Source organism: Pholis gunnellus (genome assembly GCF_910591455.1).
Source record: "Pholis gunnellus genome assembly, chromosome: 18".
In the NCBI taxonomy this organism is placed as follows: domain Eukaryota; kingdom Metazoa; phylum Chordata; class Actinopteri; order Perciformes; family Pholidae; genus Pholis; species Pholis gunnellus.
The window spans coordinates 3,962,310-4,250,667 of NC_136545.1; the positions used below are offsets into that span (position 1 = coordinate 3,962,310).

General features: G+C 42.2%; 8 protein-coding genes and 1 long non-coding RNA gene across 10 annotated transcripts in view; 4 read left to right on the top strand and 5 right to left on the bottom strand.

Moving 5' to 3' along the window:
* The window catches only part of LOC306710619 (uncharacterized protein), a gene marked incomplete at its 5' end in the record, with an annotated part of 71,886 nt that extends 2,132 nt beyond the window's left edge, over positions 1–69,754 (top strand). The window contains 24 exons of the mRNA XM_079179261.1: positions 15,932–15,989; positions 16,097–16,151; positions 34,752–34,865; positions 38,235–38,365; positions 47,887–48,004; positions 48,355–48,545; positions 48,645–48,708; positions 57,244–57,567; positions 58,452–58,742; positions 59,978–60,076; positions 60,510–60,668; positions 60,778–60,888; positions 60,997–61,055; positions 61,897–62,044; positions 62,134–62,238; positions 62,779–62,931; positions 63,128–63,295; positions 63,430–63,603; positions 64,685–64,774; positions 64,902–64,985; positions 65,581–65,699; positions 66,049–66,157; positions 66,759–66,919; positions 67,233–69,754. Of these exons, the coding sequence (XP_079035387.1) occupies positions 15,932–15,989; positions 16,097–16,151; positions 34,752–34,865; positions 38,235–38,365; positions 47,887–48,004; positions 48,355–48,545; positions 48,645–48,708; positions 57,244–57,567; positions 58,452–58,742; positions 59,978–60,076; positions 60,510–60,668; positions 60,778–60,888; positions 60,997–61,055; positions 61,897–62,044; positions 62,134–62,238; positions 62,779–62,931; positions 63,128–63,295; positions 63,430–63,603; positions 64,685–64,774; positions 64,902–64,985; positions 65,581–65,699; positions 66,049–66,157; positions 66,759–66,919; positions 67,233–67,353 (3,206 nt within the window). The 3' untranslated portion in view covers positions 67,354–69,754. The remainder of the gene's footprint in view (positions 1–15,931; positions 15,990–16,096; positions 16,152–34,751; positions 34,866–38,234; positions 38,366–47,886; positions 48,005–48,354; positions 48,546–48,644; positions 48,709–57,243; positions 57,568–58,451; positions 58,743–59,977; positions 60,077–60,509; positions 60,669–60,777; positions 60,889–60,996; positions 61,056–61,896; positions 62,045–62,133; positions 62,239–62,778; positions 62,932–63,127; positions 63,296–63,429; positions 63,604–64,684; positions 64,775–64,901; positions 64,986–65,580; positions 65,700–66,048; positions 66,158–66,758; positions 66,920–67,232) is intronic.
* A 3,138-nt stretch (positions 69,755–72,892) lies between these two features.
* Positions 72,893–123,465, bottom strand: il11ra (interleukin 11 receptor subunit alpha). The gene is made up of 12 exons (XM_079179658.1): positions 123,344–123,465; positions 87,123–87,219; positions 82,076–82,142; positions 81,267–81,433; positions 80,392–80,506; positions 79,889–80,052; positions 78,826–78,989; positions 78,555–78,699; positions 78,056–78,163; positions 76,850–76,955; positions 76,592–76,671; positions 72,893–75,842 (listed from the first exon to the last, which is right to left on the bottom strand). Exons 2-11 carry the CDS (start codon positions 87,217–87,219, stop codon positions 76,593–76,595), a joined length of 1,212 nt encoding a protein of 403 aa, XP_079035784.1. The 5' UTR covers positions 123,344–123,465; the 3' UTR covers positions 72,893–75,842; position 76,592.
* Positions 123,466–127,496: 4,031 nt separating this feature from the next.
* LOC306710191 (cystatin-like) lies at positions 127,497–132,976 on the top strand. The gene is made up of 5 exons (XM_079178597.1): positions 127,497–127,596; positions 127,740–127,953; positions 132,188–132,339; positions 132,429–132,530; positions 132,700–132,976. Exons 2-5 carry the CDS (start codon positions 127,866–127,868, stop codon positions 132,793–132,795), a joined length of 438 nt encoding a protein of 145 aa, XP_079034723.1. The 5' UTR covers positions 127,497–127,596; positions 127,740–127,865; the 3' UTR covers positions 132,796–132,976.
* A 1,988-nt stretch (positions 132,977–134,964) lies between these two features.
* Positions 134,965–136,806, bottom strand: LOC306710620 (ras association domain-containing protein 6-like; the record flags this gene model as incomplete). Its single annotated transcript, XM_079179262.1, has 5 exons — positions 134,965–135,273; positions 135,667–135,764; positions 136,195–136,313; positions 136,399–136,450; positions 136,738–136,806. The coding sequence occupies 5 exons, from the start codon at positions 136,804–136,806 to the stop codon at positions 135,198–135,200; spliced, it is 414 nt and encodes a 137-aa protein (XP_079035388.1). The 3' UTR covers positions 134,965–135,197.
* A 2,337-nt stretch (positions 136,807–139,143) lies between these two features.
* Positions 139,144–150,359, top strand: LOC306710621 (uncharacterized protein). Its single transcript, XM_079179263.1, has 7 exons — positions 139,144–139,226; positions 139,370–139,582; positions 141,075–141,220; positions 141,316–141,417; positions 141,625–141,702; positions 149,912–150,013; positions 150,183–150,359. Exons 2-7 carry the CDS (start codon positions 139,495–139,497, stop codon positions 150,276–150,278), a joined length of 612 nt encoding a protein of 203 aa, XP_079035389.1. The 5' UTR covers positions 139,144–139,226; positions 139,370–139,494; the 3' UTR covers positions 150,279–150,359.
* Positions 150,360–151,528: 1,169 nt separating this feature from the next.
* Positions 151,529–153,158, bottom strand: LOC306710197. Its single transcript, XR_013767495.1, has 4 exons — positions 153,105–153,158; positions 152,901–153,019; positions 152,378–152,475; positions 151,529–151,968 (listed from the first exon to the last, which is right to left on the bottom strand). It is a non-coding gene; the product is annotated as an uncharacterized lncRNA (long non-coding RNA).
* Positions 153,159–159,168: 6,010 nt separating this feature from the next.
* rassf6 (Ras association domain family member 6) lies at positions 159,169–169,163 on the bottom strand. 2 transcript variants are annotated; one of them, XM_079179655.1, is made up of 11 exons: positions 169,034–169,163; positions 165,997–166,064; positions 164,862–164,940; positions 164,441–164,601; positions 163,877–163,971; positions 163,330–163,529; positions 162,822–162,923; positions 160,768–160,819; positions 160,564–160,682; positions 160,036–160,133; positions 159,169–159,608 (listed from the first exon to the last, which is right to left on the bottom strand). In XM_079179655.1, the coding sequence occupies exons 2-11, from the start codon at positions 166,053–166,055 to the stop codon at positions 159,533–159,535; spliced, it is 1,041 nt and encodes a 346-aa protein (XP_079035781.1). In that variant the 5' UTR covers positions 166,056–166,064; positions 169,034–169,163; the 3' UTR covers positions 159,169–159,532. The 2 variants fall into 2 exon arrangements, with proteins under 2 accessions (XP_079035781.1, XP_079035780.1); XM_079179654.1 differs by having other exon boundaries at positions 162,822–162,992.
* Positions 169,164–173,288: 4,125 nt separating this feature from the next.
* musk (muscle, skeletal, receptor tyrosine kinase) lies at positions 173,289–202,306 on the top strand. The gene is made up of 16 exons (XM_079179399.1): positions 173,289–173,485; positions 178,995–179,121; positions 179,853–180,004; positions 180,120–180,247; positions 180,530–180,671; positions 180,788–180,912; positions 185,703–185,865; positions 188,116–188,383; positions 188,486–188,676; positions 189,213–189,236; positions 189,338–189,426; positions 194,318–194,489; positions 194,738–194,918; positions 195,002–195,193; positions 197,379–197,527; positions 200,435–202,306. The coding sequence occupies exons 1-16, from the start codon at positions 173,416–173,418 to the stop codon at positions 201,133–201,135; spliced, it is 2,874 nt and encodes a 957-aa protein (XP_079035525.1). The 5' UTR covers positions 173,289–173,415; the 3' UTR covers positions 201,136–202,306.
* A 9,398-nt stretch (positions 202,307–211,704) lies between these two features.
* Positions 211,705–241,797, bottom strand: lpar1 (lysophosphatidic acid receptor 1; the record flags this gene model as incomplete). The annotated part of the gene is made up of 3 exons (XM_079178523.1): positions 241,714–241,797; positions 224,216–224,971; positions 211,705–212,033 (listed from the first exon to the last, which is right to left on the bottom strand). Exons 2-3 carry the CDS (start codon positions 224,952–224,954, stop codon positions 211,705–211,707), a joined length of 1,068 nt encoding a protein of 355 aa, XP_079034649.1. The 5' UTR covers positions 224,955–224,971; positions 241,714–241,797.
* Between the last annotated feature and the right edge of the window lie 46,561 nt (positions 241,798–288,358).

The following is a 288,358-nucleotide window of genomic DNA, read 5'->3' on the forward strand; positions in this document are numbered from 1 at the left end:
CCTCTGTTGTTGCCAATGACAACACACTCTGACCCTGCGCAGGACAAACCGGCTCCACTCACTGCTCTCTATCCAAGGCAACAACACACAGACGTTTGTAAATTGTATGCAACAAAATGGCAAACTTTACCATTATTTTGAAATTGTGTATGTAAAAGTTATATTTTTACATGTAGACTGTTGTTACTTTGTGTTTTAGAAATATGTTGTATCGGTTTTTTTGTTAAAATATGAAAACGTAAAATTCAGTGTGTGTTGAAACAATGTGTCACATTGGAAATGTAGTGAGGTCAAAGGTTCAGAATATTCTTTTTTTTGTTATTTTTCAACATTATGTTTATATCTGTGGGAAACATTTTGAGGGTTCGAGGAATCAGAAATCATAAAAGTTATATTATATTGGTTTAATTCTCCATGCCTCATGACATTACCATTTTTAAATGTATTTTTTGCAGAGAAACGTGTAAATAGTCATAAAGCATCTTCTGTGGGGGGGAGGACTTGCCAGTCATGGGCGATGATGATGATGATGATGATGAACTTGTTTTTATTTTTAGTGAGGTTACAGTAGCACGGTGCCAACTCTTAGCTTCAGTCCTGTTTGTCACATGAATCAATGAACCACTCGCGTCAGAGCCGGAGGAACAAAAGACACAAAACAAATACATGTTCCATTAAATGCTGATTCATCAAAACAAAGGACATCACAACTCAAAGGTATGCTACCTTGTTTTGCTCAATTTAATTTCATCAAAAATGTAGAACAAATAGAAATTGGTTATAAAATAATACTAATCTCTTCGTCGGAAACTGTTTTAGGGTAGTATCACAAAATCTATGATTTTAATGTTTAGTTACATAAAAGATGAGAAACACGTAACCGAGGTCCCCAAAGAGTGAACCGACTCACTGACCTGGTGGCTCTGAGCCGACTCTCTCCTGTGCATTTGTTCTCTTCAGGACGGGCTGCAACTGTTGATTAAATGAAACACCCTCAGCACCTGATTCAAGATTAATATATGAACATTTTGTGAAAGATTGGAATGTCTCTAATATAAAGAAACAGGTTGTCAGCAAACAATCTTATCAGCTATTTTCCCAAAAAGATATCGGATCATGTGCGGGGAGGGTTCAGTCACTTGTTTTCAGTGTTTTGCCATTAAAATCGAGCTTTTTTGTCAAAAAAGAAGCGCTGCTTTGAATTGGACCTAAAGGTTAAACACTCGGATTGAATCTGTCAGTGTAAGTGCTACATGTGTTTTTTGCGTAATGTTATTTTTGCGATGCTTCATTTGCTATTTTCTCTTTGTTGTATAATCAAGTCATCTCCTGAATTACAGTATCTTCATTTTTATGTTACCCCTGATGTTTCTATTAGCTTTCCCCTCCTTGTTGTACATACACACCTCATTTCTCTTTTTCAGTGACTGTGCCATGAGCTTTGTAAGCTGTTACTCTGTACCAGGTTTACTACAATAATGAGTTGAATTCAAAATGGCCGCTCCTGTCCTTTGTTTTCCCTGCAATGTCAGAACCAGGAAGCATTTCTCTCTTCTCTCATCAGAGCTTACCTCGTCTAGAAATACACTTCAGTATACTTCAGGCACGAACACCAACCGACATCAGTAGCACAGCCAATCTGCTGCATTTATATCATTCTAAATTCAATGTTTTAGACACAAAATAATTACAAATCACTTCAAACATGTGATACGAATGACCAGTGTGGATGGTAACATATCATTCCTGTGAAAGAAAGAAAATGATAACATGAACAATGAAGGGAGGTGTTTTCATGTCTTCAACCTCCACATAACAGACCATGTGAGTTGTCCACTGCCAAAAGAAGAGAACTATTTCAAACTCCTGCCAATATTGCAAATCTCGGTTTGCCTAACATTTCGCTTAAGGCATTGCATATTCTTCCAGTTTCATATTAAGTAAAAAATGTGTTTTTCTGAACCATCTTACGTTAATTTGGGACGCAAGCTTATTAAAGCTCACCCGTATTTTAGTTTTTATGAAAGAAGTTCGTTGAAGGAACTGAAGTTCACAGGATTCTCTAAACGGACGACCATGAAAATAAATATGACTAGAAAGGCACTCAGAGCCCCTTCAACACCAAATGCCCTATCTTGCAATGTTATTGAAAATGAAAAAATAATAAGTATCCGCCCCATGATTGTGATCCGCCCTTCAGCCAAGTGTGAGAATCGAGCCACAAGGTTCCCGGGATCCTGCAGACAGACAAACACAACATAACATAACCTTAGCAGAGGAAATAAACCTACCGCCAAACTATTTCATACATTTTAAGATTATATTTATTTTAGGGTCCTAATGAGCTCTGTTTTATAAAGTTGTATATCAAATGTACTAAATCATGTGCTATTAGTGCTCAGTGAGCCACAGTCAATACCAGCAGTTTCAAATTAATACATTTTTGACATTTAAAATTTCAGTAAATTCCGGATCATTTTTTTACAGTAAGCGGCATGTTTTTTTTCTGTTATTCCCTACCATACATTCTCTCTAGTCGGATCAGTTTCACTTCTGTGCGTCCGTTATAGAGGTAGCTTAGCACAACGAATGCAAGGAGGGAAAAATGCTTGCCTAACTCCGAGAAAAAAAAGATACCTTCCAACAATTTCCCTCTGATTTACATGTTTAGCCAACAAGCTAGTCACCGGTCCATCCGAGAGTCCACTGGGTTTCGTGGTCGGTAGAGTGCCGGTAGAACTCAAACCTGGCAACTCAACAAAGAGCTTCAATGCAACCGCTGCTAAAGCCACGGTGTCTCATTTTAACATTTCTATTTCTACAGCTATCCAATAAACACAAGAACAAGACAGACGTGGAGGTGATGCGGATTTTCAACACAACTTAGAAATGTGTCGGATTGTTGTGAATGTATTTGAGATGATGGATGGCTAACGTACAGTTTCTTGGAAAACTTGTGGTGACAGTTTGTTTAAGTCAATGAGCAACAAGTTGCACAGCTGCATCTATCTCATCCCAGCTTGGTACCACTTTTATGAACCAGGATACGGCCCCAAATTAAAAAAAGTAAAAGAGCGATTTAAATACAATTTAGCAATGCCAGGGAAGAATTTATTGAGACATTAAAAAAATATCCACATGGAGAACAGGACACTGGACTTTCCAACAACCCAGTGAAGAACAAGCACAAATACACACATCGACACAAGGTGATGTGGACTCATCCTCTCACTCAGTTCATCGTGTTCTCTCTTTGTCATTTTCAAAGACATGCTTCATTTTCAGTATTAACATCATTAGGTGAAGGTGAAAATATATGAACTGTGGCCTTTTTTCTTTCTTCTTGTTCCTTGTGATGCAATTCAGTGAAGAGATGGAAAAGAAAAAAATACACAGAATTACCCTGTAATCAGTGCCTGGGCTTCTTGTTAAAGCGTGCTCTTTTGCTATGGATTAGACTTAGTGCACCCTATTATATGAGCAAATCTAAAGTTAATCTGTCATAAATTAAAATATATTTGGCTTATTCTTTTGCAGGGGCAATCCTTTTATATGGTGAATACTGAAAAGAATAAATAAAGAAAAAAACATTCAGATTACTGTATGAGAACAGAATAACTACAATAAAATATTCCACTTTTTTGGGAAATGTTCTAAAAATGAATGATGAATTTGTTGCTTTATTGTATTATATTTAAAGATGTTTTATTTGAACCAAGTGTTCAAATGAAAACACCTGTGAGGTTTCCTGTGTGACGGGTCACGATGCGAGGCCACAGTCGGGGACGTCCCATCCCAGCCGGCAAACAGATGACAACACAAAATATCAGAAAAAAAAAAAAAGTTACACTTTTTCCCCCAGTGTTTGGCTGAGTGCCTCGAATCTGTGTTCCATTGTATTTTTCTACACTTCCATTTTCTTAATTATTTCTGGTTACTGTTGTATTCTTTTACTTTTTACTTTGAATTATTCTTGTCCTTATGGTTGCTGGTATTGTTGATGTTGTTATTATTATTACACTCAGTGGAGGTGTTGGGGGAACAGGTTCTCTTTGCTTTTCTGTGCCGAGGGTTTTATTCTTTCTCGTACCAGCCCAACACTCGGCTGTTTGTTGCCTGTTGGTTCCCATCTTGTCGTGATTCAATGAGGTTCATGTTCATGACCGTTCTGTAGCAATAAATGTGCCATTTTTATAATGCAGCGCTTTGAGCGCCTCTTTCTTTTCATTCCGTACAGCGTGGAGGGGAAAAGGAAGCTAGAGTAGGAAGATATCATTCGAATTTTTTGAACGTTTTTTCCTCTTAAAAGAAACAAAAACAGTAACGTATATAAAAAATAAACTGAGCAGCAAGAGAGCCAAGACCCGGCTGGTTGCAACTGGACTTCCTTGCCTTTGTTGGGCTATTAAGATGAGTCTTCTTTACTGCAGCTGTTAAGGCTCGCGTCACCTCTGACCACTAAAATCTGATCAGTCCGCACTTGAGTCCAAGTAAACGTTTGTGCCAAATTTGAAGAAAGTCCCTCCAGGCGTTCTTGAGGTGTTGCGTTATAAATTGTACTTTGTTGTGGGCCAAAACTGTAAAACGTTTTAAAGTGACAGAGTAGAACAGGATTATTTCCTGTTTAGCCCCAGCTCTTATTAAACCAACTCTAAAACATGACCATGGGTTTTGAATATACAGTAACACATAGTAAGTAAGACTAAAGCTGGTCAAATAAATGTAAAAAGTAGAACAAGTTCCTCTCAATTGTAGCCTACTGTAGAAGAAGTATAAAAGGGACACAGTCAAGTTAAGAGTCCTCAGTTGATGTAGCGTTGCACTCTGGTAACATCGTTCCACTCACAATGGACGAATATATCAAAATCGAGTGACATCACTTGTAGAAATGTATCAGACTTCACACAGCTCCCTCTGGAGCCACAAAGGTATTTATTCATCTTTGTTTCACATATGCAGTAGTACTCTCCAACGCCTGTAAACAGACATTGATGTAAAAGCATAAATAGGTCTCCCTCTTCCCCAAAAGTACCTCAAAATAGTACTGGGTGAATAATAGTAGTTTTCCATGACTGGCGTTAGTACAGACATAAACACAGAGTACAGACCCTTTTGGTTCTTAAAGGAGAACTATGTTGACAGCTGGAAGGTCTGTTGACACATTTTTTTGAAACTGATGACATTCTTTGTGTTGTTTGGTGTGTTCACTTCATATTTGTGTTAGTTTAGCTGGCGATAAAGATGTAGCTCATCCATAACCCTTCATAAAGCACACGACATGGAGCGACAGCAAGAGAAGGGACTATTTTTTTAGTCTATCCTGAAGATTAATGCGAGACTCGTCTGCGAGGGTCATGAGAAAATTCCACACGGCCAAAGTGACGTCACACCTCAGGCACGAGGTTTACGCCTGGGTTATTACATGATTGTCTGTTGCCTCGCTCTGAGGCTGCTTTAGCTGGTTATACAGGGAATTCCTTTGCCCAGCTGTGGGTATATGTCATACACCTTCCCTAAAACAACTAAGTGTCTATAGATCAAACAACCACAAATAATTAGTGCATGATTAGTTAGAGGTGCTGATAGGTCATTTATTTCAGTCTCAACGTTAAGCTAGGCTATATGCTATGTGACTTTTGCTATGGCAACTTCCATCAACATCTGGAAAGGAAGCGTGTGGATTGGATTAAGTGCGGCGGACTTTGAGACGATCGCCGCCCGCGGCCGACAAAACCGGCCAGACCTGCCGGACCAAACGCCCCCAAACTGCCCCAGGGAAAAGAGGGAGGAGAGCCGAGATGGAGGCTAAGCTAACCCAGCTATAGGAGCTGAGGCTACTCCACTACCCAGCATGCTGCTGGCTGTCTGAAGCCCGGTAGCTGAAGAATAAGATGGATGAAAGCAGCGGGAGGTCGGTGACTGTTGAGCCCACATCCTTACAGAGACCTGGATCCATCCATCATCCCGGATCAAGCTGCACTTGACTGGCGGACAGCGGCGCAGAGAGCAAACTCAAACACAGTCAAAGTTGATGGACAATGTTTTCCTCATGTTGAATTTTCAATGTGTAGATGTCGACCATATTATCTGCCCAAAGAAATGTTTCTGTGGCTGCTGTTTGCATTCCTTACGATGCTCTATGAAGAATATGAAGTTTGTTGAGCTACAACTGAATTCCGTTGTGCTTCCCTGTGTTGCATAATGACAATAAATGATCCTTGAATCCATACATATCTGTATTGTGTGCATAGAACATAACAATTTGTTGAAAAAATCTAAATATATTTCAGAACATCTGGACTACATGATGCACGTTCCTGTGTCTGTGTGTGTGTTTGCTTTGACTGCTCAGTTTCCTCCCACAGTCCAAAGACCGTGAATTGAAGATTCAAAGTGTCCCGTTGGTGTGAATGTGTGTTTACAGGCTTTTTGCTGGAACAAGCAGGAACAGGTTACACATTGCGTCATGATGAAAGCAACGGGTTCTTCAGGTGAAGATGGGATGACTCTTCATTTTGACTCATCGAGGTGGTTCCATCCGTCTCTGCCTGCAGGCTGCAGTGAGTGACGTCAGTTCACCAATATTTCTTTGATAGATTTATTTTTTTAGCTGATTATGTCACTTCCACAAACCACATATTCAGCTCGAAGTCGTCTGCACCTCCAGCTTAATCCGCTGATGATCCAATGAAGATTTCTTTACTGCTTTAAGACCTTATTGCATCTTTTGATATATTTCTATGCAGACGACTCACATCTATTTCTTATTTCATTCCAACAGCGTGAGCAGAAGGATAAACTATGAGCAACATTTTCCTTTTTCATGTCTGAAGTGCTTTGCTGATTTATTTTGGATAAGTCTGTCTTACCTCTTCTGAAGAGACGTGAACACACATCTGCATTTCTAGAAGAACCGATAGGAACACCCTCTATCTGAAGTGACCTGTGATTGGCCCGACCTCTCCTGTCATGGGCTAAATTCTCTAAAGCCTGAAATCAGAGCCCAAAGGAGGTGCAGAAGTCTATTACGATATGATGAAAAGGTTTATGGAATCTTTGCCCATTGACACCAACACTAAACTGCATACTCCAGCTTGATATCCCATTGTAGAAATCTAGATGTCATCAGTTTCATTTGACCACCATGTGAAGTCAGTGTTACATCCTGCACCGTTGCAACATTTCAAAAAACTATGTTCTTATTATCTACAACCAAGACTTTTAGTTTTGGAACCAGTGACGCCTGAAATAAAGCCTTCCGCTTCGCTACTAACAGAGTGATCTGATTTTGGTGTAGATAGTGCCCCATCGTCGTCTTTCATAAAGCACTTTTCACTTTCATATTTCAAGTTATTTTTGGCTTGCGTAAAGGCCTTGCCCTTTTCTGTGCGAAGACTTCTATCTCAATAAATATCTCAATAAACCGAAGCATTCAGGTTTGTAGTCCTAGTAGTGTCGACCACATTTGGGTGGGCTTTGGTTGCATTCAGGTAAACAGTCCATCTGGAGAGCAAATGAGGCTGCACGCTTTTGCCGAAATGCAATCTCGGACACCCATCGGCTATCGTCCGACGAAAAGGTTTTTGCCTTTTATTAATCTCAATAAACATAAATCTGCATATGAATGCAGATATACAATCCTGTTGTGTGTCTCAACTGCGACCACGTTCTCGCGTCTCAAGCTGCTCAATGGACTGAAAACGGACGACTGAAGAGGAAGTGGCCTGGAAATTCATCATCCGAATGTATCTGGCTACACAGGGAATATTGTTCGTTGCATTTGGTGTGGCTGTGGACTTTTTAACTTTAACTGCCTAACGCAACGATAGAATGTATCACTGTACAGTATTTTATCTTTTTTCTTAATCTGAGAAGGAAAAATCTACCTTTAATTAAAGACTTTCTATATTTCCACTTGGTTTTGAGAGATTTCGAGTCAGTATTAGTTCAGAGCTACCAGTGTGTATTTTTACTTGGGCACGACACACTTCTTCTGTTTTTAAAGAGGAAAAAAGATCCCAATAAATCACTGAAGGGTGGAGGTCTGACCTCGACCTCCCTCGTAAACACCGATCAGCGCTCTGCTGCTTTTCATCCGACACGGTTGTTTTTTCCAGCACTGTTGGAACATTTTCCAAACCCGTTCAGTAATATTAGATCTTTTTTTCACCCTGTTCGTCCACGTGGTTGTCCGCCACAAACCATCAGGTGGTTGTTGTCCAGCTGTGGTGAACTGAGTTGTCTCGATATTTTTTGGGCTCAACGGATGTTATCAACCATCTCAAACATCTCTCAGGAATCACATAGTTTGGACAATAACACAAGTGTGCTCTTTTGGAAAATTCATCATTTCTTTTAATGCCATGTTGTGGAACATGTTCATATTGGGCAATTCAGAAATATCCCAAACTACGTTGAGTGGCAATATTTATTGAGACAGATCATTTGCTCCGAATCCCAACCAACAATATTTCAACTGACTTACAAATTGTCGGCACTTCCACTTTTTTGTGGGCAAATTGTGGAGAAAAAAAACAAGTGGATAGAAACATGCTCTCTTACAAATTTGAGAATCTCACGTGACTTCCTGCTTTCATACTGATGAGATTGTTTTAAGCCATTTGAACAAAAGACCAACACTGTTTTTACTCTACATAACAAAGTAAGCAATAACAGCAAATGTGCAGTAGCGCCATGAGCAGAATAAGGGAGAATGGCGTCGCAGTGCTGGTACTTGTAGCAGTACACTATAAGCATTAGTTGCATTGGTGGTATCAGGAAAAGAAACTGGAGCACAATGTTCCCCTCTGTCTAATAATGTAACACGGCTACTGTATCTGCTGAATCTCTGTGACCTTTACAAGCACAACATCAGTGCTGTGATACTGAGAGTTTTCTGTCAACTCTCCTGCAGATGAGAATAACCCCAGAACCAATCATCTCTCTGGGTAACAGTCACACTTCCCTCGTATTTGTTGATGACTAATTCATTCTTTTATCCTCGTACATTGCTGAGTGGGGTATTTTTTGCAGCTTTGCTCTTAGTCTGCAAGTTAGTTTTAGGATTATGCTTTTTATATGCCGTTCATCATTCCTGAAAAATGTGTTTTCATCCGAACCACCTGGTCCCAGGCTGAAGGCTGAAGGCTGAAGGCCTTTATTTAAGTTTCAGCTGGAGTGACTCAAAGGACGGAAATGTCAGTCCGTAAGTTTAGACTGAAATATCTCGACAACTTTATTTTAATTAAATAGATCGCTATGGAACTTTGTACGTGCATTCATGGTCCGCTGAGGATGAACCCTCCTGGCTCTGGTGATCACCTGACGTTTCCTCTGGTGCCACCGCGAGGTTGACATTTGTGGTTTGGAGTGAAATATCTCAACAACTGCTTCAAGACATATTTTGTTTTAAGATATTGGAAATGTTTGTTGTATAATTTGACAAACATACTGGAACGTACACTCATACAGCAGGTAGAATGATGTCTTACAGAAAGTTACCCTCCTATTTCGAGCGTTTTACGACGAAAGTCCAGCAACGCTTGTCTATTTCCGCTTCTTTCACGCACACAATCTTTTCAAAAGAAACTAATTAGTTCAAGCAACATATGTACGTACATAACTGAGGTTTAGGAAAAGATTGTGAAATACTTAGTTAGCTTAAGGAAAAGATCGCTGTCTGGGTTAAACTAACAAGTTACGTGTGAAATAAATCGACTTTGACATCTCGTTTGACATGAGGAAGCACCAGCTCTCTCCTGGCTGAGAGAAGTCAAAAGAGGAAACCAAAATTGTCTGAGTGTGTAAGGTGTGGCAATGTGTGAGGACATCTAGTCAAAATTCTACTTCTTCTCTGACTCATAACTCAGTCACATCTTATGAATGAGTTAGAACAATAACCACTGTAGAATACAAGGACGTCAGTCTGGATAGGATTTAAATCACAGCAGGACCAGCGAGTTCAATAGAAAACAGTTGACTGTAGAACGGGGCTCCAGTCTGCTTTTCTCACCTCTTGGTAGGGGTGGAATGTAACTAAGTACAGGGGAGGCGCCACAGTTGTAAAGTATTTCACTCTTTTACTCCGAGGTTCTTTTACATTACTTCTATCTGTAACCTCACAGCTAGATATTGCCAAATCCTACACTGGACCTTTGTAATAGTTCAAAATGAGCCACCACCTCAACCCACCACCACAGTCAAATCCTGCTCTTACATAAATGCACGAGTTATAATATTATAATGACTGTAACAGTAACATGGAGACAATTTCCAGCATTGAGGACTTTTACTTTTAATACTATAATAATAATAATTGAATATGTACATTTTCCTTTTTTCCTCCTTTTTATTTAAGTGACATTTTAAATGGAGGGCTTTTACTTAAAACAAGTACTTTTAAACTGGGTATTAGTACTTTTACTTAAATAAAGGTAATGAATACTTCCTCTGCATAATACCTTCTGCAGAAACTCAACATCTTCAGGCACCATCTTCTATGTGAAGAAAATAAAGACACCTGGATGTAAAGTCCCACTGTTTAAACTGATGAAGAAACGTTTCTTTCAGGTCCAATTCTGTGGCTGGTTCACATGAGTTTTATTCACTGAGCATTGGAGACAGAAGTTCACAACAGAGCTGTAGAACTCTGGTCTGGATATATACGCAGAGAGTTCTGGTCTAGATATATATACAGAGAGAGTTCTGGTCAGTATACATACACAGAGAGAGTTCTGGTCTGGATATATATACAGAGAGAGTTCTGGTCTGGATATATACACAGAGAGAGTTCTGGTCTGGATATATATACAGAGAGAGTTCTGGTCTAGATATATATACAGAAAGAGTTCTGGTCTAGATATATATACAGAGAGAGTTCTGGTCTGGATATATATACAGAGAGAGTTCTGGTCTAGATATATATACAGAGAGAGTTCTGGTCTAGATATATATACAGAGAGAGTTCTGGTCTAGATATATATACAGAAAGAGTTCTGGTCTGGATATATATACAGAGAGAGTTCTGGTCTGGATATATATACAGAGAGAGTTCTGGTCTAGATATATATACAGAAAGAGTTCTGGTCTGGATATATATACAGAGAGAGTTCTGGTCTAGATATATATACAGAAAGAGTTCTGGTCTGGATATATATACAGAGAGAGTTCTGGTCTGGATATATATACAGAGAGAGTTCTGGTCTAGATATATATACAGAAAGAGTTCTGGTCTGGATATATATACAGAGAGAGTTCTGGTCGGGATATATACACAGAGAGAGTTCTGGTCGGGATATATATACAGAGAGAGTTCTGGTCGGGATATATATACAGAGAGAGTTCTGGTCTGGATATATACACAGAGAGAGTTCTGGTCGGGATATATATACAGAGAGAGTTCTGGTCTGGATATATACATAGAGAGAGTTCTGGTCGGGATATATATACAGAGAGAGTTCTGGTCGGGATATATACACAGAGAGAGTTCTGGTCGGGATATATATACAGAGAGAGTTCTGGTCTGGATATATACACAGAGAGAGTTCTGGTCTGGATATACAGGACTGTCTCAGAAAATTAGAATATTGTGATAAAGTTCTTTATTTTGTGTAATGCAATTAAAAAAACAAAAATGTCATGCATTCTGGATTCATTACAAATCAACTGAAATATTGCAAGCCTTTTATTCTTTTAATATTGCTGATTATGGCTTACAGCTTAAGAAAACTCAAATATCCTATCTCTAAATATTAGAATATCATGAAAAAGTATACTAGTAGGGTATTCAACTAATCACTTGAATCGTCTAATTAACTCGAAACACCTGCAAGGGTTTCCTGAGCCTTGAAAAACACTCAGCTTGGTTCAGTAAACTAAATCACACGTATGGGGATTATCACAATATTCAAATTTTCTGAGACAGTCCTGTATATACAGAGAGAGTTCTGGTCTGGATATATATACAGAGAGAGTTCTGGTCTGGATATATACACAGAGAGAGTTCTGGTCTAGATATATACACAGAGAGAGTTCTGGTCGGGATATATATACAGAGAGAGTTCTGGTCGGGATATATATACAGAGAGAGTTCTGGTCTGGATATATATACAGAGAGAGTTCTGGTCTGGAAATATACACAGAGAGAGTTCTGGTCTGGATATATATACAGAGAGAGTTCTGGTCTGGATATATATACAGAGAGAGTTCTGGTCTGGATATATACACAGAGAGAGTTCTGGTCTGGATATATACACAGAGAGAGTTCTGGTCGGGATATATACACAGAGAGAGTTCTGGTCTGGATATATACACAGAGAGAGTTCTGGTCTGGATATATACACAGAGAGAGTTCTGGTCTGGATACAGTATATATACAGAGAGAGTTCTGGTCTGGATATATACACAGAGAGAGTTCTGGTCAGGATATATACACAGAGAGAGTTCTGGTCGGGATACAGTATATATACAGAGAGAGTTCTGGTCTGAATATATACACAGAGAGAGTTCTGGTCGGGATACAGTATATATACAGAGAGAGTTCTGGTCTAGATATATACACAGAGAGAGTTCTGGTCGGGATATATACACAGAGAGAGTTCTGGTCTGGATATATACACAGAGAGAGTTCTGGTCTGGATATATATACAGAGAGAGTTCTGGTCTGGATATATACACAGAGAGAGTTCTGGTCTGGATATATACACAGAGAGAGTTCTGGTCGGGATATATACACAGAGAGAGTTCTGGTCTGGATATATACACAGAGAGAGTTCTGGTCTGGATATATACACAGAGAGAGTTCTGGTCTGGATACAGTATATATACAGAGAGAGTTCTGGTCTGGATATATACACAGAGAGAGTTCTGGTCGGGATATATACACAGAGAGAGTTCTGGTCGGGATACAGTATATATACAGAGAGAGTTCTGGTCGGGATATATACACACAGGGTTACAGGAAACAACAGTTAAATAAAGGTGTGGGTTGGGCTAAGCCTCTCAGGTCTGTGCTCTCTTCACACACCAAAAGGTTTGTCACTGAATGAAAAATAGTTGTCATGAATACATAGGCAATATAAAATATAACAGTTCATACAATTTAAAGATATAAAATTGTCTTCTACAAAACTGATCGTCACTCGTAAACAAAGGCACAGATAACAACGTGAGAACGTGTAAACAAGAGGTTTTTACACAGAGAAAAGCAACTGAGCTTACAAAACGAGAAAAATACAAATTGTACAAAAGTAAGTCTAATAAATATATGAAGCAAAGAAATATTTGTGAGATTAATGCTGACGGAGAAACATCCCCAGAGACGTCTTGTTGCGTAAGTTGTTGCAGCAGCGTGAGTTATCAGTGTGTGTGTAAAGGTTGTGTTGGCGGGACGCTCCCATGCTGCAGCATGTTCCCTTTGAGCTGCAGTCACACCCTGACCCACTGGGATGACACAACACATGTTCATCCCCCCGCCGGGTGACTCACCTTCACATGAGGATGAAAAGAACTCTTCAGCACGCAGCTTTCCCTTTTTGACAACACAGTGAAGTATTTATACCTCCGTTTGACTCCCATGTTTGTTTGTTTTGCCATTTTAAAGACAATTACCAAAATTCAGCCTGACGCACTTCAATCTCAATTCTCAATCTACAGTTTAAAATAAAGTGCAGTGGATTCAAACATGACTTTGTAATGACGACACGAGGGCAGGTCAGACTACAAGGCACAGTGATTCCAACGACAACGTATTTTGTAATGCGGAACAGATTCTGGAAAATATTCAAAAAATTCAAAAAGATTCAAAAAAATTCCCTCATGAGACGACTCACGACAAGTAAACGAAACCACGAACATTGTTATCGTAATCATCTGCGCTGAGAAATAGAATGCTGACAGTAGCAGAGGGAATGCTTTGCTCCACTTGACTTTGTCACACAAAGCTCCAGGACATTCTGGCAGGACATCACATTCCTGGGTGAGGAGGTGTTAGAATAAACAGCATCACATTTGTATTGCCTTATTTGTAGTGGTGGAGATGAACTTTGAGGTCATTTTTGTGCTACTTCCTACTTCTACTGCACTATTACGTCTTTACTCCGCTTCTTTAAACTCAGTTCATTAATACAAACTATACGAAAATACGAACTCAACAAATGATGAAGAAACTTAGTAAAATATTGTACGGAGTGAATTTAGCTTTAAAATGCAATGAAGTTTGATTAAAAAAATTATATAGATATATATTTAATTAATATATATATACTGTATATATATGTATTTATATTTTTACTTAGTTATTATTTACTGTTTATTACTTATTTATAACACTTGCTGCTTTTGTTTCTTTTTTACCATGTACCTTGTTTGCAGTGTCCACGTTGCTGCTGTGATCCTGTACATTTCTACTAATAAAGGATTATCTTATCTTATCTTATCTTATATATTAGATATACACATGTATATTGCAATGTCCGTAGAACCTTCTCAACACTGACAGTGTCACTGCTTCTGTTACAATCCACAGCGATCAAGCAACATGATAAAGTGCCACGTGCTGCACCTTTACCAGCTCAGATGAAGACAACTTCCTGAAGTCTGACCTTCTTGCAACCTGACACAGAGACTCTCTGGCAGAAAGAAGAACTTAATCACACTCAAACGTATTCAATAGTCTTTTCATAAACAGGCTTGTCCTCAACAAAAGATGTGAATGAGATATTAATGGCATATAATTGCATGTGTACATATGTGTGTGTGTGTGTGTGTCCTCAGTGCAACCAGCTGAATGGGTGTGTTCTCAGCTCCAGCACAGAGGAATGTCAGGCGTGGTTGTCAGTGTTGCCCAACACAAAGCAGCACTGCGCTCAGTCTGACACCTATGGCAACCAGTGGCTGTTTTAGCAACAGCAGTCCTCTAAACGGGAGACTCCAAACCTCCACTGTTAGCTGTCAGGGCTGTCTGTCTGCTAGGGGGGGGGGGGGGGGACACACACACAGTCTGGTCTCTGGGACAGACTTCCCTCACTGTGATTAAGGGCGTGATCAAAGTTTAGGTTTTTATGTTTTCAGGTATCACAACTAGCCTGTCTTTAAATGACCCCAATACTCAAAAATGTGTTGTTACTGTGTTTTCACCTTTAAGGGACAGTTTGGGTGTTTTGGGGTTGTATGAGGTACTTGTACATAGTCAGTGTACTGCTTACAGTAGACGGCGGTCGGCACGTCTCCAGTTTGGAGAAACAGACACCTATAAATAAAACTAAAGCTTAGCGATAGAGGCAGCGGTAGAACAGCAACTTTTGTGTTCTGAGAAGGTAATATTACTGTTTTTGTCTGTGGCTTTGAAGAGAGCATGGATAACTACTGTCTGACAGCAAGACATATTCTAAACATAGCGTAAACCTAAACTGATACAGATTATTGTAAGGGGTTCTGCTGCTGCCTCGGGCCACAGCAGGACATTGCTTTGCACCGGTACTCCTGTCTGCTTTCTCTAAACTGGGTAACACATTCTCACACCAATGCATCAAATACATCTGCTCCAACTGTGACGCTCCACGCACCCGTCTAGCTCCACATTTGCATGCAAATTCAATACAGCCTACATGCAAAAGAAACAACTTTTGTTTCTTATTTTGGAATTTATTGATAGATGGAAAGACTGACTGACAGACAGACAGACAGACAGACAGAGAGAGAGAGAGAGAGACAGATAATGATAGATGTTCAGTTCCAGTTCAGACCTTCAATAAAGAATCATCAGTGACGTCAGAGAGGAGAACCGGAAACCAAAACGCCTCAAGGGACGAGGGCATTCCTGAATGAGTTATAATAGTTGCATTTTGGTGGGAGACTGGTGCACTCCATCTCCGAAAAATGTTGTGAGGGAGGTTCACATAACTCATTAAGTTTCTCCTTGGCTCCCCGCCAGACATCCCGTTTCCCTCCGCTCTTCCCTCCCCGCTCATCTGCTCTGAGCGCGCGGCCAGGTAAATCGACAGCTACTCTGCGTGCGTGCGTCAGCGGCGTCGCGCCCTTACTACACGCCCAGGTGTAGCCCCGGACCCACCCACAAGGTAAACTCCTTTCGGGGCAGGAAAGTGCAGGCTGTCAGTCGGCAGCAGAGCAGCGCGGAGGGATCACCGAACAAGGTAAGAGTCTGATGCTTTAGACATGGACGCTGCTGCGTCGCTTTCGGTGCAGAGCTGCCGCCATCGTTTACTTACTTTCTGTGAGTTCACGGAACGTTTCCTTCCTGGTGCTGGAGTTAAGCTGGCTGTGGTGGAGGAGCAGCTTTAGTCTGGCTGGGAAGTTCTTAGAGACAGTTCAATCACAGAAAAGTACTTTACAGTTCCACTGTCTAACTTTGATGACTGTAAAGCCATTAGGTAACAGAGGCATACTGTTTATACCTAAAATATGTCCTACAAGTTTGTTTTGACCACAGTAACAAACATGTCATGTCACTAGAAGAGCACAATTGTGTATGGAAGAGGATTAGGACCACGATTTGAGTTCTGAGATTAAAGTCAGAATTCTGGCTTTAAAGTCACTTTAAAAATATATATATATATATTAAAAAAATAAAATGTAATTGAGTTCTAAGTTTAAAATGACAATTCTGAGACAAAAGTCTGAATTTTTACCTAAATGTCAGAATTCTGAATTTTCTGAAATGTGCCCCCCCAATTCTCTGCTGTATAACTGGGCTCCACCATAGATCCTGTAGGACATAACGGAGTCAGTGTGAACATACTATACGGCCCAAAGTGTGGATACCCCCGTCCACATTGATGTACTTCTGTTCATGCTTTGGGCACTTTAGTTCCAGTGAAGGAAAGTCGTATCGCTACAGCAAACAGTGTTATTTAAGACAATGCCGTGTTTCCAACTTTTCAACATGACAGTGTCCCTGTGCTCAGAGGACAGCAGGCTCTACAGCGGGTGATTAAAACCGCTCACAACACCTTTTGGTACCCATCTACTGAGGCTCTGTGATATTGGTGACAAGAGGTGCCTGCGAAGAGCCCAAAGGATATTAAAAGCCAATATCCATCCCCAGTCACAGCCTATTCACTTGAGTCCATATACTTCTTGACATGTGTAGTTCCAAAAATGTGCTTTAAGTCACTATAGGAATGTTATGGTCATTCTATAAGAGAGAGAAATACCCAACAAATAATACTTGTTACCTAGTTGTTTCAGGTGATGTAGTTGTTACTTCAGCTTTAAACTCCATCTCACTAAAACAGACGGCGCCAAACGTGGCAATTAAAATTTCCATTTTTCACAATGATGAAATATCTTGAGTGCCACTCTCAGTCAAAGGGCGAGTCTCTCTGTACTCTGCACTGTGCTCCGATAAGAGGGCTGCAGAAAGGAGACTTTATCTTTATCTCATCTGGGCGGGTGGCGGTAATGTCACTTATATCAGCACCACATGGAGCCACGCTGTCAGAGCGTGTTAATTAATGACAATAATAACAATAACACCTTTAACCACGGCAGGGTACAGCTGCAATGTGTTTGGACGAAACAGCAAGTCGGGTAATTGTTAAGTGTTTGTTAGCATTCTGGCGCATTGTTTGATACAGGTCAAAAAAAAAACACAGCCCAGTTATTGCTCCATTAATCTTTTTATTCATGAGGAAGTGGTCACTCCACTACCTCGCTAGAAAGCTTTTTGCCTCATTTAGCTTATAGTTTTAGTTGCACAGTGCTACTAAAGGACTAAATATTTTCGCCAGGAGTTGGTGGAGAACCAACATCGAAACCCATCGACTATCGGTCTGATGGCGTTTTTTCGCATGTGGGGGCAACGGACCGTATTTCTGGATATCCGTGCCAAAACTTCCACTTAAACGTTGTTTACAGTCCATTTAGCAACTTCAGACCTGAGAATGGAGTCGGAGTCGAGAGACGACGTCCACAACCGTATTGTTTAGAGACGAATAAAAAGCTAAAAAATGGTCAAACGATAGCCGTTTGGTTCTGAGGTAACGTTTAAGCCAATGAGTTCCGGCCTCTTTCGCTCTCCTCACGGACTGTTTACCCGCGTGCAACCGGAGCCCGCTCGAACGCGATTGGTCGATTCCACTCGGACAGCCAATGGAAACTGGAACGCTTCCGATACCAAAATCTTGTCCCGTTGTCTACAGATTCTGATTCATAGAATCTGTAAATAGAGATGAGTGAAGACCGAACCAGAGCTAAAGGGAGAGAGTACATTAGACTGTCAAATGAAAGCAGCTGAGTAGACTTTGTGGACGTGTGGGAAGTTAACAGACTGTTGTTAACAGACTGTTGTCCTGCATTCTTCTGCATGTAAAACATTGCTGTGATGCTAATGTCTCACCGACCTCTGCAGGCAACCAGAGGAGTCAGTCATGCATGTTTAAGTGTTTTCCAAGGCCGAGGAATGCTGAAAACCCAGACTTCATATCAGCTGCTAGCATCTCTCACTTTCTCCCTTCTCATCTTCCTCTTTATCTTCATGTCCATCTTTTTATGTTCTAATTGTCTTTATCTCCCTCCTTTCTCACTTTTCCCCTTGTGTAGCATATCTCGATTCACTTGTCTGTTTTGAATTGTGACTCTTTTCCCCTTATTTCTTTCCTCTTTTTCACTTTTAGTTTCCTATTCTTTAATTGTTGGTAATTGGTAATTGTCTTTTTGACACGTGGTGATGCTTGAAGTCTATGTACTGCCACACCTCTCTTGACATCTGCTCTTTGAACTTGATAGAGTGAGTGATAGATTAGTTCTAACTGTGCACTAGTTATGTATCTGTTTTAAATAGGTTGGAATGGGACATGTGTCATTGAGCTTACACACTGAGGGAAAAGCATTATGTGCCTTTAAAGATAGTGCATCCAATGTGAAGTTCAGAAGACCATAGTCTCTTTCTCTCTCCTCTTATCTTTTTATTTTGTTCTGTTTCCTGTATTTCCTCATTCCACTCTTTTACTTTCCCACTGATCGCACCACTTCAATTCCTCTGGCTATACAAATCTTCTGTCACTCTTTCAAATTCAAAAAATCTTCATCTGCAGGAGGAGACTTTCTCAACATAATTAGAATATTATGATGATGGACTATATATATAAACAGTATGTATCCGTTTAACCTCATCCAGCTCTCTCACACTGATACACACCTTCTGTCTCTGTCTCTCTCCGTCTCTCTCTGTCTCTGTCTCTCTCTGTCTCTCTCTGTCTCTTTAATATGTTTTGATGGGACTACATTCTTTCCCTTGACTCTGATCCAGACAGTTAACCAACCAGACCAACGAGAAAACCCAACTGTGTTCTCTGAGTTTTGCCCAGCACACACCCACCTCTTTCTTTCTTACTCAATTCTAATTCAATTCAGTTCAATGTAAATGTACATACAAAAAGCAAAGATGTACTAGAATACAGACATGTGTGAACAGAGCTGTGTAACATTACAATTTTGTAGTAAAATATAAAAAATACAAATAGTATTATAAGTAAAGTTGGTATAACAAACTTATAATAACAACATCTTACTAAGATATGTTTCATAGTCTATTTCCACATAAGTAAAGATAACTTGAGGTCAAAACAGAATTTGTAGACAATGCGTTAAATATATAACTAAGTGAGTACAGTAGAACTGGTCAGTCTTCATGGTGGTTGTATTCCTTTGGAATTCCTTTTCCTGTTACAAAAGCTCACACATCTTGCTGCTGTGTTTGCACATTGCTCTATTTCACCCAGTATTTGTGGAAGCTTTTCCTAATTGGTCGTGTTTTCAAAGTCCTTTTGTGTGTTCATAATATGTTCCTGACTCCTTTGCGTGGCAGCCTCTCTTGATGGCTAGGCAGAGTCTGTACATAGTCAGACTAGTGTTGAGTCAGTTACAGTGGGAAGGTGTTCCACCACTGTGTATTCTCTGTTGAAGGCCAAATGGCATTCCAATTTACTCTTGTTTTGGTGGATTCTTTCCAATGTGTCAAGTAGTTTTCTTGTTGTTTTCTTATAATTTGGTTTGGTCTAACGGGGTCTGATTGTGAACAGAGTCCTAGAACCAGAGGGCTGATGGGGAATCTCTCTGGAGTTTCCCTGTAGGCGAGGGATTTGTTGTAGAGTTGTTTTTAAGTAGTTATAAAATTCCAATGATCTCTTTTGAATTTTGATAAATAGTGTGTAGCATCCTAATTCTGCTCTGCATGGATTATTGGTGTTTTCCAATCGATGCAGAGAATGGATTTGTAAAAACTGCATTGTTGCAAGATCTGCAAACAGTAGGCATTAGATTTCAGTGTCTGCTCGGGTGATGCCAGAAACTGCAGACGGTTCTAATGCACTTACCAATTAATTGACGTATATGTTGAAGATGGTTGGCCTGGAAGCTGTGTCCAACCCTCCAGCTTTGGGGAAAGAAGTCGGTGTGCTTTTAGCCTTTACAGCACACTTTTTGCTTGTGTACAATGATTTTATGATTTTATAGGTTTTCCCCCCAGCACCACTTTCCAACACTATGTACATTACATTTAAATCTAAGTGACAATGCATGACAGTTGATTCATGTATTTTCCTCTCATACTGAGTGTCGCTATTTTTTCATACAACTACTAATACAATTACTTAAGCAAGACATTTTTGATAGCATACTTTATGAAAATATGCATTTATAAAGACTTGGTGACTACCCCAAGGTAAGCAGTGTTGGCTCTGTCAGCACTGTTGCTGTTGTTTGCACTTTTAGCACCTTTAGCACAGCTAGCTGCGAGCCACCAGCTCAGCCGTCGCCATGTTGAGAGCATGTGGAGGCAATAAGTGTGTTCTGAATTTACCACCTTTTAATAAGCAGAAGTGGTGTAACAGATCGCTGTTGTACTGATCCCCCATCACGGTTCTGCTAGAATGTGAACCGTGGATTAATTACACAGTTTAACCACTATAGTGTGAAATAAAGTTTTACTGACCAACGTTAGCTAGCAACAATGGCAGCACTGCTAACGGCTAACCTACAGTGGTTGCATTCAATTGCTTTATGATGCGTTCAGTTTCTGTACAGTGAAAATGAGTAATGGGCGTTTTAGCCTTATCATCACATTATATAACCTTTTTGTCTTTTGTACTGATCCAATCAGAGATCCATCACTCCAATCCATGATACGATCCAAAATCGTGAGTGTTATGATCTGTTGCACTCCTAATAAGCAATGAGATCATAGATGATGTTTTTTCAAAACCTGTGTCCCTTTCTGCAGATACCCGTGCGTATGTGTGTTGGGTTGTAGTGCCTCAGTATGTGCAAACATTCACCGAAACCTCCATTACCTCACTATTTGGCAATGTCATGAAAGTAGAATGATACTTCAAGGGGCAACTGTAGCTCAGGAGGTAGAGCGGGTCTTCCGCTTATCTGAAGTTTGTTGGTTTGATCTCTGGCTCCTGCATTCTGCTTGGCAAGATGCTGAACCCCAAATTGCTGCCGAAGGCTGTGCCATCAAGGCGTGTGAATGTGTTGCTGTTAATTTTCAAACTGTTGGCATGTAAAGTACAAAGAGTGTATTCGAAAGGAGCTATCTACATTTTTACCATTTTCTCTTGAAAGTAAACATTTGTCAGATATGTTCAGGATGAATACTTTGTCTCATCTGTTAATATAAACCATTAACCAGAGAGAAGAGCAACTGTAAGTTCAAGGGATCACAATTGTGCGCTGGTCAACTAAACTTTGTCACAGTGACAGTAAGACAAGCATGTACAATGTTGCAGTGTTCTTCCATTGCTGCGTAGTGAGTTTTTGTTCAGGGTGTTGTCAGCTGTCAGCTGTCAGCATGGTTTAAAGGAAGTAAAGTATGTCTGTGTGTTTGCATTCATTCTGTTCATTCTGTTCATTCTGTTCATTCTGTTCATTCTGTTCCGGACAGACATACCTTTACTGTGAAAATGAGATATGCTGAATGTGGAAGTCAGTAATGAAACCTTTCCAAACATTTCTTTACAAAAAAATAATTCATGTTCTAAAATCATAATGAAACTGATATCCAATAGTTTTTTTCGAGAAGCACTTATTCAAAAGGGGTTTTGCATGTAGAATCATTTCTTATAAAAAAAAAATATATTTATTTATATATATATCCACGCTCGGCGGAAGAGGAAATTGAGCGACCACACACTATTGGCGGAAGTGCCATGGATTGATCTATAAGTCTATACATTTTGAGAAATAAAGTCTTTAAGAGGGTCAGAAAAGTCACAAAATTTGGCAAAGCAGTCTCCAAGTTGGCAACACTGGCTGTGTTGTTGGAGTTTTTAGGCTCTAATGAAAATGGAAAGCGATCAGGTTGTCTTTGCAAAATGGGTACTAACTAGAAGAACACTTAGAAACGCTAGTTTTCTAACTTGTCTATCGCTACTTTAATGGACTTATACACAAAAGAGGAACGAAAAACCGAGGCAAGCTCTCACCTTTGACATTTTTTTTTTTTGAGACAATTATGTAGTTGAGATGCGAGTATAGGATAAATCCCGTTAATAACATGTAAAGTTCCCGGTAGAGTAGAGCAGGAAAAAACATGGCACAATGTCGATTGTTGCGAATGTGGTGCTTTTCATGCATGAGTGTGATCTAAATCTGCAGTGGGCAAAAAAATGTATTAATATGTAAATTTAAACTATGACCCTCACCTTAATGTAAATAAGGTCAGTAGTGTTTCAATTGACATAAAATGTATCAAAAAATAAAATAATCTTCTCTGCCACTGGTCAAATCCAGTAGGGTTCAGTGGTCATTGGGGGCATGGCTGTTAAGGTGAACATGGCGTGTCTTTTACACTTCCTCTGCCCATATTTCTCGGTCTATTTTTGAAGACATGAGGAACACGAGCTTGGCTTTATAAAGCAGTCCAAGTATTTAGCTTTTGTCACTCCAAAGTTTTACTGAACAAGCTGTCTATTATGTGCTGCATTCACTTCTATTATAATACAAATGTCAAGTCGTCTGGTATGAGGAACACCCCGAGGTGACATCTGGTGCCCATCAATCATTAACGCATTGAAATTTATGTGGAGCAGGAGAAAGTTCCCATAATGTTCTAAAAAAGCCTCTCTGTGCGGTCCATTAGTCACTGCGCTCTGTGTTACAACACATCCATACACTGTTTTATTCTGTAAAGGAACAATTGTCAAAGTCAGTGTGACATTTTGTTTTCTTGCATTTCTGATTATCAGCTTGCTGGCAGTAATGAAATACCCAGAAATAATTTTGCTCCCAGGGGCTTGATTATGGTCGGACCCATAGCCAATGGGTTCCAAGATTGATGGTACAGTAAATCTAAAGCAACACTGTGTATGTTAAAGAGTTAGTGTGGAGCTTGCTATAAGTCAGTATTGTGAATGCTGAAAGACCTCCAATCACAATCACCTTCCATGCTAAACTCTTGAGTGCTAAATTGTTAGCAGTACAATGGGGGGAGCGTTACTGTGCAGTAAATTGTTTGTCAAGTATCACTCAACATCCTGAATGGTAAGATGTGTAAGAGTTCAATCACTCATCACAGAAAACTAAAGTGTCCCCATACAGCCTACTGTGACCTGGTGCTAGCATTGCACATGTTGGATTGTAGTACTGGCCCAGTAGGAGAAGCTCATAATGTTCTTACTGAGTGCGTCATAATGTCACAAACTGCAACTCAACAATGACTCATGGGAAAGGAGGGATGGTGGATGGAGATGGCAGGTATGTCAGGAATGAGGGTGTGAGGCTGGAATGGCAAGCTGTCGCAGATACGCAAAATAGTTTGCAATGATAACATCACATACTTCCGATCATTTCCATTTGTGTGTGTGTGTGTTACCCTGTAAATGACAGCTCCTTGTTAAACTCTGTGATGTGTTTTGTGTCTGTATCATGTGTCACTTAATTCAATTATAATGAAGTGAGTCAACAACGTTGTAAATCTGCAGACGGTGGACATGTTTCACATTGTTATCTAGAACCACGGGTTTCGCAATGGTCTGTCACGATCGTCAGCTTTTGTGGATTGGCAGCCCAAGTTTGCATTGTGTGTGTGAGTGTATCAAGTGTTATTAGCCTGGGACCACTCACCTGTTCTGAATATGTGACGGTAATTGTTTTTCTACAGAACTGCAGGTACCATAGGTACCGGGGATAATGGTTTGAGACCAACAGCGCCCTGTCGTCCCAGGGACAATACAACATTTCCCTGATAATGCTACATTGTGAACAACATATCAGTTTTGAAATGATAGCAAGTTGATGTTAGCTGTTAGCAGCCGGTGGGCAGCACAGTCTTGCTTGGCTAACTAACAGAGGTAACAGCTAATGTTAACAGAGTTTGCATTAAGTTACATTGTGATGAGTTCAAGCTCTATTTAGTAAAACTGAGTTTTGGGCAAAGGGGAATTATAACTTTATCATCATGTGTTCAAATGTAATCTTGTAAAATTTTGTTTTGGGCAAACAACTTGAGGTGGATCACCAGGGATCAAGACTAAATTCACAAAAAAACAGTAAGCAATCAGTAATGGAGTATGTGTTGAAGAACACAGGATTTATTGTTTGTCTACCATTGTATTGAATTGGGTTTCCAGAATCGTGGAATATCACTGGTATTGGTACCGGCTACTGCATTTCTGTTATAGTGACATCTCTAGTAGTTACAATGATAAGAGAAATCCTCCATAGCTGAACAGACAAATAATAGAGTGCCAACGGCTGAAGCCCAAACTGCAACAACAGAATACCCTCAGAGAGAAGAGCCCAGCCCCGCCCACTAGTTTTGATTGACATATGATCTCTGGGCAGCTTGGCAACAAAAGTGGAGACTAAATAATAACAGAAGCAGATCTCAAAGATTAGCACTTTATCACACATCAGAGGTCCTCTCGGTTCCAAGTGCCCAACAGTAGGGTTGTTTGGCATTGCCATGGGTGATTGCCAAGTGACAATATGTGCACAGTAAGTTCGGATCACATGGTGTGTCATAATCATCACTGGGAAACTTTTTTGAGCAAGACAGACAAGAAAAAAAAAATGAAAGCATGACATCCAATCCATCTGCAGTGCAGAGATGGATCCCAGGGATTTGTGGTTGTAGCTGTGAATGAACAAAGTCTCAGGAGGGCCCATCTGTTACTGAGACGCAGCATCTTCCTCACAAATCACAGCGCAGTCAAAGTTTAATAAACCCTTTTAACCATCTCTAAATTAGTTTCTGCGGTTGAATTAACTGGAGAATGAAAGCCCAGATCATGACCTGAAAGAGTGTTTTGAAACACTACACTGGCACGAAAGTCAGTGAGAATACGAACTCTCACATAGAATCTGTTTTTGATGTACTTTTTAAAATCAGAAGCAGAAGCATGTCTACATGAAATAACTATTGGAATGCATTGAACTTTACAGATTTATGGTGCTTTATATCACCTTGCAGGTGATTTGAGTTGTAGAATTCAGGCCATAATGCTAAAGCCACTGAGACATTCCCACTTCCCAGAATACCCATGATTCACCGGGACTCTACTGTTTCAAGGAAGTATCCTGGTTAATGGTTTGTGGACAGATTTGGTGGAGGTATCAGAAAGAAAATGAAACTAAAAATGAAGAGGGAGGTTTCTGGTTATGGAATTGCAGTACCAGTGGTAGAAATAAAAAATAAAAGACACTCCACTGTCTTATCCAAAGCAAAAAGTCCACTAGGGCCTCCGTGAACTCTTTACCAATTAGCCACAACAACCTGCTGACACGTAGCTTTGTTTAGGTAATTGATAATGCATAAAACATTTTAAACAGACATCTCTTGCTTGTTTAACCTTACTTCCTGTCTTTATGCTATGCTAAACTAATTTCCTGCTGACTCTAACTCCATACTTAGCGTACAGACATGGGAATGGAAGACTGTCAATGTCTCATAACTTTCTACATAAATTAGGATTGTGGGACCAATTGACCCTTTGCTAAGTCCCGCCCCTCTAATGTTGACTGGCCAATCACAGAGTAGCATCGTCCAGCTCCGACCAGGGTCCGACACCTATCCAGCCGTGCTCCATAGACTCTCATGTAGTCATTTCAAATATTCTATAATTTCAGGCTGTTTTTTTTTCTGTAGGAGAAAATAAAAATGAGGTAATATATTAGTCACAATTAGTCCAAGTTCACTCACCTCGAGCTTGCTCCGCATAGTTACCAGTTTTTTATTTGCCTTTTTTTGTGCAAATTACAGTAGAAATTATTAATGGAAAGAGTGTTTGATGGATGGCCTTCCTCTTTTGCTACAGGAACACATGATACTTCATGGGATTCAGATGGACTGCTTACAGGGCACTACATCGTCTACTTGCTCACAGTCTTATCTTTGGTTTTGTGTGGGGTATTTCAAGGTTTCCATTATCTTTACATCTGTTCCCAGATTTACAGATTTGCACATGTTGGAATGCGTTTGTGTGACAGGAATTTTAACAAGATATTCTAACACGGAGGGCTATGGGGATTTTGATATAAAATATAAAAGTGGGTCTAAATACCGAAAAAACCAACACATACTTGCAGTATAATATGAGGTACACGGTCTATACACAGTTCTGTAATTGTCTTCTCCAAACAACATACACTTATTTCTGCTAACTGGCGTATTATCTCACTGATCTCATCTGAATGCTTCTCATTATGTTTCTGCACTGAAAGCCTTTCATCCCATTTCGTCAGCCTTTCCAAAGCTCCCCACCTTAACATAATGTTCAGGCCAAACGGTTTAGATTTTAGGGTCATCAATGTGTTTTGGAGCCCATTTTCCACATCTTGTAATTTCTCCTGCTAATGGACGCCCGAGAGTCCTAATTATTCATCTCAGTCACTTCAGAACTGCCACCAAGCATCTCCTGAAATGCGTCTTAGTGCATTTTTGCATTTTATAGCTCCTTGTTTTTTTTTTCCCCCCTCCAAGTTTTAATGAGTGTTGTTTTGCATTATGCAGTACCTCCAGGCTTCAATTTGGCATCTGGGAAAGTTGGCTTGACTCCAAGACTGTGGTCACCCAGTGCTTATTACTCATTAAGCCTCGTCGGAGGGCCGAGAGGGTGCAGGCTGGGTGGGTGCTGGGTAGGAGCTGCAGTGCTTGGAGAGTGGATGTTGTTGTTTTTGTCGATGCTCTAGTTACGGAAGTGAAGAGTTTAGAAAGTGAAAGAGTTTGAAAGTCTTCATGTATGCACCATCCTTCTACCATTTGTCTGGCTTCAGGCTTTCTTCTCCTGTATACAATAGGGCTGGAGAATTATGGAAATTATCATAAGGATCATTTGCTTCGACGGTTAATTAAACTTAACATTGCCTTAGATTTTTCGGCCTAATATCAAAGCAAATAGATTCAATAAAATGTCATATTAAGCTTTTGGACAAAAGGCAGATACTGTCTTCTGGTGGGTACAATCGTGCGTTCATTACTCTCTCGGCCACACTAATGCAACGCTACAGTACGTGACCTTCTGTTTGAATATCTCTTTTCCTCTGCGTGTTTGGTTGACATCACGTCTACCTGCTCTGTCTTTGGGTTAGTCTGCCTGTCTCCCCACCGGTTCTGTCTGTCTGAGAAATGACAGATCTAAGGCGAGTCTTTGGGAGGCGGTCAATGTGAGTAGGTTGCTAACCCAGCCCTGCACACCTGTGTGTGTGTGTGTGTGTGTGTGTGTAAGACCTGTGTTGTGCCAAACCTCAAATAGCCTGTGGTATTACCTGTATGCAGTGAAAACATGCCATAAATCAGTCTCGTGTGCAATGTGCGTGGGACGAAGTGATGTTGTGATGCTACTGGAACACGTCTCATTTTATTTAAAAACTGCACTTTATCGGTTATGTAATAAATCCGCCACATCTGTTGTGTGTGTGTGGAGGCACAGTTTACCTTCCATATTTCGAAGACGCCATTGAAAATGAAAATCCTGCGAGGGAAATTCAGCGTTACTTTGCCTGCAATTTGGTGGCAAATTGATCTTCTTTTCGACTAAGGGGAGGCAGATTAGAGAGTGGCAGAACACGACATGGGTAATTCTACACAGTTTCTTTACGGGTGCTTTTCAAGAAACACACAGGCTGCTGAAACTGGGTCTCTTCTGAACAGATAATGTTAATGTGGAGAGAGGTGTGATCTTAAACTGGTGTTCTTGTTAAATACCGAGGAACTGGTTCGGCTCTGCTTCAATTAACAGGGGAGGAGCGAAGACAAGGAGCAAATACAGCACAGGTGCTATGTTGCTTATTCACCGCATCATTACGTACGGACAAACTGGTTCTACTGCTCTATACAGAGAGAAAGAGGGGGGGGGGGGGTGGGGGGAGCTGCGAGCTGCGTGCCACACTGCACGATCCACTCTGGGTTAGGTAGCAGCACATGAAAGCCCATATTAAGGGTTTCCCACAGTAAAAAAGTGGTTAGCGGAGGTGCTACAGCAAATTGAACACAATTTGAATTGCAGAAATGTGTTATGTTTAATATTTTGGGTGTAACAAAGAAGGTAGTATGGTAGTATTAGGCAAAATCCCTGTCATCCAGTCTGGCGAAGATATGTTTAGAAATGTGCTAAACAAAGGAAGGAGCAGGCTTTACTTGTTACATTTACATGAAATCTCTTAAGTCCTTCAGGGTGCTACCAGTCGGAGGCAACGCTCCATCAAATTCACAAATGAGTAGGACCAAAACCTTTTTCCCTTTTAGGCATTAGGTTTTCAGGTTGTCCGTCCGTCCGTACCTCAGGACCGGAAACAAACTTGGACTCAAGGATGAACGGATTAGAATTTGGTGGTCAAAGGTCACTTTGACCTCACAAAACCTCATGTCTTTGGCCACGACTCAAGACTTCATATGGAAACTGATACTTGACTGGTTGGCGGAGGCAAACGACCACGAGGCGGTAATCCTTAGGGCTGGTGGGATACATTTATTCGTCCTGAACTGTTTGGTACAGGTTGGGTATGCAATATCCTCTCGGTAGAACCCAAACTGCTGGTTGTTGTCTTACCAGCTGTAGCAGCGCTGTAGAATGCTAGTCGGCTTAGCCCGATCAGCCCAATGAGTTAAACTCAATGGACAACGATTTGTGTCAAACTGAATGCTTACATAGCTCAACTTAAGTCGGTTGTATCTGCAGATACACAAACATTTAATTTAGGATGACATCACCCGAACACGTTGATCAGTGCAACGAAACAAAAAGTGAGAGCTCTTCTCCCCACAGCGTCCTCTCAGCAGCGTCTCACTGCAGATTCAGCTAAAGCTAAAGTAATAGCTTTTTACATTACATACATTTATTTTTAGCTATGTATTTTTCCTTATCGACAATAGGCCAGTATTTAAGTGTCTTCACCAAACCAAGGTTCATACCGAACTGTAAATTGTGTGTAACGGTCAACACCTATTATTTATTTTTAGCAAAGAGTGTTTTTACAGACATTCATTTGTAAAACAAAAACTATTTGCTCATGACAAAAGAGAAGACAATCTTTAAAATAGTTTGTAATATAATGAATGACTATGGAACCTGTCTACATATCATCAATGGCTTTTAGTTTTAGCAAAGATTACACATTTAATATCATAGAACACTAATCATTGAAAAAACATTTTTTTGTGCAACTTGAGCAAGCCGACATATTTTTTACATGACATGCATGTTATGTGGCATTTGTGTAAATTCCCATTATCTTTGTCAGTGTTTCGTGAAGACAGGGCTGTCAGGTTGAAACATTCCTGGTCAGTTAATGAGCCTGCAGGGCGTCTCCTGCTGTTCACTCCCAACCTAAAGCTGCTGCTGGATCAAAGTGCACCAGCACACAGGGTGACATGCCACAGCTGTGAGTCATGAGCAAGGCATGCTGGGGAGGAGAGTTCCCTGATGTACTTCCACACATAATACACACACACACACACAATCTGTTTGCTGAGTATTGACTTTTGTGGTTATCATGACTATCATGCTAACGACAGATAAGATGGACAGATGATAAGAATGATCCAAAGAATTCAGATCGTCCACAATAGTTTGGATTTCACCTTTGCGAATTTATCAGCTTTAAAATATTTATTAAAATAATTCTTTAGATATAATTTTGCCCATTGATATAATTTGATATAATTTTGCCCATAGATCAATGATACAAATGATTTAAAAACATCTTCACATTCCGGATAAACAGTGTGAAGACTAATGACAACAGGTGTTTCAGTAATTCATAACTTCCTGCTTCCTGAAGCAACCTCATCTGACTGCACATCGTTATTTGTTCAAACAGGGAGAGTCTGCAGTGTTTCATCTGAAAAGAATGGGACGCTCCTCTGAGTTTCTCTGGGAGGAAAAGTAACTCATCAGTATAATTGTGCTTTTGCTGAAGTAGATGTTCGATTACATACTGAAGGAGTAAATAAACACTAGTACAACTGTAGTACTAAAACTGCTGTACTTGTATCAGGCTCCGCGTACATTTTCATTAACTCCATTAAAAAGTGTGACAGCACTTGTCTCTAGTTAGATCTGGTTGATCTCCTTTGTGAAAGGACCATTCTGTTATTGCTTCTATTGTTTCTGTTTTTTAACATGTATAGTACCTTTTTTAAAGCACGATACAAATATATGTAATATTATTATTATAATTATTAATACGAAAGGGGTCACTCATAATAACAAACCCACAAAGAATTCTCACAAACTCTGCAGCTCTACAGCATTTTAGCCTCTTTTAGCTTCATTGTTGTGGTTCGTCAGCACATTTACAAGCAGGTAGCTTTTTTCAACAGGCTTTGACTGAAAACGACCTGCCTATTATCAAATAGATGGAAAAGTTAGCAACTAGCTGGTGTAGAAAACGGAACAATTAAGCAGCTAAAGAGACATATTTTTATTTTTGATGGATACCTAAACAAAGCTAAAAGCAGAGTGAATGTCATCAAATGAGCTGTAAATATTCATGCTCCCCAGAGGAATAATCCTAATACGTTTGGTGACCTGACCTTAATTGTAGCTCCAACATGTTGACTAAGTCCATATTTTTATTAGTGCTGGGCAACGATTACAATTTTTAATCGCGATTAATCGCATTGTTATGCTAAATGAACAAAAGTGCAATAACATTTGGTTTGCAAACACTTATAAGTTAATAAGTAAATATAAATAAATATAAATAAGGTGCTTTTTAACAGCAGTATTCTCTTTACACAGTAGCAGTTAAAATACAGTTATGATTCTGATAATAGATATTCAGCCGGTGTTCACAACGTTATCTTCATGTGTGTAATAGATGCAATTTGAAATATACACCTTGAAAACTGCAAACCTATCTACGTCATGTTTTGTTAAATTCTCAGTAGCGATAATTAAATTATATGCTTATTATACGTATTCCAAACAAAACACTTTAAAAACTAAAAAGAAATAATTTAAATTAATCATTTATTTTTTGCTATTTTTGCTATTTTGGTCAGACACATATGTAACGCTGATTACCGTAATATGTGTGGTATTTGTTATAAATGTACGTTGGTACATAGAGGGTGATAAGAAGCTGTACATGGAGGGACTTAGGACCCAGGGGAATGTAGGTGAAGGAAACAGGAAGAGACGGAAGAGACGCCACACAAACACAGCTGTTCACCGCTCGCTGCCCAGTTCTTGTGTTAAAAATGTCCACCTAATAATTAAAAAAAACTGCATTAACGTGCAATAAAATAATTGTCGACGTTAATTAATTAATGCGTTAACACGATAATAATGCGTTAACTTGTCCAGCCCTAATTTTGTTACATAAAATGATTTGTGTGTGTGTGTGTGTGTGTTTGTGAGATATAAAGAGACAGCAGAAACAAGGCTTGAAAAGATCAAAGTGAACAAATGGGGAGAGAGAGCTACAGACATGCAGGGAGGCTCCGCCCTCCTCATACCTGCCTGCTTATCAAGGTGTGTCTGACTTGTCACCAGGCCCCACCCAGACTCTCCCTTGGGTGGGAATTAGGACTACTGTGAATTGGGTGGGGGTGGGTGGGGGGGTGAGGACAAAATTCTGTTATCCAACAATGCAATCTCAGGTTTATTATTCCTGAGCGCCAACTTGACTGGACTCGATGTCTGCGTTCCTGATCTGTTTGTTTATATTGAGTTCCGTACCCAGCATTGAGACCTTAGCCAAAGATCTGCTTTGTTTTTTTTTCGGCCTAAATGTGGAAAATGGTGACTGGAATTGAGACGCATTCTTTGTCCACATATTAAGTTCATCTTGTTTTCTTTAGTTTGGTGTTCACTTGGATGAGTTCGGTCCAGTTTAGCGGAACGTTTTTCCACTAATTTATTTCAACCTTTTACTTATTGTAGAAGTCTGGGACTTGTTCCTTCATTCATAGCTTGTTTTTTTTTGACACACACACACACACACACACACACACACACACACACACACACACACACACACACACACACACACACACACACACACACACACACACACACACACACACACACACACACAAATAAGAGGTTGAGTAAACTGATCAATCAGGCACAGAAACCCTGAAAAACTCTGGCCGGATATTAACCAGCAAACTCACATTCTCTCTCTCTCTCTGTCTCTCTCTCTCTCTGTCTCTCTCTCTCTCTGCTTGTCCATTCTGGTCAGTGGAGAGGTTGTAGTCAGGGTCATCTCCATGTACACAGTCGTGCAGCCCCCCCACTAACACACACACACACACACACACACACACACAGGAACCCTCCTGTGGTCTGAGCTCAGTCAGGACATGGTCTGTCATCATGAACACCTCTCTCTCTCCAGGTCCTGCAGTGAGTATTTTAGAAACATTTTACAGCTCAGAAGCTATTAAATAGCATCAAAACAGTGCGATATTATTTTGAAAGTTAAAACAACTAGCCTAGTCTATTTACAGCGTTACATATGTACTCCGAGTTAACCTGTGTTGAAACCTGTGGCACACAGATGTATTTAGAAATCTACAGCTCCCATCAAAACATACAAACACTTGGTTTCATCCATAAAACGATGCAATGCTCTCTTATTATGGTTTGTTTCCTCACTTTTGTTACTTGTAATCTCCGCTGTCTAACCTCCGCTCCGTCCTGCTGTTACAGACTTGTCTCAAGTAAACGCGGCCCGAGGGTGGCCCAGAAAGGCCTTGTTTGTTAAAGGAAGTTTTTAATTTTTTACAGTGGTAAACAACATTTTACTTTTCACTCAGTGATACAGATAGCAGCATTGTATGAGTACAGGAATGTTTTATTTTCTAAACCTTGAGCGATGTCGGGTTATGTTACTCTGACAGTTCAACCCAGTCTCATTGAAGTTCCGTCTGTATACTTCTGATTTGTATCCTGAATTACGTTTTGCTGAGAAACAAATAGGCAGCATAGAAACTTCATTTAAAGGAGGCATTCATCAGGCACTGTTTTACTTCATAATGAGTTGGGTTTTTTTAAAGAAAGGACTTTGTTGGGTTGGGTTTTTTTTCTTTGTCTTACCTCCATCGTCCTTTTAACAGCTAGAATTTCCACTCTCTGCTCCCTCAAACTCCTGTCAGTGCATGTAATCTTTCTCAGAGGGATTAAAACACAATGGACTTGTTTTGATTGCATTTAATCAGACAACACAGGCTCACTGTGTCATGAAAACCCAGCCCACTCATGTTGTGAATAGAGCCACTCATACGGCGAGTGAAGGAATTAATTGCCTGCTGTCCATCTGTAGTTTTTATAAATATGTATGAAGATTGATTTACTCCTTTTTGAGATAAAACCGTAGATAGGAGCCACTCAGGTGAGCCGCTTCAGCGCAGTCTCACAATGGCTCTCTGTGGTGGGTCTGGAACAGTGGTGGGTGGGAAGCTCCTACCAGCTTGTTCAGTAGGCAGACTTGTAAAGTGGTTACCAACGCCTCAGAACAATATTGAACATTTCTGATGTTATACTATAGAGCACTTTGACATTTTACTGCTGAAACCAACTTCAAAATATTGAAAGTGTTCTCCACTTTGCTTAAACACGAGGAAACATGCCGGCTATGTAGTTTTACTTTTCTGACTTTCTTTTTTTGGGACAAAGTCAGCGCGGTCATATCATATCAGGAGGTATCAGCGTCTGTGGTTCTACCTGGCTTGCTGCCGCTCATTCTGCATTAGTTTTTAAGCACGACTTCCACAGAACAAAGTCATCCATCACAGTCAAAGCCGGCAGAGGGTTGTATTTCTGCTGGCAATGTAATCCTCTTCCAATACACAATCGCTCTAAAGAACATGTCACCTGACAAACGGCACCCCCGCTAGTTGGGACAGAGGAAAGTGAAGCCAATGCAGAAGTGCTTTAGATTTGCATTCTTTCTAACGACTCCTCCGGTTGCAAAAATAAGTCAGATTGTATAGAAGTCTATGAGAAAACGACTCTACTTCTCTCTTGATTTATTACCTCAGTAAACATTGTAAACATGAGTTTATGGTCTCAATCTCCAGTTTCAAGCCTTCTTCAATACAACATGATGTTCATTTAGTAAATGATGGTCCATTTAGAGTCCTTTGGATGAAAGACATTCTACAACCAAAATGCACGTTTAGAATGGAGCTACATCAGCAGCCACTGGGATCAGACTCCCAGTGATGTTTGGTTGTTGCCAGAGCTGCCGGTTGTGAAATATGAGGCAGATTTACTGTATAAGGGTTACTGTGATGAGAGTTGATGGAATACTCATGCTTCTCTCTCTCTCTCTCTTTAAAGTCCCCAGAGTTCCAAAGAAACAGAGAGGACTATCCTGCTTCTCTCGACAAACTACGGCAGCTGATAGAAGACAAAGTTCACGTCCTCCAATCTCACTTCACCGAGGAGCAACAGGTAAACGATGACAACTCATCACAAGCTGAAGCGTTTATAAAGCCTTAATACTTTGTGCTTTAATGTTACAAACCAGTAACGGGTAATAGATGGTAAATCATTTCCGTAGAATGAAATTCATTATCATGATCATCATTAATATTATTGTTGTTGTTATTATTGTTGGGCTTAAGTCATTTCAAATATGTATCTCTGCAAAGGAATTGATGAATTAGAACTTGTGCAAAGGCAGTTATAACACATTTAATACAGTTAACATACAGTTAATACATAATGAGTTGTTTGAGACATGATTAACAGCTAAAAGATGCCACATCTATAGACCACTAAGACCATTTAAAAGTGTCCTTTAAAAACATCTGACCGCTGCTGGAATAACAGACCGTACAGAATAATGTACAGAGAGGTCCATCTGTGTTAGAAATGATATAAACTACATGCATCACACTGCAGGGACCAGATATAATAAAATACTATGCAAGTGGATAATGGCGGCAACGTTTTCCAGGTGGACACATTTTATGGAAACACTTTACTTTACACTTTAATGAGTTAAATCCCCACACATGTCACTGAAGTTGGACAGAATCCGTTTCAGAGCAGCTTCACTGGAATCTGACACACGACGCCTCCAGTACAAACAGTGAGATGATGATCACCAGCGTAGCGGAGCCATCAAGTGTCATTCTGTCTTTGCTGACGATGAAACGCATTGGAATGTTTTTAAAACACAAATCTTGGCTAGAGGGCACAGGGATAATTGCTCAACACTGCCTTAACTGCTTTCCCTCCTTACGGTTTTTAAAAGGGATTTGTTTTTATCGGCACTCTCTTTGTGCGTTTCGCTTGATCCTTCTCTCCATTTCTCTGCGGCAGTCCGTGTCCCTCTCTTTCCCTTTCCCCCGTTGTTGATCTCTCTCGAGGCTATGTTCAGAAAGACGGCTCCACAGTGTCCCCCCTACTTTATTGAATGCTTGTCATTTTTTCAGAAGTCTTAGGAATAAAGGCAAAATTCGAATTCACACAAAGACCTATGATGTCGCCGACAGTTTTTTCTGCTCTAAATGGTCAAACTGGAAGAAAGCTCTGTAATCTTTCCGATTCAGCACTTTTTTTGCAAAAATATCATGCAATTAAGGGACATTTTCCTGAGTTAGAGTCAAATAATGATCCAGACGACACAAATTAGTAATATTAATAATTAACATTATTGCAGATAAATGACACAAGTACAGAAATCTCTCAAATCTCTCAAAACGTTTTCATTTAGGGCCGCTGTGAACCTACCACAGGGTGCACTAGCTCGCTAATTATTGTCTCATTTGTCTCTATAATTGAGGCCGATCTCAAATTACAGTTTTATGAATGCGCTCTGTTGTTGTGGTTCTATCCACGGTGCTGAGGGTACATAGAGCTATTTCTTATATTTATTCCTTCTATATCAACCTGCACCAATCAACCACTGATTTTTTTTTTTTTGCCGCAGTTTAACCACCAAACGGAGACGTAGCAGCAAGTTTATTTTTTTACACTACAAAATGTCCTGCCCCGTACATTCTCATGTTGCGATTACCACAATGCACAATGCCATGTAAGTGGACATAAATACTGTATCTCTGCATTCGGCGTTCGCTGTAAAAACACTGACATGGAAACAGCGTGCATGGATCTCTGGAACAAAAATACTGAAACGTATAAAATGTTCTCCTTAAACCTCCGGGTTGTTTTTGTCTCACTCTGTGTCCACTGTGATTCTCAAAGCGAATCATTTTAAAGCCTGAAAACAACTTAATATAAAAAATATATTTTCCACTTGTAAGCTGCAATGTGGACAGAGAGGACTACATCAGATTTGGCTGCTGTGTGAACATGAAGTCAGCTCGTCTCTCAGACTGAGTCACATGGACACAGACAGACAGACAGACAGACAGACAGACAGACAGACAGACAGACAGACAGACAGACAGACAGACAGACAGACAGACAGACAGACAGACAGACAGACAGACAGACAGACAGACAGACAGATGGGGGGAGGAGGGTGACCACTGTGTTCTGCCAGAATGACTCAGTCGGTCTGTTGTCTTTCTGCAACTCACACTCGCAGCCTGATAAGACGTAACCTCCACTCGTCATGTCCTCCGGTGTCTCTCTTGCTTTTTTCTCCTCTTATCCGCCTTGTCTCCTTTTCACCTCCTCTTGTCTATCTGTTGATCTCCTGTCAGTCTGTCCGTCTACCCTCCCTCTCTCCTCCTCCAGCCGGTGATTCATCACTCTCTTCTGCTTTACTCAACACGTTGCTATGTCTGACAAATGGAGACGGCAGACTGCTGAGAGCTGAGGCGTCCTGTGGGTACATTCCCGTAATGAACACAGGACAGACAAACGCTCCGTGAGTGATGATGTATGATTCAGACTGGAGAGCCGAAATAAAACCAATCATGCTTTTATCGTCAAAACACCCTTTTTTCTCTCTAAAAGGACATGCTGATATGTTATATGTATCTTAGCACGATAGCAGCAGATACAGTCACTATAGACGTCATGTAAACACACAATCATGGTTTAGTGATAGTAATAATAATATATATTTAATATGTCATCTGTATGAAATATATAATCATTAAAAAATCATTTTAAATGTGATTTTAAAGAATTTCCACAGATGAACAGGAGCCAGAAAACATTTTACAACATTTTTAAGTGTTCAAATAAAAGGTCAAAGAAACATGTGGGACTCTGTGTGACATACATAAAGTGCTGTTAAAAAAAGAAAGAGATAAGCCTTTAAGTGCTGCTTGAAAATGTCAACAGAGACGTCTCGTGCTTCACAGTTTTGAAGCATAACTGAAAAAAGCTGCATCTCCAGTTTTCTTTGTTTTTGAGCGGTTTTGAGGAACCAGAAAGCCAGCAGTGGAGGATCTGAGGGTTCGTGGAGGAACATAGAGGGAACAGGGAGTCTGTGATGTAGGCCGGTCCTAAGCCGTTTGGAGCTTAGTAGACAAACAAAATGACTTTCAAAATCAATTCTGGAGGCTGAAGGTGCAGCGTAGCTAAGACCGGAGTGATGTGGTCCCTCTCTTTTTCTTCTTGTTAGCAGTCTAGCAGCAGAGTTTTGGATACGTTACAGCCTCTCAATGGACTATTTAAGGAAGACCAGTAAAAGTGAATTGCAGTAGTCGATTGTACTTGAGACGAAGGCGTGCATTCATTTCTCTGCATCTTGCTGCGTAAAGAAAGGCCGTACTTTCGCAATCTGTCTTAAGACTAAGTTTGTTTGTTTGCTTTTCCTAATTACTGCAACTTCCAATATGGCTGCCAGAGGGCGCGTTGCCAAGCTTTCTATAAGTTCTTCTTCTTCTGCTTCAGGGTTGGGTGTGTGAGGAGAACACAGGTACAGGAGGACTGTGGAGGTTTGCCGTTGTGAGCGAGCAGCTGACCTTTCACCTCCAGCAGCTGCAGAGACAGACAGAGCAGGAGCTCAGCAGCATAAACGCACAGTGAGTCAGTGACGTGTTTGGTACTGAGAGGCTGCTGTATGCTGTACATATGAGGGGGAACACGGAGCCTTTATTTCTTTGCATTGGTCTGTTGCCACCGCAAAGGAGGACGTTGTATTTGTGGGTTGTCACAAACACACACACACACACATCCATAAGGCCCATTCTCGTGAACGCGATATCTCGTCTGTAGGGGGAAATCTTTGAATTTGGCACAAGCCTGAACTGATTAGACTTCAGAGGTCAAAGGTCAAAGTTGGAAGTCACTGTGACCTCCCGTCCGTTTCATTCTCGTGAGATCTCAGGAACGCCGCGAGCGACTTTCTTCATATTGGGGCACAAACGTCCACCTGGACTCAAAGAGGGACCGAGTAGAATTTGGAGGTCAAAGGTCACGTCCGTCCCATTCTCATACCTCAGGAAGACCTTGAGGGAATTTCTTTTCAAATTTTGCACAAACTCAAGGATGAACTGATTCACTGTGACCTCCCAATTGTGACAATTTCACTCACATTGCGAAGAGGATAAAATGAGGAAGTGATGAGATTTTGGGCAGACATGGATGTGAACTTCACTGGTTGGCAGAGGCATAGAACCGTGTGGCGGTGATTCTAGTTCAGTGCTCAAGGACACTTCAGCAGGGTGGATGCTTGCTGAGGGTTGAACCTGAGTTGTGTGTGAAGGACAGTTTCTTCCTTGTATCTCGACCCTGGTGCCCTTTACAAATAAACACAATTGTCCTTTTTGATACTTTTTCCTTTCCAAAGGTTGGAAGCACTCCCTCATAAAAATGTTTGGGTCCTTAAAATATTGATTCTATAAGCAGGCCATACAGTGCTCATACAGGGTACTGACTGTAATATAAATAGATACAAATACACACCACGGATAGAAATTCAGAAAATAACAAAAGAACAAATGTCCTTCGCTTTCATTCTTCCTCAATCCTGCTTCTTTACGTTGAACAATATTCGAAATATTCCAAAATATGACATAAATGTTGTGTTTTGTCAAAATCCTTTACTTCTTCTTTCTGAAAGTGGACTCTGGTCTTCATGTGAATCGGGACCATGTCGTGTAGTGTTTGAGCATGTAGGAGGCAGCCTGGTTTGTGGGGTTTTGTCACAGAGCTGAAACACGGATGTGGGAGTTTCACTGTATCTCATAACAGCAGCAGGTTCTGCTCTGCCGGAGAGGACAACAGGATCCTGCGTGCCTGCCTTTGTGTGTGTGTGTGTGAGTGTGTGTGTGTGTACAGTATGTGTGTGTGTGCGTGTGCACGCTCTAAGAAAATCTCTCTTTGTGAGCCTTTGAGCTTAGATTGATTTGTTACTCTATGTGTGAATATGTACTCTTCCCAAAAGTCGAGAATGAATGACTTTTTATTTTATTCTTCTATTTCCTTGTTTAGTTGCATGAAGATCTGATGCCAGCGATCATGTTACCCTCTCTGAGTGGAACTATTATACTGTTTATGTGAAGTGATGCCAGACTGTAACTACATATCACTTCTGTCTGTCGACATCCCTTTAGGGCATTTGGAAACTTCATTTAGATCTGTTCAGAATGTTCATTACAATCCATAAATCTCATAATGACGGACAAACTATCATGTGTAACACCTACTGTAGTATTGATGTAGATGTAAAAAAAGATATATATATGTATATTATACTATAATATACAGCTGCACGGAAAGTACTTTGGGGGTCCGGTGCCTTGTGTTAAGAGCACCTCAGCAGTGCCCAAACTGGCACCTCTGCAGACACCAGTCCACGTCGTGCTTGGTCCTTCTCATCAAATAATCGACGCTTGGTCAGTGGCCCTGCGCTTCAAACTATGGCGCTCTAGTTCCAACTCCAGCGTCAAGATTCCGCTCGTTGCGTGTTTTTTCTCATGCAGGTCTTCTTAGTTTTTAGGTTAACTAGCGCAACCAAAGTACTTGGTTAGGAGAAGGAAAAGATTGTTTTACATTGGAGTTCGTTGAAAGCCCGGTGCGTCTCATACAGACCATAAAGGGTGCCTCCGTGCATCGGTATTCTAAAAATTGGGACGCATTGGGACATCAGGCCTGCTGGTAAAACAGTAAAACTGTCTAAAAGGTTTGGACAGATCTGAAGCCCTGGTTGAAACTTGTTTCATAAAACGTGAGAAAGTGAAAGTTCCTGGTAAATTTCCCGATTTCCGTTCTGCGTGACTCGTTGACGGTAAGCGTTCAGATGGTTGTAGGTGGCTGCTGCCTCACCCTGTTCGCTCCTCATCTCTGTACTCCTGCCATGACAGGCAGTCTGGCATAGAAACAATTCTACTGGTTCTCGGGTTCTGTGAGACCAGACAAGCTAAAACACATCTCAAGATTCAAGGTGTGCCAGCAGACACACACCCAACTGCACACACACACACACACACACACACACAAATGCGCAAATTATTCTGACAAATTTCCAGGGAATCATCTTCTATTTCTCACAGCAGCGTTGGTTCTCATCGCCAAGTGGTCTGCCCCTCTCACGGCTCGTATCAAAGGCTTAATGAGAGTCACATGCCTCCATCACGTTGCCATGCCCAACATGATATCCACTTGGCTTACTGGAAGAAGACGTCACCTTGCTTTCATTTTGCTGGGGGTTTTCCTTGGCTTTAAGCTGAGGTAATGTCAGCGCCAAGACAGGGTTGGGCTCTGTGAGGGAAAAGAAGAGAGAGACGAAATCAAGCAGCTTTCACGCCAACAGCTTCTGGAACAGTTCCTCAAAACTCTGCTTTAGTTCAGTTTCTTTGTCAAGGTGATAGCGATGCCTTTTGAAAGTCTTCTAACACAGAATTGTGAAAAGTAAGAACATAATCCCAACAAAGTTGTAACCCTCGTGGCTCTGCGGCGGAGCTAAAGCAGACGGTAACGGCCTTTCGGACCAAACTTTTCTCACAGCAGGCGAGGTAGAGTGCAGGACGAAGAGCATTACGTAAAGCACTGCCAATCCTTACAAAGCAGCAAATGTGCAGTACAATGTACACGCTCATTTTCTTTCTTTTTTTTATATACTCTTTATTTGATAGTTATAATCCATTACGATGATTGCTTCCCAAGAAATCAAACAAAATGGCAATAATTATGTGCGCGCCAACCCTGAACCACTTTAGTGAGAAAAAAAAGAATTTCAACTTCCTCATGAATCTGTTTAATGAGTACACTTTGTGTTTAGTTGTTGGAAGCATTCAGAGCAGGTTGGCCCAGCATGCAGTGTTGTTGAACTTTGACCTCCCAGCCTGTGAAGTGGGGAAACACCCATGTATAAACCTCCAAGTCATTTAGCGTACATGTATGAGGAATTGTCTGTTTTGTTTGTTTTTAAACGCGCAAATGTACGTAGAAGAGGAATCGTAAAGGATCAGCTGTTGTGAAATCTGTCAGAATGTGAGGAATCACGTCTTGTTTTTTTATTCTGCTACTTCCTTACACCTGCATGTTACTTATTAAAGACACTCAAAACAGCCTATTTCCTTCTACTACAGTTTTCAGGGGGACTATTTTTTTTCAGTGCCTCTGGAAAGAAACACGACTCAGGCTAAAGACTACTTGCTCTCTTGTTTTGTTGGTAGAGATAAGCAAATTGTGGAAAATGTGCGTCACAATTTATTTATTTATTGTAACACATTTATTTAAATAAAAGTTATTTGATTGACATGAACAGAAGACAAAAACCTCCCCAGCAGAAAACCAGGTGGCGCTCTGGCTGTGGCGCTCCATTGTATTGTAGAGGCAGACGTCTCAAAGACCTGCAACCTTATTAAGATGGATACAGTGAGCTCTATTTGAACAAACTGACCCTCAGATGCAAGAACGCATGCAGAATAATACGTAACTAAACTAACCTAACCCGGATTCTTTACACTTCGATTTTCATCGTCATTGGCAAACTGTGCTGCTATTCCCTGGGTTTAATGGAGTAAAACAAACCTGAATCCCTGACCTGCTCAGTTTAAAAGCAAAGGCAGTAAGAACCCTGGAAGAGATACGGTCTGACTGTGTTGTTTTCAGTGGTATTTTCCCATAGATAGACAGAAACAGTCTTTGCTGTGGTTACGCAAGGAGAGCTCATGTTGCCAAGACTAACAGGCAGACTGGCAGTTTGGAAAACACCCAGCTGAACTCTGCCAACTCTCTCCTCGTCTTCATCTTCGTCTTCATTTCTGAGGCATAATGTGGTCATCGCAGTACTTGTTTTTATTGTTTCTTTTTCACTTTGTCCCTTTTTTCTTTTTTCTTTTTTTTCTTTCACTTTCTTTTTCTCTATGATTTGCTCTCGTCGTTCTTTCTGATAGTTGTGTAGTAGAACACAACTAAACATGTTTTATCTTGTCTTCATCCCCTTCTATCTGTCTGTCCTCCGGTTCACCCTGTCAAAACATTTCTGCTTCAGCTTTGCATTCTTCGTCCTCCCCTCAGCTGTTTATTATCTTCCCCTCAAGTCTTTCTGCTCTTTCTGACCCTTCTACTCCTGTTTGTACTCAATATCTTTCCGTCACTCCTCTTCTTCATCTCCACTCTTTTTATTATTTTGATTCATAAGGCTGCAACTGATCTTCCTTAATCCAATATGTTGATTGGACTGTTGGTCATACTGGCATTTTACAGACTCGAGGATTAATCAAACGATATTTAGTTCAAAGTAATGATGATAAATAAAACGAAGAAAAGATTGTAACGCCTGTTTCCAACAGGCAGCAGCCTCCGGTTCTGAAAAAAGAGAAGCCAATGCTGAAGTGCCTTAAACTTGCACTCCTTCTACTCACCAGCAGGGGGCGACTCCTCTGGTTGCAAATAGAAGTCTGATTGTATAGAAGTCTATGAGAAAATGACTCTACTTCTCTCTTGATTTATTACCTCAGTAAACATTGGGAACATGAGTTTATGGTCTCAATCTCTAGTTTCAAGTCTTCTTCAGTACAGCATGATGTTCATTTAGAGTCAAATCCGAGCAGGGTATGCTTTAGGGCGGGGCTACCTTGTGATTGACAGGTTGCTACCACTGCGTTGTCCAGTCTGGAAGTTGTCGTGTTTTTTACTTTAACCCTTTTGTGTTTTTAGTTCATGAATGTTAATTGTAACATTTTGGTCCAATTAGTAAAAACATAAAAAGGTCTTACTCAGCTTTCGGTTGTACTTAGCTCCACCCTTCATGTGCTGCTGGTTGCAAAAAACACGAGACGGCGACGGACAAAATCCAAGATGGCGTCGGCCAAAATACGGAACTCTAGGCTTAAAAGCCGCAGTCCACAAACCAATATGTGACATCATGATGACTATGGCCACTTCTTATATACAGTCTATCATTTGAACTTGCAAACCGAAACGTTTATTTATGATTGCAGATATGCATGTAGAAAATGTAAACACAAACACTATGAAGCTTCTTCATTTACATACATGTCTACAGCGTCACCTTTGTATACGAGAGAAACGATGTGCGGAGTGGATTTTATCCATCGAAATGGATTCTTTTTGTGCTATACAGGTATACGCACATCAGTTTATACATCACGTGTGACCTCGACACAGGGGGAATTTGATATGTGACGAGCTGCGAGTGGTGAGATACATTAATGTAAAAGAAAAAAAATAAACGCATAAATAACGCCCACACATTTCTCCACCTGCAATTATAGAGTGAAATGTGTTTGGCACATACATGCAAGCAATTATGGAGCCCTATTCACGCGTTTCTGTACGTAAGCACCTAATCAGAACACACTGACAGCTGGCAGTGTGTGTGTGTGTGTGTTTTGTTAACACACTGATATTCATTGGTAATTACTGTCTTTTCACACCGATGGATGATTTTACCCATCACCCGCAGCGTTTTAATGAAGTCATTTGATTGGTTCAGATCAATTTTGATTGACAGGTGACAAACTAGCTCACCTGCACAGAGCTTCAAAGTCTTGAGATCTGCTCGAGAGTCCTCTCCAGGTTCTGACTCCTGCTGAACACTGAACTGAAACCAAGCCGAGAGATTTCTGAGCTGAAGTGAAGTTAGTGTGAGATGTTCCATTCCTGTTGTGGGCTACACACAGGTTGCCATGGTAATGTCGTTATTGTTTAGGTGAATCCCATATTTCTACCCAAACCTGTTGTTGTTGTTGTTGTTTTCAAACAATAACAAATAAAAAATACAAATAGTTCAAATATAATATTTCTATTATTTTTTTAAATTCTAAAAATATCTCCTTTTTTTTTAGACATATTATCATTACTATTGTTTTAAAAAAAAATCCTGTGTGAACTGAAAAAAAACATAAAAGTGCAAACTACAGAACTTGATATCTGAGTGAGTGCTGGCCGGAGTTGGTCCGCTGTAATGGAAGATGTGTTCATCTGGAGTGAAACACATAAATCCACTTGAGCAGGACTGAGTGTTGAACTCTAACACTTCTTACGCCAGCATGGGATGTGCGATCACATATTTACGCTTGTTTGCTTTTGTCTTCAGTGAGATATTTCCCAAAATCTTAAAAAAAAAGGTTGCGAAAGATAACCAGCCCCAAAAAGTTCCGACTTGAGAAACGTCACCAGTCGGTGATAAACATGATGGAAACACAGAGAGGCGCTGTCTGCTTATTAAGACTCTAATCAATTCAGAAAAGTCTGTAACTTCACCTTTTTACATTTAAATCAACATGCATATACTGTAAACAAATGATATTACAGTGGAATATATTTGGGTTTGAATATAATTAGTAATTCATTTAATTCTGATTATCCATAAACCTCCAACAGAAAGCCTATAACTCACCTAAAACCAGCAGACAGACGGCGTGAATGCAAATCAGAGTTCATCTCCGCCTTTAAGGTCTTTCTTCAGATTTCTGTCCTTCTCATAACGCAAACAGTGGAGTCCTTGAAAACCTCATTAACAGAGTGTTAATATATTTCCCAGAGGGCCTTTGTGTTGCTGCACCGTTGTTTGTGTCGTTTGTCTTTCTCTACACGTCGACGTCGCTTCTTCAGTCAGTTCATCAAAGGCTTCCCCCTCAGAGGAGCCTCTTCCTCTTTTTCTTCTTCTTCTTCTTCCTCCCCAACAAAACACTTGTCTCATGGCCTGCTGTTCTGCCTCTCTGTTACAGAGGGTTAGTGCCTCCCAGTGGACACACGGTCAACTACACTCTGTCTCACTGCAGTGCTGTGTACAGAGGGCCTTCATTTCTGGCTGTATACCTAATATGTAGCCAGATATAAATGAATAAATACTTGTTAGTACTACCACAATTATTGTGCTTCTGCTACTAGGTTGCTAAACTAATAATACAACTAGTACTATACTGCTGGTTTAGCTGCTACTGCTCTTACTACTACTCTGTTCTGCCTTACTAGTATTAATAGTACTTTTCGTGTTGCTGCTAGTGCTCTTATGTCTTTTACCAGTAGTATTACCACTTCTACTGCAACTAGTAGTCTCAATAGTACAAGTAGTACTACTGCAACTAATGCGATAGTTAATAACTCTACTTCTTCTTCTACTGCTAGTACTACTTCTACTTTGCACCGCTACACTGACCACACAAGTAATACTGTTGCTATTGGTACTACTATACTATACTGCACAGATGTTACAAACAGTAATAGTAGTACCTGCAGGCTTCTATCATTACTACCAAGTAGTACTACTTATACACACACTAGTACTGCTACTATTGCACTGCTGCTACCACTAGCACTTGTATAATTATTACCAACAATGCACTCTGGTTACTTTATACATTTACTGCTGATCCTACAGTTATAAGTGCACCTATTTTTGTCTAGTGGTACTAATATTTGTACTGCTTTTACTCCAGGTACTACTAATATCTTCTACCTAGAGGACTGACATCATCATATTAGTAATACCCCTCGTGTAGTACAAGTACTGGCACTTCTGCAATTTTTAAATTGCAGGAGGGGCAATATTTGTTAAATAATTGTGTCAGAATAAAATGTACAATTACATTTTGCCGTGCTGCTTAGATGTCCCGGCCTGAACACTATATTCTACAGACTTAAGAAACAATAGTTGATTGTTGTTTTTTTAATACAAATCTGAATAATTATATTAAAATTGTCATTCCCCCGGATATCGGTAATCAAATTGTAATTGCAATATCAGTCATAGTAATCACAACTTGATATTTTCTTTTAATTCCCTACTCCTACTATAACTACTAGTACTACTACTACTATACTGCCACTCGGACTAGTACTATTTCTTGTATTAGTACTATTTCTACTCTGACTGTCAGTCCTGCTGCGCTCTATGCCGCTACTCTCTGACGACCCAGAAGCACACAGACTGTTTACATGCATTCAAAGCATTCAAAGCGTTGCAATTAGTCAACACTACTCTGAGTACAACCTGAAACCTGAACTGCTGCTACAGATGCTGCATATGAATGCAGTCTACAGAGATCAGCCTGCTGCTTCTCTGCACCGTGTATTTAAAGTCACATCCCTTTACAGTAGCTAGACAGGAGTGAACAGTGGGCCGTAATCCTGAAACAGTGCGTGGTGGTGTGTACTACTGTAGCGTGTGGTGAGTGTGGTTTTTTAATATTTGTCTGCTGTTAACGTTGAGCATTAATCATTAACTCTGCATCAGCTGTTCAGCTCTGTGTGTATCTATGAAAACATGGCCGGTGTTTGTTCAAGGAAGGGACTGTTTCAGTTCGCTGTGAGGGCTCTGAAAGAGAGACTGGAGGGTCGACGGATCAAATCCCAAGACCTTTGATTTTATTCTTTTATTTTTTTACATCCCAAAACAACTTCTGAACTATAGTATCAAAGAAAATGTGAAGCTGTATCCATCGTCTGTGTTTTCTCAGGCGAATCGCTCAGCTGCTGCTAGAACAACAGAGAACAGACAGGTCCGCCCTGTCCTGTTGTCACTGAACTCATGTTGTGTGTTCAGGGAAATAGATCTCCATATATATATATATATATATATATATATATATATATATATATATATATATATATATATGTGTGTACTGCAGAACAGCAGCACCTGAGGGGTAAAAGCTCCCACTGTGTGCATTGGTACAAACAAAATCAGAATTTTGAAACCTTTCAAGCACGTGCTTCATTTTACACGCGTCTTCATATTAATGTGTGTTTTTATGAGCCAAAGAAAAGTTTGAGAGACTTCTTGTCATCTTAATATGTGCATAAACTCTCCATTTTGCTTTTATTTATTGTCTCCCAAATTAACAATATTCTGTAGTGACGCATGTTTCGGGCCGTATTGAGAAGTAAAATATAAGGAGGGACTATTTTCTTGTTTAGATTACCACTAACATTACCATTATGTTTCTATTATGACCTGTAAGAGAGTTCTCTCTAATATTATCTCAACCAGTCAGTCCACAATCCCAGAAATCATGTCTTATTGTAACTATTTGTACAAGGATATATATATATTTTTATTTTATTTGATCCCAATTGGAAAAGAAATAGCATTTTGTAAACTAAATGTTTTTGTGTTTGTTGTCAGACTCTTGCAGATTGAAGGCCGCCGGCAGCTGCTGACCACTGAGCTCTTTAATCTTCAGGAGAAGAAGAAACAAATCGAACGGGAGCTAAAGAGGAACTCCAGCCTTCAGACGTCCACTGTAAGTGACCACAGCAGGGAACTGCTATACACACAGACCACACTGGTCAAAAATATATATATATATATATATATATATATATATATATATATATATATATATATATATATATATATATATATATATCTATGTATATAAATGTCATAATATCAAAAAGTAAGCAAATAAGAAAATGTGTTTAAACCTTAGGCTTTACCAACATGATATATTTACTTATGCATATTGCAAATGCTAATGCTAAACTGCAATATGATTATATACATTCAATATAATCAGTAGTAAATATGTATTAGGTGGCTAATAAGGGAACCTTCATTTTATATAGCACCTTTCTTAACATCTTCCCCCAGTTCCAGCTGTGTGCTTGTCGGGAGCTTCAGGCCTCCGTCACCGAGCGTCTGCTCCAGTCAGAGAGGTTGGTGTTCCAGGAGGAGGCACTGAGCGCGCTCCGCAACCTGCTGACCCAAGACCTGCAGAGGTACCGGGAAGAGACGCGGAGGCTGACCTGTTTCACGCCAAAAATACTCGCACAATCCGACAGGTAGCCAACGCCACATCCTGTTTTAATAGAAATTATAATTGGATTTCAATTTGTAATTCAGACTGAAAAAAACATTTAAACTTTATATTTCTGCTTCAGAGAGGAGACACCGAGTGACCGCAGCATGCAGGAACAGAACGAGACGGAGCAGGAAACCAACATGGTACGGTTCAACTCAGCATCTCATCTCTGTTGGCTTTTATTCTGCTTGCTCGTTCTTGACACAGTCAAGGGCTCAAACAAACAATGCCTGACGGTACTCATTGTTTGTATGCCGGAGGGCTTTTTGGGCCTAACAATTGAAACTAACAACACAGCTAACCCTGTAGCTACCGTTCTGTAGGGTTAGGGGTTCAGCTAACACTCCAAACACAGTAGATAGATTTTCAATTCAAACTTCCTGTACCAATCAGGATGCACCTTGGACAATCATACAAGGAATAATCAAATCAAATCAGATCAGATTGGGAGCCTTGCCAAAGCCCAATGACTCTCCCGAGGGGTTGTGCCCAAAGGCTGTCAACACCTCACTGAGATCCTGAGATCCTAACTCCTCTTGAGCCGGGCCACCTCAGCTCATCATGATAATGTTAGTTGTTCTCTTAGTGTGAGTGACACACGAGGTAGATGGATATGGTTAGAGATGACAGCGATGTGCTCCATCGCTCAACGCGCTCTGATAGACTGGTCCTCCAGCAGTAAGTCTACGACTGCGGATTTCAAAGTAATCAAATATTCAAATATTTGTGAAAGCAGCCATTAGTATGTAAAATAACTTTAAGGGGCGAAATGTTACAGCTCTCAGATGCAAGAAAATATCACGGTGGTTCGGACTTCCATCAAATCTAAAATGTTTTTGTTCACAAGCAAAGAAAGCAAAGCAAAAATAAAAAGCGTAAAGAAGCGTTTGAATGCAGTTTTGTTGAGGTAGAACAGTAACACTGTGTCTTTGTCTACCTGTGTGTGTGTGTGTGTGTGTGTGTGTGTGTGTGTGTGTGTGTGTGTGTGTGTGTGTGTGTGTGTGTGTGTGAGTGTGTGTGTGTGTCTGGCATTGGTCCAGCTGTTGTCAGTCTTTCTCAGACAGTCAGTTTGGAGATAGAGGAAACATCTGCCTGCTCATCTGGCTCTGTCTGTCACACACACACAGATGCAGACCTGCACACACATACACACACACACACACACACACACAGATGCAGACCTGCACACACACACACACACACACACAGACACACACACACACACACACACACACACACACACACACACACACACATACATACACACAGGATCATTTCCCTAAAAAAAACAACAACAACTAAAAAACCGATAATAGACTGACACAGTTGTGACGGGGAACGATGAGGGAAGAAACCTGGTTTGGAGTCTTATTATAACAGGAAACCTGTCAAAGTGTCACCACAGTTTAACTTGTGAAGCTTAAACACAAACAGCAGACAGGCCGGCTGCCAACATGCTGCTGCGTCTCCCGCACAGAAATACAACAGGAATCAGGCTCATCCTTTGCAGTACGCAACGATTCTCATCAGGTTTTTAAAGCAGCAATTAAAAGTGAAACTGCACCAAAAAGCTCAATCATTTGAGTGTTTTTTTTAGTATATTTTGGAAGGTTGAAGTTTATAGTTTGCTTCTTCACATTCGACAGCACAGCTCCTTCAGTATCAGGTCTGAATGATTTCACTGGATCACAACGGACAGTTAAGCATCAACACATCAACGCTTTACCGCCATTTTCCAATTCCAGCCCGTTCTCACTCCCAAGTCGTCAAAAACGATGTCAAACTGTGACACTTCACACGGCCGTAGTTATGACGAGGACATAAAGGAGGAAGTCAGGTGACGTAGTATAAAGAGGGATGAAGTCAGGAGGAGACGGCTGTATGTGTCCCCATGTGAAACCAAAAGTCAACGTTGTCTTATTTTAAGTTCCGTAACAAAGTACTCAACGTAGTTTACCCAACACACGTACGTAACGTAGCCTACTTAGCTCGGTAACAAACGTAGGTGTTTGGAAGTTTATTTTGAAAAGACAATGCACGTAACAAGTGGGAACTGACACATGTAGGCCTACAGCTGACGCTGGATAAGTACAGAGATCTACTGACCAAGCTGCCGTATTTAACCAGTTGGGTGTGAGGAAGTATTTCTGAAATAAACAAATAAATTCATGGTTTGACAAAACCTGTCACCTTAGTCATTGATTTAATGTCCTGACAGCTGAAGTCACTCGGAAAGTGGATTTAAATGGAAATAGGTCAACTCGGTTTAGAACTGGATTTAACAGCTGACAGAATTGAGAGACTTTGGTTTGTGGAATTGTATAACCCTGATTGCCCCGAAAAACTATAGTCCATAAAGCAAGAGGCAAATGACATCATGTTGTTTCTGTTTTGTGCAGCACGTCTCGGGGGGGATTCAGACCCTCGACACCTTCAGTCTCACGCTTCGTCCCGTTAATCCAGACAAGCCGCTCTGCACCAGAAGAGAGGCTCGGTAACCTCTTTATCAGATTATGATTTTAATCTGTCCGACAATGAGCCAGGATTTGTATAATCACACATCATTTTGATTAGACATTAAATCTAAATGAATCCAATCAAAAACCTCAAATCCAAATCAGTGATCCATCCTGGTTTGGGGACTTTTGTAGCCCCCACACACACACACACACACGGCCACCGTCTGCTGAGCGTGAGCTCCTGCATGTCCTGGGCTCTCTCTCGTGTTATGGGTTAAAGGCCTGTGTGCACGACATACCCCCCCCCCCCCCCCCCCCCCTTTCACTCCGCCGGTTCAAGGCGGGACAGCCTCTACACGGCCTCGCTGTTCTGTTTTAAAATGTACGGAGGCAGACGTCTGTGTAAAAGAGACGCCGTGTTGAACGCCACGCCGTTTCTAATCTTCTTTATTATTCCATCATTTGGTTCAGTGTGAGAAGTCAAAGCCGGCGTAACGGCGGATCTTCTTTACGGCATGTTATGTGCGATCTGTATAAAGGGGCTGTTGTAGAACTGCATTATAAATAAGAATATTACTGATTATTATTATTATTAAGAGCTGAAGTAAGAACTATAAATGTGTAAATTACAGTGTGAGACCGTTGTCCGATTATGGATGTATATCAGAGGAGCAGCTGGATGAGCTGCTCTGCACTCTTAGTAATTAAAGAAAAAAACATGAATCTCTGCAGAAACTCAACAATGAAGACAACATGTTCTATAAAGGTAGGACACAGGTGCAATTAGTCATCAGATGAGGACATCTGGGGTGCAAAGACATCTCTGCAGCTTTATGCTCATGGGGAAGATATGTGTTGTTAATGTTTTCTGTGATGAGGCTTTTTGTTTTGGTTCCATTGTATAGAGTTTAAACAGACGAAGCAGTGTAGTTTAGGACGGATGCTGGATTATGTTCTTACGTGCATGAAAAGGTCAACACACGGTTTTTGTGTATTTGTTCTGGTTGATATTTATGATGGACAAGAATTTGTGTCACAAAGTCTTTTATACTTTTGGATTTAAGAGACGTGTTCTTGATTTGGATCGTCGACACATTTCATTAGTTCCAAAACAACCTTATTTATGAAATGTGACATGTGTATGCTGATCATAAACACAATATATACAAATAGAGAAATAACTCCCATCGCCAGCCCCAGACGATTTTGAAACCAAAACTCCAAGATATACCGTCTACGATCAGATGAGACAGGAAGTGAATCCACACATTAGACGCTGGGATTAGATCATCTTTTGGCATTTTTTTTAGATAATTGATTAAAATAGGTAATCAATCATCAAAATATTTGCCTATCAATTTTCTGTCAACCTGTTGAATTGATGAATCGTCTGAATGTATAGCTTTTCAAACGCATTTTCTAATTTTCTGTTATTTCAGATTAAGTCGGTCTTCCCTTACTAAGCCGCTTTTAATTTTCCATATTTAACATATCCCTAATAGACATATTTGACAGGCTTAGCCAGCGATCATACATCTGAGCTCATTTTTGTTATTCCCACGGGAAATAAAGAGACATCCAGGATTGGCTCGACCAGATTCCAGTCTGAGCTGTAACAAATATTGCCGTTGAAGGGATAATCGTCGGCTGAGCAAGGTGTAAAAAAACGGGCCGGCCTGAAGGCGAGGACGGAGCGCCGGTTTGTTAATAATCTCTGTTATTTACAGTCATGGGGGGGGGGGGGTGAGGGTGGGGGTGGGGGGGTCAACAACAACAACACAGGAACATATTGCCAAGCAGATTGCTGAGGGGCAAACGGAGCTGGACATTCCATACGTGTCCGACACAAGACTCCCACCGCTAATTGGTCATTTATTTATTTTTTATTATGCTGTTATTTATTCCCTCTGTCTCTCTCCTGCTTGTGTGTGTGTGTGTGTGTGTGTGTGTGTGTGTGTGTGTGTGTGTGTGTGTGTGTGTGTGTGTGTGTGTGTGTGTGTGTGTGTGTGTGTGTGTGTGTGTGTGTGTGTGTGTGTGTGTGTGTGTGCAGCATATAAGTGCAACTGTGTGTCACACAGACAAAGGTGTTACTTTAGTGTTTGATGGTAAGGTGATTTGTGTGTCTCACAGGCCTAATAACTGGCTGTGAGTTTAGACCGTGAGAGGAGAATGTGAAGACGTGAGAAGAAAATGTGAGACTCTTGAATTACAGTTTGAATCGAGGACGGGGAGAAGTAGAGTCACACAAAACACATGTAACAAAGGCAGCAATGTTAACATGCAAGGTAATATCTGCTGCAAAGCTAGAAAACAAAAGAAGAAGCTATGGAAGCCCATTAAAAAGCTATTAACACCCGAGAAAAGAGAGAAACTAATCTGGAGAAGATGAACAAACAACCCAACAAGCCAGAAAACAACCAACAACCATGAAAAGGCAGAACAGTGCCTGAAGAAACGACCAAGCTAGAAGAACACATAAAGAAGCCAAAGAACCGCAATAGAAGCTAGAACAAGACCAGAAACGAGAAAAGAAAGAAGCTAAGTGACAACTATGAAAAACTACACAACTAATAAGGTTAACTTTAACTTTAGTGGATCACAACATATCGGTTCAGGAATTCATCTACAGAGGCTCCAGTTCAAAATAAGACTTTTCTGTGGAAGTCAATCATTGAGCCACGACAAAAGCCAAAAGGCTGATTGACAGAAATGCCTTTTGGCTTTTGAAGCAGTTGTCGATCACTGTGAGGAGTGAAGAGTCAGTCGTCAGGGACGGTATAAAACAGGGTTCATCAAAACTTGTGAATCACGAGGTCCTTGAGGATAAAGTCATAAATGAGCCCTAAAACAATATTAGGCTGATGGGCCCAGCAGTATGCGAGATTGTCCATGGACAGACAGACGGATGCACACACACACACACACACACACACACACACACACACGAACACACGCTCTTCCCGCAGGCTTACGCCTGGCAGAGATAATGAAATGTTTGAAAGTGTGTTAGCTAAAAATGGAGGTGGCAGGTTGGGTCCCGACAGATGATCAAATTTATTGTTCCCCAACTTAAAGACTCTTCCATTGTCGGGTGTGCAGATGGGCTGGAGCTGAATCTCTGTGTGATCTCTGAGTAAACCAGCCCGTCTTATCAAGGAAATCCATGTAAACTCCCACAAACATGTCCAACACCCTCCCTACCGAGTTACTCTTCTCTTAGTGTAATATGAAGGAGATGGAGCCACTAAAGGGGCCATCACTATGATGTGATGTCATCATCGGGATGTTATCAGGGTTATCAGGTGGGGGCTTGGGGTTTGCACCATTTTTAGTGACGGCGGCATTTCCGACTGGAGGTGTGGAAAGTTACCCAGGCAGGCAACAATGTTGAGTTGGATTATGGGAAATAAAAGGAATAAAGGTTTTTGGAGCTTGAGATAACCGGAGTAAAATCAATTAGTCGTGCGTGTACCAAAACATGCATTTTAGAAAGTGGAATCGACGGCCTTCTGTACCAGCCTAGTGCAGAAACGATAAAGTGTTGTTGGTTTTTTTCCTCCAAGTAGATCAGAACTGTTTCTAAAACCACAAAAAGGATATTTCATACTCGTAATCAACATTGTGTGTTCACTTTTCTACACTGAATCAGAGCAACACAACACAACCCCCCCCTGAGTCAAGAGGAATGTTAGTGGGTCACGCCATCGCTGGACTAACCTGAACTTTTGATTCTGGGAGAAAACGCACCATAACATCAGTGAGGCATTCACTGTGGTTCCCAGGATGCACTGCTGTCATATATCTGGGTCAGATGGTGTACAGCTCTACGCCATATGTCTGTACTGTAGTGAGGCCACAGGGAATTGAGGACTTGTGTGTGTGTGTGTGTGTGTGTGTGTGTGTGTGTGTGTGTGTGTGTGTGTGTGTGTGTGGACATTACTTTGGGGAATATCGACCTGGTTTTCCTGAATCAAGCTCCGTCTGCATGTCTTCCTGGGTGATTGTTCAGTTTGTTTGTTTTTTGAACAATTGGTTTCTCCATCACCTAAAACAACACCCCTTACTCCCATTATTCCATTTGTTTGCAGGTTTTAAATGTTAGAACAAAGGAAAATATTTATATATATTTATATATTTTAGAAACATGACATGCAGTGATTGTTAAAAAAAAAACAGCTTAACAACACAAATGATTCAAACAACGTGTGGAAGTGTCTTAAACTCAGCCGAGGTTTCTTTGAACCATGAACATAATCTTTCCAAAACCTTAAAACAATACCTTTTAGTTTAGCTTACATAAAAATACTACAATAGTACTACTAACTAAACGTCCAGGTGTACAGGATGTCTGAGAATATGTGGTTCATAATCATGTGTTGTGTTATAATTAGTTGTATTCCAGAAAAACAAAAACATGTGAACAACGCTGCATAAACCAATTGTCATTGCCATCGTGTTGCTGTATTATTTTGAAAAGCCTCTCTGGTATTTTTTTTCATTTCTTATACATTCATACATGAATCATGTAGCATCAAAAATACCACACACATTCAGGCAATCAGAATATAACATGTGAATTATTTCTATTATATTTAATCATTCATTTAGAGTATATATGAATCTTTTACAGAATTGTATTAGTATTTTTATCAGAAACAAGAGTTCTGTATTTTACCATCATATCCATAGCACACAGACAGAAATGAAAAATAAAATAAGCATCTAATAAGGATAGTGAAAGTAGTACCTGAAAAATAAAACAAGAATAGTGAAAATATGAACTGAAATATGACCTATAATGAATGAATCCAGGGATTCTACAGTATGTGGGATCTTGTCCTGAAGGTTAAGAAACATATCTCAATGATTTTACTGCACAGACAGAAATAGAAGAACACACACATTTCATCACCATCGAGTGTGTGTGTGTGTGTGTGTGTCCGTCTCCTCATTCCATAAGGCTCACAGAGCAAAAATAATAACATTAAAAGTCATCAGCTCAGAGCTAATCCCAGCGCGGCCTGTAAACATATTAATACTGTGGTGATTAGCAGCGATCCCTAAACCTCAGTCCTCCCAGGCCCCGGCTCCTCTCCCAGCCCAGCCTTGGCTGGCCGTCCCTGGGGGAGGCGGCCGGGCGAGACCCTGGATTAAGGCCACTCAATGCTTTGGACCCTTTGAGCCCCGAAAGTTAAACCCCTGGATGCTCGCCACTTCATTTCTCTAAGTGGCATCGGCCTCCTTGTTATAATGTTAATTCAAGTTGGATTTAATCAAGTGGCTTTTTGGCAAAAAACTAAACAAAAAGATTGAATTTCTGTATTTTGTGCGCGTGAGTTGACTTTTACATTTCTACTTTGGAGTCTTATCTGTTTGTATATTTATGTGTCCTTTTATTTCTGTGTGAGAAAGTGGGATGTTGCGCTTTGGGGGGAGGGTGGGGATTTTTCAGATGAACGAGCAGATGTTGCACTTCCTCAAGGGGGATTTATGTCAGGATAGGAACACACACACACACACACACACACACACACACACACACACACACACACACACACACACACACACACACACACACACACACACACACACTGGGCTTCATGTCATTATGCATGCTCAAAAACATCTCCGCACTGTAGAGACAGGAGACGAGACTAACGGCGTTAACGTGCTGCTTTCGAGGAATCATTCAAAAGTTCAAATCTAAGCGATGGAATTATGTCTTTCAATATAATTGCGTTGTTTGTTTGAACTCACTGCTTTCTAGGTTTAAAGGAAGACTGTGTAGCGTCTGAAAGAGGAAGTAGCACAATCTTAAATGGTTTTATTTTATTTGCCCACAATGATCTAAAGCTCCCTATATTATGAGAGAGATAGCTTCCATATTCTAAGCTGTATATGGTCAATTTGTCAAAAGTAAATCACCCACTACTAACCTGCTACAAGTGCTGCTCAGACTCCTTGCTAACAGTGTTGTTGGGGATTTGTTATTGTGTTCACTTCTTTCAGCATGCGCCTGAGTCTTCTTCCCCACACTCACCACTTAGTCCTCACCGGACCACCAATGAAGAAGAGGCAGAGCAGGCCTGGGGGGCCAGTCATAAGAAACCAGCCACAGGCCTGTCCCGCAATAGAAACTTGTGCCGAGCCGGCAGCGTCAAAGACCTGATCAGTAAATTCTCCGGTCCAGATCACGTCTCTTCCTCCGGTTCCCCACAGAGCCCCTCGTCTGGATCGGGACAAGTCCCGAACTCCGCTCCTGCAGAAGCTCTCGAGTCTCCGAAGTCCGCGTCGAGTCCTTCCACAATGGGCGGCGTCGGACGAGACGACGGTGCGGTTCCCAGCATCACTGTGACCGCTCCGTTCAGGGAAACCCAGAACGTGGTTCGGTCGGCTCAGAAAGGCACCGCTACTAGTAAGATCACCGCGAGAATAGATTGTCCAGTAGGAGGCAGCGCTGAGGAGACTGACTCAGAACCAAGGAGCAAAACCCAAACCACAGAGTCTGGTAGAGACTCGGTGGCCGACTCCGGCATGGGATCGGTAAGCAAAGTCCTGATCGACCATTTTCGATGACCTTGCATGAAACGATAAGCTCTGCATCTTCTCTGCGTGAGGACCGCACGACAGCATGGCCCTGCAGGGCTTTATAAACCCGTCTCCTTGCATGATTTAAAGCGCCGTGTTCAATCCCGAGACTCGAAAAGCATGAAACCACGGCGAGATTATGAAGCCTTCTTCAATCGTACTAATCAAACGGCCTAAAACTCTCCGGCCTCACTTACACGACTCTCACTTCTCTTCGATTCTTTTTCCTGTAAATCAGCACGTTGTCATTTTTTTGTCTTTGGTCTAAAATAATAACGGCAACCTTCACGCTACGACTGGTGATTTTTGCTGCATGATTGCAGTAATTGGGACAAATTACAGTGATCAGGACACTTTTGTGCATTTTTGCATTCTGTTTGTTTCTGCCTGATCATTTGCTTGGTGAGAACTATGACTCTGTTTGTTTGGTTTATTGTGGCATATTATCTACAGTATGTGCAAGGATGGAACAAAGTTATTGCTTTGTAAGTCACAAAACATTCCCAAGTCAAAGACCTGCAAGTTCCGAGCTCAAGCCCAAGTCCCAAACATAACTTTCCCTCCTGCTCACACATTTTGATCGGCTGCTGTGTAGTTGATTCGAACTATATTTGTCTGGACACTTTCAATATTTGGGATTTGGGAAGTCTGTAATAAGGACAACTACCATCACAGGTTGTCATCCCATTGATAAACCAATGCTGTCCAGCACCAAACAGCAGACAGACAAAGTTAGCGAATAGCTCGTGAAGAAACACTTAGATGATATTATATATTATATATTAATAGATTTCATCTATTTCATCCCTTCTTCCCCGCCCTCTGCCCTTCTCCTCCAGGAGCCTGAAATGGATTCGAACAAGCGGTCGGACAGCCAGTCAGAGGAGGAGCCCACCACACCCCGAGTCGTGCAGACCAGCCAGAACCCCAAATATCAGCTGTTCCTCAACAACGAGCACAGGACCAACGGGTTGAGTGGCAGGGATGCAGATGGTCCGGGAGGCGGCGGGACGGCGGGGGAGAACGGCCCCAGGCTGGCCCGATGGGAGACCAACCGGCTGGGGCCGAACCACTACCGAGGGTCCCTGGAGTCCCTGGCCTCGCGGGACTGGGACACTATGCCTGACAAGGTAGGTGAGGCGGACCGTGGACCGTGGACTCGCATGTCTGTCATGGCTGTGATTCCTGAAACACAGAACCGGTTATTAAACAGTGCCATCTCCTGGACAAAACACAGCCACCCGGTCTCTTGTTGCCCGTGCACTGCAAACATCTCCATCTTACTATTAATATTGAAACCTGGAAGTCTAGTTTTCTATAAAACAATCTGCAAGATCAAATGTAAAAGTGTGATTTTCCAGAAAAAAACGTCTTGAAACAAGTTGACTGCACTGACATAATAATAAGCCAAAGTCACATGGTAAAGTTGTTAATACCTGAGTTTTTCACTATTGTTTGGTCTTTTTAGATAGAAGACCCTCAACGATTAGTTCAAGGTTTCATGTTCATTTCAGAACTCTTATTCTGAATCTAATTAAAGCCACTTTAAAAAAATAAATATGGCACTTTTCACAAAGCATTTAAAAATGACGTGATTGACAAAGTTAATGCCAAAATACATATGTGAATCATTATGATACCATAATGTATGCAGCATTAGCATAATGCAATGTTTCCTCTCCAGTTGTTGAGCAGCACCACCTCCTGGACAAAACACAGATTTAAGGTTTCTTATTGGCCGACCTGACTTATCACAACAGACTTTCTCACCTTCTTCTTGGTTATTATCACATTTTTTAGATCCTATAATTCTAGGATTGCAACAATACAATTCTAATAAAGTCAAGGTTGAGAAACTCTTAATTGTACAACGCTACAATTATCCTGCATCAAACGTAATCAATATAGGCCCCTTAAATACAATATGACATGTTTAAATGGCAATAAATGATAGCAAGACAAGTATCTTCTGTACATGTGCATCTACTTTTAAAAAATGAACTCGCGCAACAGTAATTTACTTCATATAACCACTTGTAATTAATAGCCAATTATATCATCATCGTGTTTAAATAATAAACATCTATTAGTGTGATTATTAGTAATGATATATTTCCTGTTTTTTTAGTAATGTGTGAAAGAGCTCCACTGTTCAACCCAACATGCCTCTGCATCCTGGGTTCAGATGTTTACATTTTAAGTTACTGTCTTTGCTTCTTCTTATTTTGTATTGAAGTCAGAGCAAAACTTAGCAAAGCGACCTTTGGTCTGCACTCTGAGTGTTGCTTTGACTCTTGTCTCTCTCTACTTGTATAGTGCTGTTGTTTGGTATGACATCACAGTTGTGTTGTTTGTCTGTTTGCAGTGGGGTGCTGTTGACAACCCCCCCAGGGTGTTCCACAGCCCGTACTCCACGACGGCCTCCGTAGATTACAACCCCATGTACCGAATGTCTGAGTTCAAGGTTTGTAGTGGAAATAAAGATTTCTTATTTCTTATCTGGATTTGTTTTGTTTGTCATCAGTTGTATGTTTTATTAATACTTTTAATGTCAGATGAACATAATAAATAAATACCAAAACAGCCAGCAACATTTGCATTAAGACAAACCCCTTCAAATACTCCAAACTCCAAACTAAAAGTTTTGTCTTAAATACGATAATGTCATGCATTTGCAACTGCCGGACTAATATTTTAAATGCAGGTTCAGCACCAGCAAGTCTTATAGAATCTCTTCAAAAAAGGATTTGAAAAGCATCATTGCATTTGATTCGCATTTGTTTTTCCGGTGATCTAAATGCTTTTCTCGTCTCTTCTATTTATGACTCAAAAGCAGGTGAAAAATATCTTCTGTCAGGATAATCGTTCCATGTTTCCTATTTTCATTTTTAACTCAGGTTCCCAGTGGACTGTCTCCTGCCACCTCAGAGATGAACATGTACAGCTTCAACAGTCGCAGCACCAGCCCAGTGGGCTCGTCCTCCCTCAGCAATCCCCGACCCCGTTTCTCCGCCTACGACTCTCTGGTGAAGAGGAGAAGCGAGGTCAACTCCACTGTACGTTTACACACACACACACACACACACAGAAAACACGCTCTCTATTACCCATATCGTCCACATAATGTTTTTGTTTTTTTTCATATCTCAATATCTGTCTTTGTAGCTACAGGGGTCCCCCAACACCCACTACAGTATGCGCTCTACCACTCTGGGGACGCCGAATAAAAAAGACTACATCGAGGAGTTGACTAAACAGATGGACGGCTTCCGGAAGGTAGGCCTCACCTCATTCATTTTGGGATGCACGTGTCCTGAGAATGTGGTTTGTTCCCACAAATAAGAATATGTTTTGATGGTGTGTGTGTGTGTGTGTTCTCTCCAGCGTAACCAGTTCCTAGAGGCAGAGAGCGTGGAGATGGAGAAGGAGAGGAACCAGATTAGGTCAGACGTGATGTCATGTTTCTCTGTTCTTATGTCCCTCTTTGACTGCTTGATCTTGCTGCTCTTTTGCCTGCTTTTCTTCCCCTTTAGTTTCCTTTTTCTTCACTTTTTTTATGAAACTGTCTGTAAAGAGCAACTTAACACAAGCTGGGACTCTTGTTTTTGATAACCTCCACTGGTTTAATGTGTCACCTCACTTCAGTGAAGTAGAGTGGGTGTGTCAGTACACTGTGACATCACTGGTGGGTGCGGTTGTGTGTGAAGGCTCGGTTGGTGAAATGATGCTTTTCAGCTGAGCTACTGCTTGAACAACTTGGATGAAGCTGGTGTCCCTCTTCAAAAGGCACCCTTCAGAGAGCAACTTGAAGTCGAGATGCAGTGAAAAATGCCTCTTTTTTTTTTTTTACTCGATACTCAAACAATAGCATCTATTGTCACATAAAATGACAATATCTACACTTTTTAGCGGTCCAATTGAATGCAAAGGATTTGATTTAAATGCCTCTTGTCGCTGTACAGAAGCTCAAATATTCAGTTTGACTCTGGAACACGTCACAGTACAGAAGCTAAAGACGCTCTGACTTCCGCTCCTCTGGGACTTTAACACTGAGCTGTAAAGCTTTCTTTAACTGGCTGTTTCACTCATTGGAATTGGAAGGTTGTTCTTTGCTCCCTCTAACCTCACCCCCAAGTGATGTCTAGGTGTACTGATCCCCCCCCCCCCCCTTCGGTACACTTCTACTTCACCGCAGCGAGATGAGAAGGGGTTCTCAGCACGTGGCTCCCCTCCCCTCCCCTCCCCTCTCTTTAATCTCTATCTGATAACTGTCTCCCCGTGCAGGTTTGAGATGCGCGGCCTGTTGGTGAACAACGAGGACCTGCTGAGGACCAACGCTCAGCTGACCAACGAGATGAAGAGGATGAGGGAGCAGATGATAGAGATGGAGAGGGAGAACCAATCCGTGGGAGAGAGATACAGGGAGATGGAGGTGTGAGCGGGAGGATGGAGGGCTGTCATTACACTGTAGGTATCCATGTTTTTTTTTTTCATCACTGACTCTTCTCTTGCGCTGTGCAGATCGAGGTGAAGCAGGCCCGGGACATGATGGTGGAGGCCAACACTCAGGAGTACGCCTTCAATTTCCTCCAGCAGTCCCTCAAAAACAAGATCAAAGACGCTGAGGTACGCAGCAGCTTCTGACATATTACAAAACAGAAATAATCTAATCTCATAGAGCGTCAGGCCAGGTTAAAAACACAATAAGGTTTCCTTCAAAAAATCTTTCATTTTGTTGTTTTTCACAGTGCAATAGTTTCTGACTCCAGATAAGTTGAGGACTTGATATGGTTGGTTGTATTTATATATGCGCATTCCAACATTGTACCTGGTTCATTGACAAGAAAGGAAAAAGTCCTCTGGAAAAAGATGGAGGTGTAACAATTTCTGGAAATCTCCAAAGCATATCGTCAGTTTTTAAATTGATTTCCTTACTTCCAGGCAGCCATGTGTGTTCTAAATCAACTAGCACACATGAGAGACTCACTGCTGATCAGTAGATCATCAATAGATCATCCATTGCAGTCAACATGATGCCTGGTTTCATTTATCAACAAGGGGAATGCAGTTGAGAGAGTTGTCTGTCTGACATTAAGACACACATTGTGTGAGGAGGCAGAGGTCTGAACTGTGTGTGTGTGTGTGTGTGTGTGTGTGTGTGTGCAGGAGAACCTGGAGAAGGAGACACATCAAAACCAGGGTCTGACTGAGAAGTTGTGGCTGGCAGAGAGACAGCTGGAGGAGCTGGAGGTCCACAAAGACACCAGAGACAAGAGGTCATCAGAACTCAGCAGCACCATCCTCAGAATGGAGATGGAGGTACACAGACTCCTGAATATTCAGACTGAGAGCAGAGACTCGCTGTGCTCCGACTAAAACACTATCTAGGTTACACTTGCAATTCATTGGAAATAGCTGTTTTCCTTTCCACCTACCTCGCTACGTGATTATATGATGTGTGTACGTACCTACTAAGCGTATGTCCCCGCGTGTGTGTCTGTGTGTGTGTTTCCAGCTGGACGAGGCCGTGCAGGTGTCCACGCAGGCCACAGCGGAACTGAGCCTGCAGCTGAAGCTGCGCGAGGACAGCCAGCTGAGGGTGGAGGAGCTGGAGGAGTCTCTGCTGGAGAAGGAGCAGGAGCTGCAGAGACAGCAGATCCTCGTCGGCAGACTGCAGGGAGAGGTACGCTCCCCCCCCCCATGTCCAATACTAATAAATGTGACCAACTCACACCAGCATGTTAAATGTTTATCCTGTGTGGTTTTGTTGTACGTGTGTGTGTGTGTGTGTGTGTGTGTGTGTGTGTGTGTGTGCAGGTCTCTGGTAAGCTGATTGATAAGGAGCAGACGCTGGAGGAGGAGATCCAGCTGAGGGAGAGGATACAGCTGCAGTGTAAGCAAGCGGAGAGGACGGTGGACGACCTCCACATGGAGCTGCAGAACACCAACCAGGCCAGAGAGGACCTGGCCAAACAAGTGAAGCTGGCTCAGGTACTGGTGGAACTCATTTGATAGGCTTTGAAGTTTCAATGGCAAGGCATATGCACTATGATTATGACTCGGGACTCGGAGAATGTCGATACCCATTGATTTCAAGGATAGGACTGGTGGGATTTTTTAAAAATATTTATATTTTTCATTTTTCTCATCCCATGAAAAGACCAAAACCAACAATGTGGTGGTCCGTGCTTTTTGACATTCCCCTGTTTGTGACTGACAGCACATTGGTTCCTACTGAAGACTGAAGTCTTTTCAATTTCGGGCACCGTGCTTTGGTTTTTACAAAGAATATTCAAACAGGGGAAATCGTCGACTATTTTCATATGCAGATTAATACACATGTGGTGCTCTAGCGGGCATTTACAGCAGCAGGACTGTGAATGTGGGACTGAGTCAAAATAAACTACGGTGTGCATGTGTGTGTGTGTGTGTGTGTGTGTGTGTGTTCATAGCAATGAAGGAACATGTCACCCAGTGCAACAGTGTGGCTTTTTGATTTGTTTTAACAGATGTATCAGACATAATACACCTGAAGTACTAGTTAGTGGGTACATTCATTGTTGGTTTGTGTCTCTTCATGGGATTTGCTGACTGTAAAAAAATATATATATAGAATATCACAAGACTTGTCAACGCAAAAACATAAATGAGTATTAACTCAGACTGCTATCCAATCTTAAAAACAGCACCTCTTCTCCTCAGAATGTTTCTTCTTTGAAGTGAACTCTTCCAATTTCCAGCCGTAGTTCAAACAGAGTCCACGGTGTGTTTGCATACATGACCTTATGATTCAAACAGAGATGTCCACTTGAATTAATCAGTCACGCAAACCATCAGAGTTTGGGGTTAATGAGGTATTAATTATGCAAATCCTATTCAAGCAATCGGTGTGCTAATTCCATAATCCTAAATATTCATCCTGTCGCTATTTCTGAAGATACTTAATCTGTGCTGTTTCTAAATAACCTGAACGTGTTCTGCTGATGAGACGGCAGACAGCTTGACCTCGGATCAGAAGCTGCCTAAAAAAAGTCCTCTGAATGAACGAGTTATTGTTTTTGGACGCTCGCAGGAGAAGATGATCGACCTGGAGAGCGATCTGGAGGAGCTGCACGACAGCGAGCAGAGATGGGCCAGCAAGCACAAGAGAGCCATTGAGCAGGTAAACACGCTGGAAACAGGAAGTGAGCTAACTTTACCAGCCATTTGCTCCACGTCCATTTCATCCATGTTTGGCTGACTTTGTGCGGCTGGTTATTAAGACTCGTATCCGTGTGTTTTGCTGTCAGATTGAGCAGCTGCAGCTGAAGTTGATCCAGGAGAAGGATCTGAACGACCAGCTGGAAATGGAGAAGATCAGCATGGAGAGACAGGTATGGTGTGTGTGTGTGTGTGTGTGTGTGTGTGTGTGTGTGTGTGTTTGTTTATACTTCACTTTCAAGTCTACATTTTAACAAAGTTAGATCCTTTTTCTCAATACCTTTCTCCATCATCTCTCTGATACTGATGGAGTTTTTAGAAAATCTAAAAAATATATATTTATTAAGAAACATTAGTGCCCTCTGGTGGACAACGTGTGTAATGGAGACAATGTCTCTGTCTTCTGACATTTCTGTGCTGCAATTTCTTGTTTGTTATTGGCCGACATCTATGCAGATATCTCAGCTGAACTTTGAGTCAAGACAAGGGTTTAAGAATGTTAAGTATGTAAATAACCACAAAGAGGAACAACGGTAAATCAAGCTTGTAAGATGATTCAAATTCAAATGTGTTCGTAACGCTCCATGCTATATACCAAAGCAGTTCCACAGTGCTTCACATAAAAACAAACAAGCATGTGTGTGTTCACTGTGTGTTCATTTAAGAAAAGGCTTGAGTGAGAAGGCCGGCCTTTAGTTTCCATTGAATAGAACTCTTCCCATCCACTAGCTTAATATCCATTAAACGTGTGTTTCTCTCTCTGTGTAGCTGCGTGAGCTGCGTATGGAGGTGGAGGAGCTTCAAAGCTCCAGAGTTCAGGAGGACGTCATCTCCAGAGCGGAGAGCAGAGTCAAAGAGATGGAGAACACTCTGAGGACAGAGGAGAGGTCAGTCACAGGAAATACACATTAAAGCAGCGCATTGCAGTGCATCTTGTAAATTAACTCAGGAATGCTTCGAGGGAATTTCGTCAAGTTATGTTCAAAAAACATGTTCCTGAGGCCTTCTGTCTGTGTTCTAAGCTTCCTTTCTTACCTGCGGTTCAGAAGGTTTGACCTGGAACAAGGGGGAAAAATAAAACATTCAGTTCTGGGTTTATTAACTTGTGTGACCGATTAGTCTCCTGAAGCAAGTTTCCAAAGTCTGCTAATATGCAAAACGGTCTGCTGTGATGCAGACAACATGTAACCGTAGCAGCTAACCCGGCTGATGTGCGGATGTGTCTGTTTTGTGCAGGAACAAGTCTATTCTGACGAACACCATCGGTAAACTGGAGAGGAGGATTAACGAGCTCAGCGATCAGATGGAAGAGGAACACAGGATAGCAACTGAGCAGAAAGACCTGGTAACACTCACACACACACTCTCCCCTACACCAAGGCAGCGTGATCAACAGTCTGATCCGTTTGCTCCTGTTATGTACTTCAACCACTTGAACTTTCCAGATCGATCGGCACCAAGCGTTTCTAACATTGTAGCTGCTCCATCAACATTATTTAGATAAATAACGTCATGTGGACGTAAATAGGGCGGCCTCGTTAATGTTTGTACCATAGACATTTACAGTTTATTTTGGATGTTCTTCTTCAAACATTTCCTTTTTAGGAAATCTCTATAATACAAAAGAAATGCCTTTAGTGCCTTTTTTCTCATTTCATTTGGTTGCATTCAGTCAAGTCAGCTTTTTCCAACAGTTCTCTTGGACTTTTTACAACATTGTCCTTTTGCAATCTTTCATCTGCAGTATCACCCCATAATAAATGTGGTTGTCAGGCATTAACACACACATTATCACAATCATCAGTGATGACAATGGACAGCATTCGCGGACGTTTTTTTGGAGAAACGCCGGTGGTAACGCCCTCGAGGTGTTTCCATGTCTCGGTTGTCACTGTGAACACGTCCTGTCTGTCCGTCTAAGCGTGGCTCTGTGATTGGTCCTCCAGATGACTCAGAGGATGCGCTCTCTGAAGCGTCAGCTGAACGAGTCGGAGGAGGAGGCGAGCAGGAAGGAGACGCAGTACCGCCACACCCAGAGAGAGCTGGCCGAGGAGAGGGAGACGAGCGGCCGGCTGCAGAGGCAGCTGCTCGACCAGCACGTGACGAAGTACGTACTCTAATACACACACACACACACACACACACACACACATATAGACAAGTCAGTAGTCCAAGTCCAAGTTGTAGAAGTAGCCATGAGCAATCGCTTTGTTGTGGATCTTCATCGATTTTCATTTCGTGACTCCTCATTTAGTAGCACGGTGAGAAGCATCACTGTGGTTGAAAACGTAGCCGTGGCAGAGAGCAAACACGCAGATCAGTTTCCTACACATTCCAAGGCACAAATACACACACACACACACACACGGTCGCATTATGATCATCATGGCACAAAATAAGTCCCTGTGTCTCTCTGTCAGGCGTAAGGACACCCTGACGATCCGTCAGACCCTGGACAACCTGAGGTTGGACCTGAGTGTGGACGACGAAGACGAGGACCAGCTGCCGCCGCAGGAAACAAGCAGTGTCACCAAAGTCTAAACCCTCACACTCCAGACATTCTCTCAATTCAAATCAAATCATGACATAACGGGCTACGTCTCTTATACACACACTTATATTACAGTAATAGATTACAGTAATAGATTGGAAAGTTCATTCTTCAAAAAATAAAAAAAAGGATATATGCTACATGTGATCAAACCCAAAAGTCCACCAGGATATTTTCCCTTCTCACTGCTGTGGCATGTTGAAGTTTTTAACTGTAATTAGTAAATTCCCAATCATCTCCTCGAGCGTGTCCTAGAAAGGACTATGCAGCCTGGTATTACAATAAAGACAGTTATTCATTTTCCTTGAGAGATGACTTCTTATATTTATATGCACTGACCAAAAAACTCTGAATTGAAATTATTTGCAACTGTACCAATTGAACTCTGTGTCTACAGTATTTCCTCTATAACTAGTATCAAATGACACAGTTCTTTGCAGGAAACTTCTCAAGAAGCTGTGAGGAAATGACAGCCCCCTACATATGTATCGCCCTCTCCTGGCCACCGGCAGGAATTGCAACATTAAACCAACCAAATAAAACCAAACCCATAGAGCAGTGAAGCGAGACACTCCTGGTGGACTCACAGCCTCTCTGTCAGTGCAACAGACACATCGATACACTAGTCAACAATGTTCAACATCACCGTTTCTTCTCTTCTATTACATAGAATATTAAACAGATTCTGCTTGTTTGCCAAAGGAAACACACGGACAGGAGCTTGGTGCAGAGAGATGCTGACATACATAAAGGGAAAATTAACGAGAGAAAATATTAACGTGACAAGGATTTGATAAAGGTGCCTTGTAGTTTTGAAGCTTTACACTTTTTGTTTTGTAGTTGCTGTTAAAATAAGCTTTAAATAGCCTGAAGTACATTTTTGGTGTGTGTTTTTTTTGACGTCATCCAGTTACACAAAGCGTCGTAGCCTTTAGGTCCAAACGGCGGCGATTAACCCCCGAAGACTTAAGTTTGAAGGCGTTTGAAGGCGCAGGACTCATTTGAATCTGTCTTTCAGGTTTTAGAAAAGAAGATGAGCACTCAAAGACTCACTGGTTCCTTGTATATTTGACAAAGTGCTCTGATTTTGCAGCGTTGGTTTTAATTTGGAGGAGCTTTGCTGACAGTTCTTTCATACGGAGGGATTTTCCATGTTAGTATTTGAACGTATCCCACGCTGGCTCTTGACATATTACCTGGTTATGACACACAACATGCTGTAACTACAGAGGAGGGGTCTTTGGATGTGATCGTAGCTTTGTTTTGGATTCACATAAACCATTATGAGATTATTTATATATTAACAGTTTTTTTCTTGTTTGTGTTGTTTTTATGATTCAAAGATAATTGAATTATCCGTATTTGCAATTGCTTGCAGGGCAAAAAAATAATTTTAGAGAATTAAATGTATGATTTTAGAGCTCAGTTTTTTCTGTATTTAGGGGTTTGCTGCTGTAATGATGTTACTTCCTGTGCCACCCACAAACAGTATCCGAGATAAGATTTAAGAAATACGATCGTCAGCTAATAAGCAAAAGAAAGACCATCTCACTTCACACTTGGCGTTAATCTCAATCTTTGTAAATTGTATCGTATCAAAATGAACTCAAATCAGACAAAATAAATAGTAAAGTTTAATAAAATTAGTTTTTAAATGTTAAAAAAGGTGTAACAGCTGGATTAAGCTTTCATAAATCAGATTAATGTCTGAATACAGTTGATCCAAGATGTGTGTTAATACAAAGTGTGAAAGAGGCGATAATAATGTTAAACAGTTTGTATGCTGTTGTTTTTCTATACCATCCGTTAGGAGTTCTGTATGCTCTTATTTTGGAGGAAAGAACTTTGTTTTCAAAAGAAAACTAAGCGCACAGACAGAAACAAACATGGCTGGGTTTCAAATCATCCAGAGAAAATTCACTGGTTTCATTCTCAAATATTGACGATGTACAAAAAGTTCATCAGCACCGAAATATAAAAGCTGCAACAAACTCACTTTGTGAGGAAGTTCATTCCAGCCGTGTTCCAACAGTCCTCTGCATGTTCCCTGCTGAAGGACGTCCGTCAAACGCATGAAGCTAACATTCAGATAGAGTTTGGATTTTCTGCTGTGTTTACATTTGTTGGTTTACTTTTTTGAAAATGGGAACATAAATGAAAGTGTTTCATATTTCAGCTGTTGGGAATGTGCGCTACAGGGTGTTTTTTTTGGTTTGTCATTTTCGTAACAAAAAGCGACAGATGTGTAAAAAGAAATAGATTTCATTGTATTATTTTTGTAAGTACACTCATTCTACTGGTTCTACTGTTCTCGGGTATTTATTTTTCACATTCTCTGTTTTGGTGAGAAGTTTCTTTGTACAAGATGCAAATAAATTGTTCTCCACTGAATTCTGGATATTGTGTATTTTTGAGGAAAACTCTGTTTTTACAAACATCTATATTTAAAACAGATGTTAGTGATCTACTATTTTGCCTTACTTTTGGATGTTCTCTTCCAAATGTTGATCAAATCCTTCACATAAAAGGACTGGTTTGCATTATCTGGTACCATGAGTAGGAGGCACATTTATTTTTCTGCGCATCTTTTAGGAGTATTGTCTATAATCGTATACTAGTTGCACAAAATCACAATATGAAAACACAGTTCTCTCCCGCAGTCCCTCAAAACCAAGATTTAGGATGTTGAGATACACGGCAGCATATATAATCCCCACAAATTGCTCTCGTTTTGCACATTTCCTGTTGTTCTTCATTGTCAAACAACAAAAAACTGCAACTGCAGTCGATTAACTATGACCTTTTATTACTTTTCTAACGATACAATGATGTTTCGATTACTTTTTTTTGACGTACCATACTGTGACGTTTTCGACATGATCTACTAACCTTTTTTTAAGACTTTTTGTGATTTCTTTCGACATACTATACTATTACTTTTTTTGTGTTGACTGTGTAAAGATGACCTATCCTGACTGATCAGGACTTCAGAGGGGTGGTGGTGAGTATTTATGTGAGCGCTGTTATCGCTAATTGGGAATATCCTGACTACAGCAGAGTCAGGGCTGCCAGTCCACTGAAAAAGTTCCATAAAGTGACAACTCCCCCATGTTCCCAGGGCTCAAACCAAACCCTCCACTGTGCCTCCATGATTGTGAATGTGTACACCACAACCCCACCAGTAGAGGGCGTGGTAGCTCTTACCTCTATGTTTGCGAGATGGGACGCGGGGTCAAAATACCGAGGCAACTTCCTTTCAGTTGTACATCTGAACATTTCAAAAAGAGACAAAGGCTGCCCTGAGCATTCGGGATTCCCCAGACACAATAAGACAATATGAAAGCTTTCTAGAAAAAAGTAAGAATAAAAAGAGATTGTGTCCACCACTGGCTCATCTGTTCAGAGGAATTGTCACTCATTTGTAAACGTTTTAACCGACCAATAAACAGAGGAGAAGCAGATCAACACATTTGTTTCTGATGACAACACAAAAGAAAAAAAGAAACAGCAGATGCTAAAAGTGTGATAAAATAGTATTTATTTCACAGACACATACAAGGAAAGGAAGAAAAAAACAGCTTATAGTGATATTTGTCGTACACATAAAGGCAAAAATATATATATATATATATTTATATACATCTTAGAATGGATGCCTGAGTGTAATTTGAGGTTTAAGAACTAAAACCTGCCATCACATACTGCAGAGGAACATAGAAAAACTGATGATACCACAAAAACATAGAAAACTAGAGAACTAGAGACTTAAAGATGGCAATCCATGATTACACACCATGCAGAAAACAAATCACTTTGAACCATGAACACAGGGTGGAAACAGTCACTGATGCTGCACATGGCCCAACAAATTCAGTCTGATGGAGGTGTTTATAAAATGTGACTCAGTGAAGCAGCTTTAAAAAATGTATCATAAAAAAATCTTTTAAAAAATGTATTTCTGGCTTTTACTTTGCTGCTCAGATTGGAAACATATTTTTGTTACCTGTGAAACCGAGCAATTACGAAAGATGACCATTATTTGTGCCGTTCTTCTGTCCTATAAACAGCATAATGCAGCATGCTAGTTCAAATGTGTGAACAAGGAACCGGCTCATTATCTTCACTAAGGTCACATTAGCCAGACCTTAAAGGCCTAAAGCATGCAAACTAATTCAATACCCAGCTTATTGGGACTGACAAGCATTAAAGGAAATGATTGGTGACTTAATATTTTGAGGTAATATTATGATTTCTTTTTTTAAACACCTACATTCATTTACTGGCCCATCCACTAACAATTTTCAAATCCAGTTTAACAAAATGAGTTATGCGAATAATTTCAATTTTGAGGTTTTGTTGAGAGATCATTTCGCTGCATGTAAATATTTATCTGACAAATTTGACTCCAATTCAAGCAGAAAGTGAAAGATCAGCTTTCTGTCGAATATAACTTGAATTTGTAAAGAGACTGTTTCTTTGTGATTGTTGCCATATAAAGATCTGACTGCAAGGAAACGACTGAAAGGGAACATCAAAGTAAAGGAAGCACGAAGAAGACGTATTTAGTAAACACATTGCCCATACAGTAATCGTAGAGTAACACAGCTTCATATAACTGGGGAGAAAGACACAAATACACAACGCTGGGAAGGTTCTCCAGACATGGATCGTCCTCAGTCACTCACTAATACGAGCTTTCTGTGGGGAATCTCCCTTCATTCACTTTGGGATTTTAAAAGGCAACGTTATGCTACAAAACCCCAAAAGCTGTCAAATTTGAGTATTAACTGAATATTTATTGCCATTTTTTTCTGATTAGATTTCTTATAAAAAAATATTTGTACTTAAGATTATTTTCCAATTAAATAAAATCGATATTTTGTCGAATGGGTTTCACATTTGATATTGCAAAATTACAATTAACGTCTAATTTGTCTATTATTACACGACCGAGTTGAACCATGTCTGTGAAACTTTCCCTTATATTGTTTTTATTTGTACATATAAACATATCATATGATGACATACATGAAATGTATTTAAAAAAATGTTATATAGATAGTATTAAAAAAAAAAGCTTCAACTGGATCCATGCATAATATGTGGAGCTAGCTTGAGAACATACAGTTGTCAAACTGGAAAAAGTTTGACTTGGATGCACCTTGTGTTTCTGATAAAAACTACAATCAATCAATCAATCAACCAACCAACCAACCAACCAACCAACCAACCAGTCAACCAACCAACCAATCAGTCAACCAGTCAGTCAACCAACCAACCAACCAACCAACCAACCAACCAACCAACCAGTCAACCAACCAACCAACCAACCAATTAACCAACCAACCAACCAACCAATTAACCAACCAACCAATCAGTCAACCAACCAACCAGTCAACCAGTCAGTCAACCAACCAACCAACCAACCAACCAACCAACCAACCAATTAACCAACCAACCAATCAGTCAACCAACCAATCAATCAATCAATCAATCAATCAACCAACCAATCAATCAACCAGTCAATCAACCAATCAACCAACCAATCAATCAACCAGTCAATCAACCAATCAACCAACCAACCAACCAACCAACCAACCAACCAGTCAGTCAAATAGATGATAACTAGACAGTTTGGATCAACAGAACATGACTAAAACTATACTTATTGAAGCCCCCCCCAAAAGAAAATACTTTGTTGCGGACTCTCCCATTAATTTGCGGAAAATCATTTCTGCAAGTCATTATTAAGTTTTCTTAAAATAATGACTAAGTGTCTTCAAATGAGTAAGTAACGCACCATAATGACAAACTTTCTTAAAATAAAGACTCATTTAGAGAAACATTGCAACATGACATAGTATCACGAAATACCAAAGTACTTACTTAGTTATACTTAAGTCATTATTTTGAGAAAGCTTCTCATTTTAAAGAAATACAAGATGTTTTAGTTTTCATCACATTGGCAGAAATGGCCTTCCATAAGCACCGCACCGACCTCACTCCCATCAGCTGCAGGCAGGACTCCCGGTTTGCGGGCGTCAAACGCAAAACTAAACCAGATGTACTGTTCTAAAAGGTATCTCGGGCTTTTCCTGCGGTGAGGACCGGCCACCAGAGATCCTTCATTTCCCACCAACCGGCGGGATGTGACACACAAGCGCAGTGAGCGAGAGTCGCTCTTGTCATTCGGTCGCCTTGGTGCTCGTCTCATGTTCACGCCCACCGGACGGCAGCTCTGATTCAGATACATTAACTCGGCTTTAGTGAGATAACCAGGCGGTGAAGCCGGCCAGCTAACTGGTGCACACTGTTTCTCTGTTGTTCAGGAACATAATGCTGCTACAGAAGTTCCCAGAGTGTTTGTCCACAGACCATGTCCACTTCTAATTAGATGGAGGCTGGTGGCAGTGACTGTGAAAGCCCACTCACCGAGTGAAAAGAACCCGTGTCAGAGTGCACTGTCTGCGTTCATTTCCATTCCCATCTGTCCCACACCTGCAGCCTGTCAGTGAGACTTCATACATGTTTCAGCTGGCCTTTTTTATCATATACATGTGTTTATCATGCGTTCCTACCATAAATCTACACCCTGCTGTTTTAAATGATATTAGTAAAGGTGACCTTTAATAAGCTTTTGTATCTAGTTAACATATGCCTCTTACTGTAGTCCTCTACTCCTCTCATAACCCCAGACCAACAGGTTTTATTGAAGACTGATCACGTTGAAAACTGGCGTGTGGTAACTTCAATGGTGCATCAGTGGCCTAGAGCTGAGAGTTAATTCATGTTTCAGGCGATCAACAACAATTTTGATAATAGATTGTTTGCCATTTATCATTCAAGTGCCAAATATTTGCCAGCTCCGGCTCATCAAATGTAAAGATTTGCAGTTTTTCTCAGTTTTATATCCATGTTAAGTAAAATACCTGAAAAAAAAAGAAAAAAAGATCCCACAAATCTATTGATCATGATAACAGTCGTTTAATAAAGCTGTAGTCCTACTGAGGACACGGACATGCATTTAAATGACCATATTTTCCCCCATCTAACTATGTGCAAACCACAAAGATAAAGTGCCACCCTGATTTTAAAGAATAGTTTAACATCCACTGACACCCATCAGTGGTGTGCCCAGAGATAAAACAGGGCACCGCAGATGGCGGCAAAAACGACGCTTTTTCAGCCTGGTGTTAAATTACTCTTTAAAAGGTTGTGTGTGTGTGTGTGTGTGTGTGTTTGTGTGTGTGTGTGTGTGTGTGTGTGTAGGTGTGTGTGTGTGTGTATGAATTGTAATGGCACACATTGAGAAAGAAGTTAGTCAGGGTTGTTTGGAGTATAGACAGGACTGCTGGATATCTATGGTTTAATATTCTCTAGCTAATTTAGTATCTGTGTAAAGTCATAATGCTGGTGGTTTGTGAAAGGCCCGTCTTCTCTCTCTCTCTCTCTCTCTCTCTCTCTCTCTCTCTCTCTCTCTCTCTCTCTCTCTCTCATGTGTGTCTTTCATTCACACATTCAGTAACAGTGGATGGATGGATAGAAAGAGGTATAACAAAAGACACAAAAGAACACCTGTACTAAAGACGCCAGACAGGCAAAAACAAGCACATCATGCAACATAAAATCTTGTCGTAAAATGAAATAACGTCTAGACAGCCCAACCCCGGACCCGCCCACACTGGACCTTATTCTCCATGTCCAACCCCCTCAGGTCAGGAGCCGGTGGCGGGTTTGCCTCCCGCCCCCCTCAGCTGAGACCAGTAATGCCCGTAGTTGCTGCTTTGGCATCAGATGCACACACACAGAGACTGGCAGTTATGCTTCCTTCACAGCATTGAGTCGGTCGGTCGGTGTAATAACGGGCGCTCCTCCCCATGAATCTAAAGTAAAATAAAATAAAGGAGCGTGAGGAGTTCTGGGTGGGAGGAGAGAGGACAGTTGTCTCCAGAAAAAATCTTCCCCTTTCCACAAAAAAAGAAGAAAAAAAGCCTGTTCTCCTGTTTGGCAGCTGCACTTCCTGTTCTTTCTTGTTGCTTAAAAGTTCCAAAAATGTTGCTCCCCTCCAAAATAAAAGGGCGAGGAGTCAGTCCACCTGAAGCAGCGTTGGTTGTGAGTGAACTCAAATGTCCTGATGCAGCCGCTGAGGATTGAACCACAGTGACGTTGCTGAAGTGAAACTGTCCCCATGGACAGTAGAATGAGTCTGCTGATGCATTATGGGTAGTAGTGCAGTTGTTGAATATGTCCGAGGAAATCTTCCAAAACAAACCCTTCGGTCAGCTTATATACTGGGTAACTTTACCCTTCTCTGCAAAGTTCCCTGCAGGGGTTCATCCCTGTCCCGGATCCTGGCAGATGCATTCTGGTTAATGTAGTTGAATACGGACGGTCAGCTTGCTACAGTGGTAGAGGCAGAGGCTGACTCTCGGGAGGAGCCCTAGAACGGGCTGACAAGGACAAGATGCTTGAAATCAACCTGAGGAGAGGAAAGAGGAAAGGAGAGAGGAGAGGAGAGAGGAAAGAGGAGAGGAAAAAGGAGAGGAAAGATGAGAGGAGAGAGGAAAGAGGAGAGAATAAGTTGATGTGAAAAAGCAGGAAGAGAGGTTGGAGAAAAGAGGAGAGGAAATGAAGGAGAGTAGAATGGATGAAAGCAAAAGAGAAAAAAAGGCAACTTTAAAAAACAAGTATAAATCATAATGTAATTAAGCCCTGCCTTAAAAGTACAGATTTAAATAACAGAGCTGAATGAGAGATATACAGGCAGGGTTATAATCTGTGTGTGTGTGTGTGTGTGTGTGTGTGTGTGTGTGTGTGTGTGTTGGGCTTATAATCACGTGTTGGCTAGCTATCTGAAGGGTTTTCTGAATGTTGTTTATAGCAGCACTTTCAACTATTCCGGTTCCCACTCAGGCAGAGCTTTGCTATGCGATTCTCACTGGCTTAGCTCCCATTGGAGGACATGTTGTGGTACTCTTATAAAGCTGAAAGAAGTGACACCTCTTTAAGATTGTAATTATCTTTGCCGCGGAGGCCGGCCGCCATCCGGAGGTCTACAACTATCTGCCAAACAAGCTAAACTGAGAACATGAACTGCCATGTGTGTGGCCATCAGTGAGAACTCAACATGTTCACAACACAAGTGCAACGAGACAAATTCAATCTGACACAAACTGCTTCAGAGAAGAAAGGGAAGATGATCAATGTCTGCGTATATGTGCGTCTCACCTTAGATTGGCATGGACTTCATCTTGACCATAGAGGTGAGTTCCTGTTTGGTCACATGATCGCGCCGCCTCTGTCTCACCCTGGAAATACAAAACAATAAGTGAACAACAAGAACAAAACTTTAAAAAATGCTTTGAAAAAAAAAGAAAAATCTCAAAGACAGACCACACAGCTGTGGGATGCGTGTGTGTGTGTGTGTGTGTGTGTGTGTGTGTGTGTGTGTGTGTGTGTGTGTGTGTGTGTGTATGTGTGTCTTACCACACGACAAAGATGAGGGAAAGGACGGTGGTGAGGATGACCACGGAGAACAAAACCAGCAGAATCACCAAACCCAAATTACCTTCATCCTCAGGATGTACAGAATCTGAATGGGAAGAAAAAAAACAACATGGGGGTCAACACAACAAGCTGGGTGGAAGGCACGGGGGGGAGAGTTCACACCTCGCTGTGTTTTTGTCTTCTGAATATCTGAATATACATATTTCATATATTTTTTCATCCACTGGTGTTTGTGTGCTTCTGAGGCAAAAATAAAAAGAGAAAAATAAATAGCAGGTATGCGTGTGTTCTCAGATTTAATTACTCTGTGGTGAGAAGCTCAATTTAAATGTGCCATTACAGCTTTCACACAAACACGCATTTATCGTACTGAGAGAGGGAAAACAACTCTCGTTCACACACACACACACACACACACAAACAAGACACAACGCTGTTGAAAGTGAACTGTGAAACAAAGCAACAACAACAAAAAGGCATGGACACGCATTAACAATAAAACACAGAGATTTAAGAGCAAATGACAGTGGACACACACACACACACACACACACACAGAAAAAGACATCTGGTTCACAGCAAACCATCTTAAATCTGACAGCATCAGTCACGGTGACTTTCAGCCTGTGTCTATCTGTCTCCCTGTATATACTACTGAGCGGGTGGCACATGTTTACACGTGCGTATCGTGCATGTGTATATTTTTGATGCTCTGCAGGCTGCTTTTTCCTGTGTGTTTTTTTTGCCCATGTACATGTGAGCTGTACATGTACATGTGAGCTGCACATGTACATGTACAGCTCATACCCCGCAGGTACAATTTACTGCAGTTATATGTAATTTGGTGATGAAGCCAGACACAAGGTACTTGTGCTGCTCTACCTAGAGTATAATAACAGTAAATAATTGCTGCATCAATGACTGGTGCGGCTTCTTGTTGGTGCCAAATTAAAAAACGTACTTGTCCCGCTGTTAGGAAGCCAAACAAGCGGGATTGGAGCAGAAACAACTGAGGTGCAAGAAGTAGCAAAATTCTTGGCATTGAGTTACAATACAATCACTGGTGCATCATTTTGAAATGCCGAAACGCAGCGGCCCGGGTTCGAGTCCTTTGCCAATCACCCCCATTCCAGTCTTCAGTTGTGCTGTCAAATGAAGGCAGAAAAGACCCAGAAAAGAACTTACTGTGTGACTTTGCGGTTGAGATTTCAGGTTTTGTGCTGAAGGGAAAAACATATTCTGGAGAGCTTTCCTCTGGCTGGAGCTCCTCTGGAGATTCAGATGTGGAGGAGACTGTAGTACAAACAGAATGATCACACACACACACACACACACACACACACACACACACACACACGTTTTAGGGAAATATTCGAGTGAGTAACGATGAATATGCAGATTATTTTATAGATTAACCTTTGGTTTTATTATTTTGTGAGATTTATCTTTTGGTCTATAAAACTTCAGAAGATAGTCAATAAATAAATATTCATTTGACACAGAGTCCAAGTGACTCAATTGTAGTTATTGAGTTTCATTATGATGTTGGTCCATTATGCTGATTGTATTGTGTCATCTCTCTGTGGAGCACTGTTGTCCATGTTTGTTGCTTTAAAATATGCTCCAAAAACAAACTGACTTAGTCTTAGAAATCTTAAGATTCTTGTTAATCTTTCTCTCTGACCTTCCCAAGGCCTGGCGAGGAGCTGGCGACTCCATTCACTCCACTGGCTGTCAGAGTTCACCTCGTCATGGGCTCGAATCTGAACTTGGTGGAGGTGACCAGCCAGGGCATCAAATATCACGACTGGACTCTCCTCGGAGAAAACCTGATGGATGGAGAAAGAGATTACAAAGGTTTACATTAGACGACCACTCACTCATCTGATCAACCCAACAAATTCATTCATTTTATACCTGTATACAGTGTATACAGTGGAGCCTCGCTCACTAACCTCGGACCAATATACGGAGCCTTGTGGCCTGTATCGGATCTGAAACATGAGGGGGAAAGCATCATGCAGCGGCCAGGAGGCAGGGAAGTCCCATGAGACCATCAGCCTCTTTGGATGGCCCTCTAGGGCCTTCACCAGCAGAGACTCTGGAGGGTCTGGTTTCACTGCAGACAAGGAGAGATCAAAAAGAAAAAGAAAATTAGAAAGAGATTGAGCCACAAGTATTTCCGCTATGGTTGGCGCACTATTTAAAAGACAACAAGAAAGAAATCAAGTACGAGAGGGCAGATTAAACCAAAAAAGCCCAAAAACCAAACCCCCAAAAAGTATCTGATGCGTGATCTACCTTTGCAGCTTTGATTCAAAACGACCACTCTTTCTATGCATATATCACCTCGCTGTTGACACAACTATCACAACAACTTTTGGAATCTTGTGTTTTGCAGCATATTTGAAGCACCGCTGTGACAAACAAAAAGTATGCGGGGGTTGAGGGGAAAAAAAAGCAGTGAGCAATATCCAACAGGCACTCCAGCAGCCGCTACGAAGACCGACGCTCGAGGACGCCGCAGATGGCCTCCGCTCGAGAGCGACGAGAACACCAATGCGCACAGAGAGGAGCAGCAAAACAAGATAATTGGGGTCATTATGTGAGGACAGAAAGGGAAGGGTCTAATGAAAACATGCACATGTGAAAAAGACGGGAAGGTAAATGCATCTTTTAGCTTCTTTGAGGACATCAACCCTGTTGTGTGTCTGTCGTTTTGAGGCAAAACTAGAGGAGCAGATAATGGATGTGATTGTGAGGCTTGTGTGTTATGTCCCGACTGGTAGGAATAACAGAGAATAGTGACAATAGCAGACATTAAATAGCCTGTTTCAGTAGAGCCGGGAGTGGGAGCACTGGAAGCAAAAAAATAAATAATGATCAACCTTCAGAGAAGAACATACCACCTAAGTGCTTCATAGACATCATAGAAATCTGTCACTAAAATAGGAAAAAAATATGTTTTAAACCACTCCTTTGCTGTGTGTGTGTGTGTGTGTTTTAATGTGATCTTACATAGCTCATGTAACCTAAAGCGGGCGGATGTCGTCTCAGACCCCAGGGCGTTGGTCTCTGTGATTCTCAGGGTGTGGATGGTCTGCCAGAAGGCAGGATGATAGATGTCGCAGAGCTTACGGGCCACATCCAGGACGCATGGCCTCCACTCCTGACCGGTCCCCCTTTAAAGAAACAAAAACAAGAAAAAAAAAGTGTTGCATTCTGTTGGGGTGAGAGACAACTCGAGTGTGTGCCGGAGAACTGAGTTTCCTCAGCTGGACACTTAGCTTGAGAAGCACGTGCTGTGATGTGTTAAGGTGAAAAGTTTCCACTGAGTGCCACATGGCCAGAGATGGAAGCAGAGAAGCATAGACAGGGTTCACATCGGGATACGACTCACGCTACATGCAGCTCATTCAAAAATGTAACATCTGTGGCACATGCACTATATTTAGTCTCTGTTGCCCATTGTGAATGTGACCCTGGGCGTTGCTGTTCGGCTTGCAGTAACTCGCTCTTACCTGAAGGAGGCGTTGTACTTGGCTGGCAGGAAGGTCTTCACCGATTCCGTCCAGGAGCAGCGAACGTGCGTGTGATTGGGCACTTGACAGGAAACGCTCAGCAGCCCAGGGGGGTCTGGGAGACGGGAGTCAGACAGTTTATTGTCAGGAGAGAGAGGGAGTATGTTCTAATGAACCTATTAAATGTAATATTTGAATATGTTTCTCTGTCTCGTCCTCAGGTCTTAAATGAACAGCTCTGTGCTCTGGTGTCCCTATTGTTAACCAAAAATATTTCAGGAGAGGCTTGGCCAGTTCTGTGGAAAAAAAAAAAAGTCCCCGTCCCTTTAAAAAGGAAGCCCACTTAAGGGAGCCGCTTCCTGTTGGAGACAGTTACAGGAAGCGGAGGGCTTTTGTCAATGTGACGACCGGCAAGACCGCTTTCCTCTGAGGACCAGCAGCGCCGCTCTGATCGTCGGCGTTTTGTAATAAGGTGCCTTGTTGGAGCCAGAGAGACGGCATAAATCAAATGTTGAGAGGAGGAACTCATTCATTAAGTAAACGGGGGAAGAGAGAAATATAATTAGAGGGATGAAAGAGACATTGAGGAGAATATGTTAAGGCAAACTAAAGAGAGAGACGAGAATGTGGGAGTAGGAGAAACATTATATTATGCTTTTATGCTGAATTATCCAAAGACTGAACTCAACTGTGAGGGACTGGGATGCTGTCTAAAACACAAGGAACGTACGCATGTTCCTGCTGCAAAGACTCTTTTTTTTTTTTAAGGCTCCAGCGAGAGACTAAAAGTACGGCAGAGGTGTTAAAAGTGTAATGACTCCCCAAATTAGGGAGCTGCGTAGCCAGGACAAGTCACAGCACGACACAACACTTACGGCCCAGCCTGAGTGTGACGGAGTGGAGGAGGAGCCCCCGGGCGTCGTAGCAGCTGTAGTTGCCCTGCGCCGAGTGGCCGACGTGCAGCAGCACTAAGGCCCCGTCGGAGGTCACTTTGTGCCACGGCAGCGCTGAGCTGTGGTTGAGATGCCACGCCACAGGCGCCCTGGTGGAGAACACACAAGAGTTTAGTTGTTGTGCCTGAACAAGAGCTGAGCTCTTTAAAGCAGTCGTATACAAAAGACGAGACGATTTGGAGAATTCCTTCCATACATACTGCAGTACGCCTTTGAGCCACATGAGGGAGCCTGGATGTTTGTATTGTTCTAATAATTGTAGCCTACTTATGACTTATGAATAAAATATGAAAGGCTAGCGTACGTTCTGTATTGATGAGAGGGGAACTAAAAGAGCCTGTTAACTCCCTCAATGCATTGATTTGGTCTCATTCATAAAGTAATTAACATGTATATATGTTTTTCAATAACACATGCCTTTTGGCACTGGTTAACCCTTTGTATCATGATAAGTAATCTTCTGTTGTTGACTGTCAGACCGCCATCAAAACAGTAGTTTAATTCATTTGTTGACGATATGAACACAGCTAGATGGCTGATGAATCCTATGGCTATACAAACGGATATCACTGCAACGTCTTGATGAATTTCTTCCTGTATGACTATTGAATGTAATAACAACAAAAAAATCTTTCAAACTCCCATATGACTGTGCTGTAAATAGCTCTTTGTCATTAGAAGACAAAGAAACACAACTTCAACGTACACAGGAAACCGTTTTCTTTCCTCACCTGATTTGTGACTTCCCGCAGGCCAGTGTCACATTGGACTGCATTTGCCCGTACTGCACGCCTGACACTGCAACACACGGACATCACACAAAACATTAAAAGCGGGTATGCTCATACTGCAAATACCGTGCAGAAATACCACGTGTCCGCATTGTCTGTATCAATGTGATTTAGGTGCCGCCATTTACAGTGGAGTCAACAGTATCACAATAACATGACCGTACAAGGTTTGGGATCCTGCAGACACTGGGCCGTGGGAGACTTTGGCACGTCGTCTGAAGCTGCTCAAGGGTTTTATTTTTCTGACACTTTATTATTATCACGATTCAAATAATTGCTCTATTAGCAAATGCACTTTAATATCTCTACAGTAATAGAAAGAGAAGCAGTTTAGCATTTCAAGAAGATATCTAGAACAAGATACAGATGTAGGGCCCCTATTTAAACGGTCTATGGTGCATGGTCTAAAGTACATAGCGCAAGGGCATTTAGGGTGTATCCGACTCCAGGTTTGGTCGTCAACCGGCTCGTAATCTGAGCCCAAAGTGAAGCGCAAGGGTCTAAAGTGGTCTCTTCATTAATAGGTGTGTTTTGGGCATTATATGAATTAAACCAATTAGAGTGTCATCTCTAATTTCCTTTAAAAGCCAAGTGCGCCCGCACCTGGAGCGTTGTTAGTTCATCGTCAGATTCGGTAAATCTGAGGAGCGAGCAGGTTTTCTGCCGAGGATCTGCTTGTGCGCCAAATGAAAGAGAGCGAGCGGACCGTCTACAGGAGCAGCCAAGCTTCTGCCGTCTCCTGATCCTCTGTCCCATCAACAGCTCCATTCGAGTGCATGTGGGCAAATGCACCGATCCCTGCGTGTAGGTCCCCGCGTGTAGGTCCCCGCGTGTAGGTCCCCGCGTGTAGGTCCCCGCGTGTAGGTCCATGTGTGTAGGTCCCCGTGTCTAGGTCCCCGTGTCTAGGTCCCCGTGTCTAGGTCCCCGTGTCTAGATCCCCGTGTGTAGGTCCCCGTGTCTAGGTCCCCGTGTCTAGATCCCCGTGTGTAGGTCCATGTGTGTAGGTCCATGTGTGTAGGTCCATGTGTGTAGGTCCCCGTGTCTAGGTCCCCGTGTCTAGGTCCCCGTGTCTAGGTCCCCGTGTCTAGATCCCCGTGTGTAGGTCCCCGTGTCTAGGTCCCCGTGTCTAGATCCCCGTGTGTAGGTCCCCGTGTCTAGGTCCCCGTGTCTAGATCCCCGTGTGTAGGTCCCTGTGTCTAGGTCCCTGTGTCTAGGTCCCTGTGTGTAGGTCCATGTGTGTAGGTCCCCGTGTCTAGGTCCCCGTGTCTAGGTCCCCGTGTCTAGGTCCCCGTGTCTAGGTCCCCGTGTCTAGGTCCCTGTGTGTAGGTCCCTGCGTGCATTGGGAACCTGCCTGTGTCGGCACATGTTGTTATCTGAATAACGTTACCTTTAAATAGCAGGAAAATACTGCACCACTGACTTCAGACCAGGTTTTTGTTGGTCAAAGGCGCAATCTCTTTCTGCCGCCTCAAGATATCAATGTGTCAACAATGCCTCTATTTAAGGTGCACAGATAGCTACTTACACAGCGTGGCGTGAACATGACAGCTGCGCTGGTGTGAAAATAGCAATGATGGACACTTAGACCTAACACTCACATTCCAATTAGAAACATTTTTGATATGTATATGAAAAATAATGAGCCTTTGAAATGTGAAAATGTACCGGTGCTGATCCAACTGAGAAACAAAGCCCAAAATATTTCGATTTAGACAGATTTAAGCTGCTTTCTGCACACTGTCTGAATTTGCTTGTCCACAAGATTGATTCACTAGCTACAAATTCACCCTTTTGTGGTACCTATCCATGCAAATAGCTTCAGCTTTGTGTGCTGCGGTTTTGAGATATCCATCTCTGAGATTTCTGTCTCCACCCTTTTACAACGGCTCTGAATGTAATTTGTTCGTATCATTACAAAATGACATTTGGATAAAGCGATAAAGCAAGGTCACTGAAGGTTTGGTGAGTAATCGTCACGATCAAACCTTCGGTGACCTCGCTTCATTGCAATTTTAGTTGGAACTATTACATGTATCTATAAATGTGTCGGAAACTGTGAGAAAAAGCTGACAGGCCAAGTACAGTTTGTATCATAACAGAAGAGTTTTAGCAGCTGCTGAACTTGCCATCCAGCAAAATTGTGAAGGCGGAGCAGATTTGAAGCAATACTAAGTGCAGTGTATACCTGAGCAAATATTTTGTGTTGACTGCAGTAATTGGCCGAGCTGATACTCTATCTCAGTATGTGTGTGCATGTTTAGCTTGGCTCCGTAACATGAAAAGCTGGCGTTTACAGTAGATCTGGAGTGGAAAAACATCACTTTGACTGCCAGTCTGCCACGCACGCACCTTCATTAATTCTCAGCCTCAATCACTCAGGCATGCACACTCCCTGCTGGCCTCTCCTCCCTTCGTAACAAACAATTTGTCCTGTTTTTTTTCCTCTCCTTCATTTCTGATACAAACCCATCATTGTGTCACAAGTTTGAGCGGCAAATGGTATCGCAAAGGATTACAACAATAAAACACGATGTTGGATTTTAAAAATGTGACTTTGTCATTTGCATCAGTAAGCGGACCAGGGAGGTGAAGCATTTTGTAGATGTTATTATTCAGTGTGCTCTATTGGTGTATATTGATGTTACTTTTTCCTTCTGCAATAATGTGCCCTTCAGGGGCCGACAATCCTAAATTTTACACAAACTCAAGTTACCGAGGGCCTTTTCAATGCTTGGTTTTCACTCACAGCGAAAGATCGCTTTTCTGGCCTTCCTGCTGTTGTTTTAGTGGCTGTGGGAGAAGAGACAGCCGAGGTAAAAAAACAACGACGAAGCGCTCCACGGTGAATTTTTAGGCTACATTCATGTTTCTGTGTGGAGGGGACGAGCAGAAAGCAGGACAATGAATTCTACTGAGTTCCTTTTTTTTAAAATTGGCCTGTTTATTGTGCTGCAGTGTGTATGGGAAACAATTAGGCATATACAACACAAGGCACGGTTAATGAATCTGAGCTTCCAAGACAGCGGTTTATTTATTGGAAACTGTGAACAAAGCTGTGGGACATCAGAAAAACATGTGGATATCACAGCTAGAAAGGATTTATTGTGTTCCATGTTTCGTATTTTGATAGTTCTGACCACTTTAGTTTTCAACTGCTCTGATACCGTTTCAATCATCAAATTAAAGGCTGAGATCAGGTAAATAGCAACAGGACAGACAGACAACAAGACCAGACAGATTATTCAAATGACTCATTGGGAGGTTAAACCAGGAATGAGCACACCTGAACAATTTCAGGAGAAAATCTTATTAAGCTTTTTCTGATCAAAGATGAGATCGCAATTTATATATATTTTTTTCCACAAATCACACCACAGGCATGCACTTGTGGGCTATATAATATTTTAAAAAGACATAAATGTGCCAAGCGTATCTTGTCTGAAAGGGATGTGCGTTGATCACCTAGATATTATACTCTATGCACAAAAGCACTTGCCACTAGGTTGGTCTTATATGATCAGCAAAAAGACAGAGCCCACTCCTCTCGAATTAACTGGAGGAAAGGTCAAGAATGTAGGTGTTGTTTTTTGCCAACTCAAGAAATGAATTAAAGTTTACCAGCAACAGTGGTCCTTTCAGTTGCAGGCAAAACTGTCATTTTCTGTAGTTTGTGAAGAAGAAACTGTTAAATTATACAATTAACAATTCAAATTGTGGCTCTTGCGTTTAGACAACTGCTCTTTTGAACTGCAATTTTGATATAAAAATGAGAAACCATTCAGACCTTAACTGTGTCCACACAACTAGGCAAGTACAGTTGGTGAAAGTTCAGAAAAACTGCATTTCTCCTGACATTTAGGAGTATATTATTAAAATCTTCCTTTGTCTCTTCTCTCATTAACTTTTCATTTATCTCAATCTTTTTATTCAATGGCTCTCTCGTCAGTGTTTTCCAGATTTAATTTTTCCCTTTAACCACCAAACACACACACACACACACTCCCCTATGTTGCTGTGAGTGTGCGTTACCTGGGGCCTTGGTGCAGTGCAAAGAGTTGGCTGGTCTGAATGTGTGTATTCATGTTTTATTGGCAGTGAAGTACATTATTCCCCAAACCCACAGCGTTCCACTCATATCTGATTCTCCCTCTGGCAAGAGGGCCCAGACACATGCGCAAGCGCACACACACACACACACACACACACACACACACACACACACACACACACACACACACACACATATGCATAAAACCACACAGACACACACACACACTCTAATTCACACAGGAAGGCTGCAAGTTTCTCCTGACATTGAAATCAGATGGCAGGGTGGACACAGAAAATTGCAAGCTGTGTGAAATTCAGTACTTTCCAAACCATTAAAAGAAAAAGAACTCTGGAGCTGCCGCAGGGTAAAATTAATGGGAGGGGAAAACTTTGACAGTTTCACCTGAAGGGCCAAGGGCGAGTGCTCTTATTGTTGGAGCAGTTAATTTGACTGGCTTCAGAAAGAGATACAGCAATAGAGAGAGGCAGACCGAAACAACGTTGGGGGGGGGACAGTCTTTCAAGGAAAGAAGAGTTCCTTAATGTCAGACAGATCCTTCAAGCGCTGTGTGAGGCGGGGGGAGAAAAAAAGAAGAAAGCTTCAACAATGGATTTCTTGTTTGCAGAGAGATAATAAAAAAAGTGCACATCAAAAATCAGACAAGGGGGGAACCATTACATTGAACTCTGATGTGTTTCAACAAACAAACAGAAAGTTCTCTGATCAGGACTCTGCTTTGGGTTTGCTCCCTCCTCTCTACTGCAGTAGCTTTAGATCCCACAAGCACTTTGAGTCGAGATAAGTCAAGAGCGCCCAAAATAGTTCACAAAGGAATCCGCGGCTGATCCTTAACAGAAACGTGTGTTTGTACGTGTTTTTTAAATACGACGTCGGGGAAAAATGTCTCTCTGCTAGGTGAGCATGCAGACGAGTTACCTTCATCAGTCCGAAGCTGAGCTCGACCGGGGCGCAGCGACCACGATAGAAACCAGATGACTGTCAGACACACAGGACTGGACAAAAGGCCTGGCATCTAGAGAGAGAGAGAGAGAGAGAGAGAGAGAGAGAGAGAGAGAGAGAGAGAGAGAGAGAGAGAGAGAGAGAGAGAGAGAGAGAGAGGAGAGAGAGAGAGAGAGAGAGGGGTGGGAAAAGAGGAGGTATAATTATTGGGAGTTATTTTCAAGCCTAAATTTTTTGGCGGTAAGCATAACAACATCATCATCATCATCCTGAGTCCTTTTCGTGCAAGTAAATTGGCATGAAAAGGAAGATGTTTGGGGAAACCAGAAACGTCCAATTTCTTTGGTCAATTTCCTCGCTGGAGCTGCAGTAACGACATACCAATGTGTAAACGGTTTGGTAATAACATGTTGCAGGCTGTAAATTCACACACCAGGCTGTGTCTGCCTTTCACTTACTATTGCAAATTGTATGTAACAAACAGTCCAAAAACGCAAAGACGACGGTACGAGACGACTGATCGCTTCTACCTCTGTCAGCGCGAGTCTTTCTCATAACTAACAACACATTTCTCATTAAAGAATAGAAGGACATGATGTTGGAAATGATTTTCCGTTTCCACTGGCTTTGTTAAGTTTTAGTTCAGAGTGTGCTGGAGAACAAGTCCATGGAGCAGTTTGGTACTCCTAAGCTTTCTTTCTATGTAATTTAACCAAGATGTGCACACTCTGTCTGTCTGTCTGTCTGTCTGTCTGTCTGTCTGTCTGTCTCTCCATGAAGTTGATTTTTGTTCTCCTCTGACATAATAATAATAACAATAGCAAAGTAAAGTATTATGTTAGTGCTTTGTCTGTGTGTGTGTGTGTGTGTGTGTAAGTACCCATATTGCTAACAGCTATGCAAGTAGCTCTGTAAGGCTGTTTTGGCATAGCGGCACTTTGAGCTAAAAGAGAGTATTCTGTAGCAGGAAAAAACATAAAATATACTTTCAGTTGGAAAGACTATTCTGAAAAGCCAGGCTCTGTGAACGTGACAAAGTATGAAAGACTATTTGGTGTATTGGATGTGTGTTTGTGAGCTACTGAGCCCAAAGTCACACAAACAAACACACTTGTCTTTATCTCTAGTGCTGCTTCTCTTCATAGCGCCGCTTTTGGAGACACATATCAACACTGAACACTCCCACCCAGTGAGAGAGGGAGATTAGAGGCCATAGAAATGGTTTCGTCACGTCTTCAGTGAGATACATTTCCTGTTCAAATAGGATGTTGTTGAAGCTGGGGTCATGATAACACAATTGCTGATCTTTAGAAACACAAGCCACGCAAAAAATAATAAAGAATAAACTGTTTTTGTCAGGCTTTCTTGTCATTGTGCAGTGTCAAAGAATGTTAACAGCCTCCAGACTTTAAAGAGAGACAAAGTTACAGATCATTTTAAGAGAATGTGGGGTTGTTGTTTTTTAAAGATGCAGAAAAACTTGGAAAGTCAGAACAATGGGAAAGACAAAAGATTAGAAAAAAGGAGAGAAAAAAGGAATGACTGAAGTGATGCAGAGCTCATTTTCCCTCCACACCTGTATTAAAGTATGAATAAGTGTCATATGTATTATGTGACTCCAATACTTTTCCACCTTTGTGTGCTTTTTAAGCTGAAAGCAAACCTGACATTGAAAAGTACTTTTCAGCTTTTTCAGCCAAAAGCTTGAAGCGAGAAGATGTGTTTATTTCTCTGAGACTATTCATCGTTCTGCATCACCTGTTGAACTGCTCAATGCCAGGTGTATGCAGAGGGAGAGGGTTTCTGTGGGTTGACGAACAGTCTGGGACAGTCATCACAAAGCAGTAAGAGCTCACGACTGTCATTTGTACAGAAACGAGAAGTCGAGAAATGTCTTTCTCAATGTCAAACTAGAGTTTAGCTTCACAAAGAGCACAAAGACTGATTAGTCACAAGGTTATGAATTAGTCAGAAGGTTACGAATCACAGTGACGGCACCATATCTTGCATAATCTTTTATATGTATATACAGGACTGTCTCAGAAAATTAGAATATTGTGATAATCCCCATACGTGTGATTTAGTTTACTGAACCAAGCTGAGTGTTTTTCAAGGCTCAGGAAACCCTTGCAGGTGTTTCGAGTTAATTAGACGATTCAAGTGATTAGTTGAATACCCTACTAGTATACTTTTTCATGATATTCTAATATTTAGAGATAGGATATTTGAGTTTTCTTAAGCTGTAAGCCATAATCACTGCCTCCTCCTGCACTGTGATATTCATTTATCTCTGTTATGATTTTGTTTTGAATTTCATTGTTTGAATTGTGCAAATAAATAAATAAAATCAGCAATATTAAAAGAATAAAAGGCTTGCAATATTTCAGTTGATTTGTAATGAATCCAGAATGCATGACATTTTTGTTTTTTTAATTGCATTACACAAAATAAAGAACTTTATCACAATATTCTAATTTTCTGAGACAGTCCTGTGTATAAATACATATTCAGTCAGTGATTGTGGTTTCGAATGAGTGCATTGAAACCAGGACATTTATAAGGAAAATCAACATTGTCTTTTGCTCGCATTTGTAGTTTTTCTAATTAATATAAATGTAAATTTCAAAAGTACAGAAGCTTTAAACATTTCAAATTATATCTGAATAAATTACGCCATCTTTGCGTATATGTGATCGTTTTTGAGGGATTGCAATTTCCTTCTCAAAGACGTTTCGGTCCATGTGCCTTCACATTGACTTTTGTTTATTTTTAACAGATGAAGCTAGATTTGTACACAGAAAGCACATTCACTGACAGGAAAACCTTTTGGAGTCATCCGACATTACTGGCGCCATATGGAAAACCAAAACAAAGTTTATGCCAAAGGCCGACAGGAAGTCCTGCAGTGCTTTACTACACTTTAAGGCTTTAAATCTTTTATAGTGGTCACAGAGAGCTCGCAAAGAAACGGTCTGGGAGTATGATTAGGTGCAACTGGACCTCAGAAATATGATACGTCATAAATAGTGAGAGGAAGCTAGGAACCCCGAGCCAATCAAAGGATGGAAATATGGCATCTTGTACCACGATATGATGGGGAAATGTCAGAGAAGTGATGTTGCTTCATACATTTTTCTTGCGTCCATTAGCAGATTTTGACGCACTTAAAGGTTTGCTAAAAGCCATTTTAAAACGTCCTTTATGTGGCCGTGAGATTAAACCTGTGACCTCCAGTTCTTGGCCTCCTTGTAAGCATGAGGTCCCGCTGCCAAACAGATCATCTGATTGTTTAAAACAGGAGAACGAGGTGTTAAGTTCAGCTCGTTCAGGCAATGTACAGGCTGCCGGCGTCTAAACAACGGTGACAACGTGTTTGGTGAATTACAGACACTGGTTAACGGCGTTGTCGGACAATTTTGTTAAAACAGCGTCTTTGCTAGTGATATGTTAAAGGTGATGGCGCGACAGTTGCGTGAGTCAAACAGGACCTCTCGAGAGAACCTGGGTTGAACGCAGGACATGGTTTCTCCTCTTCAGGGATAACAGGACGGCAACTAGAAGAAGCCCAGCAGAGGTCTGTGTGTTGGGACTCGAGCGTGTGCACGCTTGTCCTGTTAGACAGAGAGAGGGGGGAGGGCACTGTCTGTATTCTGTTGCCGGGCGTAGTCGCTGTGTAGTTGCGTGAGCGGCCTTATTGTTTACAATATTATCCTTTGTGGTGTGTGTGTGCAAAGTGTGTACAGCCTAGCTGCCTTGGCTTGCAGCCATAAAATCTTGTATATTGCGTAATGGGTCTGGGTAGGACGTAAGTGTAACACTGGAGCGAGTGGACCACGGGACCCCACGATTGCCAACGGGTATTTTGCAAACTGCCTGCGACGCTGTGTGTGTGTGTGTGTGTGTGTGTACTTTAAAGAGAGATTTCTATTTGGAGTCAAGCCAGATTATCAAAGTTTTGAAATGTTCTTTAGAGGTTTAATAAAACTGCTAAATCCACTGTGGATAATATCTCTAAAGACACAGGTATTCTAAAACTCATGACAGAGAGAATTCAAGCCAATACGGTGTTATAAATCCACCCGTCTTTGTGCAGAATATTTCCATATGCTTTCTTTTTTTCATGCCCTACCTGTATTTGCTCAGCTATGCGGCCTATTACTTCTCACTGTAGTTTGAAGGTTAAAAAGGTTCGATCACACTCAGTGAAACACGCCATTAACAACTTTAAAAGAACGGTGGGAAAAGAATCACGGAGCAATTATTAGGGGCCCGTTTGTCATTCTAAAATCACCTTGGCCTGGCTTTAAACACACTTTAGCAATTTAAGAGCAAAGGGCTCATGCAGCACATCACTGCACACATATTGATCGATGGACAAGGAGTTGATGAAATCAACTTTCCAGTACGTAAGGCGTGCACCGAGATCCTGAACGCTTTGAAGGGAATCTGAAATAACCTCTATTTCGACTAGTGCCTTATGAGGTAGCGGGACGGTGTTACATTCGCCACTGTAAGCTTCACACGGTGCACTCAGCAGAATTCAGATCTCACGGACCCCTGTCTCCCTCGCTCGCTTGCATTCCTCTTCCTCGGTCCATCCCTCCCTCTCGTGCTTTCTTAAGCCTCTTTACATTCTGTACATTCTGTACCTGTCGCCCCGGCTGGTGCGGTGGTCGACTCTTTATACTGACTTTCAACAATGCCACTCCCTCCGATGAAACCGCAAAGAAGAATTATATTTTTTACGCCATTTTTGGAGCATCGAATACGTGATATGATATCGTAATTGGTCATTGCTTGGGAAGTTTGTCCTTTTAATGCGTAGGAACGAATAAATCAGAATAAGTTATTTTTGTGAATAAATACTTGTTGATGGGCTTCTGTGGGTTAAGGGAATAATAATTTAAAAGCTTGTGTCTGCAAAGTCTAGCCTGATGGTAAATCCCAAGGACGTTTCTCTGTCCACCACTTTCAGTCGCTTGCTTTTTATTTAGACCTTGACGCACACATCCCCCCCCCCCCACACACACACACACACACTCTCAGTCCTTGCCTACGGTTTCCATCCCTCTGATGCCAGAACGTTCAAGGTTCAGTAAACATATTTATGTCACACGTTACCCTCTTCCCTTTCCTGCTTCGCTCCAGACTGACCAGAGATCAGAACATGCACGCTGCATCTCCCTGCAACCGTTCCTTCGCTCCCATGTTGTTGTTGTTGTTTCTGTTCTATTAATTCTCTCTTATCTCTACCTCCCCCTCACGATCTTTAGAGGTCTATTTCCTCCCTCCCTGCCTGTGGTTTCCTGCGTGGACCCTCTTAGCTTTCCATCACTAATGCCACACAGCACAAGGTCCAGTAAACACCAGAACAATGCCATTCCTTGAGAGCAGAGTGAGAATGTGTCCTCTCAGACCTAAGCAGCATGTCCTCATACATTGTGCGTCTATTCTTTTTTCTTACGGCTCAGACAATCCAACCAGTACATTGCATCCCACGCCGTACCAAACCAGGGCTCTTCTCTTGGATGTACTAAATGTTATCTCTCTGCTTGAGAATATAGCACTCACAACACTTGTCTTTGTGTGTTGTGGTGACGATGAGCTGACCGGTTTTTGATACACGACCGAGAGAAAGTGAGAAAGTTTTCTTGAATTTTTGCTGTGTAAATGATATCCAATTCCTCTGTATAAACATACATCTTCACTGTGCAAGATCCCCGTGAAGACAAATCCCAGAGTGTAAATAATAAGAAAAGTCGACTCAGCGTATTTTAGTGACATTCTAGTACCAGATATGGTCACTTTTCCGCTTGAAATGAATCTGAACCGTCTCCTCAATAAAGTGCACAAATAAAAGCCAGACTCACAAACTTTCTTTTCTCTGACGCAAAAAGAAACAAACCTGCGGACGCTTCGGTAAAACCAGTGGAGGCCACAGTTAAGCTCACTCCCTCGAGCCTATCAACGTATACCCAAACTCCCTCTGGAAGCCACGCGACCACTGGGGTCTGTAACAGCCTGATCTTACCACAAACCACTTTCCTCAGCAGCTGGAGGAGCTCTTTCTGAAGCTCAATGTGAAAAGAACGCACTTTCATCCAGTGTAAACATGTCCATAGCGGGCCGGAACACCCCCTAAGGTACCACGGTACCTGTGGTTGTTACCTTCGCCCAGCCTCCTAGCTACTGAAAGATAATGCTCAATGCAAAACAGCCGCCATGTTTCTCATTAGAACCACCAAACAACGTCAAGGACCACACTGAGCGTCTCATATTTCAACACTCTTTCTTCCCGTAGGTTGTGTGTGCATTGAGGGTGTGTGTGTGTGTGTGATTGCGAGCCTATTCTGTGACTCACCCCCACTAGTCACCTTTCCACTGTAACTCTTCAAGAGAACCAGAATAGACAGGGGGAATGTAGCCACGGAGATTGTCACCGGGGACGCACGGAGACGCAAAACACAACAGCGAGGAACCAAAACACGCAATTTGTTTGTTCTCAAAAAAACTAATTGCTCCTTTTTTTTCGTAGACTTAGCGAAATCTGCACCAGAACCACAACCGGAGTAATTAAAACTAATTGCAGAAACGGAACATTCTGAGATTCCTGGGCAAAAAAAAAAAAGATTCCTTTCAGAGTCGACGGCAATAACGAGGTCACGGGTGATGAGCCGGCGGTATCCTGACGAAAACGGCTGTGCCTAGAATCACCCGGGGGGGGGGGGGGGGGGGGGGGGGACGACCAATGGACTGCTGAGGAAGAAAAGAAGGGCTTTATTGTTTCCATGAGTGAATCCAGAGTGGATGATAAAAAAAGGACTTCATAGTAAAATGAGGTGTACACACGCTGAGTAATCCAATTCCAAAGGGCCTCTTTTTTTCTTTTCTTTCTCTAACCAGTCCTCTCTGTGGCAGCATAATCCCACATGGTTAGTCACTCACACTGTGGCATGCCACTGCACATTCAGTCAGCTTCACCAGAGAGAGAGAGGGGGAGAAAAGACAGAAGAAAAAGGAATGAAGGAGAGAAGAGGGGGGAGGGCAGGAGAAAAGGCGGCTCCAGCGCAGGGTAAAACAAACAATGGGCAGAAACGTAGAGTTTGAACAAACAGGCTAATAAAAAATACGCGCAAACATCTCTGAAGTCAATATTAAAGTCCTGCACACACACACGCACACGCACGCACACACACACAGACACACACACGCACACGCACACGCACGCACACACACACACACACACACACACACACACACACACACACACACACACACACACACACACACACACACACACACACACACACACACACACACTGTTTTGCTGTCCGGTGACATAACAAATGATAACAGGATGTCCTGTTGATGAGGACAGGACATTAGAGTTTATGTCATGAATTAAAGATTAACAAAGACCGATGTCTAATTTACCCACCGCCAGCACAATTTGGTCATCAGTGTGTGTGTGTGTGTGTGTGTGTGTGTGTGTCATTGTGGGTACCTGTGCTGTAATAAGTAATGACGAGAAGGAAATGATGAAGTTAAGTGATTGGCCAGAATCTTAAGTGACACAAGCGCGCGTGTGCACACGTGCACTAAACCAACATCAACAAAGGGAGGTCAAGCCAGGATGGTGGCGGAGGGGGCGGGGGGACTACAATGGCTCAGGTGTTCACCCAGGTCGCTACGGTAACCACTGCACACCCTGTCCCATCTGACCTTTCCAGGTGATAAAAACACTACTGGTGACTGACGTGCGTGCGAGTGTGTGTGTTGTTTTTCCACATGTGGAGCTCCTCAGTGGGAGCCGGGCTCCCTGCGGTCATGTGACTTTCTCTACTATGTGGAGACGCTGCTGAAAGGGGAAGATTTGGGGATATTGATAAAAAAAACTAAAATAAATCTTGTGCCAGCCATATTGTGCTCTTTCTATTTCTTTGAGCGGCCTGTATGAGAAACAAAAAACTAAAATGTGTGATAAGCCTTAATTACACCCCACAGGATGGCGGGGGATGGACATAGCTTTCTGCCTCTCCTCTCTTTCTCTATCCGTCCATCTCTTTCACAGCCCGTTTCCCTGACCACACTGAACGTCAATATCCGTTCGACTGTGGCGCGTTACGTTTAATTCTTTCGAGTGTGTTGTTTGAATGCGGTGTGCCCTTCGTCTCTTTCCCTCTGGGCGCCTCACTGAGATGTTTGCACTTTGCAGGCTGGGCCACATGCTAATCACCTCATGAAGAAAAGGTGTTAACGGACGAGAAAGGGAGCAAAGATGGGCCGCCACACACATGACAAACAAGAGATCACACGTCAGATTTTTCCCAAACTGAAAATTCAAATCAATTTCTATTTATTAATTTGATCAAAGTTATATATTTACTAATGTCTAATATTTTGGGGGTAAAAGCAACTTCTATTTCTTCATTTTCTTTGAAAGAAATGGAGTCAGGAGGTCCATGTTGAGCCTGTCTTTTCAAAATAAATTCTTACATTTGGTTGGTCGAGGCCGGCCGGGGCACATGTAGCGAGACGAAACATTACATTTACAAACAGACTGGTCGAAAGAGAGCCGCTAGCAACAGCTAATGAGAGTTTAAATCAAAAGGGAAAGAAATTCAAAGAGGACAAAGACAATGGAGACGTGCAAAGAGAAAGAGAAACGTTATCAGCGTCCAGTGGGCAGAGAACGGTCGAGTCAGGCTCTGGAATCAAAATCATCTGATGCGGACAGGTCCGGAGTGCACACAAGATAAGGAAATGGTTGAAGTGGGAAAATGAGACGCTGTGTTCCCGAGGAAGATAAGAAGAGATTATAGGCACAGGAAAGCTGTTACCAAGGAAGGACAAAAGCAGTGGTGAAAACATCTGGGCAGCCAGGGAACAGATACGGACACGGGGAGCTTTGATACATTCACCTGCTTCTCTCATGTGTATAACTAAACAATATCAAGTTTGAAGTGTTTGGTAAATTACCAAATTAGTTTGGTAAATATTATTAGTAGTATTAATATTAGCTTTTTCTCAACTCTTATGATGACGGAATGGTAACATTGCAAATTAAAGATTAATACGTTATTTAAAGGAGACAAAATACGCAGATTTTCAGGCTCATACTTGTATTTGGGGTTTCTACTAGAACATGTTTACACGCTTTAAAGCTCAAAAAACACTTTCATTTTCTCATACGGTCCGTCCGAACACACCTGTAATAAATCTTTCTCTGAAACGCTCCATTTTAGCGCCTGTCGCTTTAAGTTTATGGTCAGTGTGACCAGTTTTCAGCATCTACTTTCACAGTATGAATATAGCATCCATCTCTTCTTTATATTACATTTTAAAAAATGACTTTCCACGATATGGGACCTTTAAGTTTGGTTTTGTTGGCTACTGCAGGAATAATAGTAGAGAGTAGAAGCCTAGTTGAAGATGTTGACACGGACCAATGCAGCACAAGCACTGCTAGGATGAATACATTAGGTTGAATTTCTCTAATGGCTCTAACCACGATAAATAGAAGATGGACAGGCCGTAATACCTTAAGCCACGGCTAACACTGCATCCTGGGAAACGGGCCGTACGGAATCTAGACCTCGACGGTACAATCTAGCGGCGGAGCGGTCGGTCCAGCCGCCAGGCTCACTTCCAACTTCTGCCCGAGCCTAAACACACATGGAGTAATGGCTGCCATGTGTGTACGGAGATAGCGCCCAGCCAACCGACAGACCAAGGCCGGAGTGTGTGTGTGAGACAGAAAGAAAGAGTATTATATAGAAGTAATTATATGTTAAGCAATCAGAAAACTCAGCTTTTTGGCTCATTACTATAAAACAGACTTCTCTCCGTCACCTTGTTAGTCCTTTCAGAAAGTAAAAATATATCTTTGTGTGTGCGTCTTTGGCACAAGTATCTCAAACCTGTACTGTGTGTGTGTGTGTGTGTGTGTGTGTGTGTGTGTGTGTGCGGCGGCAGCATCTTGGCTTTAGCTCTACAACGCAGGAATTTCCTCCAGCTCTGCCGCCAGGGCAAGATGGCTACCATATGCCAGCTATTCACACACATGTAAACACACACTAAACACACACACTAAACACACACGCGCACACACACACGCACACACAGTTGAATGAAGACCACAATCCCGCTAGCACACAAGTTTGTACTGACGCCAACTTCACATGTAAACTAACGCTGAAATGCATAATGGGTTGAAGCCTGAACTAAAAAAAATACAGTTTTATACATTTGCATTCACACACACTCACACACACACACACACACACACACACACACACACACACACACACACACACACACACACACACACACACACACACACACACACACACACACACACACACACACACCCTCGGCCTGGAAGTCAATACACACATATGCTGTTTTTGTGCATGTGTATGAATTGGAGAGAAAAAGTGAGCACTGACTACACAGAGCACCAACCACAAACACAATAGATACCCTGCTGGGTTCACAGAAGCTCTTTTTCAGTTTGGTGACTGAGATCAATGACGTACCCAGAAGGCACATTTACATCATGCATTTAGTAATCCACATAAATCTGTTCTTTTGCTATTCTTTTCCTTAATCTTATTCAGCGAGTTCTTTTTCGGTCGTGTATCACTATGTAGGTGTGCGTGATTCAACTCCATACATTTCAGGACTCATTGTTATTTGGTGTAGCTGTTATCTACAAGATTTTAACAGTTGGTCACAATAATTAACAAAAAATGGTAATTACCCTGGCGAGGAACTAGCAAGCACCGAAAAAGAAAGCAATTTTAGAAGAACTTTGACTCAAATGTGTTTAGGGTATAAAGCTGAAGATCAGGATTAAACTTGTTGCTATTTCACACTTTGAGCAGCTGAACTATGGCTTGTTCAACACTGACTCAGGCTGGTGTCATATACTGTGACTGTATTCATGTGGTTGTCTTGCGTTCCAATAAATTGGTTTGATGAGTAAGAATCCAAAGCTAGTAGGGCTGAAAATCAGTCAACTGTTAGCAAATGAATCAACAATGTTGATTTCTGATTCAGTGGTCCACTCGTTTATTAAAAAAAAAGGCAGATATTTTGTGGTTCCACAGCTTCTCAAATATGAGGACTTGCTGTTTCTCTCAGTTTTATAGCATTGTAAATTGAATATCTTATATCTTCTAGGAAATAAACAAAACACCACCGCAATCTTGGGCTCTAGGAAACGGTTAAAGAGAAATGTGTCACCGTTTTATAGTAATATTTAACAACAAAATAGATAACCGCAGGCCTAGAACGTATATAAACCTGGCCCGTACCAGAATCAGCCACTGTTTTGGCAAGGAAACAAGGAAGTACGTTGATAACTGACGGCCGTCGGTCACGCATCAGCTGAATTCCCATTTCCTCAAAAGGAAATGTTAGGATATCTGGTGACTTATTAAACAGAGATAAAGAGTTATCCCTAACTGAGAAACACTGTATGTGATGATGTGATGATGCAGAAGGAAGCGATAACGTGTGAGCTGTGTTGACAACCACTGACAGACTATCTACAGCAGCAGGTGTTAGCTGTTTGTATCACGCTGCTTAGGGAGGGAGCTCTATGTAGACAGGCAGCGCCATGGTAACCACCACCGGGAGCTAATGCAAGCCACAGCCATGGCTTTGACTGCAGCATCCTGAGCATTCAAAGTGTAGTGGTGTCCATGTACTCTGTGAATTAGCCATGGACTGTGTAGAAGAAGTGGACGTAGTCACCGTGAGGCCACCCATCGGTTTGTGGACTACAGTTTTGAAGCCTCGAGTTCGGCGTTTTGGTCGTCGCCATCTTTGCAACCAGTGAATAGAAGTGACCATGTCAGCACTAAGGGCGAGTGAAGTAGAGAATCCGTATATGGCTCTGGTAGCGACCTGTCAATCACAGTAAGCCCGCCCTAAAGCATTTACTGCTTTATGGTCTATTTGACTCTAAATGGACCATAATTTACTAAATGAACATCATGCTGTATTGAAGAAGACTTGAAACTAGAGATCGAGACCATAAACTCATGTTTACAATGTTCACTGAGGTAATAAATCAAGAGAGAAGTAGAGTCATTTTCACATAGACTTCTATACAACCAGACTTATATTTGTAACCATTGGAGGCCGTTAGAAAGAATGCAAGTTTAAGACACTTCTACATTGGCTTCACTTTTCACAACCCGAGGTTGCCGCCTAGAATTAGTTGAAGAACTTCAGTATTGTGAAGAACAGGCAAAGTGAGCAGAGTCCACATGATGTGATCATGTTTTTCACACAAAGCAGAGGACAGTAAATCCTAAATCCTTTCCACAGATTGCAGGAAGAGGTTTTGCTCTCCAGAGCTGATGTCATTTCTGTGACCTAAAGAGAAAGTTTTGTCCCAACTTTTCTTTTGCTCGGTAAACAGCTTCAAAAGGGTCTGCATTTAAAATCACTTCTATGAGCCGAGACATTTTGTTCCAGCTTAGTGGCCGTCAACCAAGCGCTCCTGCGAGAGGGCCTCAGCACCGCAAACAGAGTGGCCAAACAGATGTTCCCCTGGACAACAAACCTTCCTCGAGTGGTGCAGCACTACGCAAAACCCATGCTTCAGCATGGATTACAGTTTTTAGGATTAACCTTTGAAAGCTAGACGCTGCTTGAACGCTCTGCGGTGAATGACGTGCACCTCGATCTTTCACACTAAACACGCAAATGCAACAATGTGTTATTCTAAATGGAGCGCTTTTTTTTGCATCTCTGAATTCCTGGAGCTATGTACGCCGACGACAGGTCAGAAAAGTACTATTGGGACTTTTTATATTTATCATACGCTCCAGTATCGGACAAATTACTGTATGCAAGCTTGGTGTGGACACATTAGCCTGTTTCAGTATGACATCTGTTAGTTTGGATAGTTTGGGTCGGCTGGCCGTTTTTTTTCAAGAGCATGTTGTTTACTGGGGTGCAGTTAACTCTCTGAACCCCAAAACCACCAGCGGGATTGAAGCATTGATGCTTGTTTTTTTTTAAACAAACATTAAAACTATAACATTTATCACAGCCAGAAGCTGTAAAAACCATCATTATCGTCAGATTATCATCTTTCCAACGGTACTTGAACACATCATGTAAAAATTGTGATATTTCACCAACAACTTTTTATTCTAAATGACTCATTTAAATTATCGCCCCGAATAAACCTTTTGCTTTAACAAGATCCTGTAAAAAACATTAAACTCTGAGCTCCTCAGCGCTACTAGGAAGACATGATTGACTCGCCAGAGAGCAACAGTCACGTGACAACAATTCTGTGAAACTTGGACTGAACTGCAGGCTGCTGAACACAGAGCACTGAGGAAAGGATAGGCTGGAAGGAGAGGTTGTACAAATGTGAATAGCTCAATATATATAGCACGTAGAGCCTCTATCTTTTTTTCCAACATTGGTAACACTTATAGAAACGTTGGATGTATAGACTCCATTGTTTTCCTATTTTTGTAAAATAAATTGAACTTGTGTTTTTCTTCTTTTTCATGATTTATGGCATTGTAAATGTGTTATATGCGTCTTGTGTTATACTGCCCACAAGACGTTTTTGACTTCTCTCTGGTTCTAGTCATGATGGTGCTGTTTCCATAGAGATGCAGGACTTATATACTGCAGTGAAAACCAAGGCCACAGAAAGTCAAATGTGACAAAAAAAAGGCCCAAAACTGCTTGGGGTTTAGAGGGTTAATTAGAAATACAACAGTTAACCAAAAGAGCAACAGAAAGCAACAGTTCTTGTGACATTCGTTTACAAGCTCTGGTTAAATTTAAAGCAGAAATAAAAGAACCAAAGTACAAAAAAAAGGTGACAAACAAAAACCAACTGGAACCTCTTAACATGTTTGGCTGTGCTAAACTGTGCTCAACTGTTTGGACCACGTTCAACTGGAGTCAGCTGGCAGTACCAGAATATCACCGTAAACCGCAGCCACTTTATAACTTTGGTTTGGAAAATTCCAAAGCGATAGAGTCTTAGTTAAGACTCCCAGCCATCTGCGTACTGACCTAAACATCTGTCAATGCATCTGGCTCCGACCAATCACGCGGCCCGACACGCCGCGCCATCGCATGCATGTGCCCTCATAATCGGGGGGGTTTTACGCTTTACGCCATGTTTGGTTTAGCGTCTGAAATGTAGCAGAACAGTTTGGATCTTCTGGAAGCCAGAGGAAGAGGAGGATGAAGATGATGATGATGGCCCAACAAACATCTGCTCTGTATGAGCCAATGACAGGCTCTTTAAACATACACCCACCTACCCACCCACATCTGCTCAGTGTTATCCAGCAAGGCCTTCCACAGAGACACACACGGCCACAGGCGCGCGCGCACACACACACATCTTTGCTGAGATCAATGACTCGTCCTGCACAGCCAACCCATCGTCAGAAATAGAAACGAAAAAAAATTCGGAGATAAATTTGGACTTGAAGGACTTGAAAAGAGTGTTTTTGTGACAGTGAAATTAAATGATTGATATTTTGTTTGTAATGTGGATCTGATTGTGTTGCAGCTGCATTCGCTTTCTGTGCTAACCAAACAAATAGCTCGATTGTGACCGCGATTGAGAGATAGATCAGCCATGTGTCAGTTGTCAGAGCCTGGAAAGAAATAAAGTATATCAAATGCATGAACACACACACAAACACACACACACACACACAGGCATATGCTGATGATGATAGCTGTTTCAAACTCTGTCCAAGTCAATAAACCAGCAGGCTGGCCTGCCAACAAACTCTGCCCAGTTCTGCTTTGCCACACTCCTCTGATGATGTGCTGTGTGAGTTAATGTGTGTGGGTGTGTGTGCGTGGGTGTGTGTGTGTGTGTGTGCGCATACGTGTACGCGCAAATGCGCGCCCATGTACATTGACTGGCGCCGCTCTACTGCTGGGAGCAATTATAAAGACATGAAGCAGATAGTTGGAGATTGCTGTTTTATGCAACGCTGAGAAACACACACACATGCATGTGCTGGAATATACACCGATGATAAACCGGGTCGCCTTTAGGAGTATAAGCATTCGTTCACGGTGACACTGTGTCATTACAATGACACAAACGGATTCAGACACAAAAGTATCCTGGCGCCTCTATCGCAGGCTAGTGAAGAAAAGACATACCTGAAATAACTAAAAACATGTTTCCCTTTGAACCCCGATTTATGGAAAAAAATAATCTCACTCCGGCTGACATCACACCAATAAATATGGTCGTTTCTCATAATTTGCCTCAGAATAATCGTAACATGTAGTGACTATGCCAAAGGGGTGAAAATCTAAAACTGTTCATGGGACGTGGGAAAGATCGAAAAATAAGCAATTAACAAGTAGCACTAAAGAGTGGTAGTAAAGCCAAAGACTTTCACTTCATGGCACCATATTGGAAATGAGCTTCCGTGTGTGTGTGTGTGTGTGTGTGTGTGTGTGTATATGAGTTTATGTATGTTGGACTTTCACCGACAGATGACCTTTTAACTCAGCCGGCAAAAGAGCTTTCGCCATGTGTTCAGCAGGAAGGAAGCATGGGAAACGTATACACCCAAATAAAAACATGTTAGAGAGCGCACACACACACACACACACATACAACATAGGAAACCCGCCCCCTACCACCCAAATCCACCCCCACACACACATGACCTCTGTTCGCTAGAACGATGAGTCACTCTGGTGCTGGGAACTCTATGCTTTCCCCATTAATACCGCCGACTGGCTGGCTCACTGTCCTAACACGCCGAGAGAGAGAGAGAGAGAGAGTTTAGTAGGTAACAGAATGGACATGAGAGGAAGGGGTGAAGGAGAAACAAGTAAGAGATAACCTGAGAAAAAACAGTGAGTGAGAGAAGAGATGAGATAAAGAGGACGGGCAGACGGGGGGAGTCGTGTTAAATGTACTTCAGTTGTAGACACAAGGTCACAGTGAAACAGTGGGTTAAACTTCCACTCACAGCACACTCCACACCAGATGGGGAAACAATCCCAAGAGAGCATAACTATAAGAAAGCCATGATTCTTTAATTACTGCTGTCTGACTGACTGTTCAAAAATGCTGCTGGAAAGGAGACGAATGCAGACACAGAGGTACTGAATAATCTTAATGTAATCCACTATTTGATGTTAGTAAAGAAATGTCCCGCTAGTCACAAACGTATACAAACAGAAAATGAACTGAATGTACATTCAGTTCATACAATTATTTCCAATAGGCAGCAACCTCCGGTTCTGAGAAGTGAAGCCAATGCAGAAGTGCCTTGAACTTGCATTCTTTCAGGGGGCGACTCCTCTGGTTGGATAGAAGTCTATGAGAAAATGATTCTACTTCTCTCTTGATTTATTACCTCAGACATTATAAGCATTAGTTTATGGTCTCAATCTCTAGTTTCAAGTCTTCTTCAAGACAGTGTTAGTCTGGGAGTAGTCCGTGTTTTCGTCTTAGAACTTTAAATCTTTCACAGTTTTCAGTTTAAAGTTAGTTGTAACATTTTGGTCGCCGAAATTTATTTTGTCCCGTGTTTGGTTGTATTAAGCTCCACCCTCTTGTGTCACTTCTGTTGGTAAAAAAAACAAAGATGGCCGAACTCAAGGCTCAAAATCGTGGTCCACAAACAGGTGGGTGAAGTGGATTCTTAGACCATAGATTCTATGGTTCTAAACACTTCACCCACTTTGATGGGGAGATGGTAGACAGGAAGTTGCAGAGTGAACACATATACAGTATACACAAACGTATTTTTTAACAAAACACCTTCTTTTACTGAACCAAAGAAGCCAAAGTTCTCCAACAATCCATTTTGTCTAAGCACAAGCAGCTGTACAAGGTTCTTACCTCAATCTAAAAGTGGCAAAATTGTCAATAAATCAAGAGCTATCTGATCGAAGAAGAAGTAAACAAGATTAAGAATCGGACCAGTTTGTGACAGTTCTCTGTAATCAAGCTACAGACGCAAAGCCGGTTGTAAAAGTACGGTGGCAATGAGTCTTCACACCAACAACGGAGACAAAGAAATGAAAAAAACAAACCAAACTAATGAGAGGAAGCAAATCAAAACCAGATGGAAAAATGGGAACAATACAAATAAAAACAAACGAGCAGAAGAAGAAATCCTGCGGATTAACCCCATTGGTACATCTTGTGCCGTTATGTTTTTAGTTCACATATTTTCACTTTGCCGATTGTGTAAAAGCAGAAAGAAGTTGATGAATTTGCATCATTTGAGCACAGGGAGTCATTTGCTCTAAGTGATCTGTTCTGTTTAAATGCTACACTCGTGATTTTGGGATTTGTTTTATTTAATTCATTGCAGATTGAGTAATGGAATAGAAATTGAGAAAGGGACCGCCTCAAAGGAAAAAAAAGAAAAAGGGAGGAAAACGAAGAAAATCCTTTAATATGTGCTTTTAAATGGGATGAAATGAGCATATATGCTGGACAGACCAGTAAGGGGTCACAGCTGGATTAACTCAATTAACATCTGGACTAAATGTGTAATGCACACCTTACTTTCAGCATTTTTGTGGCACGCAAAAAAAATCACCTCAAATGCAACCCTGTGCACTTGAAACAAAACCCCCCGAAAAAATGGCGTCATACAAGCTTGCATTGGTGGGCTGCCACACATATCATTCCAAACATTAACCGTAAACCCCCAATAAAAACAGAAAAATAAAACAGAAAAAAACTTTTTAGGGGGCTTGGTTTCCATGTAAAGGTGAATCAAACTCTCTATGACTGGATCAGGCGAAAAAGATCACGGAGTAAAGCAAACACCCAAAACACACACACACACACACACACACACAGAGTTGAGCTGCAGTGTACACTGCAGGATCTACAGTAGGACTATTCAGTCCTTTATATGTCAAGCTGAAGTGAATGCTCACAAAGCTAATCTTGCACTGTTCGGACGAAAGCAGAGCGGACGCTTTTGACGTGAACTAATGCAGCAGGATAAGTACATCAAGACTTCCATCGACGGAACAAAAGGCCCCCGCAAGAACAAAATCATCAACAACCTCATTACCGTCAAATCACTTGCTGCGCTAAAGAGGTTATAGGATGCTGTAACGAAGTTTCTGTCTGGGATAAGGGAGAGAGAGAGAGAGAGAGAGAGAGAGAGAGAGACATAGAGAGAGAGAGAGAGAAAGAGACATAGAGAGAGAGACATAGAGAGAGAGAGAGAGAGAGAGAGAGAGTGTGTGGCTCTGCTGTTTGAGATAGCGAGGCAGATAGGGAGGAGGGGGGGGGGGGGTCACAGTGCACCGCCATGATTTGGTTTCAAAGTTTGTTGATTTCGAGTACATGCTGCATAGATGTATGTACGTGTCCTGTGTGTGTGTGTGTGTGTGTGTGTGTGTGTGTGTGTGTGTGTGTGTTTGCGTCTCTCTGGAGTGATCCAGGAGACCGATTACTGCTGGAGATCAAAGGCGGTGTCAGAGGGAGGGAGCTTTTTCAGAGATAAAAATCTGTCAAACCAGAAAACAACTCCAAACCATTTGACTTGCTCAGGCATTAGTTGTACTCCATGAACGACAACTTCTATCACATATATAGTGTTGACAGAAAACCTTTTAGAGTCAGGAGTTATTTTTATGGAAAAACAGGTGAACGGATCCCATGCCGTTGCTATGACCCTCTGGATTGTTAGCTAACGCATTAGCCTAATGTTGACCGGGGGAAAACAGAAGATTTTAAAAATCGTTTAAGTAAACACGCTCCATATGGTCGTCATAAAAGGCTTATCCAACACAGGACACGTTTCCCCTTTACTATTTTGTTAATGTGGCATTTGATTTAATATTTTATTTCATCACTTTCTCTATCAAATGTATTGCTATAGGTTTTGGTGGCACCACAGTTTGCACATGGATTATTGACTGCTCCTCTATATTCAAGGTTTGTTCCCCCCCAAAACAAGTCTGTTATTAAAGCTGCAAGACATAAGCTGTTAACTAGTTAAGAACAGGCGGCAACCTCCGGTTCTGCCGAGTGAAGCCGATGCGGAAGTGTCTCAAACCTTGCATTCTCTCTACTGTCCATCAGGGGGCGACTCCTCTGGTTGTATAGAAGTCTATGAGAAAATGACTCTACTTCTCACTTGATTTATTACCTCAGTAAACATTGTAAACATGAGTTTATGGTCTCAATCTCTAGTTTCAAGTCTTCTTCAAGACAGCATGATGTTCATTTAGTAAATTATGCTCCATTTAGAGTCAAATAGACCATAAAGCAGGGTATGCTTTAGGGCGGGGCTTACTGTGATTGACATGTCGCTGACGCTACCAGAGCCGTATATGTTGTCTCTACGTCACTCCTCCGCATTCCAAATACGGTAACTTCCGCTCACTGATTGGGAAAAATCCAAGATGGTGACGGACAAATCTCTGAACTCAAGGCTTCACAACGCCAGTCCACAAACTAATGGGTGGCGTCACGATGACTTCGTCCACTTCTTATATACAAGCTATGGTTAAGAACAGCCTTCTATTCTAAATTGAATGATGGCCAATCAAGAATTGCGTCCATAGCAAACGAACGAAGGGTGCATGCTGCGTACCTTCATGCTGCAACAATACCTCTTGACTGACGTCTGTTAACAACTCCGATCTAATGTGTTTGACACCATGCATTTGGCAAAACAACACAAAGGCTGAGGTCATTCGTCATATCAATCTATCTGTTCTAGATTCATCATTTTCTCCAGCGCCGAGCAGTGTTTTTGAAGTGTGACGTCAACTCTGCCTGCTTGACTCATTGCAATCAACCTTAACACCGGCAATAAAACTGTCTTCAAACGAGCATTCAGTTAAAAATTCCAACAAACTGCAGCTTGCAGACAACGCCATATTTAGCCAACGCCGCTCTACCAAGGTGGATTTGATAGAGAGCTCAGAACTCACATTGTAAGCAGCTCAATGTTTAAGCAAGTTATCAGCCCTTTATTAAGGAAATCATTATGACAATAAAGTTTCTTTATGTATTGATTTTATTAGGAAAGACAAAAAGTACTTCATCTAGCCTCCAAAAAGATCTAACAAAGAACAATGAACTTGAAATATAACGTTTGTTCTAAATCTAGAGAATGCACACATTTCTATCAAATGGATCTCTGAATGAATCAGAATGGATCCGGTAATGAGTCTATACATGCAACAGTGCATGGACTGGCTAACCAAATAGCACACGATGGTACACAGGCCCCCTTTACATCTGGTAGTTTGCATTCAGATTTTCCTTCATATTTGACCACTTCTTCACCCATCATCGTGGATTCAGATTTTTCCATTCTCTCACTAAAACCATTGTTCTCCCTGTACGTGAGCTCCTCAAAGACAAGCTTCCTCCTGAGTCATTCAAAAATGAGTATTTGGACACTTGTAAGCATCAGTGTAAACATGCGCTCATCGAGAGAAGGAAGCCTTCTCGTTTGTTTCGGTCGCCTGCTTGCCAGATCAGATATGATCACCATGCTCGATAACACCCATTTATCCTCCTCTAAGACTGCCAACTCACCATAAAGACAACAAACACAGCAGGGGGGGGGGGATAGAGTGAGACAGGCAGCCAATAAAATAATGAAGAGGTCAAAACAGGGAGAGGGAGGTTAAGAGTGAACAAGGGAGTAACAAAACTGAAAGAGGAACAGAGGTAGAAGCAGGTTCATACTTATCTTTCATAGACATTCCAACATTATTATGTCATCAAAGGTACACACACACACACACACACACTTTTAGTACCCCAGAGACATTGTGCTACATCATAACTGACTGTCACATAATTTAAACAGACAAGTCTTATCAATTATGTACGAGCAGTCCAGTAAAAATAGTCGCCTTGTTGCAGCAGAAAGACTTACACTTTTACCCAAAGGGTGGACTAAAAAACTAGACCACCCACCGTTATCTTCCACCCATTTTGCTGAAACTCTTTTGTGAAGGGCTGAATACAAACAGTTAATAGAAGTGTTTTAGTCCGTACTAACCATCTGAACCTCCTTTCTTTTAGTGCCTGCAGAAAATGACATGTTTGAAGACATTTAAAAATAATTTGTGTCTTTTATGCTTCTCCCATAAGAAAGTTAAATTAACCAGTTCATCTTAAAATTCCATCTCCTCTGTCTCGCTCATTAAAAAAGACACAGTAATCTATGAATATGCAAATAATGATCATTTCAAAACGTTCCACTCTTCTGCAGATGGATGTGAAAACAAAGTCTGCACATTCATCATTCTGCACAGTGAAGCTTAGACATCCAACTCAAGTATCAATAAGCAAAACACAGTTTTCCGTAGAGGAAGACTTTAATCTTGCCATAACTCCAAAATGATTATTAAAATGTACAAGCTAGATTAGAACTGGACAACTAGGACTGGGTATCAGAAACCGGTGCTCAACTTATGGTGGACTGACCTGGTATCGACAAACAAATGTCGGTGCTTTATGGTGATTGTGCTTTTGCATAGAAGCAGAGGAAAGACCTACCTTCACCTACAAGCGCCATCGGAAACGCTTCAACATGCGACCCAAAGAACTGCCGGTGTATCTCCAAACATTTCACAACACCATTATTATCTTCTGCTCCTGTGTTTCGCATTGTGCGGTGGAGCCTCTCCACACAAACAGGTGATGTCATGTGGATTTCCAAAAGTGATAAATATTGGGAAAGGTATCTGATGAATGTTTGAAGAAAGTTATTGTTTTAAATTTGAGAACAGAATTTGGTATGGTGGTAGAACGAGTGTCTAATCTTCTGTTTCTTCTGACGGTGCCAACATGTTTTTTACTCAATGAATATCGGCACAGTGACAGACTGTTTACATAATGTACTGTCATTTCAAGAAAACAGAATGTTTACATAGAAAAATATTTTTCATATAGTAGAGAAGTTAGCGGTAGTCATTTATAGAAACACAGTTAGTCCACTAATTAGGCCATTAGGTCTCTCAGTGGTACCGATTCCAAACTCTAAAGAAACACTGACAATGTCTTTTAAAACAAAGAAATAATGATCAAAATGGATTAATATATTTTCCAAAACGGAGGTTAACACATCCAAATGAGTCGTTTTATCCGACCAAGAGTCAGAAACTCAAAAATGTATTTTCATATGTGACAAACAAAAGCATCAGGCTGTCACGTTTAAGAAACTGGAATCAGTGAAATGTGATGCAAGAAAAAGTACAACAAGGATTAGTCAATAATAGTTGCTGTTTATCATATTAACAATTACTTGTTTCAGCTCAGTTGTAGGGACAACCTTTTGTCTACAAAAGATAGACGCATCTCTGCAATTGCTACCCGATTCAAATAATAGCACAAATGATATGGTCTGTATATGTCTGCATATTCAAAACTGAGTATTTGCATCCTGCACAGTGGTGGCAAAGGCCTTTGTGAGATTTGTTTGCTCATGCACACACACACATTAGAAGTGTGTAATATTAGATGACCATACACAAAGGCACACACACATGACTCATACCAGGAAATGTCTATTTTCATCCACTTGTTTCACAATGAAGTATCGGTCTTTTGAGTTGACACAGTGTCAAACCCTACTACCTTAAAGCCAATGTCTCCTCCCTCTATCAACATTAGAGTATCTCTTAAGGCCTCAGTGACAGACTTATCCACGCCGTCTCAGGTTTCACCGTGCTGTAGCCGCCCTGTCTCAAAGCCAGCACTGCTGATGTCTCTAGAGCCTGAACACACGTGATTCAGCGTTTCCCAACCTGGCAACAGCTTACAAGCTACCCTTTAGGGATTACTGCTTGCTGTTTCCAACACAGTTTGTCTTTAGTATTGTGGAAGTACTCGTTTTGGCACCAATTAGCACAGATGTGTACTTAACAGAATCCACACATCCGAGAAAAATAGAATAAAAACGGACGATATCGCGGCTACAAAAATGGTCCTCACGTGTCCACCTTAACGGAACAATATTCAATTATGCAACGCCTGTTATGTATTTTGTGCTATATTCAGTCCATTTTTCTACACATTGTAACGTAACAACAAAAGAAACAACATACATGTTATTTTGGGTTATTGGGCAAGTCTGCCTCCACAAAGAGCCGTCGGACCAAAACTCCTCGGGGCTTTTGCAAAGTTGGCGAGACTGTATGGGGGCAGCTGATTGATCCGATTTATTGATCACAGCATGCCCATGTGTAAAATAGCACTTATACACTGTTGTGGCCACTTATCCCTGCTGCCACCCTAACTTGTTACAGAGACAGACAGATCTCTCCACTGCTTCAGAGAATGAACCGCACTGAGAGGGCGAAGAGAGCAATAACGCATTAATGAGCCTTTTCAAATAACAAGATGGTGGATCTGTGTGCTCAGCTGAAGATCTCTGGGCCACAAACAGAACATTTTCAGGTAAATATGAACACCTGCAGGGAGAGGAGTCAACACCGAGCAGCCAAAATGTCGGCACAAAATGTTGCCACAGCAGCTTGTAAATCAACCCGGTTTGGAAAGTAACCACTCGAGACCTGGAGTTTCATACCAGCACAGGCTTAATATTCTTGCAAGCTCTAATAATCTCCCCAGCTAGCTTTATTTTCACAGTGCGCTGGACAGTTGTCACAGAATATACGGCTGACCTAATAGATGTTGCTTTCACTGGCAGGATTGCAGCGATATGTCAAAACGTGCACAGCACGTTTTCATACACATGTGGCCAGTCATTTTTTTGAGATATTGGTATGTTGGTCAAAGTCAAACATACATACAGACCTCACACAAAAAAATGGTACATCTTCCCCTGTGACTGATAGTCAAAAATGTTTTAGTGTCATGGAGTGGAAGCCAGTAGAGTTCCAGGGAAAGGATCATAAATCATATTTGCATGGGAAGGAAGCACATTCTTTAACGTTTATCTTTCCGGGGGAATTTCTGAGCATGCATGCTGTTTTTGCAGAGTAGCCGAGCTTCACAGTGGCTCACCCCAACGAGTGATAAGCTTACAGTGAAGCCGTCCGTATCAGCCAGTCCTCCAGTCATTAGCAAATAGAATTACAAGAGTAGCACAACTTATACAGATAGTGGAGTGGTCTGCTCCTTCACTGCCATTGTACTGACCAGAACTATTAACCGATCTTGCAAGTGGCTTGAAACCTCTACACCTCCACATTTTTCATGAATTGAAATGTTTGCTAGAGATAATGCCACGGTTGGATAAAGATGGATACTACTGTCTCTGAGCTTTGAGCTCATCCTGTTTAGAAACGGATCAGTTGGGTGAGCGCAGTTTGAAACTTGATACTCCTGCAGCTTCTTCCCTTACGGATGCTGTGATGGCACCTTAAGTGAAAGACACGGATGTAAAAACAAGGTATCAGAAATACGCCATCCCCCACAATGATACTGTCTCCACCTGGGCTAAGCAGTGACAAAGATGATGCCTTCCTTTGTCCTTAAACTGTAGTGCCAAAGACAATATGTCTGCAGCAACCGGGTAGAAATATTGCTGTTATAGGAGTGATATATGAGGAGAAAGGAATGACTCCCCTGCTCGCAGAAATCATAATCATACATCCTTTTTGAGCCGTGTTTTGTTTTGTAACACGCTTGCAATAGGGCCCCATCATGCTCTGTTAACAGTTTTGTTTTAAATATTAACGTTACACTCGTTCTTTTGGTTGTAAGTCTGTGTATTATGAAAATAAAACTCCATGTAATAGGACCAAAAATGTTCATAACTATGTTTCAATAGAGTAGAATCACCTGAGAATAACAACCGTTGTGTTTTCATTAGCTTATAGGGAGCGGGTGGTCTTCACCGAGTCCACCGTGTTGCACTGCCATATTTCTAGTCGCTCAAACGGACAAACCAAACAAAGACTTTCACATTTTTATGTAACCTGAAAGCCCCAAGAGTTCTCTGACACGCTCGTGAAACAACCGCTGCGTGACTTCCCTCGCTCCTAAAGCAGTGTCATTATGTCATGGATGGCCTCTGAGCGAGGCGACCGGCGTCGCCACGATTTTGCACTCGGCGGCTCACGTTACCGCTGTCTTGGAAAGGGACGTGTGAGCGGGGGGGTATTCTGTTGGTCACTTGGCTAGATGCCACCGAATCCTACACACTGTCCCTTTAAACATTCGTTTGCTGAATTCATCTTGAATTTCTAGGGTATCCAAGAGTTCTTTAATGGCTTTCATGGTTATCCATTATAATCTCACAGTCTTCTGGCAAAAATAGTTTTTCTATTTAAAACAGATGCAGCAAACTTCAGATGTTTGGCATCAGTTCACATACATCAAGGAGCGAGTATAGGGTTTCTCTGCAGAGCTGCCATTATATTCAACCATCACTCAGCCATCAAACAGGGAGTTGTCGTGTGGAGCTGGCAGAGCTAGCCCTGACTTTTTTCCTTAGATAGAAAAAAAACATTTTTGAAATATTACACTTTCACTATCGCCACACTATCGCTGTCCTTATTGGTCGGTTGATCTCGAAAAGAAGCCGCAGCTCCAACCCATGATGCCAAGCCCTACTTAAGTGGCTCGACCTTGTGGCTTGGATCTGGTTTGAACTGCAGCAGAACGCAGAGAATCGTAGTACAACGAGAAACCAACAAGCCAAAACTGGACTGAACGATCGGGCAGAGCACCTAATAAGTAAGAGTGGGGATAAAAGTGTGCAAACAGCAGCACAAGAGGAGAAGAAAATACCCCGATCTAGGCCCCTCAGAGTTGGTTTATTATCGAGAGCTGGCTCTCTCCGTCTCACTCACAGGCGCACACCAAGAAACAGCGCGGCCTCAGACCTGGCAAGCAGCGGCCGAGTTCTTGGAGCAGCTCCCTCTCTAATTTAAAAGTTGATTGGCGTGGGCCCTCTGTGTGTGTGACTAGTGAAATATGAGTGTGGAGAGCACAGGACGGAGGCTTGGACTGGAGTTGTGCTCCGCGTGCGCGTGACCATGGGAGGCAAAAAAGTACTGGACCGTCTTGAGTTCGCCTGTGCGCATGCGTGCGTGTGTGTGTGCACGCATCGAGTCTGCGTGAAGGTCTGAGTGGAGCCCATGCGCATACTTGTGTGTACGGTATGCGTGTGTGTGTATGTGGTTTTTGGCCAGAAGCTTGAGCAGAGACTACACTGCCAGTGAGAGCTGTCTGCAGGGAATCGGGCGAAGCCAGAGCCAAGCTGAATAACAGTACCTTTCTCTTGCTAGAATGAGGTGTTTGGACGTGAATTTAACTGAGCTGGGCCGTCGTTAAAAAAATGAACTGGAGTATAGAAGGAGTAAATTGTAGTTCTGTATTCATCAAACCACAGAAAGGGGGAATTTTGGACTTTGGACAGATGTGACGAATGTAAGGAGTTTGATGGAACAATGGGGCAGGTGTAGGTCACATCCCCGCCTCTGATTGGTTATTCCTATCAGAGCATTCATTTGATTGATCATGCGATTGCTTGAGAGCAACTCCAAAAAACGACTCCCACACTTAACTGGAACTTCTGGTAAAACCCTTGATAAGTGCGTTGTGTTCCAGCGAATATGGTTTCTATTCAAATTTATATTCAGTTGGCTCGCTGCAGTCATCTTACAGTAAGTGTTATTCTCTGAGCACTGAGCTCCCCCCTCCACTGCAGTCAACATGACTACACAAAGCAAAAATTTTTCCTTAAATCCTGAGTTTATACACTTTTTTTTCTTGGATTTTCCTTAGAGCTTTTATCACAAAGAAACATAGTAAATTTAATTGTACTTATAACCTGGGCGCCAGGATCCTTAGACAAATCAATATCAAGGACACCACGTCATCAAATCCCATCCCAGGACTGATCCAAGGATGAAGATCCTTCAAATTCTTTTGAACAGAGAACTTTTTCAGAAGTTCACCAACATCGAAATCGGCAAGGTGGAGTTTGTTTGGTAAGTTTGACGAAAGCATGACGGCTGTTCTTTTCACATCTAACGTGGCGAATCAGGGTTTATTTGACCAAACCAGAGTTGGTGATTGTTGGATCAGTGGAAATAGCCAACCATCCTTTGAGTTTGCAAAAGTGTGTTTTACATTTCGCCCTGTTTTCCAATGGAGTCTGGTGGCTTTGAGGAGATCATATTAACTGTGTGTTTTGTACGTTAAAAAATTATAATGAACTGGAAAAATCCCTGTTCATTTATTTATGAATAGGCCTATCTGTTTTGAGGAATGCAAAATCAATATTCCTACTAGCTAAAAAACGGAAATGTCCTAAATCGATCTAAATAATGTTAAGTACTGAGCACCTTGGATTTCCCTTTCTCTTCTGGATACCCCCCCCCCCCCCCCCCCCAAGTCCAAAGAGCACATTTGTTCACCGAGTGTATTTCTAAATACTCTTTTTACAGGTTATTTTGGTCACAGTGTTTATAAAGCAAAAAATACTGTCCTTTTATAGACACAGAAGACCTGGGAACCCATTGGTTACCTTCCCAGAGGCAAACAGCAAGGTGCTTCCTTTTTCTTACTCTGTGTACATTTACTTTCAGAGCGGTTAAGTGGCCGAGAGAGAGTGGACGAGTCGATCTTCTGCTGCACAGCTTTTGAAGCCAGGATTTGACAAGCTTTAAACCAGGAAGCATCCTCCTTGCTCAGGCCACCCAGTCTGCGAAGTAAAATCCATGAATAGCAAACCCTGTTGCAATGGACAAGAGATACTGCATGGGAGCGGCCAGGTGTTTGGCTCCACAGAGCTCACAGGGACTCTGGCTCGGACCAAACCACAATCAGCCCTCTCTGCGAGGACTCTTAGCCGAGTTAAATTAGCTCAATTGATTTCAAAACAAAGAAATAAACAGTGATGGAGAAAACCTGGGACACATTAACAATCTGGAGGCTGGCTGAAGCAATTCTGTCTGTTTTACTGCCACGTGGGAGTGCGGGAGGACAATTGGTTTCAAAAGGTAAACGGACAGCCAACAAAATACACAGAGTGTGAACTCTTCCCTGCCATGTCTCAAGCAAACAATAGTGACGAGCCACTTGCAGACAAAAGCTGGATAGTCAAAATTGATTGGGCCAATCCCAGTCAAACAGCCAAATGTGCTGAGGACAACTTTACCCCCCGAAAGAACGCAACAACACTCTTACCTTCCAACTAGTGGTTGTGACTCATCTGTACTGATCAAACCAATAACACGTTCAGCAACTTCTGAGTTTAACACAACGGACTAAAATCCTTCATTAATCCAAAAATCCCATTTAAAGCAGCAAGGAGTGAGACCATTGGCTAAGTCCTGACCACAGCTGATTTAAGCAACCATGGAGCCCACACTGTCACTAACTGCACTTCCAAGATGTGAGACTGATTCAGCAGTGAAAACAGTTTCAAAAGATAAAGATGGTAGCTGAAAGCCTACAGGTCACACTGAAAAGTGAACCACCATATCAGCTGGTGATCGAGACAGAAGACAATGAAATTAAGGAATACCGTTCCTTTGAAGCCTTGTTAACGAGCATCACTATTACGCAACGTTTGACAAGCTAGAAATCCACAAAACCAGCCTGAAAATGAACTCTGACATAATTGCATGAGAGTCTATGGAGCAGAGCAGGATAGTTGTCGAACCTGTGGAGAATTACAGTATTAAGAAGTAGAAGTAGTAGAATTTGTAGCACCCTTAGTGGTGAATAGAAGTGTCACAATAATAAAATGTAAAATATGTAAGAGTCACAAAATATTTGCTGAAGAATGAATTATGTTTGTAATATGTTTACATGAAGGATATTATATGTTACAGTATATTGACATATTGAATGTATTGAAATCATGAATGCATAAACACTGGAGGATTTAAACACTGTAAAGAATAGCCATCAGGGAAAGTTAGGGTATTCAAGGCAAGGCTTTTCAGAGACATCAAAGGGGACACAGAGGTGCTGGACAAATGGCCAAGGAAGGAGGAGGAGAACCGGAGACAACTGATGAGGAAGCAGACGGCCATATAACAGAGAGGACTCCTGGGAAAAACCATGCGGTCCCAGGTCAGAGGTGATGTCAGAGGTGATGTCACAAGGAACCAGCCACTGAGAAGAGCAACGGATCGATAGAGGTGGGGTCAGATCAATCGGAAACCAATCACTGACCCCGGATGACGACCTTTATGTTTTGCGACAGCGTGGGACGCTTTCCGCCCATCAAAGAACATAAAAAGAATGTTTGAGAGAGAAAGTTTCAGTTCTCGGCAATATTCGTTTTTCAGAACCCGGCCAGGTCGGACCTGTGAGTGAAATTGCACGTGGACTCTGTTCTCGAGAACATTACCATGCATGGTGTATTTCAGATTGCATTTGTAAAACATTAGGTTGCAATTGAGTGCATCAGTTTGCATTGTTTACCTTCGTGGTTGCAGTTGTATCTGCTATCTTTTTATTAAATACTATTTTTGACTTTTAAGTGGATCCAGTTCGTTTTTGATTAGTCTCCGTTGCTGGAAGTCAGCAGCGGCGAAAGTTTGCAGCCTACCTCCTCTCGTGAAGTTCCAGCCTCAACAAATTTGGCGACCTTGCGGCAGGACATCAAGCAGACCTGGACTGGACTGAACGAGGACGTTGACGGCGATACCTTCCGGGCCCACATATAAACAGGTAAACAGAACCTTTTTAATAAAATCTGTGTAGGTAGTTATAGGAAAACTTAGGGAAGGTATCGTGGCCGGCGCCTTGGACAGCCAGACGAGAGGAGTCAAATTTAGAGTACTGTATGTATTGCATCTGCAAACTGAAATACTTATTTAACTAGTGTTGTTAACTCTATGAGCTTCGGGCTCTAAATATTGTTGCGAAATCCTACCGGTGAGGTCCGTCCAGAAGTACGGTCCGTCCAGAAGAACGGAGCGTCAAGAGAACGCAAGCTTTGAAGAAGCTAATATAGCTACGGGCTAATAGAGTGGCATAAGCGGCTCTGAGTGTCGAGTGATCTTCGGTGAAACGACGACTCTAACGGGAAGGGTACAAATTGAATACGAGCTTAAGAAGCCGAAAGAACGGGTCACGTTTTTGTTAGCTCCGCTGGTTGGAAGCTAGCTGTCGCGAAACGCTGGTATTGACTGAGTTCAGGGGAATCTAATTTGGGGGTTGGTAATAGGTAATGAATGGGGCGAATTGTGCATTTTGTTTTGTAACAGCTGTATTTTGTGATAAATGTTGTAGTGTTGTTGAAAGTTGTGTTGTAAGAAAGGGTAACGTACGGTGTGAATGAATTGTTTGAAGCCGGGAGCTAAAGGCCTGCTCCGGAGCTTACTATAGATATTTAGATAAACGAGGAGATTATAAAATAACCGGTGCATGTGGAGAAGTCAAAGCACGGTCTAGCAGAAATATGTGTGTGAACTCATGCTCAAGCATGCTGTGAGAGTTAAAATACGGTGCTTTGTGCGTAAGCTGGAGATACGTTGTTGCCGGTTAGCATAACTTGTAGCATTAGCCTATTGTTCTCTAGCTGCGAGCTGGTTCGAGACACATGTTTTGAAAAACCATAGAAGAAGAATCCGTAAACATCGCCATCTAGCGGTTTGGATGAGTAATTGCATGATAATTACAGAAAACTCCATTACCCAGAGGCGAAGTTGATTTAGAACTGCAGAACTACGCCACCAGTGGTTGGAATGAGCTATTGTTTTGAAACTGAAAATAGTTGAAGGAAAGTACGCCATCTAGAGGATTGATAGATGAATTGCAATTAAGTGTTTCGGTGATAAACTTGCAGCATTCATTGTTTGTGACTCTATAATCTTTTAACTTGCATAGTGACTTCAATTGTTGCTTAGTATCAATATAGCATTTTAGACTACCGTAGATAATTCGATTGGTAATTAGTTTAAATTCAACAATTTAACTTCAGATGGTAAGTTTGGTTTTAATCCAATATTTTAACTTCAGCTTTAATCCAATTTGATCCTATATTTGTTAACTTTGATTCAATGTTTTAACTTGCATAGTTGATTTTGACTTTGATTCCAACATTTGTAATTTTTTATTTTAATTCAGAATTTTTTATTTAATTTAATTCAGAATTTTAATTTTTTAATTTTGAGAAAAAACTTGATTTTTCACTCAGTGAGGGCTACAGACAGAATAGGAGATCCATAGGATAGAGATAGTTGAGAGGTAAGGGAACGCTCCTAGGCTGCATAATGTTTACATCAACTTCGGCCGCAGGGGTGTTGGAAAGACAAAGACAGGAAGTGCTGAGAGAGAAAAAGGAGGTGTATAGACAGAGCAAAGAGAGAAAAGAAGAAAGAGAGACCACAAGGCACAACAATGGTGTCTACAGACAAGCAATGACATTATCGGACGTGCTGAGTATAGTGGAGCAGGAAGAGAGAGGGTATGAAAGGAATAGTAAAGAAGAGGGAGAAGAATTAAGAAAACAAGAACGCGCCAGAAAAAATCTACGACTGCAGATAGAGGAAAGACATAGAGAGAGTAAAGAAGAGGGGAAAAGATGGAGTAACGGAGAGGAAGATCTGACTAAACTCATGCAGCGGCTGCTGAAAATTAAAATAGCGGAGGCCGATAGAGTAGCAGATCAAAGGAAACGGGCAAGGAAACAGATGGCAGTAGCCGAGGCTCAGGCCTCGCAACGGCCTCAACATCTAGCAGCACCCCCGACCCCATATCCAGCAGTCCCGCCCCCTACAGTGGTGTACAACCGACCACCTCCACAGTACAGTGGAAGAGGACTTCAGCAAGGGGGGTGTGAAAGACCCGCAAGTAAAGATACATGCTACATATGTGGAAAAGAAGGTCATTGGACAGGACTCTGCCCACATAAAAGGAGAGGAAGACAGTCCAATGCACCACCACGACGGGCTCCATTCCCACCACAACATCAGCAGTACTCAAGACCAGGTCCGCCAGGACTACCTGTACCTCCCATCATCAACAGATGCCCAAGCTGCCACCAAGGCATTGGGACGGCGCTGACCAATAAGATGAACTAGAGCGCTAACTAACATGAGTCAAGTTTTGTTTTCACAGGTGGCGAACACAGAGGTAGCCACTGACGGGAGAAAGCAGGCTCCTGTTCTATTAAGGTACCGAGTCGAACCATCGCAGAGACTCGATTGATCATCGCACAATCAATATTTTGAATCTGAAAGCATACAAGCAGAGGGGTTAGATGGCACTAGAAACGATGCCTCCCCCACAGCTTAAACAATGACATCCATTCAGAAACCTAGATTCAGTGGGTTATGGAAGTCAGTTATTATTCTTTTTTTAATTTCAGTAGCAGTAGTTTCAAACTTAGAGTGGGAAGCTAGAATTAACAAACAGAACCATAGATCCAATGTTGCCTAGTAATTGGACAGGCACATGCTCGTTTGTGCAACTTATATTGCCATTATATATTTTACCTGTAAACGACACGACTTATGAAGAATTAATTTCCTTACGCACACAGGTCAACAGAAGATCCAAAGAGATGCCGATAGCCCGAGAGGCTCATTTTATAGCCAAGTTTACATTGATGACTTATGAGTACCAAGGGGGGTGCTTAATTAATTTAAAGCCAGAAATCAGATTTCTTCTGAAGGGTCTCAATCAACAAAAATGTCGATTGGATTAATTACATATAATATAACCAACAGCGTTTTGTAAACTTCACTAGTGACGCCATATTAGGACTTTACGCACAGCTAGAGAAAACTAGTTTAATGGCCTTGCAGAATGTTTGGACCTGCCTGTTGTACTTTCATTCCAAACAACACAGCGCCTGATCATCTTCACTGGGATCTAAAGGACCTGATTCAGTCCAGAAAGACTTCTAAAACATCCGGTGAGATACTGAAATTTGGGAAATTTACTCTGAGAAATTGTTTTGTTTATGTTTTGTTTTGATGTCAAATTGGGATTTAGAATTGCAAGGAATTAGAAAATAGAATTTTTTGTAAAAAGAGCAGACAAAGCTTCTCAGAAATCTCCTTCTCTATCCCTCACTTTACAGGATGGATCCTGACCTCGATGGATGTCCTCCACCTGGTCCAGCAGCACCAGCAAGGACCACCCACACCAAGCGAGCCTGACTTCAACCCATCTCCAACCAGCCCTCCTGCCAGCAACCTCACAATCTCCTCCATCGTCAACCTCATGCACATGCCATGTTCCAACTAGGCAGCCCAGATAGTTCTTGTCCTTCGTGGATGCTGTTCCATCCCTTGCATCCGTGGACTTGACACAGGCTTATTGATACTGCGCTCAGTGAGACAAACATGTAGGGCAATCAATTAGGTGTATAAGATGAGGATGAATTTGAATTGTCGATGGCTACTGTTTAGTTAAGGGAACACACCCTCGGACCATAAAGGACCACCTAGAGAGGGATTGTGTAATTCCAGGGAATTGATTAATTCGCTGTGAACAGCGAATTAGGGGGGATTTGTGGAGAATTACAGTATTAAGAAGTAGAAGTAGTAGAATTTGTAGCACCCTTAGTGGTGAATAGAAGTGTCACAATAATAAAATGTAAAATATGTAAGAGTCACAAAATATTTGCTGAAGAATGAATTATGTTTGTAATATGTTTACATGAAGGATATTATATGTTACAGTATATTGACATATTGAATGTATTGAAATCATGAATGCATAAACACTGGAGGATTTAAACACTGTAAAGAATAGCCATCAGGGAAAGTTAGGGTATTCAAGGCAAGGCTTTTCAGAGACATCAAAGGGGACACAGAGGTGCTGGACAAATGGCCAAGGAAGGAGGAGGAGAACCGGAGACAACTGATGAGGAAGCAGACGGCCATATAACAGAGAGGACTCCTGGGAAAAACCATGCGGTCCCAGGTCAGAGGTGATGTCAGAGGTGATGTCACAAGGAACCAGCCACTGAGAAGAGCAACGGATCGATAGAGGTGGGGTCAGATCAATCGGAAACCAATCACTGACCCCGGATGACGACCTTTATGTTTTGCGACAGCGTGGGACGCTTTCCGCCCATCAAAGAACATAAAAAGAATGTTTGAGAGAGAAAGTTTCAGTTCTCGGCAATATTCGTTTTTCAGAACCCGGCCAGGTCGGACCTGTGAGTGAAATTGCACGTGGACTCTGTTCTCGAGAACATTACCATGCATGGTGTATTTCAGATTGCATTTGTAAAACATTAGGTTGCAATTGAGTGCATCAGTTTGCATTGTTTACCTTCGTGGTTGCAGTTGTATCTGCTATCTTTTTATTAAATACTATTTTTGACTTTTAAGTGGATCCAGTTCGTTTTTGATTAGTCTCCGTTGCTGGAAGTCAGCAGCGGCGAAAGTTTGCAGCCTACCTCCTCTCGTGAAGTTCCAGCCTCAACAAACCCTAGAGCTGGCCGATGCTACACCACGATTGGCCAGGCAGCGTTCCAGGGGCGGGTCAATTCCCCGACAATAATATTTTAAGTATTTGCTGGAAGTATAAATAAGGAAAGAACAAAAAAATCGCTTTTACATCTTATTTGTGTTCCACATGAATGAGTGCAGCTTGATACTTAGAACACCCACACACACGCTACTGGATAAACACAATCTCAGCTTGCTTTCATTCATAAGTACACTCAATGCATCACAAATCCACTGATTCATATTTATTGTGTCATTTTCCATCAAGTAAAAAAACAAAAGAAAAACCAACCGCTAACCAAATGATGACTCAAAACGGAAAAAAAACAAGTTTCAACGCATGGACGAATGAGAATCTCCGTTCCGTGCTCCGTACGGCACAACATGTTTTTGAAGGCATCGCAGACCGGCCTGGTTGTGATAAACATGAGCGCACGCTCAACGTCCCATCATGGGCAAGGTTCAAAGTCGGCCACTGGTGCACGATGTGCAATGTGACGCGGTGATGCAAGGGCACACATCCCGCGTTTGAAATCTCCACTCGCCCTCGACTTTCTCGGTGGCTTCGAGAGCGGCGTCCTCCCTCCGTCACGTGAACTCTGACCCACATTTGGCTTCAAATTAATTGGTGGGACGTTTGAAGAAAGAGCAACACGCTGGGTTATTTTTGAGGGAACCCAGCTCGCAGCCTCGTCTCCTCCACTGCCACCTACTCTCCCTCTCCTACACCCTAGACGCCGCCCCCCCCCCAGGCTTTGTCTTTCTGCTCGGTCTGTTTGCATTCCCGTTGAGCTCTATTTAAAGGCTCGATCACTCCACTGGCTGCAGGAATGCACATCTGCAGTGAGACCCCGTCCCGCTGCCTCCATCCGTCTGTCTGTCTGTCTGTCTGTCTGTGTGTCTGTGTGTGTGTGTGTGTGTGTGTGTGTGTGTGTGTGTGTGTGTGTGTGTGTGTGTCTGTGTGTACAGTATTTGTTCCTAATCGCGGACTCGGAGCATTAACTGTTGCTGCTGAGCCCCCGGAACTATAATTGTGCAAATAAATACACAAAAGGGAGAGAGCAGGATGATGCAGAATGTTGTTTATCACATTAACAAGTGCCTTTGGATGACTCAACGTTGTCGACGCTTTACATCTGCACACTGCCTGTTCCTGAGCTGGTGTCTGAGAGCCAGAAGCAAAACAAGTTGATGCATCAGCAGTGCCTTTGATGCTCTGATCTTACTTTCCCTACGGAGAGACAAACGTGCAGTGTTGCATGCACATAAACACACGCAGCTCACAGACCACACTTGCCACTAAGCCATGAGTCTTTAATCATTCAAATGCTAACACTGTACTATGTTTGAAGTACAGCCAAATGTCTTCAATACTCTCTCACAATTGGCTTGTCTGTTGCTACTTTCTTACTACAGCTTTCACAAAAAAAAATAGGGAAAGATATTTTGACCCCCATAACACAGCTGTTTAATCAATCAACAAACAAAAAAAGTAAACAGACCAGTTTAATGTACAATACAGGATAATAAAAATAAATAAATGGCATTATTTTTTGGGGCATTGTGGTAGGCATAATTATAAAGCATAACATAATAATTAAAATAACATGTAATAAAACAAGTGCCCCACTAGCTGAAGAGGGACCAACATGCACCGTGAATAACATTGAGGAGATTCCCCTCCTGTCCCGTGTAGCGAGGCGGATAAACTTTTCGCCCCCCCCCCCCCCCCCCCCCCCCCCCCACGCCCGACACGCGCAGCCTCCGAGCCGCTAATTCCCTCCCCGGTTATAAACAGCCAAACTTACCTTGGAAAATGTCCCCGAGTCAAACAGGCATTATTATTATGTTGTCGCCTTCCATAGTTGTGACTTTCGTCGAGTTGTTCTTCAGCTCCCCCGGACGGACTAGCGGGGCACGAGAGCAACGAAGTCGGACAAGGAGGAGGAGGAGGGAAGGAAGGAGGCCAGACAGAGTCGGCCGCCACCTGGTTGGAAGAGCCGGCTGTCAATCACCTGGTTTAGTGGGCGGGTCCCTAACTGTCAGGGGATTATGGGCGGCTGAGCTATCAGCACTGATCCCAGGTCTGAGGTTTTAAGGAATGTGGCATGGAAAGAACAAGATACGGGTCTCCTGCAGCAGGATTATGATGGTTTATGTTTGCGTCACTTTTCATTGGATGTTTTAATGCGATACTGCAGTGGGTTTACCTAAAAGTGGCAGCACTTCAACTATTAGCCTACTTGATTATTACTTCTTTTTTAAATATGTTATTACATTTATAATTTATTTTTATTCATGAATGCAAAGTTGTTTCATTTGGATCAGTTCATTTTCAAATAATCCAACTATATGCAATCTTGTTTTGTTTTATTTTAAGGAGAGGGGAGGGGGAAAGTGTCAAAATAAATAAAATCATAATTATTTTTAAACATTCATCCTCTACTGGTAAGGACAAGTACATGAAAAACATTTTGTGTGAAACGTGTTGTCTCCCACTCAAAAACAGGTTTTACTCAGTTATTGGTCTAAACTGTGGTCTAAGTCATGAGACCCTGATTTATTTATTTGTTTACGTATTATGTAAGTCACCCGTTATGTGGTGAGCACAAAAAAAAACACATTAAACCCATTAATGGTTCCAGTGCTCTTTGCTTTAGCGGTACATAAATTGGATGAGGGTGACATCTCATTATCCAATGCGGTGACCTTTGGTCCTCCACCGTGAATGCAAATAGAGCTTTGGAAAATAAATACCACATCTGTCAGTGCAACCCAGTCAGACGCGACACTACAGCCTCACACCTCGCTGATGCAGCGTCAGCCGAAACTGAGGAGCTTCGGCTTCGCAAAGGTTAAATGTGCCGCAGGGGTGTCGCGTTGGTTTGCATTCAGTTGCGCGGGAGTTCCTAAAAAAACGACTGGTGACTCAGTCTGCACGGTAAAGTCTTTAGTCTTGAATCATAATGGCACATTTCACTCTGATCTCATTAGAGAGTTCGTCAAATGTTCAGTTTTATAATTTCCCCAAAGTATATAAACTGCACAATCAACAGCGTATATGACTAAAAAAAATATGTTTCGTCTCATTAATTACCTTTAAAAAACAGTTAGATACCACACAGCGGTAGACGCCGTATGCTCTGTTTAGCTGGCTGTTTATCTGTGAAGTCCCTCTGACCTTTGACCTGGACAGACTGGACAAGAACAAAAACTGTGGCCTGTTGGCGTCCGGCCCGTTCATCATCAGGCAAACAACACTGACATTAATTATTCTGTTGAAAGAAGTCCAGCCACCCCATCACTGACCCTGACCCGTCAGCCGCGTCCTGAAAGAGTTACAGCGCGTCTCATTGGGGAGCAGCGAACAGTAACCAGGCCTGGAAGAGAATTTAGTCTGTCTTCCTGCATGTTGGCTTTTCAGTCTGCATCTATTTGTGTTGTACATTTCTCTCAGAATAGTCCGTACTTTAGTTTAGTGTCCGAGTGGCGTTGATTCAGATTCTTTTGTAAGTGGTGTGACTGGACTGCTGCTTGTTGTCCATCTGCATGGTTTTTGTCTGGCAGTAAGTCTATCTGCCTGTCCATCTGCTTCACTGTATGAGCCAACATGTCAGTCTGACCCCCCCCCCCCCCCCCTCTCTATTTTGTCTCACCTGTCTTTATCTCTGCTTCCTGTGTGAGAGCTGTCAGCTTTCTTGTTCTATTGATATCATTTAGCTATCTCTGTTTATGCAGCTTTTACTTCCACCTTCTGTCGCTTATCTGCTCCCTGATCCTAAACTAACCAGTGTGCATGGTGCCCCAAGCTGAAAGCCCAAAGTATAGTAGCTGGTAGACACAGTGACTATTGAGGAGAATATATTTGCATGTGTGACCACTTGTTCAGGACATTATTTTTTAAATCGATTGCTCATAATGTGTGCTTATAGTATTCAAACTGTTTCTCTGAGTATGAGAAGGCAGTAATTCTGCCTCGTCAACCACCTGTTGCATTATGTGATACGGTGCTGCTCCCCCCTGCTGGGCGGACTGACACATCACACACAGGAGGCAGAACTCTTGCACACATCACATCAGCAGAGATTGAGGGATTTTCCTTTTGGTCTCAAACTATTTTAACGGATAAGTCTTAACGTCAGTGGGACACAAGGTAATGGAAGTTTTGCAGTGTTAACAAGCCGGGCCTGGAATCATTTATTCCCTCGTCAGTGTTTCATGAAAATCTGTTGATAGGTCTGGATCCTGCCAACTAGCAGACAAACAAACAACTATTCATGCTACCAACAATGCTCACATTCAAGACTTGAAACTGAGAGCTGAGAGAGTGGAAGGTTTCATGAAATAAAATTTAAAAAACTACTGTGACCTTTATAAATATAAGTGGGTATTAGTGCTTCCACCTCATATAGAGTATTTTAGCCTCTTTTACCTCATTTTCTTGGTTTGGTTCAGTCTCGCTGCTCTCATCAACTTCATCTCAAAAAGTGGAACATCTAAGCAAAGACCTGATATATTGCTCCCGATTTATTTCATACCTTTTTAATCAATAGTGACAGAAGAGAGGTGACAGTAAACAAATTGGAGAGCGGACACTCTGGCATACATTTTTCTCAGTGGTTGGTGGAGACCAAAACAGAGCTTAAACACATCTCCAAATCAACCCTTATGTTGCTCTGTGCCTGCTGAATGCGTAAATAGGCAACTGTCTGCTAACACCTTCCCCTTAAAAAATTCATGAGGCAATAATATAGCATTGTTTTCAGTTTGTCAGCTTGTTGTGGAGGTCTTCTGCCCTCTATTGGCCCAAACAATACACATTTGTGGGCGATTGACCAGTGTTTTTGGGAGTATGGAGTGTCCCTTTCTCATACGCCGGCATACATTCAGAATTTATTATCATAGCTGTTAGCCGTCAACGTTGATTTGTAACGTTTTAAAGCCTACAGGTTCTCGCTATCTTGGCTTTTGGCTGTTGCCGTCTTGTTTTTTTTCAACCAGAAGCGACTTGAGATGGTGAAGCTAATAACAACCAAATGCTAAACAAGACATTTTTTGGCAACCAAAACGGTTACAACTTTCATGAACTGAGGGTTAAAGTTCTAAAAAGAAAACACAGACAACCTCCAACCCAGACAACGCCGTGGTAGCGACCTGTCAATTACAACATATAAAGCATACCCTGCTTTATTATCTATTTGACTCTAAATGGACCATCATTTACTAAATGAACATCATGCTGTATTGAAGAAGACTTGAAACTAGAGATTGAGACCATAAACTCATGTTTACAATGTTTACTGAGGTAATAAATCAAGAGAGAAGTAGAGTCATTTTCTCATAGACTTCTATACAACCAGAGGAGTCGCCCCCTGATGGACATTAGAGAGAATGCAGGTTTAAAAAGAAAAGAAAATCAGCCTTTCTTCCATCAGTCAGCCTCATCTTTAGGAATGAGGACACCCGAGTTCATTAACTTCAATCTCGCTGACGCTCGTGCATTTATTCATTGCTGTCAGAATATTTTAAACCCTTTATCACATGATAACAAATGTGCTGGACCCGGTGTTGACGTACTTTAGAAATAATAACGCTGTGGCCTACAGTTTGCACAGTGACTCACTGCCAGTTTGAGTCACATCTCCCACAGAAGTGCCTCGTTCATGTATACATGCTCACATTCACACACAGATGCACCGCTTTGGCAGGCCACAGGCCCACATAACACACATGAATGCAAACACACAAAGAGCATGGAGACACGCACACAATGGCACACATCTGACACCAATCTACACTTAGTCTCACACACACACACACACACACACACGCACACTCACACACACGCCCCAAAGCCGCTGATGGTTGTTAAATCCCTGCATGACGTCATTGCCAGGCAGCAGGGGGGGTGTGGTCTTCACTGGTTTGTTAACATACCAGAGCTTAAATGCTGAGCAGCCTCTGCCATTCACTGACACCCTCCCCTCTTCCTCTCTCCCTAGCTGCCATTATTTCGCTCCGTCTTGCTCACAGAAGTCCTGTTTTTTCTAATATCAGAAAGGTAAAGAGTTGCAATGTTTCTCTCTTTGCAGCCTTTTCTACATCTGTCATTTTTGCACTTTCTTGCTCTATTGCTGTGTTTTTAAAGTTGTCTTTTTGCTCCTCCTTGTTTTTGTACTGCTTTCTCCTTGGATCACACTGTAGGACGTCAGCGAGTTGAGTTGGCAAGTGTCCTGCTCATCTGAAGCACTGTTTTTTTGGGGATCCGTTCTTTCGGGTCAGTCCTCCTCCTGTGAAGAGTCCAGCTCGGTGGTGGTCGAAACGTAAAAGATGTTCCTCCCGTTGGCAGTGGTGATCTGTCTGTCAGCCATCCAGCTGTGTTTGGGCGAGCAGCCTGTGGATGAAGTCGTCACAACAAGTACGTGCTGATATGGATAAGAAGTACGAGTATGGGAACGGGGAGTTACAGAGAGGCAAGAGAGACAAAAGAATAGTATAAGATAGAGAAGGAACTGACCTACTTGTTGCTCATGTCGACTTTCTGGCTTGATTTCACTTGTTACCAAAATTGATACACAAGTCTTTGCGTAGAAGAACAATAAATAGACTCATGGCAACAGCTTTCTCTTCTCAAAGCAAATTTGATGATTAAAAGGATAGGTATATTCAAAGATACGCTGTAACTACTTATACTGTCCTGATTACATTACTTTGATTTTTACACTTCATATTCATTCGTCTATTCTTGTGATCCAGATGAGTCTCATTCTGGTGACCTTAATTAATATCAAGATCTCAATCGCCGACAGAGATAGAATGCTAGGAAAAGAAAATGTGGACACTCTTATTTGTTTATTGCTTATTTATATTTACTATGTTTTTATATATTTTTTATTACTGATATGCTTATTTAAAATCTGTTGTGGGGACAGTTCTCAAAACAAAAACTAAAAATCCTGATTCATCGCCCTGATTTCTGTGAGTACCTGAAAAATGTCAGATGTGGTTCAGAAAGTGTTTATTAAAAATCGTAGTGAAACCAAGTGAAGCATGAATTCTGCAAAAAGGAACTATAACCAAGTGTCATTGAGATTCTTTACGTCAGTCAGTGCAGTTCGAGAAGAGTGAATAATAATACAACAAACACAAATACGTGTGTGCTATGTACACGCAGTTGAATAGCTTGAGTGAAAGGACACTGTATGCAACATCTGTGTCACGACTAGCAGTGTAGAAACCAGTCCAACGGAATATTTGTACTCTCTGCCAATTTCACTTTGCCCATTTGTCATTTCTAATACAATGAGATGACACACGTAAACAATTTAAGCAATCAAATAAAAGTAGCAATTGTAGTAATAATTGAACGGCTATTAAAGGCGTCAAGATCGGCGATAAAGTGATTCAACCTGAAATGATTTCAAACAGTTTAAAGAAGAAATGGCACAGTGTGTGCCTGCGTGACACAAAACACAGTAACTTGTTCCGTCAGGTTGTCAGTCTGTAGACAGTGACTCTACTGCTGTCTGCTTGGGTACAGTGAGTCAGGAGGCTTGGCTTAGACAGCAGTCTGAGAGAGTCGTCATTGGTCAGATGCTATTTAACTTGGCAGAATGGAGTTTGGTTTGGGAGTGTAGTGGCCACTCAGTACCAATCCACCAAATTTGTCCAACATCAGCGCATGACTTGTGTTATTGAAATGGTTTTACTGAGCAGAGAAACATTGTGGTTGGTTCAGATATGTACTTGGTGTATATTGTAAATACTCATGAGGATAAAACACAAATACTCTATTATATATATTATGTAAGATTACTGTATCTACAGTCGACGCCACAAGACGTCTGTGTTGTCCTCATGGTGTCCATTAACCAACTGGAATGTTGGGTGTGATCTGTTGCGCCTCTGAACACACCCTGACTTCTATGTATTGTTGTACTACAATGCATAATGAACTTGTGTAATTGAAAGGGTGCAGCATGTTAGATGGCAGCAAAACAGGAACTTCAACCTATGCTTGGTTGCTTAAGATATGCTTAAAACTGAAATGCCATCAAAACATAGCAAGATGGCACAAATTAACTGCATGAGCATGTTGACTTCAATATGGTGACATCAGCATGCTAACCTGCTCACAGTGGATATGCTAAAATGTTTACATTTAGCAGGTATACTGTTCATCGTGTACACCATCTCAGTTCGGCATGTTAGCAGCTAACCTTTGCTAATTAGCACTAACTTACATTAAACTGTTGAATTAGATAAAAAAGTGCAGAATCACTAAAATAGAACAATTCAACCTGAGGCTGACATGAAAATCTGAACCAAATGTAATGTCTATCTGTAGTTGTTGAGAAATCTAACTCCAAAGAACAAAAGTCAGCCTCCTGGTTGGGCCAGACAAAATGTCAGGGGACCACCAAAGTCGGTTGGATACATTGTCTGGGAAACAATATGTGTAAAACATTTTTCCAATCCATCTAGTACTGTATATTGAGATGTTTCATGTTGTAAGACAGGAAAATCAACCCAAAGTACGCCACGTCTATGGTATTTCGTCCAAATGTTGTCCAACATATTTTAATAAAACACTGAAATGTCAGCCTCATGGAGTAAAAGTCAAGGGATCAGTGAAATCAGTGGATTCATCCTCTGCAGTACATCAATGGGTGTGCCGAATTTCATGTAAATCTGTTGGATATCTAAGTCCGGATCAAAGTGGTAGACCGACCCATCATTGCTATCGTTGTGGCTGGACACTGAGAAAAACTAAAGCCAAACCATCATCATTTTGATTACGTGCTCCACCCAAGGTACAGAAGCTGCAACTGCTATATCTAAATTCCCCTTCTCTTTCCTCGAGAAAACAAACCTGCTTTATATTCTTGGCCTGATGATTGAGGCTTGGTTTGGCGAAGTAGTGTGAACGGTTTGGCAGTGTTTGAGTAAAACTGGCTGAATCCAGGGTTTAGTTGTCTTAACGTTTCCAAGTCCTTGACTGATGTTCTGGACTGAAACCACACATTTTCAGGATGAAGGAGCATAAAAACCCCAAAAGGAACACACAGAAACAGAACACTGACTGATTGTGCCATTGGAGTCAGTGTATCAGTACATTTGTATGGGTGGGCATTTTATGTGTATGAATAAGTGCAACACGTTCTCGTCCCCAACTCGTCAAATACCGACGCTTGGTCAGAGGCCCTTAGCACAAACTCTGACACTCTACCCCTCTAGCGGCAGTTTTGGACGCGTCAAAACAGCTTGTCAGTTTCCCGCTGTTACATGCACAGCGTTTTTTTCAAACTCCCGTCTTAACAGGAAGTTAGGTTTAGGCAATAAAACCACTTAGTTAGGTTTAGGAAAAGATCATGGTAGACGTTAACTTGACTGACTAATGACTCATGTTACTCACGTCACTAAATGACTAGCGACTCATAATAGTACCGAGTGACTAACTAGTCACGTGCCTGCAGAGTGACTAGTGACTCACGTGACTACCAAGTGACTAGTGACTCATGTGACTGTAGAGTGACTAGTGACTCACGTGACTACCAAGTGACTAGTGACTCACGTGACTGCAGAGTGACTAGTGACCCAGCGACTACCGAGTAACTAGAGACTCAATTTACTACAGAGTGACTAGCGACTCACGTGACTACCGAGAGACTAGTGACTCACGTGACTGGAGTGACTAGTGACCCAGCGACTACCGAGTAACTAGAGACTCCATTTACTACAGAGTGACTAGCAACTCACGTGACTACCTAGTGACTAGTGATTCATGTGACTGCAGAGTGACTAGCGACTCACGTAACTACCAAGTGACTAGTGACTCACGTGACTGCAGAGTGACTAGCGACTCACGTGACTACCGAGAGACTAGTGACTCACGTGACTGCAGAGTGACTAGTGACCCAGCGACTACCGAGTAACTAGAGACTCAATTTACTACAGAGTGACTAGCGACTCACGTTACTACCAAGTGACTAGTGATTCACGTGACTGCAGAGTGACTAGTGACTCACGTAACTACCTAGTGACGAGTGAATCATGTGACTACCAAATGACTAGTGACTCACGTGACTACCGAGAGACTAGAGACTTACATGACTACCGAGTGACTAGTGACCCATGATACTACCGAATGACTAGCGCCTCACTTGACTACCAGGTGACTAGCGACTCACGTGTCTGCTGAATTACTAGCGAACTAGTGACTGACATGACAAAATAAGGCAACAGATACTTGGTTTTAGACGGGACACAAAACGCGGTCACCTAGGTAATAGTCCTGTGTTTGTTTGACCCATCCACATCCGCTCCCACCAGCTCTATAATTCCTCATGCTTTACATTATGTCAGTTGCCCTGAGCGTCTAATAATGACGCAGGTGAGTTTACACTAGAAAGCCTGGTGCGGTGCATACAGATGCTAAAGGATGCCTCCGTGCGTCTGTATCACTGACCGAGTGTCGATATTTGACGAGTTAGGAGTGAGAAAGTGTGCATTTCAGTGCATTGTGCTATGCCACTTGAGTAGTCTGTTATATTACCAAGAACATAGAGGAGAGGTCCCTTGATTAGTTGTCCCATCAATAGCCATGCAATTGTGTGAAATCTACCTAATATGTGTGTTCAATTTCCTCATAGGAACAGTGCCTCTCCTGGGTGGCTGGTCTGAGAGAAGTCTAGAGTCAGCTGAGGTTCAGGAGGCGACTCAATATGCTGTGAAGATGCACAACACTCACTCCAAGAGCAAGAAGGTGTTCAAGCTCATCTCCATCACCGGCGCTCAGGCACAGGTCAGATTCATTTTTCAGACACAAAGGAACTTCCATGCAACACACCATGTCACCACCATCTAATAGTTCTGCTCCACTTATCTTATTAGGTGACCAACATGATCAACTTTAAAATTGATGCAGTCCTGGGAAAAACCAAATGTCTTAAGGGAGAAAACCACGACCTGAACAGCTGCAGTCTTGTGAAAAAGGTACATTTTGTTTCCCGTGTGCGATCGTATGTGTTAACAAAGTTATGTTCAACTCAGCAATGTCCTAATCCTAATACGAAGGCAGATTATTGCGTATCGTCTTTTACCGTCAGGTTTTGGAGAGTTCTCAATTCCTATGTAATGGTTATTGTTGTTTCCCTCTCCGCAGCATCTGAAGTGCCACTTTGTGGTGTCGCTCAACCCCCGCAACAACAAACATGAGCTGCAGAAGGTCAAGTGTGCGAAGATTGTGGATAAGGTTTAACTTTTGAATTGGCTTAACTTTTTTGTAGTTTGGCTCTATAGCTTTGATGACCTGATTGCATTTTGATCGGTTCAAAATATTTTGCAGCGGCTTTTCAGTACTGAATGTGTGGTTGTTTCCATGGACAACTTGTAACAATAACACATCATGGTCTTAATAAAATAAATTTGGGATAAATGTATTTGGTCTTTTTATTTGTGGTTTTGTATACTGTCAAAGAAAACACTTGATTAAAATGATCGCTTGCTTTGGGGATTTAAACAATCAACCATGATTGACGGTGTTGTAGGCAAGAGGTACATACATGTAAATATATGAATATATATAAATGAAGTTTTGTGTGACGTGTTGACACAGTGACAAAAGACCTTATCTGTCCACTGTGGACACACAAAGATAAATTCTAACAGAACACAACGTACTCATCTACTTCCAAAGGTTTCTCAGACTGGAAACTTCAGCTTTTCACAGTTTTGCTGAACTCTTGCGTAAGTTTGAAAAACTCTCTCCAAATGATAATTCACATGAGAATATTAATTGCACAAAATGCACATCTCAACAAGTTAATTAGTCTCACTGAGCCAGAGGAGATTGTTTTTCATAGTAAATGTCACGTCAGAGAAACAATCTCCTTGGTCAAAGCCTTGTTGACAAAGAGAAATGTCGTGCTGTTATCTAGTATTTCAGCAAAAGTGAAAATGAACGGACCAGCGTAGAGACCAAACTGTCTTTGGAGACGGGGCTCGCCCAACCAACATCTGTGGATCCCCTCCACAACAACCACACAGTAAAGCCCTGCCCTGCCACACGCTCTCCATTTCTCAAAAGGGAACCATAGTTGGGGCTCCTTGGCGAACATCGCATGGAAACTCTATCCTTTTAAAAGAACAACCAGTTACCATTTATTCTCGTTGGGTTATTCGTCATGTCAGAGGAAAATTAGACTCAGTGCTGGGAAATGGGAGGCTGTCTGGTGGACTGGCAAGGGTTTAGAAAGTCTTTGCCACTAAACAGCCGAGGCACCACTGCTCACTCAACACCAAACCATTATTTAACTATTAGAATGACATGTGCTTTCCACTTGTAAGCAGTTTCCTGTTTCACACACACACACACACACACACACACACACACACAACTCTTGCTTGTATGGTTGCTCCATTTGGTGAAGTGGAAATAGTTTAGATGTCTTGTGAATCCTTCTAGACAAGAAAACACAAACAACTCCCAGACTACCGTGGTAGTGACCTGTCAATCACAGTAAGCCCGCCCTAAAGCATACCCTCCTTTATGGTCTATTTGACTCTAAATGAACCATAATTTACTGAATGAACATCATGCTGTATTGAAGAAGACTTGAAACTAGAGATTGAGACCATAAACTCATGTTTACAATGTTTACAATGTTTACTGAGGGAATAAAACAAGAGAGAAGTAGAGTCATTTTCTCATAGACTTCCATACAATCAGACTTATTTTTGCAACCGGAGGAGTCGCCCCCTGCTGGTCAGTAGAGAGAATGCAAGTTAAAGGCACTTCAGCTTTGGCTTCACTCTCCAGAAACGGAGGTTGCCACCTGTGAGCAAGTGAGCAGGTGGGTATGGAAAGTTGGGAAGACGCTGGAAACAGCTGGTGGACTGAGAGGGAATGGCAGATTTAAAGTGAGAATAATGTCCGGGGCTGGAGGGAGGGACAAAGAGGTTCTGGCCTCATGATGAAATCATGCACATCTCCAAGGATGACCGAAAACATATTAAAAACCTATTTGCAGTCTGGTCTTTGATGACTATATTTGGACTTTCTATTCAAAATTGAAGTAAGACATTTCAAATATTTCTTTCTTTCTTTTTATTTATTTCGGTGCACAAGTCAACCTGCTTCCAAGTCACCACAGAACCTAAAGGAATGAGTACACACGTTTCAAACTGTATTCATCAATTCACACATTTGCGTATGTCGATTAATTTGCTCTTTATAACTAACTTCTGAAATATCAATACACCAAAGACAGAAAGTAGAACACATAAGAGGTCATGCTGGTCCCACAACTTGTATTTATTAACACTACACTGATTTACAGTTATTTACAGCAGCATCATTCATTATATCTTGGACTTATCTTACAGTTTTTTTTTTTTTTAAATGCAGGGGAAAAAAAATCAGGTGATGAATAAAAATGACGTAAGTGACCCAGTTTGTAAGACTTGAAACAGAGCCGTGTATCCAGGTTGGCGCCAGGTAGGCACGGTTTTCCAAAATCGTCACCTCAGTGTTTCACACCCAAACCTCTCTAAACTTGTTTACAAAGTTAAGGTTGTCAGACGTTGGACAGATACTCTTTGGTCCTTAAAGTGGTGTTGATGAATGACGAGTTCAGTGTCTGTGATTCAGATCGGCAGTCTTCAGACACTGGTCTCAATGTGAGGGGACATCTTACAGGTCAGCATGTGGTTTAGGAGTCTATGCTGCTGGTGGTACCTGACACACACACACACACACACACACACACACACACAACATACATGTATACAAACACCGTGAGTGAGCTGCAAATCGATGAAAGGTAATTTACTGTAAAATAATGGCGCCATCGCCTGCCATAGAAGTGTTACTACAAGGATTTTGTCTTCAACCTCTTTCAAATGAATATAGTCTATGACATGCAAAGGGGGAAGTGTAGAGCAGTGAGTGATTTGATGTTGTTTCATATCGTGAGTGTGATGCCACAAACCAGACTTCACTATCTTTAATTGAATGCACTGTAACATTTCCTTCGGACTCTGTAGATGTCCATTCTCTCACAATCAGTTCTTACGAAAGCTAATGTCATCAATAAAGGAAGTATTTAGGTGCAAAGGCTTATATACTGACTTGCTGATGACTCTCTGTATCACTCTGTTCTCCTCCTCTCTGAGTTTCAGAAGAACCTGCTCCAGGATAGGAAGCTCCAAGTTCAGATACTGGGCTACCTGAGAGGGGAGGGGAGAGCAAGAGAATAAAGGTCATCTTCTATTTGATTTGAATCTCCATCTTATCCTTTGCTGCTGAAATAACTTGGAGAAAAGCACAATCCTTATTCCTAACGTGAGCAAAAAACGAACATGCTTTAACTGTTACTTCCAAGTGGATTTACACAGCAGCTTTAATACTTGCAATGGCTCTTAACAACTTCTCCATACTAAATCCAAGATATCATTTTTTTTCTCTGACACTCTTAAAGATGTGTTAACATCACTAGAGGTTCAATTCAAGTAAAACGAGCCTACATTTTCAATGACTGCCGAGAAGTATTGACATGTATAAGTCTCTTCAAAACAGGCTGTTCGTGCCACTTCACATTAATGATTTGGTCTGGTCTCTGTACGTTAGCCCCCCGGGAGGCGGGGCTAGGACACTCACGTCGTTGCTGACTTCCTCTTCATCCATGTCGATCAGAAAGATCTTCATGATGTCGTCGGAGGGTCCCTGAAGTATGCGCTCCCACAGGGGCTGGTCTCCGTCACTGAGCTTCCTCTTTTCTGGAGAACACACGGACACACAACATCAGCAAAGTGATCGTTGACCCAGAACAGTATTTCATAGCGTGTGACAAAAAAAACCTACCTCCGCTCTGGTGAACACAGTACAGAGCGAACTCCTGGGGATCGTTCTCTATCTGTAGGAGGAAAATACAAGACGAGTGTTTAAACGTCTGTCGAAATAGTTCTTTTATGATTCTATTATTTTTATCTAATTGATCACATTAATTCACAACCTGTATTTCTGGGTTGTTTTGATGATTTATAATACAATAATGTTTGTATGCCTTCAAGCTGGCGATAGCCGTTGGCGTCCGGCCCGTTCATCATCAGGCAAACAACACTGACATTAATTATTCTGTTGAAAGAAGTCCAGCCACCCATCACTGACCCTGACCCGTCAGCCGCGTCCTGAAAGAGTTACAGCGCGTCTCATTGGGGAGCAGCGAACAGTAACCAGGCCTGGAAGAGAATTTAGTCTGTCTTCCTGCATGTTGGCTTTTCAGTCTGCATCTATTTGTGTTGTACATTTCTCTCAGAATAGTCCGTACTTTAGTTTAGTGTCCGAGTGGCGTTGATTCAGATTCTTTTGTAAGTGGTGTGACTGGACTGCTGCTTGTTGTCCATCTGCATGGTTTTTGTCTAGCAGTAAGTCTATCTGCCTGTCCATCTGCTTCACTGTATGAGCCAACATGTCAGTCTGACCCCCCCCTCTATTTTGTCTCACCTGTCTTTATCTCTGCTTCCTGTGTGAGAGCTGTCAGCTTTCTTGTTCTATTGATATCATTTAGCTATCTCTGTTTATGCAGCTTTTACTTCCACCTTCTGTCGCTTATCTGCTCCCTGATCCTAAACTAACCCGTGTGCATGGTGCCCCAAGCTGAAAGCCCAAAGTATAGTAGCTGGTAGACACAGTGACTATTGAGGAGAATATATTTGCATGTGTGACCTTGTACGGGACATTATTTTTGAAATCGATTGCTCATAATGTGTGCTTATAGTATTCAAACTGTTTCTCTGAGTATGAGAAGGCAGTAATTCTGCCTCGTCAACCACCTGTTGCATTATGTGATACGGTGCTGCTCCCCCCTGCTGGGCGGACTGACACATCACACACAGGAGGCAGAACTCTTGCACACATCACATCAGCAGAGATTGAGGGATTTTCCTTTTGGTCTCCAACTATTTTAACGGATAAGTCTTAACGTCAGTGGGACACAAGGTAATGGAAGTTTTGCAGTGTTAACAAGCCGGGCCTGGAATCATTTATTCCCTCGTCAGTGTTTCATGAAAATCTGTTGATAGGTCTGGATCCTGCCAACTAGCAGACAAACAAACAACTATTCATGCTACCAACAATGCTCACATTCAAGACTTGAAACTGAGAGCTGAGAGAGTGGAAGGTTTCATGAAATAAAATTAAAAAAACTACTGTGACCTTTATAAATATAAGTGGGTATTAGTGCTTCCACCTCATATAGAGTATTTTAGCCTCTTTTACCTCATTTTCTTGGTTTGGTTCAGTCTCGCTGCTCTCATCAACTTCATCTCAAAAAGTGGAACATCTAAGCAAAGACCTGATATATTGCTCCCGATTTATTACATACCTTTTTAATCAATAGTGACAGAAGAGAGGTGACAGTAAACAAATTGGAGAGCGGACACTCTGGCATACATTTTTCTCAGTGGTTGGTGGAGACCAAAACAGAGCTTAAACACATCTCCAAATCAACCTTTATGTTGCTCTGTGCCTGCTGAATGCGTAAATAGGCAACTGTCTGCTAACACCTTCCCCTTAAAAAATTCATGAGGCAATAATATAGCATTGTTTTCAGTTTGTCAGCTTGTTGTGGAGGTCTTCTGCCCTCTATTGGCCCAAACAATACACATTTGTGGGCGATTGACCAGTGTTTTTGGGAGTATGGAGTGTCCCTTTCTCATACGCCGGCATACATTGAGAATTTATTATCATAGCTGTTAGCCGTCAACGTTGATTTGTAACGTTTTAAAGCCTACAGGTTCTCGCTATCTTGGCTTTTGGCTGTTGCCGTCTTGTTTTTTTTCAACCAGAAGCGACTTGAGAGGGTGAAGCTAATAAAAACCAAACGCTAAACAAGACATTTTTTGGCAACCAAAACGGTTACAACTTTCATGAACTGAGGGTTAAAGTTCAAAAAAGTAAACACAGACAACCTCCGACCCAGACAACGCCGTGGTAGCGACCTGTCAATTACAACATATAAAGCATACCCTGCTTTATTATCTATTTGACTCTAAATGGACCATCATTTACTAAATGAACATCATGCTGAATTGAAGAAGACTTGAAACTAGAGATTGAGACCATAAACTCATGTTTACAATGTTTACTGAGGTAATAAATCAAGAGAGAAGTAGAGTCATTTTCTCATAGACTTCTATACAACCAGAGGAGTCGCCCCCTGATGGACATTAGAGAGAATGCAGGTTTAAAAAGAAAAGAAAATCAGCCTTTCTTCCATCAGTCAGCCTCATCTTTAGGAATGAGGACACCCAAGTTCATTAACTTCAATCTCGCTGACGCTCGTGCATTTATTCATTGCTGTCAGAATATTTTAAACCCTTTATCACATGATAACAAATGTGCTGGACCCGGTGTTGACGTACTTTAGAAATAATAACGCTGTGGCCTACAGTTTGCACAGTTACTCACTGCCAGTTTGAGTCACATCTCCCACAGAAGTGCCTCGTTCATGACGTCATTGCCAGGCAGCAGGGGGGGTGTGGTCTTCACTGGTTTGTTATGATACCAGAGCTTAAATGCTGAGCAGCCTCTGCCATTCACTGACACCCTCCCCTCTTCCTCTCTCCCTAGCTGCAATTATTTCGCTCCGTCTTGCTCACAGAAGTCCTGTTTTTTCTAATATCAGAAAGGTAAAGAGTTGCAATGTTTCTCTCTTTGCAGCCTTTTCTACATCTGTCATTTTTGCACTTTCTTGCTCTATTGCTGTGTTTTTAAAGTTGTCTCTTTGCGCCTCCTTGTTTTTGTACTGCTTTCTCCTTGGATCACACTGTAGGACGTCAGCGAGTTGAGTTGGCAAGTGTCCTGCTCATCTGAAGCACTGTTTTTTTGGGAATCCGTTCTTCGGGTCAGTCCTCCTCCCGTGAAGAGTTCAGCTCAGTGGTGGTCGAAACGTAAAAGATGTTCCTCCCGTTGGCAGTGGTGATCTGTCTGTCAGCCATCCAGCTGTGTTTGGGCGAGCAGCCTGTGGATGAAGTCGTCACAACAAGTACGTGCTGATATGGATAAGAAGTACGAGTATGGGAACGGGGAGTTACAGAGAGGCAAGAGAGACAAAAGAATAGTATAAGATAGAGAAGGAACTGACCTACTTGTTGCTCATGTCGACTTTCTGGCTTGATTTCACTTGTTACCAAAATTGATACACAAGTCTTTGCGTAGAAGAACAATAAATAGACTCATGGCAACAGCTTTCTCTTCTCAAAGCAAATTTGATGATTAAAAGGATAGGTATATTCAAAGATACGCTGTAACTACTTATACTGTCCTGATTACATTACTTTGATTTTTACACTTCATATTCGTTCCTCTATTCTTGTGATCCAGATGAGTCTCATTCTGGTGACCCTAATTAATATCAAGATCTCAATCGCCGACAGAGATAGAATGCTAGGAAAAGAAAATGTGGGCACTCTTATTTGTTTATTGCTTTTTATATTTACTATGTTTTTAGATATTTTTTATTACTGATATGCTTATTTAAAATCTGTTGTGGCGACAGTTCTCAAAACAAAAACTAAAAATCCTGATTCATCGCCCTGATTTCTGTGAGTACCTGAAAAATGTCAGATGTGGTTCAGAAAGTGTTTATTAAAAATCATAGTGAAACCAAGTGAAGCACGAATTCTGCAAAAAGGAACTATAACCAAGTGTCATTGAGATTCTTTACGTCAGTCAGTGCAGTTCGAGAAGAGTGAATAATAATACAACAAACACAAATACGTGTGTGCTATGTACACGCAGTTGAATAGCTTGAGTGAAAGGACACTGTATGCAACATCTGTGTCACGACCAGCAGTGTAGAAACCAGTCCAACGGAATATTTGTACTCTCTGCCAATTTCACTTTGCCCATTTGTCATTTCTAATACAATGAGATGACACACGTAAACAATTTAAGCAATCAAATAAAAGTAGCAATTGTAGTAATAATTGAACGGCTATTAAAGGCGTCAAGATCAGCAATAAAGTGATTCAACCAGAACCAGATTTCAAACAGTTTAAAGAAGAAATGGCACAGTGTGTGCCTGCGTGACACAAAACACAGTAACTTGTTCCGTCAGGTTATCAGTCTGTAGACTGGTTTTAGACGGGACACAAAACGCGGTCACCTAGGTAATAGTCCTGTGTTTGTTTGACCCATCCACATCCGCTCCCACCAGCTCTATAATTCCTCATGCTTTACATTATGTCAGTTGCCCTGAGCGTCTAATAATGACGCAGGTGAGTTTACACTAGAAAGCCTGGTGCGGTTTATACAGACGCTAAAGGATGCCTCCGTGCGTCTGTATCACTGACGAGTGTCGATATTTGACGAGTTGGGAGTGAGAAAGTGTGCATTTCAGTGCATTGTGCTATGCTACTTGAGTAGTCTGTTATATTACCAAGAACATAGAGGAGAGGTCCCTTGATTAGTTGTCCCATCAATGGCCATGCAATTGTGTGAAATGTACCTTGTATGTGTGTTCAATTTCCTCATAGGAACAGTGCCTCTCCTGGGTGGCTGGTCTGAGAGAAGTCGAGAGTCAGCTCAGGAGGCGACTCAATCTGCTGTGAAGATGAACAACACTCGCTCCAGCAGAAGGAAGTTCTACACGCGCGTCTACGTCACCGGCATGAGACGACAGGTCAGAGTAATTTTTCAGACACAAAGGAACTTCCATGCAACACACCATGTCACCACCATCTAATAGTTCTGCTCCCGGTCCACTTATCTTATTAGACGTTCAACAACAGGGGATATAAAATTGTGACAGTCGTGGGAAGAAACCAATGTCGTGAGGGAGAAATTCCTGACCTGGACGACTGCACTCTTGAGAAAGAGGTACATTTTGTTTCCCGTGTGCGATTGTATGTGTTCACAAAGTTATGTTCAACTCAGTAATGATATTGACATTTACATTCATGCTTTTATGTCTTATATTATTATTTCCTAATACGAAGGCAGATTATTGCGTATCGTCTTTTACCGTCAGATTTTGGAGAGTTCTCAATTCCTATGTAATGGTTATTGTTGTTTCCCTCTCCGCAGCATGTGAAGTGCCACTTTGAGTTTACTATCGACTACCTCCGCAACAAACGTGAGCATAAGAAGATCAAGTGTGAGAAAGTTGTGGATTAGGTTTAACTTTTGAATTGGCTTAACTTTTTTGTAGTTTGGCTCTATAGCTTTGATGACCTGATTGCATTTTGATCGGTTCAAAATATTTTGCAGCGGCTTTTCAGTACTGAATGTGTGGTTGTTTCCATGGACAACTTGTAACAATAACACATCATGGTCTTAATAAAATAAATTTGGGATAAATGTATTTGGTCTTTTTATTTGTGGTTTTGTATACTGTCAAAGAAAACACTGGAATAAAATGATCGCTTGCTTTGGGGATTTAAACAATCAACCATGATTGACGGTGTTGTAGGCAAGAGGTACATACATGTAAATATATGAATATATATAAATGAAGTTTTGTGTGACGTGTTGACACAGTGACAAAAGACCTTATCTGTCCACTGTGGACACACAAAGTAAATTCTAACAGAACACAACGTACTCATCTACATCCAAAGGTTTCTCAGAATGGAAACTTCAGCTTTTCACAGTTTTGCTGAACTCTTGCATAAGTTTGAAAAACTCTCTCCAAATGATAATTCACATGAGAATATTAATTGCACAAAATGCACATCTCAACAAGTTAATTAGTCTCACTGAGCCAGAGGAGATTGTTTTTCATAGTAAATGTCACGTCAGAGAAACAATCTCCTTGGTCAAAGCCTTGTTGACAAAGAGAAATGTCGTGCTGTTATCTAGTATTTCAGCAAAAGTGAAAATGAATGGACCAGTGTAGAGACCAAACTGTCTTTGGAGACGGGGCTCGCCCAACCAACATCTGTGGATCCCCTCCACAACAACCACACAGTAAAGCCCTGCCCTGCCACACGCTCTCCATTTCTCAAAAGGGAACCATAGTTGGGGCTCCTTGGCGAACATCGCATGGAAACTCTATCCTTTTAAAAGAACAACCAGTTACCATTTATTCTCGTTGGGTCATTCGTCATGTCAGAGGAAAATTAGACTCAGTGCTGGGAAATGGGAGGCTGTCTGGTGGACTGGCAAGGGTTTAGAAAGTCTTTGCCACTAAACAGCCGAGGCACCACTGCTCACTCAACACCAAACCATTATTTAACTATTAGAATGACATGTGCTTTCCACTTGTAAGCAGTTTCCTGTTTCACATACACACACACACAACTCTTGCTTGTATGGTTGCTCCATTTGGTGAAGTGGAAATAGTTTAGATGTCTTGTGAATCCTTCTAGACAAGAAAACACAAACAACTCCCAGACTACCGTGGTAGTGACCTGTCAATCACAGTAAGCCCGCCCTAAAGCATACCCTCCTTTATGGTCTATTTGACTCTAAATGAACCATAATTTACTGAATGAACATCATGCTGTATTGAAGAAGACTTGAAACTAGAGATTGAGACCATAAACTCATGTTTACAATGTTTACTGAGGGAATAAAACAAGAGAGAAGTAGAGTCATTTTCTCATAGACTTCCATACAATCAGACTTATTTTTGCAACCGGAGGAGTCGCCCGCTGCTGGTCAGTAGAGAGAATGCAAGTTAAAGGCACTTCAGCTTTGGCTTCACTCTCCAGTAACGGAGGTTGCCACCTGTGAGCAAGTGAGCAGGTGAGTATGGAAAGTTGGGAAGACGCTGGAAACAGCTGGTGGACTGAGAGGGAATGGCAGATTTAAAGTGAGAATAATGTCCGGGGCTGGAGGGAGGGACAAAGAGGTTCTGGCCTCATGACGAAATCATGCACATCTCCAAGGATGACAGAAAAAATATCAAAAACCTATTTGCAGTCTGGTCTTTGATGACTGTATTTGGACTTTCTATTCAAAATTGAAGTAAGACATTTTAAATATTTCTTTCTTTCTTTTTATTTATTTCGGTGCACAAGTCAACCTGCTTCCAAGTCACCACAGAACCTAAAGGAATGAGTACACATGTTTCAAACTGTATTCATCAATTCACACATTTGCGTATGTCGATTAATTTGCTCTTTATAACTAACTTCTGAAATATCAATACACCAAAGACAGAAAGCAGAACACATAAGAGGTCATCTGGTCCCACAACTTGTATTTATTAACACAACACTGATTTACAGTTATTTACAGCAGCATCATTCATTATATCTTGGACTTATCTTACAGTTGTTGATTTTTTTAAATGAAGGGAAAAAAAATCAGGTGATGAATAAAAATGACGTAAGTGACCCAGTTTGTAAGACTTGAAACAGAGCCGTGTATCCAGGTTGGCGCCAGGTAGGCGCGGTTTTCCAAAATCATCACCTCAGTGTTTCACACCCAAACCTCTCTAAACTTGTTTACAAAGTTAAGGTTGTCGGACGTTGGACAGATACTCTTTGGTCCTTAAAGTGGTGTTGATGAATGACGAGTTCAGTGTCTGTGATTCAGATCGGCAGTCTTCAGACACTGGTCTCAATGTGAGGGGACATCTTACAGGTCAGCATGTGGTTTAGGAGTCTATGCTGCTGGTGGTACCTGACACACACACACACACACACACACACACACACACACACACACACACACACACACACACACACACACACACACAACATACATGTATACAAACACCGTGAGTGAGCTGCACATCGATGAAAGGTAATTTACTGTAAAATAATGGCGCCATCGCCTGCCATAGAAGTGTTACTACAAGGATTTTGTCTTCAACCTCTTTCAAATGAATATAGTCTATGACATGCAAAGGGGGAAGTGTAGAGCAGTGAGTGATTTGATGTTGTTTCATATCGTGAGTGTGATGCCACAAACCAGACTTCACTATCTTTAATTGAATGCACTGTAACATTTCCTTCGGACTCTGTAGATGTCCATTCTCTCACAATCAGTTCTTACGAAAGCTAATGTCATCAATAAAGGAAGTATTTAGGTGCAAAGGCTTATATACTGACTTGCTGATGACTCTCTGTATCACTCTGTTCTCCTCCTCTCTGAGTTTCAGAAGAACCTGCTCCAGGATAGGAAGCTCCAAGTTCAGATACTGGGCTACCTGAGAGGGGAGGGGAGAGCAAGAGAATAAAGGTCATCTTCTATTTGATTTGAATCTCCATCTTATCCTTTGCTGCTGAAATAACTTGGAGAAAAGCACAATCCTTATTCCTAACGTGAGCAAAAAAACGAACATGCTTTAACTGTTACTTCCAAGTGGATTTACACAGCAGCTTTAATACTTGCAATGGCTCTTAACAACTTCTCCATACTAAATCCAAGATATCATTTTTTTCTCTGACACTCTTAAAGATGTGTTAACATCACTAGAGGTAAAAGTAAAACGAGCCTACATTTTCAATGACTGCCGAGTAGAATTGACATGTATAAGTCTCTTCAAAACAGGCTGTTTGTGCCACTTCACATTAATGATTTGGTCTGGTCTCTGTACGTTAGCCCCCCGGGAGGCGGGGCTAGGACACTCACGTCGTTGCTAACTTCCTCTTCATCCATGTCGATCAGAAAGATCTTCATGATGTCGTCGGAGGGTCCCTGAAGTATGCGCTCCCACAGGGGCTGGTCTCCGTCACTGAGCTTCCTCTTTTCTGGAGAACACACGGACACACAACATCAGCAAAGTGATCGTTGACCCAGAACAGTATTTCATAGCGTGTGACAAAAAAAACCTACCTCCGCTCTGGTGAACACAGTACAGAGCGAACTCCTGGGGATCGTTCTCTATCTGTAGGAGGAAAATACAAGACGAGTGTTTAAACGTCTGTCGAAAAAGGTCTTTTATGATTCTATTATTTTTATCAAATTGATCACATTAATTCACAACCTGTATTTCTGGGTTGTTTTGATGATTTATAATTTAATAATGTTTTTATGTCTTCAAGCTGGCGATAGCCTTGGCCGGAGGAATCATGTTTTGTCCTTTGGAGGTAAAAGTTCAAGTTCACTGGGACCTCACATGTGTCCCATTCTTGTGAACGCGATATCTCAGGAGCGCTTTGTGCCAAATTCTTCAAATTTGGCACAAACGTCCAGCTGCTCTCAAGGATTTACTGAATAGAACTTGGAGGTCAAAGGTCAAGGTCACTGTGACCTTTACTCGAGAATTCAAAATGCTCATCATGACAATATCACACAAATGTCTAACAGGATAAAATGATGAAGTGATGACATCTTGGACTGCAAGATGACTGGTTACACAACCGCAAGGCTTTTCCCCCCCAAATTATTAATGCACGCTGTTATTTTGAATTCAGTCTCGTCAACATAATATATTACAAACAAGGTTGGATCCTGAGAGTCCATTTGAGTCAGTTTGAACTACATTTAAAATGCTTCATGCTTCATACTTTTGGTTAAAATCAGCGTGACTTCACCTGCAGTTTGAAGAACGTGCACTAAAGCTAATTTATTTTTATTCATAAATGCAAAGTTGTTTCATTGGGATCAGTTCATTTTCAAATAATCCAACTATATGCAATGTTGTTTTGTTTTATTTTAAGGAGAGGGGAGGGGGAAAGTGTCAAAATAAATAAAATCATAATTATTTTTAATATTAAAAAACATTCATCCTCTACAGGACAAGTACATGAATAACATTTTGTGTGAAACGTGTTGTCTCCCACTCAAAAACAGCTTTTACTCAGTTATTGGTCTAAACTGTGAACACAAAACACAGTAACTTGATCCGTCAGGTTGTCAGTCTGTAGACAGTGACTCTACTGCTGTCTGCTTGGGTACAGTGAGTCAGGAGGCTTGGCTTAGACAGCAGTCTGAGAGAGTCGTCATTGGTCAGATGCTATTTAACTTGGCAGAATGGAGTTTGGTTTGGGAGTGTAGTGGCCACTCAGTACCAATCCACCAAAAAATTTGTCCAACATCAGCGCATGACTTGTGTTATTGAAATGGTTTTACTGAGCAGAGAAACATTGTGGTTGGTTCAGATTTGTACTTGGTGTATATTGTAAATACTCATGAGGATAAAACACAAATACTCTATTATATATATTATGTAAGATTACTGTATCTACAGTCGACGCCACAAGACGTCTGTGTTGTCCTCATGGTGTCCATTAACCAACTGGAATGTTGGGTGTGATCTGTTGCGCCTCTGAACACACCTTGACTTCTATGTATTGTTGTACTACAATGCATAATGAACTTGTGTAATTGAAAGGGTGCAGCATGTTAGATGGCAGCAAAACAGGAACTTCAACCTATGCTTGGTTGCTTATAACTGAAATGCCATCAAAACATAGCAAGATGGCACAAATTAACTGCATGAGCATGTAGACTTCAATATGGTGACATCAGCACGCTAACCTGCTCACAGTGGATATGCTAAAATGTTTACATTTAGCAGGTATACTGTTCATCGTGTACACCATCTCAGTTCGGCATGTTAGCAGCTAACCTTTGCTAATTAGCACTAACTTACATTAAACTGTTGAATTAGATACAAAAGTGCAGAATCACTAAAATAGAACAATTCAACCTGAGGCTGACATGAAAATCTGAACCAAATGTAATGTCTATCTATGGTTGTTGAGAAATCTAACTCCAAAGAACAAAAGTCAGCCTCCTGGTTGGGCCAGACAAAATGTCAGGGGACCACCAAAGTCGGTTGGATACATTGTCTGGGAAACAATGTCTGTAAAACATTTTTGCCAATCCATCTAGTACTGTATATTGAGATGTTTCACGTTGTAAGACAGGAAAACCAACCCAAAGTACGCCACGTCTATGGTATTTCGTCCAAATGTTGTCCAACATATTTTAATAAAACACTGAAATGTCAGCCTCATGGAGTAAAAGTCAAGGGATCAGTGAAATCAGTGGATTCATCCTCTGCAGTACATCAATGGGTGTGCCGAATTTCATGTCAATCTGTTGGATATCTAAGTCCGGATCAAAGTGGTAGACCGACCCATCATTGCTATCGTTGTGGCTGGACACTGAGAAAAACTAAAGCCAAACCATCATCATTTTGATTACGTGCGCCACCCAAGGTACAGAAGCTCCAACTGCTATATCTAAATTCCCCTTCTCTTTCCTCGAGAAAACAAACCTGCTTTATATTCTTGGCCTGATGATGGAGGCTTGGTTTGGCAAAGTAGTGTGTAAAGTAAAGTAAAGTAGTGTTTGGCAGTGTTTGAGTAAAACTGTCTGAATCCAGGGTTTAGTTGTCTTAATGTTTCCAAGTCCTTGACTGATGTTCTCGACTGAAACTGCACATTTTCAGGATGAAGGAGCATAAAAACCCCAAAGGGAACACGCAGAAACAGAACACTGACTGATTGTGCTATTGGAGTCAGTGTATCAGTGCATTTGTATGGGTGGGCATTTTATGTGTATGAATAAGTGCAACACGTTCTCGTCCCCAACTTGTCAAATACCGACGCTTGGTCAGAGGCCCTTAGCACAAACTCTGACACTCTAGGTACCCCTCTAGTGTCAGTTTTGGACGCGTCAAAACAGCTTGTCAGTTTCCCGCTGTTACATGCACAGCGTTTTTTTCAAACTCCCGTCTTAACAGGAAGTTCGGTTTAGGCAATAAAACCACTTAGTTAGGTTTAGGAAAAGATCATGGTAGACGTTAACTTGACTGACTAACGACTCATGTTACTCACGTCACTAAATGACTAGCGACTCATAATAGTACAGAGTGACTAACTAGTCACGTGCCTGCAGAGTGACTAGTGACTCACATGACTACCAAGTGACTAGTGACTCACGTGCCTGCAGAGTGACTAGGGACTCGCGTGACTACCAAGTGACTAGGGACTCACGTGACTACCAAGTGACTAGTGACTCACGTGACTGCAGAGTGGCTAGTGACTCATGTGACTGCAGAGTGACTAGTGACTCATGTGACTGCAGAGTGACTAGTGACTCATGTGATTGTAGAGTGACTAGTGACTCATGTGACTGCAGAGTGACTAGTGACTCACGTGACTGCAGAGTGACTAGTGACTCATGTGATTGTAGAGTGACTAGTGACTCATGTGACTGCAGAGTGACTAGTGACTCATGTGACTGCAGAGTGACTAGTGACTCATGTGATTGTAGAGTGAGTAGTGACTCATGTGATTGTAGAGTGACTAGTGACTCATGTGACTGTAGAGTGACTAGTGACTCACGTGACTACCTAGTAACGAGTGACTCATGTGACTGCAGAGTGACTAGTGACTCATGTGACTGCAGAGTGACTAGTGACTCATGTGACTGCAGAGTGACTAGTGACTCATGTGACTGCAGAGTGACTAGTGACTCATGTGACTGCAGAGTGACTAGTGACTCACGTGACTGCAGAGTGACTAGTGACTCACGTGACTACCTAGTAACGAGTGACTCATGTGACTGCAGAGTGACTAGTGACTCATGTGACTGTAGAGTGACTAGTGACTCATGTGACTGTAGAGTGACTAGTGACTCACGTGACTACCTAGTAACGAGTGACTCACGTGACTGCAGAGTGACTAGGGACCCAGCGACTACCGAGTAACTAGAGACTCAATTTACTACAGAGTGACTAGCGACTCACGTGACTACAGAGTGACTAGCAACTCATGATACTGCCGAATGACGAGCGTATCACTTGACTACCAGGTGACTAGCAACTCACGTGTCTGCTGAATTACTAGCGAACTAGTGACTGACATGACAAAATAAGGCAACAGATACTTGGTTTTAGACGGGACACAAAACGCGGTCACCTAGGTAATAGTCCTGTGTTTGTTTGACCCATCCACATCCGCTCCCACCAGCTCTATAATTCCTCATGCTTTACATTATGTCAGTTGCCCTGAGCGTCTAATAATGACGCAGGTGAGTTTACACTAGAAAGCCTGGTGCGGTGCATACAGATGCTAAAAGGTGCCTCCGTGCGTCTGTATCACTGACCGAGTGTCGATATTTGACGAGTTGGGAGTGAGAAAGTGTGCCTTTCAGTGCATTGTGCTATGCTACTTGAGTAGTCTGTTATATTACCAAGAACATAGAGGAGAGGTCCCTTGATTAGTTGTCCCATCAATAGCCATGCAATTGTGTGAAATTTACCTTGTATGTGTGTTCAATTTCCTCATAGGAACAGTGCCTCTCCTGGGTGGCTGGTCTGAGAGAAGTCTAGAGTCAGCTGAGGTTCAGGAGGCGACTCAATATGCTGTGAAGATGCATATTAATTTTTTCAGACACAAAGGAACTTCCATGCAACACACCATGTCACCACCATCTAATAGTTCTGCTCCACTTATCTTATTAGGTGACCAACATGATCAACTTTAAAATTGATGCAGTCCTGGGAAAAACCAAATGTCTTAAGGGAGAAAACCACGACCTGAACAGCTGCAGTCTTGTGAAAAAGGTACATTTTGTTTCCTGTGTGCGATCGTATGTGTTCACAAAGTTATGTTCAACTCAGCAATGTCCTAATCCTAATACGAAGGCAGATTATTGCGTATCGTCTTTTACCGTCAGGTTTTGGAGAGTTCTCAATTCCTATGTAATGGTTATTGTTGTTTCCCTCTCCGCAGCATCTGAAGTGCCACTTTGTGGTGTCGCTCAACCCCCGCAACAACAAACATGAGCTGCAGAAGGTCAAGTGTGCGAAGATTGTGGATAAGGTTTAACTTTTGAATTGGCTTAACTTTTTTGTAGTTTGGCTCTATAGCTTTGATGACCTGATTGCATTTTGATCGGTTCAAAATATTTTGCAGAGGCTTTTCAGTACTGAATGTGTGGTTGTTTCCATGGAAAAGAACAACCAGTTACCATTTATTCTTGTTGGGTCATTCGTCATGTCAGAGGAAAATTAGACTCAGTGCTGGGAAATGGGAGGCTGTCTGGTGGACTGGCAAGGGTTTAGAAAGTCTTTGCCACTAAACAGCCGAGGCACCACTGCTCACTCAACACCAAACCATTATTTAACTATTAGAATGACATGTGCTTTCCACTTGTAAGCAGTTTCCTGTTTCACATACACACACACACAACTCTTGCTTGTATGGTTGCTCCATTTGGTGAAGTGGAAATAGTTTAGATGTCTTGTGAATCCTTCTAGACAAGAAAACACAAACAACTCCCAGACTACCGTGGTAGTGACCTGTCAATCACAGTAAGCCCGCCCTAAAGCATACCCTCCTTTATGGTCTATTTGACTCTAAATGAACCATAATTTACTGAATGAACATCATGCTGTATTGAAGAAGACTTGAAACTAGAGATTGAGACCATAAACTCATGTTTACAATGTTTACTGAGGTAATAAATCAAGTGAGAAGTAGAGTCATTTTCTCATAGACTTCCATGCAATCAGACTTCTTTGTGCACCCGGAGGAGTCGCCCGCTGCTGGTCAGTAGAGAGAATGCAAGTTAAAGGCACTTCAGCTTTGGCTTCACTCTCCAGAAACGGAGGTTGCCACCTGTGAGCAAGTGAGCAGGTGAGTATGGAAAGTTGGGAAGACGCTGGAAACAGCTGGTGGACTGAGAGGGAATGGCAGATTTAAAGTGAGAATAATGTCCGGGGCTGGAGGGAGGGACAAAGAGGTTCTGGCCTCATGACGAAATCATGCACATCTCCAAGGATGACAGAAAAAATATCAAAAACCTATTTGCAGTCTGGTCTTTGATGACTGTATTTGGACTTTCTATTCAAAATTGAAGTAAGACATTTCAAATATTTCTTTCTTTCTTTTTATTTATTTCGGTGCACAAGTCAACCTGCTTCCAAGTCACCACAGAACCTAAAGGAATGAGTACACACGTTTCAAACTGTATTCATCAATTCACACATTTGCGTATGTCGATTAATTTGCTCTTTATAACTAACTTCTGAAATATCAATACACCAAAGACAGAAAGCAGAACACATAAGAGGTCATCTGGTCCCACAACTTGTATTTATTAACACAACACTGATTTACAGTTATTTACAGCAGCATCATTCATTATATCTTGTACTTATTTTACAGTTGTTGATTTTTTTAAATGAAGGGAAAAAAAATCAGGTGATGAATAAAAATGACGTAAGTGACCCAGTTTGTAAGACTTGAAACAGAGCCGTGTATCCAGGTTGGCGCCAGGTAGGCGCGGTTTTCCAAAATCGTCACCTCAGTGTTTCACACCCAAACCTCTCTACTTGTTTACAAAGTTAAGGTTGTCGGACGTTGGACAGATACTCTTTGGTCCTTAAAGTGGTGTTGATGAATGACGAGTTCAGTGTCTGTGATTCAGATCGGCAGTCTTCAGACACTGGTCTCAATGTGAGGGGACATCTTACAGGTCAGCATGTGGTTTAGGAGTCTATGCTGCTGGTGGTACCTGACACACACACACACACACACACACACACACACACACACACACACACACACAACATACATGTATACAAACACCGTGAGTGAGCTGCAAATCGATGAAAGGTAATTTACTGTAAAATAATGGCGCCATCGCCTGCCATAGAAGTGTTACTACAAGGATTTTGTCTTCAGCCTCTTTCAAATGAATATAGTCTATGACATGCAAAGGGGGAAGTGTAGAGCAGTGAGTGATTTGATGTTGTTTCATATCGTGAGTGTGATGCCACAAACCAGACTTCACTATCTTTAATTGAATGCACTGTAACATTTCCTTCGGACTCTGTAGATGTCCATTCTCTCACAATCAGTTCTTACGAAAGCTAATGTCATCAATAAAGGAAGTATTTAGGTGCAAAGGCTTATATACTGACTTGCTGATGACTCTCTGTATCACTCTGTTCTCCTCCTCTCTGAGTTTCAGAAGAACCTGCTCCAGGATAGGAAGCTCCAAGTTCAGATACTGGGCTACCTGAGAGGGGAGGGGAGAGCAAGAGAATAAAGGTCATCTTCTATTTGATTTGAATCTCCATCTTATCCTTTGCTGCTGAAATAACTTGGAGAAAAGCACAATCCTTATTCCTAACGTGAGCAAAAAAACGAACATGCTTTAACTGTTACTTCCAAGTGGATTTACACAGCAGCTTTAATACTTGCAATGGCTCTTAACAACTTCTCCATACTAAATCCAAGATATCATTTTTTTCTCTGACACTCTTAAAGATGTGTTAACATCACTAGAGGTAAAAGTAAAACGAGCCTACATTTTCAATGACTGCCGAGTAGAATTGACATGTATAAGTCTCTTCAAAACAGGCTGTTCGTGCCACTTCACATTAATGATTTGGTCTGGTCTCTGTACGTTAGCCCCCCGGGAGGCGGGGCTAGGACACTCACGTCGTTGCTGACTTCCTCTTCATCCATGTCGATCAGAAAGATCTTCATGATGTCGTCGGAGGGTCCCTGAAGTATGCGCTCCCACAGGGGCTGGTCTCCGTCACTGAGCTTCCTCTTTTCTGGAGAACACACGGACACACAACATCAGCAAAGTGATCGTTGACCCAGAACAGTATTTCATAGCATGTGACAAAAAAAACCTACCTCCGCTCTGGTGAACACAGTACAGAGCGAACTCCTGGGGATCGTTCTCTATCTGTAGGAGGAAAATACAAGACGAGTGTTTAAACGTCTGTCGAAAAAGGTCTTTTATGATTCTATTATTTTTATCAAATTGATCACATTAATTCACAACCTGTATTTCTGGGTTGTTTTGATGATTTATAATTTAATAATGTTTTTATGTCTTCAAGCTGGCGATAGCCTTGGCCGGAGGAATCATGTTTTGTCCTTTGGAGGTAAAAGTTCAAGTTCACTGGGACCTCACATGTGTCCCATTCTTGTGAACGCGATATCTCAGGAGCGCTTTGTGCCAAATTCTTCAAATTTGGCACAAACGTCCAGCTGCTCTCAAGGATTTACTGAATAGAACTTGGAGGTCAAAGGTCAAGGTCACTGTGACCTTTACTCGAGAATTCAAAATGCTCATCATGACAATATCACACAAATGTCTAACAGGATAAAATGATGAAGTGATGACATCTTGGACTGCAAGATGACTGGTTACACAACCGCAAGGCTTTTTCCCCCCAAATTATTAATGCACGCTGTTATTTTGAATTCAGTCTCGTCAACATAATATATTACAAACAAGGTTGGATCCTGAGAGTCCATTTGAGTCAGTTTGAACTACATTTAAAATGCTTCATGCTTCATACTTTTGGTTAAAATCAGCGTGACTTCACCTGCAGTTTGAAGAACGTGCACTAAAGCTAATTTATTTTTATTCATAAATGCAAAGTTGTTTCATTTGGATCAGTTCATTTTCAAATAATCCAACTATATGCAATGTTGTTTTGTTTTATTTTAAGGAGAGGGGAGGGGGAAAGTGTCAAAATAAATAAAATCATAATTATTTTTAATATTAAAAAACATTCATCCTCTACAGGACAAGTACATGAATAACATTTTGTGTGAAACGTGTTGTCTCCCACTCAAAAACAGCTTTTACTCAGTTATTGGTCTAAACTGTGAACACAAAACACAGTAACTTGATCCGTCAGGTTGTCAGTCTGTAGACAGTGACTCTACTGCTGTCTGCTTGGGTACAGTGAGTCAGGAGGCTTGGCTTAGACAGCAGTCTGAGAGAGTCGTCATTGGTCAGATGCTATTTAACTTGGCAGAATGGAGTTTGGTTTGGGAGTGTAGTGGCCACTCAGTACCAATCCACCAAATTTGTCCAACATCAGCGCATGACTTGTGTTATTGAAATGGTTTTACTGAGCAGAGAAACATTGTGGTTGGTTCAGATTTGTACTTGGTGTATATTGTAAATACTCATGAGGATAAAACACAAATACTCTATTATATATATTATGTAAGATTACTGTATCTACAGTCGACGCCACAAGACGTCTGTGTTGTCCTCATGGTGTCCATTAACCAACTGGAATGTTGGGTGTGATCTGTTGCGCCTCTGAACACACCTTGACTTCTATGTATTGTTGTACTACAATGCATAATGAACTTGTGTAATTGAAAGGGTGCAGCATGTTAGATGGCAGCAAAACAGGAACTTCAACCTATGCTTGGTTGCTTATAACTGAAATGCCATCAAAACATAGCAAGATGGCACAAATTAACTGCATGAGCATGTAGACTTCAATATGGTGACATCAGCACGCTAACCTGCTCACAGTGGATATGCTAAAATGTTTACATTTAGCAGGTATACTGTTCATCGTGTACACCATCTCAGTTCGGCATGTTAGCAGCTAACCTTTGCTAATTAGCACTAACTTACATTAAACTGTTGAATTAGATACAAAAGTGCAGAATCACTAAAATAGAACAATTCAACCTGAGGCTGACATGAAAATCTGAACCAAATGTAATGTCTATCTATGGTTGTTGAGAAATCTAACTCCAAAGAACAAAAGTCAGCCTCCTGGTTGGGCCAGACAAAATGTCAGGGGACCACCAAAGTCGGTTGGATACATTGTCTGGGAAACAATGTCTGTAAAACATTTTTGCCAATCCATCTAGTACTGTATATTGAGATGTTTCACGTTGTAAGACAGGAAAACCAACCCAAAGTACGCCACGTCTATGGTATTTCGTCCAAATGTTGTCCAACATATTTTAATAAAACACTGAAATGTCAGCCTCATGGAGTAAAAGTCAAGGGATCAGTGAAATCAGTGGATTCATCCTCTGCAGTACATCAATGGGTGTGCCGAATTTCATGTCAATCTGTTGGATATCTAAGTCCGGATCAAAGTGGTAGACCGACCCATCATTGCTATCGTTGTGGCTGGACACTGAGAAAAACTAAAGCCAAACCATCATCATTTTGATTACGTGCGCCACCCAAGGTACAGAAGCTCCAACTGCTATATCTAAATTCCCCTTCTCTTTCCTCGAGAAAACAAACCTGCTTTATATTCTTGGCCTGATGATGGAGGCTTGGTTTGGCAAAGTAGTGTGTAAAGTAAAGTAAAGTAGTGTTTGGCAGTGTTTGAGTAAAACTGTCTGAATCCAGGGTTTAGTTGTCTTAATGTTTCCAAGTCCTTGACTGATGTTCTCGACTGAAACTGCACATTTTCAGGATGAAGGAGCATAAAAACCCCAAAGGGAACACGCAGAAACAGAACACTGACTGATTGTGCTATTGGAGTCAGTGTATCAGTGCATTTGTATGGGTGGGCATTTTATGTGTATGAATAAGTGCAACACGTTCTCGTCCCCAACTTGTCAAATACCGACGCTTGGTCAGAGGCCCTTAGCACAAACTCTGACACTCTAGGTACCCCTCTAGTGTCAGTTTTGGACGCGTCAAAACAGCTTGTCAGTTTCCCGCTGTTACATGCACAGCGTTTTTTTCAAACTCCCGTCTTAACAGGAAGTTCGGTTTAGGCAATAAAACCACTTAGTTAGGTTTAGGAAAAGATCATGGTAGACGTTAACTTGACTGACTAACGACTCATGTTACTCACGTCACTAAATGACTAGCGACTCATAATAGTACAGAGTGACTAACTAGTCACGTGCCTGCAGAGTGACTAGTGACTCACATGACTACCAAGTGACTAGTGACTCACGTGCCTGCAGAGTGACTAGGGACTCGCGTGACTACCAAGTGACTAGGGACTCACGTGACTACCAAGTGACTAGTGACTCACGTGACTGCAGAGTGGCTAGTGACTCATGTGACTGCAGAGTGACTAGTGACTCATGTGACTGCAGAGTGACTAGTGACTCATGTGACTGCAGAGTGACTAGTGACTCATGTGATTGTAGAGTGACTAGTGACTCATGTGACTGCAGAGTGACTAGTGACTCATGTGACTGTAGAGTGACTAGTGACTCACGTGACTACCTAGTAACGAGTGACTCATGTGACTGCAGAGTGACTAGTGACTCATGTGACTGCAGAGTGACTAGTGACTCATGTGACTGCAGAGTGACTAGTGACTCATGTGACTGCAGAGTGACTAGTGACTCATGTGACTGCAGAGTGACTAGTGACTCACGTGACTGCAGAGTGACTAGTGACTCACGTGACTACCTAGTAACGAGTGACTCATGTGACTGCAGAGTGACTAGTGACTCATGTGACTGTAGAGTGACTAGTGACTCATGTGACTGTAGAGTGACTAGTGACTCACGTGACTACCTAGTAACGAGTGACTCACGTGACTGCAGAGTGACTAGGGACCCAGCGACTACCGAGTAACTAGAGACTCAATTTACTACAGAGTGACTAGCGACTCACGTGACTACAGAGTGACTAGCAACTCATGATACTGCCGAATGACGAGCGTATCACTTGACTACCAGGTGACTAGCAACTCACGTGTCTGCTGAATTACTAGCGAACTAGTGACTGACATGACAAAATAAGGCAACAGATACTTGGTTTTAGACGGGACACAAAACGCGGTCACCTAGGTAATAGTCCTGTGTTTGTTTGACCCATCCACATCCGCTCCCACCAGCTCTATAATTCCTCATGCTTTACATTATGTCAGTTGCCCTGAGCGTCTAATAATGACGCAGGTGAGTTTACACTAGAAAGCCTGGTGCGGTGCATACAGATGCTAAAAGGTGCCTCCGTGCGTCTGTATCACTGACCGAGTGTCGATATTTGACGAGTTGGGAGTGAGAAAGTGTGCCTTTCAGTGCATTGTGCTATGCTACTTGAGTAGTCTGTTATATTACCAAGAACATAGAGGAGAGGTCCCTTGATTAGTTGTCCCATCAATAGCCATGCAATTGTGTGAAATTTACCTTGTATGTGTGTTCAATTTCCTCATAGGAACAGTGCCTCTCCTGGGTGGCTGGTCTGAGAGAAGTCTAGAGTCAGCTGAGGTTCAGGAGGCGACTCAATATGCTGTGAAGATGCATATTAATTTTTTCAGACACAAAGGAACTTCCATGCAACACACCATGTCACCACCATCTAATAGTTCTGCTCCACTTATCTTATTAGGTGACCAACATGATCAACTTTAAAATTGATGCAGTCCTGGGAAAAACCAAATGTCTTAAGGGAGAAAACCACGACCTGAACAGCTGCAGTCTTGTGAAAAAGGTACATTTTGTTTCCTGTGTGCGATCGTATGTGTTCACAAAGTTATGTTCAACTCAGCAATGTCCTAATCCTAATACGAAGGCAGATTATTGCGTATCGTCTTTTACCGTCAGGTTTTGGAGAGTTCTCAATTCCTATGTAATGGTTATTGTTGTTTCCCTCTCCGCAGCATCTGAAGTGCCACTTTGTGGTGTCGCTCAACCCCCACAACAACAAACATGAGCTGCAGAAGGTCAAGTGTGCGAAGATTGTGGATAAGGTTTAACTTTTGAATTGGCTTAACTTTTTTGTAGTTTGGCTCTATAGCTTTGATGACCTGATTGCATTTTGATCGGTTCAAAATATTTTGCAGAGGCTTTTCAGTACTGAATGTGTGGTTGTTTCCATGGAAAAGAACAACCAGTTACCATTTATTCTTGTTGGGTCATTCGTCATGTCAGAGGAAAATTAGACTCAGTGCTGGGAAATGGGAGGCTGTCTGGTGGACTGGCAAGGGTTTAGAAAGTCTTTGCCACTAAACAGCCGAGGCACCACTGCTCACTCAACACCAAACCATTATTTAACTATTAGAATGACATGTGCTTTCCACTTGTAAGCAGTTTCCTGTTTCACATACACACACACACAACTCTTGCTTGTATGGTTGCTCCATTTGGTGAAGTGGAAATAGTTTAGATGTCTTGTGAATCCTTCTAGACAAGAAAACACAAACAACTCCCAGACTACCGTGGTAGTGACCTGTCAATCACAGTAGGCCCGCCCTAAAGCATACCCTCCTTTATGGTCTATTTGACTCTAAATGAACCATAATTTACTGAATGAACATCATGCTGTATTGAAGAAGACTTGAAACTAGAGATTGAGACCATAAACTCATGTTTACAATGTTTACTGAGGTAATAAATCAAGTGAGAAGTAGAGTCATTTTCTCATAGACTTCCATGCAATCAGACTTATTTTTGCAACCGGAGGAGTCGCCCGCTGCTGGTCAGTAGAGAGAATGCAAGTTAAAGGCACTTCAGCATTGGCTTCACTCTCCAGAAACGGAGGTTGCCACCTGTGAGCAAGTGAGCAGGTGAGTATGGAAAGTTGGGAAGACGCTGGAAACAGCTGGTGGACTGAGAGGGAATGGCAGATTTAAAGTGAGAATAATGTCCGGGGCTGGAGGGAGGGACAAAGAGGTTCTGGCCTCATGACGAAATCATGCACATCTCCAAGGATGACAGAAAAAATATCAAAAACCTATTTGCAGTCTGGTCTTTGATGACTGTATTTGGACTTTCTATTCAAAATTGAAGTAAGACATTTCAAATATTTCTTTCTTTCTTTTTATTTATTTCGGTGCACAAGTCAACCTGCTTCCAAGTCACCACAGAACCTAAAGGAATGAGTACACACGTTTCAAACTGTATTCATCAATTCACACATTTGCGTATGTCGATTAATTTGCTCTTTATAACTAACTTCTGAAATATCAATACACCAAAGACAGAAAGCAGAACACATAAGAGGTCATCTGGTCCCACAACTTGTATTTATTAACACAACACTGATTTACAGTTATTTACAGCAGCATCATTCATTATATCTTGTACTTATTTTACAGTTGTTGATTTTTTTAAATGAAGGGAAAAAAAATCAGGTGATGAATAAAAATGACGTAAGTGACCCAGTTTGTAAGACTTGAAACAGAGCCGTGTATCCAGGTTGGCGCCAGGTATGCGCGGTTTTCCAAAATCGTCACCTCAGTGTTTCACACCCAAACCTCTCTACTTGTTTACAAAGTTAAGGTTGTCGGACGTTGGACAGATACTCTTTGGTCCTTAAAGTGGTGTTGATGAATGACGAGTTCAGTGTCTGTGATTCAGATCGGCAGTCTTCAGACACTGGTCTCAATGTGAGGGGACATCTTACAGGTCAGCATGTGGTTTAGGAGTCTATGCTGCTGGTGGTACCTCACACACACACACACACACACACACACACACACACACACACACACACACACACACACACACACACACACAACATACATGTATACAAACACCGTGAGTGAGCTGCAAATCGATGAAAGGTAATTTACTGTAAAATAATGGCGCCATCGCCTGCCATAGAAGTGTTACTACAAGGATTTTGTCTTCAGCCTCTTTCAAATGAATATAGTCTATGACATGCAAAGGGGGAAGTGTAGAGCAGTGAGTGATTTGATGTTGTTTCATATCGTGAGTGTGATGCCACAAACCAGACTTCACTATCTTTAATTGAATGCACTGTAACATTTCCTTCGGACTCTGTAGATGTCCATTCTCTCACAATCAGTTCTTACGAAAGCTAATGTCATCAATAAAGGAAGTATTTAGGTGCAAAGGCTTATATACTGACTTGCTGATGACTCTCTGTATCACTCTGTTCTCCTCCTCTCTGAGTTTCAGAAGAACCTGCTCCAGGATAGGAAGCTCCAAGTTCAGATACTGGGCTACCTGAGAGGGGAGGGGAGAGCAAGAGAATAAAGGTCATCTTCTATTTGATTTGAATCTCCATCTTATCCTTTGCTGCTGAAATAACTTGGAGAAAAGCACAATCCTTATTCCTAACGTGAGCAAAAAAACGAACATGCTTTAACTGTTACTTCCAAGTGGATTTACACAGCAGCTTTAATACTTGCAATGGCTCTTAACAACTTCTCCATACTAAATCCAAGATATCATTTTTTTCTCTGACACTCTTAAAGATGTGTTAACATCACTAGAGGTTCAATTCAAGTAAAACGAGCCTACATTTTCAATGACTGCCGAGAAGTATTGACATGTATAAGTCTCTTCAAAACAGGCTGTTCGTGCCACTTCACATTAATGATTTGGTCTGTTCTCTGTACGTTAGCCCCCCGGGAGGCGGGGCTAGGACACTCACGTCGTTGCTGACTTCCTCTTCATCCATGTCGATCAGAAAGATCTTCATGATGTCGTCGGAGGGTCCCTGAAGTATGCGCTCCCACAGGGGCTGGTCTCCGTCACTGAGCTTCCTCTTTTCTGGAGAACACACGGACACACAACATCAGCAAAGTGATCGTTGACCCAGAACAGTATTTCATAGCGTGTGACAAAAAAAACCTACCTCCGCTCTGGTGAACACAGTACAGAGCGAACTCCTGGGGATCGTTCTCTATCTGTAGGAGGAAAATACAAGACGAGTGTTTAAACGTCTGTCGAAAAAGTTCTTTTATGATTCTATTATTTTTATCAAATTGATCACATTAATTCACAACCTGTATTTCTGGGTTGTTTTGACGATTTATAATATAATAATGTTTTTATGCCTTCGAGCTGGCGATAGCCTTGGCCGGAGGAATCATGTTTTGTCCTTTGTATCCGTCTGTCCGTCCGGTCCATTCCAACGACGCCCCGGGGAACTTTTTTTAAAATTTGGAACAAATGTCCAGTTTGACTCAGGAGTGAACTGATTACATTTTGGAGGTAAAAGTTCAAGTTCACTGGGACCTCACATGTGTCCCATTCTTGTGAACGCGATATCTCAGGAGTAGGGATGGGTATCGTTTGGGTTTTTTCCGATACCGGTGCTAAAACAATACTTTTAAAACGATACCGGTGCCTAAACGGTGCCTGAACCGATATTTTTTTTATTGCCAAGTCAAATTTAACAATATATTTAACTGTTTAAAGTATACTATACATATTAGTGCTGGGCAACAATTACAATTTTTAATCGCATGGAATTTTTGCGATTAATCTCATTGTTATGGCAAAGTTCAATAATTAATTCAAAGGTAGTGTATTGTGCACTTTTATTTTAAAAGTACTGCTATATGAACAAAAGTGCAATAACATTTGGTTTGCAAACACTTTAAACAAATCAGGTTCTTTTTAACAGCAGTATTCCCTTTACACAGTAGCAGTTCTATCTCTTCACTATCTGTGCTCAGTGTGTGACGTCATGTGAAACGTTCCACTGCTGTGCAACAGGAATACAATGTTTCAGCACGTTTCATCTAAATGTGTGTGTCTTCATGACAGAGCATGTGAATGCAGCTCTACTGTTCATCAATATAATGCTGTAACTCAGAGGTGATGATGGTTACCCAGCGATCAAAGAATAAAGACACACTTACGCACAATGTAGGTGTATTTTCCCTTTAACTCACGAGATGCAGGTAGCATGTTTTATACTTAATGTGAATTTAATTCATACTTTGTTGGCATCTTATTCTGAAAATTGGATGTTCCTCTGAAGAAACCGGATGTTGTCTCGCGTTAAATCTTTCCGCTAACTTTCAAAGTCCTTCGCTCGCTCCCGATCTGTGCCGTTTGAATGCGTTTACCGTGAATTTCAGCGTATAGGTCACTAACATCTAAGTGTCTGCTGAGTTGACCACGGAGACCTGAGTGTCTGCTAACTTTACCGCAGCGATGTCCAGTAGTCTCCATTCCTCCACCGCTGCCAGTGAGCAACGGACTTTCAAAATAAAAACAGCCACACTTTTGACCGTTTACCTTTTGGCATTTTCTCTGTTAAAAGGTTGATGGCTAGCTAGCTGCTGTAGCTATACAAACGGTAGCTATCGTTACCTGCTGCCAGGACGGAGTCATCAGAGTAGTGTTAAAAAAAGTATTTCAATCGGCTCAGGCACCGAAAAGAAGCACCGAAATCTGCGTTGCGTTTCGGTCCGGTAGGTATCGGTCGTATAGGTACCGGTGACATATTGGCACCGGGTTTCGGTACCCAACCCTACTCAGGAGCGCTTTGTGCCAAATTCTTCAAATTTGGCACAAATGTCCAGCTGGTCTCAAGGATTTACTGAATAGAACTTGGAGGTCAAAGGTCAAGGTCACTGTGACCTTTACTCAAGAATTCAAAATGCTCATCATGACAATATCACACAAATGTCTAACAGGATAAAATGATGAAGTGATGACATCTTGGACTGCAAGATGACTGGTTACACAATCGCAAGGCTTTTTCCCCCCAAATTATTAATGCACACTGTTATTTTGAATTCAGTCTATTCAACATAATATATTACAAACAAGGTTGGATCCTGAGAGTCCATTTGATTCAGTTTGAACTACATTTAAAATGCTTCATGCTTCATACTTTTGATTAAAATCAGCGGGACTTCACCTGCAGTTTGAAGAACGTGCACTAAAGCTCACCTTGAACTTGTTCAGCAGCTGTTCGATGACCTGGTTTGTGGTCATCCTGCTGGAGATACGAACTTTAGTCGGAGTGCCGAAGGATGGTGTGAAGATCGACGTCTGTGGGACACGAGGGAGACTGTGAGCTACAGTGCAGATGTGAGCGAGGTAAAAAGAGAGACAGATGTGCTGCATGGAAAGAGAGGGGAGGGTCGAGCTTAATGAAAGAAATAGAAAGATTAGATAAAAACTGAGAAAATCTCATGCTGGGCATAAGCATAGGGAATGCCATTTAAGTCCATTTTAAATAAATAAATACATCAATAAATAAATATATGAAATACATCCTGGAATTAAGAAATTTGACAATAAATATATAAATACATTTAAAAAAGTGAACGAGTCAATATAGTTCAATAAATCAATATATAGTAGGTTCCTCCTCCTCACTCCCTGCCGCTAGGAGACTACGCTACTTTACTTATTTATTCAAAGTTGACTGAAATGGCATTCCATAGACACCTACCTTATAGTTGTAGAAGTGTCCATTGATAGAAAAGCGATGTTGTCTTTCCTTCTCTCTCTGCGCTGCCGACTTGCCCCTCCCCCTCCTCCTCTTGACCAATGAGGCGTCGCTCATGCAGCGAAACAGGTTGGACTCCGCCTCCAGCTCGGAGTTCTTCTGCCGCACAGGACGCAGTGTGGTCGTCTCATAAACGGGCGGGCCTTTCGGAGAGCACACAGACCGCACGGATAAAATGTCTCATATTCAACATTTGTTGTGAATAACACCGCCGTGTCACACTTCTTCTTTTGCGTTTGCGCAACTAAACAAATATTTGTTTTTTGTGAAAATTTGATTACAATCTATACATTGTTTTCAAAGAGGATTTTCATGTCCTCGATATGCTGCAATTTAATGCAAATTTAGATTTTTTTTTTTAAGCAGTGGTGGAAAACAGATAAGTCCTGAAGTAAAAGAACAGAGTAGGCTACTTCTTCCACCGCTGCTCTTTTGAGATAACATTGTTGAGAATTGCATTATGGGATATGGGAGGGAACATGAAAGCAACCTGGTAAAGGTTTGGTGACCACTGTGTCCTGCGGTGTCTCCGCCATCTCGTCTATCTGGTGAAGGTCATTGTACTCTCCCCACCGTGACATACCCCTACAGAGAGAGACAGAGACTTAAGAATTTTGACATGAATAGAAACATCAATGAAGTTTTACATCCTTTAATCTTGACGTGAAGCATTTTGTTATGCCCTAAGAACTACTAGAGGATAGTCTTGCTCAACAGCTGCATTAACTTGATTAAGGGCTGTTCATCAGTATCATATTAGCTGGTGAAGTTGGCAAATACAAAAATCCATCGCTTATTTATGATCGCCTCTGTACAAAAGTGCCTTTGTTAGAATTATCTATCTAAGAGCCAATTATTACATTGTCATGTAAAGATGACTAAGAAGCTAAAGAAAAATCTAACCTGCTCTCTTTTCAAACTAAACTACCAATCCTTCTCATCGCGGAATTTCCGGGCGTCACATTGAGATGATTCCATCCAGCAAAAACAGGGTTCGGTAGCAGAATAACCCACAGAATGACTAGTAACTCTCTTTCGCTAATGCCGATCGTACCTCTTGTCCCCGATGGGGCTGACTGGACTGGTGGGGTCGGGTGAGGTCAGAGCAGCGAAGGGGGGCATCTGTTTGTCGTCCTGTATTTTCAGCCTGATGGGTCTGCGCACTCCCCAGGAGATATTCAGGAAGCCCTCCACCACCACCTCTCCATCGCCGCCCTGTTACAGACACAGACCCACAGACACCTGCATGGTGTGTAGTTACAGTCATAAATCTGATTAACACACCGCGCTTTGACCCACATTTTAAAAAGCAGCGATGTAATAGATAATCATTTTAGAGAAATGTTATGTGTGTGGACTTTTTCAACTCTCGCAAAGTTCTTACAAACGTCTTGAAGCAATACAATAGGCTTCCCGGGAGGAAATATGAATTCTGTCTAACAGCATATAATGTTTGAATCATAATTAAAACACACCTGAGAGTAGCTGAGGTGCAGCTGAGTGTGGTCCTTCAGGAAGCAGTTGTAGGTGTTCAGCAGGGAGAGAAACTCTGCTCTGAAATGAACACAACACACAGCAGCATCCACTCGACGCGTAAATAACACCGACATCCAGCGAACATGGAACAGATATATGTCACAGTTTAAATACACTGTTTGACGTGTACGTATCGTCACTGTCAAACCTAAATATGACAACGCTGTATACTGTCATATACACCTACCCTGTGCACTCTGCACCATTACAATATTGTCTTACTGTTTACAGATTTCAATGTGTTGTTGTATATATACTGTGTATACAAATATATATATATATACTTGGACTTGTCCTCCAAGTCAAGTCTCAAGTCTCTTATGGTTGTAATGAACGTTCTATAATTTCATGAATGCCACCCGGTCTGCTTAAAACACGACAAAGCTATATCTAAAAAGGAATTCAAAACATGTACTGCATCATAATTCCTTGATATATTCAATTATATATCTATAGATATTGGATCAAGTTAAACGGGCTGTTGCAATGCCATATAAAAGAAATGTACAATAAAAACTTTCCTTTATAGGAAATATCTGTATTTTGCCACTAAAAATGGATATAGACTAACGTTACTCAGGGTAACAGGGAAATATTATTGATATTTATAGGCATGTAACAATAATCATAACCTATTTTTTCAACAACAGTTAGAGTACAACCGTGTTGTACAATTACACTGGCTCTTCAACGAATGACAGTTTATAATCTTAACACATCGCTCTAGCCTCTCGAACACAGAGATGCTCACAAGTCATTGTATGCGAGTCTCAAGTCCCTGTGTGTGTGTGCATGTGTGTGTGTGTGTGTGTGACTGAAGGACGACTTGAGTCCAACTCCCAACTTTACAGCAGTCAAATGCTTGTTCGTGTTTACGTTCAGCTTGGTTGTCATTGTGTTTAGCTGCATGTATACATCTGCGTGTGTACGTTGCATAGCAACGAAAAAAACCTGAACCTTGTATGTATATATGTATGTTGACATACATGGATTCTACTTCTGACTAAACCATGAGTATCATTTTGTTGTTACATATACTTTAGGTACTTTTGAGCAAAACTCAAAGCGTCCCACCTGGTCAGTGTCCTCCCGTCCCCCGCCTGGACCACTGGGAGAAGAGCTGCTTCGTTCATCTCTGGTCACTGTAGAGAGGGAAATAAACCAAAACAAATGAACTTTAGACTTTAAACGTGTCAATCTGGAGCTCGACAAACACTAGAGGCTGCCCACTTGTTGAACGGTGCTTCCACCTGAGCAGAATTACACATGACATCAGGGAGCAAGGAAGCGCACAAGGAATTTAAAGGATATAATAAGAGTCTTACCTCTCAATTCAGAGCTCTCTTCTTACTTCTGCTTCTTTGTCCCTGTCTTTCTTCTCTCTGGGCTTTAAATATCTCTCTCCTCTCTCTCTCTCTCTGAAGTTTTTGTGTTATATTTACCTCTCTCTCTCTCTCTCTCTCTCTCTCTCTCGCCGTGCCTTTACTCTTTCACTTTCTTTTTTTTCTTTTCTGTCTCCGAGAGATTTAATAACAGTACTCCACCCAGTAACCAGTGATGACAGTGTAGAGGCAACCATTTGTTTATTCTTCGGTCAGTATCCACGTGGCGTCTCTTTTCGTTGCAAACCTCTTCTTCTTCTGTTTCTAGTTTTTCTGAACTACTGTGAAAAGCAGCAGTCTGTCCTATTTGTCCTTTTCTTTGACTCTTTCCACCTCTCTCTCTCTCTCTCTCTCTCTCTCTCTCTCTCTCTCTCTCTCTCTCTCTCTCTGTGTGTCTCGGCCTGTTTGCTGGCAGAGGAAATATCTCAGGTATTCAGCAGTTGTCATACCAGCAGCCCCAGCACTCCCCGTTTATTCTGACTGACAGCTCACTCTCATGCAAAGAGACAAACACTTTTACACCAGCAAATTAAAAAAAAAAAAAAGGCACAGCGCGCAAACTTTCCATGCAATGTTTTTAAAATGAAAGAAAATCCACATAATTATCAGTCTTAACAAACAAACAACAACAGAAAAAGTACCAGAGAGCGCAGCACCGAGGCTGCCAGCTGCGGCGCCATCTTGATGTTAATTGTCTACTTCGGACCACATCACTTGCTCACTTGATCTATAAATCCAGGTTGTATACAGTGGCTCACAGGTGCAGGCTTGACAAAGGATTGGTGGAGACAGTGTGACGCATGTGCATACAACGTTTCTTTTAGTTGCAGAATGAACACAGACAGGACAGCGTTGTTGGTACAAGAAAACCAAAGATTCATGTCTAACTTGAACTGTTGTGAACACTTCACCGCGTGTCTTTCAAGCCTCAACACGCAGGTTTTTAAAGGTCCCCCTGGAGCAAATACGTCCATACTGTGTGTGAATTTTGCGAATCACATGTATGTCAAAAGTAAAGCCAAGAATAAAAGAGAACCACTGATAAGTGGTCGACGCTGCAAAGTCAATAATCTGCTAAGAGTTCATAAATCAAACACTTACACTGAGCGAAAAAGACTGCTGCTGCTGAAAAAGCTAAGAAAACTGCACAAAGCCTGGAAACCAAAGACTCTCACAAAACAAGACTATCAGTGATTTTTTGTGCCAGAAAAACAAACAAATATGTAGCCAGCGGGACAAAAGCCAAGGTACACTGTGATGACACAGAGTTTCTACCCATATTGACTTCCTGTATGCCACTCCCTCCTGCCTATGCCTCTAATTCTCCCTTAATGCACTCCTTTCTCCATTCGTACCATATTCTAGTGTGGGACATTTGCTCTTTCTCACTCACATGCACGATTTTGACCCAAATCAGCCGTAATGGTATAATACTGACCCCTGTTGAAACTTGGTCCCTCCGCTGGTTGCTGTATTCGCTTTATTTTGTTACACTGATTCACTATAACACATTAATTTGTTACACTGATTTACTATAACACTTTATTTTGTTACACTGACTCACTATAACACTTTATTTTGTTACACTGATTGCTGTAACACTTTATTTTGTTACACTGACTCACTATAACACTTTATTTTGTTACACTGACTCACTATAACACTTTATTTTGTTACACTGATTCACTGTAACACTTTATTTTGTTACACTGACTCACTATAACACTTTATTTTGTTACACTGATTCACTGTAACACTTTATTTTGTTACACTGACTCACTATAACACTTTATTTTGTTACACTGATTCACTGTAACACTTTATTTTGTTACACTGATTCACTATAACACTTTATTTTGTTACACTGATTGCTGTAACACTTTATTTTGTTACACTGACTCACTGTAACACTTTATTTTGTTACACTGATTCTCTGTAACACTTTATTTTGTTACACTGATTCACTGTAACACTTTATTTTGTTACACTGACTCACTATAACACTTTATTTTGTTACACTGACTCACTATAACACTTTATTTTGTTACACTGACTCAGTATAACACTTTATTTTGTTACACTGATTCACTGTAACACTTTATTTTGTTACACTGATTCACTGTAACACTTTATTTTGTTACACTGACTCACTATAACACTTTATTGTGTTACACTGATTCACTGTAACACTTTATTTTGTTACACTGACTCACTATAACACTTTATTGTGTTACACTGATTCACTGTAACACTTTATTTTGTTACACTGATTCACTGTAACACTTTATTTTGTTACACTGACTCACTATAACACTTTATTGTGTTACACTGATTCACTATAACACTTTATTTTGTTACACAGATTCCCTATAACACTTGTAATTTTTAATCTTTCAACAAGTTAAAGCACAGCGGACCCATAAACTGAGTACTTTATCAGAATTATGAAAAACATTTTGTTATGGAGCAAACCTTTAAGTCATAGCAATTTTGAATCATGGCAATAATGATTGTTTTAGGAGGATGATAGTGAAAGAGCAGCATGTGTTCGCTTTTCACTTAACACAACCAACTATCAGACTAGGTTGTATTCAACCAATAAACGAACGGTGCGCTCAGGTAAATTCCGTATAAATGATTGTTGTTTGGTTCCTGTACGTCCACGGTGAAGCTCACTTTAACAAACTGAAGCATGAAATGAAAATGATCGAACATGCATTCGCTCCTACCTGGCCTGGTCTTTCAATCTCCAAACAAATTAAGCTGGTTCACTCCATGTTTGATGTCCCGTATCTTGTACGTGCATATGTGTGTGTGTGTGTGTGTTCATAGGTCCAGAGTACAGTGCATGTGGTAGGTGAGCTTGTGTAGCACACTGCAGCAGCTGGTTAATTATTGCAGGATACGTTGAGACAGTGTTGAGAGGGAGGGGCTGACTGACACCAGATATGACTTGCCTGCCTCGTGTGTGAGAGTGTGTGTGTGTGTGTGTGTGTGTGTGTGTGTGTGTGTGTGTGTGTGTGTGTGTGTGTGTGTGTGTGTGTGTGTGTGAGACAGAGAGAGACAGGGAGTGAGAGAGAAAGAGAGAGAGAGCTACCCCGTGATTTGTTGTTAGCCAACTTCAAAGGCTTGACCTCATCAAAATCTGAATGACAATAAGCTTTTTTTGGCAGACACAGAATTTGAATCTGGTTTTGGGTTGCTCTAAATGCAAAACAAGAATAAACAAAGGCAAAAAATACAGATAAACACTTTAGTGTTTGTTCCATTAAGAACCCTTTTCTTCCAACGAACCATTTTTGGATGAAATAATTCCTCATGGATTGTCAAAAGCATGGGTGTTAAGAGGGAACGCCCACAAATCCAGCCCACAAATCCCCAAAACCTATGTTTTGTACATACCACAATTGTTCGGTTCGTAAGCCTCGTACCGAACGGTTTAATACGAATACGTGTATTGTTACACCCCTAGAAACAAATAACCGTAGCTTGCGCGTCATAAAGAGATTATTAGGTGGTGTTTCAGCTGCAGGAAAGCACTGAAGGCCCGCCACTGCAACATACAATGTCTGTCATGTTTTCCAAGGACACCCTGGAACTATTTGTATTCTAAAACATTTCAGACCTGATTGATAGTGATGAACAGAAACAAATCACGTTGATACTTTGGTCCCCCATCTTCTTAATTCATAACTTCTCAATTTAGCTTTTTGAGGCTTTATAATTGGTCAATGGAGTTGTACTTGTCTGGCGCTTTTCTGGTATTTCGGCCACTGAAAGCTCTTTAACACTACATGTCATCATTCACCCATTGACACACATTCATACACTGATGGCAGGGGCTACCATGCAAGTTGCAACCTGCCCACCAGGACTCTAACTAACATTCATACCCATTCATACACCTTAGGCACAGCTACGGGAGCAATTTGGGGTTAAGTGTCTTTTCCAAGGACACATCAACATGGACTAGCAGAGCCGGGGATCGAACTGTCCATCCTCAGGACGACCTTACTCTACCAATGAGCCACAGTCGCCCCTACAAGCCCTTGCTTCATAATTATTTCTTCATGCTCGCCAGCTAGTTAGATGGCCAAGCTAAGCAGCAGCAACAGTGAAGTTTGCTATGAAGTAATCACAACAGATTATCAAAGTTTCTAGTAGCCCAAAGCTAACATGGGTGGGATTAATGGTCACGACTTGTTTGATTCATTGGCAGAAATGGTCCCCATCTGTAGATACTTTTTAACGATACGACTACATTTTATAATTGATAGCAACATATTTCGCAGACCCCCTGGCAGAGTGAGACAGGCCCAACTTTGAGAAGCACTGAAAGTACAGTATATGCATGAAAAGTCTAAACGCAGCAAGCAGGATTTATAGATCGAGAAAGTTCCCCAAGCTGATTGGACTGTAACAATTTGTGGATTGCAATTTTGTGTATGTATGTGTAGCACGTCGTTCATCAAATCTCAGATGAAGACAGTGAAATGATGTAGGAACAATGGTAATATGAAACCTAGACCTCTAGAAAACCGAGACCTCAGTTATTAAATATTTGCTCACTAAAGAAAGCTTTCTGAACTGGGAGGCCACCAGTAGCAGCATTGTAGACTAGATAGCGTGCAGCTGGTCCTATCGGATAACAGCTGCAGCTTCATACAGGAGAATAAAGAGAGAAATGATCCAGGAGGGCTTCCTGAGGACAGACATCCAATGCACAGCAATTGGGTTCAATCAAAGGCACCCCAGTCATGATGCTGATTGTTTGATGGATGCCAAACCAGGACAGGTGTAGCAGCAGCACTCAGATGTGTCTAGGCAAGCCAGTGAGTTTAAAGGAGGAATCTGCCTCCTCTGTGCATGTAGAATAAATACAGAGTGACAAGATCTTCATCTTGATCATCTAAATATCGAGGTGACAAGGTTTTATTCCTGTCCCTCTGACATTTTGTGTGACTGTAGAGGATTGTACAGCCTCCACAACAATGTCTGGCACGGAGCACCACAGGGACCAGTGCTCGGTCCTTTACTATTCTCCTTACTACATGTTACCTTGGCTCAACTATTTCTGCAGCATATCAGTTATCATTTTTATGCAGATTACTCTAAGATCTATACTTCGATTCAAGTAACATCATGCAACTGATCGAACTACAGGTTCGTCTCACAGAAGATAACAACTTATCTCAGACATTCTTTGGGTTAAAATCAAATAAATCCGAAGTTATTATTAGAAGTTCAGACTCTTCTGAGTTTCGTCTCACTCAGGGACGTGGTCTTACAATCCTGAGCGTCATCGTAAAATGTTGGTGTCGTGTCCAATCCTGCTTCATTCATCCTCACAACATTTCAATTTCCTTTTATCTGCAAATCACTTTATAATGTTATGAATCACCTACAAGGCATGAATGGAATTGGCACCTGACTATATTTCTGACTTCCTGAGATCCTCTGTTCGGTCTCTATTTCTAAGTAAGGTTGAAAACCAGAGGAGACGGGGCCTCGTGGCCCCTGGACTCTGACAGAGGAAGATCAGGCAAGCCAGCTCTTTATCTTCATTTAAATAACTCTTAAAAACATAATTTTAGCAATGCCTTTTCTTAAACAGTGTGATGCTGTGCTTTAATGTATTTGCAGTTCATTTCTGTGTCAGCAGAGGGAGTCAGAGCATCAGTGTACCAGAAGAATACTGCTGAGTCAGAGGTCCCAGGCAAAGTAGCAGTTTGACACTGTTATGCTACACCCCCCCTTCCCCATAATATATTGAATAAAGTATATACCCTGAATGACAGCACCACCCAGTGGAGTGCAGTATTATCAACGAAAGAGCTGCTAACATCACATACTGCAACCGGTCTGATTTATATTGAAGCATGCATGTGTGTATTGTTTAATCCAACCAACGAAGATGGAGGGAGATTTTTTATCACATACACAGCATGATAGGGATTAAGAGGAAAGGACATTAAAAGACAAACACTGGGCAAGAGACAAAATCCTCCAACTTTGTCACGTGACATGACAAAAGACAACTGCCTGCCTGACATAATTTATGGCAACCTCACACAACCACCTTTTTCTTTTTACCCCCCTAAATAACAATGTGTAACCGTGCCTGCTGTGGGAGTACAATAGTCGACTCCATCCAAAGCAGCACGCGGATGAGGAGCAAATGAACTGAAATGCCATTCCTTTCCCAAAATAAAACAGGACATACAGGCAACAGGTGGACACAAAGGCTGCCTCCTGGACTCTCTCTGTGTGTGTGTGTGTGTGTGTGTGTGTGTCAACATGTAACAGTGAATACATGTTAAGTAGAGAGTTGGAACATGCCTGGGTGTACATTTGCTTGTGAAGAATGCATAGTGTGTTCTTTACACAAATCCTTAGTGTTGTTTATCTGCGTATAAGTCTGCGTATTAGTGACAAATGAAGATACAGACCTACTGTATATGTATAGTATGCTGCTAACACTTTGTAATTTATATGTATTAGAACTTACTTTATTTGGTAACCTCCCTTTACGGGGTGATGTGGCTGTTCTCTGCAGTTGGTTTGTTCTCTTTGTGTCCTATATAGGGTAAAGATCTGTCTTACACACCGTAGCAACTTGGACTACAGTTTGTGCAAAAAAAGGAATCAGGGATATGTGACAGCAAAACAACAGTAAATGAGAAGTGGATTACTATTACTATTGTTATTATTACAGTGAAGTTATCTATTTCCGTGTGTTTTGACTTCTGTTTCCGTGTGCTGCGTTGAATAAACACTGTTGTTGTCGATCACTGTGGGTGAGGATAGCTCTCCAGCACCGGAGCCTGAGGAGCTTTGAGCAAAGCTACAAAACCTGAGTGACTGTACATAAGGACAGCTAGCAGCTGTCACTGTCCGTCACACACATACACACACACACACACACACACACTGGGCTGGTCCTCGTCGAGCACAGAGCTCATGGCTGTCCCTGGCTGAGACGCACACAGTGAAAGGAACACAACAAGTGAACCAACGAGACCGTCTCCTTTACCTGCCATGGGGATCTGACCCACTTCCTTTCTGCTCATTCTGTGTAGGCTACCTGTTAAAGGACCTTTCTAGAGCCAGGATGAAGGTCGGGGAAACCATGTCAGTCTTTCTGCTGCTTGTGGTCACCTCGGCTTACGGGATACAGAGAGGTGAGCGAGGTTTCCATTGGTCTTCTTTAGCACAAGTTGTCATTTTGTGGGCTATACCTTTCTTTAATTCATAGAGGTGTACAGAAGCTGTGTACAAATATTGATTGTGTCAAAAACAGAATAACAGAAGGAGGGGGGAAAAAGGACAAGGATGAGAAGAGAATGCCTCAGAACATGTACGTACTAAAGGCAACAATGAATGAGGGAAAAGATATATCTCCGAAAGAGCATTCTGTAGTCTATCTTCTGCAAAGATGTTTTCCTAAAGAGGACGCAGGTTTTCTCCACATACTGAGATCACCTGTTTTCCACCACATGCAGGGAGAAGGAGAAGGTGTTTATAGGCCTGCACAGTGTAAATGTGACTAAACTTATATCCTGCCTACAACTCTGGCATATCCTCTGATAGCGGGCTGTTGTAAATGTGTTCAGGAACCGATTCGCCTCCACCTCGGCTGCAATGAACGTGGGCAAATATAATCAGAACCTGTTGTGTTCAGCGGGCACCATACAACCTGTATTTTCGCAACAGAACTCGTAAACTTTAACAAACTGCAGTGGCTCTCATCTCTTTTGCCGTATGAAAGTAAAAGAGCTCCAGAAATGATAAGAAAAAAGGACTTCTCATGGTCCACTTAAGCATTTTATGCAGCAGCAGTGAGTTCGGCCTCGCGTTACCATATCAAAAGGCTGGCACAGTTTTAGAGTCGCATGACACTACACTACATCTTTTATATGTAGAGTTCATGCTACAGATTGGCTCAGCAGGAAACAGGTGGCTTAGATGCTGCCACATTCTGGGCCGGGCAGATATTGTAGCCGGGTTGGGTTGCCATGGCGCAGGGCTGGGCTTTGGCAGACCACGATGTGCTTGTGCGTAATCTGTCAGTAAACAGCAGACTGTGGACGGCACTGATCGTGTTGGTCCATACAGCATCCTGTCAGCAATGACTCGTACAAAAGGAATGAGAAAATAAAATGTACTCATCGACCAAAAACACTTTACCGCTGTTTAAAAATGCAACAATGTTTTCCAAATCAGTTCACTTTTTTTAAAATGTATATTAATGTACCGGTTATGCAAGCAGGATATGTGATAATTAGTCCTGAGTTGTTTTTAACTTTTGTAAAGAGCCGGTGCTAGCTCCCCCCCCCCCCCCCCTTGCTTCCTCCCTCTTCCTCCCCCGCAACACCTCCAGGCTTCTAGCATCTTCACCCGCAGACATGAGATCGATACCAGATCCATCTTCTCACAGCACTCTAGGAAAGAAAGCAAACAAGTGCATTTCCATTATGTGGAACTATTGCTTTAAATGCAAAAAATGTTTTTGACTGAACTTAAAAAAATGTGTTTATTTTAACATCGAGTTGAACGGCTTGATTGAACACAGATTTACAAGCTGCAAATATTTTGAAAGAAGTGCTGTAAAACAGCGTTGTTATTATTATTGTTTAATTTGTATTGGCTCTTTGTTGTGGTGTCGGGGCGCGGGTCAGTTGCGCAAAAGCTGAGATGGATGACACAAAAGGATTTGTGTGTTGTGTTGGCTTTCATTAGCTCTGTTCTATGTCATTAAAAATGAGTCGGAGCAAACAAACACAATGGATGTTGATCGTTATCATGTGTCCCTGAAAAGAAGGACATCTGTCTCGTTGGCACCTCAAGTCGCTGTGAATGAGACGGCTTTCAAGTTTCAAGCGTTACATTCTTTCTGTTAAACGACCTGGCGACAGCGTGAGCCAAAATGACTCCTCGGTCACAATCAAGATTTTTGACGTATTTTGTAATTATCCACATAATGCTTTCAGTCAGTGTTGTAAAGTATGTTCTCGCGGGATGAATCAAGACCACTTCTGCATTTAAATGCAGCATGATGGCTTAAAGGGGGTGTCTGCGTTTGAGCCGAAACCACTACAAACAACGGCCGACTCCCCTGCAGACATCTGAGCCCCTGATGTTGCCACGAGAACAATACTATTTTTGTGTTTCTATCATTGTGGTCAAACTAGAAACAATCGCGTAAAAGAAACATGTGTCATGGTCTGCGTGATAGAATCGGAAGGGAACGTTTGTTTACCATTTGGTTAAAGTTGTGGAAAAAACCTAGAGGACAAACTGCAAATCAAAAGCAAACACGGAGGGATGTTACACGTTACAGGCCTCTGTTCCCGGAAAGAAAAAGGGTCGACAGGGGCCGAATGAATACGGGAGGAAATAAAACACAGAAAAAGATGCCATTACAGATTGAGAGAAAAATATTTATTCAGTGGTCATTGCAGAGAAAGGCATCAACAATGGAAACATGAATGGCATGTGCTGTAGGCATTTTGCAGGAGCACAATTGACAGAGCGATTAGATAAGTTGCTCCCGTAGCTGTGCCTACGGTGGAGAAACGCGACACAATCTGAATTGTAAGTCGCTTTGGATAAAAGCGTCTGCTAATTCACTGTAACGTTTTTGTTTAATCAGTAGAAAATAATAGCTAAGACAAAATGACTAATATGCACATTCACTTGTTGGCTATAATATCTCAGGGTTTTACCTTCATTTTAGGACCTACACGTACATGAAAATGACAATATACAAATCTATAATGAACACACACAAACAGGAAAAATACAGGAAAGTGAGTGAGAATGAGAGGCACTTGGTTTGGATCGAGAAGGCTTTTGCAATCCGTACAGTAGAGGCCAGATGTGACCACTGTAACTCTTCTGAAGCCCTTATTAACAGCACTGTATCACTTCTGGTGTCCAAACAGCATTTCATAACAAGAACCTCTCCCAAGGTGAAATCCTGGCGAGGCTCTTGTTTGCTCTAAACAATGAGACATGTGGCTGAACATGGGCGGCAGCGAAGCCCTCGCCCTTCAGATGGTGTCCGCCTGTTCAGACATAATATTGGCAATTGCAAGAGCAACATTGTGGGGAGAAAAAAAACACATTAAGCAACAAACCCACTAAAAAAAACAACCCGATCTTATTTTTGGTAGCGTTCTAATTTTGCAACGCACAGCGAAGGCTGATGGGAGCGTCTTCATAGTTTTGCAAGTATTTGGTCATAAACCAAAGTATCGAATAGAGAAATGTTCTGACCTGATGATGGCGCTAGGTGAAAAAGTCTATCAAAATTCATCTTGAGCGGGACATGGATGGAAATCCATCTCAGTAACAAATCGTGGCGCTTGAAGAAAAGTCTTCATCGAAGTCATTAGGATTCATCCTCTGGGAACCATGTATCTCTACCAAATTTCACAGCAATCCTTCCAGTAGTTAATCAAAAGACAAAAATGTGAACTTGCTAGTGGCACTTAAGTCTTGGGATCCCCAAAGTCATTGGGATTGATTCTCTGGGGAAAATAAATATCTGTAAAAATATAATAACAATAATAATCATAACAATCCGTCCAATAGTCGAGATATTTCAGTCAAGTGGTGATTCGACAGACCAATGGTGCCCTCCATAGAGCCATGACTAAAAATGACTAAAAAGAAGATTTTAGACTGCATACATGAAAAGACTTAAAGGCACAGTGTGTAGGATTTGGAGGCATTTAGAGGTGTGGTTGCAGATTGCAAACAGATGCGGGAGTGTCCTAAAACTTGTATTTTCTCTGCTGACCAGCAGGGGGCGACTCCTCCGCTTGCAAAAAGAAGTCAGGTTGTATAGAAGTCTATGAGAAAATGACTCTACTTCTCACTTGATTTATTACCTCAGTAAACATTGTAAACATGAGTTTATGGTCTCAATCTCTAGTTTCAAGTCTTCTTCAATACAGCATGATGTTCATTTAGTAAATTATGGTTCAAATAGACTATAAAGCAGGGCTTACTGTGATTGACAGGTCGCTACCAGAGCCGTATACGGCAACTATACGTCACTCCTTTGCATTCCAAATATGATAATTTACATTCATTTGTTGCCAAAAACATGGCAACGGCTGTAATCCAAGATGATGACGGTGAAATTGTCGGACTCTAGGCTCCATAACGGCAGTCCACAAACCAATGGATGACGTTACGATGACTACGTCCCCTTCTTATTTACAGTCTATGCATGTAAAATAAAAACGCTAAGGGCTCCCAATGGAGATATGAAGGAGGTGATTAATCTCTAATGAAAACATGATTATGAGTATTATATTTCGTTCCTGCTAATAGATCCCCCCCGGAATGCTACACACTGGCCCTTTAATGAAGCGTACACAAGTGAGATATTTCAACTTACTTTAACCTCAGCAATAAATTATCATCCCAGTGTTTAAAACCCTGTTTTAACACCATGCCAGGGTCTCATTATGATTTACAGTAGCTCCCTATCCATCACACACAGCTAAACAGCAGCAGTGACCTGAGGTCAGGGTCGTGGAAGCGGGCTGTCGTTTCCGGCTATGTTATTGCGAAATTGTGTGTTTCACAAGAGACAAAAAAGCAAGCATAATGTTCCTTAAACCCTAATCCATTCCTTTATTCTCCTCTCCTTATCTTCTCTGTTCCCTTTCCCCTCCTCTGATCTTACCTTCTCTTGTCTCCTGTTTTCTATTTTCCCTCTTCCTCTCCTCTTAGTTCACACAAAGTTCAAGGCGAGCCGTAGGTCTCTGATCTGAATCCACATATAAACAGTTGCTGCCTCGCCCCCATGTGCTGCTACTATCTCCCTCCATCCCTTTTCCCTTTGAACATGTCTTTTCTTTTGTTTTTACTCCCCTTCTACTCAATATATTCACCCAGAGTAAGAAAGACCAGCTTACTTATACTTTCCTTTTAATCTTCTCTCACTTGAAAATAATCCCTCTTCTCCTTTTTTCCTTCAACTCTCTTTTGGATGAATTAATATCGATCGCTTCTTTACTCTGGATTCAGCTGGTTCATATCATGGAAAAGAACAGGTGTTTCTAATGGCTTGTATAACCCTAACCCACAGAACTGGTCATTTACTCGCTCTCCTTTTAACAAAGACCATCTGTCGAAACAAGATAGCGGAGAACAGAGTGTGAGCCTATCCCATGAGCATTGAATTGAAACGTCCTTGATTCAACTTCTGCTTGAATAGAAAAATAAAAAATAACGCGGAAAACTCGAGTTCAACTACATGTCTCTCCTTCTCTGTCGTCCTCTCTTCCCTCTAATCTTTTTCTTCTTCTCTTTCTCCATACTTTACACAACATTGCAACCCCCCCCCCCCCCCCCCCCCCCTCAAAGTCACCCTCTTCTGCTCTAATCGGGGGGCCAAAGCTGTTACAAACCTCTGATCTGGTCCCGTTAGTCATAGCTGGATGGTGGAAACAGATGACTCTAGCTAGAAAAGGAATGCCAAGAATGTCAAATAGTTTAGTTGAAAAGCTGCAGCTGGGATTCAGCTCAAAGGCACACTCAGCCAAATGCGATGTCCGCGTACTACGGTGGACAGGAAATCAAAACATTCCAGCATCAAATCCCTTTTTCCAAATACTGTAATGGGTCTTGTAACAAAAGTCGTTGTGTTTTCTTCACATGTTCACCACATAGCGCCTCGCATCATCACCTTATTAGAGACATTGGATGTACTGCTGGATCACAACGCCACCTTCATCTGTGAGGTGGAGTCCCGCCCCCGTGCTGACATCAGTTGGACCAAGAACAACCACCCAATCATGTAAGTTTGACCTCTTTCAACTAGAGCATTCATCTAGGAGTCCGCTCTTGTAGGTTCATTAAGGACTATACCACGCAAATGACAAAAGATTCAAAAGGTAATCTGGGATTTACTTTGTCTTTATTCTGGCTTCATATTTGGTGCAAAATACTCTTTCACAAAAAGGAACATCACATTTTGTGAGTAATCTTGTGATATTGTGTTTTCAGTTCTTGTCTCAGTATTTGCTTGCCATTACAAGGCTAACCTCAAAATGGTGAAACAGCTGCCACATCGCCATCCCCAGGCTATGGTTATGTTAAAGTGATCAAAAACAAAAGCTGTTAGGTATGGCCTAACCTGACATAACTTGAAACACAACAGGCCAAAGGTTATAAAAAAGACATCACCCACCCCAGTAACAGTTGGTTCACCCTACTGCCGTCTGACAAGATATAAAGAAGTAGGCTGAGACTCCTCAACTTACATACCACATAAGATTAGCTACTCATTTTGACTGTCACAATGCTAATATTTGTGCAGGTATTTGCACAAGTATAATTTCTAAATATTGCCAGGTGCAGATATTGGTCGTCACTTATGCACTGATTGTTCCGTGTAAGGTTCATATTCGGCCTTTGTCTAACAAGCATATTTCTAAAGCCCAGACATTTTAAAGTATGGTAAAAAGTCCATTGGTCTCTCCCACTCACAGTCACACTCTGTTTTCACCGTCCTTTTTGTCCCACCAGGTACTATGACCCCCGGTACATTACCAGGGAGCAGGGACAGATGCTAAGCATCCCTCGCGTGAGAGAGACAGACAATGGAGAGTACTGCTGCCTCGCCACTAACGGCATCGGAGAGGCAGCCAAGAGCTGCGGGGCTCTGCAGCTCAAGATGAGTATGTCTGCTGTGTCCCTCGCTTTTTTGTCATGCTGGAGTCTTCAGATTTTCTGAAATAATTGAATAATTTGATGATTCTAAACAATTCTGTCTTGTCCGTCCCCTTCCGCCAGAGCCACAGATCAAACGCCATCCTACCAACGTCACCCTTCTGGTAGAATCCAAAGCGGTGCTGCCCTGCGTTACCCTCGGCAACCCCAAACCGGATGTCACCTGGCTCAAAGATGACGAGCTCATCAAAGTATGCACTTTCTTTCACTGACGTGTACAGCATTGGCAAAGGGACGTTTTCCAGCCACATGAGATGTTTCATAGATTTAGCAACATGGTGCCAATGTTTGTGTGGGTCTGACCTGGACTGGGAGGGAGTGAGTGCTGTTTGTAAGCATAGAGGACCATCTCTTCTTTGGGGCTTGGTTTCTATTGTCCCATAGAATCGGATACAAACATGATGGAATACAAATGTGGAGAAATCAATTCCATCTTTGAAACAAAGCAATAAAAATGGTCTCCTCTCTGCCAGGTCAGTGACCGTGTTACCATTCTTGACTACGGTGCATTGAAGATCCATCAGATACAGAAGGAGGATGCAGGACAGTATCGCTGTGTGGCCAGGAATAGCTTTGGATTGGCCTTTTCAAAGCCTGTCACCATCGAGGTCCAGGGTATGCATTTTAACACAGGTTCACTGACTGTTCTTGGTACAGTATGTCTCTTTTATAATATAATTGATTTGTTGCAATATATCGTGTGTCTGTGTGTTGTGTGTGCGTGAGTTCAGCTCCAGCACGAATCCTGCGGGTTCCCAAGGAGAAGCGGGTAGCGTACGGAAGCCAGATTTCTTTGGAGTGTAATGCCACGGGGAATCCCATCCCCTCCATCACCTGGCTGGAAAACGGGAACACGGTGAGTGTTCAGGTTCAGTGTGTGTGTTTGATGGGTTTGACCAATATAACAGATGCTGGTTCATTTCGGCTTGTATCTTCTTTTTGATGTATCCCCAAGGGGTCAAAAAGCATCTAAACCACATATAATGACACACTAAAGCTCTCCACTGAATTTTTCCAAAGGGAAAAAACATTATTTATGGTAGCTCCATCTGGCCATCCCTCCGTCCACGTCCACTGTCTCTCATAAATGCTTGTGATCTCACGGTTGTCTCCTTCTGCGTGGGTCGTTGAGTCCGTCTCAGATGTCAGTCCGCACAGCCAGCATCAGAGAAATGTCATCGCGCGGCTTGACATTGTGACACATTGTCAGCCGCGGAGCCCTGCGTAATGGGAAAGCTCCGACGATGACAGAGTAGATAGTCAGGAGCGACCAGTACGCATCGCAGTCTGAGGAAAATACTCACGTTGAGTTTTTTATCCGTGAAATCTCCACGTACCGTTGCATGGATCTGGAAACCTACACAGTAGCTTTGTCCGCTTTTGTCAAATTAGCAGCGAACAGCTGCCTATAGCTGTCTGGCAAATCCAAAGAGACAGAAGCAGACGCACCAAGTTACCGCATGAATACAGTGACTCATTTAGAAACAAATCCATTACTTGTCCTCTACCAGTCCTCCAGTGGATCTCTCTTTATGGTCTATTTGGGGGGGGGGGGGGGTGCAGCTGCACTTCACGTTCAAGGATTATGGGGTCCATGAGGACTACCTCAAGTTCAACATTTTGGCCTTCAGAATCATGTTTATTTTTCTGTCGTCATCTTGTTTTTGTTTTTTTGCAACCAGAAGGGACGCTAGAGAGTGGAGCTAATGAGACTTTTAGGCAACCGAAAAGGGTTACAACTAACTTCCATTTCAACTGAAAACACACTGTGAAAGGGTTAAAGCTCTAAGACGAAAACATGAACAACTCCCAGACCGAACAACGCCGTGGTAGTGACCTGTCAATCACAAGGTAGCCCCGCCCTAAAGCATACCCATTTGTTGTGGTCTATTTGGGGCCATGTGGTCTAAACTAATATGATGTTCTTCTTGTTTGGGACACCGGGCACCGTACCGCTCAGTGGTGTTATTAATATGTCCATGTGGCTCAATAGATAAAACAATTAAGATCATAAACACAGAAGCCAAACTTCATAGTAACCTGGTCACGCGAGCAAGGGGCGAGCGGGGGGGAAACCGGGACACGAGGAACACTAATCCACACGCACATACTGTGCTGCAAACGCACAAGAAATGACCCACTTATCCCTCGCTCTACCCTCTCCCTCTCCCTGGATGTCTCTCTCTCTCTCTCTTTCTGTCTCACTCCTTCACACAGTCAATTTAAATGATTTAGCCGCGGGATCAGCGATATAAACAGCAGGGGAATTCTCATTAGGGTGACAGAGGATTGAAGAGATTGCCTTGCATTTAGCCGGTGATGGCTGTGTCACATGTGTGTCATGGGCTTTGATCAGGGGTTCGCAATGAATGGTTTGCATTAAACTGGGCTCCGACAGCCCGGCCATGTAAGGTGGTCTCACTGGGATACAAAGCTGGCACAGAGGGCTGGTCTATGTTAAGGTCATGCAAAGGAAGATAACTACAAGAGGTTGAACAAAGGTACCTGCTGATGAATGTTTTAAATAAACGACATAACTCAAACTGCTTTTGAGACCCAGAGTGCCAATTGCTGTGATCCGTGCTAATGATCTACTGACTATACGTTGTAACATGTGAGTCACTGTGAAGGTTTGGTTGTAATCCGCCCTTGCAGTTCGAACCACATGCAATGCTTAAGGAGAAGACATTAATCATGACTCATGCCGAGTGCAAACGATTTCTTTTTTTTTTTAAACTGAATTGAAACACCAGGAGAGTGAATTCTCCTCTTCCTGTGGGAGAAAAGTTCACGTATCAGACCAAGAAAGGAAGAAAGAATGCTCTATTCAGATTTCAGTTGATGCGCTACAATCACAGTCTGTAGGGGAGAGTGGGGTCAGTTGGCCAAGTTAGAAAGCAACGATGCCGATGCCATTCACCTTCACTCAACAAATGTATTGTTTGAAAGCTTATTTTCTGGCCCATCAGTTGAGGCCGGTGTTAGCTGTCTGAATTTCTGTCGGTCGCTAGTAAATGGGTCCGAAGGGTGTCCTCTCTGTCTCTGGGACAGTTGGGGACAGTACTGTAAAAAAGTTCCAACCTTGATACAAATCAACAGAAAGCAGACAGAAAGAAGACAGAGGCTTTTCCTAATTCAATAAGTCACTCAGTCAATATTTACTCAAGCGGCAGCCAGTCAGAATCTATTTTTGGGTTGGGCCCTGAAAGAACTTGATAAATTGTTAGCAGATACCTTTTTTTGTCATCACTGTTCCGGTAGTCTGTGAGTGATGAAAGCTTATTATGATGTTGATCAAAACAGAAGTAGAAAAAGTCACTGTGACCTCACCCCTTGGTTTGAGGACTGCCTCGACATTCTGGCTTTTGGAATGTTGTTTTTTATGCCGGACCTTGTTTTATTTTTTGCAACCAGAAGTGACACGAGAGGGTGGTGCAACCAAACGCTGAATAAGACATTTTTAGGGAACCAAAAAGTTGACGACTAACTTCCTGTTCATTTGAAAACACACCGTGAAAGGGTTAAAGTTCGAAGACGAAAACACGGACGACTCCCAGACCGGACAACGCTGTGTTAGCAACCTGTCAATCACAAGGTAGCCCCGCCCTATAGCACACTCTGCTTTATGGTCTGTTTGACTCTAAATGGACCATCATTTACTAAATGAACATCATGCTGTGTTGAAGAAGACTTGAAACTAGAGACTGAGACCATAAACTCATGTTTACTGACATCACTGCTCTGGTTTTTGGTTTGTGTTGTTACAATCTCCACTCCACCTCTGTAAACCTCTGGCATCCTGATCTAAATGTTTTTTTAAGTTTTTAATTCTTTTTTTTAATCATGGACATTGAATTACTCATTTGACCACAAACCTGGATTGTTTTTGTTTTTTTCAACCAGGCAGCAGATATGTTATCATGCATGCCAATGCGGGCAGACAAACACCACACAACGTCTGGGGATTTAATAGTCTTGGGTGCTAGCTACAAAGTGATTACAGGCCCATTATGCTTGTAAATAATATTTGTGTGTGCTGATTAAAATGACTGTGTGAGCTGCTTTTCTGGCAGCTTGTTGGGGTCGTTAATTAATTTCAGCGAGGCTGGATCGAGCTCGTCCCAAAAAACAGGAGGGTGTCAGACACAACTTCAAATATAGACATCGCACATCAGCACCCATACACACACACACACACACACACACCTACACACACACACACACACACACACACACACACTACTCTCTCTCCCATATATCATTTATATATTTGTGGAAGTTATGTGTCGATACAGAAACCAAAAACAACAATGGCATTTCATCTGGTTCCATCCGCCCAGTGTGAATACCAGAGAATCTTTAAATTTGTAAATGATCACAGGCGGTTGTATTAATGCCAGACACATAGCTCACTGTATGCGCTTCATTTTATCAACTCAACACCCATGAGACTGCAATACAATCAGTGTATGAACACTTTACCAATGTTTAATTATTCATTTTATGATGGAAGATTCAGAGGACAGATTTTTCCTATTTTCATAATCTGTTCACAATTAAATGTTTCCATTACCGCCATCATCTGTTAAAGAGTGCTATTACATGGATAGACTGCTTGATCTCATCAGATAAAGCTCAGTTCTGTTCTCTGAGTCTCTGAGTGATCTGAATACAACCAAACGCATAATCATCCTGGGACATCATTTCTTCGGTAATATTCTTTGGAGATATTTTACCAAATTCTCACCTGGTTATCCGTAACGTCCTGCCACTTCAAATACAAGTTCCAACAATAAATACTGAGGTTGGAAAGTCTGCTCTCAGATGTGCTGCCCTACTTCCTGCTTAGCAACAAACGCCAGACGGGCAATGTGAGCAACTAGCTGGTGAACACAGTGGAGCATCTGGCAGCTAGAATATTAGACGTACATTCGTCAGGAGGACAGAAACACAGCTCACAGTGAAATCTAATGTTGTTTTGTGTCTCTTGGTTTGAATAGGAAACGGTCTCCTAATACGTTTGACACGACATCATATGTCGTATGTCAATGTTGTGTTTTTGGGCTGTTCTGCTGCCCAGAAGTGGACGAAAAAAGTAAATCTTTAATTAATTAAACTACTTTAAAGCTACCAATTACCTAACACTATAGCAAAGCTATCCTAGGGATACGTCTAGTTTAGTTAACTAAAACTACAAAAAAGAAATGGTCATGAAAACAAAATAAAAATAAAATTCACACGGTACATGTGATACAACATTATCACGAAATCTCACACAAATAAACTGTGCAGGAAGGAGTGTTTTTTCTCTCAGCTTGCACGGCTCACATGTAAAAACATGTGTTGTCGGTGGACCTTGTCATGGTCCATGGTGAGTCTTCCTCAGGCTGAGAGGAAGATGATGACGCTGTCGCTGTGTGAGAGCACTGAACAATATGAACATAGTTGAATTTACAAGCAAGCTACTGCAACATGTGGTTAAACTAGTTGACGTACATGTAGGTCACTACTCCACAACACTCCTTATGAAGGCGATGTATTCATGGTGTCATTTTTTTAACAGTAACTTGTCCTGATGCATGATGACACCCTGTCTGCTGTCATTCATCTCATTTTGTTTTGGGGGGGGGGGTGGTTATTTTCCAGATTTCGGGCGCATCCGTGGATGAGACTTTGACGGGCGAGGTGATCCTGTCCGTTCTTAAAGTGACGGCGAACAAGCCGGCCCTGTACACATGTCTGGCCTCCAACAGACACAACGCCGGAGCCAACACCGTCAAGGCAACGGCCAGAGTCACCGTCGCAGGTAGTGACACCCTTTTTTTTTTCATCCTCTGTTCGACGCTGACATCTGTGTGTGTGTGTTAGAGGGGGAGGGTCGCTGCTGCGGTGTTAGCTGCCAGTTATATTGTGTTTTGTGTGGCTTCAGCTGTTTGTCCCCCCCCCCCCCCCATTTGCTACCTAAGCCACACTCAGCCACACATCCCATGACCACAGTCACCTAGAAAAAACACACACATCCCTTCCTCTCCGACCACACACACTGTCCCTCCACCTGGTTGTCCCTCACAGCTAGCTATGAGCGAGTGAGAGCAGCACCATGGTTGGTTTTCTTCTCCTGCCGAGATTGATTTTGATCTTTTTTCCTCCTCTCTTCTCCCCTCTCCTCCTGCTTGTGTTTCTTCAACCGGCATTTTCTGGATATTGCCACTTCCCCATAGAGTGGAGGTAAGCCAAATGCTCCTTATTTCTATAAACTTTTTTTTCGTTACCTTTTGTTACCCCCCAGGTTTTCCTCCTCTCCTCCAGGACATTGCCTTTAACTGAATACTATACGGGCACTACAACCCTCTGTGGTTGAAGAAGTGCTGTTGCTTGCTTTAATATGCATTTTAGCTCTGGCGATAGACGGCAATGCTCAGCAGGAGCCGGTCCGTCAGTCACCCGTACGGTGTGAGCTGAATTTGAACTTTGCTGAACCACACCACAACCCCAGTAACCACATCTGGACTATGTAACTGCAGATAGAGAGAGAGGGGGTAATGTTGACCTTGGGATGCCTGATTTTCTGAGGTAAGAAAGAAGAAAGAGACGGTGAATTGCAGGTCACAGACCAACAAAAGGATCAGGCTTAATGGTTAGATCTTACATGATATTCCGACCCATGACCACATCTGGACCGTATTGACAGGATGTAAAGACAGAGAGAGAGTCATACAGAGAGAGAAGAAAGACATGGTGGGGTTGACAGAATCACAAGTCAGCTTCAAGTTCCCCGACATCTGGAGGTTGTAAGTGTTGCAGTATACAGACAGGAGTGCAGGTCAGACAGCAGAGATCGGTGATGTGTGAGACAGACAGACAGAAATGTGGATCAGATCCACGCTGGAGGACAAACAGACATGAGAGCTGGAAATCAAGCAGGCAGACAGAGTGGAAGACGGATAGAGAGGGACTGACAGACAGGTTTATGTATGACTGATCTCAGACAGGCAGACAGACAGGATGTAAGTCCAATACGAGAAATCTACAAACCTTTTCCGTGAGCAACATCTGGATGATTTTAAAGAAGATATTTCAGATGTACACCATGCCTTTCCCCCCGATATCTAGACATTTTGTACACAAACGGAAAAAATGAGCAGTTTGAGTTTATTCTTTAAATTCAATTCACGCTCCTTTGACCCCATAACACAATTTCCACACCTTACGAACACTTTGCTCGTCCATCCCTCTTACAGTCACACCTCCCTCCCATCCCTTCACACCTACCAGACCTTGCAGCAAAGACAGTAAGGGCCAAAGCAAAAAAAAAAAAGAAGCAATATCACAACAAGAAATAAATACATTGATTGATTAATCAATGAGATAAAAGTGGAAAAGGACTGATTGCTCCGGGGACCCATAGTCGGGATCTATTTCTCACTGTTTTTCATTCGTTTTTCATTCGACCCGTCCAGGGTCGACTCATCTCTCCCCGTCGATATCAGGGGTTTAGATCATGGATGGACGAACTTGTCTCCCTCATAGAAAGACTGTCATACCTGCTTATCCTCAAAGTAAAAATCTGAAAAAAGTGTGCTGAACAGATACTATAGATATAAACGCTATACAGCAATTATCTATAAAAAAACAAGATATTTGAAATGTGTTTATCTTAAAAATGTCTTTCTGCCGGGACAAATTGTGTCATCTTTCCTCATTGAATGTCTATAAACACCCGTCAGTAAATGTTTAAGCTATCAGCTGAGCCAATGCACGAGACACTTAATATAATAAAGTCCAGGCCGCTCCTGTACAATACATAGTTGCAGTCATGCGTGTTTACCTGGAGTACGCTTATTTGATCCATTTACAGTACCAAGTCAATATCAATGACATGAATCATTATAGTTTTCTTTCCCCTATGTGTTTTGGAGGACTTTGTAGTACTTAAAAAATCATTGGAGCTGGGAGACAGATAGTCGTGCTGACATAGAACAGCGGGCTTAAAGACACATGCACCAACTCTCTGCTGCGGTGTGTCAAGCAACTCAACCTGAGAGTCTCTTCTTCCCACGCAGACTCTACAAGGGCGTCTCCGGCTACTGCAGCGCGTACCGCGGCGACGCGTGCCGCTCCGTCCTGCGAGACGACCTGCTGGTGTTCTTTAACTCCTCCCTCTCGGACCCCGAGGACATGCAGGAGTACCTGGTCCAGAGCTGGTGGACGGAGCTGGAGGGCCTCAGCGCGCTGTGCAGCCCCGCGGCGCGCTCCCTGCTCTGCCACTCTTCCTTCCCTGACTGCAACCCGTCAGGGTTGGGACCAGCGCCCAAACCCGTCTGCAGGTTGGCATCTCCCTCACCCTGTCTGTTTGCACAAGAATAAGTGGATTACTGAATGAATGAAGTTGCATCTTCTTCTATTTCTTGTTCCTTTTCACTGAACAGAGAACACTGCCTGGCAGTGAAGGAGCTGTACTGCCACAAGGAGTGGTTGATGCTCGAGGGCAGTTCAGTCCAGTCTGGCTTCCTCAGCTCTGCCACCGGGTCCCTCGCCTCCAGTTCACTGCTGCCCAACTGTCAGGCCCTGCCGAGTCTTCACACAGACCCTGACGCTTGCACACATGTCCCTTTTGTAGGTAAGATTGCCCCAACGCCCCCCAGAGAAAGAAGCACATAATCCAGAATGTGAAGAATTTCCTGGAGTCCTCTGAGGAGCAAGTTGGAAAAGGGGTTATAAATAACTTTTATATATAATATAATAATATATAATATAATAACTAACAATTCTAATTGAATTGATTTGCTAGAAGCTGCTAAAATCTTGATCACAGCAATCTTGCATAAGAGCCAAAAAGAAATGGAGCGTTACGTCAAAGAAAAGCAAGAGTTTGCCGGGTGCAGTTAGTTTTGGCCCAATGAATCCCGGCCCGCTAAGCTGCGGGTCGCTGATACTGATGAGGTCATTAAAAGGGTTTGACTCAGCTGGGCCAAAATACACAGCTACAAGCTTGTGTGCGCGTTGTAAGCTTTAAAGGGCCGAGGCGTAGTAGTGGGTATGTTTGCTCTGTAATATAATCGGAACTGTACTGAAATGACCCTCAGTGCTGCTTGACAGCTGCGCTTCCTCTCAAAATGTATGTTTTTGTCTTATCTGCTCTTTTCTGCATTTCAGACATCAAGAAAGATCAAATCACGAGTAAGTTGAAAATCTGATTAAAGTGGAACACAAACGTCAATCAAATTCATCCGTTCAATAAATAGTATGAATGCTGAATTCTTTCTGTTTGGTACCAACAGCGACGTGTTTCAGCGACAGAGGCCGTTTCTACCAAGGCAGCGCGAATGTGACGAGGTCCGGGGTACCGTGTCAGTCATGGAGCCAACAGGTATTGTGGCTTGTGTGTGTGTGTGTGTGTGTGTGTGTGTGTGCTTGAATGTTTCTAAAGCCATAATGTCACATCAGCATACAACGTGTAGAACGGATAAACCTTGATATGACTAAAACACGCAGTGCAGATACCAAAAAACACATGTAAATAGCGGTTGGGTCTCGATATCAGGGCAGTTCTCATCCAGCATTTGTAGCTGTACCTACGAAAAATAATGCGCAGCAATTTATAGACATCCCACGAAATACTTTTGTATGTGATTCACAGGCGGCAACCTCCGTTTCTGACGAGTACAGCCAATGACCAGCAGGGGGCGACTCCTCAGATTGTGTAGAAGTCTATGAGAAAATGACTCTACTTCTCTCTTGATTTATTACCTCAGTAAACATTTTAAACATGAGTTTATGGTCTCAGTCGCTAGTTTCAAGTCTTCTTCAACACAGCATGATGTTCATTTAGTAAATGATGCTCCATTTAGAGTCAAACAGACCATGAAGAGGAGTATGCTTTAGGGCGGGCTTACTGTGATTGACACTTTGCTGCCACAGAGCCGTATAGGTAGTCTCTACATCAGTCCTCTTCTTTAACCTAACTAAGTATTATGTATGTGTGTAACAAGCGGAAATTGACACTTGTTGCTTGCTTTTGTAGGAAAACACACAAAAAAGTACAAATAACTTTTCTTAAGATATCATACGATTCCTTGTATAAAGATACGTTGCAATATTATATTATCTGCTAATGGAAATGTCCTCCTGTCCTTTAGTCACATGTTTAAACTCATGACTTCACAATCATCACAAAATAGAGATGGAAAAAGAAAATGATGGGTGGCAATCATTGAGCAAAGTTCATAATAGTTGTAGGCATGGACAGCCAAAAGACTAATGCCTGTATTTATAAAGTCCAAGAGTCTAAGACTCTAGTGTGACTGATATTATGTGTGTGGATGTTCGGTTTTAAATTAAAGATTCCTGATCTCTAACCAGAAACAGAAAAACACTCAAAAGCACAGCACACACACACACACACACACACACACACACACACATACACACGCACAAACACACACACACACACTCCCTGTGGCCCAAAAGCCTCTTTATGTTTGTATGGCTTTGCTCTGTGAGAGAGCCTGTGAGGGTGAGCTGTTACTACTCTCCTGTGCAGTGTGCATGTGTGTGTGTGTGTGTGTGTGTGTGTGTGTGTGTGTGTGTGTGTGTGTGTGCCAGGTCAGCAGAGAGAGGGGAGGGGCTCATCATGTCACATCCTGCCTCTGGAAGCAATTAGCTTTCACACGCATATGCTGCACAGACTCCGTCACTAACACACACTCTCTCTAACATGTTACGCCAGCTCTCACACACACACACACACACACACACACACACACACACACACACACACACCTACACACACACACACACACACACACACACACACACACACACACACACACACACACACACACACACACACACACACACACAGGTGAAACTGAAAGAACGTTTTCTCTCAGCTTGGAGCAGTTAAAAAGTCAGCCAAAGACAGCGTTTTTAATTCATAATTTAGCTAACGTTAGCTGAATTTATGGTGGCAGATGTCAATTCAGTGGACAAAAGTAACGGGTACCACCCTGTCTGACAATCAAGGACCCATTATTGCAAAAATGACCAAGAATTTTGAGTCGTAAATCTGTCACCAGTTGTGAATGACATACCTGCAGAGTGAGAGCACAAAGCTTATAAGCATAGCAGCAGTAACTTAGGGGAGCTCCATGATACCAATGTGTAGTGGTTCACACAGTGGGTGCTGCTCGAGGGATGGTTCCCCCCACGGGTCCTTTGTTGTGTTTTGTAATAACAATGCACCACATTTAAAATGTCAGACACATTAACTTGATTTAATGGTACGATTTCAACATATGAAAACAGAAGAAAAACTAATTTATATATAAAAATCACTGTAGTAAAAACTAGGCTATTAATATCCAGTTATGCCACAGCAATCCATGACGACTCACGGCAAGAACGCATGGACAACTTGTCGCCGTAGCACAGCACGCTTTCCAGCGTGGGAGTTTTTCAGGAGCTCAGCAAGTCCGAAAAAAAACCCGAGGGCCAGAGCAAGCAATAAAGATAAAGCTTCTGCGCGGCGAACAGAGCTCAAAGAAATGCTGACACGTCTCAGACCTCAACATAGTCTGAGTCCACTGAATCTGAGCCCGGCAACACCACTGAGATCAGTGTGAACGAGGATTAATGGACAGGTTGGACATCATGTGTGATTTGGTTCTTTCATCCATGGTGTACATGAAACACAAAAAAAAAACATTTGAAGTTAAGTATTTAATTGATATAATATAATATCATATAATATGATAAAATATAATATAATACAATATGATATATGATATGATGTGATATAATATAATATCATTTCTGTGTACATATTTGCATGTAAAATTGGGGCTCAGGGTGCAAAAAACATGTCATTTAAAGGGGGGCCGTCTGAAAAGGTTTGGGACACTGGTCTACATTAAAGTCAGGATTTCACTTTTTTTGAGAAGATGACATCAGGTAGAACACGTCTACCATGTGGTACTTCCAGGAACAGACTGGTATTCTGTGATATGACGTGACGGCCACACATAAATGAAAAGGTTGTCTGAAACTGAAGGGACAACTCTGAAATGAATTCTACCAACTTTCAATTTCATTTGAAAAAGTCTCTCTCTCTTACATTCATCCTCTCTGATTCATGACGCCCTATAGTTGAAGCTAAAGTGTAGCTTTCATCTGCCTCCCTGGTCCATCAGAGGGAGAGCAGCTGTTCCTAATACTTTGCACAGTCAGTGTCGTTTTTTTTTCCTCCTTCTAAAATCTACGACGCACGATCATTCAGCGGTGGCTCGGTCCAAAGTCATCATTTACCTTCTACGGATCACATAGCAGATGTTTTTAAGCAAATATTTTTTTATAGTGGGAATAAAATATTCTTCACACATGAGTGCTGGAGGAAATGAGCCAAAAACTCTTATGTTCCACAGGTCACATGTTGCCCTCTGTATTAAAATCACATTTATGGACAGCACATACTCGACACATATGAACGCTGTGGTGTGCACGGGCTGAGTAGCGTCCTATTTTGTGCTGAGTCATGGAGAAATACTGCAGCAAAACTTTGATTCAGTCAGACTGCTGAGAACCCCACCGTTACATAAATAAAAAGCAAGACATGGCACTTAATTCACGGTTAGGGTGGTATTCATCATCAGTTTAATATTACACCTACAATGACATTATATATACTAGGTGATTTTTTTAACGTAATTAATTAAGTTTACATTTTTATTTAACCTAAATTTCAACTAAATCTTTTGTTATCCCCTGTTAAGGGACCTTGTGGTCGTTAGAATAAAGACGGATCTCCCAAAAACCAAAAGCTCAAGTAGCGTGACATTGTTAAAGTGCCATGAAACCTCTTTAGGTAGAAAGTTGGTGGATGACTTGACGCTTAAGACTGCTGTCAGATCCCATTTCATACAAAGAGTTAATGTTGGTTTCTTCCAACCATGTCCACAGTTTTTCTTGACATACAGTGATTTTAATTAACCAAGTAGTTTTTGGCAGCACTGGCGAACGAAGCAGCCGGAGCAGGAAATGCTCATACAGTACGGATTGTTTTGGATGGCAATGACAAATGACCTACCTTGTCATTTGGACATGTTGTTTTTAACATTCCTGGTACTAATAGTCAACCCTGTGAGCAGTTTGCTTTACACATTCAGCTACAGCAGCAGGCGTTAAAACCAGTCGTTTCAGCTCATAACTTCATATCTCTTGGGATAGGTTGGACCATTGCTCTTTTGATGACTAAGGCTCATGACACACGAAGACACCAGATGTTCAGTATTTGAGTTGGCACTCTAAGGTTGCAGAAACAACCATCCTCTATATACTGTCCCTCACTCTAGTACGTTACACCCTCTGCAGTTATTAAACACTAACCTTACTGTAGACCCTAAACGGTGCCTTGAAAAATGTGTTAAATTATTTGAATGGCCATCTTAGTCCAAGCTCTTAATCATTACAGGAAAAAAAATGATAGCGAGAAATTTCTGAACAATCAGGTCATCCCTACCGGAACAAGTAAGAACCCCCAGTGTATTAAAATCACATTTTCCACACTTGGACAGGACACTGAGATCAGATCACTTTGTCGGAACACAGATGAAGAGGCCCTGTAGCAGGCAGTTGGCAAACGGGGTGCGACGGTGACAAAGTTGGCCGCCATGCAGGTGCTGCAGCTCATGGCAGCTGCCCATCTTGTGTTGCCGCTGGGGCTGCTGCACATGCAGCGCCTGCAGAGATGGTTTGCCAGCCTCCGCTTGGATGCCAAAAAGAACAAACCGCAAGTGGTTACCATTCCCCCCCCGGGTAGAAAACGATCTACACTACTGCAGGTTCTCACAACACGCGTTGAAGGGAATGACACAGGAACGAGTGACATGAGACGTCACAGTGTTCACAGATGCATCGCGGACGGGAAGAGCGGTTGGAAGCATGTGGCCTCCGGTAGAGGGGACCTCTGTTTGAGCGGCGGAATATGTGTGGACGTGGCGTGGTCTACACCCCGTCCATTCATACTTCATGGACATGTCGGGCTGTGCTTGCTGGGATAACACAGGACTGGTGAAAAGGGTGGGGTGTGTGTTGGTTGCGTTGCACCTGTAATCCTCCTCCATCTGATCTGATCTGAAAGGATATGAAGGGTTCCTTGTTCCCTTTATAGCTGGTTCTATACTGCACATTGCGTACTGCTTGGTTCTGAAGAGGTCAACAAAGCTCTTCTGCTGGTTGATGTTCTCCACTATATCATTCTGTAGGTTCCTCACCAGCATCGCCTGTCTGTCCACGTGATTCCAGAGTTGAAGAACTCAGACAACCACTGTAGGAACCCAGGGGGGATCAGCGACAAGCCCTGGTGTTACACCTCAAATCCCAACATCCGCTGGGAGTACTGCGCTGTGCCCCAGTGTGGGGAGAAAAGCGTAGAAGGTACTGTCTTTGTCCGTCCTCTGGTCTGTTCCAATTCTTGGCTTTGTCACCAGAAAGCTCACTCATCAAAGGGAATATATAGGATTCTATTTCACCAGTTAACAGCTAACATGCAACTGTAGATTAGCTCACCAGCCCACCAACAAATGAATAAATGCAAATTGTTTTGTCATTTACAATCAAGATAAGGTTTCAAAAGCACATTCACAGCCTAGCACCTTAATTCTAACCGTCTCTGTTTTTTTTAGTGATGAAGCCAGAGTCGCCAGGCCCTCCTCAGACCACTCGTCTCCCTCCCACAGCATCGTCTCCGGCTTACTCTATGTCCGTCATCGTCATCATCCTGACTGCGTTTGCAGCTGCAGTCTTCCTTATCATCTGCATCCTCGCCTGCCACAGACGGAGGAAGCAGTGGAGAAACCGGAAGAGGTGCGATATAGACGAGATGTGCGGTTCTTTATTCGTCCGTGTGTCCAACCTTTCTATCCCTCACTCCCTCTTTCCCTCCGCAGAGCGATGGAGACCCCGACTCTGAGCGCTCTTCCATCGGAGCTCCTGTTGGATCGACTCCACCCCAACCCCATGTACCAGAGGGTTCCCCTGCTGCTGAACTCAAAGCTGCTGGCCCTCGAGTATCCCCGGAATAATATCCAATATGTTAGGGATATTGGAGAAGGAGCCTTTGGACGAGTTTTCCAAGCAAGGTGAGAAGGGGAGGAAAGGGGAAGTAGATGTACACAATAGCTATCTATCCAAAAGGGCAATAAAAGAAGGAAAGAAGGAATGGAGTTAGAAATTGATAAGGAGAGAGAGAGGGAGAGGTTGAAGACCCTTCCACCTAAAATGTGAGAGACTGTACAATGAGGGACATTTTCTGGCAATATTAAATTACTTAGACTAGTATTTAACATTGCCGTGTTGATATCATTATTGCCGTCAGGGGCAGAGAACAGGATTTGGAGAGAGAGAGGGGGAGTGTGTGGCCTAACAAGGCCACTGGTCATTCTGAGAGCTGCTGCGTCATTCACAAACTCACAAGGGAAGCTGTTACAGGTGTCCCTTTCAGTCCAACACCGAGGCTGTTCACAGCAAGACACGGAAGTCTTAAACTGATCCCTATGATCCGACCAAATTCCACCTGGGTCATACAGTAGTTGCATTTCTGAAATGTCATACATCTATTAGGCTTGAGGTTGAACCACTGTTAAACAGCATTGACACTTCCATGACATCGACACGAAAGGTTCTTTTTTTATTTTTTCGTGCATTCTCCTACAAATGCCCAGCAACATGAGTGATCAGCGTGACAGCGCAAGCCCCTGCAGGGCAGAACCGGTTTAGGCAGCAAAAATACTTGGTTAGGTTTCGGAAACTATCGTGGTTTGGGTTATAATAAGTACGTTTCTCAAGTAAAATAAGTATGTGAGTAACGTAACAAAAGGCAACAGTGACTTGGTGTCACGCAGGACACAAACTGTGGTCTCCTCTGTGAAAGTTCTATGTTTGTTGAACCATCCATCCATCAACCACAACCTCCTCCTCCCTCACCTGCGACTTTGTCGCTCTCTCTATACCACGTCACCTGACATCTTTACATATAGCCCTGCATGTCCTGGCCATGGTGCTGGCTCACAATTACATGGCGTGTATACAAAGTACATTGCAATACTTTTAAATATGGGGTTAGCGGTCCACATTTTCTCCAAGACATTCGTAGTTTTGCACTTGGTTGTTCACATGAAAAGTGTCTGAAATAGGATTTTAATTGTTAAAGCAGATACTTTATGCTATAGACTGCATTCGAGAACTATGACCTTCTGTCCATGATGTTGCACGATGCCATTAGGTGGAGAACGACATTATATCGCGGTAGTACAGTCAGCACAGTAGTCTAACAGTTGATGGCATTTTCACAGTAGCACCTGCATGTAGCCATGCAGATCTGGGAGACGTCCTTCAGGCTATCTGGTAATCTCTTAATAAAACTGGAATGGTGCCGTATATAGACACCCCTGAGAACTTAATACACTCTCTCATACACACATATTTGGATAACTATACATGTGAGGGCATTGGTGCAATGTATTCCCGACTGAACACCTGTGACTTTAATTTCTGCAGCTAGATACCCAACCTTAACCTACAAACCGAGCACTAATTCTAAAACGTCCAAAGTCTTGGCCCTTTAACACCTCCTGTAGGAAGTGATGACTGATCAAAACGTCGTCACGTTTCAACCACATCCTCACCCTGAGGTTCTCAAACTCAATCGTTGTCTACAAAGAGAAGAAGACAGAACCACAAAAACACACTCATACTTGCATGCATGACCAGAAACGTGTAACAACTGTGCACATACAGCATGCACTCAAGAGTACAGATAAACAATCGTATAAACGCACAGGCAGCGCACATGCATTACGTTGTGTATGTTCATGCAAACACACGCACACACACACACACACACACACGCTCAACATACATGCAGAGACATAAATAGACCCAAGGAGTAAATATCTTTCCAGTCAGATAGGCTTCAATCTGTAGTTTCCAAATGTATGTGTGAGTATATGTGCGACAGTGACTGAGTGTTTCCATATGTGTGTGTGTGTGTGTGAATGTATAAGTAACTGACATTTACAATGCACAGCTCTAATACAGTTGCTGCTTTTTTAGCAGACTTAAAACGCACATGCTTACAGAAATCTGGTGAAAGCATTTGTAACAAAATCGGCAACGCTAGAATTCTGCACTCACATGAAGATGGCTACTGAAGAAGCAATCTCTTGCTCCAATCAATGCGTCATCTCCTATTCTGTGCTAGGTGAACTAGCTTAGCGTTTGCATGCGTCCATTATCTGCGCTTGAATGTTTTTTGTTTTGCTGCAGAGCACCGGGCCTGCTGCCGATAGAGACTTTCACGATGGTGGCTGTGAAGATGCTGAAGGAGGAAGCCTCAGCTGACATGCAGAACGACTTCCAGCGGGAGGCGGCGCTAATGGCTCAGTTTGACCACCCGAACATCGTACGACTCCTAGGTCAGTGTCTATGTACTGCATGTTTGCGTGTGGAAGTCCTGAAAAAGAAAGAGGCTGCTCTCACATCTGGATTTCTCATTGTAGAATTGCTGGTTTGCCCGTGAGATACAGGGAAAGTGCAAATACAGATATGGAAACACAGAAAGAGAGCGGTAATGTGCGGTGGGACATGAGTCTGATGCACGTAAAATCAACCACAAACACACACAGTAATAGAATGAGCTGTTTTACCATAAACGTGATGTATTATGAGTCATTTAGTTTCCGAGCAAAATCATCATAGCTTTGTTGTGAAGAAGCCATCTTGCTTTATTTGGTCGTCGCTATTTGGGCATTTTGCAACCAGAAATGGTGTGGAGCTAAGTAAAACCTCTTACAATGAACTTTCATGAACTGAAAACAAATTGTGAAAGGGTGAAAAGTTGTGGACAACTGACCATGTCAATCACAAGGGAGCCCCGCCCTAAAGCATGCTCCTCTTTAAAGTCTATTTGACTCTAAATGGACCATAACTGCACACCATTCTCAATCAAAACAACAGCCCAGGAAATAGACTATGAATCAGCAGCCTGTACAAATCAAATCTTAAACTCAAACAATATTATAAAGGGGAATTGAACTTAACAGCCCTGTTTGTAAGTGTCTTCCTTTAGAGTGTCCTACTTTCTACTCACACACTAATTCTTCTGAATTAACTCTTTGCCCTTACATCTATTTCACTGCAGTGCTTTGAAACCCACCAGAGATACGAATAGGACTGTTTGCCAGGAAACAAGTGCTGCTTGACAGCTAATGTGCATTTGTTGGCCTGAGTAAAACAAAAGTCCTCTGTTAAAGTTGATCTCCACTAATGCAGCCTCTATCTAATCCAATACGAACTGCTCGCATCCAGATAAACTCCCCAGAAGACATTTAGGGATATAACCTACTCCATTTGGCACTGTCAGTGAGTAAAAGGGGCCATTGGCCAATGAGTGAAATATTTGAAGTCAACACTGCCAAAAAAAAACAAACAACCAGGAATTTATTAAACGACAGTATGAAGCGTTCTCTGTTTTGGAGTGACATTCATTTGGGATGACTCATCCTGAGATTGACGCCGAAGTCTCGGGTGCACATGAAACCGGAGTTAATCGAATTATTTACTTAACCTCTGATTACCCCCAGGACTAATAATACAGCGCAAATCATGTGTAAAAATATAAAGGCAGAATTAGTCTCATGTGCGTTCTGCAGGACGGTGGGGGGGGGGGGGCCTCTGTGTTCTGTATATTTAGCGATGGAGTGAAACATTTTGAGCATGCAGCTACTGACCTTCAGCTGAGGCTGCTGCTGTTTGTGGACACACACACACACACACACACAGGAGAGGGAGCAGTTCTCTCTCTGGGGAACTGTCCCACTCTGTGACCCGCGGGACATGAACTCACTGAGCATGACCTCCTCTCGCCAAAGCTTCCATGTGAGCATGTTGTTGTTTCAGCTCTTGTGCTCACTTGGACGTAGCAGGAACAAAAACATCCAAATACCAAGTATGTATGTGTTGATGCTTGCCGTATTCTAAAATGTTTGACTGAATCATATTTTGCATCAGCTTGTTCCGACGTGTGTGTTGAAGCTTCTTGATGTTTACACAAAGATTGTATGTTTTTTAATGGCTGCACAGTTCCTTTTCCCTGAAAGTTAGCCTGACATATCTGGTATTTCTGTGGAACTTTCTTTTTTGCTCTATGTGGGTTTGAACAAAGTTTGAGAGACTTTGAGATGACTGAGCTACTGGCGGGTCAGTGAGGTTTCAAATTCATGTTCCACACTGAAACAGAAGTCTGTCAAGTGCACTAAATCTATATTATGATTGTGGCCAAGTGCATTTCATGTCTCCCACCACAAAAAGTGGCCTAATCATGGGCTGCGTCGGAAAGAACACAGACGGGATCTGCAAGGCCTCAAACTAGAAGTTGGCGAAGGAAAGAAAAACTGAAATTACAGTCTGGTTCCTGGGGGGTATTTCTTTCCTTGTTGGCAGTGATTTGTGAAAAATATTTTTCCCACAGAGCCATAAAGCACTTAAAATCTGAAGTTAGTGTCGTGAATTCACCACGAATGGCACATCTGCAACTTCTGCAGGGCTGCCGGGGTTCTGCACAGTCTTGACAGTGTGCGTGCTAGTAATTCCTCTAAACGGTGCACATTGAAAAAAAGAAAAAAGCATTTACAGGAATGAATAAACAAGCAGACGACCTCTCTTCCATAGAGGCAAAGTAAATAAGTCGTAAAGAATGAATTCGGTGAGCGCAAACCTCTGAACACTCTCCAATGTGCTTCCACCACCATTACTTTAAGGATCTGTCACTTCAAGTCATAGTCACGGCTAAGGAGAGTTTGTATGTCCATCATATTTGATGGAAATAAATCCGCTCATTTATCGGACAAGGAATGATGTATGAAAACACTTTCTCTCCCACACCTGGAACGCAAACAAGTCCGGTTGTAGAAGCTGTCAATGCCAATTGCATAATGCTGAATACAGAAACCCCCCCAAAAATGTCTTTGTATCTGAAACTACCTCTGAGAGAAGAAGAAGAAGAAGAAGAAGAAGAAGAAGAAGCAGAAGAAGAGCAGCCACAATCTGCACCACCTCAAATTTTAGATATCGTCTTTAACACGAGGCTATTTTAGAAACACGCTGTGTTTACATGACTGTTCTACTAATGTAAGACTGTAAATCATCTATGCGCAAGCTTATTTGCGGGCGCGTGCACGTTGCAGTCGCCCGTGTTTATGTCTAGGCTGAATATTTATTTACCTTTAACAGTGAATGAGCTCATTGTGTGGCGCTGTAGAAGGAAATAAAACGCACTTCAGATGATGAAAATAAAATCTCCTGTATGCTTTTCCTCCCCCCAGGCGTGTGTGCGGTGGGCAAACCCATGTGCCTGATGTTCGAGTACATGGCCCACGGCGACCTCAACGAGTTCCTGCGTCGCCGATCGCCCTCCCAGTCGGTGCGCACACTCAGCCGCGCCAGCCTGTCTGGCCGCAGCTTCTCTTCCGAGCTGGAGGCGGGGCTTCTCTCCTGCACCGAGCAGCTGTCCATCTCCAAGCAGATCGCGGCGGGAATGGCCTACCTGTCGGAGCGCAAGTTCGTGCACCGCGACCTCGCCACCCGGAACTGCCTGGTCGGGGAGGACATGGTGGTGAAGATTGCAGACTTCGGCCTCTCAAGGAACATCTACTCGGCCGACTACTACAAAGCCAACGAGAACGACGCAATCCCCATCCGCTGGATGCCCCCGGAGTCCATATTCTACAACCGCTACACCACCGAATCGGACGTGTGGGCCTACGGCGTGGTGCTGTGGGAGATCTTCTCCAACGGGATGCAGCCGTACTACGGCATGGGCCACGAGGAGGTCATCTACTACGTGAGGGACGGTCACATCCTCGCCTGCCCCGAGAACTGCCCTCTGGAGCTGTATAACCTCATGAGGCTTTGTTGGAGCACACACTCATCAGATAGGCCCAGCTTCAGCAGCATACATCGGATACTGGAGCGGATTCACCAAAGCACGCTAAGCTGCAGCGCTGACGCTGAGGCTGACTGCTAACCTGGGAGAAACAAACGTTCGCCCATTGACTAATGAAGTGATTTGGTGTCTGGAAACACATTTTAAATGAAGCCTGGGACTTGAGCATGAGCATTCGTCCAATGACTTCCAATGAATTACCCAATCAGTTCTCTTTGCCCAGCTTTTTCTTTTCAGGAGACCCAAACTGGCACCTTTATCAAATGTTCTTGCATCATAAACACCTCTCATATTTGAGGCATTTGCATTTAGCTTTCTTCTTCAATTCGAGGTACTTCTACATTTACTCCTGAGCATCTAGCACATATCCATCTCTTTACGAACCCCAGAGCCTTAACCTTTCAAGACTCAAAGCCACTAACCAATCAAGTATCAACATAACCATTTCAGATACAAATGCACTCAAACATCACGCTTCATCCATTGCATGTGGAATTGTTTTCTTCTTCTTATTCATCATCATTTTGAGCCGTTAAGCTGTTGCAAATTGTCTGACTTCCAAACATTGGGGTGAGGAGGAGAATGGGACGTGACAACACCTTTGTTGTTATTGTCGCCTCTAGCAAATTACCAAAGTGGCACACAATCACTTTAAACCATTGCTGTTGATTGTTTTTTATTGACAAGTCACTATTCCTTTTTTGGGGCATTCTCGTTTTACTTGTTTCTTTTTTTCATGGTGTCGATCTTTGTCTTTTTTTTTTATTTGGTGTTAGCTCATTTTAAATTGTTTGACATAACGAGTACATTACAGGAGAAAAGTTAATGAATGATTTCTTCCAACCAGCGTCATCATCGGCCGTAAGTCTCACACAGTAGCGCAGACACACACATTTGGCCTAATTATAATTTGGCAGAGACTCATCGACTAGATTCGTTCCCGTGCCTTAAAATAGACTCTTTTTGTGAGTGTAGAATGGGCAAAATGTCCGTTCAAAAATATATAATTGAATCTCACGAAAACAGAAACTCTCTCCTACCGATGTGTGTATTGGTGACACATTTTTTACCCAATGTCAGTATTACCAACATCTATTGTTTCATCAGTCTACCTTGTCCAGTGAATGTTTTTAGTTTCCTTATGTTTTATTTAATAATGTCTGAACATTTTTATCTTGTGGTAAAATGCCTTTCAGATGAATTCATTTCTTTTTCTATGTGGTGTGATGTTTTGTGTGTTACATGACATAAAGTTGCAGGTTTGTAAAGTATGACATTTCTTTGTATTGCTCTCAAATAAAACATAATAACAACACGCATTTGCATTTGAGATCTGGTAAAATACCAGATCACATTATTTTCTGTGCACAAAGGTGCATGCACCCCCTGTGCTCACAGTGGACATTGAGAATCATCTTACCAGAACAAAAAACAATCGATAACTGGATACACGGTTGATGATGTGACTTCAATTTGGTCACAGTGATTGTTGAATCATTTGAGATGTCTGGATTTCTCTAAAAGAATGGACAGACGGATGGACGGGCCGTCCATCACCCACCATCCTCGTCCTGCCGACACCAGTCCTCTCGTGCTCAGCTCAAGCGGTTCGCTGCACCTCGTTGAAAATAAAACGGCAGGCGGTAGCCCCACCCAGGCTGCTGTGTCCGGTGTGGCTTCATGGTAAGAGTGCGGAACAGCAGTAAAAACACACATCCGCAGACGTACCCACAGCAAATGACACGTGCCCTGAATCCTCCTCAGTGTTATTTGAAGGCCAACGAGTTAACAAACAGTGGGACTGAGGCGTGAAAGGAGACAGACCTGAAGAATCGCTGCAGGTAACGGAGAACTGATTATATCCACTTATTGATTTTAACGTAGAAAGTCACGACTAGTACGACTGAAAAGACACAGATTCATTTTTTCTCTGACCCTCAACTTGTCTCTGCTTCTAAAGCCTCTTTCTCTCTGTTTATTTAATCATGAGCCCCCCGCGACACATGTTCCATAACAGCCCCCCCCCCCCCCCCCCCCCCCCCCCCCCCCCCCCACAGACACACACACACACACACACAGGGGAAAAAGCATTTCACCATGTGGATGCTGCAGTGTTTCTACTCACCACGAGAGGGATCAGAGGGGTGACTTGAAGCTTTGCCATACGTGAGGCATTTTTACTGTGAATTTCTGAGGACATTTTGTGAATGCGCTTCCCAGTGTGTGAGTTTTTATGGAGGACATCGTCCTGTGTGTGTGTGTATGTGTGTGTTTGGGATTCCCAAAGTAAACTGTTTAAAGTAGGCAGCATGGAGTTTGGCCTTGAACTGGTCATCCCTCTTCTCCTTGATCTAAACTTTGGAGCAGAGCGTCTCACTCCCACTTCCCCCTCTCCTCACTTTCCTCCCACTGATTTCTCTGTCTGCACCATATTTACTCCTTCCTTCACTCCTTCCTCCCTGTCTCTTCTTTCTATCCCTGTTGTCTTCATATGCATTATCTCTTTATTCACTCGATGTATTTACTACTTTGTTGTATCTAAGTAACCGCAGAATTAAACTTTGAGGCCAAGTTAACATGAGAAGCCACATTCACAGATGCCAACACCAATATGATGCATGCATAGCATAGACTTCTTCTGAATACATGTTCATAAGTGTGCTGTACATTTTTTTATATATGACTTTCCAGGTTTCGCCATTCCCTCAAAGGTCACCAACGATGGTTCGGAACAGCAAGTATTTATTTGTTCAAGAGCTCACTTTAAGTTGAACGTGACACAAAATGACACTGGTGAATTTACTTTGCTTCTGTATCCGATGTATCGCACCAGTTCCATCAGACACGTGTGAGACTGAAGACTGAGAAACGTGGCAGAAACTTTCTGTTTCTGTCATTTCAGTCTTGTGCTCAGGAGCGTAAACATGGACAGTGCAGACAGTGCAGTTGCACGGAGGCCTGTTGTAGCTTTCCATTGTGAGTGATCCAGATTAGCACCAGAAAATTCAAAGCAATGTATAACAAATAATAATAATAATAATGTTATTTTTTAAAGCGCGTGTTTATAAAGTGCTTCGACAGAAAAATAATGAAAAATAATAACAAAAAACTAAGTAAAAGGACAACATCCCATGAAAGCCAGTCTGTACAATGGGGTGGACCTTGAAATGATTTTCTTTTTCTACATAAACTACAAAAACAATTAAACAAAACAAAAAACCTGTCAATTACATTTTTCGTATTTTATGTCCTTTGGTATTTTTGTCCAAAAATGAAAACAGAAATGTAAACGCTGTTTACAACTGTTCTAATGTCATTCATATGCTTTGTTTATGTAGTTGTTACCATGTAAAGTGCCTTTGAGTACCCTTTAAAAGCCCGATACAAAATAAAAGCATTAATATTATTATTATTATTAAATGCAATAATGATTGCTGGGTAATGTGTATGTTGATGTTGTCCAATGTCAAGTCTCTATGTAACGGCTAGTTTGCGCGCAAAACCTGTCGAGACAGTCACGTGTCACGCCTCTCACACATAAAAGCGGCAGCAAGTAACGAGGGCCCGTCCTGCTGGCGTGCACTGGGGCCAGTCGCAACTACCTTCACAACACTGCTTGTGCTACAGCATTGGCTCATTTCATCCTTTCTTTCCCCATCGTCCTCCTCTGTCCCTCCTTTCCTCCGCTCCCCATCGCCACTGTTTCCCTTGCTTATCAGTAGCTGCAGTCAGTTCCTTCTTCTCCTTGTTCGCTGTTTGCTCTGCCTGTTCGTCAAAATGCATCGCGAAGCGATAGCTGCGGATACCGTTGGAGGGAACACTCATTCACCGCGAATGAGCCGGTCTCCCCTTCTGCAAAACAAGAGGTTTATCTGAACGCACTCTCTGACCTTCCTGTCAACGTGCAGCTCTTGATGCTCGGGGACCCCGAGATCCATGCTTTCAGCTTTTTTTTTTGCGTCTTGTTGACTTTTCCAATGCGCCATTACATTTCGCCGGCTGCTGATTCTGTCCATTCAAATCATTGACCTTATCTGCCACACACACAGTAGGGGACGCATTTGTCTGTCACCAAACCACGGAAAGTGTCTGTATTGACATTGTGATGAAGATGTGACACCCCCCCCCTTCACTCAGCGACGGCACACAGGAACTTCCCGTGTGGCCCCGCCTGCTCCGATTGGCTCCTTTGGTGGAGCAACAGGAAGTGGGGAGACATATATCAGTCAGCTGGAGGCTAGCGCTTCGAAGCTGTGGAACAATAAACACAGCAGTTCACACACACACACACACACGGAACATTCTTCCATTTAAAAACATTTTGCTGCTGTCGCTGCGACCGCTGCTTCATTTGTGTCACACGCACTGGCCACTCTTAAGAGCAGTGTTTCGACATACACACATACCACATAGTCCTGCATGCAGCGTCTGCTTTATGTACGTAGTCCACATTCTGCAATTCACTTTCAAATGTCCTGTTTTCAGGAATTCATTCGTCTTGTTTTGCTTTTTCCTTTTCTTCGTCGGTTTTGTTTTGCTTGCTTTTTTTGACGTTTCATCACAAAAGCGTCATCACGCACTCACATACCTGTGGTGGTTTTGGGTCATTCATCGTCCTGATATAAAGATGAATGATGTAGCCTCACCTCACAAGATTTTATTTTTTTATTTTAAGTCAACTTTTTAAAGGCCCATGAGACTTTATTTATTTTTCTTAACTTAATTGGGTGTGCATTAGTCTCCTCATCTTCTCTCCGTTTTCGTATTTGTTGTGTCAATCAAAGCATTTTGAATCACATTTGATTTGCTTGAAAGATGCTTTATGAATAAAACTTGATTGCTTAATGAATGACTGATTGATATAAATGTGTGAGGGGGAGGAAGATGTTTCCACACAACAAAATATCACGGCACACGGTAGTAATGGGAAAAAGGATGAGCTCTAGGGGATTTGATTAGCACTCAGCATTATGGCTGGTCATCGTCTACCAGACCGTGTGGTAAAAAAAAGGATGCGGTCCTCAGATGAAACCCAGTGGAGCTTGCCTATTTCACTTCATTTAGAGTCAACGAATAAACACGGACAGAAAATAAACCAAAATCCTTCCGGGGTGAGGGTGATCATCCCCTGTCCGTCATGGTTTCAACAAAAGAAGTTGCGCTCCTCGCAGCGCGCCCTCCGACAGGCTCTTATCGGGTAAGACCCGCCCTCTTGAGATCGACAACCAATCACAAATGACAACCTAAACAAAATAGGTTTTGCGGAGAAGATGTTCATGAGCACACAAACTAGCTCTACAACCTTTTATAATCTATTAAAGTTTACATTTTTCTTTCCTTTATTGTCCGTTTGGGGGCAGCGGGACAAGCTCAACACTCATAAAGTTGCAATGGCAAACAGTTACTTATTTATGGATATTTATAAATATTTCCACCAGTGCAACTTTAAACTGTTTGGGCTACAGTTCGAAAATCAGCATCTGGTTTGTCACTTGATTATAACTCCAAATGTACACACTTTCCTATTTGCCCTCTATGCTAACGCTAACCGCTAAAAACTTCAATCAGAAAGAGAAACCCGACCATGTTCCACTCCAGAATTTTGTCAGGTGATTTTCACGCAATAGTGTGTCAGCTAACAGATTAAAAACATTGACTCTTAATCAAATTATAGTGTTTTTGAGATACGACATCTTGTCTCTAGGGGTTTCTCGGCCTTCATTCCTCTCCAATTGACAAAGCACTGATGTTCTCTGGCAAACCGTTTCAAGCGAGCAACCATGCGAACCACGCTGGGAATGAATGTGTCCACCTTACCACATGTAAACATGGTCACACACGGACCTCTGCTAACAGTCAGGGCTGTCTAAAACGTGTGAACAGCCTCGAGGTCTATGGATTATTAGGTCTAGCCCAAAAAGAAAGCGCATGCAGTGAAGCATACATCATCAGTCTGTCTGTCTGTGACTCTGCGTGCTCCCCTGTTTACTGGATGTCATAGAAACACCGGTGGATAACAGAGAATAGCAACGATAGCAAGGCTAAACGTGTAAGATGAAGTACGACCTTTAAAAAACATTCGTATAATGTCAATGACATGAGTGGCATTGTCGTAGGGATTTTTGAAACTCGTTTTTTGCAAATATTTATTTCAGAAAAGCCTTAAAACAACACAACACAATAATTCAGACTTTTCTCATGTTTTTATTGTTGCTGGGATATCAACACTATGACTCTGGGTGGACATTCATTGATATTGGCCCGTACAGTATAGATAGTATGGAAATCACGTTTACGTCTGTGTCACACTTACTTTCTACAAACTACTGGTACACGGTTTGTTTAATCTGAGACTTGGCAACAAAAAAACATTTAAAAGCAACGTGTCACTTTGGAAGAACAGACTTTAAGACAGTTAGGAAGAACTCGCCGGTTGCTCCTGATAACGTACACATCGCCATTCTATGAATACACTTTGGGGTGAACAGTTTTTGGTATGAAAATGACAACATTTATCGAGTGCAACACACACCGCCCGTAGCAAACATTGAACATTCAGACAGAAGTAGTCAGGATATGATGGCAGGAATGTGCTAATCTGGGGAGCTAATGTGATAAAAAAGGTCACGTTGCATGTTGAAGCTGGGAAAAAGACATTGTCCTACCATGACATGCATAAGAGCCTGTGGACTTACATAGAAATCAATGGGTGAAAGTGTTTTGACATGCAACATATGCCGCCAGGGAACGTTGCCCTAAAGAATGATGTTAAACGAAAAGACAAAAAAATAAAAATGGATCACTTTAAATTTTCAATCAGTGCCTCCACATTGGATTTTTTTTTTTTCATACCACATTGAAAACAAAACCATCTGTATTCATGAGTTTGTAGTCATGCTGTGAAAATAAAAGTAAAAAACGCGCACTGAACTTTCTGTAAAAGTAACACTGACATTAATCTTTGTTGTACTTTAAGGCAATTGTAAAACAACACGCAATTAAAGAGTAGGTTAAAACCACCGGAAGATCTTGTATTCGCTCACCGCCACTGGTTCAACTTCCCACATTGCTGCGGTGATGTACAAGCGTACTCTAGGACACTGTGACATCATTGATGGGTGTGGTTACAGGTGCAAAGAGGCACACTTTAAACCAGAGAGGGCTGTGAACTGCTTCTGAGCCTGGTTTTAAGTTACTCTTTCAGGAGGAGGACTGGAAGGCACTGCACACATAGATATCTAGTTCTGGGTCACAAACAAGTTAATAACCGTAATAGTCGACAGGAAATGCATTAATTAGGCTCACAACACAAAAGAGCTCAAGACATTATAACCATAAACAAAATCCTACAGTACGTTTGGACAGATTATGACACACTTACATTTACAAACACAAAAACGCTTTCCCTTTGGTGATTAACTTTGAATAATATATTTTATATACATACATACTGTACACATATACTTACAACAGTGTACAAAATAATGACACACTGGTAAACAGAAGCATACGAAGACAGACAGTTTAGTTGGTTTGCGATATAACCTGAAGCATTACTTTGTTAGAAAAATGGTTACAGTTAATGTCAAATATGCAGGGTTGGGTCCAGAGCCAAAGACTGACAAAGTTTGGTCAACGATACAATGAGTGGCATTGCACCTGCTGCTGTTGTTGTTAGTCTATTGAGGCATGTTGTGAAGTTAAAGGAAGTAAAGGGTGCACCAGCTCAAAGGCAAAACTAAAGGAATTAGGTTGAATTGTCTAAGACGAAAATATCTTAGAATTTTTGAGCTTGTTTCTTTTTAAGTGGAAAGGCACAACTTGTAGATTAAAAAGGCCAACAACAGTGAACAATAGAATCTTACTTCTGGATAAAATAACTTAAGTTGCCTCATAAACAGGGCGACATTTTGACCAACTTTGACAGGCACAAAAATACCAGCTGACTTCATTTCAGCTGCAGCTTAAACCTGACAAACATCTTGCTTCCTGGAAAACATCTGGCTGTTCGCTTGTTTGGACCTTTGTCTATGTATTTTGGCCAAAATGTGTTTTGATTCGAGTCATGACAAAATTCAGCTGGTGATTTTTAACAACATACATCACAGCATCACTAGGCTGGCTGACTTCAGTTGAATCTCAAGTTAATAGCAGACAGTGGAGGAGTGCACTTGAGACAATAAGATATCGTTTAACAAGCGTATTATCTTAAGAGTAAACTGTGAGACGTCATTGTTGTCAGTGCCCCTTTAAAAAGAATAAGACTACCAAATATGCTTAATGTTGTGTTGTGGTAAAAAAGTCCATACATTTGTTGTGATAAATATCAACATGATCAGAACCCCACTTTATGCCTGTCACCCGGATACGCATGAGACAAGTACAGAATCCAATCTATAATGTGTGACACCTTACAGTTACAGCGTGTAGCGTTTGGAGGATCTACGGAAGTGTATCTAAGGGTTTTGTTGACCTTAGAATGAGCCGGAACGGGCCCTTTTTAAGCTGCCGTGTTTCTACAGTAGCCCAGAGTGGACAAACCAATCACTGGCTCTAGATAAAGTCATTTTGCACTTTCACGTTTTCGCGCCGGGCCACTGAATTTCCCCTACACGCTTGGCACAAGGAGAGAAGTTTCAGTCAGTTACAGTCTGCAACTTCACCGCTAGGTGGAGCTAAATCCTACACACTGCACCTTTAAATCAATGTGGCGCTTTAAACGCACGGCATGTCCCTCTGTTTAAGATGCCATGAGGAGGGACAGTGAGGAGACAGAGGCAGCGAGGTTTGGATTATTTGTATCTGCAGCATTTCCAAATAAGGACTGGTTCACAAAAAAAATACCTTCAACCATCTTATATAGTGACATCAACAAAACGTCATATTATTTTGGACGGACATCTGGATTACTTCATATCACCAACACTGTCGCAGCAAACACAATGTGTACATGACATTCAGTTTCTGGTAACAGGAACAATATTTACACACTTCCCTTTGAGTGTTTTTAAAGCAGGGTACTGTGGTACTGTAGGACGAACTTCGTGAAAATGAGGAAATTCACAAATGGTAATTTTTCATGAATACTGCCAAAAAAGATGCACATTGGTGTTTTTGGATTTCCAGCTAATATTTATTAGCGGCTCAGCTGAAATGGCGCTCATGAGTTACGTTTGGTAGGCAGGACCAGAGGATTTTCTTCAAACTATGGAGAGAAATATTGAAATACAACGGAATGATTGAACACTGATCGATTGCAAACTGGATTTGGCCAAGCTAGCACTGTGGCTTTATGTATGGTCTGTGGGTCAGTCGACCTCTTTATATGACTGCCATATATGACTATATGGACTGTCGTGGTGCTCAGTGTTTGCAGTCAAAACTGTTACTTCTTCGTGGCAAAGTTGAGTTTGTCAAGAACAAATTCAGGCAGGCACCACTTTTATCTTCATGTCCATGCTATAAAAAGACGTGACGGCCCAACTTGCCACCTCTCACAACGAGTAAACATCAAACTGTACTTTCACATTCACTTTTTCCTCAGTCAGCCTCGCGGAGACGCTTCGTAAAAACCACGAGAGGCAGACAACTCAACACATTTCATGTCATGACCCGAAGTCTGCTAATGCTCGGCAGAGATGACCTTCACCTTGTCTCCACATAACACCGTGGCACAGAGCCTGTTCTAAAACCGCAAACATCCTCCCCCCTTTTTAGTGAGATCCCTGGAACAACTTGTCTCTAATTCCTCAGAGGGAACAAACAACAGATCCTGGACGCCTCATTTATTTAAGTTGGACTAAAGGAAGAAACTGGATTCACTAAAGCCTTATCACTGGGAGATGGGGATCAGTGGAATGATGAGTTTTGGTCGTAAGGTCACTTGTCATTGAAAGATGATTGAGGAATCTGCTGCAGAAATAAATAACAGCTCTGATTACTTAAAAAATCCATAATGGTCATTTTTGGTAAGTCGCTAAACATGTCAGTATTGATATATTCATTTATCTTATGAGCATCAGCAGGATGTCCCATAAATGGATCCTTTGACGCCTGCATGTTGGAAAGGTCAAAACCCTGGAAATGGATCCAAATACAATCATTTTTTTGTGTTTCTCAAAATGTTAAGTCTGTCCTCCCAAACATAAAGGAAGAAGAAAGAATAGTGTTGGAAAAGAGTCCTCCAATGGATGTGGAGTAATACCCCAATGGTAGTGTAATGCTATCTGAATGTAAAAGGTCTGTATGATGTAACAAGATCTTTCTTAAGAATGGGGATCGAGGGGAAGAAGTCTGAAATGACAGGATACAAAGTTAAAGAACACTGGAGTACTGGCATTACCTTCATTTCACAGATTACTTTTAAATAGTTCATACAAAACAATTAATAAACAACTAAGCAGAAATACTAACAGCCTATCAGAGTCCTCGTAGACGCCATCCTCTTCGCTGCGATCTCATCCAGCTCGTCATTAACTCATCTAATCTAATCTTCATTCTCCGAGTTATCACCTTACTGTCTTTAGTTCGTATCATGTTCGCAGTCCCTCTCAAATCTTCCCGTTCACCTTCTCTCAGTCAGTATCTCCAACACAGATTAACCTCCTTCAAGCGGCTGGATTAATCCCCGCGATGTCCAGCCCTTCCTTTTTATACCACAGAGTGTTCGTTGTTGTGGTGGTGGTGGTGGTGGTGGTGCGCTCCGCCGCTCAGCACCGTATGGTTGGTGGACGACGCCGACCGGTCGGACCCCTCCGCCACCGTCCCGTTGACGTTCTCCTGCCGCTGGCAGCACAGGATCTGCCTGAAGGTGGCGCTCATCTCCTTGTCGCGGTAGGAGTAGATGATGGGGTTCATGGCTGAGTTGAACTCGGCGAGCAGCAGGAAGAATTTCTCATAGGCGAGGACATTGCAGTTGACGCAGAAGACGTCGAGGAGGAGGATGACCAGGCCGGGAGTCCAGCACACGATGAACGCACCTGAGGAAACACAAAGCAGAGGTTGGAATTGGTGCTGAGGAAAACTGTTCAGGAATATATATATATAAAAGACAGCTCTGTTCTGAAGGTTGCTTTTGTTACTTTAAATGGGAAAACAGGCAGCAATCTCCAGTTCTGAAACGTGAAGTCAATGTTTAAGTGTCTTTCTGCATTCTTACTAATGTCCATCAGGGGGCGACTCCTCTGATTATATAGAAGTCTATTTGAAAATGACTCGACTTCTCACTTTATTCATTCCCTCGCCTCAGTAAACATTGTAAACATGAGTTTATGGTCTTAATCTATAGTTTAGGTTTTCTTCAATACAGCATGTTGTTCGTTTATTAAATGATGGTCCATTTAGAGTAAAATAGACCATAAAGAAGAGTATTCTTTATACAACTTTAACCGTGTTATCACTTCATGAAAGTTAATTGAAACCTTTGTGGTCACCTAAAAATGTCTCATCCAGTAGTCAGCGTTCAGTTATACTTTGCTCCATTCTGTCATTTTTGGTTGCAAAAAAATAGGAAGATAGCGAGGACCAAAAACCTAAAATGGTGACGGCTATAAACCAAGACGGCAACGGCCAAAATGTCAAATTTGAGGCTTCAAAAAGTCTTATATGAAGTCTATTCCCATTCTAGTTGTTGATCCTTGAAGTCGCATGAAGTCGCATGACATGGCTTGACTGGAGAAAAAGTTTAGTAAATGTTGTTTCACCAAGTTTTCATGTAATTTATTACCAGTGAGGCTGTTCTGGGCCCAAGACACAGATTTCACTGATGATTCGTATTTTGTTACAGGATTTTTCTGGGGCCTACTTGTGTATAATCCATCATAAATCTCAAAGGCGATTACTCACATCACGTGTCTGCATCCTGAAAAGGAAAAAGTGCAATATATCTGTATTTGAAGCTAATAACTGAATTTGAGAGGCACACAAATTAAAGTAGCACAAAAACACAGTTTTTGGCTGTTGTGAGTTTTTTGGCTATGTTGTGGTCATGAGTCACTATTACTAACAAGTGATTAAGCACATGTTCTGAACTATACTAATTCCTGGTTTCCGCTGCCTTTTAATGAGCCCGACAAATCACTTGGGCTGAATGTGCATCTAATGCCACAAAAATGTGATGTTGGCCTGACTTTCTTTTACCAAGAGAACATACAGCACTGTATTTCACCAGTGAGTTTGAATGACTCTGAATGAGTTTTAAATATAAATCATGCATTTGAAAAGTGATGACTTGGTTTGGTCTGACTCACAATGAGAGACAATGATTCACTGGGACTTAAACTCGAATACTGATTACTTGATCAAAATGGCATGTCTTTTCAGTGTCACCTTGAAATTTATACCGTGTCAAGTCGCACATGGGAGGCTTCCAGCCACCTCTACCTCATATATATTATGGTAATGTCACATTCTGGGTGTGAACCAGGCAACTCCTTGTCTTTCCTCTCCCTCTACTGAACCACAAAAAAGTAAAGAAGCAGAAGATTTTTAAAAAGTATCCTACAACCCAACCACTGATGGGATCTTAACATTTACAGTATAGTAGCTGAAGGCACTCTGGCTGGGAGCTAGTGTTGTTGGTTTTGGTCTGTGATGAAATAAAGAAAGAAAACACACTCTACAACCACATCACCATCACTTAGGAACCGCACCATCAGTCTAGAGAAGGAAACCACCCATGTCACTTTGTAACCACATCGAAAACTTTTTAAGAGACTTTTTGATTACAAAGTACTTTTGTTGTACAGTGTTTTCACTTATTTTGTTTTTGCGGGTACATTAGGTTACCGGTTATGGAGCCTCAAAAGCAAAAAAATAACACTAAAAGACAGATTTCTAAGTCATAATTGTACTCAAATGCATGGTGGTATAGAGTAAATATCATCATTTTATTACCTTTAATTACCTTTAAATTGACGTACTCTTATTTATCTCAACACTTTCCATTATTCTATTTTTTTTACATTATTTACACATTATTATTAAACAACTGGAAAATGTTTCATGGGGAAAGTGGGAAATATGCCATATGCCAACATGCTATTATTTTTTAACTATATTTCACAAATAATTTCAATTATTTAACATGCCCCTCTATTTAATATTGAGACAATTGGTCACTGACATTGAAAAAAGGCCAAGCTTTCAAAATAAAAGCCCAGAGGTCAAAGACAGTAAATAGGCGTCAGACATCATTTGTAAGGGCTTTTCAAACATCCTAAAAAAAAATAATTAATATAATGGTTTAAGTTCGGTAATGTTTAGGCAAATAAAACGTCAGGTTCGTAGTAAAAAGATGGGGGGGGGGGGGGGGGGGGGTTCGTAATTTCTCAGGAAATCAGCCGCCATTAGCCCTCTCTTAATCTAAAACATCTACCGAAACATAAATGTCTGACCTTGACCTCATTGTTGCAACCAGATCTCCAGTATTCCATCACCATATCTACAACCTCCTCACCTCATTTGGGTGAGCACAATGCATCATCATTCCTCTGATAAGACGGGTTTCGCAAAGTCGAGGGGGGGGGGGGGGGGGGGGGGGGTGTCACTGACTCATTACTCATGAATGTGGAGTACTAGTATTGTGAATCCAGTCGACAGATGCTATTTGTCACAACTATAGGACAACTGTAGGGCTTTACACTCTTGAAGCAGTAAGGCAAAAGGTCTTGATGACAAATAGGGCGAGCAGAGACGGGGGGGGGGGGGGACAGAGACGATATTGACAGGCAGGCCTGTTATCTGTTAGTGTTTTGCAGGCGGCAGCTGCAGCAAAGGATTGACCTCACTTCTCAGCTATGCAGGCAGACTCTCCAGAGTTTGATAAATTTCTCAAACGGTTCGGCAGAGAAACTATCTGAGCTAGTTGTCAGGAAGTGAAACATCTTTCTCTGAACGGGATTCGCACAGAAAATAAAAAATAAAAACAGCACAGAACTTCAAGTAAAAAAAAAAACAAGACAAATACTTCTGACAAGAACCATGATGGTTTATTACTGGACCACGTTTCCGGCTTTTAGCATCACTGTCTCATTTTGATTCAGTGTAGATGGAAACACACAGCCTGCTTATGAAATCAACCATAACCACAACCTATATTGTTGTCCGAGTGAGGCAAAAGACTTCCTCTAGTTCCATAAAACCTGCTGCTTCTTTCACATGAGTTGTTCTGTTTTAAATGGAGAGCGAAACCTGTATATTTCAGGATATTTGTTTCTCCCCTCCCCTCCCTTGAGTGAGAAAGAAAACAGTCTTTGTGTGAAGCTATGACCGGAGAGGTTTCACCCCTCAAATCCTTTCATTTCCTCTCTGGATCCAGGGGTATACGGTTGCTTGTGTTACACCCTTCATCTCAAAAACTGCCCCTTTTACTTATGCCCAAACAAAAAACGTGCACGGTCTACCACATAGGGCAGGGTTACCCTCACAGAGGGTAGTTTTTGTTGACGGTAGGAACAAACAGATATTTTGGCCCAAGTGATTCAGTACTTGAAAATGCCACATGGAGGGAAAAGAGACGAGAGAAATGGAAAGTCAGTGGAGGAGAGTAAATAAACACGGCTCCGATGCAGGAATGGAAGAATTAGGAAATGTATGGAAAACTACTTCACTTCCCAAGGCGTGTATGAGTGTTATCGTCGCAACAGTGTTTGATGTGACATATTGGGCCTCATGCAGCAACATCCTCTTCAATTTATCAGATATTTTCTCTTAATTAGAGACAAAATAAGAGAAGTCAACTCCAGACGCACCAAAAGTTCGTATCGGCTCTTCCCCAAGTGTGAATGATGAATCCCACTTGATCACACACGTGGCTGTTTGCTTATCATTAGCATTGGTAACGCCCCCTAAACACCATATAAGGGCAGCCCTTATGCCGTGTGCCAATACTCTGACACATGCCCAAGAATCCTGAAAAAAAAATAAAAAGCCTGTGAGAAGAAGAACTTTATCAGTTGCTGTACGGTGAAATAAAATGAAGCGGAGTAAACACTCCATACAGAAGCTGAACACAACCAATATCATCCAAATGTTTTATAGTCTTTAAATGAGATCAATGGTATTTCTTTAATAACACAATCATTATAATTACTCTAAAACATATAATAATCTAAATTTGATTGTATGATAGTGTTTGTTTTTTTTTACATTTTTCAAATTCAAAACTTATGTTTCCTTGAGATGGATGGTCTTAACCACTCAGAACATCCAGAAATCAATGGCTGCTCACAAAATAAGAACAAAAGTTAAGATTAAATTTGTTATTGTATCACTTCCTGCCTGAGGCCGTATGTGACATTTGAAGCATCATCTTCAGCCCTGTTGTGATTTGACCTTGTTGAAAGCAAAGTCCTTATTTTCTTATTTCGACCTCCTGGTTTTTTTCTTCTCTTTTTTTACCAGGAATACTTTTTTACTATCATCACTAGCTGTCATGCTTTTTTTTTCCTTTCTTTTTTTCTGGCAGAAATAGTCTTCCATAAGAGAGAGAACAGAGGGCGATGGGAACAAAAATAAGAAAATAATAGAGACCAGACTAGAGCAATGAACTCCACACGCCTACAAACACACACACACACACACACACACACACACACACACACACACACACAGACATGCAAAAGACACAGATAAACACTCATATGTGGAGAAACACACACACGCGAACACTCACTTACATAACTACACATGGCTCAAAGACGGACGGAGGAGCTCTCAAACGTGACCTGAAAACGTTCTGACGGTGTTGAGAAAGCACTCAGTGATTGTAATGCTCAGCGAATTACAAAGTTGTTGTTTTTTCGAGCGATGATATTGGTATTTTCCTATCGCTGCACAACACTTCCTCCTGCAGATTAGGAGATGTGGATGTCTTTCCGCATCTAACTTGGTGTTTGTTACGAGAGGCTCGGCTCTAATGGCTGACGTGTCGTGTTTCTTGCGGGAAGAAATGCCTCATTAAGAGGTTTATGATGTTGCTTACCAGCAGCTTGTTCTGCTGTCCTCAGTCACATGTAATGCGCTGCAGAATTCCATAAACACAAGGTAAAATGGCTTAAAAGGATCATTCTGGTGCTTTTGCACGTTTGGTCCTTTAACGAGAAATTACACGTTTTTTGGTTTATTGCTGCCATCAGTTTAAAAACAAACAGAAACAAGAGAGGTAATGAACATTATGTTGTCCAGCTTTGTCAAAGTTACATTAGCCAACTACACTTGCTTTAAGATTATTTTTCTGGGTGATCTAAAATATGTTCTGTCTTCTGTGAGTGAGTTTGGGGGGTGAGGTGGGGGTTGGGTATCGGTGGGGTGGTTTCCACAGGACACACTCTCGACAGCTGACATTAGGTATTTTTAAAGCATGACTGCAGTTGTTCCCTTAACTTAACCAAGTATTTACTATCATAATCAAGTAGTCGTATCTAAGTATCTTTCCCTAACTTTAACAAAGTAGTCACTTTAACCCCAACACGCATGGGCAAACACACATTTTGTCGTCACAATTTAGGACTTGTTGTGGAGACTAAATGTTCTGGAACCTCCTCCAATCGTAGCTTGCTAACTTTGACGATTTGAGCGACGTACATCATAGGTGATCAAAGGGGGAGGTGCTAGTCTTGCAAGTCGTTCTGTCAGAACTCTATGAGGGGTCGTTTATGAGGCATCGAATAGGGACAAATTAAATTGAATTGAATGGTTGACGCTTCATCACGTCGTTGGGAGCATTGGAAAAAAAGTTGAGACTGGGTTTGTAGCGCGCCATGCCACGCCCTTGTGCGACGATGTCATTGGCTTCCATTGAAAATGACTACTGGCCTGTTGCTGTGTCGCGTGTAGTGTGAACACAGCATTGCTGAAAATCCTCTACATTGTGCTGATGCGTTCGTGCGGCTTCAAATTCTGCTATCTGAGATCCTCACGCCTTCCTATCAAAGTATTTCTCACATGTCTTCCCGTCGGCTTAAGTTTCCACTAATGTTCAGCTCTCTCGGGCCCTTAAATATGGATAAACCTCCAATATTGAATTACTGCTCTCATTCTCCTGTGTGTCTCATCGCCTTTCTTCCCATTAATCTCTCTTTCTCTCGCTGGTTTCCTGTCCCTCTCCTCTCCTCCCCCACTCTCTCTCTCATTAACTTGTCTCTCCTTTCTTAAGCACTTCACCCCTTTCTTTCTCCAACCTGTCTTCCTCTCTATGCCCATCCATGTCTGTCTCAATTTCTGTTCATCCCTCGATCATATTTCCCCATCCCGACCATCTAAAAGAATAAGATCGGAGCCATTATTCTGAAATGGCCCGGTGGCTTTCCATTTGTCCGCGAAGGGATTTATTTTTCCTCTCCCCTCTTTCCCACATCCCCAACTTACACACACACACATACACTGGGGAATAGATACAGTAGATGTTCCCATTCAGCAGCTGAGTGTTTACAATTATTGATAAAGAGGCTTGTGGTGGACACTAGAGATGGGAGTCTGGTGATGGTGTTGTCAGAGTGATCTAATGGGTCGAGAAACGCGCTTTTGACTGGAAGTACAGTGATGTCTTTGAAACGGCAATAATGAGGGTTTTTCTGCTCAGCTGGCACAGACAGACTGGGAGATATCTGCAGAGCTGCAGCAGTGACTAGCCACAGCCACCAAATTGAGTCCAATTTTCTAAAATAGCATCTGATTTAAAGCGGCACCTTTAGTACTTGAATTTTTTAAATGATACCAGTCTGGTCCTATAACCGTCTTAGCGTTTTAGCTTAGCTAATACTAAATGGTGGCTTCAGTCTATGAACGCAGATGTTTTCTTATTTTCCAATCGACTCTATTTTGCCCCAAAACAAATTCCTTCCCATTGCTGCTATTGGTTAATGGTGTCACTTTTTTATTTTTATCAACGTGTATTATGCTAACAGGCAGGGTTGATCTGGCTAACAGTCGACTATACTTGAGATCTTTCAGTTGTTAATTGCAGGCCTACAAATCCAAGCAAACTTGGTGTGTGGTAGTTGTTTGAGTGGAGCTTGCCAGAAATTAACAACTGGCTCTGCAGGAACAATACTCCTGCGGACAGATGCTGCCGTTGTGAGCGACTAGAAAAGCTTGCATTCTTGCCTTAAGTGCTTCACACAAACCCACAGAAAACAGGTGACATCGCGAGCCAGTCACGTTTTCCACGATTGGAGGGTCCCCGTCAGCTCTGCAGTCGCAGAGAGAAAGAAATGTGAGTGGGTGTCAATTTTGAAATCGAGGCATGAAAAATCTGTGTGCTCTATAACATTGATTGGTTATACATTGTGGGTTTCAGTCAGCGATATGGCATCTGTGTGCATGTGTTGGGATGATGGTATGTGTTGGCGCTCCGCGCTGTCTGACGATGCGGGCGCGTACAGCACCGTGGGCTTTGACATAATCAAATCATTCACAGACAGACTGTATGAGCCAGCACCTGACACACAGGGAACAAGGGTCACGGTTGATTCCACAATGCAGTCGACTCATTGATGAGTGATGTGGAGAATCTCTGTTGGTGTCATTCAAACAGTTTTTATTTTATTTTTTTCAAGCAGAGAAGCGCCAGTAGCTGAATGGACCAGCAAGACTGTCTGTGACCAGATCAGTATCATTTGACTACATTTGGGTATTGTTTAAATTAAAGGTATAGTACATGTAATAAAGCTGATGTCTGCCGATTTAAAACATATTAGCTAAATATCCTCATAGCCTTTTCCATCATAAAACTGAAACATTTAAAAGCATGAATCTCACCTTTGTGGGGCTTTTGTGTGTGTAAGTTACGTTACATGACGAAAACGCTCTATCTACAATGTGATTTTGTTCTCTTTCTGAAAAAGAAAGAATCCTTTATTAAAAGGTACCTTGTGTACTTTTCTTGAAAACGCACATTCACTTTGTGTTTGTACATGTGTATATATATTTCATTTCTGTGAGTGTGTGTCCCTATCTCTATTGTCTTTGGAAAAACAACTTTCTTTGTCAACAAGTCAGATTCTGGTTTAGTTTTCCCATCATTTGACTAAGTGAGTACATCCAGCTTTATGTGAATGGAGCCATCCCTGTGTCCCACTGTTCTTTATCGAGCCTGTGGGGTTTATGTGAGTGTGAGAGAGTCTCTGTGTATGCATGCTTGTGCTATGCTTATGAATGCGTGCAAGTGCGTGTAACCCAACTTTCCTCATCCTGTCTTTCCAGAAAAAGAAATCACCCATGGCTGGTTTTGCAGCATCCTGAAAGGGACAAGTGGACAGAGGACAGCAGGCAGCAGGGGAGCACTCATCATCATGTGGTCGGCAGCTGGGAAGCTGGGAGACGCTGGATGGGGAATTGCTGTGGGGTTTTACTTCCTCATCAAGCAGCAAAGGCTGAACCCAGTTCTCACAGGCAACGTTAACCCCGCTGGAGACATAGTTACCTTTTTTTTAATTCACTTTGGACAGTGTAAGGCAAAGAGGGATGTTGTTTTGTTCAAATGTACCCTTCTATCTGTACAACAAAAAAGAAAAACTGGTATTTTCTCTCCTCCTCCGTGCTCAAAAATGACCTCACTCAGAAACAGCAGTGGATTTCAGACTGAACCAAAACACATCACACCCTTGCTCAAAAGACTTACTTTCCCAGTGAGGGTTTGGCATCGGTAAAAAGAAGGATTTTATTTTTTCCGGGAATTCGGAACAGTAAGGATTCAAATTAATAATGCTGAGATTTATTGAACTATTGAACTGAAGTAAAACTGTTCATACCAGAGCCAGACAATCACTTAAACTTGCCTTTGCAGCGCAGCCTAAACCTAAACAGCCCGTTCTTATTACCAGGGCATCAAAAACAGACGCTCATCGAGCTTTCGCTGCTTTTACTACAGTGGAAACCGACCCGCATCATGATTAGACAGTCCGAGGAAATGGAGTTGTATAAAGACCCACAAAGAAAACACATATGGAGTGGGGGGGGGGGGGGGTCAAACAAACACAGGACTTTCACACAGGAGACCACTGCTTGTGTCCAAAAATGCTGTTGAGTTATTTTGAAATTACGTGTTTTCCCCTACCTATTATGCGTTGTTTGTTTTACTTAGTTTAGTTGAACTTTCCTTTAATCGCAGCAGTCGGCTATAACCTTTCAGGGACGCAGCCAAATAGCAGCAGAGTATGTGATTTCACTTCTCCTTCAGTATGTTGCATCCTGCCGATCCCAGATCCACCTCGAGATTAAAGCTTCGACAGTCACATCTTGACCCCGGGCCGGTCCTTTACTGGTAGAACCTCATATTGAGCAACTCCAGAAAGAGGGTCTTAGATATTTAGTTTAATTTCAAAGGAATCCACTGCTGTTTTGAGATGTAGTTACCTTGAACATGTTATCTATTTATAGTTTTTTTGTTTTTTTTATGGGGGGGGGGCGACTACATAAGTGAGGAGCAGCTGCAATGACAGGATGGCTTTCAAACCGATGAAAGTAATCCACTAACACCCTAATTACAGTCATTTACTTCATATCTAGCACCTTATACATTATAGCCATTGGAAGGCATGGACATGTCTGCAGATGAGACACAGAATCTGCGCGGCAGGTTAAACAAGCAGAAACAAACAAAGCATCTCCACGCAGCAGAAAATGTATGTCCTTCCATTTTAAACATACTGCAGACATGCTGCTGTCCACTGCTGTGAATTAAGTGCGGAGTAAAGACAACAGAGGCAACAGGATGAGATAACACAGCACATAAGAGACAAATCACAGAATCCTTTGGTTTGTTTTGTCTGGGACCAACACATCCTGGCTTCCAGGCAGTAAGAAGTCTCTTTCCCACAATTCACTCTTCTACAACTGAGTTAGTGTGCTGCTGTGCTATAACGTTAAAAAAAACAAACAAAAAAAACAGCAATGCCTCTATTCATTACACACCACTGAAGAGGCCTGGAGACTTGCAAAGTTGGATAAGTTCCTCGACTGAATGGGTAGACATAAAACTCTGTTAGCTGGAGAGTAAAACAGGCGCTGCTGCATCAGAAGAGAGCGTTGACACTGCATGTACAGGACTGTCTCAGAAAATTAGAATATTGTGATAATCCCCATACGTGTGATTTAGTTTACTGAACCAAGCTGAGTGTTTTTCAAGGCTCAGGAAACCCTTGCAGGTGTTTCGTTTAATTAGACGATTCAAGTGATTAGTTGAATACCCTACTAGTATACTTTTTCATGATATTCTAATATTTAGAGATAGGATATTTGAGTTTTCTTAAGCTGTAAGCCATAATCAGCAATATTAAAAGAATAAAAGGCTTGCAATATTTCAGTTGATGTGTAATGAATCCAGAATGCATGACATTTTTGTTTTTTTAATTGCATTACACAAAATAAAGAACTTTATCACAATATTCTAATTTTCTGAGACAGTCCTGTATGTGTTTACAACCACCACACAACTGGACCATACGGTATTACATTGAAGGACAATTCCAGATTATTACACTTTGCTTCTTATTTTTTTTTATCTGAGGGAGTTGTGCTGATGCCTGATTATAAAGCATAGTTTCCCAGTGCGCCCTTATATTGCCCCACAACAGTGAATCTGACTGATAACGTTCTTATCAGCTGTAGACGGGTGGATTAACTGTGAATATTTCATAATTGCTGACATGCATTGGCAGGCTCGTAGAAATGCCCTCATAATATCTGTAAATGATGCAAGATACTAGCCGGCTGATGAGCATCAGTTTTACAGTTATCAGTTTGCATTCAGCAGAAACCTGATAGTAACCTTAAAGGGGACATGTCATGCTCATCTTCAGGTGCATACTTGTATTTTGGGTTTCTACTAGAACATGTTTACATGCATGAACATTCAAAAAAACACTTGATTTGTCTCATACTGTCTATCTTAATATATCCGCATTCACCCTCTGTCTGAAACGCTCCAGTTGAGTGCCTGTCTCTTTAAGAACCCTTCATGCAGAGGTATAGTTTCTAAGTCTTGGGTGAAAATATTCAGATGAGGGCCGCAACTATCTTATTATCCATGACTAAGCCGAGACGATGACAAGACGACACCAACATCATTAAACACAAACTGTGACCATATCAATACGCAATTGAGAGACAATGATTACAGTCAGGAGGACTCGGAGTCTACTATTAAATTAGCAATGCTAACTTACCTAAATTAAACTAATCTATGTCAACAATAGGGCTTGGGGGATAGAAAGAAGGTGATATGTTGGCACATTTTGGAAAAAAAAGATATTTTCTACATAGAGTGAAATGTTCAATATAATCTGATGATTAACAAAGATGAAAACGCCAACAGTTTTCATTGACTAAAACTATACTAAAATGGTTAAATTTTCTTTGACTGAGATAAAACTAAAATGCCCTAACCTTTAGTGATCAATTTTGCATCAAGTTTAACTGTTCTGTATACATTAGACATGTTCAGAGCACTGTTGTGTAGTCTGGGGTAAAGCCAAGACATTTAAAGGCTTGTATGGGGATGTCATGAAGACAATCTGGAGGCTCCTTTCTCACCTTACTCTAAACCTTTCCTAAATGTGTGTAGGTATTTCCCCACCCAATTTATAGAAGTGGGCATCTGTTTCATCTCCACTTTCACTTTCATCGGGAAACAAAGAAAGTGATTTTCCTTACGGTGAAAAAAACCGAGCAAAACCATGTCTTGTCCAATGTCACAGTCAACAAACCACATCTGTCAACGTGTTACGGCAGCAATGTTTCACCTGAGATATACTGCATCAAGCTACTCAGCTGCAGATGCCTTTGGTCTCAGCAAAATGAAACGCAACAACAGTCTTTCCGTAAAACTGCTCGTTTACAATCACAGCGCGTGAACGGGATTGGTAAGGGGACCGGGTTGGCTGAGATGATGTATTTGAGGCCTACAGTCGTGCAAGGCAGACACTTGTGTTTGTGCTGAATGATGCAGCCTCACAGAGCTATCAACAGATTCATTGTTCTGCCACTGTGTCGCTGATGACTTCAAATGTTGCATTCACTGCTACAGAGATATAGTACTGGATATACACAGTAGATGTAGCTTGCTAGATAGAAATTGATACAGTATAAATGGAGCAGATGAATAGATAAATGGAGATAAATGGATCGACAGACAGAAAGACAGACTGTATCTCTTCCTTACCCAACACAATCACCACGGTTTTCAGCAGAGACATCATGGTATCTCGGTTGCGCCGTGGCCCGGAGCTGTGCCGCGACATCCTCATGGTCCTCTGGCGCACATAGACAAAGATGTGGGCATAGAGCGTCACCATGACAACGAAGGTCACAAGGTTAAACACCGCCCAGAAGATCAGGTAGGAGTTGCTGTAAAGTGGCGCCATGTTGGAGCAGTGCTCGAGACTACAGATGCAGTTCCAGCCCACGCTGGGGATGGCCCCCATGACTATGGACATGGTCCAGATTATGACGATCACCACCACCACGCGGCGGTTGCTCATGCGCGTGTGCAGCTGCATGCGGAACACGGTGATGTGGCGCTCGATGGCGATGGCGAGCAGGTTGGCCACGGACGCCGTCAGGCTGGTGTCGATCAAGCCCTGGCGCAGCAGCCACGTGGACACGGTCAGGCGCCTGGTGTTCGGCCCCGTGTTGAACATCAAGTAGAAATAGGCCAGTCCGGCAAAGAAATCAGCAGCCGCCAGGTTGGCCATCAGGTAGTAGATGGGGAAGTGGAATCTCCTGTTGACGTAGATGGCGATCATCACCAGGAGGTTGGCGAGCATGATGAAGATGCACACGGTGATGCCCAGGCCCATCACCAGCCTGCTGACGGTGTTCCAGTCGGTGGCAAGGTGCTTGCCGCTGCGGTTGTAGAAGAAGGCGATGGTCTCGTTGTAGTAGCACTGTTCCTTGTCCATGGTGGCAGTGGTGCTTTCTGAAGGGAGACAATAAATGAGATATGTTAGGAATGATTTCTGTGTGTATCTGTTGGTATGTGTGTAGAGGCACTGATGATTTTATTTTTAAAAAGCAAGGTTTATTATTCACATGCACTTTTCTGTAACACTGCTCAGCATCTCAAGACAATACCCACGGATTAAAAACACCACGGAAGGAATAGATTTCTAGATTTCTTTCTGCTTGTTTGAAGATTACAAAAGATAGATTGAAGTGAGCAACGGCACCGTTTGTGTGTTAGAGTGTGAGTCTTATTATTCCAAAAGTACTTTAAAAAAAAGAAGAAGAAAGATAAATGGCGTGACAACATTTGTGCATCTGAATTGCAAAGGTCACGCCCGCTCAATAATTTGCATTTGTATTCTTGATCACATGTCGGAATCATCAACCAATACATCCAAATCATCATAATATGGTTACAAAAAGTGTTCTTTAGCTACCATTTAAAGCATGATAAAGGTTTTTCAGAAATAACATTCAAACTATATATTCACATGGGTTTAGGACACCAAAACAACATCTGTCTACTACACTAAACAGAACGAGTCCTTATTTTTTATGCTTCTGTCAAGAATGAGTTGTTCCAAAAATGCATATATTCCTCTTTCATAACACTCTGTGTGTGGTGTGTGTGGTGTGTGTGGTGTGTGAGGTGTTATGAGCGTTTCACATACAGAAAAACAGGCATCGTTAAGAGGTGAACAGCAGCTTTATAAGAGCAAAAAAACCGATTGTTAGAAACAAAACTCCTATTGTCTGCAGTCGCAAGTGTGATGTGAGTGCGTCTGCGTGCTCGCCCGCTATGTGTGTGCAGCTGTGTGTGTTTATGTTTGCTGTGAATAAACCCCTGTGTGATATGAAGCTGCCATGTATTCATTTGTTGTTTGTTTGTTTGTTGGTTGAAAAGAAAAAGCGCATCAGAGGAAACTTAGAAAACTGATCGGCAACATGGTGCTTAGAGTCGACCTACACGCACATAAGCAATGCTTACAGGAACATGTGTGTGTGTGTGTGTGTGTGTAATAAGCTCCAGTCCCACACAGATGCTGGCTAGTCTGTCTCATGCACCCTGGACCGGAAACAGGACCTCAGGGCTATAGTAGGGGAGAGTGTGTGTGTGTGTGTGTAGGTGTGTGTGTGTGTGTGTGTGTGTGTGTGTGTGTGTGTGTGTGTGTGCGTATAGTGGAAGTAAGACGGAGACGAATGGAGAGGAGGCTCGGGGACGAATAATGAAAGGACGAGTATTAGAAGTTCTGCGTCAAAGGCCGGTGTTTTTTGTGGAAACACGTCTCTCTTCATTTACCTTCCTGTGAGACCGACCACATCCCCTAAGCCCTCCTTTTCTCTCTGCAGTGACACAGCAAGGAACATCTCAGCTCTACCAAAGCTGAATTGCAAACATGAGGGATTTTTTCAACCCTTGGACTCGCAATCACAACCTTCACCTCTCGAAAAATTCACTTGAAAAATAAGGGAAACTCCTGGGGAATGAGGCAGTGTTGAAAGTTAGCAAAGCTGAAGTTTGGCCAAAAATATTTTTCAACTCAGCTCTAAATCTCATCGGTACTGGAGCCTGCTGTTTTGACGGTCATGATATATAAGACATACATAAGGTAATGGGTGAGCTTTGCCGGTAGCAACAACCCATAACTCAGTTCCTGACTGTGCTTTTGTTCTGTAGAACCCTATGCTATAAATTCTAAATATAGCCCATTCCTTTTCAGCATAATCCGAGCCAAAAGCAATGCTGTACATCAACTATACAGTAGACCGACTCAGAATGTTGGCAGCGCAACAACGCGGGCGTGTGTTAGGCATGGCCGTGCACCAGTAACAGTATAAAGGAAGTCCTAATCAATTAAATAAACGGTTTTCTGGGCTCTGTTTATATGTCCAATTTCCTGCGGCGGGGCCGATAAGGGACTCCGTCTGCAGCCATGTTTGCTTGGAGTGGCTGTAAAATGTTATTTCATTCACTGAATCATCACGATGCCGTACTGCTCCAGGAAAGCGGGATGTATCTGTTTCTTTTCTGCTCGTTGGTTTCTGAGGAGGCATAAAGAAATAAACACTGGCCAGTAATCATTGTAATATGGCCACCTTTTTGCACTCCATGTTTTACTGTATCTTTTGTTTTAAATTATTGCTTTTTTATTCTGGACCATTCAAAAGGATTAAGACTCATTTAAAGGATAGTTTCCCATTGAAAGTGTTTTTTATTTGCTGTTAACATTCCTTCTGTTCAAACCGGCCTGATAATGCGATACCGAACTTCTTTCTGTATAGGGCTTGTACAAAGGCAATAATGTAGTCCATGAGATAAGAGTCGATAGATCATTTCTATCCCTCTTCGGCATTGTGGAGGTTGGTTTGTGTCTTTTTGCCGGTTACACTCGTCTTTTTATTCTTCACAGTTCCATTGTGATTCTACACCCTCTGGCATTTCGGGCAATAATGCAACACAAACGTATAGAGTATAAACGCCTCCGTTCATGCTCCGAGCTCGAGCGCCGTCTGCGGAAGCTCGCCCTACGGCGCGAGTATAAACAAAGCTTCAGATTTACTTCAGTTATGAGTACATTTGTCCATGGAACGAGGACGCTGGATCTTTGAATGGGAGGTATGAAGAGGAGGAAGCAAAAACTGTGTCAGAACACGAGTATTGCTTTTAGACAGACTTGACATTTTTTTAACCTATCCTTTCAGGAAACTTTGAATGATCAGATAACACATAAAAAACGTTATCTTTATGCACACTGCATGCCTTCATGTGCATTAAGCGTGTCGTGGCGGGGTCGGAAAGTAGCTCAAGGTCAACGCTGTAGAAACCAACTGCTGAACTTGCTGATGGTGCGCTGAAAGCAGCCTCTATCCTGTTAGTGACGGGTCCGTTGTTCCCCTTTGGTGTCTGCGGTGAGTTTGTGATTTCCTTAGATACACTATGTAAGTCTGAGCTTTTTAATCGTCGCTTTTTATCCAGAGAAAGCCAAGCACTAAGAGGCGCTGAGTGACAGGATAGATCCACAGCGAGGGAGCCTCTTCGACAATAACCCCCACGCGGATGAAAGCCCATTCATTCTGCTTGTCATCTGCGGTTTATGGCCGTTAGACGTCTGGAGGGAGCAGCCTCCGGGCTTAGGTGCTTGAGGCCAGCCGTCAGTACTAGAAAGTGGAGGAAGTGTCAGTGGCCTCTCAGTACACATTCCCAACACTTTCATCAGACCCTCGAAGCCTGCAGAGAAAGATCCTGTCATTGTGTGTGTGTGTGTGTGTGTGTGTGTGTGTGTGTGTGTGTGTGTTTGTTTGCAACAGACGGTGGGTGGGTCGTGAAAAAGGGAAATATTGAGCAAGAAAGAGGACATCGAAAGAGGGGATTTTGGATTTCTGTGTTCCTGCACCTGGGTGTGTACGTATATGTGCACTATAAAAGAGAGAGTATGAATGACTAAGTTGTTGAAGCATTTTCGTGTGTTCATGTGTGTGTGTGTGTGTGTGTGTGTGTGTGTGTGTGTATGTTTGAGCGGGAGAGGAAAGTTTGGGTGTGTGTGTGTGTACAATGTGTTGAACCCTGGGTGTTTAAGATAGAGAACAAAACGCTCACTGTGCCTGAGTGTGTGTCGACACACTCTCTTCATGCTTGTTAGTAATGTGTGATAAAGTCTGGCTCTGTGGCGGGAGAGAGAAAAGAAAGTGTGTGTGTGTGTGTGTGTGTGTGTGTGTGTGTAGGTGTGTCTAACAGGCTATGAAAGGACCACCCTGCAATCCACACAAGTGAGGTCATATCTCAAGCATCAGGGCTGCATCTGTATATTCCTAACGTGCCCCCAATCTACACACACACACACTTAATTATCAAAGTCTCTCTTTTACTGTTACAATCATACACACTTTGTCTGTTCTTTGCAAATGAGCATACTCATACAGCCACTGTTAGATGTGCTACTAAATAAATATGTAATACAGGTTTTTATTCTCATGTTGTAACTGCAGCTTAATGAAACGCTTGGTATTGAAATATTTTTAAAGTCCCTAAAACTGTGCTCACAATGCTCGTTGAAATGAGCAAATCATGAAGATGAGATAGCAGTCTCATTGAAATCGAAAAGTTGATGTTCATTTTATGGAATTCTTCTGAATTAAATATGAGGCATCTTGTGGGCAAACTTGACATTTTGATTCTAGGGCACAGAAATGGAACGGCTACACGTCTCAGCAGTCTGTCTTTCAGAACAGTGTGCAGCATTTAAAGGGATCTATTGACAGAAATGAAACATAACATTAAGTAAGTTTTCTTACATGTATAATCACCTGAAAGTAAGAATTGTGTTTTCGTTACCTTAGAAAGAGCTGTTTATACAGAGCAGGTCCTCTTTACGGCACCAGCCGCCATTTTTATACAGCAGCCCAGAGCGGACAAACCAAACCTTCACTCCTGAGAAAGTCATTTGTGATTTTGTGTCAGCTACCATAGCTCTCCTACAGACTTGGCAAAACCTGTAACCTCACTGCTAGGTGCCGCAAACTAACGACAAACTGCTAACAAAGTATCTATTTTAACCCAAACTATGATCTCTCCCTAAACCCTAACCAAGTGTTTGTGCTTAGACCTAACCAAACCTTGACCGCTGAGATACGGTCACGTCATAAAATACATTTGTACCGTTTTTTGGAAGGCACAGACAAGCGATGTCATCCTGCCCGATAGTGGCGCCAGATCAGAAAGTGCCTCTATGTGTTGTTCCAAAAGGCAGTTATGAATGACTTACAATTTGCTCTAATGTGGAGGAATTGTTGCATCACGCATATGCTTACAGCCTGAGACAAAAAATCCATTGTTGATCCAGCATTCAACACTTCCTGTATTTTCCATTGAGCCTCAATCTAAGATCAACAGTGGCCCGTGCCCTATCACTCAAGCCATTGCTCTCACTATTGCAAACATTGTTATCAAGCATCTTCAAATTTATCTATTTTTCTTTTCATTTAGTTTCTACTTACTGCCACTTAAAAATATGTTTTAATAGTGACTGTACTGTGGGTCTGAATGTCCTTTGTGTTTTGTAGGTTGTACGACCTTTTTGAGATATTGCTCTAAACATTTGATTATGTTCTATGAATTGGTATTTATTAGATATGTGAGGAGAAGTCATGGATTAGCAAGTTCCAACTTGCACCCTGGTCCCGTGTTAGATGCTGGTCGGTTGTCATGTAAATGTCTGATTACCTTGCTGCAGTGGGTGCAATGTGAATTACTTTAAGCAGGATCACCTGTGTCCTTGCTTTTTAAGAGGCATCTGCACTGTATAGTTGTGACAATGATGAAGGCCAGGTGGCCAACAACGTTTTGTCTTGAATTAAGATTTCTCACCATTGTGAGCGACCCTCCTCTGGCATGCGTCATCGGTCAATATAATAAGCGTGGTGGGTACTCCGCATGTGAGTTTATCTTTGAGTTTGAGTTATCGTTGGTCTAACACGTACTGAGATAAACTGGCTGTGTCCAGTCAGTAACCAAACCCAAGTCTGCTTCCAGTTTCTCAACAATCCATCATCCAACCTTCTGGTTGCTGTTGTTAATACAGTTCTGAGAGGAATCAAGCTTTATGGGGAACACAGCTGAATTATATGTTTGACAGATTATTCCTTTGCAGAGAGAAAGTTTAGAAAATATGCTCATATGAAGCTGATTTGGATGTTAAAGTTCAGGCAAGAAATGCTAATGTTTTATAACCCAGGAATGATCCCTGCAGTTCATCAGAAGGCATTATTGGCTCTGTGGTTTCTGGCGCTGTCTGAATTATTCATTTTCATAAAAAAGTCACGTAGCATCTAAGAGTTATTACAGATATGCATAAATTATCATATTGAATAATGATTCCAGTGTTCACATCTGGGGCATAATGATGGTGATTTTTAAAGATGTAAAACTATTTCTAGCGTATAGAATAAATAAATCAAATTGCAGAGTTCAGCTGTGCAGCATTTGTCAAACCAGACTTTGATGTGAATGAGTTATGAATGATCTGAAAGTGAAGTTTAGCTTATTTGCCAATACATAAGGTTAACACCAGGCGGTATGACAGAACGTTTTATAATGCAAATACATCTGTTTAAAACTAAAAGCCTTTCAGCCCACAACTTTTCCCAAATGTGTCTTTTGATGTTCTCTGAAGCCTAGAAGGTAATAAAATAAAACACACATTTCTGAGCATTTATTCCTCTGACCGCCACCTTTTTCAAATAGACTGCAGTAATCATATTATACATTATTACCACATAAAGTCATTTTTTTATCTCTAATGTTATTCCATATGGCAATGTTTTTGAGATCAGAGCTGCCAGTTAGTACCACAGCTTCTGATTGGTCGACAACTAAGGAACACAGCCTCTGATTGGTCGACAACTAAGGAACACAGCCTCTGATTGGGCGACAAGTAAGGAACACAGCCTCTGATTGGTCGACAAGTAAGGAACACAGCCTCTGATTGGTCGACAAGTAAGGAACACAGCCTCTGATTGGGCGACAAGTAAGGACCACAGCTCAAAACATCAGGAATACCATAACTGTTTTTCAACACAAAACAAATTATAAATAAATAAAGTCTTTAAAAAAACACTGCAGTTAAAGGCTGGATGACAAAGCTCCTGAAAGGGATATGATCACACCGGCTAAACGGTTAGCTCAGCGAAACGTAAGTCTCTCGCATGCAACTTCTCAGAGATATTAAGTATGTGTCAATTATTGCAGTCTTCAGATCAAAGTATGTCTTAAAGTAGGCCAACGTTATATATTAGTATCTGTATTTTAGTATTGTAAAGCAAATTTTATAAAATATCAACACTGTAAATTGGAACGAGTTGCTGATCCCACTTGGCGCTGTTGTGTCAATATGGGTATTATACGAATGACGAGTGAAACTGAGAGGACTTTCCATACTTCTTCTATCTCCCTTACTTGTCCTCTTCACACTGGCGATTTCCTCCTTTTTCTCCCTGATTCATTCTCCCTTCCCATTCCTTTTCTCCTCTCACTGTTTCATCTGAAATCCTTGCACCTCAGCCCTCACCGCTCCACGCTTCTTTTCTCTCCCTTTCCTAGCTGCTCCTAATTTTCCCTCACCTCTCCTCCTCCTCCTTCCTTTCCTCTTTATTTCTCCTCCCTGCCTCCCTCCAACTCATCCACTATCACCTCTCTTTTGCTCAGCTTTCCTCTCCTGTCTCCTCCTCTCTACCTCACTCCTCCTCCTCCTCAACATCCCCCCTCCTCCCCCTCTGCCAACTATCCACACAATGTTCCCATTGTTTCCACACTCCCACCAGAGAAAGCAGAGAAACAGGACTTATACTACCCAGAATGCGCACAAACCCTCACGAACACACACCATACACGGGCTTTCATTCTCCAACTGTCTCTTTAACATTATGGGCGAGTGCACACAAACCACGCACACCCTCACGCTCACACATAGTCTCAAACATTTGCTACGGAGCGGCGGGGCTCGGGACAAGGGCCGGATTGAGAGCTGGGTGTTGAGTCATGTGTGACTGCGGTCGTGACGGGCTGATTCACGGCTCGTCAGTGGATGATACCCCTCCGACCACTCAAGCACTTCCATCTCAGCTCACGGGGCCCCAAACTGACACACGTTCAGTAGTTAAATATGATGACGAGGATAAAATAGAATGAGATTAGTGTTCTGAATGAGACCATATTTGACTGGAATAAAACATGAATTGACTCACAAACAAGGCCAACTAGACCACAATTGACTTGATTTGAGAGAGAATGTGTCTGGTACTACAGACTGGGTGGGGGCTGCGTCTGAAATCATTCATTCATTCAATACTCTAAAATGAAGAAACACTTTCAGACACTACTCGGGTCAATCTGCGTCGTTAATTGCTTCATTGCTTTCACGCAATTAAAACGTGCCAGATCAAGGTCGGCTGGTGGGGCAACCGTAATAAATGCCGATGTGCATTTTTGTAAATTAATACGTATCGTAAGCTAGTTTATTGAGTCACCTCTCAGCGGAATTCTCGGAGTGAATCTGAGTTCCACCTGGTAAGCAGCGATGCAGCGCATCCGGTCTGTCTGGGGTTTTTATTGTGAAAGGTCAAGATGGAATTGCCGTGCCATTTGTCAATGTCTCTGCAATAAATGTACTTTCCCAAAAGTACAAAGTACTTTGTGACCGTAAAAAGATGCTCTGCTCACATTAAATAAAGAATTTTCCGGTCTGTCTGCCATTTTTCCTTAAGCGCAATGCATGATGGTATAGTGCCTGGTTAGTGACCATCATTGTCCACTGCTTTTCACGATGCATTGTGGGATACTTTCAGTCGGCTATACAGGGTATAAGAATTCTCACTTTACATTCAGACTGAACTCACCATAGAGTCCACTATACAGGGAGCAGTGAGTCATTTCAGACTCACAGCCTACGCCACGTTTGACCTGACTCAGCATGATTTGAAGACAATTAGAGGAATTCATCGAGAATATTTCCATTAAAACGGTAAGTAATTACGAAGAAAACATATTTGAACTTTAACAGCTACCATTAAAAATGTTGTGCACTTCAAATGATGATACTAAGGAAGCCACACTGCCGGAGGTTGAGCGGCATTTCATCACACCGCACACAGAAGCACTCAATACTGGGATGTACTCTGACAAAATAAAAGTTTTATTCCCCAGGGAGAAGCAGTTAACGTGCTAAATCACACACAGCTCCGTAGAGACAGGCTGAGTGGCTTTCACAGTGGCTTCTGGTTTGTCTGAAAGCAATGTTTTATTTCTAGATAAAGTCCAGAATCATAAATAACATCTAAAAATGCCTTTTTAATTTGCCTATAAATGCTTCCAGGGATCATAGCTTGGGAAAGCCTAGTGACAACTGAAATCCAACTCATGGGTTATTATCTGTGGGGCAGCAGTGTGTATAGCACACCCATTAATTTTGTAGATGTCCATCTAATAAGCTTCTTTGCTTTAAGGTCTTTCTGCTAAGATCTGTTCCACATGTTTCAGTAAAGCAGCTAAATGGCAGGAACAGGAAAGAAAAAACATACAAGCATAACATTAATCCTTGAAAAGCCCTCAGCTTAGGTGTGAAGTGGTGTACATACAGCTTATGGCGCTCTGAACTGCATTTCTAACACACAAACACGCAGTACAATCTGTAGTTCCACTTGAATCCAACAGGGAAACACTTACTCTGATACAGAAAGATATTGTACGAGACATTAATGCATTTACAGTTGTATTGGTTTTAATACGATAACCAAACATCTCCAGATATTAAGCAATGCCGGCCTCACGAGAGACAGCCTCTACCATGTGTGTTAGGTCTCTCTGTAGTTTATTGTTGGGTGTGTTCAGTCATCCTCTTATGAAATCACACTATTGGAGACAGATTCCACGGATGACATCACCCGCAGCTCAGATGCAATATGGGATTGCGTCAGTGCGGTCTGCAGGGAATTCAGCGTTCTTCAACTTCATGGCCGAGTTCTCTGAAGTGATCGAATGATTATTGCTTCAATCTTCCATGCAAAGACTGTAAAACAATGACACGGCAGGGAAGGAACACAGGGCGATCTGTATAGGCATTTGGAAAGTGCCATACTGTATTCCTATTGTTTGGGCTCCATGTCAGCACGTTGCATTTTGAATCAACCAATGATTACAAGGTTTAAGTGCTGGGCCTTCATTGCCATATTGAGTGACTTGTGGCCCTTTTAAACATAGAACAAAGCAGCAGCAGACAAAGACAACCAAGGAGTTTCTATGGCCAAGCAGTGGAATGTTCTTTACCGGCCAAGCCAGCCACCTGACCTCAGTCCAACTGTACATGTGTCACTGAAGACCAGGCTGAAGGCAGAGAGCAAGCTTTTCTTTATTATACTCTGAAAACAATAGTTACCGAGTGCTTCAAAAAAGAAAACAGTTGAACCAGTCAACCTGCTGGTTACAGCCATGTCTGTCCGAAATCTCATCTCTTCCTCATTTGATCAGACGTTTGTGGGAGATTGTCATAATTGGCAAATAAATTCTTGAATTATGGCCAAAAATGTGTTTTGTGAAGTCACAGCGATCTTTGACCACCGAAATCGAATCAGCTCGTCATTGAGTCCAGTTGGACGTTCGTGCCAAATTTGAAAAAGGATTGTTCAAGGCGTTCCTGTGATACCAGGAGAATGGGTCAACATCAGGCTACTTAACGAATATTCAATCATATGTGGGCTTCCTCTTCTAGGAAGAACGCACCAATTCAGTTCCAAAAGTGTCTTCATTTAAATCCTACTTCCGCATCCGAAATTATTCTTTTGCGGTCTACTACTTTTATGACATAAGCAAACCGGTTTTATTCTCTAATCAGATGAACTGCAGCAGGGCTCACTTCAGTAAATACTACACCGTTTGTTCTTTGTTTCCCTGTGAAGTCCTACAACACGTGTCACCGTCTCTTAAGTAGAGAAACACAGAGCACTGTGATAGGGTTTTTACATAGAGGTAGTCTCACAGAGCCATGCCGTAAGCAGCTGCGAGCAGTCGAGTCTGCGCTGGCAGTGCTTTGGTTAGTTTATTTGCAGAACCTACTGTTCGAGTTTTAAGGAATATCTTTCAGATCAAAAATAATTTCCTCATTCTTGCAGATTTTGGTTCCTCTTTGTTTTTCCCATGACTAACCCTCATTGCCCTCACCCCCACACACACACACACACACACACACACACACACACACACACAGCAAAGAATTGAGACATGAGGGATGGAGAGTTCCAAGGAGGTTAATTAATGTGATTCATGTCTCAACACTGTGAAGTAAGGGCCACCGCATGTGTCTTTCACAAGCTGACGCGGTCCGGTGCCCTCTGAAATTGCATCATTGTGCCCTCGAGATATTGAGCGTGTCGCATGACCAACAGCTGATTAGAACTGACCAATATCAACACCCTAACACTCTGACCAATATCCAACTGTCTAGCTTGCATGGGAATGCAAAATCGGTGTCTTTATGTGCTTCTCAGTACGTGACAATTTAGAGTGCAGGACATATTTTGTAATACAGTCATCGTTCTGTCTCTGGGATTGCCAATGCATGCTGTCAAGATACAATGTGAGTCACCTACATCTCACAGTGAGCACACTTTGTGGTAAACTTAGCTCTCTGGGTGAGTATCTGGCAGCTCCCACTATGACAGCGCAGCAGTGTGTACAGTAAGCACGAGTGTGCGGGGGGGAAATGGTTCTCGACAGGTACGCTGAGACCTTAGAAACAAGCTTGTGTACGGCTACTAGCCTGTGGGCAGGTATGTGCCTGCCTGCCTTTCTCTCATGGGGTCTCTGTTAGACTTTGTCTCATCATCTTTTTATATTTGTCCAGTGCTCGTCTCCATTTCCCCTGAGTCATCTGGAAATGTTAAATACCCTGAAGGTAGCCTGGCGTCACTGCCAGGGTGTCAAAAAACGACATCTTGTGGCAGTGGCCGACGGAGTCTTGATATCGAGCACAAGGCACCCGTAGCATCTGATTGAGACGCACCGGGCTTTCAACTAACTCCAATGTAAACCCATCCAGGTCATTATTAGATAGAATAATGGACATAAAAAGTATTTAAAACGTTTAAAAAGCAAGTAAGTCCGCTGGTGGGTGGTAGTGCCGTTATGTCACATGGCGCTTTGTCACATGACGTTATGTAAAAAATAAATTCCCGTCTTCACAGGAATTAGGCTTAGGAAGTAAAACCACTCAGTCTTTTCCGAAAGCTAACTGACGAATGACTAACGAGTCACGTGACTGACCTGAACAAACAAGACAGTGTTGACTTTTTGTTTCACATGGGACACGGACAGCGGTCTCATGGGTGAAAGTCCTGTGTTTGTTTGACCCTCCTTATTAAGCAGACTGTCACACACTCATTACTATGTCCTGAGCCTCTAATGATGACACGGGTGGGTTCACAGACACTGAAAGATGCCTCTGTGTGTCGGTATTTAAAGAGCTGAGAGTGAGAATGGGTGTAAAAAAAGCTGCTTCTGCCCAACTGGCAACATTTGAAAAGTAGGAATGAGACCACGTTGCTGCAGGGCTGTGAGACGAGCTTCCTGCAGGGCATTCAAAGATAAGACAGCTTTTCGATTATCTTTCAGCGCTCACCCTTACTGGCCAGCTACTTGACTCTTTGGTCCATTCTCTAAGGATTATTGAAATGAAGCAACCATGACAAGGTTGATTATTTTTGATGGGAATAGTCAACACCAGATGTAACATGTGACAGGGGAGGTAAATAGTTAGAAAACCACCGGAGGACATGAATAACGATTACCATTAGGGCTCCCAACATGTTATTGTCCCAAAATATAACCATATTATGAGATAACTTCAAAAAGGTCTACTGTCCTAAACTGCATTCTTCGGGTGTCACACAATGGCAAGGATGGCTTCAAACGGACAAGTATGGCTTCCTGTTTTAGCTGATAAAAGGAGGAAATAACAGATGAGTTTGAAGAAAACCGGACGCTCTCTAGTACTTGGAAGCCACTCTGCTCACCCACAGAGCCATATTCTATTAGGTACTTGACTGCACTATACACACATTAATGCAAGTATTTCACTTTTTAATCCACAACGATGTCTGCTCTGATCTGATATTTTAGGAGTGGAGGCCACTACTTTTTTGTTCGTTCCAATGAGTTTGAAGCTATATCTCTTCCTCTTCTGTCCAATCTAAAGGGCCCAAATGTGGACCTCCCAATGAGAATTATTCAAAACAAAGACAAAGACAGCCACGCATTAGTTGCCGCTGACCACCCGGAGCTATTTGACACCACAGAACATGTTGCAATAATGTAAACTAAAGGTGTCAAGCATGAGTGTGACACACTCGGAAGTTCGAAGTAGGTTTTTAGCTTTACTGTTCTTACTGTTTTTGAATGCAGCTGATGGACTGACCATTGTGTGTTTCCCCAACAAGACCCCATGTCACTGCAGACCCAAAAGCGTGATCAGGACCAGTGTGATCGCTGTCTTGATCGTGATCAGCAGTTGAAGAAGTGGCGGTCTGACCACAGAGTCACACACGAGCTGGAGAGGAAACTGACGAAGAAACATCTGTAACCTCCTTCCCACAATTCCCATAAAAAAAGGTGCTTAACAGATTAGAAGGCAATGGTTGCACTGAGAAGCTCCACAACAACATGTATAAGGACGCTCATCAAATCTGTGTAACTATTCTTGAATATTCTTTTAGCTGTTGGAACTCTCACTCTCTCAAATCGTTTCCTTGCTCACACGACCTTGAGGGAAATTTCCTTTCTGTCACAGTGGCTCAAAAAGAATTGTGACTCTTGTTACCTGCATGAATGTGGAAACAATCTGGACGTTGGGAGAAAAAATGGGTGGAATGCAGGTCCGCGGACGAGGAGGGGGGAGGAGGGATCGTGCCTTTGGTAATCACAACACAGATGTTTTAAGGACGCTCTCTTTTTGACGGATGTCAGAGCTCATGCGGGGAAACATAAAACAGTCATCTTCGGGGGAGACGATAAGTCTTTGCGGGGGGGGGGGGGGTTGTTTAGTTTGAACGAGAGGGTCAGATGTGAGAAGCATCAGCATTATCCCCTTTTTTAAAGCTTTTCAGCATCTCACAAGTTGCGGAACAACTTTCAGATGAGTGTGTTTTTGCAATCCTGTCAAATCTATCGACCGGGACTAATAGCCGGCGCTGCCTCCCTGGTTACTAAGGAAACCACTGAGCTCCCGAGAACCATCCCGTCCCCATATTTGGAGGGCTGGTGTATCATATCCAGGGTGACATAGTATGATTAACCACTGAGAGGTCTTTAGGAGGAGGACAGGAGCTTAACCTTTCTCATACCAAGCCAGTATCTCTTGCAGATTGCTCTCTATGCAAAGGCATTCATAGAACAGAAACTTTTTTATTTTCATTTTTCTTGCTATCTGACAGCTGTTCCAAACTGTTTTTCTGTGTAAATCTTTTCCTGTCATCTCCATCCTGTATCTTCTCATATGCATTTTTTTATATTATACTATTAGGATATAGTTAAAAAGGTAATGTTTTTAGCTGATTTTGCTAAGAGAATGGAAGCTTATTTGTCACGTGTCCAAAAGCCATCCATCTGAAAAAACGTTGGATGACCCCACATTCTCTTTAAATTGCACAAGATTTTCTTCTCTTTTGTTTTTTTCAACCAAGAATGACTAAATTGAGATCCACAAGCAACAGAACTGGCCTCGGTTCAATAAACAAATAGGTCAGGACACTAGAGTGCTGCAGCCCTATTTCTGAGCAATTTAGCGATAACGAGTAATGATTATTCCTCATGTCCAAAGTGAAAAGGCCAAATTGTCTTATTGTCAGCATAAGGCTGGACATGCTGAAGACCCTTTGCTCTAGTGGCCTTATCTCACCTCCTGACTGTAGCTGTTGGATGTGTCACCGCCTGGTTTAAAGTCAGCATATACAGGAGATTCCTCAAGAGGCTCGTACAGTTAGGTGAAAAGTTTAAAAAAGTTCCCATATTTCAACCAGGAAAGTATCGCAAAGTATTAAGTCAACAAATGTGCCTCGTTGTGAAACATTATTTGGAGAATGTGGGTTCCATAATTAAAAACAGCTTCAAAGCTAATCAATCTACAGAAGTGTAAATGGTTCTCACCCTCCACTTTACCATCAAAGACCCCCTGAGGTTTGTGGCGGTGGGTGGGAGGTAAACAGTCTTCTCACCGTCTCTTGGGAACACACAAATAAACACACTCACAGACACACACTAACGCGAACCATTTGAGCCTCGGATCAGCCTTAATTGGGTTACATCAAAGGGCAAGGACAGCATGCAGGGAGCATATGGCTGCTTTAGCTTTTGTTTTTTTACAGTCAGTTAAGAAAAACTGATGAATTAGAAACATTGCTTCTTGGGTGCGTGTTGTAATGTAGGTGAACAGGAAAAGCTATAGGACCACCAAATACATGGAGATAAAGACCGTCCAGAGAAAGGTTTGCGTGATCCACCAATTTGTTTTTGTTTGTTTTTCATAAATGCGATAATTTGTCTTAAAAGCGGGAGCAAATGAAAGCTCATGTAATGACCTAAAAGTACAGAGACCTTCTCTTATCTCGCTACTAAACAAGATAAGAGAAACTGGAGGGAAAAGGTCAAGGAGTCACAAAAAGTATTCAAATCCGTCCTCTGAACGTGACAAATGAGCACAAACTGCATAGCAATCATTTGTTTTGTTCTAACAGACTACGTCGCTGGCCGAGTCATGATTCTGACCTGCTCTAAACGAAATGTCAAGAAAAGTTAAACGATCATCCTCTGGGGACACAGACACAGAGTTTCACAGCAGCCTGGCCTGCAGTTATTGAGATATTGTGCTTTGGGCCAAAATGTTGGGACAGCTTCATCGACTATTACTTGTTGGGCAAAAGAAAAAGTGTTAAAGATGCCGATCTTCAGTTAAGAGTCTAAGCTTTAGTGGCCTCTGAATATGCTTCATTATCCAGGATGCACAGCTTACTCTGCAGTAATGCACATTCCTGTAAATGCTGCACTCTGCTGATAATCCTCTTCACATGTACCATTCATGTGAATGAATAAATACTATATGCATGAGATTCTGTGACTCTACTCCTGCAAGAACAACAGGAAGCACCGGGCCAGAGAAGGCAGGAATGATCATTAATGGTAGACATTGAAATATTAATATTCTGACTATATGATGTCTTGATATAATCTGTCACTGCAGAAGAATGAGCACACAGCCACACACATTGTTCACCTCCATCCTGGTGGCAGGTGAGGCGGCTTAATTAACGTTACCTGTCTGCCTGAGAGTCATACCTCCGGAAGACCTGATGTGGTTTTAGTGGCAGGACCGAAACCCTTAATCACGTGTTGCCATCTTTTGACAGAGTTCATGCAGTTCATGAAAGTGTCGTTGTGTTACGAGGCCAGAGCACAGCGCGGTGCGTCGACTCCTGCCGGTGGTAGACAGCATCAAGGCGTATATACTTTGGGAAGATGCCAACGCCCGCAAGAAATGAAGGACCATGAGTCCGCTGCTGGCCTCTTCATCATGTTTGAGCAATTACCTCCACCTACACGTGCTGACACTAACAACCTAAGTAGTTCCTGTTGGAGGACTACTGGTGCTGGCTTATGGATAATTTTTTTTTTTTTAGGAATGGGGTTACATTAAAGGGAGAGATGAAAACGTTCAATGAACAAAACACACAAAAAACGCATTATCTTGACTTCAGATCAGCGTGGAAATTCCACACAGACGTCCTAACCTTAACTCCCAACGCCCGCTTGTTTTTTTTATTTCTTTTTTTTTATCCGCTCACTCCCTTCTACAAATATTGTTTAATAAAGGAGCCCAGCTCTGGCGCAACCAAGTCCCTCTATCCAGCCGCGCGCACAACCCAGCGTCTCCCCGTCGATATAACGGTGCGCACGGCGCATTTTCAGTCATCTGCTAATGCCATCGGAGCCTTTTTTTAATCTCAAATCGCTGTCTAGCCGCGTCTACGTGGCAGGTATACTTTTGATTATGTAAAAGATGCCCACATGTCCGTGCGTGCATGAGAAGACGCGCTTCAAGTGAGCCAGAGAAAAAATTAAAAACGTTTTTGTGTGAATTTATAAAGATTCGTTCAATGAGGATTATGCGGTGAAATACTTACTGTGTCTTCCTTTCCAATGTTCCTGGAGGTCCAACTCAAGTTTGATTTAGTGTTGCCTGAAATTCCTCCCCAACAGACAACTCCGAGAGAGACTGCGCAACTCTTGTGTCAAAGTCGCAGCGGTGCAAGAAAAGACTCCAAATCCAAAATGCAGCCAGGTGACCCTTTCATTTTATGTCCGTGCAGAAAATACCTCTTCCGATGTGCTTTTTTCCTCCGTGTATCCCTGTTTTTCCAACTTGTTTTATTGATTCGTTCCCAGATGAAGTCGCCTTGATGCTCTCTGCTGCGTCTCCGTGCCTCTCTGCGCTGGCGCGGCGGGTCCGCCAAGTCTCTCTCTCTCTCTCTCTCTCTCTCTCTCTCTCTCTCTCTCTCTCTCTCTCTCTCTCTCTCTCTGACCGACTGCCACACACACTCTACAGGAGAGGACCTTTGTCTGCACGTGACGTCACTCTCTCACACACATGCACACAAACACACAGCAAATAACAATAAATGAAGTGAGGCATTGCAATTTGCTGGACATCTTCTTTTGCTCATAGAAACCTTTTTTTCAAAAGATGTTACAGCATTTCACTACAAACTAATAATAAAAAACACCAGACGTTTTCCTGAAACTGGTGGATTTTTAAGTTCCCAACATAAAAGACAGGTGAAATTTACAAGTGCATTTAGTCCACCCATTCACATTTCCTCCCACTCATCTTGTAGGAAATAAATGACATCTCATGATGTATATGCCCTCTTTCCCCGAGACATTTCTTTCAGCGTTTGCAGACGAGAGTTGTTCTTTTTCCCCTCAGTGACTAATTGGAAACACATTTCTTTTTCAGCAACTTGTTAAGAGAGAGACAGGAAGGGAGAGAGAGAGAGAGAGAGAGAGAGAGAGAGAGGGGTGGAGTGAAGCAAAGTAAAAAAAAAAGAGAGAGCGACCAGACACTGAGGGACTCAAAGACATATTGTATTCCTCACCAATTAACCCGCCACATAGCATACTGGAAATATTTCCTCCCTTCTGCCGGTGCTGGTGTCCAAGTGAAGCTTTGGAGCTTCTGGGGTTATGAGAACGTGTTCGGTAGGGACAGCTATGTCTGCCAACTTTACACCATCTGCGAACACTTAGCGAGGTGTTTGTCGTAAAAACTAACCGTCGCAGCTGAGGAATGAAATGAAGTGTCAAAGCCACGATATGTCCAACAGTAGAACATTTCCTCATTTGTCTCAGTTGGTTGAATATGTTACGTTCAATGTTATTTAGGAGCAATTTTCCAGGTGAGACACAATAATGTTGCCTCTGTGTCCTCAAGACATCACCCAGACACCCAGGAGCAGGCGCCATCTTATGAAGCTGGGATGAGACGACACAATATTTGCTCTTAAAAGGCCCGATCGAGCATATATATGTGGAGGGGTCGAGCCCAAGGATTTACAGTAAGGGTTAGACACGTTAAAAAAAAAACATTCCTCGCCTCCAGCTTCTATATTCGAAGATTTGCTGGTTTTCTTTGTCTTGTGCGATACAAAACTGAATATCTTTAGGCTTTTTGAGTGTTGGTCGGACAAAACAAGATATTTGATGAGGGCTTTCAGATATCGGTAATTTGACTACTTTCTGACATTTATTAGACCAAACGATACATTTACTAAACAAAAAATAGTTGGTTGAATGAACTGACTGAACGCCTAGCATGTCTGATCATTTTTAGTCATTTCCTTTCAAAATAAACCAATGTGATCGGGTCCAAACCAATCGAACACGGGATTCAAATAGTGGTCACATGCTTTTAGGGCCCAACCATCCACCTTGTTGACTCCACTAAGAGGTTTAGCCAACCCTTTGCAACCCCCTTGTCAGGTTAATGTGAACTTAAGTTGTTTAAGACATTTGAAAACAACCAATAATCTCGTAATCGAGTCTCGAAAAACTTTAAAATATGAGTTTAAGTTTGTTACAGTACATACAGATTATTTTTCAAAGTCAATTTCCAATGTAGGTTTTATTACGCAACTAAATGACAGTTAGATTTAGGAAAAGATCGATGTATGACTTAAAATAAGTGCATTTGTTACGTAAAACAAGTACGCTCGTCACGGAACTGGTGCAAGTTAAGTATGACGTTATGTAACAGAAGTAAGGTCAAATATTTTATTATTACGTTGACTTGGTTTCACACGGGACACAAACAGCGGTCACCTGGATGAAAGTCCTGTGTTTGTTGGACCCGTCCATCATACACAGTCTTTCTCTCTCTTCATACTACATCAGTTGGTCTGATGGGTTGACATTGTAGTTAGTTGAAAGCCTGGTGCGTCTCATACAGACACTAAAGGGACCCTCAGTAGCTCGGTATCAGAGGCCTCCGGGGCACTGACCAAGCGGCGAGTTGGATTGGTGGGTGTTCAACGCAGAGTCTGACATGTAAAGTGACCAAATGGGAAATCTAAAAATCACTCACATCTCTATTACAGCCATAGAACTTAGCCAGACTTCAGTATCTGGTTTCTCTGCCACCCACCTTGGTATTTATAGGGGCTGATTCCCAAACAACCTCGTGGTTCGTCTTCACTTGTGGAGGCGGGCAGACTCCAAAACGGGACAGGAATGAGAGGAGCCACACAGAAAACCAGCAATGGGGAAATCTGTTTGCTTTGCGTTTGTCCAAAATACTTGCACGACCGCCATGCTGCATTTGTGCTCTTGTTGCGATAGAAGCTCCTCTATTTCACAGGAGTCTGACAGACCAAATTTAAACCGTGGTGTCCCACAATGGAAAGCAAACATCTACCAGTTGGCCAAAGGAGAATCCCACCTGCTGTACAAAGGGGGAGACTCAGGCTTACATGGCCGCAGGCAGACGGCTGTTTGTTTGTATATATGCTGTTTATATATAATGATCTACTTTGAAGATCTTATAGTGTGACATACTTTTAAGCAACCACTTTCCAGGCACAGCCACTTACCATATTAGACATCACTGCATCACCTCTTTGATATAATCTTTCTGCCATGTGCGTCTCCTGTTGCCTTTTTCATGTCACTATGATGCACTAAGTGTTCGTTGTAGAATTTCTTTTGACACAAGCGCGAGACTTTTGTCTTCATGTATTGTCACTCGTGCCCGTCAAAATATCTGTGCGGGAGGGTAACAGCTCAGAGGGTTATCGGCAAGGTCCTTGCACGTGGTTCCCGTCACAGTTTTTTCGGCCTTGGTGAGGTTTGGACCGTATCTTTTATTGTAACGGAGCAAGGATTGGGTCTATGCTGTGCTGTGTAGGTCAATTGTGGCGACACACATGGAGCCAATTAGACAAACTGGAAGACATGGCATCAGTGGTTTTACTCAATCGCCACGTACAACACTTACTTGACACAGCCTACTGTTTGCTAACTAGCAGTTATGTACTGGCCATCTGGCCTACCGCTACAAATCTCAGTTGGCCACCGCATCAGTGGGCAGGTTTTTTACCTGTCTGTCTCCTGTTATGCCCATTCAAGTTAGCATAGGGCTTTGGAATCAACCCTCACCCATGATTGGCTGTGGTTTCAGAGCCTGCAGAGGACACGCCCCCAAACATTTTGAAGCAGATTTCTTTTTACAATTTTGAAACCTAATTTTATATACTACCAATTTTTCAATCATTCCAATTTAGTTGGGTGATAAATAACATATTTCTTTTTGTGGTTTGACAAACTCAGAAAACACTTATTTTTGCTTCACCAGGTAGTTTAAGTAAGCACAATCCACAAGTGTTGTTTTTAATGGGTCACACCCCCAGGCTTGTGCTCCATCTGGTAGCATTTACTGAAGTGTTTGTGGTAAACAAACCAACTTAATTGTAGGAAGGGAAGGGAAGACCATGAGACTACAACACTGTGTGTATCTCTAGGCTTGTATTCTGATCACTTTTTACTGTTTTTTATCTAACCATCAAATGATATGCAGTAAGAATAAATAATGCTATAGAAAGCAAACGCTTGATAAAACATTTGTATGTTAATCAGGGGTCTGTTAAGGGAAATTCACGTACCATTTGCTCCGCATTTGCCCAGTTGCTCTTTGATGAGGATGTTATATAGTAAAAAAAACTTTTCAAAATCGATTTGGAAACAAAATAAAAAATAGTCAATCCTGCCTGGGTGTTTTCTCTACACCCAAACTACCTGCACGTTTGTTTAAAGTCGTGTTTTAAAGATATTTTACATAGAAAGGCAGTTTCGGCCAAATAACTGCAAAACAAATGATATTTCGATCCGACGTACTTTTTTGTTTAGTGCTAATTAGAACATTAGCATGCTAACATGCTAAACTATACCCACTTCACATCAGCCTGTTAGCATTGTGAGCATGTTAGCATGCTTGCATTAGCATTGAGCTAAGTACAGGCTCACAGATCCTCTGTTTTATTAAATATGACAAGTAAAAAAAAATAATACGGTAATTTGGCAGAGCTGTTCAACACTGTAAGCCGCTGGGAGAGAAATGTTGTATTTGCCTGGAGCAAACTCCATCTCCATGTCACATTTAGCCATGTAGATAAGGGAGGCTTGAAGGCTTTGAATTTGTGTATTTAAGCAAACAAAGGACCTCTTCTTGAGCACGGACTGCAGTGCCACAACCCCAGCTCTGTCTCTTAATACAAAACTCCTTTTAGATCTTTCAACGTTTTCAAAACAGGTACGGATCAGCCCGACAGACAATCGCCACCATGTCAGTGGTGAGAGAGGATCAGACGATCGGAGATTTGAATTCGTTAGAGGTTTTAAACGTATGACAGCTAGAGAGAAGGGAGAGGGAGGCACAGGGCTTTTCCGACAGCACAGCTCAATTTCAGCAGTGGAGCCAGAGAGTGAAAGGGGCCGAGGGGTTAGGTCGGGTGAGATAGAGGAAATGGAAGAAAAAAAGTAGAAAGGGAGGTGGGGGGTGGGGAGAAAAGGCTACATAAACAGCCTGGGGGCAGGGAGACGAATTACATCACAAAATAAACAAAACTCTTAGCGAGGTGCGTGAAAAGAGGTGATTATGAGATCTTGTTGATGTAGATACAAGCTTGGATACGAAAAAACAAAACCTCCATATGAATGCAACGCGACAATGATGAAAAAGAAAGTAACAAAATGAACTACGGTCTATTGCTCAATGCGCAGTTTCCGCAGAACCTTATTGCTCTTCATTCATTTTGGTGCCAAGCAACAAAATGGATAGTTTACAAGTGTTGACAGAGAGGACATCCTGTCCATAGGAGGAGACTTTGCCCCTATTTATTGATGAATACAATTATATCGAAAATATTTGAAACCCCTTTTTGCCAAATGTAGTAAACCTCTCTGAACTTCCACCTTTCCTCTCCTCTTCCTCACGTTGCTCCTCTGGCTCAGAGACTTTTTTTTTGTCACTGTTACTATCCAACGGTCTCAGATTACGCGGACCAGATGCACACGATGACAGTAAGACTGACTGTGTCACAGTGCATGCGTGTGTCCCACTCAGCATCTCTCTCAGTTGTTGTCAGAGCGGGGACGACCTATGAGATGGAGATGACAGATTAGCCATGGTGACCTCCTTTGTCTCAACTGGTGACGCAGGCTAATGGGCTTCTAGTGATGAAGTATCCTTTTTGTAATGGACTCTTGTGTAGTGGTTTACAGCCGCCCCTGCAATCACTGGGTCTTAAAAGGACACGGGGTTGACATCATTGCCAGGCTGTCATTGTAAAAAAAAGGGATTTCGCAATGTCTGGTTGAGTTGAATCAGATTCAAATATAATGTTAATGTAGCCAAGACTTATGTTGCGCCTATTATAATAGTAATAAAATAATAACACAGGGCTCCGTAGTCTGCACCAAGATGGCCACAATTTTATTTATTTTTCACACACGTGCGTAGAACCTTTTTTCTTTCTCTTCCTCTCCTTCCGTTTTAGCCTTCAAAATAAAAGCCCAAGACACATACACTGGAACACTGTTTCCTACAGAGCACTTAAGGTAACTCATAGCCTTCACTTAGCCACTCAACATAACAGCTTACATTAAGATGTTTGGCAGTTACGCAGCTAGCTTTTCACTGTCCAACAGCAACGGAGTCCAACGGCCCCTTTTCACAGAGTGATGCTATGTGAGGATAGTTTATATCATTTGTTAACATACAAAACATACAATCTTCATGCAGTCCTCAAACGACGCCAGTCTCCGGTCAATCATTTTACCTCGGCGATCACCGAAACACACTTCATTCTCAGGCGACGGAACCAAAATAAATCTCATCAAAGCCGTCTTGGTTCGTCTCTCCACTGTTACAGCAATCACAAACTCTGGTTTGAGAGTTTGAAAGAGACTCAATGGAGCTCGTGGTTACAACGTGGGAAGTCATGTACATGATGTGGTCGGCGTTGAAGTGGTTCAAGTCGCGAGAACGTCGCCGCAACATGGACGCTGCCGTCAACGTCCACGCTGCAAGACTCAGTAGCGAGCTTGTAACGTCCCGTGGGCAATAAAAAAGGCACGATGACAGAGGAAAAAAGATAAGGTCATTGGGGAATATCAATATTTTACTCACACCTATTATAAGATTACAAAGAAGAAAAATTCAGCTAATATTAATAAAATGATATATATTATCTTATCGTGCAATGAAAATGAACTTCTGCGGACTCCGCCATTCCTGGAAACTTCAGCTAACACGTCGCAGCTCGTGACCTTGAAGCTTTCAGATTACTTCCGCTAACAAAGTCGTGCGTACCACAAGGCCTCTATAAAAGTCTACTGCTGGTTCATTGCCAACGGGAAAAGAGTCTATCGCTTATTTTTAGCAGGTTTTCCCCGTGTTTAAAGAAACCACGCACACATGCGCAGACTTTGAGGCCTTAACCCATCACGTGTGTAAATTGTGAGAGCATACAAAGGCTGAAGGAGCCTTTTATCAAACATATAGACAATCTCAAGTAATTAGTGGATGTAAAAGTATTCAGATCCTCACTGCAGTAAACGTACTAATACCATACTGATGAAACAATAATCCACTACGAGTAAAATACCTGCATTCAAAACCTTAGTCAAGTATGTTATTATCAGCAAAATGTACTTTAAGTGCAGAAAGTAAAAGTACCCGTGCAGTAAAATGTACATTATTTGCCCCTGACGTCTGTGTCAGTGATATCCGGTTTATCCAAAGACGAGGTTTGTAACCAATTAGATGTAGAGATACAAGGGAGACTGGGTTACTGGGTTACCACTTACTGTCAAAAATAAAATCTACTCGAGAGCGAGCAGAAAAAATACTTGAGAGCGAGCAGAATAAAGTTTCGCGAGCGAGCAGTGTTGAGCTTCTCGAGCGACTTTTGCTCGCGGAGTGATATAAAAGCGCTCGTCAAAGTAAAATTCGCGCATGCATGGATCTCATTTGCGCTCTCGGATTTTGACAGTGATTTGCCTTCATAGACCTGCCCCACCAACCTCCATCACCAGGAGCGTTTCAGAAGCGGAGCGCTCGTGGGCGCAACCCGCGAAAATCAGTGTAACAACCACGGATTTATAAAGAGAAGAACAAATACATAAAAGATTACTTTACCTGTCCGACGTTGAATTGCTGTTGATTTGGTCATATTTCTCTGTTTTTAGAGAATTGTTAAAGCTTAGATATTTAATCTTCAATATTAGCGGTGAAAATATAAGAAGAAGAAGAGAAGTGTAGAAGAAGAGTAACGGAACTACAAGCATGAACCCGACCCGTGGGCTCTCGCACGCCCCCTTCAGTGACGCAGAGGTACTGTTTGCCTCCCCTCTGTGCTTCTTCACTGCGGTTTCTGTCAGATCAGCAAGACTGAATATGTTCTACACATACGTGAAATACAATACATGACCTATTCTATGGAAAGAAAGGACATAATACAAGGTGACAAACCATGAGAAAGCAAAAAGCACGCGCTCAACCTAGTTTCTAAAATGTTCTCCTCTTTTTAGGCGAAAGTGAAACTCGGTCATCCTCCACATTTGTTGTGGTTTCAGAATGATGAAGACAGCTGGAGAACAATTAGATAGAAAATAGAGTGTAGAGTGTGCAGTATGATTTACGTTTTTTCAACTAGTCAACATTTTCCTGATAATTTAAGTCCTGGGACTACTTTTTAAAGGAACTAAAAGCTTCCTTCAGCCCATTGTTGTCTGCACTCACCAACCTTTTAATGCTAACAAACAAAGACGGACGTTCTACCCTCATTTTAACATGGTCCTAAATCGCTACTAGAGTACTGTTTTATTAATTAAGTGGTACACGACCTGAAGCATCAACCTTTTTGGGCCTTAATTTGGACTCTGGTACCTGAGGGCGAGATGCAATGAGCTCCACAAAAGGTTCCTCGATGAGGAAGGTTCCTGCGTTTGAAAAAAAGAGGCTCATCTTACACATAATAGACCAAAAAATGTAGGCTACATTTGTCGGTTGTCGTCGACAAAATATAACTTAGATTATTAAAAGAAAAAGTACTCATGGTACCATTAACATGCCATTCTGCTGCCTGATATTAGTATGATAGTGTTATCACCCTACTTTGTATACTATTTTAGTAGTTAAACCCTTAACAATACATCATTTTAGCAACTCATAGGTTTTATGTGTAAAACTGAAAAGTAAAGCTGTTAGTTAAATGTAGTGGAGTAAAGAGAGTAAACATACTTAGTTACTTTCCAACCCTGATATTTCTTTACAAACATGTGGTCCACATGTAAGTTATATTGTTGATAAAACATTTTGATGTTCAAAGCAGTATCAATAAACATGTCTGTTAGACCAAACTATGTTTATATTTTTCAGACTTTTATCTAAGGTTTTATTTCTTTATTTAATGAAATATTGCATTTTTTCCTCTTTGAGAAGCCTCTAAAAGCTCTTTAAATTAAACAATCTGAGAGAATTAAACACCCCACCGTTAGCTATTAGAGACAGGTGATGTCACTAATCACCTGTGATTTTTATTGTTGATAAAAATCCAAATCCATTGATAAGATGCATTCACTTCTAAATGTTTTAACTGCTGTTAAAATGAGAAGAGTATTTCACAGCCTTGATAAATTTGTGCCCTTGAGGACTCTTTAGTGTTTATTCAGTGAAATAGTGTTTAAACTCGCCCAGGCCCCCGGCCCGGCTCGCCGCCCGGTCTGCATTGCATCCGACCCCGATGCTTGTCCCTGTGGCCGGTGGGTCCACAGGGGGGCTGCTCCATGATGTTTCTTCAGGCTGAGCCCGACCAGGCCCCAAGGGCGAAGGCCCGGCCACCAGACACTCGCTGACGAGCTCCTCTCCTGGGTCTGGCTCCGGTAGGGTGCCCCGGTTTCCCTGGTCCGGGCGAGGTGGCTGAAGTCTGTGGGCTGCTATTATTATTATTATGCCATCATTTTCTAACCGCTCTTAGTCTGGGCTCTCCCCTGAGACCTGTTTGCCTTGGGAGACCGTACCAGGGTCCCAGACAACATAGCTCCCTCAGGATCACTGAGCCACTCAAACTCCTCCACCACGTTAAGGTGGCGATTCACGGAAGAGGGTATGTGTGTGTGTGTGTGTGTGTGTGTGTGTGTGTGTGTGTGTCTGAGTCTGTGTCTGTGTCTGAGTCTGTGTCTGAGTCTGAGTGGTGGTGGATAGGGTAGAAGTGGGGGTAGGGTAGAAGTGGGGAGTGAAGAGAAGAGAAAGGATGTTTTCTACTTCCTCTCCTCCTCTTCGTTCTCCATGAACTCCAGTTCTTTCTTCTGTCTTTTCAATTCCTCCTTTTCTCTCTTCTCGTTCTCGTTCTGTGTCTGAGTCTGTGTCTGAGTCTGTGTGGTGGTGGTGGGGCTGGAGTGTGTGTGTGGTGGGGGAGTAAATGCAGGCCCCGGGTTGTCAGTTGGACTTCTTTGGGAATGAAGAGAAGGATTAGGAGAAATTAAGGATGGCAGAAGAAATATCTAAGTTGCAATAGTAATAGTAAAGTGGCATGGAATGCAGATAGAATAGATGAATACAACTAAATAAATGAAATATTTGTACAAAATAGAAAGACTTGTAAACACACACACACACACACACACACACACACACACACACACACACACACACACACCATAGGGCTCTTAAGTGACAGCTGTTTGTTATTGAGTCTGTGAGGTCAGTGAGGTCTGGTGTTTGTAGTGGCTCAGACTCCCAGTGTGGCATCAGGGTCTGTGTGTGTGTGTGTGTGTGTGTGTGTGTGTGTGTGTGTGTGTGTGTGTGTGTGTGTGTGTGTGTGTGTGTGTGTGTGTGTGTGTGTGTGTGTGTGTGTGATTGTCCCCGGTAACGTAGTTGAATTTGAAACTGTAACTTGCATCAGCACAAAGTCAGCAGTTTCCAGCCTTCTTTTAGGAATAGTTTTGGGAAGTGCTCTTATCACCTTTAGACTTTCTCAGAGTGTTCTGTGCACCTAACTCTCTGCGAGAAAGTGAGGAAGCTAACAAATTACACACCACCTCTAATTAGTGATGAAGTGTGCAGTAATGTGACAACATGCTGTCAGTGAAGACTTGGTTGTCTATTAGCTCTCTATGCTTGGATGCTACTGTGAAGTGAAAATGCTCAGCAGTCATCCGCCCTGTTGCACAGCTTACAGATTGTCGCACAAACTTCTCTTTCAAACCCGTCTCTGACCTCAGATGCCGATCGGGGGCCGACTCAGTTGGTGCATTTGGATTTTTTTTTGTGTACCTAGTAATTCAAAGCAGGTCATGACTGAGCTAGGATGCTAATGCCCCCCCCCCCCCCACCGGAGCAGTGCAGCATGAAAAAGCCATTACAGCTGACAGAAAGGCCTTTTATTTGGAGAACTAAGCTCAGCTTCACATCAGGAACCAATTACTTTCAACTGCTTCCCAAAAAAAAAAAGCAGCTGAAGAACCCCCCCCCCCCCCTACCGCCTCTACCTTCTTCAATGCCCCCCCCCTTCTCCCTCCATCCCCTCCAAAGCCAGCACCTTCCTCTCTTCCTTTATTCCTCTTTCTCCTTCTCCCGCTCGCTGGCAGCTCACTCTTCAGCTAACCCTCCTTTTCCTTCCTGTCTCGCTCTCTATCTGGTTTCACTCTTCTCTCCTCCACCCTTTCCTGCCTACTAACCTTATGTGGTCTCCCTCTAATTTTTGCTTCTTTTTTTTTTTTCTTCACAGAATTTCTCACTCTCATAACCTTTTCTTGCCCCGGTGCCCGGCTCTTTCTGCAGCACACTTATGTTTCTCTTTCCCGTCCCCGTCCCTTGTTAGCATCCCTCCACCCCCCTCCAACCTCCAACTCTTGCTCCCTCTGCCTTTCACCAAGGTCCCTTTGTCTCCCCTTTATCCTTCCTCTCTCCTTATAGTTACACTCCAAACTATGGAGACGTTAAAAAAAAATCCCAAATAACACTTTAATTAAAGTCCCAGTGGAACGGAAGTAAGAGCATTGTCTGCGCTGTGTAAATGGAATATTTGAGCTGTTATTGGAAGGTTTTCAATCAAATCTTTCGCATTTGATTGGGCCGCTAAAACGTGGGCGGGCTTAGAGTTTAGTGCGATACAGAGCTAGAGGACTGTTGGCTCCACACACACACACATACACACACGCACACACACACACACACACACACACACGCACACCTCCCTCACCTGTTATTAGATCAGGAGGAGGATGAGGGAGAAATGAAACGGAAAATGTGGCTCTGTGTCACTGCAGTACATGCAGATGAAATTGGCAAAGTTTCAATTGAATGAATGAGAACTCAGCTACATTGATTTGGAAATAAGTTAATAAATACGTTTTTCTCCTCCTGTCTCTCCATATTACTTCGGCTATTTAGAGCCACAAACAGTCCGGTTTTATATGACCAGCCCAAAAAGTCTCATTTTGATTGGACAATTGTTTTTCAAACGCCCCTGAGTGCAGGACGAGTCATCAAACATTTGAATCTGTTTTACACAAGAGAAAATGTAAAGATACTCCAATACTGATAAATAGCATAGAGACACATGATTTAAAATTGGGAAAATGTATTTTTTTATTTCACTGAGTCTTTAAATCAGTAACTACGCCTGCAGCAGAGAAGAGATTTTCATCTCAAATAGGCAAATAAGGACATATAGCAGAAATATACGATGAAATGTGGTCGTCAGTCTATAACAGTGGCGCTAGAAAGCATCATGAGCGTTGGCGAATAACTACTTGAATCTGTACTTGCAGTTTTTGACAATGTGTCACTATGATTCACCATGCATTGCACAATTTGACATGTCAGAAAATGAATGCCACGCAGCGTCACACAGATTCATGCAAGAACAACTCTAGTGACCGGATTTGTTTTTAAATGGTATGTAAGAGTGATTTAGAAGAATCCGTGGCATTAGCAGATTTTCTTTTATTTCAGCATTTTCCCATAGGATGAGTGGACCAGAGCCGTTTTATGAGTCACGTACAGACCACTGCTGACACTGCTAAATCTGTACCGTTTTCATCTGCTGCATTTACGACAGGAATGTCTTCTTTTTACTCCCGTTCATGAAAGTAACAAAAAGTAGATCAGGTCAATGCAGGACAACGTTTATGCTGAATTCTCGCCAAATGTGCACCTCCTCATGAACAGGTGGCATTCATCAAGTTAAAAAGAGTGTTTCTCGTGAAGCCCGTGCAGTTAAGACAGCTCGGTGAATCCGACTTTGATCACTCGTACACGCAAACCTCATGCATGCAGACCCTTTGCAACATGCAACTTGCCTGCAAGAACACCAATTATCACACAGTGTCCAGGATTATATTCACACTTTGTTTTGTTTGTTATAAAGCCTCTCAGATTGGAAGGGTAACATGTGACGAGTCCCTTTCAGGTATGTAACTCTTAACTCTGACATGTACAGTTTAGAAACACGATCAGCTATCCTGCTGCGTGGAGTGTGAGAATGTGAGCTTAGTACTGAGGCAGTAGAAATTACAACCTATAAGTAAATACTGTAAAAAGAAGAGTAAAGGAATCCATAATTGTGTAATTCAATGGGTATTGGCACGGGCGTACAAGGGATTTTGGTTCACATTTCACCTGTCAGCTAAACTGAATTAGTCGGGGATTTCATTGAAACTAAGTTTGCGTCGTAAAATCACAGGTTTACATATTGAATCTCGTCCCACAGGCATGCATGCGGTCGGCGTTTCAGTAACTGAGAATGCGCATGCAGCCACACACACACACACACACACACACACACACACACACTGAGCGGTGCCACGTCTGCGGTTCAAAGCCCAGTGGTGTGGTAACATGTAAACACACCACTCAGTGGCATGGTTGTGGTAACCCTCACACACTCTCTCCCTCCCTCTGTTTCTCTTCCTCTCCTCTTTCTGTTCTCTGTCTTCTCTGTCGTTTTTTTCCCACTTTTCTTCATTCCTGCTCTGCATCCCTCTCTCTATCTCACGCTGTCTCCTTCTGCTTCCTGCATCTCTGCCTCCGCTTCTTCCTTGCAAGCGATCGTATCTGCACATGTCAATTTGATTTTGCAGATGTCCGGCAACATCCAAGTCGGCGCTGTATCCGCTTTGTCGTCTAGGTTCATCTGCGACACCTTTATTTCTGTCCATGCCTCTGTATGAATATAGTTCCACACAATGTAGTGTATTTACAGTATTGGATGTATCACATGTAACGTTATAAACAGGGTTAAGTTGAACCCAAGCCATGATCTCTTCCTAACCCTTAACAAGTAGGTCCCAGGGCAGTCCAGCCCAACCACAACCTTAAACCTGCCCAATTCAATCAAAAACAGCCCCAATGACAACCTTGCCAGAACCCTGTGAAAACATAAATGCATTACATGTGCAATAGAAAGCACACCATAAGCTACAAAGCTTCATATCTGCATCCAATAACTGAAGATAAAATGTCAGATAAATAGGCTATCGCAACCCACAAAGGGTGCAGTTAGACGACCAAATACAAATTCCCAAGTCAGGGATGATGACGTCAAGGTAACAACGATTGAATGAAACTCATGTCAAAAATATACATCTGTTTAACCATAAAGTGATTGCTTGTTTGGTGATATTGTTTCCTCAGTACTTTCAGACCCAGACAAATGCCGTCAAAAGCAGCACAAATTGCATCTACCAGCTCAACTATTTACCCGGCCCATTTTAATCAAAAGTAGCCTGATTGGGTGTAAACCATTGACTGTATATAAGAAGTGGACGTAGTCATCGTGATGTCATCCGCTGGTTTGTGGACTGATGTTTTGAAGCCTCGAGTTGGCAACCATCGCTGGGTTGGTTTTTCTGCAACTCATGAACGTCCATATTTGGCTGTCAGAGGAGTGACATAGAGACACTTGTATTGTTTCCGGTTTGAAACCTGTTCTTTGGCTATATGTTCTGACCTAACAACGCTACAGCAGAGTTCATTCACTCCAAACCAGTTGATGGAAACGCGCCCTCTTAGCATTTATGTTTTAGCAGCTACAGTTTAAAAGTTTTAAGTGATAATATATTAAGTCTATAAAAGTCACAGTATAGTGTCTGAAAAAGTGATAATATAGTACTATAAAATATAACTAAAATACTGTATATTCAATTTAAAAAAGGCATTAACAGGCATAGTATGTCACAAAACTTCAATTAAATGTCTGAATCTTATGTTAAAAAAAGTCATAATAATCTGTTAGTTAATGTTAGTTCCTCTAAGGCTCTGTTAGGCACTGTTAGGCAATCTTAGTTCCTCTTAGGCACTTGTATGCACTGTTAGGCACTGTTAGTTCCCCTTGGGCTCTGTTAGGCACTGTTAGTTCCTCTTGGGCTCTGTTAGGCACTGTTAGGCACTCTTAGTTCCTCTTAGGAACTCGTATGCACTGTTAGGCACTGTTAGTTCCCCTTGGGCACTGTTAGGCACTGTTAGTTCCTCTTGGGCTCTATTAGGCACTGTTAGGCACTCTTAGTTCCTCTTAGGAACTCGTATGCACTGTTAGTTCCCCTTGGGCACTCTTAGGCACTGTTAGTTCCTCTTGGGCTCTGTTAGGCACTGTTAGGCACTCTTAGTTCCTCTTAGGAACTTGTATGCACTGTTAGGCACTGTTAGTTCCCCTTGGGCACTGTTATTCACTGTTAGTTCCTCTTGGGCTCTGTTAGGCACTGTTAGGCACTGATAGTTCCTTTTAGGAACTCGTATGCACTGTTAGGCACTGTTAGTTCCCCTTGGGAACTGTTAGGCACTGTTAGGCAATCTTAGTTCCTCTTAGGTACTCGTATGCACTGTTAGGCACTGTTAGATCCTCTTAGGCTCTGTTAGGCACTGTTAGTTCCTCTTGGGCACTGTTAGGCACTGTTAGTTCCTCTTGGGCTCTGTTAGGCACTGTTAGGCACTGTTAGTTCCTTTTAGGAACTCGTATGCACTGTTAGGCACTGTTAGTTCCCCTTGGGAACTGTTAGGCACTGTTAGGCAATCTTAGTTCCTCTTAGGTACTCGTATGCACTGTTAGGCACTGTTAGATCCTCTTAGGCTCTGTTAGGCACTGTTAGTTCCTCTTGGGCACTGTTAGGCACTGTCAGACACTAATAGGCTCTGTTAGGCACTGTTAGTTAATGTTAGTTCCTCTTAGGCTCTGTTAGGCACTGTTAGGCAATCTTAGTTCCTCTTAGGCACTTGTATGCACTGTTAGGCACTGTTAGTTCCCCTTGGGCTCTGTTAGGCACTGTTAGTTCCTCTTGGGCTCTGTTAGGCACTGTTAGGCACTCTTAGTTCCTCTTAGGAACTCGTATGCACTGTTAGGCACTGTTAGTTCCCCTTGGGCACTGTTAGGCACTGTTAGTTCCTCTTGGGCTCTGTTAGGCACTGTTAGGCACTCTTAGTTCCTCTTAGGAACTCGTATGCACTGTTAGGCACTGTTAGTTCCCCTTGGGCACTGTTAGGCACTGTTAGGCAATCTTAGTTCCTCTTAGGTACTCGTATGCACTGTTAGGCACTGTTAGATCCTCTTAGGCTCTGTTAGGCACTGTTAGTTCCTCTTGGGCACTGTTAGGCACTGTCAGACACTATTAGGCTCTGTTAGGCACTGTTAGGCAATCTTAGTTCCTCTTAGGCACTTGTATGCACTGTTAGTTCCCCTTGGGCTCTGTTAGGCACTGTTAGTTCCTCTTGGGCTCTGTTAGGCACTGTTAGGCACTCTTAGTTCCTCTTAGGAACTCGTATGCACTGTTAGGCACTGTTAGTTCCCCTTGGGCACTGTTAGGCACTGTTAGTTCCTCTTGGGCTCTGTTAGGCACTGTTAGGCACTCTTAGTTCCTCTTAGGAACTCGTATGCACTGTTAGGCACTGTTAGTTCCCCTTGGGCACTGTTAGGCACTGTTAGTTCCTCTTGGGCTCTGTTAGGCACTGTTAGGCAATCTTAGTTCCTCTTAGGAACTCGTATGCACTGTTAGGCACTGTTAGTTCCCCTTGGGCACTGTTAGGCACTGTTAGTTCCTCTTGGGCTCTGTTAGGCACTGTTAGGCACTCTTAGTTCCTCTTAGGAACTCGTATGCACTGTTAGGCACTGTTAGTTCCCCTTGGGCACTGTTAGGCACTGTTAGTTCCTCTTGGGCTCTGTTAGGCACTGTTAGGCACTCTTAGTTCCTCTTAGGAACTCGTATGCACTGTTAGGCACTGTTAGTTCCCCTTGGGCACTGTTAGGCACTGTTAGTTCCTCTTGGGCTCTGTTAGGCACTGTTAGGCACTCTTAGTTCCTCTTAGGAACTCGTATGCACTGTTAGGCACTGTTAGTTCCCCTTGGGCACTGTTAGGCACTGTTAGTTCCTCTTGGGCTCTGTTAGGCACTGTTAGGCACTCTTAGTTCCTCTTAGGAACTCGTATGCACTGTTAGGCACTGTTAGTTCCCCTTGGGCACTGTTAGGCACTGTTAGTTCCTCTTGGGCTCTGTTAGGCACTGTTAGGCACTCTTAGTTCCTCTTAGGAACTCGTATGCACTGTTAGGCACTGTTAGTTCCCCTTGGGCACTGTTAGGCACTGTTAGTTCCTCTTGGGCTCTGTTAGGCACTGTTAGGCACTCTTAGTTCCTCTTAGGAACTCGTATGCACTGTTAGGCACTGTTAGTTCCTCTTAGGCTCTCTGACCAATTACACTGCACATTAATGCTGAGCTGCACGTTAATGTTGACAACTTCACAGAGTAGTAACGCTACTGCAGATGTAAAAAAACAAAAGCAGTTCACTTACCAAGTCCGTTTCTCCTCCTCTTTCAGCCATTGAGTGTTAAAAAAACAAAGCTAGGTAAAAAAAAATTGAATCTGAACCAAGCAAAACGATAAAAATGTAGCCCACTGACCAATCACGTTAATGCTGAGCTGCACGTTAATGCTGACATACTTGCCTAGTCCACCCAGGGGCGTGGAGGTCCTCTTTGTCTGCGAATGGTGGGTCTGAGTGTGGGTGGCGTTGTCAAAAACCAATACCCTAAAAATGGGTAGATGCTCTGTGAAGCCACTGTCATTTATGATATCAAAGGCAACATTCCGTGATGTCACTGATGATGTCATTAATGATATCCAAGACAACATTCCGTTATGTCACTGATGATGTAATTTACAATATCAAAGTCAACATTCCGTGATGTCACAATGACGATGTCCACCTCTTATAAACAGACTATTAATACCTGTATATATATATAAATAAATAAAACTATTTGAAACCGAAAGATATGAGACCTCAAATATCTAAATATATATGAAAGTGAAAAATTAAAAATAAATATGTAGGAGTGATGCCATTTTGGAAGGTGGTCCTGAAGAAGCTAGAAGGGTGGCTGAAACAGCTTTTACCAGAATCCCCAAAATTATGTTTACTCTGAGACAAATCGATAATGCCACCAGGCCTTACCAAAACAGAGCTCGGGCTGTCATTAACTGGTTTTAATGTGGCAGCAAGACTCATTCTGAGAAACTGGAAGAGCCCACATATGCCCTTGTTCACAGAACGGCTCAAACTCATGACAGAGACAGCTCCATTTGAAAATATGATTGCCAGGGTACAGAACATTCCAAGCAGAAAAGACCAAGCATGGGGGCATCTGATGACTTATATTACTATACTATAACTAGTCTAGTATGTCAAAAAAACTTCATTAAAATGCCATGGTATAGGATGTCGAAAAATGGATTTAAAAAAGTGATAATATATTAAGTCTATAAAAGTCACAGTATAGTGTCTGAAAAAGTGATAATATAGTACTATAAAATATAAGTAAAATACTGTATATTCAATTTTAAAAAGGCATTAACAGGCATAGTATGTCACAAAACTTCAATTAAATGCCTGAATCTTATGTTAAAAAAAGTCATAATAATCTGTTAGTTAATGTTAGTTCCTCTTAGGCTCTGTTAGGCACTGTTAGGCAATCTTAGTTCCTCTTAGGCACTTGTATGCACTGTTAGGCACTGTTAGTTCCCCTTGAGCACTGTTAGGCACTGTTAGTTCCCCTTGGGCTCTGTTAGGCACTGTTAGTTCCTCTTGGGCACTGTTAGGCACTGTTAGGCACTCTTAGTTCCTCTTAGGAACTCGTATGCACTGTTAGGCACTGTTAGTTCCCCTTGGGCACTGTTAGGCACTGTTAGTTCCCCTTGGGCACTGTTAGGCACTCTTAGTTCCTCTTAGGAACTCGTATGCACTGTTAGGCACTGTTAGTTCCCCTTGGGCACTGTTAGGCACTGTTAGTTCCCCTTGGGCTCTGTTAGGCACTGTTAGTTCCTCTTGGTCACTGTTAGGCACTGTCAGACACTATTAGGCTCTGTTAGGCACTGTTAGGCAATTTTAGTTCCTCTTAGGCACTTGTATGCACTGTTAGGCACTGTTAGTTCCCCTTGGGCACTGTTAGGCACTGTTAGTTCCCCTTGGGCTCTGTTAGGCACTGTTAGTTCCTATTGGGCACTGTTAGGCACTGTTAGGCACTCTTAGTTCCTCTTAGGAACTCGTATGCACTGTTAGGCACTGTTAGTTCCCCTTGGGCACTGTTAGGCACTGTTAGTTCCCCTTGGGCACTGTTAGGCACTGTTAGTTCCTCTTGGGCTCTGTTAGGCACTGTTAGGCACTCTTAGTTCCTCTTAGGAACTCGTATGCACTGTTAGGCACTGTTAGTTCCCCTTGGGCACTGTTAGGCACTGTTAGTTCCCCTTGGGCTCTGTTAGGCACTGTTAGTTCCTCTTGGGCACTGTTAGGCACTGTCAGACACTATTAGGCTCTGTTAGGCACTGTTAGGCAATCTTAGTTCCTCTTAGGCACTTGTATGCACTGTTAGGCACTGTGAGTTTCCCTTGGGCTCTGTTAGGCACTGTTAGTTCCCCTTGGGCACTGTTAGGCACTGTTAGGCACTCTTAGTTCCTCTTAGGAACTCGTATGCACTGTTAGGCACTGTTAGTTCCCCTTGGGCACTGTTAGGCACTGTTAGTTCCTCTTGGGCTCTGTTAGGCACTGTTAGGCACTCTTAGTTCCTCTTAGGAACTCGTATGCACTGTTAGGCACTGTTAGTTCCCCTTGGGCACTGTTAGGCACTGTTAGTTCCTCTTGGGCTCTGTTCGGCACTGTTAGGCACTCTTAGTTCCTCTTAGGAACTCGTATGCACTGTTAGGCACTGTTAGTTCCCCTTGGGCACTGTTAGGCACTGTTAGTTCCTCTTGGGCTCTGTTAGGCACTGTTAGGCACTCTTAGTTCCTCTTAGGAACTCGTATGCACTGTTAGGCACTGTTAGTTCCCCTTGGGCACTGTTAGGCACTGTTAGTTCCTCTTGGGCTCTGTTAGGCACTGTTAGGCACTCTTAGTTCCTCTTAGGAACTCGTATGCACTGTTAGGCACTGTTAGTTCCCCTTGGGCACTGTTAGGCACTGTTAGTTCCTCTTGGGCTCTGTTAGGCACTGTTAGGCACTCTTAGTTCCTCTTAGGAACTCGTATGCACTGTTAGGCACTGTTAGTTCCCCTTGGGCACTGTTAGGCACTGTTAGTTCCTCTTGGGCTCTGTTAGGCACTGTTAGGCACTCTTAGTTCCTCTTAGGAACTCGTATGCACTGTTAGGAACTGTTAGTTCCCCTTGGGCACTGTTAGGCACTCTTAGTTCCTCTTAGGAACTCGTATGCACTGTTAGGCACTGTTAGTTCCCCTTGGGCACTGTTAGGCACTGTTAGTTCCTCTTGGGCTCTGTTAGGCACTGTTAGGCACTCTTAGTTCCTCTTAGGAACTCGTATGCACTGTTAGGCACTGTTAGTTCCCCTTGGGCACTGTTAGGCACTGTTAGTTCCTCTTGGGCTCTGTTAGGCACTGTTAGGCACTCTTAGTTCCTCTTAGGAACTCGTATGCACTGTTAGGCACTGTTAGTTCCCCTTGGGCACTGTTAGGCACTGTTAGTTCCTCTTGGGCTCTGTTAGGCACTGTTAGGCACTCTTAGTTCCTCTTAGGAACTCGTATGCACTGTTAGGCACTGTTAGTTCCTCTTAGGCTCTCTGACCAATTACACTGCACATTAATGCTGAGCTGCACGTTAATGTTGACAACTTCACAGAGTAGTAACGCTACTGCAGATGTAAAAAAACAAAAGCAGTTCACTTACCAAGTCCGTTTCTCCTCCTCTTTCAGCCATTGAGTGTTAAAAAAACAAAGCTAGGTAAAAAAAAATTGAATCTGAACCAAGCAAAACGATAAAAATGTAGCCCACTGACCAATCACGTTAATGCTGAGCTGCACGTTAATGCTGACATACTTGCCTAGTCCACCCAGGGGCGTGGAGGTCCTCTTTGTCTGCGAATGGTGGGTCTGAGTGTGGGTGGCGTTGTCAAAAACCAATACCCTAAAAATGGGTAGATGCTCTGTGAAGCCACTGTCATTTATGATATCAAAGGCAACATTCCGTGATGTCACTGATGATGTCATTAATGATATCCAAGACAACATTCCGTTATGTCACTGATGATGTAATTTACAATATCAAAGTCAACATTCCGTGATGTCACAATGACGATGTCCACCTCTTATAAACAGACTATATATACCTGTATATATATATAAATAAATAAAACTATTTGAAACCGAAAGATATGAGACCTCAAATATCTAAATATATATGAAAGTGAAAAATTAAAAATAAATATGTAGGAGTGATGCCATTTTGGAAGGTGGTCCTGAAGAAGCTAGAAGGGTGGCTGAAACAGCTTTTACCAGAATCCCCAAAATTATGTTTACTCTGAGACAAATCGATAATGCCACCAGGCCTTACCAAAACAGAGCTCGGGCTGTCATTAACTGGTTTTAATGTGGCAGCAAGACTCATTCTGAGAAACTGGAAGAGCCCACATATGCCCTTGTTCACAGAACGGCTCAAACTCATGACAGAGACAGCTCCATTTGAAAATATGATTGCCAGGGTACAGAACATTCCAAGCAGAAAAGACCAAGCATGGGGGCATCTGATGACTTATATTACTATACTATAACTAGTCTAGTATGTCAAACAAACTTCATTAAAATGCCATGGTATAGGATGTCGAAAAATGGATTTAAAAAAGTGATAATATATTAAGTCTATAAAAGTCACAGTATAGTGTCTGAAAAAGTGATAATATAGTACTATAAAATATAAGTAAAATACTGTATATTCAATTTTAAAAAGGCATTAACAGGCATAGTATGTCACAAAACTTCAATTAAATGCCTGAATCTTATGTTAAAAAAAGTCATAATAATCTGTTAGTTAATGTTAGTTCCTCTTAGGCTCTGTTAGGCACTGTTAGGCAATCTTAGTTCCTCTTAGGAACTCGTATGCACTGTTAGGCACTGTTAGTTCCCCTTGGGCACTGTTAGGCACTGTTAGTTCCCCTTGGGCACTGTTAGGCACTGTTAGTTCCTCTTGGGCTCTGTTAGGCACTGTTAGGCACTCTTAGTTCCTCTTAGGAACTCGTATGCACTGTTAGGCACTGTTAGTTCCCCTTGGGCACTGTTAGGCACTGTTAGTTCCCCTTGGGCTCTGTTAGGCACTGTTAGTTCCTCTTGGGCACTGTTAGGCACTGTCAGACACTATTAGGCTCTGTTAGGCACTGTTAGGCAATCTTAGTTCCTCTTAGGCACTTGTATGCACTGTTAGGCACTGTGAGTTTCCCTTGGGCTCTGTTAGGCACTGTTAGTTCCCCTTGGGCACTGTTAGGCACTGTTAGGCACTCTTAGTTCCTCTTAGGAACTCGTATGCACTGTTAGGCACTGTTAGTTCCCCTTGGGCACTGTTAGGCACTGTTAGTTCCTCTTGGGCTCTGTTAGGCACTGTTAGGCACTCTTAGTTCCTCTTAGGAACTCGTATGCACTGTTAGGCACTGTTAGTTCCCCTTGGGCACTGTTAGGCACTGTTAGTTCCTCTTGGGCTCTGTTCGGCACTGTTAGGCACTCTTAGTTCCTCTTAGGAACTCGTATGCACTGTTAGGCACTGTTAGTTCCCCTTGGGCACTGTTAGGCACTGTTAGTTCCTCTTGGGCTCTGTTAGGCACTGTTAGGCACTCATAGTTCCTCTTAGGAACTCGTATGCACTGTTAGGCACTGTTAGTTCCCCTTGGGCACTGTTAGGCACTGTTAGTTCCTCTTGGGCTCTGTTAGGCACTGTTAGGCACTCTTAGTTCCTCTTAGGAACTCGTATGCACTGTTAGGCACTGTTAGTTCCCCTTGGGCACTGTTAGGCACTGTTAGTTCCTCTTGGGCTCTGTTAGGCACTGTTAGGCACTCTTAGTTCCTCTTAGGAACTCGTATGCACTGTTAGGCACTGTTAGTTCCCCTTGGGCACTGTTAGGCACTGTTAGTTCCTCTTGGGCTCTGTTAGGCACTGTTAGGCACTCTTAGTTCCTCTTAGGAACTCGTATGCACTGTTAGGCACTGTTAGTTCCCCTTGGGCACTGTTAGGCACTCTTAGTTCCTCTTAGGAACTCGTATGCACTGTTAGGCACTGTTAGTTCCCCTTGGGCACTGTTAGGCACTGTTAGTTCCTCTTGGGCTCTGTTAGGCACTGTTAGGCACTCTTAGTTCCTCTTAGGAACTCGTATGCACTGTTAGGCACTGTTAGTTCCCCTTGGGCACTGTTAGGCACTGTTAGTTCCTCTTGGGCTCTGTTAGGCACTGTTAGGCACTCTTAGTTCCTCTTAGGAACTCGTATGCACTGTTAGGCACTGTTAGTTCCCCTTGGGCACTGTTAGGCACTGTTAGTTCCTCTTGGGCTCTGTTAGGCACTGTTAGGCACTCTTAGTTCCTCTTAGGAACTCGTATGCACTGTTAGGCACTGTTAGTTCCCCTTGGGCACTGTTAGGCACTGTTAGGCACTCTTAGTTCCTCTTAGGAACTCGTATGCACTGTTAGGCACTGTTAGTTCCCCTTGGGCACTGTTAGGCACTGTTAGTTCCTCTTGGGCTCTGTTAGGCACTGTTAGGCACTCATAGTTCCTCTTAGGAACTCGTATGCACTGTTAGGCACTGTTAGTTCCCCTTGGGCACTGTTAGGCACTGTTAGTTCCTCTTGGGCTCTGTTAGGCACTGTTAGGCACTCTTAGTTCCTCTTAGGTACTCGTACGCACTGTTAGGCACTGTTAGTTCCCCTTGGGCACTGTTAGGCACTGTTAGTTCCTCTTAGGCTCTGTTAGGCACTGTTAGGCACTCTTAGTTCCTCTTAGGAACTCGTATGCACTGTTAGGCACTGTTAGTTCCCCTTGGGCACTGTTAGGCACTGTTAGTTCCTCTTGGGCTCTGTTAGGCACTGTTAGGCACTCTTAGTTCCTCTTAGGAACTCGTATGCACTGTTAGGCACTGTTAGTTCCCCTTGGGCACTGTTAGGCACTGTTAGTTCCTCTTGGGCTCTGTTAGGCACTGTTAGGCACTCTTAGTTCCTCTTAGGAACTCGTATGCACTGTTAGGCACTGTTAGTTCCCCTTGGGCACTGTTAGGCACTGTTAGTTCCTCTTGGGCTCTGTTAGGCACTGTTAGGCACTGTTAGTTCCTCTTAGGAACTCGTATGCACTGTTAGGCACTGTTAGTTCCCCTTGGGCACTGTTAGGCACTGTTAGGCACTCTTAGTTCCTCTTAGGAACTCGTATGCACTGTTAGGCACTGTTAGTTCCCCTTGGGCACTGTTAGGCACTGTTAGTTCCTCTTGGGCTCTGTTAGGCACTGTTAGGCACTCATAGTTCCTCTTAGGAACTCGTATGCACTGTTAGGCACTGTTAGTTCCCCTTGGGCACTGTTAGGCACTGTTAGTTCCTCTTGGGCTCTGTTAGGCACTGTTAGGCACTCTTAGTTCCTCTTAGGAACTCGTATGCACTGTTAGGCACTGTTAGTTCCCCTTGGGCACTGTTAGGCACTGTTAGGCAATCTTTGTTCCTCTTAGGTACTCGTACGCACTGTTAGGCACGGTTAGTTCCCCTTGGGCACTGTTAGGCACTGTTAGGCAATCTTAGTTCCTCTTAGGTACTCGTACGCACTGTTAGGCACTGTTAGATCCTCTTAGGCTCTGTTAGGCACTGTTAGGCAATCTTAGTTCCTCTTAGGCACTTGTATGCACTGTTAGGCACTGTTAGTTCCCCTTGGGCACTGTTAGGCACTGTTAGTTCCTCTTGGGCTCTGTTAGGCACTGTTAGGCACTCTTAGTTCCTCTTAGGAACTCGTATGCACTGTTAGGCACTGTTAGTTCCCCTTGGGCACTGTTAGGCACTGTTAGTTCCTCTTGGGCTCTGTTAGGCACTGTTAGGCACTCTTAGTTCCTCTTAGGAACTCGTATGCACTGTTAGGCACTGTTAGTTCCCCTTGGGCTCTGTTAGGCACTGTTAGGCACTCTAAGTTCCTCTTAGGTACTCGTATGCACTGTTAGGCACGGTTAGTTCCCCTTGGGCACTGTTAGGCACTGTTAGGCAATCTTAGTTCCTCTTAGGTACTCGTACGCACTGTTAGGCACTGTTAGGCACTGTTAGATCCTCTTAGGCTCTGTTAGGCACTGTTAGTTCCTCTTGGGCACTGTTAGGCACTGTCAGACACTATTAGGCTCTGTTAGGCACTGTTAGGCAATCTTTGTTCCTCTTAGGCACTTGTATGCACTGTTAGGCACTGTTAGTTCCCCTTGGGCTCTGTTAGGCACTGTTAGTTCCTCTTGGGCTCTGTTAGGCACTGTTAGGCACTCTTAGTTCCTCTTAGGAACTCGTATGCACTGTTAGGCACTGTTAGTTCCCCTTGGGCACTGTTAGGCACTGTTAGTTCCTCTTGGGCTCTGTTAGGCACTGTTAGGCACTCTTAGTTCCTCTTAGGAACTCGTATGCACTGTTAGGCACTGTTAGTTCCCCTTGGGCACTGTTAGGCACTGTTAGTTCCTCTTGGGCTCTGTTAGGCACTGTTAGGCACTCTTAGTTCCTCTTAGGAACTCGTATGCACTGTTAGGCACTGTTAGTTCCCCTTGGGCACTGTTAGGCACTGTTTGTTCCTCTTGGGCTCTGTTAGGCACTGTTAGGCACTCTTAGTTCCTCTTAGGAACTCGTATGCACTGTTAGGCACTGTTAGTTCCCCTTGGGCACTGTTAGGCACTGTTAGTTCCTCTTGGGCTCTGTTAGGCACTGTTAGGCACTCTTAGTTCCTCTTAGGAACTCGTATGCACTGTTAGGCACTGTTAGTTCCCCTTGGGCACTGTTAGGCACTGTTAGTTCCTCTTGGGCTCTGTTAGGCACTGTTAGGCATTCTTAGTTCCTCTTAGGAACTCGTATGCACTGTTAGGCACTGTTAGTTCCCCTTGGCACTGTTAGGCACTGTTAGTTCCTCTTGGGCTCTGTTAGGCACTGTTAGGCACTCTTAGTTCCTCATAGGAACTCGTATGCACTGTTAGGCACTGTTAGTTCCCCTTGGGCACTGTTAGGCACTGTTAGTTCCTCTTGGGCTCTGTTAGGCACTGTTAGGCACTCTTAGTTCCTCTTAGGAACTCGTATGCACTGTTAGGCACTGTTAGTTCCCCTTGGGCACTGTTAGGCACTGTTAGTTCCTCTTGGGCTCTGTTAGGCACTGTTAGGCACTCTTAGTTCCTCTTAGGAACTCGTATGCATTGTTAGGCACTGTTAGTTCCCCTTGGGCACTGTTAGGCACTGTTAGTTCCTCTTGGGCTCTGTTAGGCACTGTTAGGCACTCTTAGTTCCTCTTAGGAACTCGTATGCACTGTTAGGCACTGTTAGTTCCTCTTAGGCTCTCTGACCAATTACACTGCACATTAATGCTGAGCTGCACGTTAATGTTGACAACTTCACAGAGTAGTAACGCTACTGCAGATGTAAAAAAACAAAAGCAGTTCACTTACCAAGTCCGTTTCTCCTCCTCTTTCAGCCATTGAGTGTTAAAAAAACAAAGCTAGGTAAAAAAAAATTGAATCTGAACCAAGCAAAACGATAAAAATGTAGCCCACTGACCAATCACGTTAATGCTGAGCTGCACGTTAATGCTGACATACTTGCTTAGTCCACCCAGGGGCGTGGAGGTCCTCTTTGTCTGCGAATGGTGGGTCTGAGTGTGGGTGGCGTTGTCAAAAACCAATACCCTAAAAATGGGTAGATGCTCTGTGAAGCCACTGTCATTTATGATATCAAAGGCAACATTCCGTGATGTCACTGATGATGTCATTAATGATATCCAAGACAACATTCCGTTATGTCACTGATGATGTAATTTACAATATCAAAGTCAACATTCCGTGATGTCACAATGACGATGTCCACCTCTTATAAACAGACTATATATATATATATAAATAAATAAAACTATTTGAAACCGAAAGATATGAGACCTCAAATATCTAAATATATATGAAAGTGAAAAATTAAAAATAAATATGTAGGAGTGATGCCATTTTGGAAGGTGGTCCTGAAGAAGCTAGAAGGGTGGCTGAAACAGCTTTTACCAGAATCCCCAAAATTATGTTTACTCTGAGACAAATCGATAATGCCACCAGGCCTTACCAAAACAGAGCTCGGGCTGTCATTAACTGGTTTTAATGTGGCAGCAAGACTCATTCTGAGAAACTGGAAGAGCCCACATATGCCCTTGTTCACAGAACGGCTCAAACTCATGACAGAGACAGCTGCATTTGAAAATATGATTGCCAGGGTACAGAACATTCCAAGCAGAAAAGACCAAGCATGGGGGCATCTGATGACTTATATTACTATACTATAACTAGTCTAGTATGTCAAAAAAACTTCATTAAAATGCCATGGTATAGGATGTCGAAAAATGGATTTAAAAAGGTGATAATATATTAAGTCAATAAAAGTCACAGTATAGTGTCTGAAAAAGTGATAATAAAGTACTATAAAATATAACTAAAATACTGTATATTCAATTTAAAAAAGGCATTAACAGGCATAGTATGTCACAAAACTTCAATTAAATGCCTGAATCTTATGTTAAAAAAAGTCATAATAATCTGTTAGTTAATGTTAGTTCCTCTTAGGCTCTGTTAGGCACTGTTAGGCAATCTTAGTTCCTCTTAGGCACTTGTATGCACTGTTAGGCACTGTTAGTTCCCCTTGGGCACTGTTAGGCACTGTTAGTTCCTCTTGGGCTCTGTTAGGCACTGTTAGGCACTCTTAGTTCCTCTTAGGAACTCGTATGCACTGTTAGGCACTGTTAGTTCCCCTTGGGCACTGTTAGGCACTGTTAGTTCCTCTTGGGCTCTGTTAGGCACTGTTAGGCACTCTTAGTTCCTCTTAGGAACTCGTATGCACTGTTAGGCACTGTTAGTTCCCCTTGGGCACTGTTAGGCACTGTTAGTTCCCCTTGGGCACTGTTAGGCACTGTTAGGCAATCTTAGTTCCTCTTAGGTACTCGTACGCACTGTTAGGCACGGTTAGTTCCCCTTGGGCACTGTTAGGCACTGTTAGGCAATCTTAGTTCCTCTTAGGTACTCGTACGCACTGTTAGGCACTGTTAGATCCTCTTAGGCTCTGTTAGGCACTGTTAGGCAATCTTAGTTCCTCTTAGGCACTTGTATGCACTGTTAGGCACTGTTAGTTCCTCTTGGGCTCTGTTAGGCACTGTTAGGCACTCTTAGTTCCTCTTAGGAACTCGTATGCACTGTTAGGCACTGTTAGTTCCCCTTGGGCACTGTTAGGCACTGTTAGTTCCTCTTGGGCTCTGTTAGGCACTGTTAGGCACTCTTAGTTCCTCTTAGGAACTCGTATGCACTGTTAGGCACTGTTAGTTCCCCTTGGGCACTGTTAGGCACTGTTAGTTCCTCTTGGGCTCTGTTAGGCACTGTTAGGCACTCTTAGTTCCTCTTAGGAACTCGTATGCACTGTTAGGCACTGTTAGTTCCCCTTGGGCACTGTTAGGCACTGTTAGTTCCTCTTGGGCTCTGTTAGGCACTGTTAGGCACTCTTAGTTCCTCTTAGGAACTCGTATGCACTGTTAGGCACTGTTAGTTCCCCTTGGGCACTGTTAGGCACTGTTAGTTCCCCTTGGGCACTGTTAGGCACTGTTAGGCAATCTTAGTTCCTCTTAGGTACTCGTACGCACTGTTAGGCACGGTTAGTTCCCCTTGGGCACTGTTAGGCACTGTTAGGCAATCTTAGTTCCTCTTAGGTACTCGTACGCACTGTTAGGCACTGTTAGATCCTCTTAGGCTCTGTTAGGCACTGTTAGGCAATCTTAGTTCCTCTTAGGCACTTGTATGCACTGTTAGGCACTGTTAGTTCCCCTTGGGCACTGTTAGGCACTGTTAGTTCCTCTTGGGCTCTGTTAGGCACTGTTAGGCACTCTTAGTTCCTCTTAGGAACTCGTATGCACTGTTAGGCACTGTTAGTTCCCCTTGGGCACTGTTAGGCACTGTTAGTTCCTCTTGGGCTCTGTTAGGCACTGTTAGGCACTCTAAGTTCCTCTTAGGTACTCGTATGCACTGTTAGGCACGGTTAGTTCCCCTTGGGCACTGTTAGGCACTGTTAGGCAATCTTAGTTCCTCTTAGGTACTCGTACGCACTGTTAGGCACTGTTAGGCACTGTTAGATCCTCTTAGGCTCTGTTAGGCACTGTTAGTTCCTCTTGGGCACTGTTAGGCACTGTCAGACACTATTAGGCTCTGTTAGGCACTGTTAGGCAATCTTTGTTCCTCTTAGGCACTTGTATGCACTGTTAGGCACTGTTAGTTCCCCTTGGGCTCTGTTAGGCACTGTTAGTTCCTCTTGGGCTCTGTTAGGCACTGTTAGGCACTCTTAGTTCCTCTTAGGAACTCGTATGCACTGTTAGGCACTGTTAGTTCCCCTTGGGCACTGTTAGGCACTGTTAGGCACTCTTAGTTCCTCTTAGGAACTCGTATGCACTGTTAGGCACTGTTAGTTCCCCTTGGGCACTGTTAGGCACTGTTAGTTCCTCTTGGGCTCTGTTAGGCACTGTTAGGCACTCTTAGTTCCTCTTAGGAACTCATATGCATTGTTAGGCACTGTTAGTTCCCCTTGGGCACTGTTAGGCACTGTTAGTTCCTCTTGGGCTCTGTTAGGCACTGTTAGGCACTCTTTGTTCCTCTTAGGAACTCGTATGCACTGTTAGGCACTGTTAGTTCCTCTTAGGCTCTCTGACCAATTACACTGCACATTAATGCTGAGCTGCACGTTAATGTTGACAACTTCACAGAGTAGTAACGCTACTGCAGATGTAAAAAAACAAAAGCAGTTCACTTACCAAGTCCGTTTCTCCTCCTCTTTCAGCCATTGAGTGTTAAAAAAACAAAGCTAGGTAAAAAAAAATTGAATCTGAACCAAGCAAAACGATAAAAATGTAGCCCACTGACCAATCACGTTAATGCTGAGCTGCACGTTAATGCTGACATACTTGCTTAGTCCACCCAGGGGCGTGGAGGTCCTCTTTGTCTGCGAATGGTGGGTCTGAGTGTGGGTGGCGTTGTCAAAAACCAATACCCTAAAAATGGGTAGATGCTCTGTGAAGCCACTGTCATTTATGATATCAAAGGCAACATTCCGTGATGTCACTGATGATGTCATTAATGATATCCAAGACAACATTCCGTTATGTCACTGATGATGTAATTTACAATATCAAAGTCAACATTCCGTGATGTCACAATGACGATGTCCACCTCTTATAAACAGACTATATATATATATATAAATAAATAAAACTATTTGAAACCGAAAGATATGAGACCTCAAATATCTAAATATATATGAAAGTGAAAAATTAAAAATAAATATGTAGGAGTGATGCCATTTTGGAAGGTGGTCCTGAAGAAGCTAGAAGGGTGGCTGAAACAGCTTTTACCAGAATCCCCAAAATTATGTTTACTCTGAGACAAATCGATAATGCCACCAGGCCTTACCAAAACAGAGCTCGGGCTGTCATTAACTGGTTTTAATGTGGCAGCAAGACTCATTCTGAGAAACTGGAAGAGCCCACATATGCCCTTGTTCACAGAACGGCTCAAACTCATGACAGAGACAGCTGCATTTGAAAATATGATTGCCAGGGTACAGAACATTCCAAGCAGAAAAGACCAAGCATGGGGGCATCTGATGACTTATATTACTATACTATAACTAGTCTAGTATGTCAAAAAAACTTCATTAAAATGCCATGGTATAGGATGTCGAAAAATGGATTTAAAAAGGTGATAATATATTAAGTCAATAAAAGTCACAGTATAGTGTCTGAAAAAGTGATAATAAAGTACTATAAAATATAACTAAAATACTGTATATTCAATTTAAAAAAGGCATTAACAGGCATAGTATGTCACAAAACTTCAATTAAATGCCTGAATCTTATGTTAAAAAAAGTCATAATAATCTGTTAGTTAATGTTAGTTCCTCTTAGCCTCTGTTAGGCACTGTTAGGCAATCTTAGTTCCTCTTAGGCACTTGTATGCACTGTTAGGCACTGTTAGTTCCCCTTGGGCACTGTTAGGCACTGTTAGTTCCTCTTGGGCTCTGTTAGGCACTGTTAGGCACTCTTAGTTCCTCTTAGGAACTCGTATGCACTGTTAGGCACTGTTAGTTCCCCTTGGGCACTGTTAGGCACTGTTAGTTCCTCTTGGGCTCTGTTAGGCACTGTTAGGCACTCTTAGTTCCTCTTAGGTACTCGTATGCACTGTTAGGCACGGTTAGTTCCCCTTGGGCACTGTTAGGCACTGTTAGGCAATCTTAGTTCCTCTTAGGTACTCGTACGCACTGTTAGGCACTGTTAGATCCTCTTAGGCTCTGTTAGGCACTGTTAGTTCCTCTTGGGCACTGTTAGGCACTGTCAGACACTATTAGGCTCTGTTAGGCACTGTTAGGCAATCTTTGTTCCTCTTAGGCACTTGTATGCACTGTTAGGCACTGTTAGTTCCCCTTGGGCTCTGTTAGGCACTGTTAGTTCCTCTTGGGCTCTGTTAGGCACTGTTAGGCACTCTTAGTTCCTCTTAGGAACTCGTATGCACTGTTAGGCACTGTTAGTTCCCCTTGGGCACTGTTAGGCACTGTTAGTTCCTCTTGGGCTCTGTTAGGCACTGTTAGGCACTCTTAGTTCCTCTTAGGAACTCGTATGCACTGTTAGGCACTGTTAGTTCCCCTTGGGCACTGTTAGGCACTGTTAGTTCCTCTTGGGCTCTGTTAGGCACTGTTAGGCACTCTTAGTTCCTCTTAGGAACTCGTATGCACTGTTAGGCACTGTTAGTTCCCCTTGGGCACTGTTAGGCACTGTTAGTTCCTCTTGGGCACTGTTAGGCACTGTTAGGCACTCTTAGTTCCTCTTAGGAACTCGTATGCACTGTTAGGCACTGTTAGTTCCCCTTGGGCACTGTTAGGCACTGTTAGTTCCTCTTGGGCTCTGTTAGGCACTGTTAGGCACTCTTAGTTCCTCTTAGGAACTCGTATGCACTGTTAGGCACTGTTAGTTCCCCTTGGGCACTGTTAGGCACTGTTAGTTCCTCTTGGGCTCTGTTAGGCACTGTTAGGCACTCTTAGTTCCTCTTAGGAACTCGCATGCACTGTTAGGCACTGTTAGTTCCCCTTGGGCACTGTTAGGCACTGTTAGTTCCTCTTGGGCTCTGTTAGGCACTGTTAGGCACTCTTAGTTCCTCTTAGGAACTCGTATGCACTGTTAGGCACTGTTAGTTCCCCTTGGGCACTGTTAGGCACTGTTAGTTCCTCTTGGGCTCTGTTAGGCACTGTTAGGCACTCTTCGTTCCTCTTAGGAACTCGTATGCACTGTTAGGCACTGTTAGTTCCCCTTGGCACTGTTAGGCACTGTTAGTTCCTCTTGGGCTCTGTTAGGCACTGTTAGGCACTCTTAGTTCCTCTTAGGAACTCGTATGCACTGTTAGGCACTGTTAGTTCCCCTTGGGCACTGTTAGGCACTGTTAGTTCCTCTTGGGCTCTGTTAGGCACTGTTAGGCACTCTTAGTTCCTCTTAGGAACTCGTATGCACTGTTAGGCACTGTTAGTTCCCCTTGGGCACTGTTAGGCACTGTTAGTTCCTCTTGGGCTCTGTTAGGCACTGTTAGGCACTCTTAGTTCCTCTTAGGAACTCGTATGCACTGTTAGGCACTGTTAGTTCCTCTTAGGCTCTCTGACCAATTACACTGCACATTAATGCTGAGCTGCACGTTAATGTTGACAACTTCACAGAGTAGTAACGCTACTGCAGATGTAAAAAAACAAAAGCAGTTCACTTACCAAGTCCGTTTCTCCTCCTCTTTCAGTCATTGAGTGTTAAAAAAACAAAGCTAGGTAAAAAAAAATTGAATCTGAACCAAGCAAAACGATAAAAATGTAGCCCACTGACCAATCACGTTAATGCTGAGCTGCACGTTAATGCTGACATACTTGCTTAGTCCACCCAGGGGCGTGGAGGTCCTCTTTGTCTGCGAATGGTGGGTCTGAGTGTGGGTGGCGTTGTCAAAAACCAATACCCTAAAAATGGGTAGATGCTCTGTGAAGCCACTGTCATTTATGATATCAAAGGCAACATTCCGTGATGTCACTGATGATGTCATTAATGATATCCAAGACAACATTCCGTTATGTCACTGATGATGTAATTTACAATATCAAAGTCAACATTCCGTGATGTCACAATGACGATGTCCACCTCTTATAAACAGACTATATATATATATATAAATAAATAAAACTATTTGAAACCGAAAGATATGAGACCTCAAATATCTAAATATATATGAAAGTGAAAAATTAAAAATAAATATGTAGGAGTGATGCCATTTTGGAAGGTGGTCCTGAAGAAGCTAGAAGGGTGGCTGAAACAGCTTTTACCAGAATCCCCAAAATTATGTTTACTCTGAGACAAATCGATAATGCCACCAGGCCTTACCAAAACAGAGCTCGGGCTGTCATTAACTGGTTTTAATGTGGCAGCAAGACTCATTCTGAGAAACTGGAAGAGCCCACATATGCCCTTGTTCACAGAACGGCTCAAACTCATGACAGAGACAGCTGCATTTGAAAATATGATTGCCAGGGTACAGAACATTCCAAGCAGAAAAGACCAAGCATGGGGGCATCTGATGACTTATATTACTATACTATAACTAGTCAAGTATGTCAAAAAAACTTCATTAAAATGCCATGGTATAGGATGTCGAAAAATGGATTTAAAAAGGTGATAATATATTAAGTCAATAAAAGTCACAGTATAGTGTCTGAAAAAGTGATAATAGAGTACTATAAAATATAACTAAAATACTGTATATTCAATTTAAAAAAGGCATTAACAGGCATAGTATGTCACAAAACTTCAATTAAATGCCTGAATCTTATGTTAAAAAAAGTCATAATAATCTGTTAGTTAATGTTAGTTCCTCTTAGCCTCTGTTAGGCACTGTTAGGCAATCTTAGTTCCTCTTAGGCACTTGTATGCACTGTTAGGCACTGTTAGTTCCCCTTGGGCACTGTTAGGCACTGTTAGTTCCTCTTGGGCTCTGTTAGGCACTGTTAGGCACTCTTAGTTCCTCTTAGGTACTCGTATGCACTGTTAGGCACGGTTAGTTCCCCTTGGGCACTGTTAGGCACTGTTAGGCAATCTTAGTTCCTCTTAGGTACTCGTACGCACTGTTAGGCACTGTTAGATCCTCTTAGGCTCTGTTAGGCACTGTTAGTTCCTCTTGGGCACTGTTAGGCACTGTCAGACACTATTAGGCTCTGTTAGGCACTGTTAGGCAATCTTAGTTCCTCTTAGGCACTTGTATGCACTGTTAGGCACTGTTAGTTCCCCTTGGGCTCTGTTAGGCACTGTTAGTTCCTCTTGGGCTCTGTTAGGCACTGTTAGGCACTCTTAGTTCCTCTTAGGAACTCGTATGCACTGTTAGGCACTGTTAGTTCCCCTTGGGCACTGTTAGGCACTGTTAGTTCCTCTTGGGCTCTGTTAGGCACTGTTAGGCACTCTTAGTTCCTCTTAGGAACTCGTATGCACTGTTAGGCACTGTTAGTTCCCCTTGGGCACTGTTAGGCACTGTTAGTTCCTCTTGGGCTCTGTTAGGCACTGTTAGGCACTCTTAGTTCCTCTTAGGAACTCGTATGCACTGTTAGGCACTGTTAGTTCCTCTTGGGCACTGTTAGGCACTGTTAGTTCCTCTTGGGCTCTGTTAGGCACTGTTAGGCACTCTTAGTTCCTCTTAGGAACTCATATGCACTGTTAGGCACTGTTAGTTCCCCTTGGGCACTGTTAGGCACTGTTAGTTCCTCTTGGGCTCTGTTAGGCACTGTTAGGCACTCTTAGTTCCTCTTAGGAACCCGTATGCACTGTTAGGCACTGTTAGTTCCCCTTGGGCACTGTTAGGCACTGTTAGTTCCTCTTGGGCTCTGTTAGGCACTGTTAGGCACTCTTAGTTCCTTTTAGGAACTCGTATGCACTGTTAGGCACTGTTAGTTCCCCTTGGGCACTGTTAGGCACTGTTAGTTCCTCTTGGGCTCTGTTAGGCACTGTTAGGCACTCTTAGTTCCTCTTAGGAACTCGTATGCACTGTTAGGCACTGTTAGTTCCCCTTGGGCACTGTTAGGCACTGTTAGTTCCTCTTGGGCTCTGTTAGGCACTGTTAGGCACTCTTAGTTCCTCTTAGGAACTCGTATGCACTGTTAGGCACTGTTAGTTCCCCTTGGGCACTGTTAGGCACTGTTAGTTCCTCTTGGGCTCTGTTAGGCACTGTTAGGCACTCTTAGTTCCTCTTAGGAACTCGTATGCATTGTTAGGCACTGTTAGTTCCCCTTGGGCACTGTTAGGCACTGTTAGTTCCTCTTGGGCTCTGTTAGGCACTGTTAGGCACTCTTAGTTCCTCTTAGGAACTCGTATGCACTGTTAGGCACTGTTAGTTCCTCTTAGGCTCTCTGACCAATTACACTGCACATTAATGCTGAGCTGCACGTTAATGTTGACAACTTCACAGAGTAGTAACGCTACTGCAGATGTAAAAAAACAAAAGCAGTTCACTTACCAAGTCCGTTTCTCCTCCTCTTTCAGCCATTGAGTGTTAAAAAAACAAAGCTAGGTAAAAAAAAATTGAATCTGAACCAAGCAAAACGATAAAAATGTAGCCCACTGACCAATCACGTTAATGCTGAGCTGCACGTTAATGCTGACATACTTGCTTAGTCCACCCAGGGGCGTGGAGGTCCTCTTTGTCTGCGAATGGTGGGTCTGAGTGTGGGTGGCGTTGTCAAAAACCAATACCCTAAAAATGGGTAGATGCTCTGTGAAGCCACTGTCATTTATGATATCAAAGGCAACATTCCGTGATGTCACTGATGATGTCATTAATGATATCCAAGACAACATTCCGTTATGTCACTGATGATGTAATTTACAATATCAAAGTCAACATTCCGTGATGTCACAATGACGATGTCCACCTCTTATAAACAGACTATATATATATATATAAATAAATAAAACTATTTGAAACCGAAAGATATGAGACCTCAAATATCTAAATATATATGAAAGTGAAAAATTAAAAATAAATATGTAGGAGTGATGCCATTTTGGAAGGTGGTCCTGAAGAAGCTAGAAGGGTGGCTGAAACAGCTTTTACCAGAATCCCCAAAATTATGTTTACTCTGAGACAAATCGATAATGCCACCAGGCCTTACCAAAACAGAGCTCGGGCTGTCATTAACTGGTTTTAATGTGGCAGCAAGACTCATTCTGAGAAACTGGAAGAGCCCACATATGCCCTTGTTCACAGAACGGCTCAAACTCATGACAGAGACAGCTGCATTTGAAAATATGATTGCCAGGGTACAGAACATTCCAAGCAGAAAAGACCAAGCATGGGGGCATCTGATGACTTATATTACTATACTATAACTAGTCTAGTATGTCAAAAAAACTTCATTAAAATGCCATGGTATAGGATGTCGAAAAATGGATTTAAAAAGGTGATAATATATTAAGTCAATAAAAGTCACAGTATAGTGTCTGAAAAAGTGATAATAGAGTACTATAAAATATAACTAAAATACTGTATATTCAATTTAAAAAAGGCATTAACAGGCATAGTATGTCACAAAACTTCAATTAAATGCCTGAATCTTATGTTAAAAAAAGTCATAATAATCTGTTAGTTAATGTTAGTTCCTCTTAGCCTCTGTTAGGCACTGTTAGGCAATCTTAGTTCCTCTTAGGCACTTGTATGCACTGTTAGGCACTGTTAGTTCCCCTTGGGCACTGTTAGGCACTGTTAGTTCCTCTTGGGCTCTGTTAGGCACTGTTAGGCACTCTTAGTTCCTCTTAGGTACTCGTATGCACTGTTAGGCACGGTTAGTTCCCCTTGGGCACTGTTAGGCACTGTTAGGCAATCTTAGTTCCTCTTAGGTACTCGTACGCACTGTTAGGCACTGTTAGATCCTCTTAGGCTCTGTTAGGCACTGTTAGTTCCTCTTGGGCACTGTTAGGCACTGTCAGACACTATTAGGCTCTGTTAGGCACTGTTAGGCAATCTTAGTTCCTCTTAGGCACTTGTATGCACTGTTAGGCACTGTTAGTTCCCCTTGGGCTCTGTTAGGCACTGTTAGTTCCTCTTGGGCTCTGTTAGGCACTGTTAGGCACTCTTAGTTCCTCTTAGGAACTCGTATGCACTGTTAGGCACTGTTAGTTCCCCTTGGGCACTGTTAGGCACTGTTAGTTCCTCTTGGGCTCTGTTAGGCACTGTTAGGCACTCTTAGTTCCTCTTAGGAACTCGTATGCACTGTTAGGCACTGTTAGTTCCCCTTGGGCACTGTTAGGCACTGTTAGTTCCTCTTGGGCTCTGTTAGGCACTGTTAGGCACTCTTAGTTCCTCTTAGGAACTCGTATGCACTGTTAGGCACTGTTAGTTCCTCTTGGGCACTGTTAGGCACTGTTAGTTCCTCTTGGGCTCTGTTAGGCACTGTTAGGCACTCTTAGTTCCTCTTAGGAACTCATATGCACTGTTAGGCACTGTTAGTTCCCCTTGGGCACTGTTAGGCACTGTTAGTTCCTCTTGGGCTCTGTTAGGCACTGTTAGGCACTCTTAGTTCCTCTTAGGAACTCGTATGCACTGTTAGGCACTGTTAGTTCCCCTTGGGCACTGTTAGGCACTGTTAGTTCCTCTTGGGCTCTGTTAGGCACTGTTAGGCACTCTTAGTTCCTTTTAGGAACTCGTATGCACTGTTAGGCACTGTTAGTTCCCCTTGGGCACTGTTAGGCACTGTTAGTTCCTCTTGGGCTCTGTTAGGCACTGTTAGGCACTCTTAGTTCCTCTTAGGAACTCGTATGCACTGTTAGGCACTGTTAGTTCCCCTTGGGCACTGTTAGGCACTGTTAGTTCCTCTTGGGCTCTGTTAGGCACTGTTAGGCACTCTTAGTTCCTCTTAGGAACTCGTATGCACTGTTAGGCACTGTTAGTTCCCCTTGGGCACTGTTAGGCACTGTTAGTTCCTCTTGGGCTCTGTTAGGCACTGTTAGGCACTCTTAGTTCCTCTTAGGAACTCGTATGCATTGTTAGGCACTGTTAGTTCCCCTTGGGCACTGTTAGGCACTGTTAGTTCCTCTTGGGCTCTGTTAGGCACTGTTAGGCACTCTTAGTTCCTCTTAGGAACTCGTATGCACTGTTAGGCACTGTTAGTTCCTCTTAGGCTCTCTGACCAATTACACTGCACATTAATGCTGAGCTGCACGTTAATGTTGACAACTTCACAGAGTAGTAACGCTACTGCAGATGTAAAAAAACAAAAGCAGTTCACTTACCAAGTCCGTTTCTCCTCCTCTTTCAGCCATTGAGTGTTAAAAAAACAAAGCTAGGTAAAAAAAAATTTAATCTGAACCAAGCAAAACGATAAAAATGTAGCCCACTGACCAATCACGTTAATGCTGAGCTGCACGTTAATGCTGACATACTTGCCTAGTCCACCCAGGGGCGTGGAGGTCCTCTTTGTCTGCGAATGGTGGGTCTGAGTGTGGGTGGCGTTGTCAAAAACCAATACCCTAAAAATGGGTAGATGCTCTGTGAAGCCACTGTCATTTATGATATCAAAGGCAACATTCCGTGATGTCACTGATGATGTCATTAATGATATCCAAGACAACATTCCGTTATGTCACTGATGATGTAATTTACAATATCAAAGTCAACATTCCGTGATGTCACAATGACGATGTCCACCTCTTATAAACAGACTATATATATATATATAAATAAATAAAACTATTTGAAACCGAAAGATATGAGACCTCAAATATCTAAATATATATGAAAGTGAAAAATTAAAAATAAATATGTAGGAGTGATGCCATTTTGGAAGGTGGTCCTGAAGAAGCTAGAAGGGTGGCTGAAACAGCTTTTACCAGAATCCCCAAAATTATGTTTACTCTGAGACAAATCGATAATGCCACCAGGCCTTACCAAAACAGAGCTCGGGCTGTCATTAACTGGTTTTAATGTGGCAGCAAGACTCATTCTGAGAAACTGGAAGAGCCCACATATGCCCTTGTTCACAGAACGGCTCAAACTCATGACAGAGACAGCTGCATTTGAAAATATGATTGCCAGGGTACAGAACATTCCAAGCAGAAAAGACCAAGCATGGGGGCATCTGATGACTTATATTACTATACTATAACTAGTCTAGTATGTCAAAAAAACTTCATTAAAATGCCATGGTATAGGATGTCGAAAAATGGATTTAAAAAAGTGATAATATATTAAGTCTATAAAAGTCACAGTATAGTGTCTGAAAAAGTGATAATATAGTACTATAAAATATAACTAAAATACTGTATATTCAATTTAAAAAAGGCATTAACAGGCATAGTATGTCACAAAACTTCAATTAAATGCCTGAATCTTATGTTAAAAAAAGTCATAATAATCTGTTAGTTAATGTTAGTTCCTCTTAGGCTCTGTTAGGCACTGTTAGGCAATCTTAGTTCCTCTTAGGCACTTGTATGCACTGTTAGGCACTGTTAGTTCCCCTTGGGCACTGTTAGGCACTGTTAGTTCCTCTTGGGCTCTGTTAGGCACTGTTAGGCACTCTTAGTTCCTCTTAGGAACTCGTATGCACTGTTAGGCACTGTTAGTTCCCCTTGGGCACTGTTTGGCACTGTTAGTTTCTCTTGGGCTCTGTTAGGCACTGTTAGGCACTCTTAGTTCCTCTTAGGAACTCGTATGCACTGTTAGGCACTGTTAGTTCCCCTTGGGCACTGTTAGGCACTGTTAGTTCCTCTTGGGCTCTGTTAGGCACTGTTAGGCACTCTTCGTTCCTCTTAGGAACTCGTATGCACTGTTAGGCACTGTTAGTTCCCCTTGGCACTGTTAGGCACTGTTAGTTCCTCTTGGGCTCTGTTAGGCACGGTTAGGCACTCTTAGTTCCTCTTAGGAACTCGTATGCACTGTTAGGCACTGTTAGTTCCCCTTGGGCACTGTTAGGCACTGTTAGTTCCTCTTGGGCTCTGTTAGGCACTGTTAGGCACTCTTAGTTCCTCTTAGGAACTCGTATGCACTGTTAGGCACTGTTAGTTCCCCTTGGGCACTGTTAGGCACTGTTAGTTCCTCTTGGGCTCTGTTAGGCACTGTTAGGCACTCTTAGTTCCTCTTAGGAACTCGTATGCACTGTTAGGCACTGTTAGTTCCTCTTAGGCTCTCTGACCAATTACACTGCACATTAATGCTGAGCTGCACGTTAATGTTGACAACTTCACAGAGTAGTAACGCTACTGCAGATGTAAAAAAACAAAAGCAGTTCACTTACCAAGTCCGTTTCTCCTCCTCTTTCAGCCATTGAGTGTTAAAAAAACAAAGCTAGGTAAAAAAAAATTTAATCTGAACCAAGCAAAACGATAAAAATGTAGCCCACTGACCAATCACGTTAATGCTGAGCTGCACGTTAATGCTGACATACTTGCTTAGTCCACCCAGGGGCGTGGAGGTCCTCTTTGTCTGCGAATGGTGGGTCTGAGTGTGGGTGGCGTTGTCAAAAACCAATACCCTAAAAATGGGTAGATGCTCTGTGAAGCCACTGTCATTTATGATATCAAAGGCAACATTCCGTGATGTCACTGATGATGTCATTAATGATATCCAAGACAACATTCCGTTATGTCACTGATGATGTAATTTACAATATCAAAGTCAACATTCCGTGATGTCACAATGACGATGTCCACCTCTTATAAACAGACTATATATATATATATAAATAAATAAAACTATTTGAAACCGAAAGATATGAGACCTCAAATATCTAAATATATATGAAAGTGAAAAATTAAAAATAAATATGTAGGAGTGATGCCATTTTGGAAGGTGGTCCTGAAGAAGCTAGAAGGGTGGCTGAAACAGCTTTTACCAGAATCCCCAAAATTATGTTTACTCTGAGACAAATCGATAATGCCACCAGGCCTTACCAAAACAGAGCTCGGGCTGTCATTAACTGGTTTTAATGTGGCAGCAAGACTCATTCTGAGAAACTGGAAGAGCCCACATATGCCCTTGTTCACAGAACGGCTCAAACTCATGACAGAGACAGCTGCATTTGAAAATATGATTGCCAGGGTACAGAACATTCCAAGCAGAAAAGACCAAGCATGGGGGCATCTGATGACTTATATTACTATACTATAACTAGTCTAGTATGTCAAAAAAACTTCATTAAAATGCCATGGTATAGGATGTCGAAAAATGGATTTAAAAAGGTGATAATATATTAAGTCAATAAAAGTCACAGTATAGTGTCTGAAAAAGTGATAATAGAGTACTATAAAATATAACTAAAATACTGTATATTCAATTTAAAAAAGGCATTAACAGGCATAGTATGTCACAAAACTTCAATTAAATGCCTGAATCTTATGTTAAAAAAAGTCATAATAATCTGTTAGTTAATGTTAGTTCCTCTTAGCCTCTGTTAGGCACTGTTAGGCAATCTTAGTTCCTCTTAGGCACTTGTATGCACTGTTAGGCACTGTTAGTTCCCCTTGGGCACTGTTAGGCACTGTTAGTTCCTCTTGGGCTCTGTTAGGCACTGTTAGGCACTCTTAGTTCCTCTTAGGTACTCGTATGCACTGTTAGGCACGGTTAGTTCCCCTTGGGCACTGTTAGGCACTGTTAGGCAATCTTAGTTCCTCTTAGGTACTCGTACGCACTGTTAGGCACTGTTAGATCCTCTTAGGCTCTGTTAGGCACTGTTAGTTCCTCTTGGGCACTGTTAGGCACTGTCAGACACTATTAGGCTCTGTTAGGCACTGTTAGGCAATCTTAGTTCCTCTTAGGCACTTGTATGCACTGTTAGGCACTGTTAGTTCCCCTTGGGCACTGTTAGGCACTGTTAGTTCCTCTTGGGCTCTGTTAGGCACTGTTAGGCACTCTTAGTTCCTCTTAGGAACTCGTATGCACTGTTAGGCACTGTTAGTTCCTCTTGGGCACTGTTAGGCACTGTTAGTTCCTCTTGGGCTCTGTTAGGCACTGTTAGGCACTCTTAGTTCCTCTTAGGAACTCATATGCACTGTTAGGCACTGTTAGTTCCCCTTGGGCACTGTTAGGCACTGTTAGTTCCTCTTGGGCTCTGTTAGGCACTGTTAGGCACTCTTAGTTCCTCTTAGGAACTCGTATGCACTGTTAGGCACTGTTAGTTCCCCTTGGGCACTGTTAGGCACTGTTAGTTCCTCTTGGGCTCTGTTAGGCACTGTTAGGCACTCTTAGTTCCTTTCAGGAACTTGTATGCACTGTTAGGCACTGTTAGTTCCCCTTGGGCACTGTTAGGCACTGTTAGTTCCTCTTGGGCTCTGTTAGGCACTGTTAGGCACTCTTAGTTCCTCTTAGGAACTCGTATGCACTGTTAGGCACTGTTAGTTCCCCTTGGGCACTGTTAGGCACTGTTAGTTCCTCTTGGGCTCTGTTTGGCACTGTTAGGCACTCTTAGTTCCTCTTAGGAACTCGTATGCACTGTTAGGCACTGTTAGTTCCCCTTGGGCACTGTTAGGCACTGTTAGTTCCTCTTGGGCTCTGTTAGGCACTGTTAGGCACTCTTAGTTCCTCTTAGGAACTCGTATGCATTGTTAGGCACTGTTAGTTCCCCTTGGGCACTGTTAGGCACTGTTAGTTCCTCTTGGGCTCTGTTAGGCACTGTTAGGCACTCTTAGTTCCTCTTAGGAACTCGTATGCACTGTTAGGCACTGTTAGTTCCTCTTAGGCTCTCTGACCAATTACACTGCACATTAATGCTGAGCTGCACGTTAATGTTGACAACTTCACAGAGTAGTAACGCTACTGCAGATGTAAAAAAACAAAAGCAGTTCACTTACCAAGTCCGTTTCTCCTCCTCTTTCAGCCATTGAGTGTTAAAAAAACAAAGCTAGGTAAAAAAAAATTTAATCTGAACCAAGCAAAACGATAAAAATGTAGCCCACTGACCAATCACGTTAATGCTGAGCTGCACGTTAATGCTGACATACTTGCCTAGTCCACCCAGGGGCGTGGAGGTCCTCTTTGTCTGCGAATGGTGGGTCTGAGTGTGGGTGGCGTTGTCAAAAACCAATACCCTAAAAATGGGTAGATGCTCTGTGAAGCCACTGTCATTTATGATATCAAAGGCAACATTCCGTGATGTCACTGATGATGTCATTAATGATATCCAAGACAACATTCCGTTATGTCACTGATGATGTAATTTACAATATCAAAGTCAACATTCCGTGATGTCACAATGACGATGTCCACCTCTTATAAACAGACTATATATATATATATAAATAAATAAAACTATTTGAAACCGAAAGATATGAGACCTCAAATATCTAAATATATATGAAAGTGAAAAATTAAAAATAAATATGTAGGAGTGATGCCATTTTGGAAGGTGGTCCTGAAGAAGCTAGAAGGGTGGCTGAAACAGCTTTTACCAGAATCCCCAAAATTATGTTTACTCTGAGACAAATCGATAATGCCACCAGGCCTTACCAAAACAGAGCTCGGGCTGTCATTAACTGGTTTTAATGTGGCAGCAAGACTCATTCTGAGAAACTGGAAGAGCCCACATATGCCCTTGTTCACAGAACGGCTCAAACTCATGACAGAGACAGCTGCATTTGAAAATATGATTGCCAGGGTACAGAACATTCCAAGCAGAAAAGACCAAGCATGGGGGCATCTGATGACTTATATTACTATACTATAACTAGTCTAGTATGTCAAAAAAACTTCATTAAAATGCCATGGTATAGGATGTCGAAAAATGGATTTAAAAAAGTGATAATATATTAAGTCTATAAAAGTCACAGTATAGTGTCTGAAAAAGTGATAATATAGTACTATAAAATATAACTAAAATACTGTATATTCAATTTAAAAAAGGCATTAACAGGCATAGTATGTCACAAAACTTCAATTAAATGCCTGAATCTTATGTTAAAAAAAGTCATAATAATCTGTTAGTTAATGTTAGTTCCTCTTAGGCTCTGTTAGGCACTGTTAGGCAATCTTAGTTCCTCTTAGGCACTTGTATGCACTGTTAGGCACTGTTAGTTCCCCTTGGGCACTGTTAGGCACTGTTAGTTCCTCTTGGGCTCTGTTAGGCACTGTTAGGCACTCTTAGTTCCTCTTAGGAACTCGTATGCACTGTTAGGCACTGTTAGTTCCCCTTGGGCACTGTTAGGCACTGTTAGTTCCTCTTGGGCTCTGTTAGGCACTGTTAGGCACTCTTAGTTCCTCTTAGGTACTCGTATGCACTGTTAGGCACTGTTAGTTCCCCTTGGGCACTGTTTGGCACTGTTAGGTAATCTTAGTTCCTCGTAGGTACTCGTATGCACTGTTAGGCACTGTTAGATCCTCTTAGGCTCTGTTAGGCACTGTTAGTTCCTCTTGGGCACTGTTAGGCACTGTCAGACACTATTAGGCTCTGTTAGGCACTGTTAGGCAATCTTAGTTCATCTTAGGCACTTGTATGCACTGTTAGGCACTGTTAGTTCCCCTTGGGCTCTGTTAGGCACTGTTAGTTCCTCTTGGGCTCTGTTAGGCACTGTTAGGCACTCTTAGTTCCTCTTAGGAACTCGTATGCACTGTTAGGCACTGTTAGTTCCCCTTGGGCACTGTTAGGCACTGTTAGTTCCTCTTGGGCTCTGTTAGGCACTGTTAGGCACTCTTAGTTCCTCTTAGGAACTCGTATGCACTGTTAGGCACTGTTAGTTCCTCTTGGGCACTGTTAGGCACTGTCAGACACTATTAGGCTCTGTTAGGCACTGTTAGGCAATCTTAGTTCCTCTTAGGCACTTGTATGCACTGTTAGGCACTGTTAGTTCCCCTTGGGCTCTGTTAGGCACTGTTAGTTCCTCTTGGGCTCTGTTAGGCACTGTTAGGCACTCTTAGTTCCTCTTAGGAACTCGTATGCACTGTTAGGCACTGTTAGTTCCCCTTGGGCACTGTTAGGCACTGTTAGTTCCTCTTGGGCTCTGTTAGGCACTGTTAGGCACTCTTAGTTCCTCTTAGGAACTCGTATGCACTGTTAGTTCCCCTTGGGCACTGTTAGGCACTGTTAGTTCCTCTTGGGCTCTGTTAGGCACTGTTAGGCAATCTTAGTTCCTCTTAGGCACTTGTATGCACTGTTAGGCACTGTTAGTTCCCCTTGGGCTCTGTTAGGCACTGTTAGTTCCTCTTGGGCTCTGTTAGGCACTGTTAGGCACTCTTAGTTCCTCTTAGGAACTCGTATGCACTGTTAGGCACTGTTAGTTCCCCTTGGGCACTGTTAGGCACTGTTAGTTCCTCTTGGGCTCTGTTAGGCACTGTTAGACAATCTTAGTTCCTCTTAGGAACTCGTATGCACTGTTAGGCACTGTTAGTTCCCCTTGGGCACTGTTAGGCACTGTTAGTTCCTCTTGGGCTCTGTTAGGCACTGTTAGGCACTCTTAGTTCCTCTTAGGAACTCGTATGCACTGTTAGGCACTGTTAGTTCCCCTTGGGCACTGTTAGGCACTGTTAGTTCCTCTTGGGCTCTGTTAGGCACTGTTAGGCACTCTTAGTTCCTCTTAGGAACTCGTATGCACTGTTAGGCACTGTTAGTTCCTCTTAGGCTCTCTGACCAATTACACTGCACATTAATGCTGAGCTGCACGTTAATGTTGACAACTTCACAGAGTAGTAACGCTACTGCAGATGTAAAAAAACAAAAGCAGTTCACTTACCAAGTCCGTTTCTCCTCCTCTTTCAGCCATTGAGTGTTAAAAAAACAAAGCTAGGTAAAAAAAAATTGAATCTGAACCAAGCAAAACGATAAAAATGTAGCCCACTGACCAATCACGTTAATGCTGAGCTGCACGTTCATGCTGACATACTTGCCTAGTCCACCCAGGGGCGTGGAGGTCCTCTTTGTCTGCGAATGGTGGGTCTGAGTGTGGGTGGCGTTGTCAAAAACCAATACCCTAAAAATGGGTAGATGCTCTGTGAAGCCACTGTCATTTATGATATCAAAGGCAACATTCCGTGATGTCACTGATGATGTCATTAATGATATCCAAGACAACATTCCGTGATGTCACTGATGATGTAATTTACAATATCAAAGTCAACATTCCGTGATGTCACAATGACGATGTCCATTTAGACATCTATCTAAATATATATGAAAGTGAAAAACAGACTATATATATATATATATATAAATAAATACAACTATTTGAAACCGAAAGATATGAGACCTCAAATATCTAAATATATATGAAAGTGAAAAATTAAAAATAAATATGTAGGAGTGATGCCATTTTGGAAGGTGGTCCTGAAGAAGCTAGAAGGGTGGCTGAAACAGCTTTTACCAGAATCCCCAAAATTATGTTTACTCTGAGACAAATCAATAATGCCACCAGGCCTTACCAAAACAGAGCTCGGGCTGTCATTAACTGGTTTTAATGTGGCAGCAAGACTCATTCTGAGAAACTGGAAGAGCCCACATATGCCCTTGTTCACAGAATGGCTCAAACTCATGACAGAGACAGCTGCATTTGAAAATATGATTGCCAGGGTACAGAACATTCCAAGCAGAAAAGACCAAGCATGGGGGCATCTGATGACTTATATTACTATACTATAACTAGTCTAGTATGTCAAAAAAACTTCATTAAAATGCCATGGTATAGGATGTCGAAAAATGGATTTAAAAAAGTGATAATATATTAAGTCTAT

Coding starts and splice junctions, on each gene's coding strand:
- rassf6 (XM_079179654.1), bottom strand. CDS start 166,055: ATGAACGAAGCAGCTCTTCTCCCAGTGGTCCAGGCGGGGGACGGGAGG. Junction 164,602..164,861: donor TGCACCTCAGCTACTCTCAG/GTGTGTTTTAAT, acceptor TGTCTGTAACAG/GGCGGCGATGGAGAGGTGGT. Junction 163,972..164,440: donor AGCCCCATCGGGGACAAGAG/GTACGATCGGCA, acceptor CTCTCTCTGTAG/GGGTATGTCACGGTGGGGAG.
- musk (XM_079179399.1), top strand. CDS start 173,416: ATGAAGGTCGGGGAAACCATGTCAGTCTTTCTGCTGCTTGTGGTCACC. Junction 185,866..188,115: donor CAGAGTCACCGTCGCAGGTA/GTGACACCCTTT, acceptor TCTTCTTCCCAC/GCAGACTCTACAAGGGCGTC. Junction 188,677..189,212: donor CACACATGTCCCTTTTGTAG/GTAAGATTGCCC, acceptor TCTGCATTTCAG/ACATCAAGAAAGATCAAATC.
- LOC306710191 (XM_079178597.1), top strand. CDS start 127,866: ATGTTCCTCCCGTTGGCAGTGGTGATCTGTCTGTCAGCCATCCAGCTG. Junction 127,954..132,187: donor GGATGAAGTCGTCACAACAA/GTACGTGCTGAT, acceptor ATTTCCTCATAG/GAACAGTGCCTCTCCTGGGT. Junction 132,340..132,428: donor TCACCGGCGCTCAGGCACAG/GTCAGATTCATT, acceptor TTATCTTATTAG/GTGACCAACATGATCAACTT.
- il11ra (XM_079179658.1), bottom strand. CDS start 87,219: ATGCCAGGCCTTTTGTCCAGTCCTGTGTGTCTGACAGTCATCTGGTTT. Junction 82,143..87,122: donor TCAGCTTCGGACTGATGAAG/GTAACTCGTCTG, acceptor CGTGTGTTGCAG/TGTCAGGCGTGCAGTACGGG. Junction 80,507..81,266: donor CGTCACACTCAGGCTGGGCC/GTAAGTGTTGTG, acceptor CCCGTCTCCCAG/ACCCCCCTGGGCTGCTGAGC.
- LOC306710621 (XM_079179263.1), top strand. CDS start 139,495: ATGTTCCTCCCGTTGGCAGTGGTGATCTGTCTGTCAGCCATCCAGCTG. Junction 139,583..141,074: donor GGATGAAGTCGTCACAACAA/GTACGTGCTGAT, acceptor ATTTCCTCATAG/GAACAGTGCCTCTCCTGGGT. Junction 141,703..149,911: donor AGAAGATCAAGTGTGAGAAA/GTTGTGGATTAG, acceptor TTATCTTATTAG/GTGACCAACATGATCAACTT.